This window comes from Camelus ferus, chromosome 4 (genome assembly GCF_009834535.1).
Source record: "Camelus ferus isolate YT-003-E chromosome 4, BCGSAC_Cfer_1.0, whole genome shotgun sequence".
NCBI classification, from domain to species: Eukaryota; Metazoa; Chordata; class Mammalia; order Artiodactyla; family Camelidae; genus Camelus; species Camelus ferus.
Window position 1 is genome coordinate 70,522,071 of NC_045699.1, and position 282,136 is coordinate 70,804,206.

A 282,136-nucleotide genomic window follows, 5' to 3' on the forward strand; every position below is an offset into this window, starting at 1 on the left:
TATAGTTCCCTGTGCTCTACAGTAGGACCTTGTTGTTTATCTATTTTATATGTAGTAGTTAGTATCTGCAAATCCCCAACTCCCAGTTTAGCCCTCCCCCGTCCCCCTTCCCCCCGGTAACCATAAGTTTGTTTTTTATGTCTGTGAGTCTATTTCTGTTTTGTAAATAAGTTCATTTGTCTCTTTTTTAAGATTCCACATGTAAGTGATATCACATGGTATTTTTCTTTCTCTGTCTGACGTAACTTTACTCAGTGTGAGAATCTCCATGTTGCTGCAGATGGCATTATTTTATCCTTCTTACGGCTGAGTAGTATTCCATTGTACATATATACCACAGCTTCTTTATCTAACCATCTGTCGCTGGACGTTCAGGTTGCTTCCATGTCTTGGCTGTTGTAAATGTAATACTATGTTTAAATGAGATCTTTTACAGAACCCTGCAGTCTAATATCAGAGCTGTTCTGGGCTGGGGGGAAGGTGGTGTTGATGGCCCCTGGACCCCTGCTGGCCTTCTGGTTTCCTCCCTCAGCCCCTCCTGCCTTCAGCCCCCAAGTAGCTCCACAGAACCTGAGACCCTGAGCACATCTTTAACCCCTGGCTGGCTGGATGCGCTACAGATGCAACATCCAAACTTCCGCGCGTTAGAAAACCCTCGATTCTGAGACAATGGGTTGAGCTCCTGGACGGCAGCTCCGCTCACATCCATGAACAACTGAGCAGGAGTGACCGAAGGAGGTGGGGGTTGGCGTGTCTGCCCTGAGGAAGGGACCCTTCTGAGCGTGGACCTTGGGACACTTGGGGCTACATGGTACTGGGCCCAGGCGTGGTCCATCTCGCACCTCAGTATGAAGCCAGGTTCCCAGGCGGTGTCAGGAGTCTTACAGCCCCGCCAGCATCCCCTGGGCAGCAGGAGGGTCAGCAGGCACAGCTGATGTTGGGGGGTGGTCACCCAAGAGCTGTCGAGTGCCATCTGTGATGTGTGCCCTGAGGGTGAGAGGCACCAGCTGGGCCGGAACTTCCTTGGGGGTCTGACCTGGTCAGGAAGGAGCAGATGAGATGGGAAGGCTAACAGGTGTGACAGGTGAGGAGCAGAGGGAGCCAGGGCCTTGTGATGGGGGAGGGGCAGCTGTAGGGGAAGGGGAGGGTGTGTGAGGGGGACTAGAGGGTGAAGGGACCAGACTCTGTCCCCTGCACACCCTGCTGGGGCAGAGAACTGGGTACTCGCTGATGGCTTTAAACAGGAACTTGAAGTGACCAAATGGCATGTCAGGAGGTCCACTCTGATCGTGACGGGAGATGAACTGCTGGCCAACCAAGGTCCGCACTGGGGCTGGGAGAGACGCCGGCCCCCTGGACCGGGCTGGGGAGGGGAGAGGAGTCGGGGCGGACACAGTCAGCAGGGCCATAAAAAGGACAGTGTCAGAAACAGGTGAAGGGGAGGTGGGGGCAAGGGTGACCCCCGCTGGTGTCTGGCCCAGGCATTTCAGTGACGGGGAGCTGCTCACTTCAGCAGAGAACCCGGGTGAGGACTGGGCTTGGGAGGTAGATCTGGTACTTCCTACTGACGTGTTGGGGTGGGAGAGCCCTTGAAACGCTCCCAGAGACAGTTACAGGTCCAGGTATGGAGGGCGAGTCTCTGAACTACAGGCGCGGGTGGTGTGTCATCTCTGCATGGGGAGGGTGGGATGAGGGTGGTGACCGAGGGTGCGAGATGCCAGTGAGGAGCTAAGGCTGAGTTGCAGGGACGCGTCGTCCTGGGCGGGGCGCCCACGGCCAGTGCAGGACATCTGTAAGGTCTGGTGGCCTCCTTGTGGGAAGCCCCCAGGACCCCCAGAAATATCTGGGTGGCTCCGAGAGCGGGCTGCGGCCGCAAAGCCATGTGGATGGTGGGGAGCAGCAAGGTGAGTCCCATGGGTCACATGACTTCGTCAGAACGCACGGCTGGGGGAGGTGCATTCAGATGCAGGAGCAGATCTTCCAAGATGCAGTGAATCTAAGAATATATTCTCTCTGATTCTCAGACCGAGATCTCAGAGTCAGTAAATGGGACCCAGCTGATATAAAGCCCTTGGGGGTTGTCCCTGTGCCCGTCTCCTAGGGATGTGTGCAGCTGACCTTTCACCCCCAGCAGTGGCCCCTAACCCTAGTTGGGGGGTCAGAGGATGGAGGGTCCCAGAGAAGGCCTCCCACAGCTGTCCCGCAGGCTGGGGGCTGCTTGGAATGTGGCCAGGCAGCCTGAGTTGCATCCCAGCTCATGCAGCTCCTCACACATCTTCATAATATTAATAATAAAAAGGTCTGCGCTTGGCTCCCTCCAGCAGGAGCTTGGAATGCCAAGTGGTCTCAAGGATGCCACCGCAGACAGATGAGGGAGCACTCGGGCTGCGGTGGGCAGGGCAGCTCTTCTGCAGCCTGTCCCCCTTTGCCCCTGGGGGGCTGTCTGGGCCGTCTTTAAGGATGCTTTGTTAAGCCCCATTAAATATGCATCGGCCCCGTGAAATTTTAATGGCCCACTTTGAGGTGTCACATTCTTCACCTTCTCCTATGAAGGAAGGTTGAGAGCTGAGAGCTGATGTCTGGCAATGGGGACCCAGCCCCAGCCCCTCTGGCACTGCCTGGGCCTTGGACAAGGCACAGCTGGGACACACTGCCCATGGTGTGGATTGTGCCTCAAACCTCACGCATACCCAGCCCTAGGGATGGAGGGCCCCTCCAGTAGAGTTTCTCCTCTGGACAAAGCTGGGGTCAGCAAACTTCTGTAGAGGGCTGGCAGCAAATGTTTGAGGCTTTGCATGCATGTCTTTGATTTCTTTTTACAACCGTTTAAAAATGAGAACACCCTGCTTAGCTGCCAGGCTGGAGCTCAATTTGATGGGGGCTGTATGTGGTTTCGATTGACTTCACCTGGTTTAACCCTCGAGACCACCCTGGGAGGCAAGAATTGGTACCTCACTCTCCATTTTGCAGATGCAGAAACTGAGGCTGGAGACCTGGTGGGCTGGCCCACGCGGGAGGTCACAGCACCTCCTGTCCCTCTGACCTCAGGTGCTGCTGCCCGCCTGACCATCATTCTGTGTCCTGAGAACTGGGGAGCAGCTGACCACACACCCTCCTGCCTGAGGGCCTGAGGACCAAGACCCAATGGCTGGGGTGGCGGTGGGCCCAGGACTTTATCAGCTTCACTCAAGCTCCCCGAGGAGGCTCAGACCCCACAGCTCTCCTCCTTCTGGCCCCTTACATCCCACTTCCCACAGTCCCCCAGATTGCTCTTTGTTTTTTTAAACTAAAGTATAGTCATTTACAATGTGTCAATTTCTGGTGTACAGCATAATGTTTCAATCATACATATACATACATATATTCATTTTCATATTCTTTTTCATTAAAAGTTATTACAGGATATTGAATATAGTTTCCTGTGCTATACAGAAGAAATTTGTTTTTAATCTATTTTTATATATAGTAGTTAATATTTGCAAATCTCAAACTCCCAATTTATCCCTTCCACCCCCTTTCCCCACCTGTAACCATAAGATTGTTTACTATGTCTGTGAGTCTGTTTCCGTTTTGTAAATGAATTCATTAGTATCTTCTTTTTTCTTTTTTTAGAGTCCACATGTAAGTGATATCATGTGGTATTTTTCTTTTTCTTTCTGGCTAATTTCACTTAGAGTGACGATCTCCAGGTCCATTCACATTGCTGCAAATGGCATTATTTTAGTCTTTTTGTGGCTGAGTAGTATTCCATGGTATAAATATACCACAGACCACAGCTTCTTTATCCAGTCCTTTGTCGATGGACTTTTAGGTTGTTTGCGTGTTTTGTCTATGGCATATAGTGCTGCTATGAACATTGGGGTGCATGGATCTTTTTGAATTAGAGTCCCCTCCAGATATATGCCCAGGAGTGGGATTGCTAGATCATATGGTCCCCAGATTGCTCCTGCCCTCGGTTCTCTGGGTGTCCCCCTGTGTCCCTTGTCCCTGTTCCTGTTTCCGGGTGTGTGGTGGTAGCGGGGGGCATCTTGGTCTCCCGCTCTGTCGTGTCTCCATGTGCCTATGTTGTTGAGCTATGTACTTATCTGTCTGTGTCTCTCCGTCCCTCTCTGTGGATTTCTGTCTGTATCTCTCTGTGTATAAGTACTTTTCTCTGTCAATCTGTGTTTTCCCTGCCTCCAGCAGCCTTCCACCCCACCCCCGCCCAGGCCTCTATCTCATGAGTACCCTAAGGGTGTTTAAATGACAGTCCCTCCATCAGGCCTGAAGGCTGGGGGAGTAGCTGTGGCCACCGCTGGGACCCTTCGGGGCAGACCTTGCTACCTACCTGGTGGGACTGGAAGGACAGTGTCCTCCCTTCCTGGCTCACTCCACCTCCACCTCCAGGACAAAGGCCAGACTGGTGCCTGGGGGCTGCCCGTGCCATCTCTCCAGCCTTGTGTCTCACTCCGCCCCTACCCCCAACCCCCTCAGGAGCAGCAGCCCGGCCTTCCCTACACACACTCTGCATCTTTCTTTCCTCGGGGACTTTGCATAAACTGCCCTTCTGCCTAGAACACTGGCTGATCCCTGCGTCCAGACTTCCCTGCCGGCTCGGGCACCTCCTCTCTGCTGCTGGGTCTGAACTTCCATCACAGCCTCTGGCAAATAATTGCTGACTTTCTGCTCCCAGTAGCCGTGGCCGGAGTCACATCTGTGTGCAACCTCCTGGTATCACCTCCACCAGCTCCGCTGGCCCTGAGTGGGCACCTGTTGAAGAAGGGGTGGGAAAGCTTCCAGAGCTCATCACAGGAGGACCTGCCTCTCCAGGGCTTCCTGGGGGACCATACAGCCTTGACCTAGGCTGTGTGGTCATCTGTGAGCCAGCGGCCCTCCCGGCCCAGCCCTGCCCCCAGGGGAGGGGGGAGGGAATGACAAGTCCCAGGCAGGCGGGAGGCCCCAGGGAGCTCCCGTGTGAGGCAGCAGCAAGGACAGAGGATGCCCTGCCAAGCCATGAACCCTGGCCCCTCCAGCTGCTCCCGCCCCAAAGCCCCACTATTACACTTGCTCCTGCCCAGCCTCCAGGGGCCAAGTCTCTTCCCACTCCCTGCTCCTCCGTTTCCTCATCCCTCAAACCAGGAGCTTTATCCAGGTCAGCGTTTCCCAAACCTCAGTCATCCCTCCACCTCCATGGGCCATCTCCAACATCATTTATAGAACTGTTTTCCTTAAATCTACCCACTTGTTCGCTCCGTTAGAGGGGCCCTAATTCAGGAGCATCTGATTGTCCCTCTGCGCACGGGGAGCTCTCTGAATGCTCAGAGCCACGTGGGTATATATCCAAGGCCCTGCTGGACTCCTCGAGAGTCCCAATGCATAAAGGATACATGAGGCACTGAGCTATATTTTCCATGGTGAGGCATGTATTAGACATGATACAATACATGGGGTAATGAAAGCATGCGATATATGCGCGAGTTGTTGCCAAAAAATCAGCCTCTGTGCCCTGAAAGATGAATTCAGACATGGAGACAGAGTTTTGGGAGAATCAGAAAAGAGCAGTTTATTGCTTTGCCAGGTAGAGGGGAGTCACAGCCTTAGGGACTGTGAGTCCAAGTTGGGGTTGGGGTCTCGAGGTTTTATAGAAAAACTGTCTGGAGCAGAAGAGCGGTAACAGTCTGGGGCAGTGTGTGGTGCTGCTTCGCCTTGTTAAGTCTTGATAAGTCCGTCTGGAGTCACAGAAAACTCTAGGGTCTGTCCATTCTTCTGAGGCCATCAACCTGTGACTTTCTTTCTGGAAAACAGCTTCTGGGTTAAAGAATGTATAGGGAAGGTTGGAGGCTATTTTAGCAAAGCAATTGAGTGCGTAAACAAAAAGAAAAGCAAGATGTGTCAAAATGAATCAGCGAACAGCCTTAGCATCAGGGAAGCCATTTTGTTAGTTTCGTTAGTTGGATTTCTACTCTCTCAGTGTCACTTCTGTACCTACGATATGCCCCTCGGCATCCTAGCAGAGGGCAGGAAGCAGAGGGGGAGCCGGCCTCCGAGTGCAGGCAGCCCCAGCCCCGGGAGCGGGGGGGCCCAGGGCTCGGGTTTGAATCCGGCTCTGCCCCTCGCCAGGTGTGTGACTTAGAGCGAGTAAGCTAGAGACCTCGGAGTCCTGGCCAGGTCCCCAGACTCCTTTACTGGCGCGGTTGCCCGTCTGCCAGCTTGTCTGGCTTTGCTGATAACAGTTTACAGCCGTTGGCAGGTGGCTGGGCACGGAAGCCCAGCCTGGTCCTGGGATGGGACAAATGCTGGGGGTACCGTCTGTGCTCCTCCAGCGCTTCTCTCGGGATCACGCTGAGCCTGGGGCCTCACCTGAAACTGCATCCTTGTTGGCCTCCCCTCCCTCCCCTGTCCGGCTTCCAGCTCCTCTGGCTTCTCCTGGGACCACTTCCTTCATAAAATCACTTTCCCCGAAGTCCTTGACTCAGGTCTGCTCCCGGAAGAACCTGCCTAAGATAGCAGGTGACTTGCCTCTCTGAGCCTCACTCACCTCACCTGCAAAATGGACATAACGTTCCCCCCACAGCAAGCAATTAGCATGAAGGGCCTTAGCGTAGGGCCTGGCCCACAGCAAGTGCTCACTAAATGCAGTCGCTTCTGATGGATGTGGAACGCATAGCAGTCTTGTCACTAAGGATACACAGGAATGAGGCACTGCCCCTCAGGCAGTGAGGGGCGTCCTGGGTCACCTGCACCGTGGTTAGGGAGAAGCAGCTTTAGAAAACATCTGTGAATCTTCAGAGTTGGTTTTGGGGCCGCAAGTCCGCCTTCTCCCCAGATTGCCAGCTTTCTGATTAAAAGCAACGTTTTCTGTTTTTACCAAAAAAAACCAAAAAACCAGTCTGTAGCCCCACCCCACCCCCTTTGTATCAGAGAAGTTCTCATCCTTGGCTCCGCGCTTACAAACAGCCCCACTGACTCTCAGGCTGTGGGTTGACGCCTTGGGGGATGGTCTGTCACAAGAGCGGGTCTGGCCTCTGACACGGTCCTTTCCTGGGATGTGGCCTAGGACATGCGGGGCTCTGGGTTCGAGAGTTGTGGATGTTTTACTGGGAAGCCATCCTCATTCCAAGGGAACGCGAGGGTCCCTCTGCACAGAGGACAAAGCCAATGGGCTGTCAGAGAGAAGAACCATGGAGGGGGGGGCCACCCGGACCCTCAGCCCCACCCTGGGCCACCCGCTTTGGCCAGAGGAGACCCAAGTGGCTGGGCAGCTCAGGTCAAGTCGCGTGCCTCCCTGGGCTTGCGTGGCCGCGTCTGTACAGAGGGACAATGTGAGTGAATAATGGGGGGAAGGCAGAAATGTGCTCTCAATCCCGGCCTGTTTGGATGGGGCGTCTAACCCCCCGGGGAGGATACTATTAACTCCCCCGCTTCTGACGAGGAGAAGGCCTCTCAGCCTCGGAGCTGAGGGGACCAGGGCCAGGCAGGGCTGAGTGCCAGCCGCCGGGCTGCTGTGCCGCCTCTTAGGAGCCACAGACTCACACCGGTCCTTCCAAGGCTCTGTTCCTGCCCTGCAGGTCGTGTGGGAGCCAAGGACTTCCCTCACGGGGTCCAGGGGTCAGGGAGGCCGTTGTCCCCACCCGGGCCTGGCTTCCCTGGCCCCCAGGCCACATCTCAAACCTGCAGTTGGGGCTTCCTGCAGGAAAGCATCCTCAGAGCTGCCTTGATTCTTATTAAGTCAGCAAACCTGCAGAAGAAGGGCGCCCGGCTCCTTCTCCCCTGCACCCCCCACCGCCCCTCCCCCCTGCACCTTTCATCATGGGGGGAAAATCCCGGTAAGATGACTAACATCAACTCAGCCTGGGTTACCAAGACAACCTTCCCTGCCCACCGCTGGCAGGGAGAAAGGGGGGCTGGAGGGGAGGTCCCCACCCACCCCCACCCTCCCGGGGTCCCGCCAGGGGAGGCTGGGGCGGTGGGCACCCCTGCAACGGGGCTGTCATCCTGGGTCGCAGGCTGCGCCTTTCATCTGTGAGAGGGTGCCTTTGCAGCGGATTTGATTCTTCCGGGTTCTCGGTGGCAAGATAATTGAGGAGGGAGTGACGACGAGATGGAATGAAATCCTCTCCACCGTGGAAAGAGCTCAGTCACGGCTGCCTCCTCCTGCTGCTGGCTGCCTCGTCTGGCCCAGGCTCGGATTTGGGGGCCCAGAGCTTTGGGGAAGGAAAGCACAGGGGCCAAGACGAGGGGCCAGAGGGGTCAGAGCTGCCTGGGCGAAAACCCCACGTCCACTGTTTCCAAGCTGTGTGACACTGGGCAAGTTACTTAACCTCTCTGAGCCCCAGTACTGACCAGACACTAGTTACAGCCTTCATGGGGCTTTTGAGAGATCAAATAAGAGAGGGTGTGGACATCCCCTCCCATGAACCTGGCACCTAGGAAGCACTCAGTAAATGAAAAGGGCTGCTGTGAACGCCAGGTCTGTTCCCGGCCCTAGCCCCAGCCTCTGCAAGGGAAGGGGACTGACATTTACACAGAGCCCACTGGACACCAGGCCCTGCTCGGCGTCAACGATGCCCAGGAGGAAGCATTAGACCCTACCTGCGGTTGGCTTGTGTGGCAGGCAGGGCTTGGAGAGCCAGCTACTGCCCAGCAGTGCTCAGCAGGGAGGGCGAGGTGGTGCCATCCTTCCAGCCTGGTGGGACTGGAAGCCCAGGGTCTTCCCTGCAGCCCATCTTCTCCAAGCTGCCCCAACTTTACGTGGCATCAGCCATGGCAGATGCAGGGACTGCGGTTGACAGCAGTGGGGACACTGGGACATGCCTGTGACCCCACAGCCCTTGGAGAGGCCCAATCTCCTCACGGCCACTCCTCCCCCCACTGGACCTCTTCCTGGATGGTGGCCGGGCTTTCTACGCCCCCTTCTGTCCTTGTGGTGACCTCAGTACTGTGACAAAAGCCCTGGGAGACGCATAGAATCCAATCACCTGTCGTTAGGTGTCCTCCATGGCGGCCGTTACTGAGAGGAGGAGCATGAGGCGTCCAGGACAGAATGAAGCCAGTCAGCTGGGCAGAGGGAGGCGGTGGTGGGAGCTCCAGGCTGGCATGAGCGGGGAGGAGAACCCGGGGCTCGGGACCAGCCCCTGCCAGCCAGGCGGCCTCGGGAGCCCGACGCTCCGGCCCCTGCTTTCCACGCTAGGTTAGCCTCTTTCAGCCTCAAGAAGGTTTAGAATTAAGAACAGGCACCTTTAAGAGGATCAAAACAACAATATGAATATTTTTGTCTTAAGCGTGTGCATTTTGGGTAGTTTAAGCATTTGCAAGGTTCAGGAGAATTTTGCCGGTTAAAGTGCTAATCAAGCCTGTAATTCGAATTTAGAAGATGAAGTCGAGCACTTGATTTAGACTTGGGATTTAGGGCACACTCTTAGGAAGTTTGTAAACAGTGCTGGCATTTACCACGTCTGTGAGTTCAGTGTGTTAGATGTGCCAAAGGTGTACTTAAACCTGTAGAGAGGCCGGCTTCTCAGTCAGATCACTGAAGTACTTAAAAGAGAACCGGCTGTATTCAATTTATTTAGGCAGCTGCAAATGTTTAAAGGAGCCTGAATAACTAGTTTTGTAAATGGGACCAAAGAATAATTAAATGCCCCTTAAAAGAGATTATTCTGATGTGCTAAATTTATAAATATATAAATAGAACAGTAAGACGTAAAGTGAATTTTCAAACTTAAGAAAGAACAGCATTTGTGAATGTGGAACATTCATGAATCAGATCTTAATGTTTAAAATCAAAGTCATCGTCTGAGTAGTGTTTTCTGTGCACACAAGTCGCCCAGGGAACAAACCACTCACAGGGACTCACCCCTGCTCCTGTCTCCCACTCAAAGCGTACCCCTCCCGTGTGCCCCACCCGCCATGATGAGCGCTGCGGGCGACAGACCTGGCTGCACTCGTCGGTTTACGGTTAACAGGCTAATGTCAGCTTTGGTGGGAAACCCTTGGGCCTTTGATCCGGGCCTTTGATCCAGGCCTTGGCCTACAGGTCTCTGATGGTGGGGGCTGCCCCGAATCCTTCAGCTGACCCTGCCTTTCAAGGGGGGAAGGAGGGTCGAGCTCCAGCAGTAACCAGGAAGTGTTCAAAGTACCTAATACGGTTACACAAGCCAACACGGCTATGATGTTATTAACCCTGGGGATATTAACTCGTGTAATTGGCACAACGACCCATTTTGCAGAGGAGGAGACTGAGACGCAGAGCTGTGGGTAGCAGAGCTGGGACTTGACGGCAGAAACTTCACTCTTCATCACGCTTTTCTCTTCCGTATCTTGCTCCATCCTCCCAGCTCTGTGAAGGAGGCATTATTGTCCCCTTGTGCAGGTCAGTCAGCTGAGGCTCAGAGAGTCTAGAACCTCCCCTGAGGCTGCATGGCTAGCATGGGACAGAGACTCAGCAGCTTCGGGCCCCTCCGACATCTGTGCAGCCCAAACCCAGGGGGGAGATGGACTTCCGCGGACAGTTGGAGCCGTCCTTAGATGGTTTTGTAATTATAGCCACGGCCAATGTTCTGCAGGCAAAGGGCAGGGGCTCAGCGTGCACATAGCAGGGAGACCTGGACTGGTCTGGGGACAGGGGAGGCCAGGAGGGTGCAGAGGGAGGGTGATGAGGGGTGAGCTGGAGAGGGTGCAGGGATGGGAAGCAACCTGGGAGCGGTTTCCTGCCTTCAGACTTTCTCCTGAGAACGGCTGGAGGTGATTGAAGGTTTCTGAGCGCGGAAGAGGCAGGGTAGACTCATGTTTGTAAGCCATCTGCCACGGGAGGGCAGCAAGACAAGACAGGGAGACCAGAGAGGGGCTGCCTCGGGCGTCTGGGTGAGGGGGCTGTAAGCTGGGCCAGCCTAGTGGATGGAGAACTGAACCAGGTGGGTGCAGGGAGAGAGGGCTCGGGAGGCAGCCTGGACAGGGTTTGGCAACGTTAGGCTGGATGTCAAGGAGGACCTCCAGGGCCTGGCTGGGCCCGGCACAGTGTGTGGATACCTCTCCACGTGGAGCCCCCAAGCTGAGGGACTTCCACTGGCCTGAGTGCGGCGTGGAGGGCGGTCCGAGGGACAGAGAAGCATGGTCCTGGGGCTGACTGCAGCAAACTGGCCTCAGTCGCGCCCCCACAGCCTGGCCTGAGGTGCCCTCCCAGCGACCTGAACTGCTTAACTCCCCCCAGAGGAGCCCGGGTAATTCAGTCTCTGTGTTTACTCCCACGGTGAGTGCCTCTGAATCTTTCATCTTGACTGCTGACTGTATCAAAATTCCCGTGGTAATTGGATCAGGTGCAGTATTTTCCATGAGGATATTAAATCAGGCCTTCTGCCCGCGTCCAGAACGATCCGTTTCAGAATATAAAGACGCAGGAGATGGCATTACCCAAGGTATTTTTCCTCCTTTAAACTTTCTCAGCACCCCCCACCCCGCCGCCGCCCTCTTAATCATGGCAGCTCTTTATTTGTTGCCAAATAAATCGGGGCCGTCCTCCCCTCTCCCGGTTATTAGCTAAAGGAAAGGAAAGATTCTTGCAGGTTGAAGGGGGAGGTCGGGGGTACGAAGAAGACGGGCCCGGGTGGGGACGGCAGAGCCCAGGACTGTCGCACCTCTGGGGAACCGGTGGGCGCAGCAGAGTGGCCAAAGGTGTGTGTGAGTGGAGGGACAACTAGCCACTTCCCTGCCCCCAGTCTGCCACCAGGCCCCTGGGAGGGCCACATGGGTGGGGGTTGGGGGTGGGCACTCAGCCTGGATGCAAGCCCCTGGTCAGCCAGCCTTCAAGGTGGGCTGTTTGGACTGTAATCGCTGTAGGAGAAAGCTCAAGGACACAGCAAGGCTCAGGGCTGGGAGCTGGAAACTCACAGACATTTTGTTGCTAAAAAACAAAAGAGAAGGGAAACTATTAAGGTCACATCGGAGGTAGAGGAGGCCGTGTCAAAATGGCTGGGGCGGGGAGGGTATAGCTCAGTGGTAGAGCACATGCTTAGCATGCACAAGGTCCCGGGTCCGAGCCCTAGTACCGCCATTAAAAAACAAACAAACAAATAAATAAATCTAATTACCTTCCCCCCCAAATTAAAAAAAAAAAAAGGCTGTCATTTGGAAGAAGACAGGGATGGTGGCTGCACAACAGCATGAATGTACTACATGCCACCAAATCGTATGCTTTAAAATGGTTAATTTCATCTGACATGAATTTCATGTTCACTTAAAAAAGTGGCTCTGTCAAAACGCTGCTGTTTCTCGCGCCTAACTCAGTTCTGTTGTTTCACCAATACTGATGGAGCCTCTGTTCCGTGTCAGGCAATGACTGAGGTCCCAGGTGGGCAACAGTGAACCAAACGCAGGTGCTGCCCTCAGAGAGCTGACATCAGGGAAGGGGGGAACAGACGACAAGACAGACGAAAGAGCTGGGGAGAACCGCAAAGCAGTGGGGTCGGGGCAGGCTGCCCTGAGCAGTGACGGGAGGAGGAGGGAGCACCCAGGCGAATGTGGAGGTGGGCAAAGGAGGGCAGCAGGGAGGCGAGTTTGAGGGACCGAGAGCAGGAGAGAGCAGCGGGGGAAAGCCTGGCACAGCGGGGCCCATCAGGACCTCAGCACTCCCTCTCAGTGAGCTGGGAGCCAGGGGAGGGTTCTGAGCAGAGGAAGTCCCTCTGGCTGCTGGGTGCAGGATGGACTGTAGGGGCAAGGCCCAGGCAGGGACCCCAGGTGGGCGGCCAATGCAGTTGTCTAGGTGAGAGTCAATGGTGGAAATGCAAATTGAAACCACAAAGAGATCCAGTACATAGCTCACAGAGTGGCTAAAATTAAAGTCAGATATCACCAAGTGTTGGCACACACCTGGAGCAACTGGAACTCTCACCCATTGCTATGGGCGTATAAAATGTTACGGCTCCCTTGAAGACATGCTTGGCAGTCTCTGGTAAAGTTAAATGTACCTCTGCCCTACGACTCAATAATTCCACTCACAGCCACATACCCAAGAGAAACGAGAACTTATAATCACAAAAAGACACAAATAAACTGCTTTATTCACAATAGGTCCAAAGTGGAAATAGTGTAAATGTCCATCCACAGGAGAAGGGATGAACAAATTGTGTATCCATGCTGTTAAATTCTATACAGCAACGAAAAAGGAGGAGCCCCTGATACACACAGTGACATGGATTCATCTCCTACATACTAGTGTCAAACAAACAAGAAAACAGACACAAAAGAGTACATATTATATGACCGTATTTTTCTGAGGTTCTAGAACCTTCAAGTGACAGAAACGCAGCTTCCTTTGGAGAAGTGGTAATGACAGGGGAGGGGCATAAGGGAACTTTCCAGAGTGACGAATGTTCTTTGCCTTGATCCTGGTGGTGGTCTTCCAGGCACATAACACACATAAAAATTCATCAAGTTGTGTACTTATCTGTAAATTCCAGCGAATATGAATTACACCCTGAAAAAAACTATCAGAGAGAGGGAGAGAATGGAGGGTCCAGCCAGGTGATGGGGTGGTAGGTGTGCAGGTGGGGGCACAGAGGACCTGCAGAAACTTAACTTTCCCCCCTGGGCTCACTGTTTCCGGCCCAGGCAGCCTGCAAAACCAGCCACCTCCTGCGTTTTCCTGTGGACCCCACCCCTTACTTTGGATAGAGTCAGCCTGGGTGAGCAGATGCCTGCTGCAAAGCGGGCAGGTGGCCTGAGGAAGCGGTTATTTATTTGGGGGACCCAGCCCGTTTGTCTGATGGGGAGGGGCTGGTGGTGAGCATCGCGGGACCAGATTCCTGATTATAACTTCATAACGGGCACTGGCTATTCGGGAGGTGCTGATATTTATGGAATAAATACGACGCGATTTATGACTGTATCTCCCTCTGATGTCCCATCTGATATGCAATTCAATTTCTTTTATTGTCTTTGGGCTTTTGCCATGGAGGAGAATGCATAAATAAATAAATATATGGGCGAATGGCAGCCGGCAGGCCGGGCCGGGGCTGCCAGCCCGCCGTCTCCAGTCCCATATTAGGCCCATCTATCATGCGTTATGAAGCCAGAGCCTGTCCCCCGGCTGGGACAGGGAGCAGACATGCCGGTCACTCCCTGTTATTTAGGGGCCTCCGTTGGCAGGCTGCCCTGCCCGCCCTCTGCTTGCCACCCGGCTGAGGCATCCTGACTCAGGACCAAAGCCTGGGCTGCTCTGCCACTCGCTGGTGGGGACCCCCGGGGCCCAGATGTCCCAGCCCTTTTGTGGCTGGGGAACTGCACAGACTCAGGACACGTGCCCCTGCCGCTCTCCTGCGGGTGCCCCTCGCCAAAGGCCTGGCTGTGGCTCTGCTTTGGAGTCAAATCACATCTTGAAAACCAAATGGGGGAACCTCTGAGCCCTGGGGGCCTGGGTAAGTCACCCTGCTCCATCCTCACCTCCTCATCTATCCAGGGGCTACTTTGGAGATCGAGGGAGGCCCTGCACATGCTCAGGGGAGGGCATTTGTGCCACGCAAGGATCGCCTGGGCACTTACTGAACGAGGGGCCTCGGGAACAGGTAGACCTCAGCCCTGCCCTCAGCAAGGCCCTGCTCTGGATGTATCTGAAGGGCTCAGTGGCTGGGGTCCCTGCCCCTTGCTGAGGGCACAGTTGGAGAACCCCAAGGCCAGCTTCAAGGCTGCCCTCCATAGCTCCTCTGTGGCCCCCACTTCATGCAGACTCCTGCAACCTAGATTTGAGTAGCCTACAGCACCTCTCCTTGTGCCCCTCGGGGTCTGTCCTCCAGAGGCCACCTCTGGCCTCAAGCCCCCACCCCAAGGTGCTCCCACCCTCTGTGTCTCCTCCACCCGAGAGCAGGCTCTGAGTCCTGTATGTCCCCAGCCATGCCAGACCACAGGCCCTGTGACAACCCTGCAGTTACCTTCAGGTTCCAGGGGCCACAGGGGCATCTCCCCTACATCAGTTCTGGCCACCGTTTCTCCTCCGGCCCACACGGAGCCTGCCTGCGGTACCCCACGTGTCTCAGCGCTCCACAACCTTCAGATGGTGTCTGCGCCCATGCCCAGCCCAGGTTCTGCCACACCACACACACACGCACACACACGGAAGCCTGACAGCTCCGGCACACCCCTGACACAGCAGTGTGGGAAAAGTGATTTGCAAAGATCTCCATTAAAGAGACAAATTTCCCTGCTGGAGGTGGGGACAGACCATCACCCACTGTCTCAGCTGAGACCAGAATGGGAAGGAAGGGGGTGTGGCGGGAAGGAATGTTCCAGTGGCGGGAACAGCATGTGTGTAAGTTCTCAGTGGCCTGTGCAGAGCTCCCTGGATGCTCACGGAGGGAATTCTAATCTGACATGGATGCTCTGGTTTGTCCTGGAAATTGGGAGGGGTGCGGGAGGGCAGGGGGAGGGCAGGGCGAGGGGGCTGCTAAGAGAATCCAAGGGAACTGAGTTCGGACCCCACCTGATCGCCCCAGCCATGGAACTTTGGGCAAGTTACTTTGCTTCCCTGAGCCCCAGTTTCCACATATGTAGCATGGGGCCAATACCCTCTCCCTAACACCGTCCCAGAGATGAGGAGCTGGGATGATTTTGAACATGAGGTGGTCAGGGACAGGGCCTGGCCCAAGGCGGGGAGCAGTCACCTCTCCAACGGTGCAGCGGAGGGGGCTCTAAGCCGCCAGCCTACCACCACCTGTGGGGCTACCCTCTGCCCACCTCCCTGTGCCCTGGCTGCTCCCCAGCAGCCCACGCCCTCCTGGGGAGCCACAGACTTGGTAGCCTTACCATTTTATTTTCTAGATGCTCCTGCCTTGGCCTTGGATCGGCCCCAGCAGGTGGCATAAATTTCCTGCAGCTTGTGCCGAGCCCCATTAACGCAGGCACCAGGAATGCTAATGGCTCAGCGTGGTCCCAGGCCAAGAATCTACTGCCTCTCCCTGACATTTGTAAAGTTCACGTTTTCAAAATAAAGCCACGTGAAGGGCGAGGTGCACTGGTCAGTCACTTTCCAGCCGTGGGTCACAGGCTTGTGAGTTCCTTCCCTGCTCTTGGCCTTCACCCCTCTTTAAAGGGCAGCCAAGCAAAGCCCAGCCGGAGCCTGGGCCTTGCTACCAGATCTCTTTCCCCCTTCTTCCCTCCTTCCGGCTTTCATGTACTCCCTCATTTACTCCATACACTCTGGGGACCACCTGGTGCTCACCCTGCCTGGGACAGAGCAGGAAGCCACAGGATTCTTGTCCTTCGAGACTGACGTTCTAGTGGGAAAGAGGGGCATGGAATAACAACAGGTGTTAGAAGTGCTGTGAAGACAGGGGCTGCGCATCAGGGAGGGCTTTCTGAGGAAGTGACGTCCTGAGGTCTGACGCCTAGAGCAGGAGCAAGAGTCAGGCTGGTGAGAAGAGACAGAGGAGCATTTCAGGCAGAGGGACAGGCAGGTGCCAAAGTCCTGGGGTCAGAGGGGATCTGGCCAGTCTGACAGTCTGGAAGATGCAGGAGTTGTGGAGTCTTATGAGTTGGGGCCTCAGAGGCTGCCTTTACCCGAGAGCAATGGGAGCCCCTGCAGGGTGGTGTCAGGGCCTGGGGACAGACAGGGGACCAACTCAGGCTTGGGGGTTCCCTTGTGGTCCCGGCAGTGCCCACGGCGCTGATTAGGAAACCCTGGAGCAGCAGGAGCGCAGCTGTACCATATCTGTGCCTTCCCCTCCCTTGCTGGGCTCCGCTGCTGACTTAGAATTGCTGTTTCCTTGTCCTCAGCAGAAAGAGCTGGGAAACGAAATTAGTTTAAGGGCAACTTCGGTGCAGCAGGGACCGCTGGTGGGGACCAGTGTGTTTGTGGAACCAGCCACTCTACTGGGGACCTTGTGCTGTTCTGCTGTTTTATGTCCCATGGATTCATCCCACAAGTGTCCCTGCTGGGCAGAGGAAGGGGGCCACACAGCCTCCTGCCCTCAGGGGGCTCCCAGTCTGATAGAGGAGATGGGCCACAGACAAAGAAGCAAGTGTGAATGAATAGGTCAGGTGTGGTGGGAGTTAGGAGGAAACAGGGCTGGGAAGCACAGGGAAAGGCCGGGGGGGGGGGTCTAGGACAGCCTCGTCATACAGGGACCCTAGGGCAGGGAGGGATGCAGAAATTTGCAGGATCAGTGTTCCAGGCATAAGGAACAGCACCTGCAAAAGCTCTGAGGTGGGAATGCGCTCTGTGTGTTTGGAAAGGAGGTCTGGGTGGCTGGAGTCAAGTGGCCAAAGGGAGATGGCGGCAGGCGTGCTGGAAGAAATGGGGAAGTGTCACCAGGCAGTGCCTCCCGCCGGGAGGAAGAGGGCCCCAGGACTGGAGGCAGAGGCTGTGCGGGGAGAACCCAGGGAGGAGAGGCCCTCACTTCCCGCGTATGTGCATGCGTTCCTCACCGCCGCAGTTACTGCCATCCCCATCCCCACCGTCATCACCATCATCCTCACCACCAACACCACCACCATCTCCATCCCCACCATCACCATCATCCTCACCACCATCATCTTCATTCACACTTAAATCCATTTGTTCACCATCTATCCATCCATTCATTCAGATGCACTCATTCTTCATTTATTTTTCATTCACTTACCATCCACGTATCATTCGTCATCCTTCATTCATTCACTAGGTGTTTTGCAAGCACCCACTCTACCACCCATCCAGGGATGAGTCACACCCTCCTGCCTACCCTCCAGGGGCCTTAGTCTGGGGAGGTTGGGGCACAGACCAACAAGAAAACCCACTGAGGGGCAGCTGGGCTGTGTGTCTACCCACACAGTGGGCTCCATGGCCTGGTGTTCCTGGCTAGGCCCATCTGTGGGTCACTTGGGCTGTGTGTGGGCAGCGTCTGGCACAGCAGAGCCATATCTGTGTGGACCTGGCCACGGGTTTCCCCAGGGAGTGTCCACTTCCCTGAGTGTCCAGAGTAAGTGGAAGTGGACCTCGCAGGGGCCAGAGGCTGGGTCTAGGGCTGAAGCTTCTCACTGGGGAGGAGCTGGAGAAGGGAGGGTGCTCTAGACAGACCTCGGAGGCCATCCTATCATACAGATGGGAATTCTGAGGCCCAGAGAGGGCAAGGGACTTGCCCAAGGACACAGAGTGAGGGAGGGGCCAAGTTGGGAGACGAGTCTGGCCTCTTGGACACTCTTCTGGACCACCTCTGAGGTGCACACTTTCAGCCCTTGAAATTGACTTCCCTACCTGCCCTTGACCTGAGCCCACTTCAGGACGCAGGTGGCCCAGCCAGAGATGGGGACGCCACCATTGTCTTCCCCCTCCCCATCCCAGCTCAGCTGATTTCCCTCCTCAACACAGCTGCCCACCCCCTAATCCCCTCCAGGCCACCACCCTCTCTCCCCAGCTCCTACAGGAGCTTCTGGGCCATTCCTGCTTCCCTGCCAACACCCTACCCCTACCGACAGAGAGGACTTTCCAAAGCCAAACCTGCTCCAGTCTCACCTCTGCTGAAAACTTTCCTTTGGCTCCAGCAGCCCTCAGGTGGAGTCCGACTCTTCAGCAGGACACTCAGGGCCTGGTTGGCCTGTCCCTTGTCCACCCCCACCAGCTTGCCCTCTCTGCCACCCCAACCCTGCTTCTTCCCAGACTCCCATCTCCAGCCACCCTCCAGTTTCCTTCAATTTGTCACACTTTTACCTCTGAGCCTTTCACATGCTGTTCCTTCTCCTGGAATGCTCATCCACATCCCTTTTTCCTGGCTATCTCCTCCTCTCCAGTTCTCAACTCAGACCCTGCCTCCTCCAGGAAGACTTCCCGGACTTCTCCAGAATAAGGTAGTCGCCTTTTCTTTACTGTCATTTCCCCAGTGCTCACCCTGATCACTCTGTTATAATCCCCAGTTTATTATCTGGACCCCCCAAGTGCAGGGACCATCTCACCAGTTCATCACTCTGTCCCCCATGCCCAGCCCAGAGCCTGGCATGTGGACTCAGTAAGTGTCTGTCCAGAGAGTGAATGAGCGATGAGTGGACAGTACTATTACCCTCTGCGCAGCCCAGCCTCTGGCCCCTGCACCACCCAGAAGGGAGCATCATTTATCCATCTGGGCCCCTGGATTTGAAGGGCAATTCAGGGCTGTCTCAACCCTGGACCCAGGCCCTGCTTGGGCTGGGGACAGAGAGGGGTTGAGACAGTTGCTATACTAAAGGGTGGCATGCCCTGAGGCCAACCATGTCCCTGGGCCTGTCTGAACTTGTTAACTCCAGGGAGAAGATGCTGTCTGAGCGTGACAGCTGAGGGGCCCCCTGTCAGCTCCCATCAGCATGAGCCCTCCCTCCCTACCCTGCCTTCTGTCCCATCTTGCATGTCTCCATTGTGCTGTCACCTCCTCCAAGTAGCCTCCCCTGATTGCCCAAACTAAACTCACCCCCTCATCCTGGCCCCTCATCTATTTCCTTTGTGTCTCTTACCTTACCTGTTAGTACTGAATTCATCAATTTGTTCCTGGGTAATTGTCTCCCTAATTCTCTAGGAAACCACATGAGGTCGTCCCACTGCCTGCACCATGGCCTCCCCAGTGCCCAGCATAGGTGCTCCCTGAATGAATGAATGAGATGAGAGTAAAGTGGAAAAGCGCCTTGGCTCTGGGGCCAGGCACATGGGGTCTGAATCCAGGCTTTGATACTGACCAGCGGGGTGATCTTGGGTAAGGGACTGCCCCTGACTGAGCCTCAGCTTCCCTGTCTGCACTCACCTGTGCAGATGGTGGGCTCAGCCCAGGCCTGGAGCCCAGGAAGCCTCTGCCATGGCCACCCTGTCCTTGCTCAGAGGTGGAGGAGGCTCCCCAGAGGTGCAGTGGGTGATTGCATTGCAGACAAACAGGCTTGGGTCTGGCAGCAGGGTCCTGGGGGTCCAGGTAGAGCCAGTCACTAAATTCCCTCTTCCATGATTCCCTACTCAGCCTTAGCAGACCCCCAGTTCTGACTTCCTGCCCTGTCTGCTGAGCAGGTGGAGTCGGCCCACTTGACAGAAGGGAAGACTGAGGCCCAGACATGCAGATAGAGAGCACCAACTTAGAGAGCCTTGGAGCCAGACAGGGCATCATGAGAAACCACCTAGACCAGTGCCCCAGAGGGGCAGGGTCCACCCAAATTACCACAATGAGTCTGGGGCAGTCCCAGCTTCTTCCCAGGCATCCAAGGCAGGACCCCAAGGCTGGGGGCCAGGGTTGCTCTGCCTCTGCACTAGTGCCCCCAAATCTGGGCTCCAACAAGGCTTCGGAGCTGTCAGGCAGGATCAGCAGGGGCCTGGCCCCATCTCCCCAGATTTAATTAACAGGCCTTTCATCTCTGTCCTGAAGGAATCTGCTATCTTCTGTCTTCTTAATTAACATTCATTAAGCAAATCTGAACAGGGTTTTTCTCCCTCCTTTCTTTGCCTGGAAGGTTTTAACCCTTGGTAGGTAGGCTGCAGGGAGGGGAGCCTACCACCTTTGCTTTAGCTCCCAGTGGGAGGTCAGGCCTCTGCAGGGACTCCCCAGGTCCCCAGGATAAGCGCCACACAGAGACACCAGCCCCTCCTCCCACAACGCCTCCGTGCCACCCTGATTCCACCCTATCCATCTTCCTGAAGGAAACGGACATGGGTCCTTCTGCTCAAGAAACTTCCCTGGCTCCCTGCCACCACTCGGACAATGGGTTAGGACAACGGGCAGGTTGTGAGGTCCGGCCTCAAAGCCCCAGACTGCAGAGAAGCCGAGGCCGTTTGGCCTGTGGCTTCTATGGTTCAGCCAAAACATAGGCATCAAGTCATGAGTGTGCAGAGGGGACCCCAGGGCACAGATGCCTTTGCTGGGGTCATGGTGGGTCCTGCTGGGAGGTGACACTCAGGGCCTTCTCTTAATAGAGGGTTGGCGACAGGCATCTTGTTGTCCAGTGTCCTGAATGGTGACTTCCACACTTCTCCTGGCTCATTTCCTGCGGTTACAGAAGTATTGTCTTTTTATCATGCAGATTTGGGGAGTTACCCTGAGATTTGGTGGGTGCAGACACCCCAGGCCTAGGGGACCATACTTGGTTTCCCAGCATCGGGGACCCCAGTGCTGACTCCTCCCTGACTCCTGTCCTAGGGAGAGCTGACCACAGGGATGGGAGAGGCTTGTGTGAATATCCTCAGCGAACCACTTCCCTTCTCTAGGCCCCATTTGTATAACCAGTGCCCTGGGCCCAATGACTTTATTCTGGTCCAGCGTCCACCAACTCTGCAGGGCCACCAGAGGGCAAGCGGGGCTAGTCCTGTAATGTGGCCAATGCTGCCACCTGGTGGTGGATCCGGGCTGAACATGAACAGGGAGAAACTGTAAATGCAGCAGGCGAAGGGAGCAGGGGAGGAGAGCTCCTGCAGACCCCCATCGAGGTGGCCGGCCCAGGCGAGGTGGACGCCTCAAGGATCACTCCAGGAGCTAGGCAAGGTCAGCGAGCACCCCGCTGGCACCTCTCAAAGGAGCCATCATCTCTGGCCCAGCCCCTATAGGATCAGCCTTTGCCAGCCCCGTGGCTCCTCTCATTCCCCATTCCCTGAACTACACTCAGCACAGCCCTGGGGTCACCAGGGTGAGGGACATGAGGTCCCCGGCCCCCCACGAACTCACAACCCTCAGCAGCCGCAGGCCCTTTATAGGGCGGAGCCCCAGTTCATTGCCATGGTGCCCAGCAGAGCATCTGGCCTCTGCACCCTGCCTCACCCCCCAGGACCAACTCCCCATCCAGAGCTGCAAACACACAACAGGCTTGCCTTAGCCATTCAATCCTCTGAGTCTTTGCAAGTTCTGTGCCTCTTGCTTGAGATGCTCTCCCCCTACTCATCCTTTATGACTCATTTTACTTATCACCTCTTCTGGGAAGCACCCTCCAACTGCAGGCAGAACTAGCCACCCCACCCTCCCGACACCCCAAATCCCCCTGTGCAGCACCTTCTGTTACATCCTATCAGCCTGTTCATTGACATCAATGCATATGGCATCTCTCCCTCACTAGGGCATGGGGTGGGGGTGTCCAACTCGCCCCGTGTCCCTGCCCCAGCACAGTGCATGTTCGCTGAGAAGAAATGACTGAAAAACACGTGATCACAGCCCAGTCTTATAAAACAGGCAAGAACAAGCCTTGGAATGTCATCAGGTGGTTTCTTAGTGCGCCCCCCCCTTCTTCAGCCAGACTGAGGGCTCACAGAGGGCAGGACTTGTCTTCATTGTACTGATAGCAAGTTATTTTTATTTTGTGTGTCTGTGGGGGGGTGTAATTAAGTTTATTTATTTATTTTTAGAGGAAATACTGGGGGTTAAACCCAAGACCTCACGCATGCTAAGCATGCGCTCTACCACTTGAGCTATACCCCCCCCATAGCAATTTATTGCCCACTCTCTCCACCCTTGCCATGCTGGGCTCTGGGACAAGCACTTGGCAAGTGCTTAGGTGTTTCCAACAGGAAGGGTTGAATGCAGCGAAGTGCATGCTCAGGGGATGATGGATGGAGGGAACCTGGAAGTGCTGACATCAAGGACACTGCCGAGCTGACCCCATGGGAAGCTGCCACCACCTGAGGCTCTTGGAGCACAACCTGTAACTGCAACCCAGGGATGGAAATAAGAGTCAAAATGCCACCGCTGCTGCCACCACCACACAAAGCCCTCTCAACCCCCACAGAGCTGGAGAACGGGGAGCGCACCGCTGCGGGAAGCCTCCTCCTCTGTAACCTCACCTGCCATCAGGAAAAAAAATCACCAGGAGCGCAGAGGCCATCCTCGACCTACTTCTACCTTCCCAGTCTCCAGAGAGGACATCTGACAGGCAGGACCTAGCTCGCATCGGGACCCGAGCTGCAAAGGCTGCAGCTGAGAAATAGTCCTGAGTCTGCTGAGGAAGTTCATTCCTGTTTTCCTTAGAGTTTTTCTGGGAAGGGCTCCTAAGTTTTATCAAGTATTTTCTCTAGCATCTGTTGATATGAGCACATAGCTTTCTCCTTTGATTTACTGATTTTAGTGAATTAAAAGGGGGCATCTCCTGGGGGGAGTGGATAGGGAAGGCCTCTCTTTGACGTGATGTTTGTGGTGAGCCCAGGTATCCTTGGTCACAAATATCAGGTTGGAATCTCTGCTTTGAGAGCAGAGAAAAGCCAGCAGCAGAAGCGCTTTTCGGAGTTAACAGAAACACAAGCAACCATCCCAGGAACCTGCCTGGGGTGACTTTATTGCTGGGAGAAGAGTGCAGCAGGAAAAACCAGATAAAGACCCCTACATCCGCTTTTATCTCAGGACTTGAAAGGCACTGGTCAGAAGTTTCCGTGTAACGAGCAGCCACCGAAACCTCACCACCGCGGTAATGAACCGGTGTCATCACCAATCCCGTTGTACAGATGCGGTCACTGAGGCTCAAAGAGCCAGGCAAAAGCAGCTGCGGGGGACTCGCAAGCCGGGCACTGCCGGGCACGTCCACCAGGTGGGGTGAGCGCCCCGGGACGGAGCGATCGGGGAAGGCGGGGGCGGCTGCCCCGTCCGTCCCTCCCTCCCGCGTGGGTCCCGCCCGCCGGGGGAGGCGCGGTCCGCGCCCACCGGAGCCCGAGCCGCGGCGGGCGGGTAGAGCCGGGCGCTCACCGCCGGAGCGCAGGGGCGTCGGTGCCCTTGACCATGGCGGCGGCCGCGCTCCTGCTGGGCCTGGCGCTCCTGGCGCCGCGGGCGGGCGGCGCGGGCATGGGCGCGTGCTACGACGGCGCGGGGCGCCCGCAGCGCTGCCTGCCGGTGTTCGAGAACGCGGCGTTCGGCCGGCTGGCGGAAGCCTCGCACACGTGCGGCAGCCCGCCCGAGGACTTCTGCCCGCACGTGGGCGCCCAGGGCGCGGGCACGCAGTGCCAGCGCTGCGACGCCGCCAACCCCAGGCTCCACCACAACGCCTCCTACCTCACCGACTTCCACAGCCAGGACGACAGCACCTGGTGGCAGAGCCCGTCCATGGCCTTCGGCGTGCAGTACCCCACCTCGGTCAACATCACCCTCCGCCTGGGTAAGCGCGGGCTCCGGGCACCGCCACAACCCACCTCGTCCCGGGCTGGAGGCAAGAGGCTGCAGCCCCGGGTTGACTGTAGGATCCAGATATTGGGTGGGGGGTGCTCAGGAACGGGACCTGTGCTCTCCACCATCTGGAAGGATAGACTGATGGGTGGCCCTTGGGGCTGGGAGAGGCGGGAAGTTTCCCGGGAGCCCTTTACAGAGCGGTGGATCTGGGTGCAAGGAGGATGCTCTGTATTGGTTGTTCATCCTGGACCCAGAGCTATTGCAGGGAAAGGAGGGAGGTGACCACCAGGGGCTGAATTAGTCTGCTCTCTGGGTCAAGAGCTCCTAATCTTGGGTCAACTGGTTGCCTTTGGGGGTTCTGTGAATCCCTGAGGCTGTGTGTAGTCCCTGGGAGTGTTCTTGGGGACAGCAGCCACCGTTCACCACTGGAAAGCTGTAGCCCTCAGGGCAGGAGCCAAGTTTCACCCGGGCGTTGGGTAACTGGACCGGATGTCCCACGCCAAGGTGCAGGAGCTCCTAGATTCCCTGGGAATCAGAATCCTGAGTCTGGACCCAGCACTTTACCCCTGGCACCTCCCCCATTGCAGGGAACGGGATTGCCTCCTCCCTGCCAAGTCCAGCCCAGTCCAGGTCCTCCTTGGGCCCCTTTGATGTGCCAGGCACTGAGCTAGGCATCTTAACTGTTACAGCCTCCATGACTTTTTCCAGGAGGGGCTGTTTCCACCCATCCACTCTCCCTGATCTGTGGGTTCAAAATTTCCCAAAGCTTGAAAACTCAAGTGTTTTTATAACTCATTTTGGTTGCTCAAGCTGGCCTGAGGCTGTTTATAGACCTCCTTGATCCTGGAGTGAATGTTCATACATTTTGTTACTGAGATGTTCTTTGAATGTGGCTGTTGGCCCCAGACCCGGCCGGGTGTGTTAACACAGTCTGTGCTATAAGGACGGCATCATCTCTGTAAACTCTGAAAAGTTCTGAATTCCAAATTACATCTGGAGCCAAACAGTTTGGATAAGGAATTATGGGACTGTATCCCTATTTTTCAAGTGAAACAGTTGAGGTTCAGAGAAGTTAAGTCTTTTGCCCAAAGACACACAGCTGCCAGGTGATATTGACATCAGTATATATCCAAGATCAGAGCATAGACTCCTTGACGTGAGTTCCACCCATCAGTAGAGTTGGCTCTTTCTAGTTCTGGGTAACAGTGCCTTGGGGAAGGCTGGGAAATGACACTGAAGTGGGGGGGGGGGACACTGAAGCTTCTAGGCAGAGCAAGCCAGTAATGGTGCCAACTGCCACCCCAAAAAGCTTGGTTGCCTGGGGCCTTGTCACCTCTGATCGACATGTCAGGTCCACTAGGTGGGGCTTGTTGATGGGATGGGACAGAGTCTCTACCCAGGAGGGCGACAGGAAGCCAGTGGGGGCAGGGAGGCTGGGGGAGCTGGCTGGCTGGGGCTGGCAGGACCCCAAGGCCACAGGGGAAGGAATCTGGGACAGGGTGGGGGCAGTGGAGAGACAGGCTGTTCCATGACAGAGGGTGGGGGTTTGGCTGATGTGTTGCTTGTGTGGGTGGAACCTGGGGCGGGCAAGGGGCTCAGGCCAGGCACACAGGGTAGGGGGGCCGGGGAAGCATCCGGGTGTTTGGATTCGGGGCAGCTCCCATAGTTGCGCCGCGTGCCCAGTCTGCAGCTGTGTGCGGTGCAGCCCTGAACTCTGCCTAGAAGGCCCAGAAGCTGGGCGGTTTTCGTCCTGTAACCAGGGACTTGAGGCTCAGACCTGGCGCTGTGAGTGTGGGGCCAAGACCTCACAAACACTGTCACTCACACATATTCACAGATTCACACACACTCAAACTCACACATACACAGCCTCACACTCTCACATCCACACACTCACGCTGACACACACACACCCAGCCATATCCTTCCCATGGTGTTGGGGAGCACCAGGCCTGTAGGAGGGACCCCGGAAGTGTGTGCGCAGTGAATGAATGAATGAATGAATGAATGACAATGTCACCTCCTCCATCCTGCACCCTGGGACCAGCTCAGGGTTCTCGCTTACCTGCTCTGGGACACAGAATAGGATAGAAGACACAATGCAGCTTTGGACTCAGGCCCGCAGAGCCATTCGCTGGGCAAACGCCACCTCCTCTCCATGCCTCAGTTTCCTCCCCATCCAGTGGGGTAAGCGTCGTCACCTTCCGGGGTGGTTGTCCAGGTCTCATGAGCTCATGTTGGCCAAGCCCTTACAGGAGCTGGGATGGTCCTTGTGTGTGGCCAGCGTGATCTGCTGAGAGTGGCTCAGGCTAAGGGTCCCCTTGGGGTGGCTTCTTCTGAAGGGATTGAGAAATGTTTGCCAAGCTGGCTGCCGAGAGACGTCCTGACCCTGGGTTCTGTTTACGCACGAGGGGTGCCGGGGAGCCACCACAGCCCCAGACTTGGCCCGTTTGGGGTTTCATTCCACTTTGGTTTTCTCCGTGCTGAGCCATGGATTGCATCATATTGGGGGAAGAAGAGGTCTGGGGTCACCAGGGTATTCCCAGTGGAGGCCCGACCTTCACATGGGCCAGGGAGCCTCTCCAAGCCCTCAGACTGCCTCTGCTGGCTCCATCCCTCCCCGCTTGACGCTCCTGGGAGGGGACAGTGGGCTTCAGCTCTGGCCTGGGTCTCCGGGAGGGACCAGGGTGAGGGACAGGGGAGGGAGAGGCGGCCAGTCAGCCCTGGATGGAGGTCGCTGCTTTCCCAGCCCCCTGTGAGCTCGCAGACATCTGTTCCAAATCCCAGAGTCCAGCGCTAAGCTGAGCCTTCCTGTCTGGGATGAAAGGCAGCAGCGGGGTCTGGCGGCTCCAAACCCTCCACTGAGGCCCTGGGAAGCAGGCGGGCTGGGGCCTGGTGGCCGGTGAGGGGCGTAGGGGTGGTGGCTGGTCATCAGGAGTGACAGACACTCTTCAGGAGGTTCTCACCATGTGCTCAGAACCCCACTAAGTCAGCGCCCCATTCCAGCATCATTTGTTCTTTTATGGACAGAGAAACTGAGGCTTTGAGGATGAAATCAATTGCCCAGGGTCCCATGGCCAATAAATGAGAGACCCTGGGTCCCTCATCACAGGGCTCTGCGCCTGGGGGTGGTTAAGTGTCCAGGTCAGGCCATTCCCAGCCTTGGCTTTTGGCCAGGCTAGGTGGAATCTCCATTCCTGCTTGTCCACTTTTTTGGATTTCTGAGAATCTCCTGGAAAGACCCTGAATTCTGAGCTCTTGAGTGAGGGGGACATTGCAGGATTAAGGTGGGTGGGCTCCTGCCAACTTCCCTCCAGCCCCAGGTCCTGGCTGGGGACCACCCGTGTGCAGGGCTGGTCCCTCTCCGCATCCTTTCAGTGTGTGCTCCGTGCTCACAGGGCCTTGGCGATGCCAGCCTTGGGGTGTGGCCCCTCAGAAGATGAGCCAGGCCTGGGAATGATGTGGGTAAGGATGTATGCCCTGGGAACACATGCGGGGTAAGTGGGCCTCACAGAGATCCAAAGGGTGGCAGGAGTGGACAGAAGAGTGAAGGACATTCCAGGTCAAGGGGACAGCACCTGAGGAGCCAGGAGGCCGCTCTGTGTGTCCTTGGACCCGCACGGCCTGGCTAGGAGGACAGCAGGGCCTGGCCCGGTGGGAGCCCGGCATCGGGAGGACCTGCCGGCCCCTGCGGAGCCCGACGCCAGCTGGGTCTCCTGAGCTTTGGCTCTGTTGCGTCTTCCTGTCGAGTGGGCGGCCGTGTTTGCGTTGGACGAGGCCAGTGCTGGGGGGCCAAGTCCTCCTTCCTTCTCCCTGGGGGTTCTGGCTGGAATGCTGGGCCCCAGCAAGGTTAGGAGGTCAAGGCAGTGGACCTGATTAGCCTCAACCACAGAAGCAGCCCCCCGTGGCCCTGGGCCCAGCTGGCCCTGGCCACCTTCCCCCTCTCGGGGCTTCTCGGGACGGACTCGGCAGTGGCAGCAGTGAGATGTTCCAAAGCCCCCGAAGGATGCAGGCGGCCTCCGAATCGGCCTCCGTCGCCTCCCAATCTGGCTGCGCCCAGTGCCCTTCAGCAGGGCCGAGGGTGGGCCGAGGCTGCCTCTCTCCTCCCAGTTTTTGCTTTTGCTGTTGCGTCTGCCCGGCACCCTTTCTCCTCCTGCCCTCTCCTGGCGGAACTTCTCTGGATCTCATCCGTAAACAAAACAATCGCGTGCCCCAGACCCCCCCGGGGATGTAACAGTGGACAAGCTTCTACCTGCCCCACGAAGCTTTGAGGTGACCTCCTCCACGAAGCCCCGGCCCCCAGGATTGGACAGAGGGTCTGCCTTTGCATCCTGGCGTCCCCCTGCCTTGCCTTGTCACAGTCTAGATCATGACCATGAGCTTTTGGTTGGTTTGTGTCCCTCCCTAGCTCCGAGCTGCAGAGGGGACGCCTGTTTTCACAGCTGTCCCGGCGTCCAGTGCAGGGCCCCCTGCGCAGTGGTGCTGTTGGGTGGGCCAGTGAAGGGAGTAAGTTAGCACTTAGTCCTGTGCAAGCTACAGGCCGGGGGCTGTTTACTCATTAAGCCCTCTTACTGCAAAGCCCATTTTGCAAATGGGGAAACTGAGTCACTACATTCAAGACACTTGCCCAGTTCACCCAAGGCAGGTTAGGAATTTTAGCCCAAGGCCACAGAGCTTGGGTAAAGCAGTGGAGTTGGGATTTGGACCCCAGCACGTCCTGGCTATACCATATTTCCTCCAGGAAGTTCTCACTCCAGGGAATGAGTGAATGAATGCATGAATGAGTGACTTACCAGCCTTCCAGGTACATGGCAAACTCCTAAGCTGTGTCCCCACCCCTCCCTCCTGGGCCGGCCCCCTCACCTGCATGCCCCAGGCTCCAGCCACTTCACCCACCTCCCATCCCCTCATCTCCCTGCCAGCCCTGCCACCATCTCACACCCCTGGCTTTGCCTTTTGGGATCATGGTCGATCTCTGGGGCCTGCACCTCTCGCTCAGTCTACCCCTGAGCCCTTGACTGGGTCATTCGAGCATCCTCCTGAGAGTCAGCCGTTGGATGTCACACAGGGGCCTCAAAGTGAGGGACCAAAAGTAAAGGCACTCATGTTCGTAGCAGCGTTATCCAGAACAGTAGAGACTGGAAGCAACTCGAGTGTCTGCTGATGAATGATAAGCAAAATGTGGCATAGCCAGACGGAGGAACATTATTCAGCCTTAAAAAGGAAGGCGATTCTGACACCTCCTGCAGCATGGATGAACCTGGAAGACATTATGCTCGGTGAAATAAGCCAGACACAGAAAGATAAACACTATATGATTCTCCTTATATGAGGTACTTAAGCGTCAGATTCATAGAGACAAAGTAGAATGGTGGTTGCCCAGGGCTGAGGGCAGAGGGGATGAAGAGTTGTTTAACGGGGACAGTTTCCGTTGGGGAAGACAAAAAGGATCCTGGAGACGGATGGTGACGGCGGTCGCAAAACAGTGTGAATGTGCTTGATACTCGTGAACCACGCACTCAAAATGATTAAGATGGTAAATTTTATGTTATGTATATTTAACATTAAAGAGTAAAGGCACCCTTCTTCCCCACCTCATGTCTCCATGCACTGAAGCAAGAAGCTCGGGAACCAGTTGCAGTTCTTCCCTCCTCAGCCCTTGACTTGAGCATTCACCAGGTGACTAGATCGTTGTCTAGAATGTTCTTTGTCTTTGCTTCCTCTCCGTCATTCCCACTCATCCCCTCATCTGCTCCCTGATGTGTTGCACTGGCCTTGAATGCCCTGCCATCTCTCTTTGCAAGCTTGTAGGTTGCACATTTCAGTCACGGCTCAGTTCAGACTGGACCTCAGAATCCTTCTTAACACGGAGCCCTGGGCAATAATCAATCAGATGAAACCTGTTAGCCTTCCCCAGCTTAGACAATAGGCTTGACAATCTTGATCCATATTTGGGGTGTAAACTCTTGGCCCGAGGATGAGAGAATTGTCATGGGCCCAGCCCTGATGCAGCCAGCCTCCCGTGGTGTCTGGCGTTGTGGTCATGGGGCTTCCCCAGCTCTTCGCAGGGATTCACTGAGCCTTAAACTGCCAAGAGCCCTAATGGGAGAGGACAGGAACAGCGGCTGGGCAGGTGATGGGACCAAGGAGCCCTGCTGTGATCCCGCTGCAGGCTGGGAGCGGCTCTCCCCACCTGGTTCTCATGCCCGCAGTGGGCAGGGCAGCCTCGCCCACACATTTCCAGCTCAGCTCCCCACCCTGCCCCCTCCAGCCCCACCCCCCCAGGCCACTGCTCCCCAGATGGCTCCAATTAAAGGGCTTTGTTTTGTTACCATTTTCCCAAAATAAGCCTCTCCTTGGGAGCTCATTCTGCTCAATCAGTGCCGGATGTGGGCCGGCCTGGGTCTGACCGCCCTGGTGTCATTCCTGACAGGCGGTATGTCCCAGCTGGCTGGAGAGGCCATGGCTTGGTGCTCCTAACGGCTGTGCATCCTTGGCACTGTGGGTTTGGGTGCCTCGCTGGTGCTCCCCAGCTGCCCCCGGCCTCTTCACCTGTTCTGTAAAGACCCGCCCATCTGTCCCACTGGTCTGGGACCCCCTTGGGACAGGGGCTGTGAATCCTCAGAGCTGAGCACAGTGCCTGGCTTGGGTGACCTCTGCAGTCTTCTTGGGCTCCAGCACCCCCTTCCTGGGCAGCCCCTTCTCTCTGGGCACCCACAGAGCATTGGATGTGGGAGTGTCTGGTTCGGTGACTTTGGGGCAGACAAGCCTGCGGTCGAGTAGAGACTCAGCTCCATGACGCTGGGTGAGTCCCTTTTTCCTGCCTGAGCCTCAGGCTTCTTCTTAGTAAAATGTGCACAGTGATGCAACTGTTTGGGGAGCTCTGAGACTCACTGTACAAGGAGCACTTAACAAGGTGCCTGGCACATAGAAGTTGCTCACTAAATGCTGACTGCTATTAAACAGACTCATTCGGGGACTGTGACTTGCACAAGCACTGTGACGGCCTCAGCCGTGCTGTCAGGCCTGCCTGTCTCAACTTGCTCACTGGATTCTAACTGGGAGGGTACAAATCATGCTTTATCTGCCATGCATTTATTGAGCACCTACTGTGTGCCAGGCACTATGCTCAGCTCTGAGGATTCACAGTCCCTGTCCCAAGGAGGTCATAGACTAGTGGAAGAGATGGGCAGCTCTTTACAGAACAGGGTGAAGAGGCCTGGGGCAGCTGGGGAGCACCAGTGAGGCACCCAAACCCACAGCTCCAAAAATGAGTAGCCATCAGGGAAAGTGGGAGAAAGGGCTCAGGCTGGGGTGTGTGGTCAGTCTGCTAAGCCACTGGGATGAACAGGGATGCATGGAGCCAGCCAGGTGAGGAACAGAGGGAATAGCATTCCAGGCAGAGGGAACAGCCCGTTGGGTGTCCGGGAGGTGAGATCCATGTGGTCCCAAGCACTGTCACTCCCCAGTTAACAGTTGGGGATGATGTTTTGACCCTGCGTTCCTGACGGGGGCACACTTGTCTCAATCACCCTGAACCCTCCTTGGCCCCTGGAGTTTGCAAGGGTCTGGGTTGAGGCTGCAAATTTAATTCTTGTCGCTGTTTAGAAGATCTCCAGGGCCAGTTCATTCCCCAGCCTTCAGGTTGCCTTTGGCAGAAACCTTTTCATCACAAAGCAGGGATTAAGTTGCTTTCTTAGCCCTTCTAATTAACTCTTGTAACAGAAAGTCCCTGCCGTGCCTCTGTGATGTTCCTGGGCCTTCTCCTGGCCCGGCAAAGAGAGGGCGAAGCCGCAGTGTTTCCTAGCGTGTGATGTTGCTCGTTTGCATGAAATCCCGGTGACTGCCTTTTTCCAATCACGCTTCTAGCTGCCAGCTACCTTTTAAGTGGCTCCAAGCTCCCCTCCCGCGAGGTGTCTGGCTGCTAGATGTTTACAGGGGAGTCTGGGCCGTGGACCTGTGCGGTAGCCTCCACGCAGCATCCTTTGGTGAATGTACATCTGGGGCAAGGCCCCACCTGGTTCCAAGGCCTGATGCCTGCTCAGAACTGAAGCGGCCGCCCCAGACACCAGCTCCATTGGTGACATATGCTTTCTTTTAAGGGACTCGGAGTTCCAATGCCAAGCTGTGCTGCAATGTAACTGAAAAACATCTTAAAACAGAACGTGGCAAGGCGGTTGCTTTTGAAAGTTAAAAAAGAAAAAATTGTGTTTTCTCCAGTTTTTAAATGAGAACAAGCTTTGTGAGAAAAAGTTGGGAAAAATGCATAACAACTGTAAAGGGAAGAAAAGTCACTCCGAGTCCTCTGCCCTGAGGACAGCCAGGCTTATTCATTTGATGTTGTTCTTTTCTGCCTGTTCTTTAGGGATTTTTAAACATAATCTGATGATTCTAAACGTAAGATCTTGTGTCTTTTTTTTTTCCCATTCAACATTTTGACTCTAGCTTTCCCGTGTATTACAGACTCGTGGTCAACTGTTCCAGTGGTTTCAATCATCCTGTGAGTTTATGCCCTATAACTTTTTTCTTTTTTAAAAAAATTTTAATTCTTTGTTGGGGGCGTAATTAGGTTATTTATATGTGTATAAGTATATATATATATATGTTTTTTTAAGTGGAGGTATGGGGAATTGAACCCAGGACCTCCCACATGCTAAGCACTCACTCTACCACTGAGCTCCCCGCATCATGCCCTACAGTTTATTGAACCTGGGAGGGGAGGGTATAACCTAGTGGTAGAGCGCATGCCTAGCATGCACAAGGTCCTGGGTTCAATCCCCAGCACCTCCACTAAAAAAGATAAATAAATAAATACCTAATTACAATTTATTGAACCCTTATGGTCGCAGTTTTTTCCCCATTGTAAAAAACTCCTTGATGTTTTTATGGCTCTTCATTGTGTCGCCAAACTGCATCCCCAAGGGGCCAATATATTTGCATTTCCCCCAATTTTTCTTTTATTGTGGTAAAATACACATAACAGAAAATGTATTATCTTAGCCATCTTTAAGTGGGCAGTTCACTGGTGTGCAGTACATCCATTCACGTTGCTATGAAGCCTTCACCACCATCCACTCACAGAACTTTTTCGTCTTCCCAAATAAACTGTGTCCACATTAAACACTAACTCCCGTTCCTCGGCCTCCCCAAGCCCCTGGCACCCACCATTCCACTGTCTGTCTCTGTGACTTTGACTACTCTAGGGACCTCGCGGAAGTGGAATCATACAGGATTAATCCTTTTGTATCTGGCTTATTTTGCTTAGCATAATGTCCTCAGGTTTCATCCATGTTGTATTGTGTGTCAGAATTTCCTTCCTTTTCAAGGCTGAATAATATTTCATTGTGTGAATAGACCACATTTTGTTTATTCACCATCTGTCGATGGACACTTGGGTTGCTTCTACCTCTTGGCTATTGTGAATAATGCTACTGTGAACATGTGTGTCCAAATATTTCCTCAAGGTCCTGCTTTCAGTTCTCTGGGGCATATACTCAGTAGTGGAATTGCTGGATCATATGGTAATTCTATTTTTAATTTTTTGAGGAACCGCCAAACTGTTTTTCATAGCAAATGCACCATTTTACACTCCTACTAACAGTGCACGAGAGTTCCAACGTCTCTACACCCTCACCAATGCTTGTTATTATTACCTGTTTTTTTAAAAATAATAGCCATCCTAATGGATGTGAGGACCAATTTTTAAATAAATATATATCTTTATATGTTATACCATATGATCCAGCAATCCCACTCCCGGGCATATATCCAGAGAAAACTATAATTCAAAAAGACACTTGCACCCCAATGTTCATAGCAGCACTATTTACAGTTGCCAAGGCATGGAAACATCCTAAATGTCCATCAACAGATGACTGGATAAAGATGTGGTGTGTGTATACACACACACACAATGGAATATTACTTAGCCACAAAAAAGAATGAAATAATGCCATTTGCAGCAACATGGATGGACCTAGAGATTATCATATTGAGTGAGGTTAAGTCAGACAAAAACAAATATCGTGTATCACTTATATGTGGAATCTAAAAAAACATGATACAAATCCTATTTACAAACAAAAACAGACTCATGGTCATAGAAAACAAACTATGGTTACCAAAGGGGAAAGGGCAGAGAGGGATAAATTAGGGGTTGGGAATTAAGAGATACACATTAATATATATAAAATAGATAAACAACAGGGACCTACTGTATGGCACAGGGAACTATATTCAGTTTCTTGTAATAACATACAATGGAAAAGAATCTGAAAAGAAAATATATATGTAAGTATTTATGTAACTAAATCACTTTGCTGTACACCTGAAACTAACATTGTAAATCAACTACACTTCAATAATTTAATTTACATTTCCTGACTTTTAAGACTAGACATTTATGTGTATTCATAACTCTTAAGAACCAATAAAATTTATTTAAAAAATATATAGCAGCTTTATGGAGAAAAATTCATCCAATTCAAGTGTACAATTCAGTGGTTTTTAGTATTATTCACAGAGTTGTACGTGCACCACCCCAATCCGTTTTTGAATGTTGTCATCACTCCCAAAATAAACCTGGTGCCCATTAGCAGTCACCCCACCCAGTCTCTACCCACCCCCGGACCCCATCAACCACTCATCTACTTTCTGTCTTTACAGACTTGCCTATTCAGGACATTTAATATAGAAAGAATCAAACACTATGCAGTCTTTGTGGTCAGCTTCTTCTATTTATCATAACATTGTTCAGTTTAATCCACATGGTAGCACATGTCAGTATTTCATTCCTTTTTCTTGCCGAATAGTATTCCGTCGTCTGAGATAGCTCATTTTATTCATTTATCTGTTGACGAACACTAGAGTTGTTTTGGCTCCGTGTATATTTGAGTCCTGCCGCTGTGAACATTGTGTCCAAGCGTTCGTGAGGACATGTGTTTTCATTTCGCTTGGGTATATGCTTAGGAGGAAGACTGCTGAGTCATAGGGTGATGCTGTGTTTAACCTTTTGAGAAACCACAAGACTGTTTTCCAGAGCAGCTGCATTGTTCACATTTTTCACCAGCTGTGTCCGAGGGTTCCAGTTTCTCCACATCCCACCAACACTTGTTTTATGTGTCTTTTTAACAACGTCCATTGAAGGGGAGTGAGTGGGATCTCGCTGTGGTTTTGGTCTGCGTTTCCCCAATGGCTGGAGATGCTGGGCGTCTTCTCTTGTGCTCAGGGACCATTTGAGTGTCTCCTTGGAGAAATGTCTATGCAGATCCTTTGCCCATTTTTTAATTGGCTTGTTTGCCTTTTTATTTTTTAGCTGTAAGAATTCTTTATCAATTCTCGTTAAACCCCTTGTCAGATCTCTGCTCTGCAAATATTCTCTATTCTGTGGGTTGGCTTTTCATTTTCTCAATGGTGTCTTTAGAAGCATAAACATTTTTATTTCGATGAAGTTCAGTTCATCTTTATTTTCTTAAAAACTTTTGTTTATATTTTTTACAATCTAATCTTATTTTTATTTTTTAACGCCTTTATTGTGGTACGGTTCCTGTACAGTGAGCCACACGTATGTCACACCCATGAAACCACCACCACAATTTTTGTGATGCATCCTTTTTTCTAATGGAGGTGCTGGGGACTGAACTCAGGACCTCACGCATGCGAAGCATGCGCTCTACCTCTAAGCTATACCCTCCCCGCCAATTTATCTCCTTTTTCTTTTGTCCCTTGTGCTTTTGGCGTCACATCTAAGAAGGCTCTGCCTAACCCAAGTCATGAAGATTTACTCCTAATTTTTTCCCCAAGGGTTTTATAGTTTCAGCTCTTACATAGGGCTAAGATGTTTAGACAGAGGATTGAAGTGGCTTCCCCTCAGTGCATAAGGAATCCTTTGGATGGTGACAGAGGTGGCAGCCGCGGTCCAGGCCTCCCGGGGTATCTGAGACCAAGGGCAGAGTGTCCAGAGGGAAGAAAGCGGACACTGGAAGGGGGAGTGAACAAGCTCTGTGCTGCTCTGGGGAATGAGTTGACTGCTAATGCTACAGCCTTTGGGAGGGCTGCCTCCGTTGGTGATTCATTCATTCATTCATTCATTCATTCATCCATTGGTTTGTCTGTTCTTAGTCATTGATTGCTGACACCTGTGTGGGCAGATGAGGCTACAGGATTCAGTCCTCCCCACCCGCCCTGCTCCCCACCCTCATCCCCCTTCCCATCCCGGCCTCCCAGTACAGCTCTGAGTAATTGTGGTGGATCTGGGATCACTGTCGTGAGCACTCCTGGGTCCTGATGGTGGCAGCTGGGCAGGAAGGTGGGCAGGGTGGGTGCCTGAGGCTAGAAGACCCCCCATCTTGATGTCAGCAGCATGGGGGAGGGGAGCAGGACTAAAGCAGATGGAGAGAAGAGGCCACTGGGGGAGGGGGCAGTGTGCAGAGGGGGCCAAGGAGGGGATCCGGGGGGCCAGGAGGAGCAGCCCAGGAGCAAGACCCAGGAGGCAGGGCCAGGAGGGTGGGCTGCACGGAGGCCTGCCTGGGGGAGGGGGCTTCCAAGATAACAGGCATGATCCGTGGCCCAGGAAGTAAGGCAAGGGGCCTCCTGCATGTGGCCACAGGGGGCTGTTGGTGAGGAGGCTTTGCAAGAGCAATTTCTGTCGAGCGGCTAGTAGAAGCTGAATTACACTGGGCTGAGGGTTAAGTTGGGAGGTGAGGTCGTGGGGCCAACAGATGTAGACTGCTCTTGGGAAATTCGGATGGAAGAGAAATTCAGTGGAAGCAGGAGGAATTCAGTGGAATAGAGGGGCCGGGAGGATTGTATTAGGGTTAGGCTGGCTTGAAACAGGCATGTCTCCGGACTTCAAGGGTCTGAAATCACTGGGAGGCAATCAGACCGAATGACACAAGTGGAAGGTTTGGCTTTGTTGGCATACAACTTTCTAACGGTAGAGCAGTCTTCTTCAGGATATGGCAACATCCCAGTGCTGGAGATATTTGAGCAGAAAGAGATGGCTGCCTGTCAGGGGTGTTACACTGCAGATTCCTGTGCAGGGAGGCCAATTGGCCTAGATAAGGGATGGTAAATACCTGGGAAGCGCACCAGCATGGTCCTTTCCAGTGTCCCTGACAGGCATCACTGATTGATCACAGCACACCCAGCTCGGTGCTCCAGGCAGCCTCTAACAATCCATCCATCCAGGACAGTTTACGCAGCACAGCCGTTCTGCTCTTCCTGGACCAGGATTCTGACTCTCCCTTCCCTTCTGTAAAATGGGTCCATGTCATCCTGTGCAGGGAAAGCTTACGAGATCACCTATGTGCGGCTGAAGTTCCACACCAGTCGCCCTGAGAGCTTCGCCATCTACAAACGCAGCCATGCTGGGGGCCCCTGGGAGCCCTACCAGTTCTACAGTGCCTCCTGCCAGAAGACCTACGGCCGGCCCGAGGGCCAGTACCTGCGCCCCGGCCAGGACGAGCGCGTGGCCTTCTGCACGTCCGAGTTCAGTGACATCTCCCCACTGAGCGGGGGGAACGTGGCCTTCTCCACCCTGGAGGGCCGGCCCAGCGCCTACAACTTTGAGGAGAGCCCCATATTGCAGGTCAGAGAGGAGTGGGGCTCAGAGGGGGCAGGACGGGGTTGCAGGCGGGACACTCAGGTCCAGGGGAGCCACAGGAAGTCTAAAGTGACAGGAGGACATGGGGCTGGGGGAGGGTATACTGCGAGATCCCATGGTTTTCAGATTTTTTTTTTTAATTGAAGTACAGTCAGCTACAAAGTGTCAATTTCTGGTGTACAGCACAGCGTCCCAGTCATGCATGTACATACCTATATTTGTTTTCATATTCTTTTTCATTAAAGATTATTACAAGATAATGAATATAGTTCCCTGTGCTGTACAGAAGAAATGTGGTTTTTATCTATTTTTATATATAGTGGCTAACACCTGCAAATCTCAAACTCCCAAATTTACCCCTTCCCACCCGTGTCCCCCAGTTTTAAGCAGTAGAAGCTGTTGTTGGGTCTAAATCTTTTGTGGACGACTAAGAATGAAATAGATGGAAGACAGGTGCTCAGTCCAGCAGAAGTGTCCCTTCCCTCACCTCTATAGCAGAACTCTGTGACAGCCACCAGAAACGGAGGCCTGGAGCAGGGAAGGGGCTTCCCAGGGGCTCACGTGGGTTGGCAGAAGGGCCCAGAACAGAACCTAAGGGTCCTGACTCGTAGCTGCTGCTCCTGCTAGAATTCCCTCCTAAGGGCCCCGTTTCTCCCTCTGCGATGGACGGCATCCCCTGCCCTGTGTGTCTCCAAGAGCTTTTACGAGGATAAGAGGGAAAACGTGAAAAGAACCTGAGTTTGGAATCAGAGAGTCCTGGGATCTACGCTGTGAGGCAGGGCTGTCCAACAGAACTGTCTTCAGCAGCAGAAATGATCTCCGGCTGCACATTCTGGTGTGGCAGCCACGAGCCCCACGTGTCTGTCGCACACATGGAATGTGACTAGCACGACTGAGGAACAGAGTTTTAAGTTTTATTTCATTTTAATGAATTTCAATTCAAAAAGCCACATGTGGCCAGCAGATGCCACATTGGACATAAAGTGGCCGGCACAGTGCGTGGCAGAGAAGATGTGCTCATTCGTGCTTTGAAGACGAAGAGTTCCTGGTTGCTCCCCGACTTTAACCTTACAGCAGAGAGAATGGCAGGCTTGAGGCTGTGTCCATCCATACGGGTCCCCCCAGCCCGCCCACCTGGGTCCGGTATCAGCACCACGCATGCCCACATTTCTGTGTGTCAGTGACAGTGCGTCTGCAGATGCGGTGATCTGATGTTTTTGGCCATGGGACGGCCCGCTAGTCCACTTCCCTGGGTTCAGACAGGCCTTTGCCGAGATGAACCACTGTCTCCTTCCCTCAACACGTTCAGAGCATTTCCTTTGCCTGTCTGGGATAACAAGGGGGCTGGGGTTAGAATCCTTGTTGTTTCTAGAGGGGACACTGAAGCCCAGAAAGAGGTTGTGTCCTGCCCGGATGCCCAGCACAAGAAGACACAGAGTCAGCCGCCCTGAGGTCCCCAAGACCACCCTCAGTTTCAGTGATTCCTTTCAAGGACTCACGGAACTCAGAAAAGCCACTGTACTCATGGTGATGATTTATTACAGTGAAAGGATATAGACTGAAACCAGCAAAGGGAAGAGGCAGGTGGGGGCAGGTCCAGGGGCGACCGGCACAGGCTTCTAGGTGTCCTCCCCCAGTGGAATCGCGGGAAAGCGTTTATTTCTCAGCAATGATCTGAGCACACTGCCATCCAGGGGAGCTCACTTGTGCCTTGGAGTCTGGGGTTTTTATAGGGGGTCTGCCTGTGGCCGACCTTAATCTCCAGCCCCTCCAGAGGTCAGGCTGATCCCATGTGGCCCAAGGCTCCCCGTAACTCACACTGTCAGCAGTGACTGTCTGGGGTGGCCCAAGGCCCAAGGTGAACAGAGACACTCTTATCAAGCAGGACATTGTAAGGGCTAACAGGTGACCCCCCCCACCCCCCCGCAGGAGTGGGGGCCACAGGCCAGAGCTCTCCTTGTCTAAGGTTAATCCTTTACGGCACAGAATCACGTCTCCAGACGCCCAGGCAGCCCTGCTTAGCCCTTTAAAAATGTTCACATGTGATCATGATTCTGTTTAAAATGACAGTTTCTTCTCCCCAGGGCTCCGAGCTCTGTAGATCAGCAAACATCAGCCAAGGTCATTTGAAGACAAGCAGAAGGGCGGGGCCCCTGCGCCGCCTGCGTCTGTGCTGTCTTGGCAGTGGGGTTCCCTAACTTGTCCCATACGTCCTGGATGCTGTCCCTGATGGAGAAACAGCCTTTTCAGAAATGACCCCTTCTGCCGTCCCCAGGCAGAAGCCAAGGTCAGAGAAGGGCAAAGAAAAGCAGGTCCACCCTCCCCTGCTCTCCCATTCTCCCTCGGGGCATCCCCAGGGTGGTGCTTCCTCTGAGGACATGGAGCATTTGGGGTGGGGGTGGGGTGGGTGGAGGATGTGTCTGTGTGGTTGTTGGGTCTTGGGGCCCTCTGTCCCCCGTGGGGGTGCCAGGGACCTCAAGGAGAAGGCCAGCCCTCTCCAGGGTGCTGGCTGGAGCAGAGTCACTGCTGCTTGAGCGGGGACCCGCTTCTCCTGGTCCCCAAGGTCTGCCCAAAATCAACCCGGGGGCCCACCCGTAATTTTAGCTGGGGCCATTACAAGTTGCAAAAGCCTGTTCGTTGCCTGTACGTCGGGGCTCCAGCTTGCCCGAAAGTGACCTCTAAGGCGTCAGGGGGTGACTTGTACAGTTTGGGCTAAGCGAATAAATGCCCTTTCTCTCTCCTGCTCCCTTGCTGGTGTCTCAGGGAGATTTTGCTGCTGTTTCTGTTGCCATCAGCTTTGCAGACTGATGGAGCAGGTCACAGGCTGCAAAGCAGATACAGGAACTCAGAGGAGGGTCACTTCGGGCTGGAGAACCTGGGCAGGTCACTGCCCTCTGGGCTTCCCCATATGTTGAGGGCATTGGGGTAAATACAGGGAGGCAGGCAGCCTGGTGGCTAAAGCTGGGACTGGGGGAGGGGGTCAGATAGACCCGAATCCCAGCTTTGCTGTGCACCAGCCATGCAACTCGGAGCAGAATATTTACCCTTGCTGAGCCTCAGTCTACTCATCTGTAAAGTGTGGGCAAGAATGACACCGACCCGTGGGGTTATTGTGAGGACCTGAGTTATAACTGCACGACGCGGGTCAGCTGCCGCGCCTTCCAGCTTGGACAGCAGCTGGGTGGAGTTCTCCGGGGGCACTTTTTCGGGAGAAAGAAGACTCTCAGAGCAACAGTATGCACTGCTGGGGCCCCACCCCTGGCCTTAGCCCTGGTGCCCCGGCTGCGCCAGGAACCAGCAGCATCAGCACCACGTGGCACGTGCGGCAATGCAGAGTCTCAGGTCCCGCCCCAGACCTCTGATCAGAAGCTGCATTTAAACCAGATCTCTGAATGCACACTGACATTTGGGAAGTGATTCGGGAGGGGTGGGGGCTTACAAACTCAGCTGAGTGCTGAAGCTCCCACTGAAGTTTTCTGGTGCTGGACCCCTTCCCGGCTGAAGCATCCTTGGGCAGAGGCCCTGGGCCCCAGGCGGCCGGGCTCGGGGGTTGCTGAGCCCAGGGGGATAGGAGAGGCCTGCCGGCCCGACTCATGCTGGGGCAAGAAGGCAGACTTGGCCAGGAGTTCATTTTCTGTCCTGATGGGCTTGATTGCTGAACCAGGAGTTCCTGGGCTAAATTAAAATGCTGATTAACATTCAGCCGGAGCTCTGATTATAACAGCAGGCGGATGAAAATGCCAGCCTTCCGTGGGCTCTCCCCCACTGCCCCGCCAGCTCTTCGCAGGGAAGTGGCTCATTCGGCCATCAGCACGGATTTATCGAGTGCCAGGCAGAGCCCGGGTCTGGGGCTGCGGTGAGAACCAGGGTCCTGAGCCTCTGCTCCCCTGGGGCCGTGTTCCTGGGACAGCCCCAGGCCTGGCCCGGCTGGGCAGGGTGGGAGGGCGCCCGGACACTCCTCCCCCAGCTGACCTCTAGAAAGCAGATGCACTTGCCGCTGGGAGCAGTCAGGTGACCTGTGCGACGGGGCTTTAGACGGGCTGCTTCAGCCCTTCCCCCAGCACCTTGACCACTTACTGAGCACATGCCGGACCCCGCGCCCTGCTGCTGACGTTGGCCGTCCGCCTCCGACACGCTCCTGGGGTCGACGTGGCTTCTTGTCCCATTTCACAGACGGGGAGATGGAGGCTCCAAGACCTTGAGCAACTTCCCCAAAGTTGCACGGCCAGGAAGGGACCCGAGAGCAAGGGCTCCTTATTTCTGCTGTGTTCTCAGAATCTATCTGGGCTTGGCCCGTTCCTGAGTCCCGCGAGACCCCCACCCCCGCCTAGGCCGCAAGCCAGACCTCCCGGCAGAGCAGGGTGCGAGTGAACATGCAGGAGCCCGTCGGTGCGATCCCCCTCCGCCTTGCCCCCCCAGGAGTGGGTGACCAGCACTGAGCTCCTCATCTCCCTAGACCGGCTCAACACGTTCGGGGACGACATCTTCAAGGACCCCAAGGTGCTGCAGTCCTACTACTACGCCGTGTCGGACTTCTCTGTGGGCGGCAGGTAGGCGGGAGGCCGGGCGGCGGCCCAGCCCCGGGACGGTGCGGCTGCCACGTGGGGCTGCCACGAGAAGCCACCTCTGGTGCCCCAGGGGAGAGGGAGCAGGAGCCTGGTGCCCTGGGCCCCCCATCCAAGGCCTTCGTGACCCAGCTGCACCCCACCTCCCAGCTCCCTCCCCCTGCTTTTCCAGCATCAGCTGTGTTTCCGCCACCCCCCCATCCACCCCCTCATTGGTGGGAGATGCCAGCCCTTTGCACCTGCAGTCCCTTCCGCCTGGGGGGGGGGTCCCTCCCCCCTTTTTTCCTTTCTTTCGCATCTAACAGGTACATTCATTCCCGCACGTGGGCACGTTTGCAGCAGCATTCCACTCTCTGGTCTAACACACATAGCACGCTTTAAATTTCCAGCTGGACCCATGATCCATGGGACATGAGCCAAGCAAAGCTGGTTCCTGGTGGCCACGAGCAGGTGCAGGACCCTGGGCTTTCAAAGCTTAACTTCTTTTACCAGCTCTTGGGAGCTTATAGCTGATGAAGCCCATCAACTCTGTTCTTCCCCAGGTCTCCTCACGAACTTGGGCATAGCAGGGCTTCCCAAACATTTTTAGTAAGGCTTTGAGGCCTCTTGGCACCGGATGACTGGTTCAGGCTGCTCCACGGCCAAGGACCTGGAGAGGTCACCGAGGGAGCAGGCGTGACGTTTCCGCCCTCTTTCTCACATGGGGAACGTCCGGCTGTGCCGTCGGGACCCCCGGCCTTGGCCCACGTGCTCCTCTGACTTTGGTCAGTGCAGTAGCTTGTCTGTTTAAGCATCGTGGGATGAGGGAGGTCTTCAACATAAATGTTTATTGGGTGCCTTTTTTTTTTTTAATTTATTTTGGTTTTATTTTGGGGAGTGATAATTAGGTTTATTTATTTATTTACTTATTTATTAATAAAGGTACTGGGGATTGAACCCCGGACCTCTGGCATGCTAAGCACACACTCTGCCACCAAGCTATACCTTCCCCCCATCATTGGGCTTTTTCTTGGAAAGGAGAGAGGAGACGTGTATTCCTGCCCTAGGCCGACAGTAATCAGATCCGTCCCCAGTGATCATGTCACACGCCCCAGGGTAACACGGACCGGAGGCCCGGGCAGGGTGTGCTGGTGGTCAGAGAGACCGCCCCGCAAAGAGGGTCCCCGCGAGGCTGGAGGAAGCAGGGGATGAGCGTGTGCGAGATCTGGGCCTGAGGAATGAGGAGATGGCCCTGTGGCTGGGACGGGGTCACTGAGGCAGAAGGTTGTCGGGACTGCAGACCAGGTCTTTGTAGTCAGCAGGAAGCTGTGAAGAACTTGCCCAGGGTAGTTAACAGGGTGGGGTTTCTGAAACACCCCAACCCCTGACATTGCAAGAGGGCAGAAGGAGGGGAGGGAAGAAGCTGGTTAGGCAGAGCGGGTGCGGGGATGGGAGAGGGGTGGGCCCACAGTTATTTAGGACAGGAAGTCAGCTCGACCTGGGAGTGGTGGCCCATGGAGGTAGGAAGCAACTGGCTTCCAGGATTCAGGGATGCTGGGGTGCTGTTCAGAGGGGTGGAGCCGTCTGGGAAGGGAACTCGCGCCCCACTGCCTGCACTCAGAGGATCTGCGCCCTCGGGGGGTGGGGGCTCGGGAGTGAAGGGGAAATGAGGGTGTCTGTGAGGGCCCCTCTGCTGCCCCTCTGCCCCCGCCACTCCCACACTTGATTCAGGTCAAAGTGTCCAGCAGGAGGGCCTCTCCAAGGCTGGTGGAGGGCGCTGAGCTCCAGTACCTGCTGTCAGAGGGCTTCGGGACAGAGAACACCCGGGCCCAGCTGCCAGAGCCAGGCCACCCTTCAGTCCCTCTTTTGGGGTCAGAGGACTTTGTGAAGGAGGGAGGTGTTTGCAGCATTCCCTCGGGGACGTGGGCGGTCCCTTGTCCCGAGACCGGTGACCACTGTCTCCCAAGCCTGCCTGGTGCCTGCCTCATCCCTGCAGGGATGCTGCGGCAATGCCTGCCCACCCTGAGCTCCCAGGGAGGCCTGGCAAGGAAACGATGCCCTGAGCCCTTCCCAAGCCCTGTGTCCCCAGAGTAGAGATTGGCAGTGGTCAGAGATTCTAACACCCACTTAGGACAGGGCCGGGAACACAGTTTCCGGGGGGCCACCAAGTGTCCATAGAGGAGTGTCTAGGAGCTTGGGGTCTGTGTGGAGTAGGAGAGAATGGGGTTCAGCTTCTGGTTCTGCCACTTAGCATCCGTCACTTCATGGCCTCAGTTTCCTCATCTGTAAAATGGGGATAGTTACGGCCCCTCTTGCTCCAGAGAGATGATGTGAGCTAATGGCTCAGCTGGGGGCTGGTAGAGAGGAGGGTTGGGAGCTAGAATCTGTGGCCATCCTCTGAGTGGCTCAATCTGGCTACTCGGGACAGGGGTGACAGCCCCACAGGGTTCAAATTCAGCCGAGCATGCTGTGTGCCCCTGCCCCTGCCCGAGCACCCTTGTTCCTGCCTGATTCCACCAGTCTCCTGACCCTGTGGGAGGGTGGGTGAGGCAGGCCAGGGCTGCCCTCAAAGGCACAGGCTCCCAGGGGTCTTGAGACAAGTTGGGGGCTGTCCTGTGTAAGGAGCAACCTCTTTCTCATCCCTTTAGACAGAAAGGAGGGCCCTGAGGTGGGCCCCCTGGCTGCCCCCACCTTCCACCCGCTGTCCTGAGCTGGCTCAGCCTCTACCCAGGAGACTGAGGTGACTCCTCCCCAGGTCCCTCTCCGCCCCCGGGGTGAGGCTCCTCCAGGGCAGAAGCCTTCAGCCGCAGCATCAAGAACTTTGCTGTTACCACCCGGTGGCCTCGGGCAACCTCTCTGTGCCTCAGTCCCTCCTTCTGTTAAATGGGGCTGATACTGGGCGTGTGATGACACAACAGCATGTGTACAGAGCTCAGGACAGCCCCGTGCCATCCGTTCTGGTACTGTTGCCCCAGGCACATAGTAGGTGTCCAGTGCCGCTTCAGAGCTGAGCAGTAGAATTAGGGGCTCACCTGGTGAGTAACCCCTCCTCTGCCGGCACCTACGCCAGCTTCCAGAGCCCCCACTCCCCGCCGTGTTCTTTTCCCAGATGCAAGTGCAACGGGCACGCCAGCGAGTGTGGCCCCAACGAGGAGGGCCGGCTGGCCTGCCGGTGCCAGCACAACACCACGGGCGCGGACTGCCAGCGCTGCCTGCCCTTCTTCCAGGATCGCCCGTGGGCCCGGGGCACAGCCGAGGCCGCCAACGAGTGTCTGCGTGAGTGTCTTGGGGCCTTGGGGGCCAGAGGCCAGCGGTGCAGGCTGGGAAACCAGCTCCCCAACCCTGGTGGGGGAGGGGGGCTGCTCCTGGGTGGGCCTGGGGGCAGCCCTGGGCCCTGAGTGGGGATGAGGAGGAGCTGAGGGAGAGCTGGAGGGGAGTGCATTTGATGGTGTGTCCTCATCCCCACAGACAGCTAGCCAGACCGAGTCTCCCAAGCAGAGGCGTCCATGGCAGGAGGGCTGGGCAGGACCCCGGACTTAATTCTTTTGTTTCAACTGCTCCAGCTGCAGCTGCTAATCAAAGCCAGGCTGCCCCAGATCCCCCAGGCAGCCCTTTGATGCCCCGGCCCCCATGTGTTGTGGCTGGGGCTGCCTAACCTCAGAGATGATGGTGCCGGCACATACCTTCTCCAGGGACGGGGGCCGTGCATGGGGTGTGGGGGGGGAGCCTTTCAGCCTGGTGTGCCACCTCCAGTTTCCCAGTGTCCCCAAGCCCTGCCTCGTCTCCCCCAGCAGTCATCGGGCTTGCTTCGGGCTGCCACGTGTAGCCGGCTGTCGCTGGGCACCAGCCCCCACCAGCTAGCTGCTGCACGTGTCCACGTGCAGGCGTCCTGATGGCTCGGCCTCTGGGCCCGCTGTGCTCCTGGCCCTGGGTTGTTGGCATCTAGAGCTGGGCTGGGGAGGGACAGCCTGTTCCATGGAACTTGGCACTGTCTGCAGGAGGTTCCTGGGGCCACCATGGCCCTAGTGAGTTTCTGCTGCCCTCGCTGGCCTGCCTCCACCAGGAAGTCCTCTGGGAGTGAGGGCACTGGCTGGCTCACCCATTATGAGTCTGGGGCTGTCTCCATGGTGGGGACACAAAAGTCCAGACTACTTCTCCTGCCACGTCCTCACCCCTGTGGTCACATCTCTGTCCTCCCAGTCCCCAGCCTGGAAGCCGGGGCTTTGTGCCTGACCCTTCACCACCCCCGAGGCCAGGCAGCCCCTGGGCCCTGATTTTGACCTCACCCACCTACCTCCAACCCATCTGTGTCCTTCTACTCAACCAACACCGTGGTCCAGGCCCGCCACCCCTCGTCTGAACACTGGAAGCCCCCTCCTCCCTGCCTTCCCAGCCCCCAGCACCCCCTCCGCCTGTAGCAAGAGAACTTTTAAGTGCAAATGCAATTACGTTCATTCCCTAGCAACGCTCCCACAGTGCCCCTGCTTCAAGGTGAAGTCCACAGACCACGGCTGCCCAGCCTCCCTGGATCAAGCTCATCTGACCTCGACCGCAGTAGCTGCCCCCTGCACCCCTCCTTGACCTGTCACACTGCACGATGTCCCCACCTCTGCCCTGGCCATCACATAACATGCTCTCTCCCCACCCCCACATGAGGCAAGCCTTGCTTCTCTAGCTGGGGCACAATTATCCTCTCATCTCCTGCTTGGGACTCTCCACTCCCCTCCCCTCCCCTCCCCTCCTTCTCCCTGCCAGTTCCTTCCTGCTCACCCTTTAGATTCAGCTTAGCTGTGCCTTCCTCCAAGAAGGCTGGTCCCATCCTCCCAGGAGAGCTGTAGGGCCCTCCTTTTACCTCCCGGAACCACCCTGCTTCTCCCATCACACCTGCAGGATTTTCACTTACTGGCTGCACCTGGCCGCTGCCATCAAACAGTGGGCACTTGTGTGTAGGAGCTGGGTTTGTACTGTTCACTGGTCCAGCCCCCGCTGGGCTCACCACAGGAGTCAAGACAGAGATGATTCTTTGTACATACGTTTTTAAAAATGTATTACTGCGTAAATGAAAGGTGGCTTGTATTCTCCGCTTGCTTCTGGGTGACCTCATGGTCACTTGGGATCACATTCACACACTGTTGTGGCTTAGAGGACCCAAAGGAGATCTTGGAGGGAGCCACACTGCCACTCCACAAAGTAGGCAGTCTGATCCATGACCAGATGACTGTACATCCTGGCTTGCCTGGGAGGGTCGTGTATTTGGATGTATTTATTAATGGTGCCCCCTTTGTTCTTAAAAGTGTCCTGTTTTGGAAGGTCAGTTAATGAGTCTCCAGATCCCTGGTCAAGCCAGGCCTGAACTCCACCCTTGACCTTTCTTCATCTGCCTGCTCATTCAGCATAAGGAGGCTGATTGGCACAGACTCCCCTCCTACCCTGTGTCACAGCCTCTCACACACACCCTCCCCTGTCTCCTGCCCACAGCTTGCAACTGCAGTGGCCACTCTGAGGAGTGCACCTTTGACCGGGAGCTCTTCCGTACCTCGGGCCACGGTGGGCGCTGCCTCCACTGCCGTGACCACACAGCGGGGCCGCACTGTGAGCGCTGCCAGGAGAATTTCTATCGCTGGAACCCATGGGCGCCATGCCAGCCGTGTGACTGCCACCCGGCAGGTGAGTGGGCCCTGCCACCCCGAACCCCCACCCCTGCCCTGTTCCGGCCCCTGCAGCCCTGTGCCCTCCCTCCCCAGGCTCCCTGCGCCTCCAGTGCGATGACTCGGGCACCTGTGTCTGCAAGCCCACGGTGACAGGCTGGAAGTGTGACCGCTGCCTGCCTGGGTTCCACTCGCTCAGCGAGGGCGGCTGCAGGTGAGGGGGGGGCAGCGGGTGTGGGCAGCCCAGCAGGGGTGCACGTGGTGGATTTGGACAGAACAATGGAAAGCAGGAGGGAAGGGATATTAGCTGTCCTTCCGTCCCTCTTTCCTTCCCTCCTTCCATCCCTTCATTCCTTCATTCCTCCCTCTATTCAGCACTTTCTTATTCTGCAACTACCATGCCCCAATCCCAAGAGAATACAAGAGACATCCTGTCCCTGGAGAGGCAGACAGACATACAGGATGAGCAAGAGACAGGGTGTGAGCCCCGTAGAAGTTCAGCGAGTCTTGGGGGTCAAGGACAGGCCTCCTGTAAGAGGCTCTGAGTTCTAGTGTGAGACCTGACACAGGAGGGCTGGTGAGAGGAAGGAGGGGCAAGTGTTCCAGCCAGGGGAGAACACATGCAAAGGCCCTGAGGCTAGTGCATGGTGAAGCTCAGGAGGATGAATAGGGAGTGCAGGCAGGAGGGGGTGCAGAGGCAGAGGGTCCGGCAGGGCCCCGGAGGCCTCAGGAGGAGCTGTGGACAGATGAGAAGCAAGAGTGGGATGAGGTTGGAGGCAGGGCAGAGGCTGCAGCAGGCTTGTGGCCACTGGCACTCGGGTTTGGCCCTGGAGAGGCAGAGACCTGGATGAATTCCTGAATCCCTTGGAAAGCAGAGTTGGCAGGAGGTGGTTACTAGGGAGTGGACAGAAGAAGGGATGAAGGCTGACATCCAGGGTTCTGCTTTGGGCACGTGGGTGAAGGGAGGCCACTCATGGCAAGGCGAGCACAGTGCAGAGAGGCTGAGTCTGCAGTGCCAGTGGGGCATCCAAGGGGAGAGAGATGGGCGGGGGGCTACCGGGAGCTGGACCTCAGAGGCAACGTCTAACACATTACTGTCACTTGATTAAGAAAATACGCAATAACCAAAAAAAAAGCCATTATAAATTCAGAAGCACTTTTAAATGAACTTGGTTTTGGTTAATTGCAGCAATCTCCTTGTATGTTTGAAAAGCAGTGGAAATGCACTTGGGAGGTGTGGGAAGTTCTCAGATCCCTCATGAAACAGTGGTTCGAAGCACAAAATTGGTCATTAAGTGGAGACCTGGATGCTTTTCCAGGGTCTCTCTGGCCTCTGGGCCTTTGCACATGCCATCCCGCCTACTCCAGAGCATTCTCCTTTCCCTCAACCTGCCATGTCCCCCTGCCTGTGTGTGAACAAAGTCCTATTCATTCTTCAGTTCTCAGCCAAGGTACTACTCCCCCAGCAAGTCTTCCTTCCTCCCTGTGCCCTCGTCCCCACTCTAGGGACCTCCCGGTGCTGCCACAGCCTCTTGTACACTCTCTCCCGTAGCACTGATCAAAGTACAGCATCTCCCTGTTTGCTCTCTGTCCTCACTGGATCATGCTCTGTGAAGACAGGAACCACGTCTTGTCAGATGGTGGATGGATGGGTGGGTAGATGGAAGGGTGGGTGGATGGAAAGATGCATGGATGAGTGAGTGAATAGGTATGTGGGTGGGTGATGGATAGAAGGATGACAGAATGAATAAATGGATCAGTGGACGGAAGGATGCACAGATGGATGAATGAGTGGATGGAGGGACAGACGGATGGATGGATAAGTGGGTGGGTAGGCAGATGACTTACTATTCAGGTGAGTGGATGGGTCACTTCCTTCACTCAGTGGGAACAGTAAAGCTGGAGGACAGGCTCTTGGGTCTGCCTTCCTCCTGTTCCCGGGGAAGGATAGATTCCTTCCAAGGAAGATGGGCTATTTCCACTCTGGAGATGCTCACTGGACACCTTCCTCTCATCCCGTCTCTTTGGCAGACCCTGTACCTGCAATCCCGCAGGCAGCCTGGGCACATGTGACCCCCACAGTGGGCGCTGCCCCTGCAAACAGAATGTGGAAGGCAACTTATGTGACAGGTTGGTGAACCGATCCAGTAAGCCTGCTGGAAGTGCCTCTGGGCTTGTGATGGTGGGAGGAGCAGGGGGCATGGTCCTCACAGACTTGGGCAACCCCACCACCTGGCACCCTTCCTGGAGCACCATGGATCTGACACCCAGGGAGTTATGTAAAAGTTTTATGACACCATTTATACTTTGACCCACCACCACTGATGGTTCATAAGCTGTGAAAATACATCTTTCGGGTTTTTTTTTTCTGGTTCAGAATCCTGAAAAGAGCGAGCTAGAAAGGATAGGAGAGATCGTCTAATCCAGACGTAGCAAATATGTGGTTACTTGTACCACAGCCCGCCCATCCCACACCCAGGGCAGACATAACTAATGGAGCACTATCACAACCCTTCCATCTCACACCCAAAGCAGACATCACTAATGGAGCACAGCAGTCTTTATTGTGAGCCCTACTATAACCTTAGAATCCTTCTCTACACCCTGCTCCAAGAAGCTCCTACCAGTTGAGCTGAGATTCAGGCCTGTTTGCCATCCTTGCCATCCTGTCTTGGAGCGTCTAAAGCTCAACGAGGCAGAAAGACTTTTCCCTAAACTTCCTCCTCCTTGTGTTATGGGGCCTCCCAGCTCCAGCAGTGGGCTGCCAGCAAATGTGGGTTTACCTCCTTGGGCGCATGCTATCATTTCTTCCTGGCTTCGTCCCTGACCTCTGAAGCCTTTGTGGCCTGTGCAGGGTGTGCCAGGGGCTCCTCATCCTCTGGCCATGGGCTGTGTGTTGGAGAACCTGACACGGCATCATTTTGTGGGCTCGACTCTTGCCAGACTGTGTGAGGCCTGTTCTGGTTCAGGAAGAATCCTGACCTTGAGTCTCACCTTGGCCGGCCCCAGGCCACCTCCTCATCTTGTCTGCATGTGGCCCGCTCAGTCTTCCTCCTCTGGGACCCCCAAGTGAGGAGGAAGAGTGGAGTTGGGGGGTTATATCCCGCTAGCTCTGCTCCACTGCATCGAGTCTTGAGGGAGATCCTCCATGGAGCCTCAGTTTGCCCAGCTGTGAAATGGGAGGGCTGGGTGAGATGTATTTGTCGGAGCTGGCCGGGCGTTGGGGCATTGTCAGAGCGTCTCATGAGTTGGATTCCTCCACCTGGGCCAGCTCGAGTGGAGTTCCCCACCCCTTACACACTGGGGTGCAAACCAGGAATCTGTGTTTGTAAAAGGCCTCTCCAGGGCTCCTTGGAGAAATGGCTGATTCTGAGGCGGGAAAAACATCAAGATGAGCCTGGAGCATCTCATAGTGCCAGAAAGCAGGGGTGTGCTTAAAACAAAACCAGACAAAAACAAACCCCCCCAAAACCCCAAGCCAGCATGGGGGTCCGTGTCAAAAGGACATGAACGCCAGCCTGAAAGAGTTCCCCAAACTGGAACAAAATTTTAAAAGACAGTATTGGATTATAAGCCAAAGAATAAAATAAATATCTGGGTCCACACGGATATAAATAGATGAGTGAATAAATAAATACAGGGACGAAGGGACAAATCTTCCTTACAGAAGAATTCCAAATTATAAATGTGGACGGAACGAGGGAAGTATAAAATCACTGTTGGAATATCAGAGGAACAACTGCTGTAGGCAAGAGCCTCTGGTGAGGACTGAAATGTGTGGGCAGGATTTGTAGGAGAAACAGGATATTTGCATAGCCCCCAAGTATCTCCCTCAAAATATTTGCTAGTGACTGATGGTTTCAACATGTGTGGGCAATTCTTTGATTACCCCCTCCTCCCAGAGGTGGCGCTTAATTCCCTTCCACTCGACTGTGGGCTGAATTCAGTGACTTGCTTCCAGTGACTAGAATATGGCAGTTGCGCAGTGGAGAAACCTGGCAGGCAGCGCCTTCACCAAGTGGTGAAGGTTAACGTCGCCAGTGACATCACGTGGGTATCATTTACCCCAATGTGTTGTGACAAGAGGGACACTTCACCTCTGTTTTGTCCCAAAACCCATAGCCCCAGTCTGATCATAAAAAAAATCAGACAAACCCAAATGGAGAACATTCTGCAAAATACCTGACCAGTCCCGCCCAAAGTGTCAAGGTTGTAAAAAGCAAGGGAAGACCGAGAAGCTGTTACAGATGAGAGGAGATGAGGGTCACGTCGAAATGCAACGCCGTGTCCTGATCCTGGAGCAGAAAGCAGACATTCGTGGGAAAAGGGGAGAAATCTTAATAAAGCCTGGGGTTTAGTAAATAACAGTAACTGATGTTAATTTCTTGGTTTTGACAAACGTCCCCTGGTAATGTCAGATCTTAACATAGGAAAAGCTGGGCGGAGAGGCTGTGGGAAGTCTCTCTACAATCTCTGCAACTCTTCTGTAAAGCTGAAATTAAAAAAAAAAAAAATGTCCCCAGTTATTCTGAGTTCGCATTAGCCTAGCTAGGATCCTCTGAACCTGGCCGGTTCATTTGACCTCATGGGCATGTCCTACCTCCATTTCAGATGTCGCCCGGGCACATTTAATTTGCAGCCCCATAACCCAGCCGGCTGCAGCAGCTGCTTCTGCTACGGCCACTCCAAGGTGTGTGCGGCCGCTGCCCAGTTCCGGGCGCACTACATCCTCTCCAACTTCCGCCAGGGTAAGAGGTACCTCCCCCCGCAGCCACCTCCGCGGGGTCTGCTCCCAGCCCAGGGGGGGCAGGCGGTCCTGCTCTGGGGAGGTCCTGCGATGCTGGAGGGGGAGAGTGTGGAAAGGTGGGGGCAGCCTCAGGCCCCCAGCCCGCGTGTCTCCCACGGGCCCCTCTGTGTCCCTCAGCACAACCCAGCATCTCCCTGCACCCCTTGGCTCCCTCCCAGCCCGTGTCTCCTTCCTCAGCCTCCAGCAGGGGTGGGGGCTGGGGTATGTGGCAGCCTTTGGAGCCCCTGGGGGAACTTCCAATCACTTTGTCAAGACTGGCCTCCTTGGCGGACCTCAGTGCCTGGGATCCAGGCTCAATCCCCTGGCCCCCGTTTATCCAGCACCTGTGTACACCAGGCACTGTGTGTGGAGCTCTGAACCTTGCATTCAGCCGTAGCTTACGTGGGTCCCTGCCTCGCCCCACTGAGCCTCCCCGCCCCTCATCTCCCCCAGGGAGAGAGACCCTCAGGGCTGGCTCTGGGACGCCCCAGATGGAGGAGGCAGTGCGCCCTCTGCTGGACACCACGCAGAAAGCAGGACGGAGAAGGGCTTGGATGGGGGAACAGCGTTGTGGTCACCTGGCAGCGAGGCTAGGATGTCAGTGTCAGACGGCCCTTAGAACAACATCATGATCCTTTCTCACTCTGAGCCAGGCCCTTGGTTTGGCGATTCAGTCAGCATCTCACGTTATCTCACAAACACCCTCGGCCGGCTGTTCTCAAACTTTTTATTTAAAAAATTTTTTTTTAGTTCTCAAACTTTTTGGTCTCTGGATGCTTTTCTGCTCTTGAAAATTGAGGCCCTCAAAGGGCTTTTATTTATGTGGGTTGCTTGTCTGTATATTTTCTGTATTAGAAATTAAAACAGAAAGATATCTGTGTATTACTTTATTTTAAAATGACCAGAGTAAACTTACAACAAAATATAGCATCCACCCGTGAAAAACAACTATCTTTTTAAAAGGCAAAAAAGTTTTGTGAAAAGACTGCTGCTCATTTTACATCTTTGCACGTCTCTGCAAGATTAACAGAAGTCAGTTGATTCTTACCACAGTTTCTGCCATTTAATCTGTTGTAACATCATACCTCTTGCAGCTTCTGGAATGTTCTCACTGTGAGAAAGAAAATGAAAAATGCAAATGACATTTTAGTGTTATGAAGAAGATAGTTTGACCTCATAGTCTCCTGAAAGAGTCTTAGGAATCTCCCAGGATATTCAAACCAACTTTGGGAACTGCTACAGGGCCATAGTACCTCATTGCCCCTCTTCTGCAGATGAGGAACTGGCTTCAGAGAGGTTAAGTAACTTGCCCAGGGTCACACAGCCAGCAAGGGACAGTCCCTAATCTGGCACTGAGGAGCCCCAGACCCCCCTTTTCTGACCTCTTTCCCTTTCTTCATCACTCCCTCCTCACCCCTGGGGTGCCCCGGGTGTTGGGCCTCCACCCCGTTCCCCAGCTGCTCCCTGGAGAGCACCCCCTGGAGGTCACTTGCTCTGTGCCAGATTGTGCTGGGTGTATGGTACACCGTCACCAGAGGGAGGGTGGACTGAACTGGGCCTGGGGACAAGGCCTGGGTTCCCAACCTGGCCTGGCCACTATCTAACCAGCAGCCTCCTTGGGTGCAGTGGGGCTCATGCACACACACCTCAAAGGATGGAGTGGTGAGGTCATGAGCAAGGAAGTTCTCTGAAGACTTGAAGGCGAGATCAAGTCCAGTCTTACCAGAGATGGCCCACAATAGGTGTCTCTGGATGTGTCCTCGTGGTGTGCTCAGAGCCTGCCAGAGGGGCAGGGGAGGCCCAGAGGTCTCACCAGGCCCCAGCAGAGCAGGGTCCCTGAGTCTTCCAGCTTCTCCTGGGGTCACCTCCCACCCTGAGACCCCCATCCTGATCTGGGCTGGGGATCTGAGCTCCCTGGCTCTGGGCTTGGAGGATTTGCTAGCACCAGCCGGCTCTCATCCCCAGGGGCCTGTCCCTAGGACTGTCTCTCCCCTCTCTGGGCCCCACTGTTTCAGCTGCACTCAGGCCTCTGGAGGCCATCCTTGGGACCCAGGGAATGGTGGGAAGTGGGAGGGGGCAGAGTCCACTCTCCAGGGCCTCACAGGGGCCTGTATGTGTCTGCCATCTAGGAGCCGAGGGCTGGCGGGCGGGAAGCATGGGGGACCCAGAGCATCCTGCACGATGGAGCCCGAGGGGACTCTTTCTGAACCCAGACGACGAGGAGGAGCTCACAGCACCAGGTACCTCCCAGCACGGGCAGGGGCAGGACTGCCCGCGCTCATTTCCTGTAGCCACTGTGACAAATTACCACCAACTTAGTGGCTAAAACCAACACAGATGTGTTCTCTCAGTGTTCTCTGGAGGCCAGAAGCGTCTTACTGGGCTGAAATCAAGGTGTCAGCTGGGCCGTGTTCCTTCTGGAGGCTCTAGGGGAAAATTGGTCCCCTGCGTTTTTCCAGCTTCCCGAGGCTGCCTGCATCCCCCTGCTCACGGCCCCTTCCTCCTCCTTCGAGGCTGGGCAAGTCTTTCTCATATTGCATCTCTGACACCAGCTCTTCCGCCTTCCTCTTCCTCCTTAAGGATCCTTGCGGTTACCTGGGGCCCAGCGGATAATCCAAGATAATCTCTCTACTTTAAGGTCTGCTGATTAACAACCTTAATTACCCGTGCCATGACACTTAACGCAGTCACAGATTCTGGGGATCGGGACATGGACACCTTTGGGGGCTGTTTTTCTGCCAACCACGTGCCCCACAGCATCTGCTGGAGCCTGCCCCCCTACACACACCGCCCTTCCTGACCACAGCCTTACCACCCAGGGCTCCTGCAGGCCACTGTCACACCCCAGACAATCCTTGTGCATTTCCCATCAGCCTCTCGCCCCACCGGGCTGCCCTGCCCAGGGCCCTGGTATTCCTGTAGAAGCAAGAAGTTCTCGATTATTCTGAACCACCCCCCGCCAACGAGGGCAACTTTGGTCTCCTGGAGACTGCATCGGACCGGGAGCCTGGAGTCCATTCTTAGTTCTACTGCGGCCAGATTTGGGGTCCATGGGGTCCCCGACCCAGTCCTGCCCTTTCCCTCCCTCTGCAAGAGGGGTGGGTGGGATGGTGCACAGACAGCTGAGGAGCTCTGTGGACGCAGCCCCCCCCTGCAGTCAGGAAGCAGAGAGTCCTTGGGCTCCCCCTAGGGCAGTTGTTCCAAGTTCAGATGCCTGAGAGCAGAAAACACGCTCTATTCGGTGGCTGCTTTGTAGACACATTTAAGAGACAGGGGTTATTCACTCAAGAAGTGTCTGCTGGGTTCCCGCTGGATGCTGGGTGAGGCAGGTGGTGAACGCAAACGGTTTTATTTCCCTTCTTGCCCCACACACTCCCGTTTGAGTACAGGAGGACTAGGGGAAGGAACGATGGGGTGTCTGTTGTTCGCTTTCTTTCTGTGTCATGATTTTCCACAGAAGCACTTGGTTCAAGCAGAGAAAGAGTACGAACAGCTATATTAGGGCTCATTGGTCTCAGCTGGAAGCGAGTTCAGACTCCCGGGCAGAGGGTAGCCCGTGGGGGCTGTCAGCGCCCCTGCTTAGTCACGCAGGTGACACACTTACCTTGTCCTGCTTTGAGCCTCACTAAACTCCCCCACGTGCGGGTCCCCCAGGAATTCCGTGCTCCCCGGGCATCGTGAGTGCTGTGTAAACAGGCAGGCACCATCGCCGTGTGTACTGTGTGCATCTCCCCTGCTCCCACACAGCCCCCCTCGTCCCATCACACTTCGCCGATGAAACTCAAGTTCAAAGAGAAAAGTAATAAGAATGTCAAGATAGTGAGCGCAGAGCGTTAAACCGGGCGTGGGGCGCCGTGTGGCTGCAGGGCGGCCGCTGAGCCAGCCAGGTGTGGGCGGGCACCCTCCGCATCTGAGGGTGTGCGGGGCCATGCCGAGACACTTTGGTTTCCTCCTTGCTGTGGTTTTATCTTTTGAAGGTTTAATTGCCGATAAAATCAATATAGATATGTAAAGTCAAGCTAATTAAGTGAAGACGATCAAAACCTCTTCTCTTGTCTTCAGAGAAGTTCCTGGGAGACCAGCGGTTCAGCTACGGGCAGCTCCTCACTCTGACCTTCCGGGCCCCTCCCGGGGGCTCCCCGCCCCCTGTGCAGCTGCGGTTGGAAGGGGCAGGCCTGGCCCTGACTCTGCAGCCCTCCAGCTCGTCCGGCCCCCAGGATGCCGGGCAGGTGGGGGAGGTCCAGCTCGGGTTCCAGTAAGTGTCCTGCTCTGTCCTACGGGAGACAGAGTGGTCCCTGAGGTCCAGGCACGCTCGAGTCCCCTGTAGTCTGGGGGCTCCTGCCCTCCCCACTCCTGCTGGAGGACTCTGGGCACCACCTGCCCTCGGCCCCCGGTCTGCTTTGACCCCTCCCTCTGCCAGGTTGCAGGAGACCTCCGAAGACGCGGGCCCTCCGCTGCCCCCCTTCCACTTCCAGCGGCTGCTCGCCAATCTGACTGCTCTGCGCATCGGGGCCAGCGGCCAAAGCCCCAGCCCTTCCGGTCAGTAATGACAGGGACAACCCCAACCCCGACCCCCAAAGCCAGCTAGGCCCCCGTGGCTCTTTCTTGCATCACCTCGTTGAGTCCTCACAGTGTCCCCGTCTTACCACAAAGGGGTCTGAGGCTCAGAGAGGTCGAGACACTTGCCCAAGATCATATAACCCGCGAGGGCAGCAGGAGTGGTTGCTGAGAACAGAGGCAGGGGCTGAACAGGTGAGGGACCTGAGGATGGACAGCTCTGAGGGACAGGTGCTTGGTCTGGCGACAAAGCAACCGAGAACCTAGTGTGGTCACACTATGGCAGAGCCTACCTCTTCCAGGAGGCTGGACCCTAGAAAACCCTTGGTTGGTGCCAGCCAACCTGCTGCTGGCTCCCGCGGGGGGCCAGGCCAGGATTCCTCAGGGCCAGTTCCTCCTGCTGGTCATCGGAGGCATTGCACCCAGAGGAGGCCTGGTTTCTAAACTCTGTCCAACGGCTTAAGTCCCCACACAGCTTCAAGGGAGATTTCTCACCACTTCGCGTCACTGGGTGATTGCCCTGAGGGTCGCCTGACTGTTCCTGGTCCCTCCCTCCTTCCTTAATGTACTTTCTCCTCCTCGTGGGCTCAGCCCCTTCTCTCCTGCCTCCTCCATGCCTGTCTGTGCCTAGACAGGCATCCTCAGTGCCCAGTTTTAGAATAGACCTTCCCTGTTTAACACCCCTTTTACTATCTGGAAATGGAATTCGCAGATATAACCCACCTAGACACAATTTTAAAACCAATAACATCCTAACTGTCATACACAGAATAAATAGAAGGAAAGTAAATGATATTTTAAAATTACCATATGAATTCCAAACAGTCATGCTTCTAGGGGGGTGATTCGCTCCTTTTGAGAAGTCTTGGCTTAGCTGGCCCCTTTGAGTGCAAGGCTTGGAGGTGGTAATCCAGCCCCCTCCAGCCCCAGACCCTCCTCTTTGGGGCTGTGGTTTAGTTAATCGCCTTCATCCTCATCACCCTTGCCAGCTCCCCAGAAGCCTCCCTGCTCCCCAGGTCCCCGAGGCCCCCTTGCAGGAATTTCATATTCAGTCTTTCCAGCAGCTTCCCAGAATTTCTGTCATTCACTCAACTGTCAGTTTTCAGATGTTTACGAGGCACCTACTTCTGCCAGGCCCGCGCTGGGGGTGAGCTGGAGACGCACGTGGACCAGGGGTGCTCATCTCACCTCTGACCCCCAGGCCTCCTCTTCCCGCTGGTGACATTCTGGGGTGTCTCTCTCCAGACCTTTCTGTGTGATCACACAGCATGATGTTCGGCCACTTGCTTGTTTCAGCTCACAGTCCGTCTTGGAGGTGGATGCTTGTCTTACACATAAGAAAGGCTGGCTCTCTGTATTCACCAAGTATCGTTCCGTGGCACAGATGCTCCCGAAAGTGGCACAGATGCTCCCCTAATTCATAGACGTTGACGTGGTTTCCAGCTTTTCACCATTGCCAACAGTGCTGCAGGGAGTAGCTTCTCGTAAAGGTCTTTGTGATCTTGTGTGAGTGTGTCTTTAGGACAGACTCCTCAAAATGGGAATGTTAGGTTGAAGACGACACATTTCATCTTCTGACACGTGATGCCGAGTTTTCCTTCCTATGTTCTGACGACAAGTGCCCCCCCGCCACTGTCCACCTGCTGGGGTTGCTCTCCAGTGTCTACAGTTGGTTGTTTTTATATTTTGCCCAGAGTTTCTGGCTGTTTTCTGTGGGTACATTGGTGTGGTAGGAGTCCCTCCTCTTGTGTTCATACTAGATTTGTATTCGTACGTCCACTTGCGGGAGTTCCCTTCACCCCCTCCTCCACGCTCACACATCTTTAAAATACTCCCCAATCTGGGGGGCGTGAATGGTATCAGTGTTTCAATGTACACGTCTTTAATAACCTGTGAGAGTGAACGTCTTTCTGTCTCCCAGCCATACCTTTTTCTCATTCTGAAAATTACCTATTTTTCCTTTGCCCTTTGTTTTTTAAAAATTATAATTGATCCATGGATTGTCTGTATACACGTGGGCCGGTAACCCTTTGCCTGTTACATTTGTGATGGTTTGGGGGAGAAACACATGCATGGAACTCTCTCCCCTCTCTCCCTCCTCTCTCTGCAGGCCAAGTGTTCCTGACTGAGGTCAGGCTCACGTCGGCCCAGCGGGGGACGTCCCCCCCAGCCCCCTGGGTGGAGACTTGCTCATGTCCCAGGGGGTACACGGGCCAGTTCTGTGAATCCTGTGCTCCAGGATACAAGAGGGAGACACCACGGGGGGGTCCCTATGCCAGCTGTGTTCCCTGCACCTGTAACCAACATGGCACCTGTGACCCCAACACAGGTGAGTCTCCTGGTACCCCACCCTAAGGCTGCCTGGGCCACCCTCTGAACAGCGGAATGAGTACTGACCTGAACGGGGCTGGCTGTGTGACTGTATGAGTGATCACTAAAAACAACACTAATGAAATGGTGTCCTTGAGTTTCTCCACGTGCTAGGCACCCTTTGATACACTGAATCATTGAATCCTGCAAAAGCCCCTGCGGGTCCAGGAACCTCTCCTGTCCCATCTTACAGGTGAGGGACCTGAGGTGCAGGGAGGCTGCATGGCCAGTAGGTGGCAGCGCTGCTCCTCCCTGAAGTTCGCTACCAGCTGTTCATCCCCACTTGTACCAGAGGGAAGCCCCGGGAGAGCCCTCACCCACAGTCACTGGGCAGGAGATGCCGGACCGGCCAGGGCTGGACACCAGGCTCTCTCCACCCCACACCACACGCCTCTCACACGGGAGGTGGGAGGGTCAGCACTCAGCTGCCTCTGAAAAGGGAGATGCCTGCTCAGCTTTTCTCAAGCTGGATGCTGGAGCTGACAAAGGACAGTAGCCTGAGGACCGGCAGGCCAGCCAGGGCAGGCAAGTTTGTGCACTGTGGGGGCCCCTCCCTTCTTGTGCCCGTGGCAGGCATCACTAATCGAGCCAGATGCGGCCTCACAGTCCTTCCATGCAAGTGCTCCAGGGGAGACATCTCATGAGACGGGACTAGTTTGTCATCCCTCAAAGCCCCTTGCCCTGACACATCTTCCAGCTCCATTTGGGCAAGTCCTCATCTGTGAAATGGGCCCAGCAGCCACGGCTGCCCACAAGGAGGAAGGAGGAGTAATGAGCTTGAGGATGCTGGGCTGAGGAGGGGACTGTGGAAAGAAAGGCAGGCGTGACAGCTCCCCCTGGTGCCACCCCTGCCCACCTTGTCCACCCTGGATTCCCCTTTCTTCCCCCTGCTCACCTTGGTCCCTGCTGGAGGCCTCTTGCTTAACCCCTTCTCAGCCAGGCTCCTCACTCGGTCCCTGGCAGTGGGACCTCCCTCCCGGCGCCCCAGGCTCTGAGCAGACTCCAGGTGCTGTGGGGCTGGAGAAGGGGGTTTGCAGAATCCTCTTTATGAGGACCCAGTGGGAAGAGGGAGTTTTGTTCTGTGAGACCAGGCAACCTCTGGGAAGCCACAGACACCCCTAAATGGGGAGCCTCACATCAAAGCCAGAGTCCTGGGTCTGTGTCATTCTCGCTTTTGGTCCCTGAAGTGAAAAGGACACGGAGGAAGGAGAAAAGGAAAACTGAGACTAAACTCTGGGAGTGTCTTTGCTGGTTCAGTGATAGGTTTTGGAATACAAAGTAATAATGATGACGGTCAAAATAATTGTGTGCCAGAGACTGCGCAGGGCGCTTTGACTGCATGGTCTCATTGAATCCTGATGAAACCCTTTGAGGTCAGTTCCCCTGTTACGCCCATTTTGCAGGTGAGGTTGTCGAGGCCCAGGGGTGCCCAGGTTCACACAGTCAGTAAGTGGCGGATGCGAACTCAGGGTGGACACTTCCTCCCTGGGCCGTGCCGCCTCCGTCTTGGAGGGTTCCCACCCCAGTTCTGGTTGGAATGTGCTCTGTGACCCCCATGACCAAAGAAGCCTGCCCGCTGTGTCTGGAGTGTCAGGGCTCAGGCAGTGGTAACCAGGTGTTTGCCTTGCCCCTCAGGGATCTGCCTGTGCGGCCACCACACCGAGGGTCCGTCCTGTGAGCGCTGCTTGCCAGGTTTCTATGGCAACCCCTTCACAGGCCACGCCGATGACTGCCAGCCCTGCCCGTGCCCCGGACAGTCGGCCTGCACGACCCTCCCGGAGAGCAGGGAGGTGGTGTGTACCCACTGCCCTCCGGGCCAGAGAGGTGAGTGGCTCACGCCCAGGGGCCCTGCCTCTGCCTGGGCTCCAGGAGTGAGTCCTGGGTTTGGCATGTGGCAGATGAGGGGAGGGCCCAGCTTAGAGGCGACAGATATGACCTCTGGAGACACTGAGTCCCATAGCCCCTTGGCCAGAGCTCCTGGATGCTGTGGGTTCCAGGCAGAACTGGGGCCGATGAGCACGTCCAGGCGAGCTTTTGGAAATTCTCACGTCTGGCCCTGGCCCCGTAGAGCCTGGTTTAGTAACTTAAGATGGAGGCCAGGAATCTGTATTCCTCTCAAACTCCCTGGCTGATTCTGATACGCAGTTAAGGAAAACCTGATTGAACTTTCAGCTTAAAAAAAAGAAATGTCACCAGATAATGTGTGACCCGGAGGTGTCCCTCCCCCCAACCCTCCCCCCATTCCTCATTCCGGCTCCGGGCCCAGGGCCACCCTAGACATCTGATTTTTTTTTAAGATGTTATCCGCATACCCTATAATTACCCTTTTAAAGCATACAACTTGATTTTTTTTTGGTATATTCCATTACTGATTTCTAAAATGTTGGCAAAATATGCATAACATAAAATTGCCATTTTAACCATTTTTAAAAATTTTTAAATTTTTAACGTATTTTTAACCATTTTTAAGTGTGCAGTTCAGTGGCGTTAAGTACACTCACAGTGTTGCGTGACCGTCGCCACCACCCATCCACAGAACTCTTTTAATCATCCTAAATAGGAAATCCATATCCATTAAACTATTAATAGCTCCCCCTCCCCCAGCCCCTGACGTGCACCATTCTAGTTTCTGTCTCTGATTTTGACTGTTCCAGATACTTCATGTAAGTGGCGTCGTACGATATTTGTCCTCTTGTGTCTGGCTTGTTTCACTTGGCGTAATGTCTCCAAGTTTCCCAGGCATCTGTTTCTATGTTTGGTACCCGTGGCTGCATCAGGACAGCCTTGGTCCTGCCAAACGTCTGCTTTGTTGGGATCACTCTGAAAGCAGCTCCCTGACCACTAGCAGGGCTGGGGGGAGGCCCCAGAGCAAGGGTCGCAAGAACTGAGGGAACGAGGTCCCACCTCAGGACCCTGCCCACCCCCGCCATCAGGCTGCCGCTCCGTTTCCATAACCTTCCCCACATCTTCAGTTTCCCTGCCTGTGGCTTTCCCTGGTCTGCCACATGAGGGGACCCCAGTCAGAGAGCGTGGACAGTTAGGGAAGTTACCCAAGGGAGGACTTCAGGGAGCAGGGCGCTGCAGTGCGCGGAGGGAACCCTGGGAGGGATGCCTGGGGTGGCCCTCAGGCCCCGGGGCTTTGGCCAGCCTCTGTCTTTATCACACCAGCATCCGTCGGGCCCTGCCAGAGCCCCGCATGCAGAGAGCTCACCGGGACAACCTGAGTCGGGCCTGACCAGGGTCAAGTCCTGACCCCTGCCTGCTTCACTTGCCTACCATCCTGACTGCTCGCAGCTGCCTCCTGCCCTGGGAGCTGTCTTAACCTGGTCCCAAGTGGATGGCGAGTTAACTGCGGGGCCGCATTCTTCGTCACCGACTTCAGTCACCCCCTTGCTCTTCTTATTCCATTTCTATTTCAGAGTCTTAAAGCCAGGCACTAACCTCTACCTTGACTCCACGCAGATTTTGCTTTTTCTTCCTTTTCTTTTCTTTTTTCCCCCTTCTCTTCCTTAGTGGTCCTCCTCTCCATTTTCAAGGTTGCCCGCCTTTAGTAGTTTTAACTTGATTTCAACTGGACCAATGAGCCTTGAGGAGGCAGGGAGCCCACAAGTGTTTTTCACAATGACAGTAGCTATTTTTAAATCATACAGTTAGCGCATACTCATCGTAACACTGTAACGTATTTGTAAAAGCGTAAAGAGGAACGTGAATGTGGGAGCAAGAAGAAGACAACTTAAGGTGCCCCTCATCCTGCCACCCCCAGAGTTACCCCAGTTTTCTATTTCATGCAGATACACACAGAGAGGTGGGTGTGTTTACCAAGAACGGGCTGACATTGTGTGAAATACATGGTACTGTGTGAAATAGATGTTCTTTTATGCCCCATCTGTGTCCAGAGTGGACCTCCCAGGCCACGACCCTCCAGAAGCCTCCTCACACACCATCTTTTTTGAGATTCACAGTGACCCTAGGGCTGGAAGATGAGGCAGCAGCCCAAGATCAAACCCAGGAAGCAGGGCAGGCATTGGAAATGAATAGTCCAAAGGAAGTTCTGAAACCATGAGAAGGAGAAAAGGCAAAGGGGGTGTATACATCTATCAAAATTCATCAAATTGTACATCTGAAATATGGGTAGTTTACTGTACAGGAATCATCCCACAATAAAGCCATTAAAAAAGAAAAGGCAAAGGAGTCAGAAACCACACATGAAAAGGCAACACAACTAAGAGAGGGAGATAGGAGAGAGGATGATGAAGAGGATGGTCAAGAGGAGGGTGAGAGTGAAGATGGAGACAAGGAAGGTGATGATGAAGAGAGTGATGATCAAGATGAGGATGAAGACAGTGTTCAAGTTGATGACAGTAGCAATGAAGATGATGGATGACAACAATGATGGTGGATGATATCCGTGACAAAGATGGTCAAGACGAAGATGATGTTGACCAAGGTGATGATGACAATGAAGATAATCAAGTTGACGACAATGATGAACATCAAGATGGTGATGAAGATGAAGGTAATGATGAAGATGAGGGGTGGTGAATGATGACCAAGAGGGATGATCAAGGTAATGATGAAGACAGTGATCAAGTTGATGACAATAATGATGAAGATGATGATGATGACAAAGATGGCCAAGATGAAGATGTTGTTGACCAAGGTGATGATGATGATGTTGATGAAGATGAAGATGATGGTCAAGACACTGACGAAGAGACCAGTGATAGTGAGGAGAATGTCAATGAAGACATGATGAGGAGGGTGATGATGGTGAATGCATGACGACAGCCACTCCTGTTGAGCATGAACCATGTGCTAAGTGCTTTGCACAAATTATCTCACCAAACCTTCTCAACAGTCCTTTGAGATGGCTGCCATTATTGTCCCCACTTTGCAGACAAGGAGCCCAAGTTCGGAGAGGCACCGTGGTTTGCCCAAGACCACACAGTCAGCTGATGGCCCAGCTGGAACCTGGCCCTGGGTCAGCCTGACCTGGGACCCCGCGCTCAGCTCCACAAGGATACTTGAGGGAGCTCGCTTTGGCTCATGCCCACCCTCACCCCTCGTGAACCCAGCTGGCCGGTTTCCTCATTCCTGCCCCTCCACAACAGACTTCTCTTTTCCCAGGGCGGCGCTGTGAGATCTGTGATGATGGCTTTTTTGGGGACCCTCTGGGGCTCTCTGGGGCCCCAAAGCCCTGCCAGCTATGTCAGTGCAGTGGGAACGTGGACCCCAATGCTGTGGGCAACTGTGACCCCCTGTCTGGCCACTGCCTGCAATGCCTGCACAACACGACAGGTGCCTACTGTGAGCACTGTCAGGAAGGCTTCTACGGGAGTGCCCTGGCCCCTCGGCCCACAGACAAATGCGTGCGTGAGTACCTGCCTTCCAAACCCATGGGGTGGGGCACGGTGGGCCTGTTCTCCACCAGATGCAGCCGGCTGCTCTGCAAGGCTGTGCAGCCTTAAGCAGATGACTCACCTTCTCTGTTGCCTTATCAAGAAAGTGCAAGGGATTGCTATTCTCCAAGGTCTTTCAGATTTGGGATCTGATCACCTCTGACCCAGGGATTTTTTTTTTCCTGCTTTGATAAGTTAGCGCTCATCTCATGCTCCACAGTTGGCACATAAGATTGTCCCAAATGGCCTGCAGCACTCATCATGTTTGTCCTGCCCCCAGGCTTCCAATCCGGCTGTGCCTCCCCACCAAGATGCTCTTCTACCCCCTCCACTGCCTGGGTTAGCGCTCAGCCCTCTGTCCTCTCTTGGAGCGCCACCGTGTGCGGCAGCCCATGGGTGGCTTCCATGCTGCAGGGAGCAGTTCAGCATTTGCCCCAAAGTCCCTTGTTCCTGAGACCCTGCTCCACATAGCATCTGTCAGCCTCTTGTTTTATGGGGCCCAGGAGAGCAGAGTCAAGTGACCCAAAACAGTGGGTACAGGGGTCTTCCCGTGACTCCCAACCGAGTTTCTGACCTTCTCTCCAGCCTGTGGGGGCTCAGGGCAGGCCCAGAAGGGCCATCTGGGGCCACGACTATTCTGGGCTGTCTCTCCAAGGGCATAGAGCATGGGCTGGGCTCTGTCTTCCATGAGGCTTTTTTCAGAGACAGCTTAGGAGTCTGAGTGGAATGTGAGTCATCTACATGGACTCCTCATCTTCTGTCTCTCCTGGACCCCCAAAGTTTGGACAGATGATCTGCATGGTTCCCCAACACTCTTTCCTGCTCCCCTCTGCAGCCTGCAGCTGTAACCCAGGGGGCTCGGTCAGTGAACAGCGACCCTGCGACCCAGTGACCGGCCAATGTTCCTGCCTGCCTCATGTGACTGGACGGGACTGTGGCCACTGCAGCCCTGGCTTCTACGACCTCCAGCCCGGGAGGGGCTGCCAGAGGTGGGTGGGGCTAGGCTGTGGGCGCCGTTCCCCTGGGTGTCTCTCCAGGATGGAAGACGTCATCAGGGAGCCTCCAGGGAGGGGCCTGGCTTGGCATGTGTTGTCCCAGGCCTGCTGCCAGGTACAGTGTGCCCTGCACTGGTGAGGGACAAAGGGATGGTCCTTGGGGGTCAGATTCATGGCCCTGCCAACCCAGGATGTAGGCCAAGAGCAACCCTAAGGGATGTCCAGGTGGGCAGGGCCGGTTTGGTCTCTGATTCCCTTCTCAGTAACTCCATCACTCTGTCCCCTTTGTGGCCACAGCAGCACCTTAGATAGTGTCTTCGGGGAGCAGTGGAGCACTCCAGGGAAGTGCCCAGTGAAGCAAACTGGTGTCTGTTCTTACCAGACACCTCAAGCCTTTAATATGCTAACTGCATTGTGATTTTCCAGCCAAGGTGTATGGTCCAAGATGTACCTATGTCCCCATTCCTTGGTGGGGGGGGGGGCAGCCTTTTGTGAGATGTGCTTCCTAGGACACAGCTTGGGGAAGCTGCCTGACAGGGAACAACGTGGAGCTGGGGCCTTGTCAGCAGAGGGCATGAGCCGAAGTCCCCTCCATCAGCCTTCATCAGCAGAGGCTGCAGAACTTGTCTCAGACACGGGTTCCTTCCCTTATCGTAGCTGTAAGTGCCACCCGCTGGGCTCCCAGGGGGACCAGTGCCACCCCAAGACCGGGCAGTGCCCCTGCCGTCCAGGCGTCGAGGGCCAAGCCTGCGACAGATGCCAGCTCGGTTTCTTCGGCTTCTCCATCAAGGGCTGCCGAGGTAAGGAAGCCGGGGCCTCCCCGGGCTGCCCGAAGAGTGGGGCCTGAGGCTTCTGGGCAAAGAGGACCAGTGGGGAAGATGGCAGTGCAGCAGGAGAGAGAGATCAGGTACAGGGCAGGTCTTAGAACCGCTGTGGAAACATGGAGTGAGTGAGAGAGGATGGTGAAGGGGGCCAAGAACCAAGTCCTGGTCTCCACACATTCCTGTGTGCCTGGGGCCGTCAGGTCGCCTCTCAGGGCCTCAGTTCCCTCATTTGCACGGTTGGGCTGCATGGCAGTCCTGTGCCTGGCTGGTCCTCAGATCCCTGAGACGCTGAGCTAACTCAGGCTTTTAGTCGTCATCTCTGACCTTCTGAATCAGGCTCCTGGGAAGGGATGTACTTGAGCTGCGCATGGGGGTCTGGAGCAGCCCGGTGGGTGGGTGCAGGGGACTTGGGGGTTCCGGTGTGGAGTGGCCATCAGGGCACCCAGCGCTCTCTGTCCCGGCCCGCCCAGCCTGCAGGTGCTCCCCACTGGGTGCCGCCTCGGCGCAGTGCCATGAGAACAGCACGTGCGTGTGCAGGCCCGGCTTTGTGGGCTACAAGTGTGACCGCTGCCAGGACAACTTCTTCCTCACGGCCAGCGGCGCCCGCTGCCAGGAGTGCCCGTCCTGCTATGCCCTGGTGAAGGAGGAGGTGAGCCTGCCCCGTCCAGGCCTTGCCCAGGCCCGCTCCATCTTCTGTTCGTTCCACGCCCCCAGCGAGCGCCCACTCGTCCACAACTCTCAGGCCTTCTGGGACCACCGGCTGCCTCCACCCTGCGCCCACTCAGCCATCTGGCCTATGTCAACCCTCCCCCACCCTTCCCCGGCTCCTGGGTGGACAGGAGAAGAGTGGCTCCTGCTGCGTGTCCCTCCCGACCACCCAGGACAAGGCCTCACACTTGCTCGAGTTCAGTGGGGCTGAGACCATAGATGGCCCTTTGTGGGCAGGGTCGCTGGGCAGGTGATGTCCATTCTGGGGCACAAGTAGAATTTCAAGCAGGGAGGGCTGCAGTGCAGGGGTCAGGAGCACGACTTCTGGGATTCCCCTCCCCGCAGCCCCATAAGTGGTCACACGCCCAGGCAGGGGACAGCCTTGGTAAGCTTCAGTGGCTCCTACTCCAAAATGGAGGCAGTTCAGGCCTGCAACCCCTTACCTGAAACTAATGAGGCCAGCTTTCAGAATGACAGCTCTGTAGAAAGATCAGATGGCATGTAGAGTTTCAGGTACCACCCCCCGGGGCGCCTGGGCCGGCCCCCTTGTCAAACCCGTTAATGCATCTGTAGGAAAACGGGGGAATATTCACACCTCAGGGGCAAGTACAGGCCCCCAGTAGCCTCGTTCAGAACAGTGCTGTTTCTAAATGAGTTCAGGATTCTTTGAACCTGATTTTGCCGTCAAATAAGGAATGGGAAGCTTTGTGGGTTTTCAGAGCATTTTGGACTTTGGAATCAAGGAGAGAGCTTAGGACCTCTATCCCCTAGCCTACAGGGTGCTCACAGGATGAAGATGAGCTGGTGCATGGCCGGTGGTTACTCTTGCCTGGCTTCTGGCAAGTGCTCCGTGAACGCATTTGTTGTTCATATGATTGGAAAAACAGTGCTAGGAGATGTTGCTGCTCACTCAGTCTGCAGGCGTCACATGCCTGCTCTGCCCAAGTCCTGGGAACACAGCAGGACAGACAGAAATCCCCCCGGGGCTTCCCTTCCCATCCCTCCCTCAGTAGGGCAGAGGTGTGGTCGACCGAATGCCAGCATGTGCTGTGGGTGTGAGAGGGGAAGGAACAGCTCTGAGGAGGGCACAGCTGGGTCTCAGCGGTCCTGTGTGTCCTTAGCTTTGAGGCCAGGGTGGGGTTGGAGAAGGCAACGCTTGGGGAGGCCAGACCAGGCAGAAGCCAGGAGGAAGTGTCCAGGCAGGACTTCAGGCCACCAACCTCACACACCTTCCTTCCCTGACCCCTCCAGGCTGCCAAGCTGAAGGCCAGGCTGACCTTGATGGAGGGGTGGCTACAGGGATCCCACTGTGGCAGGCCCTGGGGACCACTGGACATTTTGCAGGGAGAAGCCCCAAGGGGGGACGTCTACCAGGGCCACCACCTGCAGCAAGGTATGGCAGGAGAGCAGTGCAGAATGCTGGGAGGCAAGAGGAGGGCGCTGGCTGGTCAGATGCCCCATTTGGAGCCCTTCAGTCTGGCCTCAGGATGCGTGGAAGGCTCTGGGCTTGCCCTAGGGAAACCCACTTGCTGGGAGAGCTTGTCTGACCTCCCCAACTAAGCTCCTCTTGTGATGCAGTCCTGTCGCCCCACGGACCTCTCTTTATCAGTATCCTCAATGCCCCTCTTCCAGTTGTGCTTGGTAGCTTTATTAATATCCGTCTCTGACTATAGCATCGGTCCCCACGCTCCCTGCCCCACCCAGCCTGTACCCATAAACTCAGGGAAGACAGGGGTTGGGTTCATTGATTCACTCAACAAACACTCACCAAGGCGCTGTCCAGGTGCTGAACAGGTATCGTTCCTGCTGTCTTGACTGTTGGCCATTTTGCTCACTGCTGTATCCCCAGCATAGAAGGTAAATGAGTAAATAAGAAAAAAGACTCATTAAATCCAGGTGGAATTTGACCCTGAGACACTGAAATTTAGGGAGCATCAAAAGTAAATTTGTCATTTTGTAAAATTTCACGTTCACAAGCACCTGTACTCCTGTAGCAGCCATAGGTGAGCTGAGCACCCGTTAGCAAGACTATCAGAATAGGGAGCTATCAGGTGCTGGGCATAAAAACGCCTACACTCAGCCACGCTTCAATTACAGAGCTGACTCAAGGCGGGATTTGCCTGCTGTCTCAGATTCAGGAATTGTTTGCTGCAGCTCTAGAAGGCCTGGGACTTTCCAGTCTGTCGTCTGTGGCTGACTCCCTGTGTGTGGGACCTTGGGTCATGATTCGCCTTCTCTGGGCTTCAGCCTTTGCATCTGTAAAATGGGGAGGCTCTTCCTTTAGAACTGACTGGTGGTACTCAGGCCTGGTGATGGAGTTAAGCTGTGCCCGGGGGAGTGGAGGACACAGATGGGGCCCATTGAGGGTGGGGGTTTTATTGTAAAGTCTCAACTGCTCTGTGACCCCCAATCTATGGGCTTTCTTCAGGGGCCCAGGAAGCTTTCCTGGAGCAGGTGGCAGGCCTGGAGGGTGCTGTGAAGGCTGCCCGGGAGCAACTACAGGCACTGAGCCGGAGTGCTGGCTGTGCCCAGGCCGGAGACGAGAAGACCTGCGTCCAGCTGGCAGACCTCGAGGTGGCGCTGGAGTCCTCAGAAGAGGAGATTCTGCACGCAGCCACCGTCCTTGCGTCTCTGGTACCCCAGAGGACCCCTCCCTGACCCCTCCCCACACGCACTGAGCCTGGGCATGCCTCCCCACTTTGGGAAGGCTCAGTTTTCTCATCTGCAAAACAGGGGATCACACAGGGCCTCCCCTGCTGATTCAGTGAGATGTTTGCAAAGAATGAGGCACATTCCAAGCAGACAGCGAATGCCCAGCAAGCGGTAGGCGTCGTTACTGCTGTTTGCACACTCTAGGGCCCCACTCACTGGATGCTGCCCTTGTAGCTGGCTGTGAGCGTTTGCAAAATAAGTGGCGCAGTCAGTCCTGCCCGGTGACTTAGCCGGATGTGGCCCCTGCCCTTCAGGGGTGAGTCGTCAGTTTCCTCCTATTTCCCTCTTGTCTCTAAAGGTGATTCCTCAGGAAGGGCCCAGCCAGCCTGCCAACTGGAGCCACCTGGCCACAGAGGCCCGTGCCCTCGCCAGGAGGTGAGCCCCCATACCCCAGGGAGCATGATGGTGAGGTCCTGTCCACACCATGAAGGGAGCCCAGTCCTCCTGGGAGCTTCCAGGGTCACGGCCAGCCATAGAGGTACCCCCACCCCAGGAGTTGGAATCAGATGAGTACAGAGCTGCCTGGTTGGGAGGAAATGTCACCACCATGGGAAGGACAGGTGTGCAAGGAAGTGTGAGCCCAGAGATATGGGGGTGGGGATGGAGTTCTGCTATATTGAGCTATAATGCACATACCTTCAAGTCAAGTGTACAATTCAGTGGTTTTCAGTATATTCACAGAATATTCACAGAATTGTGCAACCATCCCCACAATCAGTTTTAGAACATTTTCCTTACCCCAGAAACAAGTCCTGCACCTTTAGGCATCACTCCCCATTTCTCCTCCCCCTCCTCAGCCTCTTTTAACCACTGATCTACTTTCTATCTCTATAGATTTGCCAATCTGGACATTTCACAAAAATGGAATCATACAATTTGTGGTCTTTTGTGTCTAGCTTGTTTCACTTAGCATGATATTTTCCAAGTTCATCCATATTGTACCATATATCACTAATTCATCCTTTTTATGACCAAATAATACTCCACTGTACAAATATGCTGTTTTGTTTATCCAGTCATCTGTTGATGGACATTTGGGTTGTTCCACCCATTGCCTTTAAGAAGCAACTTAAGATCCTAAAAACAAGAAGCAATCTGTCCCTTTTGCTGTGCTTTAGACCCATTTTACAGATGAGAAAACAGAGAAGTTAAGGGACTTGCTTAAGGACACACAGTTAGAAGTGGTAGAGCCGGGATTCAAGTGCAGGCTGTGTTGACCACTCTCTTCTGTGCTGTCTTTATTAGGGTGACCATGCAATTTATTGTCCAAACTGAGATTTTATGTGTGATAAAAGGCCCTTTAATCATTATGCCAGGACAACGGGCATAAACCCTACATAACAGGAACAGGCACCTGGGTCCCCGTCCCATCAGTCTTCACTGTATGTCAGGCAGAAGGAGGAAGGGAGCCTGGCCCCCCATTGCTGTACTTTTTGGGGAGGCTGTACTCTCTTCGGGACGGCAAGAGGCTCGTGCAGTGGCGGGTGAGGCCAGGTGCACAGCTGCGCCTGCGACTGTGTGAGCTCTTGGTGATGGCTGGGCGGGTGTTTTCAGTCACAAGGACACCATGGCCAAGACTGAGGCCACTGCTCGGAGGGCCCTGCTCGCCTCCAACGCCAGTTCTGCACTTCTCTGGAGTCTGGTGGAGGGCAGAACAGCCCTGGAGGCCCAGCGCGACCTGGAGGACAGGTAAGACCTCCCAGGTGTGGTTAGGAGCTTGGTTTGGCCTCCTGGAGCTGACAGGGCCAGGCCAGAGGTCGCTGGTTCCAGATCTGGCTCGTTCCCTTGAGTCCTGATGTTCTTTGGGGCAGGGCGGAATGTCAGAGGCCGGATCAGTGATGAGTTATAGGATCCTAGTCTTGCCTGAGGTGCAGCTCAGCCTCTGGAGAGAAGGGACAAGAACCTGAAAACAGAGGGCCCAAATCAGCACATCCTCCCTGCAGCTTCCCCCGCCCCACCCCAGGCCCCTGGGGCAGCTCCTCTCAGGCACCAGCTTTCTTCCTGGCCTCTGCTTCTCTGTTCTGGGCGGCCTCCTTGTATCCGGCTCAGTCAGAGGGTCAACAGACATCCCAAGTGGACTTCCTAGATGAGAGAAACTGATCGGCCCAGCGTGGGTCATGTGGCCGGTCCTGAGCCAATCAGTATGGCTAGGCTGAACCACGTGACCCACTCCGGGGCAGGGGCGCTCGCTCTCTGAGAAGGGGTGTGGGACGGGAGGGACCCCCGTGGGAGTTTCCACCCCAGCAGTGTCCATGGTGGGGGGAGCTGGGCGGGGCAGCACGTGGACAGGAAAGCTGTTCTAGTCAGTTGATTACGGCACTTCAGGGCAAAAGGGCCCCAGAGTGCTCCTGCAGCCCAGGTGCCTCCATTTACCTGGAGAACAACATGCCCAAGGTCACCCAAGGACATCAGGGCCTGGGCCACTATCCCTTCCCCAACACCAGGCGTTTTCCTCTTGACATTCACCCCAAGGAGCCAAACATTGGCAAAGCATGTGATTCTCAAGTGGAAACCAAGCGGGAGGCCCTTCAGAGAAGCGTGATTGAATTAAGTGAATGAGGAAACAAGAATGCTGTCCCTCTACTGCCTTTTCCATTCATTAGAAAGCTGCCCAGTGGCAGCCAGTTTCCGAGACCAGCTGCCGGTACAGACCCTAGAGGGCGGCTCTGCCTGGGAATTGCCAGAGGCCTTCAAAAATCAGGGGCTCCCGTGGGGGCTGGAACAGCGCTGGGGAGGGATGGCCTGCACCCTGCTCCTGGGCCATCCTGCCCCTGTCTCCTCCCAGGTACCAGGAGGCGCAGGCGGCCCAGAAGGCACTGGGCGCGGCTGTGACAGAGGCGCTGCCCGAAGCCGAGAGGGTGCTGGCCGCCGTGCAGCAAGTAGCCGCAGACGCAGCTGTGCACCTGGCCTCACCGGCTGCCCCCGCAGCACTGGTCAGCTCGGCTGTCCTTGGCGCTCTGCTTGGGGCGGGGGTGGGAGAGAATGTGGCAGCTGGGAACCCAGTACGGCCCAGGCAGAGGCAGGTGACGTGGCTTATTTTTAGCTATACAGCAATTGATTAAAGACAATCCACCTCCACAGCTTGGCAGGGCTCCGCCAATCTTGGTTGTCGACTTTAGTAATAATATCAAGGCCGAGGCCTCTTCTCCACCATGGTGGCATTGGTAACAGCACAAGATGGACACGGACCGAGATCCCAGCTCTGCCACCCCAGCTGTGTGACCTTGGCCAAGGACTCTCCATCCTTGGGCCCCAGTTACTTCGTCTGTCAGATGGTGCTCGCCCATTAGGTTATTTTAGGGCTGCATCCCAGAGGGGCCGACAGCGGATTCGTAAATAATGCTCAAGACAGGCCTCAATGCTTGTCGGCCCTCATCCCCCCCAACCTATCACCCTATGCTCATCACCTCCGGGTAAGTCAGGTCATCTGGTCTTCTCAGCAATCCTGAAAAGCCAGGAGCTGAGCTTTAAAAAGAAAAAAAAGATTAGACTTTACAAATGCACCTGCAGCCCAGCCCTCCGGGGAGTGACTGGCCCCAGGCTGCTCACTCAGCATCTTTGGTTCTCCCGCTGCCTGTGAAGAGGAAGAGGCAGGTAGGGACATGCTTGGCTGTGGGTGCTGCCCCAGGTACCGCCAAGGGCGGGAGGTGATCCGCAGTCCCTGCACCGAGCTGCTTCTCCCAAGTTCGGGAAATTCTGAATTCAGAAGTATGGCTGGCCCGAAGGTTTCAGCTGAGGACTGCGAGCTTGGGAAAGGCAGCGCAGGTCAGGGAGGCCAGCTGAGCTGCCTGAGGCCACCTTTCTAGAAATTGCTGGGGCTGGAATCCAAGCATCAAGTGACCGGTTTCCAGTGTGGCTTCTCTTGCCCCAGCTCCTCTGCTTCTTGGGGTCCACATGCAGCCCTGCCCTCGCTGTCCCTGCCCCCGGGCTTCTCCCACCCAGTAAAGGATCTGCCCCTTGGACCTTCCTGTCAGGCCTCTGCTGAGCCGTCCATCTCCGTGCAGCCTCAGAAGTCCCAGGCTGGGGCCCTGGCCCTGAAGGCGCAGGACCTGGAGAAGATGGTCACATCAAGAGAGCGCGTGGTCACCGAGGCTTCCCAGGCCCTGCAGGCCACCGCCCAGGCCATGCTGCACGAGACGGAGCCCCTCATGCAGGTGGGCTCTTGTCCTTTGAGGCTCCTGGGGGAGGTTGGGGCTGCCCCAGGGAGGATGCAGGGGAAGGAGGGGACAAAGACCCGGACCAGTTCTTCCTATCCCTTCAGTGGCCACCCTCCCAAACTCCAGAGAACCTCAGTCAGCCTGTGCCAAGGCAGGAGGGCCTGATTTCCTGGGAAAGGAGTGATGGTGTGGGCAGAGGCAGGATGGACAGACAGAGCACCAGCAGCAGCCAGAGCCACGCCCACCACCCTCACTCAGTATAATTGCAGCTGGGATGGGCCTCATTCATTCGTTCTTGCATTCATTCGTTCACTTGCCAAATGTTTTAGCAAGCACTTACGTTGTTCTAGCGCTAAGTTCCATAGTTTGACATTAACAGCCCAGATGGGAAGGCAGTGCGAAATAATCAGGGAATTCAAGAACTCTGGGGTGAATTTAACCTAATCCAGTGGTTTCCAACCTATGAAAGTATAAGGACCCCTAAATTTTTTTTTAACTTTTCATCTGGAAATAATTTTAGATGTAGAGAAAGATTGCGAAGAAAGGACAAAGAACTCCCATATACCCTTCACACAGATTCCCCTTCTGTTAACGTTTTGTCAAACTAGATTTCAAGGATCAAAATAAGGAAATCAACATGGTATATAATACAGTGAACTGATCTGCAGGCCTTATTCAGATCCCTCCACTTACCGCAGTAGCGGCTTATTCCTCAGCCACCTTTATTTTCCTTTTAAAGACAAGGAATTCATCAGGGCCCCCTGGGTGGTACCCAGGGATCAGGTCCATCACCCTGGTCTAGGGCCTGGCAAAGCCATAGCAGAGTCAGGGCCAGACCCCCAGATGTAGTGCCCCATCCAACCCCAGCACCTCCCACCTCGCTGTGCCATCCTGCTGAGCATTTGGAGAGAGACTTAAGACACAAGGGCTCCCTGGGCAGCACCTGGGGCTTCAAACCCATGTGATTTATCTGTTTCTTTTTTTGGTGAAATTCACATAACATAAAATGACCCACTGTGAAGTGTACAACACGGTGGCTTTTAGCACATTCACAATGTTGTGTGACCACCACCTCTGACTAGCTCCGAGACACTCATCAGCCCCAGGGTGAACCTTTTATCCATTAAGTAGTCACTCCTCATTCCTCCCCCTCCAGTCCCTGACAACCGCCGATCTGCTTTCTGTCTCTATGGATTTACAATCTGTGCTGGACATTTTATATAAATGAAATCATGCAATATGTGACCTTTGGCGTCTGGCTTCTTTGACTTACCATAATATTTTCAAGGTTTATCCACATTGTGTATATATCAGCACTTCATTCCTTTTTGTGATTGAATAATATTCCATGGTGTGGATACATCACATTTTGTGTATCCATTCATCCATCAAACCCATGTTCTTTAAGTTTCCAGCTTTATTTAGTGGCAGTGGGGAAGAAACTAATTTTCTATGAGTAAACGTTGTTTACTAAACAGATTTCGTTATTTCCTGTCCTCTGGCTGAGATACAGCAGCATTCAGAAAGAAATTTTCAGTTGTCCATCTTTCCTTTAGTTCTTATGTTCCACTTTTCCTCTGAGCTTTTGTGGTAACTTCTTGGGAGAGATACTCAATATTTGGGAGAGATATTTAATATTTGTATAGCAAAACCAATCAGGTGTTCCTGGTAAACAGCGTAATTCAGTGTCAGAATTTGGGTGATGTTTTGGGACCTTGTATGTGTGGGTTTGGTGCCCTCGAGCGCCGACTGTGCTCAGCACACCTCCAGCCCCATATGCCCAGCCTCTCTTCTCTCTCCAGCTGCACCAGGAAGCCAGAGCCGCCCTGACCCAGGCTTCCTCGTCTGTCCAGGCTGCCACAGTGACGGTCACAGGAGCCAGGACTCTGCTGGCTGACCTGGAAGGTATGTATGTCCTGCTTAGTCCTCGGCTCACTGATGCACACATGTCTGTGACAGACACCTGGATTCACGCCTCAGCCAGGGCAGGTTTGGCTGCAGGAAACAGAAGTCCAGAGTCATACGGGCATAAGTCAAGGAGACTGTTCCCTCCTTCTCTCAGGACCTCTCCAGTGGCTGCTGGTCCCTCCCCACCTCACACATCACTCACCAGGTCCTTGCCCAAGTGGCTATCCATCATCAGACCACACGCAGAGCCCCTCAGGACCAGATGAGAAGAGAATCTGATGTCATCAGCTGCCCACCCCTGATCAAGGCCACTCTGGATAGGGGTCCAGTTACATGTGGCTGCCCTGGTCCAATGTCCAGCTGGGGCTGCGGAGAGGAATGTGGAGTCTCCCTTTAGATGGGGGTGTGGGTTGATGCTGGTCTGGGTCTTTTTTGCGCTTTAGGAAAATGAGGCTAAGTGCCCCCATTTTACAGATGGGTGGACCAAGAGAGGAAAGTTTGCCAGGTGAAATGTGGACCAGCCTTCCAAGGGACAAGGGAGCCCCTTGCTTGTAATTATTCTGCCAAGAGAGGGTTTGTGTTCAAATAAGTTTAAGAAATGTCACATGGTGTAGAACCCCCAAGGCCTTGCTATGCACACCTTGGAATATTAAAGGCTCTGAGAAGTCCTGCGATGAAGAAACTGGGTTCACTTTATGTAAACTTAATTCACATTCCCCCTTAGCATTTATCAACACCCTGTAGAATTAGGACTCTACAGCATGCACTTTAAGATAAAAACACCAATTTTTGTGTATAAGAAGCAAGGTAGATCTAACTTCTGGATTGTCTTATAGAACAATTATGTAGTATTATTTGTCTGAAAACTAGAAGGCTTGAATCTCTTTAAAATTTGATTTTGTCTACTGTGATCAGTGCTCCTATGACACATTTCCTTTAGAATTTTATCTGAAAGGAAAGGGGAAAGCCTCTTTCTTTATAGACGGAAGCTACTTCTTATTGGGTAATAAAACCTATGTGAATTGTAGACTTTCCTTTTTTGTCTTGGCTGCTGGGAGGCTAACAGGTAAATAGAGCATCTGGTACCTGCACTGTCAGGGTGTCATTATCCTAATTTTCTGGCACGTCTCACTTTTCCTCATCCCCCCTATTACATATGGCTCTTTGTTTTTCATTTTAATGATCCAATTTTTAAAAAATCTTTTGTTATATTTTGGGGGGAGGTAATTAGATTTATCTATTTATTTTTAGAGGAGCCACCGGGGATTGAACCCAGGACCTCATACATGCTAAGTGTGTGCTCTAATGCTTGAGCTATACCCTGCCCTCAATTAATGGTCCAGTTGTTGGTCTATCACAATAAGCTGCCTCAAAGCCTTTTTAGAAATGGGTGGAACATGAAAACAAAGAGCCGAATGGCTCTCGCCATGCACAGTGCTGTGACTCCCCATCTCCACCACTGGCCCAGGCATTGACCATCCTGTCATTTTGTGACTTCAGTATCATGATAGGCCATGAATCTTTACATTCACAGAGCAGTACGTCTCACTTATTTTGTTTGTTTGTTTGTTTTCCTGGGTGAGCCTGAGAAATTTACGCACAGATCTCATGCAGCATGCATCTGGAACCTCCACTCATGTTGTCCAAGGGTCTGGGGTGGTCAGGCACCTGGCAGGGACCTCCTTACAGGCTCTCCACGCATGAGCTCAGCCCTTCTGACACAGCCTTGGGTGGGTTTTCAGGAATGAAGCTGAAGTTTCCTCGGCCCAAGGACCAGGCCACGATGAGGAGGAAGGCAGGCATCATCCAGGACAGGCTCCTGGCAGACTCAAAAAAGAAGACCAAGCAGGCGGAGAAGATGCTGGGAAACGCAGCCTCTCTCTCCTCCAGTGCCAAGAAGAAGGGCAGGGAAGCCGAGCTGTTGGCCAAGGACAGTGCCAAGGTCAGGGCCGTGGATCTGAGCTCAGGGGCATCCCTGCCTTCTGGGCCTGGGGGAGGACTGTCACATATGGGCTGCCCTTCTGTAGGGTAAGCGTTGCCCCTGCAGATCTGCCCCTTCAGTGTGCAGTGCTGAGTACTCCGCACTTACAAAGGGGTCCCAGGCTCCAAGCTCTGGAGGCTCACGTGGGCTGCTTTGTTGATTCTTCATGAAATAAATGTCACTGCTGTCCCCGTGGGACAGGGGAGGACCCTGAGGCTCAGCCCGGTTCAGTAACTGAGATCACATAACCAGAATTCATACTTCTGTCTGTTTGGCTCTATTCCCTAAATCTCTAGGCTTTTGTTGTTTAAATGGGACCAAATTCAAATCTCCCCAGTGCTGTCACTGGCTTTATTGCTCAGGCCCCAAGTAAACTGTCTATAGCTGCCTAGAGAAAGTGCTGGATTTGAGGGAGGAGTCCCCAGGTTTGGTTTCTGGTCCTGCCATTTTGATTTTTGGCCAGCGCCTCCTCTCTACCTGTTTTCCCCATCAGTAAAATAGTTGGAGTTTCTCCTCCAGGGAGGGACGAGTGGCGTCCGGCAGTCTGTACTGTGTTGGCAAGTACTGTGTACGTACTTGTTGAATGAATGAAGGAATGAATGAACGAATGATCAGGTGCACGAAGCGATGACCGCTGGGCATGACTGCTGTCAGTGCCTCTGAAAGGACTTACTCCATACCCTCTTCTCCCTGCTGCTGCTGCCCACCCCGTAGCTCGCCAAGGCCTTGCTGAGGGAGGGGAGGCAGGGGCACCGCCGTGTTGGCCGGCTCTCCAGCCAGACGCAGGCGACACTCCGACAGGCCTCCCGGCAGATGCTGGCCTCAGAAGCACGCAGGCAGGAGCTGGAGGCAGCAGAGCGGGTATGTGTGCCAAGACCCCCACCCCATCTCGTCCTGGCCCTGGGAGCCAGCTGGGAGCCACTCAGACTTTTCATCTTCCCCGACAAAGGTGGATGCCGGGCTGAGTGAGATGGAGCGGCAGCTCCGGAAATCACGCACCTCCCTGGAGAAGGACATCAAAGCCTTGTCGGAGCTGCTGGCCAGGCTGGGTAAGGAGACCCCGAGGCTGGGTCCGACCCCCTGGGTCCCTGGGGCATGTCGGGGATCTTCCTGTGAGGCCCAGTCCTAGGGAAGCTTTCCTCCTAGCCCTCAAGTCCACGGCTCCCCCCATCCCGAGCCTTGTGGCCGACCACAAGGCAGGGCTGGTGTCCAGAAGCAAGCTCACTTTGTACCTCCAGGGGCTGCTGGTCAGGTGGAGGGGAGAGACACAGAACACTCAGTGCATCCAGAACACCTGTAGGTACCAGGTCAGAGGGTCCACCCTCAGCAGTTGAGGGTTTCAGAGAAGGAGAGAGACGGTCACAGAAGCCAGTGTGGCAGCAAGGATCAGGTGCTGCTTTGGAATCAGACAGACCAGGATTCAAGTCCGGCATTTCCCCTTCCTTGGCTTCCTTGGCAGAGAGGTGGGAAAATCACTCCACCTCTCTGAGCCTCAAGTTCCCCATCTGTGAAATGAGGGTAACAGTGGGGTAATCTAGAAAGTGCTTGCCACGCTGTGGAGGGTGTGACGAGTCAGTAAATCGTGGAGGGGCCAGCACCCAAAACATGGGGCCCTCAGAGTGGGGTAGGGGTGGTGTCAGAGCGGCTAGGCTGAAATGAACAACATGCAGTTTTAAAAGTTGGGGTAAAACACACAAAACATGAACTTTGCCACTTCAACTATTTTTCAGTGTACAGTTCAGTGGCATTAAGTACAACATTCACCTTATTGTGAAGCCATCACCACCATCCATCTCCAGAACTTTTTCATCATCCCAAGACGAAACCTGTCCCCACTACACACAAACCCCCCATCCCCACTCCCCCAGCCCCTGGCGGCCCCTGTTCTACTTTCTGTCTCTGAATCTGGCACTGTAGGCACCTCATCGCCCCCCTGCACTGCCCTCTTGGTCCCTCGATTTCCCGGTTGATCATAGGCAATTGGGATCCTGAAAAGTTTGGGCTGGGGAGGGTCTCTGGGGATGGGGACTGAACAGACTTCTGGGGCCTGCAGGGGAGCAGGCCCATCCTGAGGCTGTCTGTACCCCTCCGCAGGGTCACTGGACACCCATCGAACCCCAGCCTGGGCCCTGAATGAGACCCAGAGGGCACTGGAGCACCTGAGGCTGCGGCTAGGCCCACCGGGGGCCCTGCAGGGGAAACTGAGGCTCTTGGAGCAGGAGTCGGAGCAGCAGGAGCTGCAGATCCAGAGCTTTGAGAGCGACCTTGCGGAGATCCGCGCTGACAAGCGGAATTTGGAGGCCATTCTGCACAGCCTGCCCGAGAGCTGTGCCAGCTGGCAGTGAGGGCTGCCCGGACCCCGCTGTGCCCCCGGCCCAGGGCAGCATATACCCCCAGAGGTGTGCCACACAAGTGCACTCACCAGAGCCTGCTGCCACACACCCGCACACTCACATGCCTTTCCCAGTCTGTGCCCACATCCCCTCCACACCGGCAGGAGTGAGTGTGCAATCACAGCTCACCCAGGCGGCTACTGTGTGCGCTCCCACCCCACACACACGTAAATGTGCACTCCCCAGGGTCAGCAACATGTACACGCATGCACAGGCACAAGTTACGGACATGTGCCTGTGTGTGTGGTACACATCTGTACAAGTCCCTTCATGCACGCACATGGAAGCAAAACCATTTCTTAAGGGACCACTGTGTGTTGCACCCTCTCCGGATGCAGGGAGCATATGATCTGTTAAATAACCTTATGCCACTAAGAGACCCACTTGCTCCTGAAAGCAAAGACCCAGGCAGGGTTGGTACCTGGGAGGCTGAATGGGGCCATCTGCAGAGATCCAGGGTGGATTCAACAAGAACCAGAGCCCCCAGTTCCAGATCTGCCCTCAGTCCTGCAGCTCCCAGACCTGTCTGTCACCCACCACAAACACAGCAGCTCTGCACAGCTGAGGGACCAGGCAGGTCAAAAGACACAAGATCCTGGTGGGGATTGGCAGGAGGGATCTCAGCAGAAAAATGCAAGGCTCAGGACTCCTGGGGCCACAGTGCAGCCTGCTAGGCTGGCCGGGGCATGGCCCCCTGCTGCAGGGTTGTCACTGGCTTCATGGAAGACTCGAACCTCAGGATCCTGGGACTCAGCCAGACTCACTGAAGGCATTGTCTGCCCTGGGCCCAGGGCTCCTTTCAACCTAGAACCTGTCCAAAAAGCCAGGCCTCGTGGCCCAAGGGGACATAGGTCAGGGGGCTCAGAAAGGTCACTTGGATCTTCCCTTTGTGACCCTGCCAACCCTGGTTAGCCTTTGACCGATTGACACTTCCCAAACTGGCTCTGCAGCCCTGTGGCCCCACCTGCCAAGAGGGAGGCCCCTGCTGGGCATGAAGGCCTGGCTGCCTTTCTAGTCTGTCATGCTGGGGAATCCCCTGTGGCCAGGCCCCCGCTGGCCCCTGCCCAGGATCCCCCAGCAGCTCCTCCTGGCCCACCTCCCCTTTCCTGGGCCCTCTTCCAGCAGACAGCAGGACCTTGGCACTGGGAGGATGGGCGCCCCTAGGAGCCCAGCGCCTTCCTACCAGTCTTCCTGTCCCTACCAGGAGGGACAGGCAGCAGCACAGACCAATTCTGTTTAACGTGGAAATAAAGGACCCCATTTACTAGCTGGGTGTGGCGTGCCTTTGGTCCTCCCGTGCTGGCCGGCAGCAGGAGCCCTGGCTGTGGGTGTACTCACTCAGCACCCAGTGAGTTGGTGGCAGAACTCCAGTGATCCCTCTTGGCGCACTTGAGGTGGCAGGTCACAGGACCCCAGCTGAGCCCCCTGGCTTTGCCAGTGTCTTCCCATTGCGGGGGGCTCTGCTGGGTCCTGTGACCACAGGCACCTGCCCTCTCTCCTCTGCTCCAGGAGGCTTATCAGGCAAAGTCTAGGGGCTGGAGGAGCTTGAGGGGTAGGTACCTCTGGCTCAGGCTGGAGACACTGAGGCAGAAAAGGAACTCAAAACCAGTGTCCTGCAGCACAGAAAGGCTCTGGGAGGGACACCAGTGAGGAGAGGGGGAGAACGAGGAGGGCTTTGGGCCAGGCCTGAAAGGATGGGGAGACAGCAGAAAACATTCCAGGCAAGAGGTGGGCAACAGCCCAGGGTTTGCAGGGTGGGGACCTGGCCCACACAGGTCACTGCGGGAAGCCAGGTTGCAGGGGCGGGATGATGGCACATGCTCAATCCGGGCTCTTGACCAGGAGGCCGTGTTGGTTTAAGCAGAAACGGGGAGTTTGTTGGGAGGACTTGGGAGAGTGTCCTGGAATCCTGGGGTAGGAAGGACTGCCAAGCCTCAGAGACAGCCAGAGCCTGGGGGCTCCCTTCCCTCACCCCCTCCTCTCTCCTGGGTCTCTGCCTCTGCTCTCTCCTTGTCTGCTTCAGTTATTTTCTTTCTGCAGGACAGCTGGCTTTGCTTTTCCTGTGCTTGATGGAAGAGGATGCCCCCACTGCCCTCATCCTGACCCACCACGGCCCCCATGTTTACTTGTTATCAGGTCAAATGCTTGGCAGAGACAAGCTAGAAACTGTCCTGATCAGCTTGGCAGGAGAGACTAACCCAGCTTAGCCAGGTCCCCCTACTCCTGTTCAGAATAATGAGGGTCTCTGGGCCCAAGGCCATATAATGAGAGCTGGGCTGTGCTCCGTCCCCAGTCCCCTACCCCATCCCCACCAACCTGCTGGGGAGAACATTGAGAAGAGGTGCACTCCTTCACAGAGAAACCAAAACCTGAGGCCAGAGGTGGTGGGGTGGGGGGTGATGTGGTGCAGATCAATGACCTGGGAGGGACCTGGTAGATTTGGGAAGGAAGACACGGGGCAGGGAGGGCAAAACAGGAGGTTGTTGCTCTACAGTGAGTTTGATGATTGATGTCTGGTGTGAATGGTACCAATGGGGGTCCTTTGAAGACCTCTGGGACAGGGTCTGATGTCCCCCAGCCCCACTTCCCTGCCACCTAGCTTCTCTGCTGACGCAGGCACACAGCAGGTCTGATGCCTGCTCTTGGCATTAAAACTATCTGTTCAATCTGTAGGGGGGCTCAGCAAAGCCCAGTCCCAGCATCCCCAATGGGTGGAGAACAGGCTTGCTCTCTGTTCCCAGTGACGTACCTCAGGCCTGACATCTCATGACTCATACAATCCTGTCATGCCTGGTGTGTGGGGAGTCACTCTCTGTCCCCAGAGGTGGGGCTGCGGCTGGGTGGAATGTGGCAGCTGCTGAACATCTGGTTAGTAATGCAGCCCAGCAGCTAAGCAGAGGAAGGTGGGGTGGCCTCTGCCCTGCAGAACCACTGACTGGGGCCAACCAGTCAGGACAACAGGCCATCTGAGCCTAGACCAGGAAGTGCATTATGAGGGCCCTGTTCTAAGTCAGCTCTCTTCTCTGGCCTCCAGACGGAACATCTCCCATCAACCAAGGGTTATAACTCCTATCTGCCTAAACCACCCTGACAGTAATAAAATTTACAACAGCCCCTGCTGAGTGAGAAGCACTTGTCTCCCCCATTCTGCAGACCTGGAAGATTAAAGCTCAGACAGGTCAAGTGCCTTGCCCAAGATCACACAGCTTGGCCATATCCAAACTCTAGGAAGGGGTGTGGATAGGACTAGGAGAGTAGCTGGCTGTGCTGGGGAGGTAGGTCCTGCCCCCTGGCAAACTGCTGCTCTGGCATTAGCCCTCTGTCTACCCCTCTACCTTGGGGCAGCCTGGCCTCTTCCCTCCCCGGGGGCAGCTACAGAAAAAAAAGAAAACCAGTTGGTCTCAAGATCCCAGTCCTAGGGGTCAAGAAGGAGGCAAGCCTGTGGGAAGGGGACTTCCTGGATCCAATCCCCAGGGACTCAGTTTATGTGTGGGTATTGGGGGGGTGGGGGGGATATTACTAGCGACCAGGTGTGCTCTTTGCCCAGGATAGTCCCCGTCCGTGCCTGTGACCCCAGCGTAACTATTAGAAGTGCCGCCCTTCATTCTCAGTAATGTCCTGATTTGGACGAGTCCGCAGTTTCTGCACCCTGGGCCACACTATTCCTGGAGTTAGAGGCTTGGTTTATCATCCCAGTGGACCTGTATGCCAGGCGTCAACTTTCTGACTTTTCCGTGAAATGGAAATGCTGAATCCTCTTTCACAGAGTATTGAGAATTAAATGATATAATGCATATATCCTGTGTCAACCTGGCAAAGTTGGTGCAGTCTGTGAGTGCCCAAGAGATAAGTTTTATTAACAAAATAGTAACTCGCTCAGATTTCAAGTGTCACTGAGAGCCTAGTGGTAGTTTGTCACTATGTGTTTTCTTAACAAAAACTTAAAGCTTTTCAAGAATTAAGAATAAAAGTTGGGAACGTAGACCTTCCTTCTAAAAGTGCGTCCTGCGCAGAGGCTGTAGTAACGTTTACAGCCCGGGTTGGTTGAGCGCTTACTCCCTGCGGCTGGGACCCGCGTTTGATCCTTACAGCCACCCCACGAAGTGCGTACAAAGGTTGTCCCCGTTCTGGTTATGGGGAAACCGCAGCCCCGAGCGGGAAGGGGCTTGTCGAGGTCCCAGCGGGAGCGGAGAGGGAGGTGCTCACGGGCGGCCCCCGCGCTGTGCATTCTCCGCGTCCTCCAGCAGAGGGGCCGGCCCGCGGGCTCGGCGTCCCGCATAATAGCCGCTTTGATGCCTGCGGCCGGCCGGCCGGCGGGGCGGGGAGGGGAGGCGGGCCGGGAGGGGAGGGGGAGGGGGGGAGGGGAGTGTCCGGCCGCCCGCGCCATCCCTCCGCCCCTCGGTCCCGCCGCCACACGCCGCGGGAGCTCGGACCAGGCGCCCGTCCCTCCTCCTCGTCCCTCGCCGAGGCCGCGAAGCCCCGAGCCGTCAGGAGCCCGGTGCTCACCATGTCGGTCGCGCTCAGCAACAGGTTCCAAGGTAGGCGCCGCTGCCTCCCCGTTGTCCCGCGCCCCTGCTCCGCCCCCCTGTCCCGCTGTCCCTCGCCCCTCGGCCCCCGCCCGGTGTCCCCCACCCGCCACCTGCGCGCACGGGGCGGTCGGTGGGGTCTGCGGGAAGCGGGCGCGGGCCGACGGCGCGCGGCCCGGGGAGACCCCCGCTTCCCGGGCCGCCTCTTTGTCTCCTCCAGGAGGGAAAGCGTTCGGCTTGCTTAAAGCCCGGCAGGAGAGGCGGCTGGCGGAGATCAACCGGGTAAGCGCGCGCCTCCACCTTCGCTTTTCCAGCCCCGCCGCCGCCAAGGGCAGCTTGCGAATCGCCCCCAAAGCTCCCAGCGCACCGCGGGTCCCACCTCCGTCCGTGAGGCTGTGCCTCCCGCTAAATCAACCCCCCCTTCCTCTCCTTCACCCGGGCTTCCCCCAATTTCCTCCCTCCAGCCCTGTTTCTGTGCCTCCGACTCCAGGTAGGTCCCCCACCACCCTCTCCACCGCCCTCTAGTCTCGGGTTGCAAGTTGTTACTTTCAGACTAGAGAGGTAAGGCCCTCCCAGGAGCGCTGATGCCTCCGGGCCTGCCCCCGGGCTCCCCCGAAGCCCGCCCAAGACCTGCTACTACAACTTGGAGCTGGAAGGGACCCCTGAAGGCTCCAGGGAGTCCCCAGTTTTACAGTGAAGGAGGGAGGGAGGGAAGAGAGGCCCAGAGAGGTGAGGTGGCTGTCCCGAGATGGCACAGCAAGTCCAGATCAGGCTGCTTTTGGAACCTGGGGCAGTGTTGGCCTCCTACCTGACCCCCACTCCCATCCCCACAACTCCTTCTCACTCCAACTTTTAGGAAAGGTTGCCTTAGAGACTTGGTGCTTTGCTTGCTAGTCCTAGTGGATCTCCACAGAGAAATCCTGCCAGCTCTTGCCAGGCATACGATGGGACCTTATAGACCTTTGCTTAAAGACCATTTAAATTCTAGAAGATAAGGACAAGTGTCAGGGCCTGCTTGGATTGGCCAAAACTCCAAGGCAGCACAGCAAGACCCAGGCTCGGATCTGGTCTCCATCGCGTTCCGGCTCTGTGGGCTTCAGCAACGACCCCTCGTCACAGAGCCAGGGTCACCATGAGGGCGGAGTGAGGGAAGGCATGTAGTTAGCACACTTGGTCCAGCACCCGGCCTGAGAGAAGACCTCCATGGATGGTTCTCGGATTACTTCCTGAGGAGGATGTCTCCAGGTTCCCTCCTAACTGGTTGCAGAGGCATGCCCACTGAACCAAGGCTGGACATTCCCCCTGCTGGCTCCGCCAGGCTACTGGGCACCTGAGATCTGAGCCCAGTTCAGAGTCCCAAAGTGGAAAGCTGGTGAGCATCAGCAGGGTCCTGGTGGGGGCTGTGTGGAGGTGGGTCCAACCACTGCCACACAGTAGTAGGTCTGAAATCTTGCCAGGGGCTGGCAGTCTTGATTCCCTCCTTGATTTTCTTGGACTAGGCAGCCTGATTTCACTCCCCTGGCCGTAGGGATCCCATGGAGGTCTCTGGGGACCCCAGGGTCCCACCAGGTAAACTCCAGCCCCCTCATCACCATCCTCACCTTGCTTCTTGGTGCCATCTGGAGCACAGCTGAAACGGAGACTGGACGTCTGGCTGGGGTTCTCAGGGGTCCGGGCTGCTGGGCTCCCTCCCAGTTCACTCTGCAGCTAGCCCAGCCTCGGTCTTGGCTGCTCTTGCCCTCTGGACAGGAGCCTGGAACCCTGACCTCATACAGCCCCCTGGGCCACTCAGCCTGGCAGGTTCCAAGCCAGTTGAATCCACCCACAGCCAGAGGACCCTGAGCCAGAGACAGCTGGAGATGGCGGAGAAGTGACTGTAGTTGGACAAACCAGGGAAGCTGAGAGTGTGTGGGACTTTCTATGCCAACCCTGCCCTTGATGGGGGGTGGCGGGGGGAGTAGATGGGGACAGGAGGGGAGCTACAGGGTTTTGGGAGGTGTACTGGCTTGGCTCAGAAAGGGGAGGGGCTGTGCCTCTCAGGGACTGATCTGGATACACTGGAATTGGGGAAAGTGAACAAAAAGGGGCTGTGTCTAATCACCTCAGGACCCCAGTGCCCAGAGAGGGCAAGCAACTGGCCAAGGCCACACAGAAGCCAGTGGCAGAGCTTCCGGTCTAGTGTCCTTTCCCTGCCTGGGTGCTATTCTGAGATCTACTGTGTGAGTTGGGCTGCTGAGACCCAGGCTCTGGGCCCCTGGAGGAAGGAGTCTCCAGGATCAAACCAGAAGCTTGCTGCTTCCCACCACAGCGGGTCAAGATGGCCCCACCACAGTTTAGAGTCACGGGGACGGGGATGGGGGGGGCACGCTCACTGGCTCTGTGACCTTGGGCAAGCCACTTGAGTTCATGGGAGTAGGTCTGTTGTGATTTTCCAGCTGAAATAATCTATGTAAAGCACACAGGAGAGCTGGCTTCTGTCCTGATTGTTATCATTGGTTTGTTTGGGTCTTAAAGGTGCAGGAGTAGAAACCTAGGGGCAAGGTCTGAGATATGCTGGCTGCTCAGCCTGGACCAGACCCCCTCATCTGGCAGAATCATAGAGTTGGTGGAGATGAACAGATTAAAACTCCTTGCAGACTCTGAGGGAGTCACTGTGTTAGGGGTCTGAGTCTGTTTCACCTATGGCTATGGTCACAGCGGAAGTTCCCTGGGGTGAGTGGATTCTAAAAGCAATCGTGTTGGCAGCCCAGACTGCCTGCCTTTGGGGTGCAGCTTCACTGCCCCACTGGAGCGGGGCTTTTGGGGGGCTGGGCTGAGCAGCTGCCCAGTGGCCCTGGGGAAGCCGGAAGGCGTGGAAGATGGGGCTTCAAGACTCACTCACTGCATGTGCTTGGTCATCGCTGTGGGTGATGCCTGGGGACAGAGCTATCAGGCCTGGGGGCTTCTCTGGGCCAACACCCCAGTTCCCTCTGTGGCCCTTCTACCCCGCTGGGGTGGGCCAGCTTCCAAAGGGCAGTGAGGTAGTTCAGTCTTGGCCATTGTTAGTATAAGGGATTCAGGAGTAAAAGGAGGAGAACTGGGTGGGCCTAGAGGTCCAGGTGGAGCTGTGTGAAAATGCACTTTTTGCAGTTTCGCTCTAATTTTAGCTGTCATTTTCTGAGCACTCGGCATGTGCCAGGCAGTGTGCCAGGCAGTGTGCCAGGCGTGCCTCGGACATTATCTCATTGGATGCTCACTCCAACCCTGCGACGTTCTGTCTATTCCCATTTTACAGAAAATGAGACTCAGAGGGGTTTAAACAGCCACACTGGAACCCAGCCTCTTCTCTCAATCTCTGAGCTTGATTGGTCTCCTCTATGGACACCCAGCCCACCTCTGGGCCATGTGTGTATGTGTGTGCGTGAGTGTGCGCATGTGTGTGTCCATCTGCGTGTGCGCATTCTCGGCACTACTGGAGCAGGCAGGACCAGCACACGCCTCCTATTCCCCCCACATAGCTGACATTCCCTGTGCCCCGATGGCATGGCAGGTGACCCCGGGGCCAGCCAGACCCGGCCTTATATGGCAATGGGACAAACTCTCTCCAGCTTCCTACAGGGACAGAGGGAAGCTGTGGGGCTGGGTGGGTGCCCCTGAGAGCGCCCCTACCCTTGGGATGGAGCCGGGAGAATGGTGAGAGCTGCAGCTTGAGCTGGCCAGAGGCCAAGATCTTTAACAAAATAACGTGAGTCGCTCTTTGCTCCGGGCCCGATGTTTGACGTACATCATCTCACTGACTCCTCTCAGTGGAACGCTGATCAGATGCACGGCAAGAATCTGTAAACATCCCCGTGGGACAAGGAGTAGCAGGCCTCCCATTTTAGAGATGAGGAAACAGAGACTCAGCCAGGTGAAGTCACCCATCCAAAGTCACACAGCCAGGAAGTGGCAGAGCCAGGATTTGGTCTCCAGATGCTGCCCAGGGCCTGCCCTGGCCCCTGTCCACCAGGTAGCCGTGGCCTAGCTGTGACACCAGCCTCTCTTGCTTATGTGGATAAGGATCTCTGGCTCCAGTCCCGCCTTCTCGGCCCTCCTGGGTCGAATGAAGGACACTCAGCATTTCCTGTAGCATTTCAGTGCCTGATGGTTATTTCAGGACCCATGTGCCATCTGTGCTGGGAAGAACTGGGCCTGGTAGGCTGGGTATCTCTGTGCAGGGCTGGGGGTACCCTGCCCAGCAGTGGGGGCCCTCTGAGACCTGACCCAGGCACAAAACAGGTGTGTCTCTTTTCCTGTGTCCTGGCAGTGCCACCCTGCCCCTGCCCAGGTGAATGTGCCCAGCTGGCATCGCCGGGCACCCGTCTCTCTTGCTCTTCCTTAATATATTATAAGGGAGATGGTGATAACAGCCACGTGAGCCTTCGAGGATTCAGTATCCCTGCAGATCCAGCCAGTCTCGACCTCAGTGTGGCCATGTCACAGGAAGCTGGAGATGGAATTTCTGCAGGCTCTGCTTCATTTGTGTAGTTGGTGGGATGTTTTCCTTTGGCTGCCCCATCTATTGGCGAGGAAGCAGCATCTGGATGAGGACCCAGAGCTGCCACAGGGAGTGTGAGCCTGCTGTCCTTGTGGGTGCTTGTTACAGGCCCCTGCTACACGCCAGGCACCAGGCTGGGCATGTGTGGTCCGGTCCTGACCCTTTAAGAGCCTGTCAGCTGTGTCAGAGGCCACACAGCCAGGCATGGTGCCGCCTGTCCTACAAGTTTTTGCCCAGGGCTTCAGCCACCAGCCCTTTGGATGGCCTGCAAGATGGTGATAATCTGTCAGCCTGAAAATTCTGCTGCAGCTAATACATAAAAGTGGACCTGGAGGGCCAGGAGCAAGCATCCAGGAGCAGGTGCTCGAGGTACCAGCCCAGAAAGAGAGTTAAGTCGGGGTGGCGGGTGGGGGAGCAGACAAGTGGCAAGGATCCAGAGGCTGGGACACAGCGGGGGCTGCCAACCTCTGCTGGTTTGGGAAACAGCCCTTCCTAGGCATGAGCACTTGGATGGGGCTTCTGGGATGGGGGGAGAGTCTGGTGTGCATCAGGGCTGGAGAAGCCCAAGAGAGGTAGCAGTGAGCCCTTGCAGCTGCGGGCACTGTCCCGTGGGGCTGAGATGGCAGGACCCTGTCCCAAGTGGATGGCCTGTCACTGCCAGCTCAGCCAGGTGTCCAAGGCCCTTGAGGAGGAATGACCAGAGGCTCAAGGCTCACCAGGAGGGCTTCGTGGCACAATGAGGGAGAAAGAAAGTTGTGGGTGGGTCTCTTCCCTGCCCTTCCCCTGCTCACAGTTGCCTCTTGGTATAGCTTGAGTCTGTTGGTGTGAGTGATCCAAACATTATGAGAACTGCTAACCCTTAGTAAGTATCCTAGGAGCCAGGCTCTTTCTATGCAGTTAGCTTGTTTATTTATTTATTTATTTTGAGGCCAAAAAATGAGTTTATTTGGGGTTTGTTAGGACTGTAGGCCAGGAGACACAGATCCCAGCTCATTTAATCTTGACGCCAACCCAGTGACAAGGGTCTATCATTATGATTCCATTTTAAAGATGAGGAAACTGAGGGCCAGAGTGGGAAAGCAAGTTGCCCAGGGTCACAGAGCTAGGATTTGAACTCAGCCTCCCTGCCCCATCCTTCTGCCTTGCTTGCCTTACACTTGCCTGGAGGATAGATGGTTTAGTCAAGACCTTTCCCTCTGGGGCCTCAGCTGTTGAACAAAGAGGACAAGCTGGATGCTGTCAGGCATCCCTTCGGGGTTCTGTGCCTGCTGTGGACGTGGGAACAGCTCTGCCACCCCCCTAGGCCTTCCCTGGGGGCACTGGCTTAAAGAGTGACCACCTGGCTCACAGCTTCCTGTTTTTGACCCCAGGCTCCTCCCTGCCTGCGTTTCCTGGTTCTTTGCCAGGGCCCTACCAGGGGCCACCAAGGCCTCTAGACGTTCCTCTCTGCATATCAATAGTCACTGTCAGAGCCCAGGGGCCCCCTGCACCCCTCATATCTGGAGGCCCTGATGGCAGTTTCTGCAGCCAAAAAAAAATGTGTCTTTAGGGGACAGTGGATTGGAGTAGGGGGTGGGGCTAGAGTAAACCACACACCCTGCCCAGGCCCCTAGAGAGCTATAGAGTGGTTCCTTGGCCCCTGGAATAACCTCCTTCTGCAGCTGCCCAGGAGGAAAGGTAACTCCCAGTATTGACTTTCTTTGCCCAGAAACATGTAGCCAGGTGTTGTTTGGGGCAGGGAGGGAGCTGGGATGGTGAAGGGGCGAGGCCTTGCATTATTCAAACTTTGTGATCTTGAGTAAGTTGAGCAACATCTCTGGGCCTCCGTTGTCCCATCTGTCAAATGGGGCCATCCAGAAAGGGAGAAGAGAACTAACCAGCCTAAGCTGGGGGTGGGGTTTCCTTCTTAATCGATTTCATAGTCAATGGTGGTCTCTGGCTGATGAATTGTGAGTAATCTAAGTGGACTGAATGTATATAAATTTCAGACGGTAATAGTAATAAATAGGTAACATTTATTTCACATTTACTAAGTGGCAGGCACTGTGTTAGGCACTTGATGTATATTTACTTACTATAATTCTCAGGACAAGCCTGTGAGGTAAATATTTTTATCCTTCCTACAGATGGGGAAACTGAGGCCCAGACAAATGAAGCAGGTTTCACACTCAAACCTAGGCACCTGGCTCCAGCTTGCCCTCCTTCTGTTTTTTCCTTTCTTTTTCCAAATGTCTGGATTGAGTTCTATCTCCATCTCCTCTGCCTGGGGGCCCATTCAGGGCAGGGGGGTGGGTACTGGAGTCTGGACAGACAAGGCACCTGCGCAGTGGGTGGGACTGTGCCCTGAGGCGGGGCAGGGCTATGGGGGGAGGACGCCTGGTAGAAGGAAGCTGTGGGCTATGCGCAGGCAGGAACCAGGAACCCAAAGCTCAGAGGTGGGATGGTTGCTGGCACCACAGCCAGTGGAGCTCCTGTTTCCTGCCACCCGCCTGCCGGCCTCCCCGGGCCCCTGCCAAAGGCATGGTCCACACAGCTGCCCCAAGCCCGGGGTCAGTGAGGGCTGCCGGCCCACGCATGAATGGGTCAGCTGCTTCTCCCACCCCTGGACGCTCTGTGGCTCGAGCATTTGTCATTGTTGGCTCTAAGGAAACATGTGATTTCAGTCTCTGAGTCCTCCCCAGTCTGTCACACACAGACGCATGCTTTTGCAACGCTGCCTGGCCATTTCAGGAGTGAGAGTGGAGAAAGTCATTCTGGGCTGAGTGGCCGTCTTCTCCGTTCATTCAATAATGTTTTTTGAGCACCTACTATGTGCTGGGCACGGCTGGCTGCTAGGCATCCATGGGGCAGAGGCAGTAAACACATCCTCCTAGAGCCTGTAACCGAGGCCCTGCCTCCTCCCAGCATCCTTCCAGCACCCGCTTCATTGGGTCACTTCTGTTCCTCAGCTCTGTGCGGGGAGGGAACCCAGGCAGCCTCTGCTGGGGAGCTTCATCCCAGCTCAGCCACTTGCTAGCCGGGCTGCCTTGATGGGCTAGTTGTTCATCCTTTCTGAGTCTCAATTCATTGACCCCTCCTGCAAATATTATTGAGCATCTATCCTGTGGCACCTTGTCGGGGGAGACAGATAATGGGCAACACCCTTCAAAAGCAATTACATTGTGTTAGAGAGGTGACTCATCCCATGGAATAAAAGGTGTTTTCTTAAGGTGGACTGGAAGTGGAGGTGGGGACTCTGGTGGGCAGAGTGGATGAGGTTGGCCTCATTGAGAAGGTGACAGTTGAGTAAAGACTTGAAGGAGGTGACATGCAGACCTGCGCACTCCAGGTAAGGGACACAGCTAGAGCACGGGTCCCAAGGTGGGAGCGCACCAGGCATGGGGCAGGCAGAGAAGGGAGGCTAGGCTGGCTGAGGCATCCACTCCAGTGGTGGGGGGTGGGGAGCGCGGGACACAAATGACATGGCATGTTAGGTGGTGATAAAGGCTAAGGCTTCATCAGTGAAAAGACAATAATCCTGGATGCCCTGGGGCTGCTATGGCTGCTGAACACCTGGCCCAGGGTGAGGTCCAGGGGTGGATGTGGTTATTCAGTGGTTCAGGCTGAGCTCTTGTCCTTCCTCTCAGCCTCACCTGGTTGTTCTGCATTTGCCCGTGTGTGATTTGCCCCTGAGACCAAGGACCTTGTCCTACCCCTCGAACCCAGTCTGCCTAGATCCCTGGAGGTGTTTGTTCTGTATTACTCACAGGCTCCTGGATGGTGCAGGAGGCCATGGTAATGAGGCCCCGAGTGAGGCTGTGGCCGGGCCAGCTGGACCCCGTGGGCCCTGGGGTTGCCCTCCGCTCACCTGGCTGCTAGAGGCATGAGCCCTGGAGTCTGATAGACGCAGGTTCCAAACCCACCCTGAGCTTCCGCATCTCCTGGGGACCTTAGACGTGTTAGTAACGTCTCTGGTCCTCCTGTTCTCACCTGTAAAGTCAGTTAACAGTGGCTGTGAGGATTGAATGGGATAGCATAGTGCCGACCAAAAAGCAAGGGGGCAATCAGAGCCCCCCTGACCCAGCCAGGGGAACCACGTTGGCGGCGGGGGCAGGTGGGTTCCTCCTACTCTGCCAAAGGGTGCTGAGTGAGCATGGAGGAACTTGAACCCAGGAAGGGATCAGATTCTGTCTCACAGTCAACCCTATCCATTGTTTAGTGAGCGCGGACGTTTGAACCTGGTACTAACTGCCCACAGCGGGTTGTCTCCACTGAGAGGTAGGTCCCTGAGGAGGTGGGTACCCTTGAGATCCAAGCCCAGAGTGCTTTAGCATCATTTAGATTCCTGTCATTCTCCCATTCTATATTCTCCTTATAGTGACTGGCTGGAGAGGTAGTGAGTCCCCTGTCCTAGGAGGTGTGTAAGTACAGACTAGGTCATTTAATTGGGACATGACAGCAGGAATTTAGACAGGTTGAGTGATTGACCTAGGTAACTTTTTTTTTTCATTAAAAAGATCATGTATTGAACTTCAAGTACATATTTATGTGGAATGTTCCAAAACTTGGAATTAGAAAAAAATTTAACCCCTCAAAGTTAATGTATAAGTTGTCTTTTTACAATAGTAGTTGGCATAGTTGTAATAGGCAAAACATCCATGGTAGAAACCTCAAGTTCAGCATCATGATTACCTCTGGGAAGGGAAAGAAACTGGATTGGGGAGGGGCAGATAGGGCCTTCAAACTGTGTTTTAGTTAGACCTAGGTAACATTTAACATCATTTAAAACACAGGCTTCCTGTAATTTTAGGATCTTGTCTTACTCACCTTGATGTTAACCTTCTCCCCTTCCCTGCTTTTTTAAATTAAAGTATAATTGATTTACAATGTTGAGTTAGTTTCTGGTGTGTAGCAAGTGATTCGGTGATACATATATATTCTTCTTATTCTTTTTCATCATAGATCATTGCAGGATATTGTATACAGTTCTCTATGCTCTGCAGTAGGACTTTGTTGTTTATCTATTTTATGTATTGTAGTTTGTATCTGTAAATCCCAAACTCCTAATTTATCCCTCCCCTCCTTTCCCCTTTGGGAACCATAAGTTTGTTTTCTCTATGAGTCTTTCTGGTTTGTATATAAGTTCATTTGTGCCATTTTTTAAGATTCCACATATTAATGATACCATATGATATTTGTCTTTCTCTGTCTGACTTCCTTCACTTGGAATGATCATCTCTAGGTCCACGCATGTTGCCGCAAATGGCATTATTTTGTTCTTTTTTTTTTGATGGCTGAGTGGTATTCCATTGTATACCTAAACCACATCTTTATCCAGTCATCTAGCAATGGACATTTAGGTTGCTTCCATGTCTTGGCTATTGTAAATAGTGCTGCCATGCACATTGGGTGCATGTATCTTTTCAAGTTAGAGTTTTCTCTGGATATATGCTCAGGAGTGAGATTGCTGGATCATATGGTAACTCTATTGTTAGCTTTTTAAGGCATCTCCATACTGTTTTCCATTATGGCTGCACCAAGTACATTCCCACCAACAGTGTAGGAGGGTTCCCCTTCCTCCACACCCTCTCTTCACCTGCTCCCTTGATGCCTAGAACAGAGCAGTGTGCGCTGTGGTCCCTGAAAAACTATTGAATGAATGAAGGACTGGAGGAGCAATGGCCACATCCAGTTGGCTCAATGAGGAAAGCAAGGTCCAGAGAAGAGAAAGGATTTGCAGACTCCCGTGCTAGGATGGGAACACACCCTCTGCTTCCTCATCTGCTTGAGGTTCTAGGGCCGCTTGAGGATTAGCAACAAGGCAAGTAAAATTTCCGCCACTGCACCCAGCCTAGTGGATGCTTACTAACTGTTGGCTTTTTGTTTTAAAGCCAGATGAATGCCTGCTATCTGCGCATCTTTAAGTGTCAAGGTTAAAGATGCAGGCTCTAAATCAGACAGAGCTGAGTGAAGTTCTGTCTCTGGGAGCTTCAGTTTCCTCATCTGCAAAATGAGACTAATAATAGTAGCTACCTCTTGGGTCCCCTGGGATATCTGGAGAGACCATGGGGGTAAGTGCTTCATTCTGGAGCCTGTCGTTAGTCCCACCCCGATCTCCACCCCTCCCCAGCCCATCTGGTTCTGAAAGGACTCATCTGAGTCTCTGCAAGCATCTGAGGGGGCAGGTGCATCCTATTTTACAGGTGAGGACACAGGTAAGAGGGTAAGTGACCTCATAAGATATGTGTAGTTATTTTCTGGCTAGAGAGACAAACGATAGGACAGCTGCTGTTTACTAAGCTGTCAAGATTCATTTATACATGCTCCTGGGATTCTCATACAAACTCCAGAAGAGGCTGTGATCAGCATACGCATTTGGCAGGCAAAGCTATAGCGATTTAAAGAGGAATCAATTCGCTCAGGGTTACATACCTAAGAACTTAACGCTGGAACCAAGCGGCTTGTCTTTGGGGCTCATGGCTTCATGGATCCTGGAATGGGGGTGCCCTGTGGGGAAGCCCAGGTCCCTGCGCCTATAATTCAGAGGCTGACTGAAGGTGTTCAGTTTGCTAGAGCAGAAACTCCGGGCCCCACCCCGAGCTGCTGGGCATGTTTCCTACCCCCAGGGTGGACTCTGCAGGTCTGCCTCTGAGGGTTGACAGAAGGCCAAGGACAAACACGGAAGCCTCCTGCTCTGCCTGGCCAGGCCCGGCCACCTGGCAGGAGAGGAGGCACCGGGCAGGGGGCCTGTGTGTTGGTGAGCTCTGCCGACTGCCCCCTTGCTCAGCGCTGCCCTCTCCCCTCTGTAGGAGTTTCTCTGTGACCAGAAGTATAGTGATGAAGAGGACCTGCCAGAAAAGCTTGCAGCCTTCAAAGGTGAGCTGGGGCGGGCTGCCCACCCTCCCAGGAGAGCTGGGCGGGCCTCTCTGCCCTCACACACAGGGTTCCTCACCCAACAGGGCCAGGCTGCACCCTGTGTCATCCAGAACGCCCCTCTTCCCAGGGGGCTGCGAGATGGGGTGCCCAGTGTGGGGCACGGGCCCCTCACCCCTAGCCTGCAGGCCCTGGCCTGCCCCTGCCCCTCTCTCCCCTCCGGCTGCCCAGCAGGGCTCAGGTTGGCTCCTGTCCGCCGCTGCCCAGGCCCTGCTCGCTCCCGGGGCCCCACAGCACACAATCGGCTCTTTGTAGCAGCCCTTGCCTCGCCCCCTCCGCGGTGGAGCGTCTCGGGAGCCCCTGCGGAGAATGGACGTTTGTGTCGCCACAGTGGAGCAGAGTTTCTGCCCATTGAATCCCAGCAGCATGGGATGAAAAGAAAACAGGGCCCAGGAGCCCCTGCGGAGAGGGGGCGGCATAAAGGTCCCTCTGTTCCGGGCTCTGGCACTTGGGTCTCAGCCAGCGGCTCAAAAGGAGAGGAGCCGCACACAGAAGGAGCGGAACAGACCCACCTTTCCTGCCCAAGAGATGCACCCGGGATGCGGGAGCCCTGGGCGCGCTGGGGGACCACTCGAACATCCTCCAGGCTGCATCCCCCCTAGAGTCTTGGCAATGTGGGCATCGTCCCTGCTCCAGGGCAAAGAACCTGCCAAGTGCTCCCTGGACCACTTACAGCTTAGCTGTCCTTAGGCAGGACATCAATGGCTCAGCAACTGTCGAGCGCTGACCTTGTGGTTAGCATTGCGATCTCCCTGCATCCTCCCAATCCAGCCGGGAGGGAAATGGTGTGAGCTTTAATTTACAAGCGAAGAAACTCAGGCTCAGAGAGGTGGGGTCATTTGACTGGGATCACACAGCTCACCTATAGCAGAGCTGGAGCTTGAGCTCGTATTAGTCTCACTCCAAGGCCCCTGCTCTTAACCATTACACAGTGGTGTCTTATATATTAAAAAGGGAGGAAAGAGGGAGCAAAGGAAGGGAGGAAAGAGGGAGCAAAGGAAGGAAGGAAGGAAAGAAAGAACAAATGAACGAACTAGAATAAAGACACCCCCACCCCTTGCCCGTCCATCTGCACCTCCCCTCCCTGTTCAGAGGAGGAGTGGTCAGTCCATTCCTTTCCCTCTGAATCCCAATAGGGTCACCCTTCAGAGGTGGCTCTGAAAGGAGGAACAGAGGTCCCAGGGGTCTAAGTTCTGGTCTCCTGGGATGTAGGATTGGGTCCATCCTGGGACCACAGGAAGTTACCTTGGAAGCAAAGGGACTGTAGAAGTTTCAGATCGTTCACTCATTTGCTCTCCAAATGAGCCTTACTAGGCACCAGGCCATGAATGGGCCTGGGGACACAGCGGAGAACGCATAGGACAGCCCCTGCCCAGAGCAGCCTGTGTCCTAGTTGGGGAGGGGTGGTGAAGATTGAGCAAGGAAGTAGAAAGCCTGTCAGATGGTAGTAGGGGCTTTGTGGGGTGATGGTGTCCAGTTAGAAAGGCTGGGGGGGGGTGCCTGAAGGCATGAGAAAGGGCCCTGAGAATGCCTAGGGGGAACATTCCAGGTGGAGAGGTGGCAAGCCTGGAGCAGGAGTGGGAGCAGGTCGGGGGTGGGCCAGGAGCGGCAAGACCTGGGGAGTGGAGCCGGGGGGATGGTGGGCCAGGCAGCTTGAGAGGCTGGAGGGCAGATGCTCGTGAAGGTCACAGGAGCCTCGAGGGTCACTGGGAGTACCTTGGCTTTCTCATGCTGGCTGCTTGGTGTAGAAAAGACCCAGAGGGTCCTGCTCTCCGGTGGCAGGGGTGACCTGCCCAAGGCCACCTGACATTTGTACACATTGCCTTGTCAGGAGATACAAGCTCATTGCTCTGCAGTATTTCCCTCACTGTTGGAGGTTCCCTGGACCCCTAGATCAGGGAGGTTTAACTCAAAGTCTTTAGGTGAGGTTTGTGGGGAGGGTCTGTGTACCCATGGGTGCTGTGTGTTCCACTTTGTGACCAAGGGCAGGTCATTTCTCCTGAAAGATCATTGGATTCTCAGTGGTACCCATGACCCCCCTGAAGGTTCAGAACTATAGGGACTTCTTAAGTTGGGGGTCCGCACACCTGGTTCTCCATCAGAATCACCTGGGACACTGAAAACAGACCAGTTCCTGCCCACAACCCGCTCTTCCCAAGCCCTGCAGACTTGTGTCTCTAAAGCTGGGAATCTATTCTAGCCACTTAGCAGTTGTTCAGATGCAGCCAGTCCCCACTGGCAGGGACCTGGGAGGAAGCAGCTGCCCTCCTGGGCAGAGGATCAGAGCGGCCCCCTGGGCACCTTTCTCCACGACGCCTGTGGCAAAGGGTGCAGTCTGGGCGAGCCCTTTCTCCAGAGACAACAGCTGAAATGACATGGCTCCCGTCAAGGCCCCCACGTGGGATAAGGAGGACCAGTTGCCTTCAAGGGAATCACTGGGACCCTACAGGAGGTGACCCTGCTTCCAAGCTAATGCCAGTTTCTGCTCTGTGATTTCCAGAGAAGTACATGGAGTTTGACCTGAACAATGAGGGAGAGATTGGTAAGTGAGGCCTTGAGTGTGCTGTGGGGTGTGGGGATGGAGGGAGGAGGGGAGGGTCCAGAGAGCTCCACTGACCCACCTGCATGAGTGAGGGGCATGGGGTGCTCTCATGAGTGGACAGGCACCCACTGAAGCTTCCCCAGTGGGCTAGGCCAGGTAAGCTGGCCTTGAGCCTATCTGCCGCCCACGCTGGGTCCAGTGCCCCCAACTCTGCTCCCTACTGCTTCCCTCCCCACCCACCTCCCTACCTGTGCCTCAGCCTCCCACTCCAGGTGCTTTGCAGACTCAGGATGGAGGGGCCGCCCCTGCCTAGGGCTGGAGATGCTCAGGGAGCTTGCATTTCCTTTGTCCCCAAACCTGTCCTTCCATTTGTACGTTGTCCTGTAGTTGACAAGGGGCTTTCATAGACATTGGTTCCAACAGACCTTTCTTGTGTCCTGCCATCCAGGAGCTGGGGGTGACAAATGCCTGTTCCGTGGCACTTATGTTCAGGACCATACCTTGACCTTCACTAGTAATTCTATGACATGGTCAAGGCCGCCTTAATTGTTCCCATTGTACAGATGAGGAAACTGAGGCTCAGAAAGGTGGAACGACTTGCTTGGGGCCTGCTTGGGGCATATGGTCATGAAGTGGCCGCCAGGGCCCAGATCCCCGCCTGTGGTTTCCAGGTGGGTTCTCCCTCTGCATTTCTCTGCCTCCTCTGTCTCCTCTCATTTTCCTCCCGTTTGAATATTTTTAGCCTTTTAAAATTTTTTATCCCTTTATTATTTATTTATTTATTTAATTTAGGGTTATCAAATTAATACATTGTTATCATAAAAAGTTTTGGAAAACCTAGCAAAGCACAAAGACAAAAATATTTCATCACAATCCCACCTCCCAGAATTGACTGTGATCAATATTCCGGTTTATACTTTTCCACTCTTTGTTCTAATCACAAACTGTTTTATACCATTTGGGAACCTCCCTTTTTTAAAAATACAATGCTTTGTTAGTATTTTGAGATATTACTAACTTTTTTGGAAATATAATTAATGGCTGCATAATATTCCATTGTGGGGACAGACTATAATTTATTCAGCCAATGCCTTAGTATCTCCCATTTAAATGATGTCCAGTTTAACTATTATTGACAATCCCATGAAAAATGTTCTTGTGCATGAATCTTTGTCCATGTTGCTGATTATTTCTTTTGAGTTAATCTCAGGAAGTAGACATTCTGGGTCAAGGGCTTTTGAAGCATCTTGCCAAATTGCCTTCCAGAAAGGTCTTGCCAGTTTCGAGTCTGGCCAGCAGCGTGTGGGAGACCTTTCGCTTCTTCCTGTAGCGCACTGCCCGGCTTTCTTTGAAATGCCCTGGACATCCTGGCACCTAGGGGTCTGGCAACAGTCCTGCCCGCCCTGCCTCTCGGGTGAGCTGGCTCACCACTCCTCCGGCCCTAAAACTGGCCCCTGCCCCACCCTCACCCCAACTCCCACCACCCTTCGCTGACACATTGTTCATGGAACAATACAAAGGAAATTGTCTCAGATCTTGGGAGCTGGGAGGTCAGAGGCAGCAGCTTCTTGGGGGTGTAGTGACTTCAGTGCCTCCCTTGTTTTTCTTGAATTTTGTTCTTTTGTTGGCTTTCCTGGATATTCTTGGCACCCTCTCTCTTCCAGTGAGGTGGAGCCCAGGACTGTAGGGTGGGAGTGGCAGGTGGGAGTGGCAGGTGGGGGGAAGCTGCTACCCAGAGCCCTGGAGTGTGACTTCTGCCTGGGTCAGTCTGACTTCCTGACCCTACCTCACTGTGGCTTCTGGGGTGGCTGGAGCACCAGGCTCACGGCTCGCCCGAACCTCAGGTGGCAGCAGAGAGAACAACAGAATGAAGAAGAAAGGCTACATTGGCACCTGCTGTGTGCCAGGTGCTTTTGGAGCATCCTCACTCCAAATGATCTTATCAACCACTGGTGGGAGTAGGGGTTCCGAGGGGTTAAGTAATTTGCCCGAGGCCCCACAGCCAAGAGTAGCAGAGCTGGATTCCAGCCCAAGTCTGTCTGACTTTAGAAGCCCATGTCCCTAACCACTAGTCCATACTGCCTCAGAAGAGAGCAGGGAGTGTGAGATGGGTTCATTCTCCCTGGAGAAGAAAGGCCATTGACTGCAGTCTCCAGGGAGGTGCTGTCCTGCCTGGCTTCTTCTGGGCATAGGATACCAAAGGGAAGTTGGCCAGCTTCCCTACTCGACCCAGCATCCTGTCTCCACTTAACAGATCTGCTTTTCCTCTGGCAGACCTGATGTCTTTAAAGAGGATGATGGAGAAGCTTGGGGTCCCCAAGACCCACCTGGAGATGAAGAAGATGATCTCAGAGGTGACAGGTGGGGTCAGCGACACCATTTCCTACCGAGACTTTGTGAACATGATGCTGGGGAAACGGTCGGCGGTCCTCAAGCTGTGAGTACCTCCTGCCTCTCCTGGGGCCTCTGGAGGCAAAGTCATGGTGTGTGGAGAAGCCCCTGGCTCAGGCACCCCAGCCAGGAGGTAACTCACTATGTGACCTACTGGGCAAGGCTCTTAATTTCACTGGACCTGATTTTCTTATCTGTCAAATGATCACGTTAATACGTATCTCTCAGGAAAAATTAACCTGTAGCAGAACCTCTGGTGGAATCAGTGCTTGGTAAGTGGCAACGGTGATGGTGATGATGACGATAATATATGCACTGTTGAAACTTTCCAAGCCTCAGTTCCCTCATTTGTAAAGAGACTCTGCTACCTCACAGGGTTGTTGTGAGCATAAGATAGAGTCAAAAACTGGTTCTAAAGGGAGGTGGCATTCAAATCTTGATGCTATTTCTTGCTACCAAAACGACCTTGGGCAAATTACTTTAGGCCCCTGAGTTTCAGTTCCTTTATCCTAAGACAGAGAAGATCATATGTATCTTGCGTGGAGTGATGTCCTGCAGGTTAATGATATAACACAGATGGAGTCTAACCCAGCACCTGACTGATCGGCAGACACCTAGTGTAGTGGCCAAAATCACACTGTGTGGATACTTTCCCATTGGCGAGCAGCAGAGATATTCCTTGGAGAGTCTCATAGTATTTTTCCAAGCTGTAGAGGACACTCACTGGCTTTTATGAAATAAGATTAACTTTTTTAAAAAATTGAAGTATAGTTTATTTACAATATTGTGTTAGTTTCAGGTGTACAGCAAAGTGATTCAGTTATACTATATGCTTCTCTAAATATATCTTTTTCAGGTTCTTTTCCATTATAGGTTATTATAAGATATTGAATATAGTTCCCTGTGCTATACACAGTAACTCCTTCTTGCTTACCTATTTTATATATAGTGGTGTGTATCTATAAGATTCACTTCTTCTAAGGTACAAATGTAAAATATACCTGTCTCATTTTACAAAGGGGAAGTTGGGTGATCTGCGTATGAGCACACAGTTCGGGCTGGTCAGAGCTTTTAGTTTGGGGTGGGATGAGGCAGGAGGTGTGGTGGCAAAACCATGCAGGTCAGATTATGCTGCACCTGAGAGACAGGTGGTAGCAATAAGAGTGATCATGCTATTAAAATGACACCTAAGATTTAATGGACGTTTACTATGTATCAGACACTAGTCTGCATGTTGACTCCTTCGCTTTATCATTCATTAATTCAGCGAAGATTTATTGAGCACCATTAGGTGTCAGGAATTACTCTGGGTGCTGAGGACACATGAATTACTTGCCTCACAAAGCTTACATTCTAATGGCAGGAGACAGACCAAAACAAAACAAAATAAAAAGACAAGATGCCAGATTGCAATAGTGCAGTACAAAGGAAAATAAAGTGGACAAGAGGAATAGAGATGAATGGGATAGTGGGCAGAGAGGATCTCATTGAGAAGGCAATGTTTGACCAGAACCCTGAGTGAGGGAGATGTGAAGAGATGTGAAGAGATGTGAAGATCTGGGGAAAAGCACTCTGGGCAGAGGAAGTGGCAAGTGCAAAGGCCCTGTGGCAGAACCATGGTTTTATGCTCAAGGAATAGCACAAAGGCCAGGTTGCCTGGAGTGCAGTGAGTGAAGGATGAGTCTGCAGAGATGGGCAAGAGCCAGGTGATGTGGGGCCTTGCAGTCCACGGTTGATTTCACATTTTGTATATATACGTTTTTATCGAAGTATAGTCAGTTTACAGTATTGTGTCAATTTCTGGTGTACAGATTTCACATTTTGTGCTAATGTGGAGGGATGCCATTGGAGTTACTCTAAGCAGGGAGTTGACTTTTAAAAGGCCCCCTTGACTGTGGTATGGGCAAGAGTGGCAGCGGGCAGGCCAGTAGGAGGCTCGTGCACTTGTGCAAGTAAGAAATGAGGCACTCAGCCTGGAGAGGGTGTAGTGCAGGTGGGCAGGAGGTATTGAAATGGGGAGTGATTTTGGAGGTAGAGTTGGAAGGAATCCTTAAATGCTCAGATGTGAGGTGTAAAGGAAAACAGGGAGTCTGGGATCTGAGTTAACTGAGTGATGGTGCTGTTTGCTTTGAGAGAAGAGCAGACGGGGCAGGGAGGGATTGAGAGCTGTTTTTGATGTGCTGAACTGGAAGTGCCCTTAGACATCCAAGGGGAGAGAGGTCGAGAAGGGAGCTGGCTGTGGAAATCTGGAGCGCAGAGGTGAGCCGTTTGTGGACTGTCACACTCTGGATGGAATTTAAAGCCAGCAGACTAGAAGAGCGCATCCAGGGAGTAAGTCAGATGGAGCAGGGCACTGTCACTTGGAACAGCTCCAGGACAGAAGCACTTTTGGCATCCTCACTCTCAGTTGGAAACATTGAGCATCAGTGCATCAGTGGGATGAGTGTCTTGCTTGAGTCACCATCTGGGAAGGAGTAGGGCTGTGATTCAAATCTGGGCAGTTTCCCTCCAGAGTCTACACTTTGAACCCCTATTCTCTGCTCCCCAGCCTTTATCCTTGGAGCAGTGGGAGGTTTTTGAAGACACGAAGGGGTTTTGAGCAGAGCCATGGCCTAGCCTAGCTCTGCCTCCTCCAGGCAGCATGGTTAGAGGAGAATGCATGGCCAGAAGTCACAGGTCTCATCCTGCTTCGGGCTGCCTGTGTGGCTCTGAGGAGTCACATTGCCCCTCTGCACCTCAGTTTTCTCCTCTGTAAAATGGGACTAGCAGCCCCTTTCACATAGCTGCTGCCACTGGCTTCTGGGAAGATCCCGCTGGAGAGTGGATGCAAGGACATTCTGTTGAGGACCTTGCAGATGTGAGGGCTGGGATGGTCTTTCCCCGGATGAGGGAAGAAGTCTTAATCCTGTGTTTTTTCTTTTTTTTTTTTCCTCCATCTCCAAACCAGAGTCATGATGTTTGAAGGAAAAGCCAACGAGAGCAGCCCCAAGCCAGTTGGCCCCCCTCCAGAGAGAGACATTGCCAGCCTGCCCTGAGGACCCCAGCCTGGACCTGACCCACTCTCCCCACTCCTCTTCCTCCCTCCTGGTCTCACTGCCCTTCTTGACTTGTTGTGATGTGTCTTGTTTGTTTTGTTTGGTCGTTGTGTGTCTGTTTGTTTTTTCATCAGCAGAATCAGTGATCTCTTTGTGAAGCACAAATTATCTGCCTTAAAGGGGCTTTGGGTGGGGGAATCCTGAGCCTTGGATCACGCCTCCCTCTTTTCTTCCCTCCCCGTCCTCTCCTTGTGCGGAAGGGCTGACGTTAAACCAAAAACCAGAGGGGGCAGGGCCAGAACAGAGAGACTGAAGGCTGTGATTCCCACACTTGAAGCTGGCACTGTCTGTCCTTCTAGGAGGTCTCTGAGCTAAGTCCCAGAACCCTGGCCTGGCCCTGGTGAGGACCTCAGCCCACTTTAAGAAGCCTCTGGAGTCAAGATAAGGCTGCAGGACTTCATTAGGGTTTCCCTGGACAGCTCGGTGGTTCCAGGTCTCAGGTGGACCATGATGTGGCCACATGGTACCCCTCCTCCCCAGCTGGTCCCCCCTTGATCCATGCTGCCTCTCATCCTCAGTAAGGTTACAGAAGGAGAGGGGCTTGGCAATTTGAGCCCTGCAAGGAGGTTCCAGGAGGAATCCTCTAGCCTTTCCCCCTGGCCACACTTTTACAGGCAGCTCAGAGGGAAGGTGCAGCCCCCCTGACTCTTGCTGGGGCAGCAATGGGCTTCAGAGGTAGAGGGGATCCAGAGGCCTTTGGCAGGGATTCAGCTCAGTCTAGTCCCATCTTTTAGGGAGGATGTTGAGGGCAACAGGGTAGGAGAATGAGGGCTTAAAGGCTCATGGCAAAGAGGCAGCACCGCTCTTAAGCCAGGAGCTGAGGAATGGGTTCTCTTTCTGATCCCAACATGCTTGAAACCAGACTGTGCTTCCCCATCTGCCTTCACACCTTACTGATGCCATTCATTCATTCACCCTTCATTCATTCACTCAGTCATTCAACAGATATTTATTGACAACCTGTTACAAGCTTTAAGTCCCCCCACTTTGTCCCGGCATGCGCCGTGTCCGCTGTCTATTTCATCACTCTGTTTCCAAATCACCCAAAACCTTGAGCTTGGGGATTGGATTAGGGTCACCTGTGTTCTTTATTATGGACTAGGGTTTCCTAGCCCTGATCCACCCTGTAAGTTAGCTGGGCCAGGCCTTTCAGTTCACAGGTGAGAAAACCCTGGTGGCCCACAGGGATTAAGTGCCTTGCCCAAAGTCATGGGTTAATCTGGAGATGGAAGATCTGGATTGGAGCCCTGGTGTTCAGATGCCCTGCCCACGCCTCACCTCTGCTCTGGGCTGCCTCTGTCAGTGATGAAAACATGGGAAGGGGCAGGGAAGGGCAATCTCCTGAGTCAACCCTTGGGGAAGGCCCTGGGCCAGGACTCACCCTTCTCAGTGCCTCCAGGCAGCATCAGGGCTTGGGTAAGGGCCAGGCCTGCTTCTGCAGTTTTGCCTTTCCCAGAGCTTCCTGCCCAAGACACTTCCCAGAACTCAAGCAGGAAGGTTATCACACTGGCCCCATCTTGGCTGTGCAGGGACCCCAGCCTTGACCCCATCTGTATTCTGCACTTAGATGCACTCATCCATTGAACATATTTCTTAAGCACCTGTTATGGGCCAAGAGCTAAGAACCCAGTAGTAAAATGGACAGACTCATGGAATTTAGAGATTAGTGGGAAAGTCAGACCCCAGCGACGACCAGTGAGATGTTAGGAAAGAGGAGGATATGGAGGTGACTCTATTGCAATCCTGGGGAGCTAACTGGGCACAAGACCGGGCAAAAGTCTTGGAGAAGCCTTTGCAGAGCCTTAAGGAGAAGTCTGGGAGCTACTGGGAAGTTGGAGCCAGGGTGAGCTCCCTGAGGCTCCTTTGACCCATAATCACGAGCCCAAGGAACTGGAGGGAGTGGAGCAGATAGGGGATGGGGAAATGGCCAGGTTGGGTTAATCCACTGGTCTTAACCAGTTCAGGAACAAGATTATTTGGCTGTGGCTGGCTGGTCTTCAGCCTAAGGAGCTGCTTCCAATGCACAAGCCTAGTTGAAGTTTAAACTCCAGCAAAACATTCCTCCCTGTAAATGTAAAACTTCACCCCTACTCCCTCCCCTGCCTTTTTCCCCCATTGAGATCCTTAGATGAGCAACCATCCTGTTTCCACCCCTTCCCATTGCCTCTCCTCTCTGGGACAGGAGCCCTTTGAGCAAGGTAACACCTTTCTTGACTTCCAGCATAGCAAGTGTATCTGCACTTCACTCAGACAGGAGGGCAGGACCAACTAGGCTTATTTCAGTGGGTTTCACAGTTTACAAGGCTGCAGGAAGCCTCCTTAAGGGAGGAGAGCAAGTGGGTGTGTCCCCAGCTTCTAGAAAGGGCAGGAAGGAGTTCTCATTGGATGGGTAGTGTTCTAGGAAACCCCGCCAGTTCCTTCACCATTTCTTGGAATTCAGCTTCTGGAGGGAGAGGGTCTCAAGAGTGGTCCCTGGGAAGGGGGATCTGTATGTATTTCAAGTTGTGGCTGTTAGCTCTAGGACTCTCACTTCTCTGGCTAAGGGCTCAGCTGCTTAGAATTTCAGCTGTCTTCTTTCTGAAAGACCAAATCTAACTAATGTAACCAGCGACTTGGGGACTGCCAAGTATGGCTTTGTCCCTGCCATTTAAAAGGAAGGAGTGTGTCAGGCAAGTTCAGTGGATGCAGTATGTGAGTGTGTGCGTGTGCATGTGTGTGGTGCCGGACATATCTCTACAGATTGGAAATAAAACAAACTTATCAACATCTTGACTAGTGTATTTGGGGGATGCTACCGGGGCTCTGCAAATTCAGAAGAGCTGGCTGATAAATGACAGACTGAATGAATGTGTCCTGTGTGCCAGGCTCTGTTAAATGCCAAACTTCCTTTACTCTTCACAGTGGCCCCACGAATAAGGTTCTATTATGTCATCTTTGTTTGATAAAAGAGAAGCAGGCTTGCAGATGATCAGTTGGCTGAAAACCAAATAGTAAGTGGCAGAATATGCCCCCCAAATTCCCCTGGAGCTGACTCATGGGCTCCAAGCTAAGAACCTCTTGTCTGAGAGCATTTATAATTCCACTACAAAAATCTTTACCTAGGACTGTGTAATAGCCATCAATTAGTATATTCAGACAAACTGAATTCTAATCCTGCCTTCACCACTTTCTGACTGAAGGGCATTGTGAAATTTGCTTAACTTCTCTGTGCTTCCAGTTACCTCATTCATCAAATGGCACTAATAACCCTTAAGTGACCAGGATTAAGTAACAGATCTAAAGCGTTTTGCTAAGTCTCCAGGCTCTTGCTCTGGAAATGATTACCTTTCCAGGAGTAAGCAAAGCTGATCTTGGTGCCCTTTAACCCCCTCTTTCGACCTTCGTGGGTAGACACACAAGGGTCTCCGTGGCGAAGCCCCACGTCACCAAATTTCTGAATTTTTTTCCTCCACACTCCCCCTCCAAAGACTCCCAGGAGCTGCCCCTTGGAAATATTTGTCCAGTTCCTAACTTCTCTGAAATCGGAACTGTTAATAACCACCTACATCCGAGGATTACTGTGAAATCTAACAAAACGAGCGAGGAGGGCACGGGCATGAATCGCCCAGTGAGTGTGACCAACACGAAGCAAGCCGGTTCCGGTGGAATCCCGGCGATGGCACCTGGACGCTCCTGGGCGAAGGAGCACGAGCCCCGCGGCCACGCCCCCTACTCGGTCCGGCCAATGGCAAGCGGCGGCCAGGAAGGCGCTCGGCTTCAGATGGTCCCTCAGCCTTCGCAGACAACACCGCCGAGCGAGGTGTGTGGCGTCACCAACCCGCGCCGGAAGTGAGGGATTTTCTGAGCGCCGCTAGCGCTGAGGGAAGGAAGTTGGCCTGGGAGAGGCCTGGGCTGTGTCGGCAAGGCCGCGGGCGGCAGCGGTGGCTGCTTTGACCAACTGAGGGCGGCGCGATGGGAGACGAGATGGATGCCGTGATCCCCGAGCGGGAGATGAAGGTCAGACACTGGCCAGGGCCTCCCTCCCTTCTTAGTTCTGGCGTTGCCTTGGAGCCCCGCTGAACTGCGGAGCGCGGGTGCCGGCCGCCCCACCCCCCGCTTCCTCGAACAGTTTGCCGCTTTCAGAGTTTTCACCTACGCGTCCTGGAGCGCTCTGTCTTGCCGCCGGCGTGAAAGCCCCACAGAATGCAGTTTCCCCGTCCTTTGTTGGTCTTGTGAGAGTCTCTTGAGTTACCCTAGCTACTTTAATGTGGTGGTCGGAGTAGTGATAGTAATTACTGTTTCTTCAGCGTATGCTCTGTGTCAGGCACTGATAATTACTATAGCAACCTTACGAAGTAGTGTTACTGTAGAGGAACAAATCGAGGCTCGGAAAGTAACTTACCCAAAGCTACATCTGACAAGCGGACTGAAATCCAGGTGTTTTTGTTGTTGTTTTTAAGACCCTCTTTTTTTTTAATTTTAAAATTTTATTGAGTTATAGTCAGTTTACAATATTGTGTCAATTCCTGGTGTAGAGCACAATTTTTCAGCCATACATGAATATACATATGTTCATTTTCACATTCTTTTTCACCGTGAGCTACCACAAGATCTTGTATTTATTTCCCTGTGCTATACAGTATAAACTTGTTTATTTATTCTATATATACCTGTCAGTATCTACAAATTTCGAACTCCCAGTCTATCCCTTCCCACCCCCATCCCCCGGCAACCACAAGTTTGTATTCTATGTCTATGAGTCTGTTTCTGTTTTATATTTAAGTTCATTTGTCTTCTTTTTTTTTTTTTTTTAGATTCCACATATGAGTGATATCATATGGTATTTTTTCTTTTTCTGGCTCGCTTCACTTAGAATGACATTCTCCAGGGACATCCGTATTGCTGCAAATGGCATTATGTTGTGATTTTATGGCTGAATAGTATTCCATTGTATAAATATACCACAACTTCTTTATCCAGTCATATGTCGATGGACATTTAGGCTGTTTCCATGACTTGGCTGTTGTAAATAGTGCTGCTATGAACATTGGGGTGCTGGTGTTAAGACCCTCTCTTTACTCTCAGTGTACTAGTACTTATTTAAGGTGGCCCAGGTTTGCCTAATGCAGAGCCAGGGTTCATCACTTATCTCACAAAGCTTTCGTTAACTAGAGTCAGAGGACTGTTTTTGGTATTGGAAATCAGCCTGAAGTCAGGAAACTTGAGAGAGCCAGGTGATCCAAATGATGGTTATAAACACCTGAAAGGGAATAAGGTGTAGGAAGCTTTTAGGCATTTGAACAGCAGGTCACTGAAATGCATTTAGGGAGTAGTAATCCATACCATATTGACAGTAGTAGTTCCTTATTTCTTCTTAATCACGCCAAGGGCCAGCCACCTAGTGAGTGTGTGCCGTATTCCTCGGGTGTGCTGGAGCAGAAGGAAAAAAGGTTTTAGAACCATAGACTTAGAAGATGATAGTCTCCCTCTGAGTTACTGATTACAAGACCCCCGTAGGATATTTGGGATTATCAGGATGAGAATTAATAAAAAAGATTGAAAATTGTATGGTCTCACCTGGAAAACTATGGATTTCTGGTCACTGTACTGAGTTGGAATTAAGAGTATTTCAGTTAATCTTTTAGCAAATATGTATTAAACATCGAATCCAAGGAAATTAGTTTGTGGGGTGTTAAGGATCCTGTATGAAACACCATGAATGTAAAATGAAGGCTGAGAAAGGCTGTCTGGCTTTTACACTTTTGGAGTATAACCACATATTTTTTTCACCAAAACCTTGACCTAAAGATAGGTTTAGAACTGAAGGAAAAAAACAAGCCACGTATAATACAATTTAACATAATGATTGCAAACTTACAGAACTCTTTTCACCAAGAAATGGTAACACTGAAAATTCTTTGAAAGCATATAGATAAATTGATGAAAGACTAGATAAGTCAGGCATTGACAGGAGGTTGGGGAAGGCTCTCAGACCCTCAGGTACTAAGGAGAATGAAAATGGAAGGAAATGAAAAGTGGAGGTGGCCCTGGATGTGGCTGACGCAGTTGTGGGAGGGAAGCCCAGTGTCTGGAGGTGAGACTCTAGGGGTGGACGGGTCAAGCCGTGCTGGCCTTACAGCCTGTATTAAGGGGTTTGTACTTGATTTTAGATGTCCTCGCAGCATCTAGGTATGTTTATAGGTCTTGAACACTGAGAGATTGATCATATGTGCCCTTTTCTGTGATGGGAGTTTTGTTTAGCATTTGATAACAGGTACGCTAGTTCTTGAGACTTTGTTATCATTCGGTGGTCATTGTTTCCATGTATATTTGTTGCATACTGCACTAGTTTGAGCTTACCGGGTAGTTGGGGGTGTTTTCAATATTTACCAACAAATTATTAAGCACTACTTTGGATCATAAGACAATACATACCTTGAAATAGGACAAGATTATAAATAATAAAGTGCAGCTTGTGTGGTGGTTCAGACAATAATTTAGGAATTCAGAAAAGGAAAAGATTAGTGTTCACTGGATTAGTCAAGGAAGGCTTCATGAAAGAATTTTTTTAAATTTGTTTTATGCAGTCAATACTAATAAGCTCTATGCCAGGTACCGTGATACCATAAGAAGCTTTAAAACGACTGAGCCCCAGAATCCTGAGACCCAGGGTAATATATCAACACTTTATTGTACTGGAATTGGGTGTACTGGAATATAGTGACGTGTGATTTAATTTCCTGTTGTTCCTGAATCCCCTTGTTTTGACCCCTCCCCACAGGATTTTCAGTTTAGAGCGCTGAAAAAGGTGAGAATCTTTGACCCCCCTGAGGAGCTGCCCAAGGAACGCTCGAGTCTGCTTGCCGTGTCCAACAAATATGGCCTGGTCTTTGCTGGTGGAGCCAGTGGGTTGCAGATTTTCCCTACTAAAAATCTTCTTATTCAAAATAAACCTGGAGATGATCCCAATAAGATAGGTAAGTTACTTGATTTATTTTGCCTAATAGAGGAGTGTAGTGAAGTTTGCTAACGCAGTTTGCTTCCCAAGGAATCATCCTGGTACTAAAATTACAACTGCTGTTAGCCCTGGGATCAATTCCTTGAGAATAAGTTCTAGGTGGGCTGTGGGAAGCCTTTCTGGGTGTTCTCTTTGGTCCTTTGTATTTCTCTTTTGATGAAGTTCCCCTCTGAGCTCAGAGAGAGGAACAGTTTGCCCTGCTTTTTAAAATTTTTGCTCAGTTAAACTTGGTTTCTGACTCTCCAGGAAAAGAGTTTTGTTGCTCGGCTCTTTAGTTGACACAGCAGCACCATCCAAACAAATGGGAATGTGTACTGTTTGGAGCATTGTTGCAAAAATACAGGACAGGAGAGTATTTTCAACAAGGGCGACAGCTGCAGGTAGTGTCTCCAGGTCACGTGAGGAAGGGCCCCCGGGATACTTAGTGCATTGTTGCTCATCTGTCAGACAGCTAAGATTTATCTGCACAGCTAGGTAGCAGGCTGTGTGCGTATGTTTGTGTAGATGCGAAAATTATTTCACATAGACCTGAATAGAGGGGTTGTGGCTTCTGCTTAGAACATTCCATTTTCTGCTTTGTGTTTTTTTATGTTTTCGTAGTTGATAAAGTTCAAAGCTTGCTAGTTCCTATGAAATTCCCGATACACCATCTGGCCCTGAGCTGTGATAACCTCACACTTTCCGTGTGCATGATGTCCAGTGAATATGGTTCCATTATTGCTTTTTTTGATGTTCGCACATTCTCAAATGAGGTAAGCTGCCGGGAAACTGTAGGGACCTAAGGTCAACATGGGACCTAAGGATCGAATCATAGCCTAGAAGTTCTTGGTTGACCTTTGAGTTTTTTCTAGATTAAAATATGGGTTTTTAAAACGTTCTTAATTATAGAATCATAGATCTTTTGAGATAGAAGTGACTTCAAGAAGTCATTTCAGGAGGGAAGACAGCTCATTGGTAGAGTGCATGCTTAGCAGGCACGAGGTCCTGGGTTCAATCCCTACTACCTCCATTTAAATAATGAATAAATAAAAACCTAATTATCCCTCCCACCCAAAGAAGAAAGAAATTATTTCGTGACACCACCTGCCCCAAGGTGTTTTCATTTCTCATTTACATGTGAGACAGCCAAGGTCCAGGGATCCTTAGGTGACTTGCCCGAGACGGTAGAGTTAATAGATACTGTCCGAAGCTCTCACATCCTGGGTCTCTGGCCTCCTAACGCAGTGTTCCTCCATCCCGGGCCGTTTGGTAAAGCTAATAGTCAATGGTGGCGCGTGTGTGTGCTGGCTGTGTGCCAGGCCCTGTGCTGCGCCTTCCGTGTCTTGTTCCTGTCAGGCCTGCCTCGCATGGCCTTGCACCGTGGGTGCTGTCTTCTTCATCTCCCTGCCGGAGGAACGGGCCCAGAGAGTTTTAGTACCTGTTCAGGGGCCCAGCACTGCTTGGGGGTTTTTTTGGTTTGTTTGCTTTTGGTACCTTTTATATCATTAATCTTTTGTTAGCCTTCTACCACAAGTAGAAGAAGTAAAAGAAGCTTCTTTTAATGAGGCTGTTTTGGAAATTTGAAGCCTTTTGAGGCTTCTGCCTACCAATTAAAATAAGTACAATAGTTTAAGGTGAGAGCACTCTAAAATTCAAGGGCGCAGCACTGCTAAGAATCAGAGCCCAGATGTTAATTCAGTGTCTGCTCTTTATTGGTTATTTTGCATTTGTGTGTGCACGTGTTAGGAGTCCCTCCTAGCACGCTAAAATAATGGCCATTTTCAAAGTTGTTTTAAAATTGTAACAAATAGGTTGTCACGTACAGCTACATATTTTTTCATGGTCACAGAGAAAAGTGAACTGTAATTTGAGAAAACTTGCATATTCCAGAATTTTCTTTGACTATTGAATGTCTCTTCATTAATTTATTTGTTTTGGTTTCTGGGCATTTGTTTTAAAAGGCTAAGCAGCAGAAACGCCCATTTGCCTATCATAAGCTTTTGAAAGATGCAGGGGGCATGGTGATCGATATGAAGTGGAACCCTACTGTTTCCTCCATGGTGGCAGTTTGTCTGGCTGATGGCAGCATTGCTGTCCTCCAAGTCACAGAGACAGTGAAAGTGTGTGCGACTCTTCCTTCCACAGTGGGAGTAACGTCTGGTGGGTAATAAAGTCTTCTACTCTGTAACATATACTAACGGTAATCTATTTAAAAATTAATTTCTGGAAAAAAAATTTGGGTTTTTTGTTGTATTTGTTGTTTTTTGGCAGAAGTGGAAAGAGTATTTCCATAGTTAATGTCCTTGATACCAAACAGCATACATAATTTAATTTGAATGTTCTTAGGTTTTCTGAAGAAAAATATTTTGGTATAGCTGGTTTAGAAGTGTGTTTTTGAAAATAATTGTTTCGATCTGAAAAGCTCGTACTCTGAAACAGACATTTGTATCTTCAGCAGAAAAGCGTTAGAAAACATCAAATAGGAGCAAGAGAATGATTTCTTGATATTTGAAAACTTTGTTCTTGTATTTAGAGACTACAGAGTTTTTATACTTTACAGCTTCCTGGGCAATACTCCTTTGAAAAAGCATTTTTAGTAGCTGATTCAGTGGCCCAGTGATAAATCACAATTGGCTTAATTATCAAAATGATTTTTCTTCTTTTACTTTGCCTAGTAAGGATGATCCCACAGTCTTTCATGGGCTGACAGAGGACTAAGAGGTAGTGATTATGTAGGTGTTTTGGTGCAGATCTCATTGATTTGCTCCATTTTCTTTAGTTTTTAACTGGTGGCATTCTCTTTACTCAGTTTGCTGGAGCCCCAAGGGAAAGCAGCTGGCAGTGGGAAAACAGAATGGAACTGTGGTCCAGTATCTTCCTGTAAGTCTTCCCTTGGACTTCAGAACTTTTTAAATTAAGTTGCCTACTGTTTTGGAGGTGGTTTGGGAGTATTTTTGATGTTTTTTTCCTATTAAAATGTAACTCGCACTGATTGCAACAAATTTGTCAGTACCCGTGTGAATGTGGGGTAGAGTTGTTGCATGTCCACTCTGTTGTCCTCTCACTGTGGGCTTCCAGCAATAACACTCATGAATATTCTTCAGTGTAAATTGACAGAGAATACATGTATGTCCAGTCAAGCCTGGGTGGGAAGAATCGGTTCACAGGCAACGTCAAAGCCTGTGTTGTTGTGCGTTCCTCCTGTTCTCAGAGGGGCTGCAGAGTGTGAATGTGGTGGAATAGGTGTCAGGTTAAAGGTTTATTTCTTTTTTGTTACCACAAAAACTTGTAATGTGAAATTTGGCACATATTCTTTTAGGGCATAAGAAGATAATACAGTTGGTTTAATTTTACTGTTTGCCTTTTTAAAAAATATCTTAATAGTATATTGAAGTCTTTTTTCCATCTCATTACGCTTAGAGCTACTTCATTCTTTTGAATGGCTGCGTGGTAGTCCACTGTTAAATGTGCTGTAATTGACTTATCCATGCATTACTGATGGTTATCTGCATCAGTAAGAGTGGTTTTGCCACTATAAATGGTATTGCGTTGAGCATCCTCATACCTACATCCAATCACGTTCATGTGAGCATTTCTGTAGGATGGGGTTCTAGAAGTAGGCATCCCCTCTTCTCTGTGTTCATCTTCTCCTGGCTGGAGACATGAGACTTAGGTGGCTTCTAGGGGAACATACTGTATTTGGCAGTCTCGTTGTTTTGCGGTTTGTTATATCTGACACTTCTTTTCAAATCTCTATTTCAGACTTTGCAGGAAAAAAAAGTCATTCCCTGTCCTCCATTTTATGAGTCAGATCATCCCGTCAGAGGTAACACATCTGATTCTTACTGGGCTGACCTCTAACGAGGTGCTGCTGTCTGTATTGCTAAAATTTCAGATCATGTGATGTAACTGTATACCTGCTCAAGGCAGTGTTGATGTATGAAAACTCATTATTTCTCTTAGCTAATTAAGTCACTGTAACAATAATCCTCTGGTAGATGTCTACGTCTCTGGGTAAATGCCATTAAATGTGGATCCTAGTTTTTTAGAATTCTTCATAATTTGCCTTGATTGTAATCCATCAGAAAAAAAAAATACCACTTTGGGATAAATTTGGGCTTCTTGAGTCTTTGTGAATTATATTTAGTCAGTGAAATCTGGACCTTTGTTAAAGCCATAGCAGTTGGGTTTTTTATCCAGGAGGTGTTAATTTTATAATATACTGAGGTTAATCTAAACACAAGATGCTTTACTAGAATGTGTGTCTTTCAGTTCTGGATGTGCTGTGGATCGGTACATACGAATTCACAATAGTATATGCTGCTGCAGACGGAACCTTGGAAACTTCCCCAGATGTGGTGATGGCTCTGCTCCCGGTATGTGTATGAAAGGGATGCCTTCAGTTTCCTTTCCGTATGTCAGTGGTGGTGCAACTCGAGGTGTAAGATTTTAATGCTGCACCATGGGCCTGGGGACCAAATTACGGTGTCCACTTAGAGCATGTTCTTCTATTGAGTCACAGGGTGAAAAAAGTCATAAAACTTACCTTTGCTCAAGCTGTGAACTGTGAGTCATGGTAGATGTTAACCTGATAAAGACATTTTAGAAAAGCAAGAAAATACTTTGATTTTTAAATTTTGTTGACTTATTTATTTGTCAGATATTTATTGATTGCCCACACAGTGTGGTTTAGAGCTGAGAATACAGCTGTGACCAAGGCAAAGTCCTGGCTTTTGTGGGTGTTGCATTTGAATGCTAGTCCACAGACAAGTGTTGGATCGAGGAGTGCTGAGGGGCGGAGGATGACTGCGGTGCCGCTTAGGTTAGATGGTCAAGGAAGGCCTCTGAGGAAGAGCCATTTAAGTGAGGGAGTGAGTCATTTTGACAATGAAGAAGGATGGACATGAATAATAAGGTCCACAGCGTCTTACTAAATTGCAGTCGCAGTAAAAAAAAAAATAGCAGGTGAGACAGGACTTCCATTTCCAAATCCTGCTAGCCTTCAAAGTCTAGGAACATGCTGAATACATACATAAATGTTTAAATATAACAAAAGTGGGAGTTGCACTAGTCATTCTGTTTTGCAGCCTTGTTTTACTGAGTAAATTGCAGGCATCTTTCTATGTCAATAAAATCTGAATTTTGCTTTTGGACAGTCAGTTTATTTAGCGCTTCCTCTCCTGGTGGTTACTCAGCGTGTTTTCAGCTTTTCCCTATTTTAAAGAATGCTTACGTACCTTAATGTACATTTTGTGGAGTTATGGGGTTTTTTTAGAATTAATACCTAGAATTGAATTTGCTATATCAAGCAGTATATGCTTTCTTGATAGGCTTTTGAAAACATTGCCAAAGTATCTTTCAGAAAAGTTGTATCCGTTTATACTCCTACCCCCAGTGGGACTGCCAGTCACCCAACAGGTGTGTCAGTATGCAGTGCTACCATTTTCATCTTTGCCAATCTGAGATGAAAAAACGTACCTTGTTTTTACTAACTCTTTTGGATTCCAGATAATAAACATATTTTTAAAATTCCAACCAAATTAAGATGCTATTTCAAGATGTCATTAAGGTTTTCTGTTCCCAGGGATAATAAATTAATACTAGCATTTGCTGACTCCTGCTTATGTCCGAAGTGCTGGGCTAGACGCCTCACTTATGTCCATTCATGTCACACAACAGCCTTCGATGGAGGTTTTAAGGTCCGTCATGCATGTGGGAAAACAGACGTTGAGTAATCTGTCCGTATGAAGTGACAGAAAAGTTTGAATTCAGTTTGGTCAGCGACCAATGTTTCTATTCTTTGTGCTGCTCACTGCTGCCTTTGTATCATGTCTGTATATTTGGACATAGATTTTGACATGAATTTTCTCATAAAACTTAAAATGATTTAATTTTTTGAGATCCTTAACTGTGTAGGATTAAAGAAAAATTGTCCATGAGATTTTTTTTTCTCTCATTCTGTTCATTGTAGAAAAAAGAAGAAAAGCACCCAGAGGTGTTTGTGAACTTCATGGAGCCCTGCTACGGCAGCTGTACAGAGAGGCAGCATCATTACTACCTCAGCTACGTTGAGGAGTGGTGAGCGCGTACCCAGGGACGGGGTTTCTGCCCTCACCGTCAGCTCACACCTGAGTCACTTTGTCCTGCTTGTTCTGTTCTGTTTCCTCTCAGTAAGAGGAAAATAGAGGATGGAGATGCCCTGAACATATTTTCAGCTGATGCTGGATAATGCCTTTCTGACTACTGCCTCTGTTTCCCCAATCTTGAATTATTTAGCTCAAATATATACTCAACTTAAAAATCCAGTTTTTCCAATAATACCAGTGATGACTTAAAGTACTGATATGTAAGGAACATATTAAAAGTTTTCCTCTGAGCAGAAGTGTCTCTTTGAAAGATAAATTACTTGAAGCAAAGCTTCTGTCCTCAAACTATGTTATCCTCTCTACAGGGCAGCACATTTATTGGGAATTCTGCCTTGATTCTGTTGTTTCTCTCCTTTGTCTTAGGTAGGCAGTTGGCTGAGTCTCAGGGCTTTAGCCTATGAACTAAAAAGTAAAGCTTTACATTGAAAATCTTCTTACCTTTCCTCAACCATGTAGAAAACCTTGACTTCCTCCTTGACATTTCGAGGAAATCCTTGTAGATGTTACCACTGACTTAAGTCAAGGTGGAACTGTTGCTGTTTGAATTTAATGGTCTTCTGATTTTATTCTTTGAAGGGATTTAGTGCTGGCAGCATCTGCGGCTTCAACAGAAGTTAGTATCCTTGCTCGACAAAGCAGCCAGGTAAATGTCTCGCTTTTGTCCCTTTTATGTGATGCTTCTCTGAGGAAGATTTTGGAGGGAGTTAACTATGAGGTTAAGCTTTAGATGAAGTCACATCCCTTTTAATGAGTTTCTGGATAAGAGCAAAGCTTAAATGACACAGAGCCTTGGGCCAAATGGCTTGGGTATTGCATTGGACAAACATGGGTGTCAGATTTAGCAGTTCCTTCAGTGTCATAAAAAGCCCTTCTGTGTGTGGTTGCATCCACGTGTGTGGATACATACTAGTAATCAGCTTCCAGTAGGAGTGGGTACACCTGGATGTTTACCTGGGAGGTTTTTCCTGCTGGATGTGTACCTAGGTATACCTGGCTGTATGCCTAGGGGGTTTTTTCTGCTTTGTTCTGTTTAACCATCTTTGTTTTCTTCCTGTTACTTAAAACCTGCCTTTTCTGTTAAGTTGACTATAACCCATCCGTGACTATAGATGAGAGACATGCAAATCAAACCAAATTGAGACTCATCAGAAATACTTCCTGTTTGACTTTGCAAAACTACCAGAAAGCTAAAAGCACCTGTGTGTCTAAGCACCAGTCTCCCTTCTTCTGCTTTGTCCTCCTCGCAGGCCAGAAGTGGGCTGAGGGGGTCCGGGTGTGGCCGCCCTGAGCTGGGGTAGGCTACGCAGAGTGACTCCGCAGGAGGCACAGTGAGAGGGAAACTTTTCTTCCTTTCTTTCTTTCTTCAGTTATATAATTAGTAAAGGCCAGTTAATGGTTGTAGTAAATTTGGCTGTACATCAAGAATAAACATTTCTTTCCAGAAGCCACAAGACATTTTGAAAAATTGATTGTACCAAGTCAAATATAGAAAAGACATTGCACGGTTTATGATACCGTGATAAAGCTGGATGATAATACAATTTTAAACAAAACAAAATGGAAATACTGGTAAATGTATATACATGTATATAAAATCACTGTTTGAAATAATTCACGTCAAAGAGAATCTCAAAGCTGCAGTTGCAGACTACTCAGAAATGGTGGCAGAGACAAACATGAAAACCTAGAGCTGTGCTTACAGAACAAGAGAGAATGAAGAGTTAATGAGCAACAGATGACCAATCAGCACAGTGTTTGATGTACAATGTGAGCCAAATTTAGCACTTTTGCTGCACTTTGTAAAGGATTGTGAGAGAGGAATGCAGAGAGCTTTGAATGTGGGTCAGTTACATATTAAACTAATCAAAACCAAGTGGATCAGAAGTCTGCCAACTTCAAAGATTTTTTTTTTTTTATTGCTAAGAAAACCAGGATAATGACCTAAAATTTCTTTTACTTCTGAACATTAAAATGATAAACTATTTTTCTGCTGCCGTCTTGGTGTTAGGTGTGGCCACATGGATTGAGTTCCACCTATTGCAATGGGATCAGAAGTTTCCGTGCTAATTCTAGGCCTGGCCTGTGAAGCTATAGGCCTCCTCCATTTGCTTTTCCCTTTGTCACATGGATGCAAAGGACCAAAGTACTGGCTTGTGCAGTCACAAGCTAGAAGGAGCTTGGATCCTTGAATACAGCTGCTGGGACAGCCACTCTGCCAACTTGAATACCCAGTTAGACTCCAGAAGTCTCCTGTGATGTTGGACTGGTGCCTTGGTATACCCTAAATAGTGAACTAGGGAAAAGGAAACAATTTATGGACCCATTAAATACAGATAAGGTGATATCTGTATTTAGGAACACTGAATCTGAAATCCCAAATTAAATATCACTACATTAAATAGGATACTAAATGAAAGAATCGTGTGCAGTGAGCAAGTGGAGTTTATTCCAGGAGTATTTTTCTATCAAATATAAATGTTTAAGTGACCACTCCTTGAAGAGGCGTCTTAAACTAATAATGTCCGTAACTGAACTCCTTTTTCTCCCAGTACTTGCCCCTCCAAGTTTTTCCCTTTGTAGGTTAATCTCCATTCAATCAATTGCTTAAGCAAAAATTATGGTGCCATCCCTGACTCTATTTCTCTCATATCTCACATCTGTTAAAAGGTAATGTCTGGCCTACTTACAAAATACATCTGAATTCTGACCATTTCTTTGAAGTCCTCAGTCAGAAATTTTTCTTTTTCAAGTTTAAAGATATTTTGAGTTTAAAGATATTTTGTGCACCCCGTGCACAGTTACATATACCTTTTCAATCAGACAACATTTATCCATTCTCTGGGCGGCAAGGTGGCCCACCGTCAGTGCATAGCTCTTATCAGGTCCTGGAGAGGTGACTTTGGGGTCACAGGCCGGATGTCAGCAGTGTGATATGCTGATCTTGGATTAACTTCAGTAGTAATTTCCTAGTAGCAAAAATATTTTATGTATTCACACATTAAAAATATACTTCTATTTCTGCTTTCTACCAAAATAATTTACATTCATGGTTGAAAAAATCAAATAATGAAAAAGGGCTTTTAAGTGAAAAATCATTACTGCTCATCCTGTCCTGATCTGTCCTGTTTCTCTAAAGGGGACCATTTTTAACATGTAAACTTTCTCTTTCAATGGTTACCTCCCTATCCCTCAAAAATAATCTGCTGTGTGACTAGTTGTCAATGATTAATTTTACACTTTATTGGCCCTGGTGGCAAATGAGGATTTAGCTCATATGTGGCCTTCAAACCATTCCCCCCGCCTCTCAGTAGGGTTATAGGGGTGTTTTAGTTTCTTCTTCTATTGGTTACCTTTGAGCCAACCAAGTAATAATTTTTACCTTCATTTCTTATGGTATAACTATATAGTGTATCTCCTCATCTTCCACTCTGAGAGAAGAGCATCTTGGCAGCCCCCTTGCCTTTCACATACCTCCCCTTACTCCTGCCTTCATCTGTGTCTTGTCTTCTGCAAAATCAAGACTGATATTATTTGAATTCTGTAGTGATTAGCAGGCCTTCTTTATTTTGTCTATATATTATTTTTCAAAGTTGGAATCAATTTTGCTTATGTTATGAATGTGACTATTGTTTATCCATAGCTAAGTCATTGGAGTGCAATTATGTTCACTTTTCTGATCTGCTTTTTGTTCTTCTGTTTCTCATTGAGCTCTATTCCCCTTTGATTCATGCTGCTCAGATTTGGTCAACGTTAAAAGTTGGACAAAATGTCCATGATTTTTAAAAATCAGGAATCATTTGTTGCAAGGAACAAATATCACTCAAGCAAATTTGAGCAAAGGGGGAGTTTATTGGAAAGACATGGTGGTTTCTCAAGGAATCCAGTGGCAGGAAGATTGACCAGTGTAAGGGACTGACTCGGGGGTCTAGGTTACCTTCTGTCTCTGTGGACAGGTGAGCACAGGGCATCTGGCCAGTGTATAAGATCTGCTCAGGACTGCAGTAGAGATCACCTGTAGTTCCTTGTCCCCAGCCTGGATTTCTAGGAACAGGTACTGACCAGCCGAGTGCAGCTGTTAGAATTACCCACTGTGTTCAGGAATCTACCTGGTTGTGGTGGACGGTACTTCAGAAAGTGTTCACGATGGTGGTGGTTCATTCACAAGGCAGGAACTTTGTACACCGGGAACAGACGGAGAGGTTGATTTGGGAAAGTAACCCCTCGCCTGCTGGGGGACTCATAGCTTTTAGGCTCTTTCCAGATTTCAGAGTCTCAGGCAGCACATAACTAAACCAAGTGAATTGTCCTTTTTCTTCTCTCCCATTTGAGCAGTGCCAGGGAAAGCGCTAACCAGTACGGCATTTTCTTCTTGGTCCTTTTTTCCAGAACAACTGGGAATCTTGGCTACTGGAGGATTCTAGTCGAGCTGAGCTGCCTGTGACAGACAAGAGTGATGATTCCTTGCCCATGGGAGTTGCCATAGATTATACTAACCAAGTGGAAATCCCCATCAGTAAGTACAGCCTGACGTCGCTCAGTGCAGAAACGGTCTTCTTCCCGTCGAGGTTAGTTTGGGAATCCAGCTCTGTATTTTCGTGACAGAATCGGGTCTGTGGTACACTTTTAACTTGTAACACGTTTCTACTTGAAGAGTGAGATGCAGTGCATTGTGACAGCACTCGTCTAATTTGTATGGATATTCGTTGAGGTGATCAAGGTCAGATACCGTGTGTGCGTGCGCGTGCGTGTGCGCGTCTGTGTGTGCTTTAGAAGGTGACTGAAATACAGAACCAGATTTCATAGCTTTGTTTCTTTGCCCCTTCCAGTTTCCCCAGTGCCTCCCAAGGGAACAACACCCTAGGCAGGTGCTGTGTACGGTACTTAGTTTGATGGCTTGGATTAGAAAATCAGGGCCTCGAGCCCAGGCTTCCCAGTGGGGCCTGAGCACCTGCTCTGGGTCTGTCTTCTCCCCTGCTGAGGCCGGGCAGGGCTGCAGTCCCACAAAATGCGAAAGTGAGACAAGATGTATCTTTGCTCTTTATGTTCATTTTATGCTTCATTTTAGAGAGATGTCCCTGTAAAGCACCATTAAGTTCCTTTCCTTTTCCCTGATCCGGCTCTTGATCTGATTAGGTCATTTACTCTGTTTCTCTTGGAAGACTTTATTGACATAATACATGCTTATGGTTCAACTGTGAATGAATATAAAGTAGTTAGACTCACTTTCCTATGTCCTCCTGTATGTTTTCCAAAGAGTCTAATCTGTCGTTGTTACTAAACCAGTCACTTCCTGGAGACTCCTGTCTGGGTCATGGGAATACTAAACCTACAAGCCGAACACTGGGACACACATAAAAATCAGAGCTCTGGGAGGGTCAGCGCCACCGCAGGACTGCCGGAGCTGCCGTGGCGGGCTGGCGGCACGGTGGCCATCTGAGCATGGCAGCAGCTCTTCTTTGAAGGGCTGTTGCGTGGAAGGCTGTTCAGATCTGGGTCAGAGCAGACCGACAGAGCTGCTGTAGAGATGAGTCCAGTAGAGGCCTGTTGCTTGGGGCAGCTGTCCCCTGCTGAGCCCAGGCCCTTCGACTGACTTGGCTCTTCTGTCACCTTTGTTTTCTTTTCTAACAGGTGATGAGAAGACTCTTCCTCCTGCTCCAGTTCTTATGTTGCTTTCAACAGATGGTGTGCTTTGTCCATTTTATATGATCAATCAAAATCCTGGCATTAGGTCCCTCCTCAGGACACCAGAGCGGCTCTCGTTAGAAGGAGAGCGGCAACCCAAGTCATCAGGTACGTGCCTCTCTCCATTTTTGCCAAGAGGGGATACCAAGGGCCTGTACAGGAGTGTCTGCAGGGATGAATACCGCAAGGCCCCACTGTGGTTATCTTTAGTAGCCAGTCTGTCTTACAGAGGCAGGACTAACCTTTTCCTTGAACACACCCATGTCCTTGCCTTCTCCAGCCTTTATTTTAGAGAAAAAGGAATCTCAGCCAGATGGAGCCCATTAGGGAGTTTGCCAACAATATCCTATTATAAGACCTTATATTATATGGTCTGGAACCTAACACATTTAATCATGAAGGGATTGGGTAAATAAATGATTGTATGTCTGTGTAACAGTGAAATGCCATGTAACTATTTCAAATGTATTTATTGAGAAGGAAAAGAGCAGAACAGATCGTGAAAAAGCACTAAATACTGTGTGATATGAGTCCTTTTTTATGAGAAAACTATATACACAGAAAAAAACACTTGAAAGATTAAATTCTAAGTAGTGGCTGTTTTTGGGTGGTGGAAACATGGGAATTTTCTTTTCCCTTTGTTTATATTTAATTTTCTTTAGTTTTTTTTTTTTCCCTCTTCTTTCACAGTGTCACTTAAGTAATATGTGTTTATTGGAGAAAAATTAGAAAATGCAAAAACAAAATCACTTAAGAGCCCATCAGTCCTCAAGCAGTAGCCAGTCAGCATTTTGGTACATATTCTTCATGCACACAAATGCATATGTGTAAATGCCAGTGTGCATTTTCAGAATTTTCACAGTGATAATGTATCACTTGTGAAAACAAAATAAACTATTTAAAAGGGCATTGTTTCATATTTTGGAATTTCACTAATATTTCTCTTTTTGAATTCTGTGAGTGTATAACCTGTAATATTTTCCTCTTCTAATGTGGCTAAAAAAGCTTGTAGCTTAACCAGTTCTATGTCTAAGAATACGTTGACAGTTGGTGTTGGATACAGTTGAGAACATTTAGGGTTATCTTTTCTCACTGCTTCCCAGGGCAGAGCCAGTTGTATGTCATAAATAGAGCCACTCAGGTACTTGGGCTCCTGCCAACTGGCAGTGTGATCCCAAGTAATATACCAGGTGCCTTGCGTAGACTGTACCAGTGTTGTTGTGTTGAGATAGCTCGTTGTCTGCAATGTGTGTTCTCTCGAGTGAGTTTTTTCTCCTTTTAAGTGCTCCTGAGTCTCACGAACTACCTACACTCAGTTGCCTGGTCTGTCTTCAACAAGCAGTGTACCCTGTCAGGTCAGGAGCCTGTGGGATGGTGTTTGTTTCTGAGCACAGTTCAGTGTAAGGGACTTTGCTGCTAGCCCCTTAAACCGCTGAGCACAAGCAGAGGCCGGTTGTACTGTTTGCCTCTCCTAGAGAAACCTCATCTTCCCTCATGCTTTGTCCAGAGCTAATAGCCGTGTTCAGGTGAGGGGAGGGGAGCCGCTGAAGGCCGCCAGTTCACCAGCTCTCGCTAAAGCTGGGTCATGGGTTCATAGGACATGCACATCTCCACCCACTTCCACACTCCAGCCCCAAGGATGCTGGGTTGAATGATCAGAAAGGGCAGCATGAGGGTTTTCAGATATTTAGTTCTATTTCCAGTGGGAAAAATGCCTATGATTTCTTTTGGATTTGACATATACTTTTCATGTTGGTCTGCTAAACGCATGGAAGTGATTAACATTTGTGTGCTTGGGTCTTTAAAGAAGTTAGCTTTTGCTGATTCCATATTTACTGTGTCAAGAAAGTATTAACAGTTTTACGTAGTAACCTATAATGAAAAAATATGTACATCTATGTGTATGAGTGAATCACTGTGCTGTTCCCCAGAAACTAAGACAGTTGTAAATCAACTATACTTCAATTAAATATATGTATACATTGAAAAAAAAGAATAGATTTGCTTGCATTAAATTCTTTCATAGAAGGGACAATTTACTTGGGGGTCTGTTTTCATAAAGTGTCATCTTCATACTTGTATCCTAAGTATTTCATTGCTTTAGACATAGTGAAGAGAAACTGTCATCTCCGATGATTTAGAAGAACCAAGACCATAAATGTATTGATTAAAAAATATTGCTTTCTTAGTTATTTAGAGAATTAACATACTTACTTTGTAGAAAGTTTGGAAAATAGAAAAAAATTTAAGCTTGTCTTTCCAGTGTTTTTCCATAAACATTTGCATAGTTGTCATCATACTGTATACCTAATTGATATGCAGGCTTTTAGTTTAAATTTTAAGTGTTTTCCAGGTTCTTACATAATTTATATGATTTATTTAAGAGTGACTTGAATATTCTACTGAATATATTTTACCATTTGGGTCGTGTTAAGTATCTTTTTCATTTTTTAGGTGATTTTCATAGGCTTTATTCTTAGAATTGGAATTACTGGGTCTATTTTTTATGATTTTTGAGACATAACGCTAAAATGTTTTCTAAGAGACTGTTAAGTACTTGCTAGTAATAAAAAGTTTCAGGTTTGGGTCGGGGTAGGATATATCGCAGTGGTAGAGCTCATGCTTAGCACGCACAAGGTCCTGGGTTCAATCTCCAGTACCTCTATTAAAAAAAAAAGTTTCAAGTTTGGTTCATCCTTTCAAACATAGGGTATTATATGTATTTAAATTTTGGTAATTTAGGGGACAACCAAAAATATGCCTCATTTAAATTTGCATTTCTTTGATTTGAAAATTTGCTTTTTCTTTTTGTGAATTAGATTCCCAGCTTATATGTATTGAAGTCTTGATATTTTTTAAATCTTAATTTGTATGAGCTTTAAAAATGAAACATATTAGCTTGTCATTTGCTGCAGATTTTTTTAATTTACCTTTTAGTTGTGTAACTATTTTTGTATGTAGTCAAATCTTTATCTTTTGTGATTTTTTGGTCACTTCTAGGTTTACCGAGTTTTTAGACTCTCAGAGACTTAGCTCACTTTTTGCCTCCTTTGTTTTGAGGTATATGTGTGTGTGTGTGTGTGTTTGCGTGTATGCTTTTGTATATGTATGTATCTTTAATTAACCTGGAGTTTCTTTAGTGACTATTATGAGGTGTAGATCTGAATTCATTTTTTCCTGGTAATAAAATATTGCAGAATGACTTACTTTTCACTGTAACCTTGAGAAGTGTATTTTTTCTATTTTACTTAAGTGGGTATTCATGAAGTCCTATTAGTCTAATGTCTTTTCTCACTTCCTTTTTCCTTCAAAGTTTTATACATCTTGCTAGATGGAATGTTTGCTATGGAAAGTCCAGCATCAACTCCATTTCCCTTTTTTCCGCCTTCATGAACTGGGACCATTATTTTTGGCTTCATTCTACCACAGTCCTTTTCCACTTGCTTTCTATGATGTAGACCTCTACTGTTACAGGGTTAACTTCTCCCTTCCTTTTTCGCCAATTTTTTCATTGCAGGAAGTACTCCTACCACCCCAACCTCCTCTCAAGCCCCACAGAAACTCGACACTCCAGCAGCCACAGCTCCTGCCTCTGTTCTGCCTTCATCATCGGCCGCTCCCACCTCCACCTTCTCTTTACCTTCTGCTGTTGGAGCCCCTGCCGTGTTCTCCTTTGGTTCTTCTTCCCTGAAATCATCTGGTTCTGTCACTGGGGAGGCCCCCCCATATTCCAGCAGCTCCGACAATCCCAAAGCAGCCCTGGGCTCTGGAGTATCCACCTTCTCCTTTGCGCCTCCTTCTCAAGCCTCCTTCGCCCCCACCCCTGTGGCCTCTCCCATGGCACCACCAGCTGCTTCATTCTCCTCGGGGCCGTCGGGTTTTAAGCCTACCCTGGAAAGCACACCGATGCCAAGTGCGTCCGCTCCAAACCTAGGAGTGAAGCCCACGTTCCCACCGTCAGCTTCTGCAGTCAAGGTCAATCTTAGCGAAAAGTAAGTAACACTTCAAGTTTGACAGGCAGAAACACTGCAAGTTGTTCACGGTAAAGAGAATCGCCATAAGTGAAGTTACTGAATAGATTTTCTTTTTTGCAGAGTAATAGTTGCAAAGGATGAAAATTCAGACAACATGAAAGGTTTGCATTTCATCAGTGGATAAGAGTCCAGAAATCTCTTAGAATTTTTTTTAAACTATTGGAAGTTTGTATTTAAGTGCTTGTTTTACTTTTTCAGATTTTAAATGTAGGAGAGACTCCTTTTGAAAAATGAAGCATTTCAGACTAATATCCCGTAAAGAAAGCGAATCTCTTCAGTCCTTTTCCCCCCTTGTGTCCACTCTGGACTCTCTCTGAGCTGTTTTCCACATCGCCAGCAGGTGTTCTTGTGAAACTGTAAATGCGTCAGAGGTCTCTCCTGCTTGGCAGTCCCCAGTGGTTCCTCATTGCTCTCTGAGTACAGTCCTAACTCTTTGGCACTGCATTCCAGTTTCCTCCAGATCTGAGTCCTGCTAACTCACGCCAGTCTTACTTTTTACATATCTATCTGCTTGTATTGTTCTCACCACTAGAATGTAAGCTGCTTGGGAGAAGTAATCTTTGTGCCTTGCAGCCTTTCTCAAGATAACCATTGAGGGTAAACACTACTGGTCTTCCCCCCACTCCTCTGTGTTACTGTGGAGGGGTTGCTGGCTGCTGTCATTGTTAATATTAAATTGTCATGAAGCCACTTCATTCTAAAGGTTGCCTAATACCCCATTTTGTGGCCATACTGTAATTTATTCAACCAGTCATCTGATGCTGGATATTTAGACTGTTTACAGACTTTTGCTCTTTAGGTGAAATTTCCCTTCCCTTCCCAGTGGACCATCAGCATCCCACTGAGAGACCCCACCCAGGAAGGTTAAGTTTTGCTTCAGTCACTCTCCGTTCTTCATGGTCTCCAGTCGCGCTGCAGCCCAGCCGCCCTCAGAATGGGCGAGCGGGACGGAAACGGTGTCTGAACTGGCGGGTGACATCTTCTGCTTTAGAATTTTTTACTTTCTGTCAAAGAAACAATTACAAAGCAAGTTTCTATTTACTCTGTGTTCTTTATTTAGCCTTGATCCCTTCTGCCTTAATCAGTCCGCTTCACCGAATGTTTAATGAGCATGTATTATGTGCAGAGCTGCTGCAGAGACTGGAGGAGGCGGTGGGCCTCAGGCTCTCCTCAAGGAATCATTGTCTGATAAGTGAAAATGAAACTTGAAATGACTGTCACACAAATCTATTTGTCCTAGAATGAGGGAAAAAATAGCTTTGTGGTTTCCTGAAACATGTTGCCCATTTCTGACTACTAGGGTGCATTTGCTTACTGTAGCGTTAGGACGGGAACATGTCGTGTGTCCAGTGATTATTAGCATGCTCTGTGTGAAGGCAAAAAACTGTGGATGGTAAGTTCGCCCTTGATGATTGCTGGTGACCAGTGTGAAAAAACCTGTTAGCAGCAGGCCATGCTGATCCATTCGGACCGCCATTTCCAGGTTTCCCGCCGTGGCTCCCCCTGCTCCTGCGCATAACTCACAGACCGCGCCCTCGATGCTGCCCTTCTCCTCTGCCTCCAGGCCCGCTCCCTCCGGGCCCCTCAGCCACCCTGCGCCGCTCTCAGCGCCATCCAGTTCCACGTCATCCAAGTCCTCAGTCTCTCCCTCGGCATCAGGTATGTTTCACAAACTGCTTTAGAGCTCAGTCCTGATTTCTCAGATTAATGTTTTTCAAAGTTGTTTCAGAATGTTAGCTAACATAGTTGGACTAGGTTAAGTTATCTTGCTTCCTGTAACTCCCACGAATGCCCTGTGGCTTTTGTGCTCTGAATTGGGAAGACTCACAGTGGGCTCAGTACGGCCACACTTGTCTCTGCTTGTGGGGCCTTCTCTTCCCGTGGAGCCTGCCCTGCGTGAAGATCAGTCACAGACCATTCGTTAAGCTGCACAGAAGAGGAAGAGCCTACGGTGGCGACTGTGCTTGTTTCTTCTGGTGACCGTTTGGATTTTCATACTCAGCCCTACTATAAGCAGATTTATCAAATAAAGGTCGTAAATGGACATAATGTTTATAGCCAAGTTGAAGTGCATTATGATGCTCCAGGAGCAAATGTACCTAGCCTATCTTTTCCTTCGTTCAAATCTGCAGAGAGGTGGTGTAAGTTATATGATGAGTACCATGACTTGCTGACACTTGGCACTGTTTGCTTTATGTCTTTCCGTTTTAATGTAAATTTTTTTCTAAATCATTTGCAAGTTAATAGCAGACAGGAAGCACTTCACCACTAAGTACTTCAGTGTGTTATCTCCTAAAAACAGGGGCATTCGATACGTTATCACACGGAGGAAATTTAACAGTAATCCAGTCAATAGCCCATGTTCACATTTCCACAGTTGTCCCAGTTGTGATCTGTATAGCTTTTTCCCCTCCAATCTGGGAGCCGCTCAAGGACCACACATTATATTCTGATTTGGTCTCATTAGTCTCAGTTTTTCACCTTTTTTGTCTTTCTCAACATTAGCATTTGTGAAGAGGTCAGGCCAGTAGCTTTGTGGACTGTCCCTCAATTTGGATTTGAGTTTCCACGTGGTGAGGTTCACATGAAACGTTTTGAGCAGTAATACCACATAGGTGATGTGCATCATGTCGCATGATTTCCTTTTGTCCTGACGTAAGTGAGGTTAATTTGCTCATGTGGTTGGGATAGTGTTTGCCAGGTCTTTCTCAGTTTTTAAGTTGGTTTTTCTGAATGCCAGTGATAATAAATATCTAGCCAGACAAATTTAGGTAGCCATTTGGTGTTTGAGGATCAGGAATAATTTTATCTCGGTAAATACTGAGCGAGTGTTGAGCTGTGAAATTCCTGAAATCTTCTCTTACTTATTGCTCAAGAGAAAGGGCTGCCTTGTGGAGTTTGCCAGAGTCACCTTACTCTGGGACTTTTCATCAAATTCTGAAAAGCTTCTGACTGTGACCTAGGAAGTTAACAAGCCTTACTTTAGTCTTTTCCCATCTCTTTACAGTTTGGGAGAGAAAACATGACCATAACACACAAACACTTTATCTATTTCCACTGCTCACCACCCACTTCTCTCTACCCCCATTGCCATGATGGGATTCTTACAGTTCAGTGGGTCCTAGAGTACTGGATCGCAATCCCAGTTGCACACTGGATCCCTTCCCTAACAGTTTAATCAGCCTTGGGTGTGAGTTTTTGGTGCATTTGTTTTTTAAAAGCTTCTAGGTGATTCTGATGCATGACAGGGTGAGACTTGTCCTAAAGGCTTTCAGAGGGTCTGAAGACCCTATGAGTTCTTACAAGGTGATGGGGTTACTGTTCTACTGTTCCCAGAGGTGCATTCAGGAGCCACGTGGAGTAAGGATGGCCCAAGTGGACGATCTCCTGGGCTTGCAAACAAATACACACGCCTCTTATCAGAGTCCAGTTTCATCTGCTTTATAGAGTTTCCTGTCTAAAAATGTAATGCATGTCTTTTAGTTATTTTAGAACTATGGATGTCACTCTCAGTAACAAAGGTATAAAAGAGGGGCCAGTGACAATAAGAAACGTATTTTTTTTAGATTTGAGGAAAGGACATTTGTGATGGGAAAATAACAGGAATAAATACTGTTTGTTTTAACTTTTTGTTCTAGCAGTGCGGTCAGCTCAGGGCATTCCAAGTCCAGCGCCCTCCATGGTGCAGAAATCGCCTAGAATAACCCCTCCTGTGGCCAAGTCAGGCTCTCCCCAGGTATGTTTAAACTCAGCCTACAATGCTGTGTGTGCTAATTTATTGCCCAAAACATGCATGTTTTTAAAACGAGTTTTTGTGTTTTAGAATTCATACCTTTGAAGTAGTATTTAGTACTATGTGATAGAAAATACCAAAGTATGAGCTTTGAATATTTGAAATGTGCGTTTATAAAAGCCATGTATCTCAACCCTAGAATCTGAGAATTGTTTTCTCTGCTGATTCCTGAGCTTATCCATGTTGTGTTCTCTTTATGTCTGAAAAGACTATAGCACCTGATTTTTTTCCTCTTATTCCCAAAGAAGTCGATCCTTTGCCCTCTTTTTCTCTGCCTCTCCATAGCAACTCAGTTTATTTTCCTTTTTTAATTTTTTACTGACATATAATACACATGGGGAAAAAATGGGTACATGTGATATATGTACACCTCAGGTGAATTGTCACCAGCTGAATACACCTTGGTAACCAAGACCCAGATCAAGAACTAGAACATGACTGGGATCCCAGAATCCCCCCCATGTGTGCCCCTCAAGGTCATTACCCTTGCTGAAGGGGTTTCACTGTAATGATTTCCAACAGCATAGCTCAGTTTAGTCTGTTTGTACCTTCTGTGAAATGGAATCACGTGGTATACGTTCTTGTATCTGACTGCTTTGCTCAACATTACGTTTGTGAGGTTGTTCCCTATCGTTGTGGCTGTACGGAATTCATTTGGTGACCGTACTGCAAGTTTCTTTCCACCTTTGATGGGCATTTGAGTAGCTTCTGGGTTTAAATTATTGTGAGTAGTGTTGTTATGACCATGCTAGTTGATGTCTCTGGGTGAATATACGTAGCATTTTGGGGGGCACATACCTAGGAGTGGAATTGTCAGGTCATGGACTGTGCATACGTTCCTCTGCAGTGTCTTCCCACCAGGGGTCTGTGAGAGCCCAGGTGCTCCGCCAGGCCTGGCACTTTTCATTTACTATTGTTGTATTTTATGGTCTTAATGAGTATTTCCCTGTCAACTAGTAAAACTGAGCTTTCTTTTTCTATATGATTGTTAGCCATTTGGCTATCTTTTACAGAGGGTGTCTGTTCAAGTCTTTTACCCATTTTTCTGTTGGGTTGTCTTTTTCTTAATGATTTCTAGGAAATCAGTGTTGCATGTGCACACACACATGCAAAACTTCCATATAATGCAAATACTTTCTCTGAATTGTGTTTACTTTTCTCTTTGTGGTTTCTTTTGATAACTATAAATTCTTAATTTCATCTTGGTGAGTAGCACTGGCCAGGCAGCTTGCTCAAGTCTCAAATCCACGAGTCGCCGTAGATGACAGCTCCTCCCCAGTCCACACTGATGTGGTGTATGTCATAAATCCACGTCTCTGTCTCCTGCTGGCATCGTACTTCAGGCCATTATTATCTCTTAACCTTGTTGGCCTCCTGACCGCTTTTCTGTTTCTCTACCTCTCACTGTCATCCATGCTCTATTTTAATATCATAAATCAAAGAATAGTTTAAACTCTCCTAAAACTCCACTGGTAGTCTTCCACCACACTTAGAATAAAATCCAACCTCCTTGGTATAGCCTTCCACAACCTGCGTCTGCCTGCCTCCGGCTCCCTCCCTGACTTCATGTGCCCGCTTTCATTTCATCTCTTTGCCTTGAACTTGCCAAGGTCTTTCCTGCCTCACTGATTCCTTGCACTCGCTCTTCTTGCTGCCTGAGGGGTGCTTCCCCGGGAACTTCCCATAGCTTCTCCCTTACTTCAGGTCTTGGTTCAGTGAGGGCTTTCTGTGCTGTCTCATCTCAAGCAGTGCCCACCTTTATTCTCTTTATATGTTCCTGTTTACTTTTTTCATATCACTTATCACTAACTAAACTTACCTGACTTGTTTACTTCTCATTATCCATCTTATCCCAGTAGAAGGTAAGTTCCTTGAGAATTGGGGACCTCGTCTACCTTGTTTACTCCTATCTCCACTGTCTGGAACATGCTTAATACCGAGAAGGTACCCACTAAATACAGGTTCAAATGAGTGAATGGTGGGCAGTGACTGTATTACGAGAGTACCACTACCTGTGGTAGACGCTGAACCACTTGCTCCAAAAAGCCATCACTGGGGTATAGGATGCACTTTTAAACCGTTTGCCTTTCGTTTCAGGTGAAATCACTTCAGCCTCCTGTTACAGAAAAGCAGGGACATCAGTGGAAAGAGTCAGATCCTGTGATGGCTGGAATCGGGGAGGAGGTAAATTTGCTCCTGCAGACTCTTCCACAAGTAGCTCTGATAGTGAGACTGGAATGGCTCTGAGTGCAGGCTTCTATGTGGCTGTTTTATTCTGGCATTGAACCTTGGTGTGTCCCAGGGAGTCTGTGCTGTTAGCAAGCCTGGGAGTGGGACATTACTGCTGTGCCATTCAGATTAAGTCACCGCCTCCTTTGTGGCTTCTGCAGATCGCTCACTTTCAGAAGGAGCTGGAAGAGTTGAAAGCCCGGACTGCCAAAGCCTGTTTCCAAGTGGGTACTTCCGAGGAGATGAAGATGCTGCGAACAGAATCAGACGACCTGCATACCTTTCTTTTGGAGATTAAAGAGACCACAGAGGTTTGTGTTTTTGATGTTCTTCTAAGTTGAATTGTACTTTTAAAAACTGCTCTCATAACACTCCATGGATGTATAATACATATTTTCTCTCTTCAGAGAACATCACTGTTTTTTATGTGGATAAATTTACTTAGGAATGTCTCGGTTCAAATTCTTAGAGATTATGTGACTTTGGGCAAGTTATTCTAGCTACTCTATGTTTTAGTTTTCTCATATGGAGTAGTAAGTACTTCCTACCCCACTGACACGTGCAAGGCACTCTGTTAAACTTTATTACAGTTGTTAATTTAGTTTAGGTATATTTGAAAATTTACTGATTTTTTTGTTTCTTAGTACAAAAGCAGACTTTAATGAAGCTATTATGTGTCATTTACAGGAGAAAATTTACTGTCTTTTGTAGTAAATTATTAGGTTATAAAGTTAGGTTTAAGGAAAAACAAAACACGTAAGAGAATATATGGTATAAAAATAATAAATACTTGTTGTCAGTACTGTTTACTGTGTTACTGTTATTACTTCCTGCGTGCCAGGCATCGTGCTGAATACCTTACCTGCATTATCTCATTGACTCCACACCTTTTCTGTGTGGTCGGTACTGTTATTCTCTATTTTGCACATCAGGAAACCGAGGCTCAGAAAGCTGGAGTGACTTGCCCAGAGCCACTCAGTTACTGGGTGGTAGCCTGGACCCCAGTTCGGACTGTCCTACTCCAGAGCTCTGGCCTTAGATAACATGCTTGGAAAGAGGAAAGTTCTTCAAGGTTTTAGCAGTGATCAGGGTTATTGATACTTTTCTTATTTCGTTAGTTTCTGATTATTAGAATATGTATTTTTTAATGAAGAAGGAAAAATAATGAACATTAGCATCTTTCTTTCCAAGCAATGAAATTCATTTTTTGCTTGACCAGTAACTATATTCAGGTGTTTATCATATTAAATATTTGAGAAAAACACCTTCCTTGATCTAGAAAGAAAGGTTTATTTCTTGGAACTAGCACTTTTGTTATCAACACAACCTTGTACCTTTTCTAGTCTCTGCATGGAGATATAAGTACCCTGAAAACAACTTTACTTGAGGGCTTTGCTGGTGTTGAAGAAGCCAGAGAACAAAATGAGAGAAACCGTGACTCCGGATATCTGCACTTGCTCTGTAAGAGACCGCTGGATCCTAAGAGTGAAGCTCAGCTCCAGGTAGGAGAGTCCAGCCAGGGCATGTGCTTAAAACCCGCCCCGGTGACAGTCGCGCTCCTTTCTGAGGTACAGGTTTGGATAACTGCCCTTATAGAGTTACTTCCCATCGAGTTCCTTAACTGTGACAAAGAAAATGGCACTTTTCCACTTAGTGTTTTTTGGATTAAACAAAAATATAATTCATAATTAAACCCTAAGCTTGGTAGAGAGTAGCTGTTGAAAAAGATACATTTAGAAATCAAATCATGAATAGTAATTATTACAGTAGTAGCTGTTCATTGATCACTGCAAGATAGTTTTTATACAGTATTTCTAGTCTTCAAAACCTCTTACTCTGCACGGTGATCTTACTGATCCCGTCGTACGGATAAGGATATGGAGTGTCCTAGGCCAGGGAGCTTGCCCAGGGTGCTGTTGTTGCTGCTAAGAGTGGGACCAGAACCAAAACCTCCACCCTCCTGGGGCTCTTTCCTGTGCACTATTACCAAAGTTACTTCTCTCACTCTCACTAATTCTTTTTTTTTCTTTTTTTTTTTTGGATAATTAATTTTTTAAATTAAAGTATAGTCAGTTTACAATGTTGTCAGTTTCTGGTGCACAGAATGTCATACATGTACATACGTATATTTCCACTTTTTATTACAGGTTACTACAAGATACTGAATATAGTTCCTTGGGCTATACAGTAGAAACTTGTTGCTTATCTATTTTATATATAGTAGTTAGTATCTGCAGATCTCGAACTTCCAATTTATCCCTTCCCACCTGTTTTACTCCCTGGTAACCATTAATTTGTTTGCCATGTCTGTGAGTCTGTTTTGGTTTTGTTTTTGGTGGGGGGAGGTAATTAGATTTATTTATATATTTTTAAATTTTATTTATTTATTTTTTTTTTAGTGGAGGTACTGGATATTGAACCCAGGACCTTGTACATGCTAAGCACACACTCTTACCACTGAGCTATACCCTCCCCCTGTTTCTGTTTTGTAAATAAGTTCATTTGTGTCTTTTTTTTTTTTTTTTAAGATTCCACATATGAGTGATAGCATATAATATTTTCCTTTCTCTTTTCTGGCTTTAATTCTTAATTATTCTTATATTCTCTTTTAGCTCAATCTAGTCTTTGTTATCATCTTTCAATCTATTTAAAATTGTTGTCTCACAGCTTTAGTAGGGGTCATCCCGTACCACCGCGGGTTTTCCTAGAATCCGGTAGGCAGGGGCGCACAGTGGCTTCCTTACCTGGGTTGTGAGGGTCTGTGAGTGTGACGAGTCCCCTCCAGCCTCAGAATTTGACTGCAGATGCTACCGTTCCTGCCATTTCCATCCCATACCTGGTAAACTTACTGACAGTAGGAAAATGAAAGAAGTGATTTCCCCCTCTCAGAAAGGCTGAGGAACCCCTGCTGCGTCCTAGCTGTGTCCTTCTCCTGGGGATGTGCGCCCTCAGCAAGAGGGTGCTGCCTGCTCGCCCGCCGCTCAGCAAATCACCGGCCTCCACGGTGCATCTGCTTACGCTTCCTTCCTCCGGGCCTCTCTACCTCCTGCTCCCTGTCCACACTAGAAGAGTTCAGCTTTCGGGGAACACTTTCCCTATTCAAAGGGAAACAATCTTCCTTTTTCACAGTGCTAAGTAGGTAATAATAGCTAGCGTTTACGGAATGCGTACCATATCCCAGAGAAAAGTAAGGAAACAGATACTGGAACGACCCAGGTCTCACCACTGCCAAGGGCTGGGCCCTGGAGCCTGGGCGGTCGGCTCAGAGCCGGTGCTCTTAAACACGACGCTGCAGGAGGCCGTCCCTGCAGCGGGATGGAAAGTAGCAGTGGGAAGTTGAACATGGAAATACAGTGTGGGGTATGTTGCTGTGGGATTGCAGGTGAGGGAGTAGCTAAGCCACAAAAGAGAAACATTTGTGATAGGCTTTAGAATAAAAATTGTTTTTTTCTGGTAGACAAAGTGGGGAGGGCATTCACAAGAAACAGCATCAGTCAATGCACAGAGGGGCGATCACCTGTGAAGCGTGAAGCGTCCAGCGTCCAAAGTAAAGGGCCTCCCTGTAGTCCTCGAGGACTGAGTTGAAATTTATACTCGACACAAAGGTTACTATTGCTTCCTCAGATCAGCCTGGCTCTCTTTAAATGACGTTTTCTTTTTCAGTCAGAACACATACCCTTGTCCAAGAATAACTTTGAAAATAGTTAAACACAGTAAGATCTTTGCACAGATACAGTTTTCCCAGCATATAGCACGTTGTCTTGTATACATTTTTAATGGGATGCTGCATTTCCAGTAATGGAATGCTTTATTTTTAAATTTTTGAGAGTCAAATTGTGTAGCCATGAAGATTAACACTAGGCCATAATTTAAAGAAAATTATCACAGTCTTAGAATAAATGAATAGGTAAGAATTTTAATAATGGTAAATTCAGTTTCTAGTGCTGATAATCCTTTGTTTTTGAGAAATGAGTTTTTCCCCGCTAGTGAGATGACTTACGTGTTCTGTGCTCTGAATAGCTGGGTGCAGAATTATTTTCAGCACCGTTTTGTAGAATAATTTTGTCCGTATTACAATTAATTTCATGGGTAGGAGAGCAAAAGTTAAATGGGTGCACTGTCGGATCACCAGAGTGCAGTGGAAAATTCCTGGACAGGGTTGAGCTGCTTTTACAGGAGCTGAAAAATGAGACCTAAGCAAAAACACTGGTTCCCCAGAGGCTCTAGGCGGCCACGCCCAGTCTGTTTCCCTTTCTTCATACCACCTGTCTGTCACACACTTCAAAAGGTTGAGTTTCTGTCTTTCATTTGAATTATAATGTATCAATGATTATATTAAAGCTTATTATGCTTTCCTTGTTCATTATAGTTCTCAGTATAAACATACTTTAAAATCGTTTTAACTGTTTTGACACACCTTCCTCCAAGCTACTGGAAAATGGTGTCATTTTCCCATCTCGTTTTTTTCTTGTAGGAAATTCGGCGCCTTCATCAGTATGTGAAATTTGCTGTCCAAGATGTGAATGATGTCCTAGACTTGGAGTGGGATCGGCATCTGGAACAAAAGAAAAAACAAAAGTGAGCGCAGTCTTCTCTTCCACCATGTAGATATTACTGTGGTCTTTTTAAAAGATCATTTAGGGGGACTTAGAAAAAACCCTACAAAGCTTCATTCTCTTTGACCTAGTCATTATACTTCTAGAAATTTGTTCTATGGAAATAATAGCAATGTTCACAGTAATTTACATAAAAGAATTTATATTGCAGCGTGATTTATGGTAGTGAAAAATTGGATTCAGCCTAATTATCCAAAGGTTAGAGGAGTGGCTAAAAAAAATCTTGTCACTTTTTTTCCCTTAATACAGTATACTATGTAAGCATTGAATAGCATGTTCTCAAAAAAATTAAATGTATTTCCTGTTATATGAAATATACAAAATATATAACTAATTATTAGGTACAATATATAAAATATGAAAAGGGGAAGACATAAAATCGTACTAGATGACCTCAGTGTGGAGAGCTACTGTGGAAGAGAGGCTGGAAAGAAATCTGCCGAAATAGTCACAGTTACACCTGTGAGATGGGATTAAGAGGAATTTTACTTTTATACTTTTCTGTATATTCCAGACTTTCTTTTGGAGGAAATACTTCTAATTAGTATGGATAGCTAAAAGGATGAGAGGACTGGGAACAAAAGTATAGGGAATCCTTCTGTCCCTGGGTGTTTGGTTTTATTCTGTGTGTTCTCCAGAAGGAATAGAATGCAGTACATTGTGAAAGCAGTAAGGTGCCCACAGGAAATGTAAAAAACAGGTCAGCCCTCAGAATGTCAGATTTCTGAAACATTTACACTTGATTAATGTGATTGGCCTTGTAAGGAAACAAACCAGAAAATGATCTGTTTACTTGTTTACAAAGCCGTGGGATCACAGACTTCTAAGTGGGGCAGCCTGTGTCGTGTCAGGGGCAGGGCAAGAATGCATTTAAAATAAGTAAACAGAATTTAATACGTTATATTGTACAACATGGAGAACGGCTTTGTGCCCAACCTGAGGAAGCTCAGCTTGGAGCCTAGATGTGGGAAGGTAGAAGTGAACTGTGATCCACCAGACGCTGTCAGGGCAAGTGTCTGTGGCCTGGAACACTTGTGCCCTTAAGCAGCTGGGCGCCTTTAGAGATTTCACAGCTCACTCTCCGGGCTTTGAATTCATGTTCTTTCCCATGTGAGAGACTGGCTTGACCTGACAGTGTGAGCATTCTGTTCCGCTTGACAGTTGGGTTTCTCTTCCTAATTAGTAAGTTGACTTTTTAAAAAGTGCATGATGCTAACAGAGAAGCCAGGCTTTCTTCTCCTTTATAACAACCCAGTGGGTTTTCTACTTAACTTGCCTTTAAGTTCCCTTTCTGCAGAGTTCAGATTCTTAAATCTATACAATTTTCTAACACTTCTCTGTTTTAGGCCCTTCTCTAAATATTACCTTGTATCCTACTGAAATGCCTTTTAAAGATTTATGTTGCACTACCTTGTCACTAGAAAGGAAGGAACTATTGTCCCTTTCTTGTTTCATTTCTTTCGGGGGTGGGGGCGACCTCCGTGCTGCTGAGTCGTGCGCTATCCCTCTGTTGTTCGCTCCACCACCGTGGCCACTCTCCTATCCCTCTTCCTCGACAGCACTCTGAAAAAATGACCGACTCCCTGGACTCCCATAAACCCTTGGGCTTTTCCTTTTTATTTACTGTAATTTACATGCAGAAAAGTAAACACATCCTAAGTACATAGCTGAAGGAGTTTCCCCGCCGTTCCTTCCTGGAACCCATCCGAGGTTCTGCGGGTTGTGCCGTCCTCTTCACAGGCCCGGCCTGCCCAGCCCCGGCTGCTCTTTCCTCCCTCCATCTTATCCTCATCGGAGGGGCTTTCATCCCCATTTTACATTTTAGTAATGTCTTGATGCTTCTTTTCCGCTAGTGGTTCTCCATTTTATTCTTCTCACTGTTGTAGACTTTTTTTCTTCTGGTGGGAAGTCCCTTTCCTGGAACCATTCACATTTGATTCCTTTATTCTTGATGTCAACAGGCGCCTGCTTGTGCCAGAGCGAGAGACACTGTTTAACACCCTTGCCAACAACCGGGAAATCATCAACCAACAGAGGAAGAGGCTGAATCACCTGGTCGATAGTCTCCAGCAGCTCCGTCTTTATAACCAAACCTCCCAGTGGAGCCTTCCCTTGGATGTTCCCTCCCAGAGCAGCACTCACAGGTGTGCAGGAGAATGGGCCTGTTAGTGGCCCTTGCACTCAATAAATAAGGTTGAATGAACAATTAAATATTTAGAGTAAGGCAGAGTCATCTTAGAGTGGTGCAGATGTGGGTTTCAGAGTGACTCTGCTGTCTTTCACCTGTGTGATCCTGGTCGGATTCCTCACCCTCTCTGATCCTTTGTTCCTTTGCCAAAACACGGGGCTAACAATATGCGCCTTGAGGATTATTGGAGAGTTAAACTAAGTCTATAAAGCACCTGGTGGTACTTTATACAGATGCTCAATAGATGATAGCAGATACTGTAGTCAGAATTATTTAATTGAGAATTAACTGTCAGGATTAGGTTGACTAACTTGTCTTGAAGCTCAGATTTGTCATTTTGCAAGAGTGGAGATTTCAGACCCTGCAGTTAGACAGTTAACCCCTGAAGCTACCAAAGTGGTCTTATGTTTCTGCCTTTAGGCCAACTGTGTAGGATTTTAGTTTCCCTTTCCCCTGGAGCCCCATTGATGTGGTGTTTGCTGTGGGGGTGGTATGTAATGTTGAGACTGTGATCTCTTTCCTTTGAGCTGGTCAGATTTCCCATCTCCATATTGGGATGCTCTCATCTCTTGCCTTTTACGTAGGAGGATAGTGTACCACCCCCTGCAATTTCTCAGGTCTTAGTTGGTTCACTTGTAACACTATCCTGTTTCAGTTTTGACAGTGACCTTGAAAGCCTGCGCAATGCTTTGTTGAAAACCACCGTGGAGTCTCATACCAAACCCTTGCCCAAAGTACCAGGTAAATGCATTCTTCCCAGTCTTTTAACTCTTTGTTCTCTTCCACATACTAATATCTTAAAAATCAAGTCTTTAAATTTATGGGTTCATGGATTTCTTGCAGCTAAACTGTCCCCCGTGAAACAGGCACAGCTGAGAAACTTCTTGGCCAAGAGGAAAACCCCGCCGGTGAGATCTACTGCTCCAGGTAGAGGAAACTGGTCCTGAATTTTTAGCATAAACCATATAGAACATGGTGTGGGAGTAGGACCCGTAAGAGTGTTTTCCCTTTGGTTCTTAATAGGAGATAGAGAAAATGTCCCCACAGTCTGTCATCCGTCTGAATCCTGGTGCAAGAAGCAGCTTATACATAGTGAATGAAGCAGCTCAAGGTGGTGGTTGAGGCTCTTGTGCTGTGTTTTCTGCAGTCCTCAGGTTAGGCGGCCGTGACTCCCAGGACCCTGTTACTCCTAGGTATTTCGAGATGTGTTCTCTAGGAACAGGGATGTTCTCTTATACAGCCATAGTACAGTAATCAGATTTAGGAAACTTAACGTTGACAGAACACTGTTGTCTGAGTGCAGTCCGTACATTTTACCAGCTGTCCCTCATGTGTTCTGCTCAGCCCCTCTTTTTTTTTTTTTTTTTGCAAATGTAAGATGCAATCCAGGATTATATGGTGCACTAAGCCATTGTTCTCTTTAGTCTCCTTTAGTTTTCCTTTTTTTGACAGTTTTGCTACTTACACACTGTGATTTGGTTTTGCCTGTGTTTTGCTCTTTGCATACTGTGTAAGTCCGTTTATTCTCTAGATGGATTTCTTTTGTTCTGCATCAGGTTTCTAAAAGTCATCCATGTTACTGTGTGTAGCTGATTATTTGTTTTTGCTGCTGTATTGTATGAATGCACTGCATTTGTTTATCAGTGCTTCTCTTAATGGACGTTCACTGTTTCCAGTTTCAGCCATAACATAGTAGAATGTTGTTCTGAACATTCTTGCGCGTGTCCTGTGGGGCACATGTGTACCGCTTGTAGGTGGTCACGTGGCTCCGACTAGGCTTGTGCCTCGTACGCTGTCCGTGTGCTCAGCGTCAGTGGATTCTGCATGCGCTTCTCCAAATCACGCTTTTACCAGCAATGCATGAATGTTCCAGCTGTTCCACAGCCTTGCCAAGCTTCATATTGTCAGTCTTTTTCCTTTTAACTACGCTGGTGTAACCTTTTTACATGTTTAATAACCATTTGGACAGCTTCTTTTGTGAAGTGCCTGATTAAGTCCTTTGCTCATCTGTCTGTTGGATAATCTGCCTTACTAATTTGTAAAAGTTTTTATAAGTTCTTGATATCAGCCTTCTGTTGGTTATATAAATTGGAGATATGCATCTCGTTGCCTTTTTACCCTTTTAATATCTTTTGGCAAATAGAAGTTCTTAATTTTAAAACAGATTTTTCAGCCTTTTCTTATACAGTTCTTTTTGTTCTGTTTCAGAAGTCTGTATCTCTAGGTAACAAGAGTATGTGTGCACCTCATCTTTATTACTGTCTAGAAATGTTAATGTTTTGCCTTTCAAATTTAGATCTGCTGTCTACCTGGAATTTGAAATTTTTCAAACTGCTAGATGCAATAATAGCCCCCCTTTTTTTTCCTGTTTATGTGGCTTTCTGCCTGTCCTAATCTGAGCTGGCATTTAAGCAGAGTAAGATTCTTTAGGTTTCAGTGGAGCCTCCTTTCAAATGTTGGGAACGTAACTGCATCCTTGATCACTGTAGGAAGCAGCACGTATCAGCTATAGAGGCAGCATCCTTGGAACAGTGAGCAGTCCGGGCTCCTGGCCTCTGCAAGTGAGCATGGCCCTTGGATCCTCAATTGATGGATCTCTCTCCACCCAAATCCAACGAATTGCATCAGAAAGACGAAGGAAGGAAACTGAGAGACCCCCTCCCCCCAGGCTGTATCAGACCTTGGGTGTTACATAGTTATTTCCATTTCTCTATCCAGTTCCTGAAGGTGATGAGTGTGAGTCATCTCTTGTCGCTACTAACTCTCAGGAACTAGGATTTTAGAGAAATTATTGAGAGCAGCGTGGCCCTAAGAGAGTGTGGGGTTTGTATTAGTTTTCTATGGCTGCCGTAACGGATTATCACAAACATAGTGGCTTAAAACGCTGTTGTGTGGGTCAGAAGTCCAGGCGCAGCATGGCTCTCCTTGGTCCTCTGCTTGGGGCTCACAGGCTGAAGTCAGAGTGTTGGCTGGTCTGAGCTCTCATCTAAAGGCTCTGGGGAAGATTCCACTTTTGAGTTCACTGGAGTTGTTGGCAGAATTCAGTTCCTTGCAGCTGCAGGACTGAGGTCCTCGGTTCCTTTCTGTGTGCTCCTGGCCCCTTCATCTGCAGTCCAGCCACAGCACATCGAATCCTTCTTGTGCTTCACATCTGCCTTCCCTTCCTGCCACAGCTCTCTGCTTCCTCTCTTGCTTCCTTTCTCTGCCTTTAAGGGCTCTTGAGATTTTATGTTGGGCCCACCTGGAAAATTCAAGCTGTCCTCTCTGTTTATGCTCAACTGATTAATAACCTCAATTACGTCCACAAAATCCCTTTACCGTGTAATATAACCATCTAACAGAACATAACCATGGGTGTGGCACCAGGGGGCAAAGGTCATGGGATCAAAACTGTACCTAACACAGAGCATTTTATGTATAACATAAGAGCATGGTCTGTCAAGTCAGATACACACCTGGTTTGAATTCTGGCTCTGCCACGTACCAATCTCATGACCTTGGGCAGATTATTTAACCTTTCCAGGCATTAGCCATAAAGTCAGGTGATAGCAATTTCTAATGTAGATGCACCAAGTAAGTGCTCAGTAAGTGTTAACTGCAGTTCTGCCGGCGGTGCTGGTGGTTGTGAGTGGACTTTCTAAGTGACCCTGCCGAGTATTGACTTGCATCGAAATCAATGCAGTGCTGGTGCAGCGCTGTCCCATAGGCCTTCCTGCATTGATGGCGGGTGTTCTGTATCAGTGCTGTCCAGCGTAGTAGTTAACATGTGGCAGTTGGGCACTTCAGAGGTGGCTGGTGCAGCTTTGGATTTGAAGTGTTCATTTATTTAATTTTCATTATTTTAATCTAAATATCTGCACATGGCTAGTGTCTGTGCATATTGACGGTGCCACCTAGCAGTCGCCCAAGTACACGGCACTGGTTTTCAGTTGCATTCATTTATGTTACATTTACATTATGACAAATCAAGTCTTGTGGAGTAATGTGCCCATAGGGCAAGTAAGTCAGTAAATATTAGCAATGCTTCTAAATAACTTAAGGAGGAGAAAGGGCTGTTTTTTCTTTGGTTTTTGGCTTTTTCCAATGTACAGACAGTAATGTACATTGGGAAGTTCCTGGTAGAGAGTAACATGGCGTAAAGCTTTACCTCATAGTTTATGGAAGGAAAAAACTAGGGAAGGTCAGGATAGATTTCAGAGATTTTTTAAAAAATCTATTATCTGATTCAAAAGAATGATTTGATTTATCTGGCAATGTTAGAGACCCTCAGGACTGAGGATGTCCTGTCTTTTCTGGTTTGCGTTAGGCCTGTTCTTAGAAGTTTAGTGTTGGAAAGCAGTGGCAGCAGTGTGACTGTCCACTCTGCTGTGGAAGCTTGTCTGTTGCTTTTCTGATGTGGTGTTACTCTGCCTGGGAACTTCAGTGAGGGCTCAGGGTCCCCTGCCTCTACAGCAGCGTTCATTCCGTCTCTCACTTCACACTGTTTTGTTTAACAGTCAGGATGTTCTTGTCCTTCACAGCTCGGTTTCGCAAAGCCCCTTTGAGCAAAGACCTAAAACTATCTTTGCCCACATTCAACAGCAGCTGCTTCCACTTCAAATCAGTAGTAATTAAATCATTTGACAATTTGGCTATTTCTCTATGGACAGTGAAAATTACATAGCTTTTGGACTTGCCTTGAGTTGTACGTTGTGTTTTGTTTGGGGCTTTGTAGCCAGCCTGTCTCGGTCAGCCTTCCTGTCTCAGAGATACTACGAAGACTTGGATGAAGTCAGCTCAACGTCATCCATTTCTCAGTCTTTGGAGAGCGAAGACACACGGGCATCCTGTAAAGATGACGATGCCGTGGTCCAGGTCCCTCGGCATGCCCCGGTGGTTCGGACTCCTTCCATCCAGCCCGGTCTCCTGCCTCAGGCACCTCCTTTTGCGAAATCTCACCTGATTCATGGTTCGCCTGGTGTGATGGGAACATCAAGTAAGTAAACAGTTAGACAGGAAGTGATCTTTTCTTCCTAAGAGGTTTCTAACTCACGAAGGAAATGTAACTGGGTTTTATACTATCGCACCTATGAGTTGTGGGTTCCAGCCCGTTTCTACTAGTATTCTAGAAATTAGAGGACCAGTTCAAGAGGTGTGTTCTCCTTGAAAGCGCTTGGTAGGGCATTGTGAGGAAGAGGCGATGCTGCAGGGTTCACAGTTACCGCCTCACCGCTTGTGCCTTTCAGGTCCTAGTCATTTCAGCTCCTCACCTGTCGCCATGATCTGCCGCACAGCTCACCTGCCACAGTGCTCACGGTCTGTACTGGCTCACTGATGTGGCCTGTGTGGTGCTGTCACACTTTCAGTTCAGAGCATCAGGACTCTTTGTGGAAGTGACTTCTAACATAGGGCAGACATAGGCCCTAGAATGGAGAGATTTCATGAGAGGAGAGCAGGACATTGCTCTGTGTTGGCATAAAAGTTATATATTGTTCAGTGTCGGAGGAAACGATCCTGTGAACAGAACTAGCTAACAGAAGTGGGCGGGCAAATTGCATACAGCGTCTTTGAAAGAGAAAGGTGCCAGCCTGTCAGTTTGCTAATACTTTTCTGTGTCAATGCTTAAAGAGTTTTAATTTTAGCATTTCCCCTGCAACCTAACATGGAGTTTTTCCCATTTTAACTTTTACGTATTCTTCTCTGATGCATTCTCTCACCTAATTTTTCTTTTCCCCTCAGTGTCTACATCAGCTAGCAAAATCATTCCTCAAGGGGCTGACAGCACAATGCTTGCAACAAAAACTGTGAAGCATGGTGCACCTGGTCCTTCCCACCCCATCTCCGCCCCCCAGGCAGCCGGCGCTGCAGCCCTGCGACGGCAGATGGCCAGTCAGGCACCAGGTAAAACCCCTATGATCATGAGCTGTCCGAGTCTCAGGCCAGGACACTGGTGCCAAGAAATGGCTGGCTCTCTCTGCTGCCCTTGAGAGGAGAAGACTGGTGTGACAGCTGTCTCTCTGTTTTTGAAGGGAGAGTTCAAGGAGGCAGAGACTTGGGCTGAAAATGTTTTCTTTTAAGGGGCGGTATTAGATCTGCCACATTCAATGTTAAGTGGAAAATCAGTGGGTTTTGTGGGGGCTTTTTTGATGGAGTTCTTAATCCCTACTTTTGAATAATGTTTGCTTTATGCCCCAAATTACTCTTTTCGGTTAGATCACCTAGTAACGTAGAGTTGTCTCATAGTATTTTAAGGATCCCGGCCACCCTTTGCAGCGGGTCTTAGTATGCCCATTTTGCTTTTGAGTAAATGTGAGGTTTGGAGAGGTGAGGGTTAAGTAGCAAAACTCGGACTCTGGCCCGTGTTCTTTGTTTTGCAGTGCAGCTTTTTCTTAAGATTGCAAATTTAAGATGGAAACTTTACAGATGGAAACACTAATGAGCTAATCAACCTCTGCATTTTGTCAGTGGTTTGTGGCTACCCATAATTTTCTACGTTGAGATTTCTAGGTAGTTAGCCTTGGGACTTCAGTTATCACTAGTTACCAGTTTTTATAAGCCAGTGATTCTCAACTAGAAGCTGTTTCACCCTGCCCTTTCCCCCCAACAGTTGGCAGTGTTGCTGGCATTTTGTGGGTAGAGACCAGGAATGCTGCAAAAAAAAAATGCTAAAATGCACAAGACAACCCCACAACAAAGGACTACCCAGCCCCTAAATGTCAGTGGTGCTGAAGCTGAGAAACTCTGCTCTAAATCAGGTGTTTTTGTTTTAGCTGAATAAAACTACTTTTTAGTTTTATCACTGCTTAGAACACCTATCAATTTAGACTAAAATTTTAAAGACTAAAAAAAGACATGGTTTAATTTAGACAAAAAAGAATTACCATTATATAGTAATAAAAGATTTCTAAGAAAAGTTTAAATATTAAACTCTTATTAAGGCATCTAAAATAGTTATGAAAGAGCAAAAGCAAAATAACTTTTAAAGGTAGTTGAGCCTTTTTAAAAAATAAGAAACCTTTGATGTTTAAATATTACTTAGACCAAGCAGAATCTTGGTATTGTGCTGAACAGGCCCAAAATCAAGCTGATTGAGTTGATTATTTATAAACTTAAAATCTGGCAGGATTTAGGACTATTCCACTCTCAGCAGGAGGTGGTGTGATCTCTGTTATCCTTTTGGAAGCAAAAATTTCTAAGATGTAGGCACCTTTGAATGCGAAAGATGAAGTATGTGCAGTCCCAGGCCGGGTGTCCCTGGTGGCGTCTCTGGAGGAGGATGTGAAGTGAGCTTCCATAGACCCACCGCTCTACCTGGGCTACCGCTTTCAGCTTGGCCCGGGATGTGCAAGAGATCTGAGAACTTTGCTTAGGCCTTCGTAATAGTTAATTATGAAATGTCATTAAGGCTTGGGATACAGTTTTACATTATAAGACACAGAAAAAGAGAAAGCTGATAAGCCCACAGCGGGCAAGTGGTGTGAGATCAATCCCTGTTGCCACTCCTTAATTCGGGCCTCTTGGCCTTGTCCTCCATTCTTGTCCAATCTCCATTTTTCACATTTTATTCATTGTATCCATCTCACCAAGCCGTGAGCTCCTTTAGAGAAGGAACTATATTTTAGACATTGTACTCCCAGCACCTAACAATAATAAGTTCACATGAAAGGGTGGTTGAATGAATGAATGTGTGATGGAGGCAGAAGTCCTCAGTCTGAGCACCGCTAGTAGCTCCTTCTGCCCTTTTCCAGGACGAGCCAATGGTACGGCAGTATGTCAGCTCTGCTCTGTAAAAGCTGGCTAGGAGTTCCTTTTTCCTAAACTAGTACATTTGATTAAGTTGCACAAAGGCTCGTCCCATAGTCTCTGTGAATGGAGTGTGCCAGCTGCTCCACTGAACACAGTGCTGCAGAACTACCTGGATCTCCTTTGTATAATAAGTTTGCATTCTGCTTGAGTTTGTGTCTTAGTTACTCATTACACCTGGCTGGAATTTTTGATCCTTTACTGCAATTAATGTGCCTCCCTCTTCTCTACATAGCTGTAAGTACTTTGACTGAGTCAACGTTGAAGAATGTCCCTCAAGTGGTAAATGTGCAAGAACTGAAGAATAATCCGACAGCCCCCTCTGCAGCGATGGGGTATGTTCCTACTTTTCAGTGTGTTTACGCCAGTGAATTACTCTGTAATAGCCAGGAACTGCCTGCAGGGAGCAGCACTGCTGTTGTCACAGAGTGACTATTTTCCCTGCAGCACTTCAGGTTAGAAGAGGGGTGGAGTAGACAGCTAATCTTGGGTACACAATTGGGTTTTCAGGAAATTGTCCTCTTTAACTTGCAGTGACAGCTGTGTCATAAACCAGTAAAGTCTGTCTTGGTGTTACGTGCTCAGTATGCTGTTTGCCATGTGAAAGTCTACATGTGGTGCACGTTAGGGTATTACAGCAGGTTTGGTGTAGGGTTTGAGTTTTGATTTGTTTTCTAATAATACTCTTGGGGCTCCAGCATTGGCACTCCAATTCTAATGCAGGCTCTCGATTCTGAAAACCCAGTGAGGATCTTGAGATTGACAGTCTCCTCCCTCCCTTCCTCTCTCCAGGCAGTCCTGTTCTTTCAAGTTTCTTACACCTTTTGTATGAAAAAAGCCTTTTCAAAGGCAGCAGCTCCGTTTGGAGACTTCCAGCTTCTGTTCTGCGCTGTGTTTGAGGGCTGGATCCTTGCTGCCAGAGCTGACTTGTCTTCAGTCTGAAGCTGTGTTTAAAATTCAAGGCACTGACTCGCTCCCACTGTTCTGGACAGCGCAGCTTGTAGACTGTGCCTGTGCCCTGTTGCTCTGTGCATTTTGTAGCCAGGATCTCTTCTGTCCCCTCCAGCTGCCCTTGTGGCATAGGGAAGAGTTGAGGGACATTTCCTCAGTTTGAACGTAGGGACCGTGAGGACAGTGTCATTCAGGGAGTTAGTGCCTGGGGCCCATGATTAGTCCAACAGCAGGACCAGCAGCCTCAGACCCTGTGTGTCTTCCAGTTCGTGTCCTCTCTCTCCCACCTTCCTTCCCCCAGGTCTGCTCACGGTTCTGTTTTGGCTTTACGGAGTGGCCCTGCCTCACTAGTCCGGTGGCCTTCTCTTTTTCCCTCATTGGTCCATTTATCAACACTGCCAGGAATTTCTTAGTTATCTCAGGGCCATACTGGCAGCCAAAAACCAGCCTACTCACTTTCCTATCTTGTAGTGACCTTGAAGCTTTGGTATGCTGTTTAGACCAAGATGGCATTTGTGGTGGTTGTGAACCTCTCCAGGGAAAGAACTGTGCATTAGAGTTTGGGAATTATAGCCAGATTCCTAGCGTAGGGTAGGCAAAGAAAAGCCACTGCAAGGCAGAATGTTGCATAAGACAGGAAAATCCAGCTTAATGGTGAGAGAAACATGGTCTGGTATTTCTGAGGTCTTTTAGCTATTAACCACATAGGAGAAACACCGCTTGGTGATTTCACTTTATCTTATCTCAAGCTTTGTTTCCCTCAGATGGTTCATCTGAGCTGATCATTGATACGGGCTTTGTTAAAGGAGCAATTCTGAGTTTGCCCTTTTTTCTGACTGAAGAAAAATAGACATACACACAAAAGGAATCTTGAAGAAACTGTCTTCCTTTCCCTATAGAATTGGACTCTGTTACAGTTGTTTAACTTGTGTGCCCAGCGGGGTGCCTGGAGTATAGTTCCTTTTTAATAACCATTTGTTGAGTAACAGATGAACGCTAAGCATAATTGGTAAGTGGAAGTTGGTATTTACCACCTCCCCCCATAAAGAAGCTTGAGAGGGAAATACTTTCGTTATAAAATTTCTTACTTTCAGATTCTATTCAGCAGTAGTTTCCTAAGTGTATTTTAAGTATTTAATTTTATATTTAACTTTTTCTGAGTAGTATCTTAAGATTTATTAAAAGATGAGCTTACATATTTTCGCCATTGGTATATCTTATGTTCATTGGCTTTAACTGTCAAATACATTGACTAACCATCCTGTTTTAAGGAAGAGCATTTATCTGGAGCAAACCTGTGACTGTCTGGACTCCTTTCCAGTGCTCAGTCACTTGATTCCGCAGGTTCCTAATGGGTGTCTGCCATGAGTATGGTAATACCCTAGGTACCAGAGATATAGTAGTGAGTAAGACATACCAAGTGCCCACTTTCACGGCACTTAGATTTTAGCAAAGACGGCCGCTGAGCTGCTGATCACATCGGCAGCTACTGAACTGCAGTGTAGTAAGTTCAGTGAAGGAGAAGTAAGTACAAGGAGCTAGGAAAGCATCCAGTGGGGCAGTCTGAGTCTAGGGCCCACGAGGAGGTTGGGAAGGAAGAGATGTTTTAGCAGAAGGTTGTGCAGTGACCAGAAGCTGCCAGGCAGGGCAGAGAGAAGAGTGTTCTGAACAGAGGGTGCAGGATTGTAAAAGCCTACACCTGGGAGAGGGTGAGGTGTGCTCGAGGTGAAGGTGAGAGAAGGCCAGAGTGGCTAGAGGCCTGGCGAAAGTGGCCAGTGAAGAAAGCAGAGCCGAATGAGGTGAGAAATACGGTGCGAGTTTTGGTTGGTTTTTTTCCCCAAACACACCAGGTACATTATTCTTTTCAGGAATTTTGGCATTAATTTATTCATTCTTTCCTCAAGTGCTTAATGAACATCTTCTATATGCCACATACTGTTCCAGGTGCCGGGGATAAAGCAGGTAACAGAACAGATCCCCAAAAAGCCCCAAACCCTACCCTAGTCACAGAGAGACGGTAAGTAAAATATATAGGATTTTAGGTGGTGGTGGATATGAGGGAGAAAATCAAAGTAGGGAAGGGGTTTAGGGACTGCTGCCTGGGCACGGGTTGCAGTTTTAAATAGGGTGGCTAAGGAACGTACTTCTCATACAGGGCCAGTGAGTAAAATATCTCGGAAGTACCAGACCGCATTTCTTTTACCGTTAAGCTGGATTCTCCCATCTTATGCAATGTTCTGCCTTGCAGTGGCTTTTGGCACTCAACATTTGAATAAAGATCAAAAGGCCAGAGAGCAATTCTCATGAATATTCTAAGGAAGAAAGCCCCAAGCACAGGGCCTGTAGCTGGAGCTTGTCTGGCAGATCCTGGGAGGAGCCAGGCAGCCACTGGTGGCTGGAGCTGGAGGGAGAGTTGGGGCGGGGCTGGGAGTACCTGTCATGAACGTCTAGGAAGCCTCGGTCAGGACCTGGCTGACCACTGGATGTTGAGTAACCTGATCTGATTTATGTTTGCTTTTTTAAAACAATCTTAACAGTTTGTAGAATATTGGGGCATAATTTGCACACAGTTAAATTCACTTTTTTTTTTTTTTTTTTTGCTATAAACTTCTGTGAGCTTTGACAAATGCAGGTAGTTATGCTGACCTATGGTTTTAGCAGGAAGCTTCTGGTTCTTATATTGAGAACAGATGAGAAGGGCTAGAGTGGGGAATGGTAGAAACAGGAAGCACCATTAGGAAGCTTTTTCTTGTTTATTGTGAAAAATATGTATAATAAAATTTACTATTTTAACTATTCTTAAGTATATAATTCAGTGACATTAAATACATTTACAGTGTTGTGTAACCTTCACCACAATCTGTTTCCAGAACTTTTTCACTGTCCCGAACAGAAACTGTACCCATTAAACAGTGATCTTCACTCCCACCTCACTCTAGTCCCTGGTAACCTCTTTTCTACTTTCTGTCTCTAAGAATTGGCCTGTTCTATGTACCTCATGTAAGTAGAATCATACAGTATTTGTCCTTTTGTGTCTGGCTTATTTCACTTAAATTTTCTAGATTTATCCATGCTGTAGTATGTGTCAAAATTTTGTTCCTTTTATGGCTGGAATGGAATACAACAGTATTCCATTGTATGCATGTACCTTATTTTTCTTATCCATTCATCTGTCAGCAGACACTTGTGTGTTTCCCCCTCTTGGCTATTGTGAGTAATGCTGCAGTGAACGTTGTACAGGTATCTGTTTGAGCCCTTGCTTTCAATTATTTTGGTTAATGTTTTAGGAGTGAGATTGCTAGACCATATGGTAATTCTCGTTTAGCTTTTTCAGCTAAACATAGTTCAAACTGTTTTCCAAAGCAGCCACACCATTTTACATTCTCAGTAGCAGCATATGGGGTCCCAGTTTCTCTGCCTCCTCAGCCACACTTTTTTTGTCCATCTTCTTGATCATAGCTTTCCTAGTGGGTGTTACGTGGTATCTCATTGTGGTTTTGATACGCATTTCCCTTATGAGTAATGATCTTGGGCCTCTGTTCTTGTGCTATTGTCCATTTGTATCTTTAGAGAAATGTCTGTTTAGATCATTTGCCCATTTTTTAAATTGGGTAATTTATCTTAGTTGTTGAGGTGTCATATTCTTTATGTAATCTAAATGCAAGTTCCTTATCAGACATATGATTTGCAAATACGTTCTCCCGTTGTTTAGGTGGTTTTTCACGTTCTTGATAATATCCTTTGAAACATAAAAGGTTTTAATTTTGATGAAATTCAGTTTATTTTGTTGTTGCTTATGCTATAGGTGTCTTAAAAATAGGTATGTATTTATGAAACCATTGCTTAATCCAAGGTCATAAAGATTTACTTCTGTGTTTTCTTCTAAGTTTTATAGTTTTACCCCTTACATTTAGGTCTTTATCCATTTGAATTAATTTTTGTAAATGGTGTGACTTTGTGGTCCAAAATCGTCCTTTTGCATGTGGATATTCAGTTGTCCCAGCACCATTTATGGAAAGGACTCTTATTTTTTCTCTTCAATTGTCTTGGTACCCTTGTCACATTGATTGGTTTTCTAATGTTAAACTCATCTTTGATAGTGATGTATCGCCCTTTTTATATGGTTGGATTCAATTTGCTAAAATTTTGTTAAGAATTTTTGCACCTGTCTTAATGAGGGATATTGGTCTGTAGATTTTCTTTTCTTGTAATTTCTTTGTTCCATTTTGGTATCAGAGTAATGCTGGCCTTATAGAATGAGTCGGGAAGTGTTCATTCCTCTTCATTTCCCAGTGAAATCATCTGGGCTTGGAATTTTCAGGGTTTGGGGTTTTTTTGGTTTTGTGTGTGTGTGTGTGTGTATGTGTGTGTGTGTTTTAACTAGATATAGGACTGTTCAGCTTATCTGATTTTGATTGAACTTTGGTAGTTGGTGCCTTTCAAGAAACTTGTCAGATTATTGACATGAAATTTTTTGTAACAGTCACTTATTACCATCCTTTTAATGTGTATAGAATTGATAATGATTTCACTTCCTTCTTTCCTGTTAGTGGTAATTTGTATCTTTTTTTTTTCCTCATCAGTCTAGCTAGAGGTTTATCAGTTTTATTGATCTCAAACCAGATTTGGGGTTGATTTGTTTTCCTATTTATTTTTTTTAACTTGGCCTTAATAATTTCGTTTTCCTGCTTACTTTGGGTTTTGTTTCCTCTTTTCTAGTTTTTTAAGGTTGAAGCTAAGGTCATTGCTTTGAGAGTGTTCTTTTCTAATATAAGAATTTGGTACTATAAATTTTCCTCTAAGAACTACTTTGGCTACATTCTACAGATTTTGAATATGTTTTCCTTTTCATTCAGTTCAAACTGAATGAAAAGTACTTTTGAATCTATCCTGTGGTTTTTTTTGGTATACTTAAGGGTTATTTAAAAGTGTGTTATTTAGTTTCTAAATAATTAGACATTTTCTAGATATTTTTGTTACTAATTTTTAATTTAACTCCATTGTAGTCAGAGAATATGCTTTGTATGACTTGAATTCTTTTAGATTTATTTTGATTTCTTCTGTGAACTAGGATCAGCAAGATTTTTTTTTAAGGGCCGTATAGTAAATATTTTAGGCTTGTGGGATATATGGTCTCTGTCTCAGCTACTCAGCTCTGCCACTGTAGCCTGATGCAGTCACTGACAAAATGTAAATGAATGGGCATGGCTTTGTGGTAGTACAACACTTTTTACAAAAACAGGCACCTGGCTTTTGGTGTATAGTTTGCCAATCCATGACCTAGATTATCAGTCATCTTGGTAAATGTTCTGTGCACACTTCAAAAGAGCATGTATTCTGTTCTTGTTTGTTGGAGTATTCTATTTTGTCGATTAAGTTAAGATGGTTGATAGGGTTGTTCAAGTCTTCTACATTCTTAATAATTTTCTGTCTGCTTGTTCGATCAAATAACAAGAATGGTGTTCGTTATTTTTAGCTATAGTTCTAGATTTGCTTATTGTTCTTAAAGTCCTGTCTGTTTTTGAAGTTCTGCTATTAGTTGCATAAATGTTCAGGATTGTTACATTCTTTGAATTGAAATGACCCACTTTGTCATTAAAAAATGACCCTCTTTCTCCCTCATAAGATTAATTGCTCTGAAATCTATCTCCTTTATTAATGTAGCTAGTCCAGCCTTTTCTGTTTAGTGCTAGTGTGGTATATCTTTTTTCCTTCCTTTTATTTTGGACTTATTTTGTGTCTTTATATCTTAGATGGGTTTCTTAGAGACAGCATATAGCTGGGTCTTTGCTTTTTTTTTTTCCAGTCTGGCAATCTGTGACTTAACTGAATTGCTTAGATCATCTACATGTACCGTGATTATTAACATGTTTGGTTTAATCTACCATATTGCTGTTTGTTTTCTATCTGTCCTAATTTGTTCTTTGTTCCATTTTTTCCCTTTTTTCTGCCTTTTTTTTTAAACACCTTTAATATGGTATGATTCCTGTACAATAAACTGCACATATTTCAGATGTACAATTTGATGAATTTTGATAGATACATACACCAATGAAACTACCACCACAATCCAGATAGCTAACATTTCCACCACTCCCCAGGAGGTGTTTCAGCCTTACTTTTGACTGAATTGTTTTGTTTGTTTGTTTGTTTGTTTTGTTCTGTTTTATCTTTTCTGACAGCTTATTAGCTATAGCTCTGTGTGTGTAAGCAGTTACATTAGGGTTTCTAGCACACATCTTTAACTTACCACAGTATTGTCAGGTGCCATACTACTAATAAATAGTATAAGAATCTTATGGTAGTCTTCTGTTTCTTCCCTCCCCCATCTTCATGCTGTTGTTGTATATTTTACTTCTACCTGTGTTATAAACCTCATGATATGTTGGGGGTAAACAGTTGATCTTTTAAACAGATTTAACTAAGAAGAAAAATATCTTCTGTTTTTCCCATGTAGTTATCACTTCCGATGCCCTTTATATCTTTTGTTAAATCCCAGGTTTCTGTCTGGTATGATTTTTCTTCTAGTTGAAAGGCTTCCTTTAACATTTCTTCAGGTATAGATCTGAATTCCTTTTTTTCAGCTTTTGTGTGTCTGCCAAAGTCTTTATTTCACCTTTGTTTCTGAAAGATGTTTTCACTAAGTAAGGAGTTCTAGGTTGACAGTTTTTTCTTTCACTGACTTAAAGATGTCACCCCACTTTAAAAATAATAACTGTAGCAGTTGCCGAATCTTTAAAAAAAAATTCCATCCCTTTGTTTTTCTTATTACAAATGTTTGTTGTAGACAGTATAAAAAATTCAAATAGTTAAAAAGAACAAAATTTAAATTACCTTTATTCCCACTGCAAATATTCAATCACTGTTTGCATATTTGTTCATCTTTGTTTCATGAAAATTTAGTTTTCTAAAGTAAAATTTGAATATATGCTGCTTTGTAACCTCCTTTTTCAACCTAATCGTGAAACTTAGTTGTTAATATTTTCCATGTCATTATATATCCTTCTTAACAGATCCCTATTTTCATATTTAATAGAACTCTTTTTAAAGCTCTAGTGCCGTTCCAACTTACATTGTTGAAGTTACTTGACCTCTAGACATTGACACAGAAACTACAGTTTGATTTAGCAGACTTTTAGATGATATTTTGGAAAGGGCTTGAGTCTTCAAAGACGTCAAACTTACCAATGGAGGACAACAGTTGGGGGTTACAATCTCCATTGACAGACATAAGAAATCGCAAAAAGTGAACTGATAGCTTTTTTTTCTCTAATGACTGGCATTTGATAGATGCAGTTCTTGTGTTGTTACCAACAATACTAAAATAAATCATTTGACACTTAGATCATTTTGCATGCTTGCAGCCATATCTGTTGGATAAATTCTCAAATGCAGGCCTGCTGAGGCAAAGGAGGTATCCATATATGTAATCATGTATGTACATACATATAATTTTTGTAATTTCGTCAGATTTCTCCCAGTAGCGCTTATACCGATTTCTCCTTCCCACAAGCAATGTATGACAGTCTGGCTCCCCATATCTTTGCCAAGATTATCAAACTTCAGGATTACTGCCAATCTGTTAGGTAAAAAAATGAACTGATAGCTTTTGTTTTCAATACCTTCTATTTTCTTTTCCCTCCTGATTTTTTTTTTGTTTCTTCAGTTGCTCTTGATAAGTAGTCCTCCCTCCTTACTTGCCTCACCTTTAAATGATATAGGTCATTAGATAGTTAACTTCAGTAGCTTCCCAGTTTAGATTCCCTGTGTCACGTGGATTTATAAAAAGATGTACGTGATAATGATTAAGACTTACCAAAGTAAAACATAACCAGGTCTCTTATTTTTAAGCCCATTGAAGTGTTGGAATAGGTAAAAAGGATGAGTAGTTGGCCCCTTTCACAACAGCAGTATGAGTATTTACCTTGTCACAGTTCATTACGGTTGAAGGGACCACTAAGAAAGGGCTTCAGCAACATTTAAATGCCTGTCAGTCTTCACAGCTCAGTTTTGTCATCACGAGTAGAGCACACATCCTAGAATGCGTGCCCGTCAGCCTGCCTGCTTCGGCAGGCGATGCTGGTAGGTTGTGGCAGAAAACAGAAATGGGCTCTTCTGTGTTCAGGACAGTGTCTGAAAGAGGCTTGTTGTGACATTTTCCCATGTTTATCATGTTTGATATTTTCACCTCCAGTTGTGTATTAATTTTTATCACAGTGGTCTGGGTAATGGAGAGTCAGAGAACTTAACTTCTGTTGGAATTGTTTTTCTCCAAGAACCTAATTTTACTACTCTTAGTGACCTGCGTGGCTCTGTTACTCCTTTCTTAAGCAGTGCACTGATGTTGCCAGTGATGCACATGTCATTTGTAGACTCATGTGGTGAATATATGTCTCTTTGGAGCTCTGCTACAGTGCCATTTTCTTCTTGTGGTCCTCTGATTTCTGTTTTCAGTTGTGAAATAGAACATGTCAGGTGAATTTCTGATGAGCTCTTCCAGGTCTGTACTGTTAAGAAGTACGATACTGTCATCCAAAATGTGATAATTCCAAGTTTGGTATTCCGTCTTCTCTTGAACATTTCTAGCTGTTGATTTCCACTGTTGTTTCAGTTCATGATCGTGGACAAGTCTTTGAACACGTGTATTTGATAGTACACTGTTCCTTTTTGTTTGTTCTCTCGGATCACAGTAGATCCAATTTAGTCAGTTGGTTTGTTAGCTGATCGCACTGAACAGCATTTCTCTGCAGGGTTGTCACATGGCCCCGTGTGTAAGTTACTGTGAGTCCTAATTTTGCATGTTTAGGGATTTGGGATACTCAAGAGATTTCTAGCGTTATCACAAGTAAATAGAACAATGATTATACTCAGTCTGCTTCATACATGATTTAATTTAGTATCATGTCATCACTAAACATGAGGTGGAAAAAAATGTTCTAAAATTGGATTCATTGCTGCTTTTATTTTCATTTGTAGCTTCTTTCTTGCTTATCTTTGAGAAAGCGTGGAAGATTTTCATCTCCCTTGTGATTCTCATAAGCTCAAACCATTTTTCCACCTAAGTCTGCTGTGTCTGCCCAGGGATTTCTCAGTCCCAGCAGTCTCACTCATGCGTTCCTTTTCTCGTTGGAGATTCAGCAGATGAGGGGGAGCACTGTGCCTGCGTACCTGCTTGGTAGAATATCTCAGGGGAACAGGGATGTTTCTTCAGAGAGACGCACACTTATAGCTGCTTCAGTAGAAAAATAAAGAGGGTTTTGTTTTGTTGAAAATAACTCCATTTTTCCTTCTCTCAACCTAATAAAGTTTGTTCGGAAAGGTTCCTGTGTTTTTCCAGCAGAGTATCCTGAGGTGCTTGTAAGATTGTTAAATTGTTTGATAATGTTTTTTCTATGAGGCATGGGCTTATTTTCGTCTTTCCTCTTCCAAGTGAATTTTTGGATGAAAAATTAATTCTCCCTAAATGGGAGTTCTGAAAAACAAAACCAGATCCTATGGTTCCTACTGCTATACATACCAGTCAGAGTAGCTCTGGATTGAGGACAGATACATTGATGGAAAAAATTGCTCCCAGGAGCCAAGAAGAGAGCTTTGCATTAAACAGGTGATTTTTCCCCCCACATATTAACACTATGCAGTTATTGAAGTAATAGTTCCCTGCATGGCATGTTCAAGGTTAACAAAAGATCATGAGAACTCTTTCTGCAGTACTGTTCATATTGCAGCAGAAGTGCAGGTTAGAAACAGAACCGTGGTACATTTGAATCTCTTACACGCTGACCTGGTGAGCTCTGGGCTCTTGGGGCTGGTGGCTGTGAGAAGCTGAGGTCTTGAGGTCTGCTCTGGGGGCCACATACGGATGCAGATGGTCTGCATCCCAGAGATCCTGCTCAACACTGTCCAGGCTCCGAAAAGAGAATCAGGAATTGCCCAGGTCTGGAAAGGTGGTGGGCTATCGCAGGGGACGTGGAGAAAGCTTACTCTCCAGATAAGAAAAAGATCTACTTCTGAATGTTGATAATTTTTTTCCTTAGGATTGCAGGAAGAAAATACAATTTTAAGGTCACTGCTTTTATGTTTATGCTAAAGAAAGTGTCAGATGACTTTGGTTAGGGTCTCAGACGTGTGTTCTACCCCCAAATTTTTTTTTTGGACAGAAGGTTGGCTCAAGGATGAAAGTGATTTTCACCTTGTCATGCCTTCTCTTGAGCGTATGCTTTGTGTTTTTCAGTTCTCCAGTGCCATACTCTACAGCCAAAACGCCTCACCCAGTGTTGACCCCCGTGGCTGCTAACCAGGCTAAGCAGGTAACTTGCTGGGTTTTTCTTTGCTAACATGACATACAGTGACTGTCCTTGTAGCTGAAGACAATCCTATATGAAGTCTTGTTGTTTAAGTGAACTGTGTATCTGACAAAGACCTGTGATCCTTTCCCCACAGTTTATGCCAGTCTTGTCATAGTAGGCCAGGCAGGCCCTGCTGCTGTCTTTGCAGGCCATTTGACATTCTGCATTCTGATACCTTGTATTTCTGTGGGGTATCTGGGTTGGAACTTACTTTCACTTAACATTGTCGTAGCTAACCCATACAACAACCATCTGCAGTAGACAAGATAGATATTCAGATATGTTCCACTAATGAGGAAGCCTAGGCTCAGGTGACTGAACACAAGCTTTCAGGGCTAGTAAGTGATGGCACCCAGGCCCAGGCCTTCTCACTCCCTCCTGTCCGCTGCTTTGTTCAGTGTGCCTTTCAGTGTCAGTGTTTGGGGACAGACTCTTGCTTTCTCTTGCATCCCTGTTTTTCAGACCTTGTATATTCAGTCATGTTTATTATGTCTACTTTGAGGCTTTTGCCTGAAAAACATTCTTTCTTACAAAAGTAGGTTATACTGTAAACAGTTGACCACCCGAGAAGAAAATAATAGGAGATGGCTGAAAGGTAGAGGAAGCTGTGTCTGAAATGTTCCCTGGGAAAACCTCGTTTCTCTGCTACTCTCATATCTACCTTTAGAGAAGTAGTTTCAGATTGTGCTTGAGATTGAATGTCAGAACTTGCTGGTCATGGGTTCTCAGACGTGGCTCTCTTCCTTAGTTTGCTGTGACTTAACATGGCATTTAAGCAGTTAAAATACGATGTTTCTTCTAGAGATTTCCACGTTGGCCTTGGAAAACATGTGGTGAGGCTTAAATCATAAACAAGAGTAAAGAATGTTGACTGGAGATGGATAAGTTGATAGTTTTGCTTTTTAACCTCATTATAAATTTATTGAGGGCCAGAACCTATTTCATTCATTCAGATTTCCCTCCATTTGTCTGTCAGATATTCCAGTGCCTTTAATGTGCCAAGCGTTGTGTTAGGCACTGAGAAAATAAGCACAGTAGGCAGGCACGACTCTGTTTTCTCGATGCCCGCAGACTATTCCCATCTCTCATACGGTGTTACACGCGGTGAGCATTTGAAAATACTGACTTAAATTAAAACTTTAAAAACAAAATTAAACTAAGTAAAAGTTTTTGTGCTTGCTTATTTTTAATTATGTTACCATTTTACACATTCCTTTCTTCCAAAGGCTGGCTAGTGGTTTCACATGAATGTTTTGCTCCTATTACAGGGATCGCTAATAAATTCCCTGAAGCCGCCTGGGCCCACACCAGCGTCCAGCCAGTTGTCATCTGGTGATAAAGTTTCAGGTCAGTTTCCACTTTTGTTTTACTGAAAATAAAGTGAAAGATAGGCTCCACAAGATTTTTTTTTCTTTTTTTCCACAAGAAAGTTTCTTGTTCTCGATCACAAAGGCAGCTGACATAGGAAATCAAGTAAAGATATATTTGAAAGGCCTCAGTTGATGTAACATCTCTAGGAAATTGGCCCTTCAGCAGCTGTGTGGACTTGCGAAATGTGAGAGCAGCAGGAGAAAACCTTCCTTTAAGTGTGTTTCCTAAAAAGGAGCAATAGTGTTGTCTTCACCTGCCTTGCTGGAAGGTCAAAGTTTAGAAAAGAGTGGATTGGAACATTGAACTCTGTTCCGTCTACTGAAAGGAAAGAAAAACTCTGTGGGTTTGCAGTGACAATTCAAAAGCCGGTAAAATGCAAAAGTAAAATGGATCTGTTACAATATAAGATTTCGGAGTAGATCTAATTCAGTATTAAGGGACTGTGGCTTCATATGCTTCTAATACTCCCTCAAGCTTAATTTCTCTTAACCAACAGTAGTTTTTACAGTCACCATAAAGTGCTCTGATCAGGCATCCACACTGCCCAGGCCAGCCTGACACAGAAGCATGCTTGTATGTGCAACCTAATTTAATGTGGGGTGCTCCTTGGCACCCCCTTTTGTTGGCTCTGTGTTAGAGCCCACTTCATCTGGCCCGTGTACTTTATGCTCCAGGGGTCTTGTGCCACCCAGTCCAGCATTCTCACCACACTCTGGGTTCCAGCTTTTGATTCATGCTCTCAAGTGGGTCTTCAAGCTAATAAATACTGTTAGAGACGCTGAACTTCGCACGTTAGCAACCTGCTTTCCATAATCTCCACGCAGTCATACAGTCATCCTAACTTTCTCTGTAATCAGAAGGCTTCTCATTGAATATTGGGTTTATCTTCAGTAAGTATTCCTTGCACTCAAAAGAAAACCAGTGTTGGGTAAGCCCAAGTTGTTTTCTAGAATTTGGATTAATGCAGAAGCACAGGTTTTATCATGTCAGCCTTAATGAGTAGGAGCCAAATTAGCATCTCTTGACTGGGCTCTAAAACTTTATGTTAGAAGGAAAAATTTAGCAGAGTTGTCAAAGACCTAAGATTCAAATTTAAAAATCTGTTTCCATTTCTAGCTAATATTTGAGGAAAATTTTAAGAAAAATTTTGTAAGATAATATATCCTAACTTCTTTCAAGGATTTTTTCTTTCTTTTTTTTTTTTTTGGAGAGCTTTCTGTCACTCCTGAAGTTAGTAATCAAGGCAATCTCAGGGGCTTTGCTTCATGAAAGTCTTCTGCACTTAGGAATTGCTGAGATCGATCACTCAGTGATGACTGTGAAGCATCCTCTGTCATTGCCAAGTGTTTACTTCTGTTTTCACCTGCCAGGTAATCAAAAGGGAAGGACTTTTTTTTAAGTAGGAAAATGTCCCTGAAAAATACTGTTTACGAGTTTGCAAAAATTTTATTAAAAATTTCTGAAACCTCTATAGAGTAATTCCCTTATTATTAATGATGATAATACCTCTTTGTTTTTCTGGTTATGAAACTATTACAGGTCCATAGAAAGTCTGTGGTGTAGAGCTTATATGTGCAGAAAATGAAAGCTGACCTATAAGTCCCACATTCCAGAGATCGCAGTCCTTAACTGATCTGATCTTATCTCTTGAGGTTTGATGTGTATCTATTGTTGTTTTTTAAATAAAAATAGCCATGTCCTGTATATATTGATTTGTAACCTCTTTCCCCACCCCCCTTACAATTAATATCCTGTTCATCTTTCCAGATCTGATACAACTCTACCTGACTCATTTTAATGGTGGCCTAGGACTTCACTGTGCAGTTGTACTCTTAAGTTTTACCAGTACTCTGCTAATAGATTAGATTGTTCTTAATTTTTCAAGATTGTAAGTAAGGCTGCATTGGACATCCTTGTACACATCACATTATAGTGGTTGTTAGAATAATTTTACAAATATTTGCCCCATAGTTACTTGAAGAGAAGGTGCCTTTTCTTACTATTTGGTTTAGTTTGTTTAGGCTTTTTAAATGTCATTCCCCAATTCCCGTCCCCTTTTAAAAGCAGAGCAACGGGAGAAAGATTATAGGTAATACTCCAAGCTGTTACAAGTAGTTACAGCGTATTGAGTGTGGGGAGGATGATGGGTTTCACTTTTAACTTTCTGCGCTTCTCTGTGTTACATCAATCATGTGTTACCTCTGTAATTAAAGAAGAAGAAAAACAACCATTATTTGTTAAATACAAAAATTCTGTGGAAAATACAGAAATATGGGAAAACAGAGCTGTGAAGTAACTACTCAGATATTTAGTTAATGTAACCTATTTCTCTTTGGATTTTTTCCCTTTTGGTACATATTACTTCTCAATAATTATAAAGCTACCTTTGAAGCCTCAAGTTTGAACTGTGCTCCAGTTATTTTGATCTCTTTCCTGCAAAGGGGAAAGTGTGGCATGTCTTGTTTTGGGATTAACAGGAACAGAGCCAGAGAGCAAGCTCGGAGACCTTGAGCACGACTTAGCTGACCTTCTCACTGGGCCACTGATGTCCTAGAAATCGCGTGACCCGGGCCACGCTCTCTGCAGCACTGCGTGTTAGGTGCCGCCGAGAATTACAAACTGCAGTGGTATTTCTGACTCTGTTTTTGTAATGTTCTTATTTTTTTCCCATCATTTCAGGACCAGGGGCAACCAAGATAGAAACAGCTGTGACTTCCACCCCGTCTGCTGTTGGGCAGTTTGGCAAGCCTTTCTCATTTTCTCCATCAGGGTCAGTAGTGAACTTAAATTTTGTGGCAGATCACTAGCAACCTTATAGATAGCTTCCCCAAATCTCACAGCCAGTAGGTATATTTATATGCTAATTGAATGTACTTGGAGTTTCTTATCATTACAGTAATGCATTTGGTGGTAGTGTCAGTAGCTTAATGTCCTAATGTAAATCTGTTTCCCCTTTTTGGTTCAAGTTTTACATGTGTTATTCCATGTCTGTTTAATTGTTTTGTGTTTTAGGATGAGCCTAATTGTCTTTGGGTGTAGTGGGTCTGTGGTTGGTCTAGTTTATCACACTGCAGTGTTTTCATTCTGGCACCATTTGAGGACTAGATGTAACATTTGGATTGGCTTTGCTGCACTGAGAGGTCAATATACTAAACTGAGACATGAAGACAGAAACCGCTTGAAAAGTTGGGTTTTATATAGACGTGAGGAAATCCATCTGTTTCCTTTTTACAAAGTAATGATGACCGTACGTAAAGCCGAGTCATCTTTTAACAATGAAAGGGTCTTCTAATCCTCTCCCCGAGGGGAGCTTTTACTGACCTTGGAGGGAGAGTGCCTTTTCTCTGGGTTAAAAGCACTTGTCTTGAAACCTGTGAAGGTTGCCAAAGCAACTTCCCTTCAGGGTGGAGTTAGACCCTGTGTGGCTGAGATAAAAACCTGTCCAAAGATTTTTTTTTTTTTTTTTTTTTTTTTACCATTGAAGGGTTGCACATCAGTTCCATTAGAAAAGCCTCTTAAGCTCTTTTAGTTTATGTTTTTATTCATATTAGCCACAATCTCTTTTCCCTAATGTCAGTTTGTTTCTTGTATGTCCTTCAGCCTAACACCTTGGGGAAAAAGGAGGGTGTTAGGATAGAGTTTGAAGGGTAAATTTATTACATTTTATTGTACATCATTATGTTTTATACTTCCCAAAGGTAGTTTGAAAGAATTTTAAAGACTAGGTCAGGCATCTGCCTGCCATTCCCACATGCACGTTCCTGGTACATTTCTGCTCCTTTGCCTTCCTTGGAGTAGGTTCTCCCCCCCCCCACCCCCAGCCTCTACCGGGGAAAGCCCAGCCATTCCTTCTCCCCTGCAGCTCCTTTGTTACCTCACCCACAAATTGCCTCTCCCTGCTTCGAGATCTTGGGAGGGCTCTACTGCTTCGAAGATGATGTACTTTTACTTCGTTGACATTTACCATCTAGACTGTAAGTCCCTGGAGAGCAGAATGTGTGAATGAATTCTAAGATGTACTATTGAAAGGGCAATGCTGTGCCTTAGGTTTGTTCCTTTTTAACTGCTCTTCTTCCACTCCCTAGGACTGGCTTTAATTTTGGGATAATCACACCAACACCGTCTTCTAATTTCACTGCCACACAAGGTACAGTCTCTGCATTGCGTAGCGTTACTTTTGTGTCTCCCCCTAAACAAGCGCAGGGGTTTTCATGCAGATATGTTGGCATTTTACTTGCTGCTGAGTCTTGCTTAAAGCATCTGCAGGAAACTTGGTGTTGATGTTATGCGTTAGAAGTAGGCTGGATTTAAGCACTGCTGGGAAGGCCTTCTTCTATCTACATAGTTAAGAACAAGGAAAGGATTCACTTCTAGAAAAGCAAGGCTGTGTGTTAAATGTGAAAGATTTATACGTGAATTAAAATTTCTTTCTCCATCTGTTTTGTATGTCATTTAGAATTTTATCAGTTTATAAGGTGAGGTAGACGTAGTACTATAGAAGTAAAAGATTGAAGCCATCTGTTTCTATGATAACCTATCAGAAAACACACTGGCCTCACGCATGTTATTATGGACCTATCAGCCAGCATGTTTTTAATGTTTAAAAGAATTTGAGGACCTATAAGGAAACCAGGTGTATTTTTTAAGTGCCTTTCAGTTCTCAGTTTAAGTAATTAAGTTTATTTTTCTTTAAAAAAGATTGTTGCATTTTATTATAAAAATGGTATGTTCTAGAATCACACATTGTACCCTTAACCATTGTAATTATGTAGTATTTCCTTCTGGGGTTTTTGCTTCCACTTTATTTCATTTAACACAATCTCTTGTAAATTTTCCAGCATTATTGAAATTCTTGTATAAATGTCATGTTTAAGGCTACATAATTTCCGTCTTGTGGGTTTGCCACAATTTATTTAACCATCCACTTAATGGACATTAAGGCTATTTCCAGGTTTTCCCTGTAATGAGTAACGCAATGATCATCTTTCAGTAGGTTGAGTAGATTCAGCAGATTTTTTTGAGTGCTTTCTGTGTGCCAACCCAAGTGGTGAAAGTTTTTTAGTAAAAAGAGGACCTCCTGAAATCTCCTAGAGGGGGACCAAGGAGCTGAATGCATAACAGACCTCCTCCACCTGATCTGTGTGTAGCGCATTAAAGGGTTGTTGATTTCATCCCTTTCTGGAACAGTGATTCCTTTTTTTTTTTTTTTTTTTTAAACATGGCATTCTTTTTTGGGGGTGGGTAGGGAGTAATTAGTTTTATTTATTGATTTACTTACTTATTTTTTAATGGAGGTACTGGGGATTGGAACCAGGACCTCTGCATCTAAGCACGCACTCTACCTCTAAGCTATACCCTCCTCCCTGGAACAGTGATTCTTAAACTGTTTTGCCCACTTAGATGTGGCAGAGTAGCCTTGAGACACCCCCCCATTCTTACTTTCTAGAGGAAAAACAACTCAATGATATAAAAAGATTGGAGAAGAACAAAATAATTGTCAAAAATCATAAGTAAATTAGTAATAAAACACAGCAGTAATTCCATAAACATTTTCATTAGTTCAAGGATAGACAACAATCCAAATCCACGAAACAACTTAGTACAACACCAGTGATACCAAGAGGGGCTCCTGGCAATTATCTGCAGGTAGCAGGAGCTTTGCAGTTTTCCCGGGAGCTCATGATAGCCAGACATCTTAAAGCGGTATGGAGGTGTGAACATCACGAGCACTTGCCGCAGACCAATTTCAGCTTACAAATACCAAGTTTTAGTTACTCGTACTTACCGCTTTTCTGACCAGGCCTTGTGAGTGCTTTACCTATATTTCACTTAATCTTTGTGGCAACTGTGTGAGGTATGTGTTGTTAGTATGTCTGTCTTCCAAATGGAGAAATTGAAGCCCAGGGAGGTCATTTAACTTTTCCAGAGATGCACAGCCAGCAAGAGGCAGAACCTCCAGCCTCAGAACCTGCCCATGTCCTTGACCAGTAGGTCGCACTGCTGCTGTGAGAATGCTTACTAGGAGAGCACTAGGAAGTAGCGCTTAATTGTATGTAAAAATGATTTCTTGTGGGTTGACATGTTATTTGTCCATAAAACCAAAGGAAGAACTTCCATTTGGGATCAGTTCCCGGTCTATCAAGAGGCCCATAGGCTAGCACTGTGCTAAGAATATTATTGAGGAAAGGCACACATGGGGAAAAATGGGAAGATGCCTTTTGATTTCTTTTTCAGGGGGTACTATGTTAATTTCACCTACTCCAGATATAGGTGTATTTGTTAAGATTTAACGGTCATAAAAAGAATGTTTGTTCATGTCACCTCAGTGAGATGACTCAGAGCTAACGTTCCTGTGGAGAAGTGTTCATTCTGACCTCTCCAAGGAAAACTGCTGTCAGAACAAACGATCCCTGGCTGTATCAGGGAGGAGGGAGACTGGCTTAGAAAGTCAGTGAAAATGTGATAGGTCAGATTTTGTGAAATCCAACCTATTTCCTGACTTCTTTTTCTTGCTAGGGGCAACACCCCCCAGTAAAGAGTCAAACCAACTCGACACATTCCCTTTTGGCGGGGGAGGCAAATCTTTTTATGAGACCATTGCTGAAAGCTCAGCCCCCTCGGGAATGACGGCGTCCAGCACCCCTGGAACTGCTGTTGCCTCCCCAGGAGAGTCCGCTCCCTCCAGCAGCAGACCTGTGCCACCTTCTGGAACTGCTCTTGCCACCCCCTCTAGCAAGCCGGAAGCTCCGCCGTCCAAGTTGGGAGAGCTTCTGTTTCCAAGTTCTCTGGCTGGAGAGACTCTAGGAAGTTTTTCAGGACTGCGGGTTGGCCAAGCAGATGATTCTACAAAGCCAGCCAGTAAGGCTTCGTCCACGAGCCTAACTAGTGCCAGTGCACAGCCAACCAAGGCTTCGGCCGTCCCCTCCGGGTTTAGTTTTACTGGCCCCACAGTGTTAGGGAAGCACGCGGAGCCCCCCGTCACCTCCTCCGTGCCCAGCACAGTGGCACCAGCAGCAGCCAGCACCAGCACCAGCACCAGCAGTTCCTCGACTGGCGTCTTTGGCAGTCTGCCACTCACCAGTACGGGATCCTCTGGGGTAATCAATTTTGGTGGCTTATCTCTAAGTGGTAGTAAGACCAGTTTTTCATTTGGAGGCCAGCAGATGAGTAGCATGGCGCCCTCATCTGCCCCACCCTCAGCTGCCACTGCCGCTCCCTTGCCTGCATCATTCCCCACGTCATTTGGTAGCCTCCTGAGCTCAGCATCTGCTCCCACCCTGCCTGGGTCCTCTAGTAAAGGCGCAGAAGAAGCCACATCATCGGCAGTGCCCGAAAAGCCAGGCAGTAGTGAGACCCCAGCGTCAGCAGCCTCCTCCCTTCTAGGGCAGCAGCAGTCAGCACAGCTTCCCCAGGCTGCTCCTCAAACTTCTGACTCTGTTAAAAAAGAACCCGCTCTTGCCCAGCCTGCAGTCAACAGCCCTGGCACTGTAGCGTCTACTACCAGTGTCGCAGCGCCTTCTGCAGAGGCCGCTCCGGCCACCTCCGGGGTCCTGGACGTCAAGACGGAACCGCCATCTCCGGCTTCCACCCATCCTGTGCCCGGGCAGACTGCCGTCACCACACCTGCGGTCCCAAGTGCAGTCCCCGTGGCCCCAGAAACATCAAGACCCCCCACAACCTCCAATGTCGTTTCCAGTGTTGCTCCCAGCCCAGCTACCGAGATAGCGGTGTTTGGGACTGTCACTTCCGGCTCATCTGTCTTTCCCCAGCCACCGGCTGCCAGTTCTAGCTCAGCTTTCAGCCAGCTCACCAGCAACACGGCCACCGCCCCCTCCGCGACCCCCATGTTCGGGCAGGCAGCAGCCAGCACCGCACCGAGCCTGTTTGGGCAGCAGACAGGCAGCACGGCCAGCACGGCGGCTGCCGCGCCGCAGGTCAGCAGCACAGGTTTCGGCGGTCCAGCCTTTGGCACCACTGCCACAGGGGTCTTTGGACAGACGGCGTTTGGGCAGGCCCCGGCCTTCGGGCAGTCGACCAGCAGCCCGGCGAGCAGCTTCTCCTTCAGTCAGCCCGGGTTCAGCTCCGTGCCTGCCTTTGGTCAGCCCGCGTCCTCCACCTCCACGTCTACCAGTGGCAATGTCTTTGGTGCCTCTTCCAGCACCGGTAGCTCCAGCTCCTTCTCATTTGGACAGTCTTCTGCCAGCACAGGAGGTGGGCTGTTTGGCCAGAGCAACCCGCCTGCCTTTGGTCAGAGTCCTGGTTTTGGGCAAGGAGGCTCAGTGTTTGGTGGCACCTCAGCCACCACTACGACAGCAGCATCCTCTGGGTTTAGCTTTTGTCAAGCTTCAGGTAAGCATGTATGGGAGGTTTTTACTTTCTTTCCCTCTGTATTACTTGAAACATTTGCAGCAACTCTGCATTACTTTTGTAAGTGAAAGAATGAAAAGGAAAACCTAAGAGATTCTGAAGTCAAGGGAGCTCTGTGCCCTGGCGGCTGGGTCGTTTCTGTGGTCTGATCTCTGTTGCTCCAGCTCTGCTTTTCAGCAAGGTCTGCACTGTCCCAGCCACCAGTGCCAGTTCTGTGGTGGGGAAAAGGCAGGTCTGAGGAAGTGGCAAGTGACAAATGATTCATAAGAATGAAATTTTAAATTTGAAAGGTGCTTTAGAGGTCATTATGTCCAAAACTTTCGGACCTCGAGGTGACTGATGTAATATTTAGCACCAGTAACGGAGCCAGAACTAGACCCCGGAGCTCCTCATCCTAGCTCACTGCCTTGCCAGTGTTTTGTATTTCCTCTGACACCGTCTTGCTTCCTAGAAGTGCAGAGACTGACATTTGAAAAGTTGCGGGGGAGGGTATGGCTCAAATGGTAGAGCACATGCTTAGCATGCACAAGGTCCTGGGTTCAGTCCCCAGTACCTCCTCTAAAAGTAAATAAGTAAACTTAATTGCCTCCCCCCTCAAGAAAATATTAAAAATAAATTTAAAAAAGAAAAGTTTGTATTTTTTTCTATTCTCAGTGTAATTTTTTAATAAAGCTTTAAATTTTACTAAGTTTTGAAAGTAAAAGGTAATCCTCACTACTGCATATCCAATCTTAGCAGCTACATTTACTTCTAAAAGCAATAGACAGGACAATTGGAAAATCTTTCCTAAGTTTTGCTTTCCGAAGGCATTTCATCAGCAATCAGGTTCAGGGGGTGGGGTGGGTGGAATCAAGGATCAATGATGTCTTGGTGGACAGGATTGCAAGTAACTGCTAATTCATTCCTTTGGTGATAATTTATTTGAAGGTGGTTCATAATTTATTAGAAAGGAAGTCTTTTCCTTTCTTCCTTCAGCAGTGTTTGTGAAGCTCCTACTAAGTTCAGCTGTAAGAACACAGTGGTGAAAGACAGTTTTGAAATCCACCTGATGCCCTGTGAAGGGGCTGGTTGGCCTCTTTGAGTGATGGGAAATGGAATAAGTTGGTTAGAGTGGGCAGGGAAAAGGCCTTGTGGTCTTAAAAGAGAGTAGCCTATTTAACACTATCTCTAGTGCATTCTTTGTTCCACAGTCAAAAACTTGAGAATCCCTCATGCACAAGTATAATCAAGCTCTTTTAGTACAACTGAGAGCTTCTGAAGAACTCTTCTTTCTGCAGTAAGGTGCACACTAGGGGGATAGGTGCCTGAGCAGTCTCCTGCGGCCCTGGCTGCGGGACTGAGACTCGCCAGAGCTCCCCTGCTAGACCGACAACAGAAACGAGGATGGCACTCGGCGCGTGTAACTCCTTGTCTGGGGCTCTTCTGTTGCATAGTTCTGCCTGGGTTCCCAGGCCCTGTGCAGCCCAGCACCTCAACCATGTTATGCCACTGAGAAGAAGCATGCACTACCCTGAGAGACTCTGGTGTTTGGAGAGATCAGAGGAGACCAGAGAGTAGGAGTGTTCCTGATAGTCAGTCGTTGGAGAAACTGTTGGCAGCTCTAAGTCTAAGGAAAAGCTGCTCGGAGAGTCTGCGCCCACCTGGGGTTTGGCAGAAGACAAGGATTCAGTCATTGGGACGTGGAATTATTCTGTTATAAAATTTTAGTGATGAAGAAAAGATCTTTAAATTATTTACTCATAGTTTTCTCCATTTCCTAGATAGGAAAACAGATATTATTCGTGAGTTGATTTATTGTGGGGTACTTTAGTTACTTACTTATTTTTACTTTTAAGAGAATTAAGCCTTTAATTCCTTGTTTCACAAGTAAAGCTGGCCTTGTTGGTGGCTGTTGTGGGGTACTGTAGCACACTTGAATGCCGTTGAGAAAACAAAAAATACAACTTTGTTGCACAAGATTCATCCAAATTAAAACTTTTGTTTTCTTTTTACTTTACAGGTTTTGGGTCTAGTAATACTGGTTCTTTGTTTGGTCAAGCAGCCAGCACTGGGGGAACAGTCTTTGGCCAGGTAAATATGTATATTTGCCTCTCTTCCTGACAACACGTATCAAACCCATTTGTGCTGTTCCTGTAGCATAATCAGCCGTGCTGCGTGCCCAGCCCCAGCAGACAGCCCTGTGGGCCGCTAGCTCTGCCTCCTGAGGCTCCCTTGGAGATGCAGAAGTCTCAGCCTCTGATGAGGGAGAATCCGCCAGTGTGCCCTTGTTTAGCAGTCCTCGCGGGAAGCACTGTAATAGTACGCTGACGTCCGTCAGTCTTCTGCCTGTTGTTACACCAGGGCTTGGCGAACTGTGGCCCGTGGGTTAAATCCATTCTTGGCTTTTTTTTTTTTTTTTAAGGTCTTTGAGCTAAGAGTTTTTATCTTTTTAAGTGGTTGTTTAAACAAGAAGAAGAATATGCAATATGCAAAAGAAACTGTATGCAGCCCTGTGCTAAGCTTTCTGTAGTCCAGAGACTCCTTTTGGTGACCTGAGCTGTTTCAGGTTGTCTGGCTGGTGGTTGTCTATGCACTGGGCCTGGTATAAGTGCTGGGTACAAACTGACTCATGTAATCCTCAGGTCTTGTGTAATGTAGGTGCTGTTATTTCCGCATTGGACAGATGAGGACACTGGGGACACAGAGAGGTTGAATTTACTATTATAAAAGCCAGTAGCTTTCAGATTGTAGTAACCTCATGAGGAGTCCTTCCGAAGAAAGGTACTCTGATACATTGGCAATGATTGTGACTTTCCTGAAGGTGGAATTGGTATTTGTCCAGTAGTTAATAAAGTGGTTGCCATATTATGTTTCTTATAAATCTTCAGATTTATTACCTTTTTCCTTTAAAGTTGGGCTCTGCCCTAGTCAGTGATCCTTGACAGAAAGTTCTTTTTTTTTTTTTTTTTTTCTTGACAGAAAGTTCTGATCTTAAAGTTCTGGAAATAGCACATTAGGTCATTCAAACCAAGTTCCCCGCTGAAAACAGCTAAAAATGCTAGATAAAATATAAAAACCATAGTTTTAAAAGCATTTACAAGCTAACAAGTCATTTACCAAACCAAACTAAAGGGAAAATGGGAACTACAGAAGTGGGGAAAACACGAAAACCAGTTCTGCCCTTAGAGCATTTACTAATCTGGGAACATCTGAATTTCCTCTGTTAATAACCCCAAAAGCCACACATCACTAAACAAGATACGCACAAAGTGGGAGGGCTAACAGAGACCCTCTCTGCAATAAGCCATGACTCCACACTCACCAGTCTTGGCCTGTGCGTGTGGCCTGACATCCAAGGATGGTGGTGTCTCCAGATGTCTGGCAAAACAGCACAGGCCACTCTGAAGAAAAGTTAGGCCTCAGTTAATTTTCAAGGACATTGATTCCCATACCTAAATTCATCACAAAAGGAAACAAAGAACTATGAGCAAGAGCTGGAATAAACATCAGACACACATTTGCAAAGACTTCCTAGACTGTGAAGCAGCTGTGTTGTACATGTTTAAAAGAAATAAAAGACAAACTTGAAAATACCAGTGAAGAGAAGAAAATTATAAGAAATGTCATAGCTTTGAAAAAGAACCAAATAGAACTTCCAGAAAAATAAAATAATTAAAATTTTAAATCAGCAGATTAGACCCAGCTGAGGAGAACAGTAATCGACCACATCAGGGATCAGGGCACTTTTTCTATAAAGGGTCAGATAGTAAACAGTTTAGACTTTGAGAGCTGCTTGCAGTTTCTGTCACAACTACTCAGTTCTGCCTTTGTAGCACAGCAGCAGCCACCGGCAGTACACAGTGAGCGAGCGTGGTTACGTCCCCACAAAGCTTTACTTACAAAAGCAGGTGGGGGCTGGGTTTGGCCCGTGGGCTCAAGTTTGCTGAGCCTTGAACTAGAAGTTCAGATTAAGTTATCTGGAATTCATCATGGAGAGTGCAGAAGATGGAGAATGCAATAGAGAAAGCAAAAATCATAAACGAGAAAATCTAACATACCTTTAATCAGAAGGAGAAGAGAATGTATGACAATATTAGAAGAGAAAAGGACAGAAATTTCCAAACCAGCAGAAAATAGTAACCCACAGATTCAGAAGTCCAACAAATACCAGGCAGAATATGTAAAAGGAAACTGAATCCAAGCCCTGCCACAGTGAAACTTCAGAAGCACTAACGTAAAATATTAAAAGCACTCAAGAGAAAAACAGGTTACCTTCAAAGGAGCAATAGTTGGACTAACAGCTGACTGCTTGGCAGTGGCAGTGAAAGCCGGAAACCTAGGATTCTACCTAGAATTTCTAAACCCAGCAAAAAAAAAAAAAAACAACTTTACAGAATGAAGTGAAATCAAGACATTTTTCAGGCAGATACAGAGAGGATTTACGCCTAGCAGACCCAAAGGAAGTTCTAAAGGGTATTCTTCAGGCAGAAGGAAAATCTGACCTCACTAAAATTACAGCTTTCTTAATCTTAGGGTAAAATAAGCCATGAAATAGGAAAATTATATAGCCTATGTAACCAACAGAGTAATTGTATTCAGAATATAAACAATACAAATCAAAAAGAAAAAACACGACTGCACTCCCACCAAAATGGCTAAAGTTGAACGGCTGACAATACCCAGTACTCGTGAGGAAGCAGAGTGACTAGTGGGAGTGCAGATTCATACACTCACTTTGGAAAACCATCTGGAAGTATCAAAACTAGATACACAGAATCCCTGTTGACTCAGCATATCTGCTTCTAGCCATGTAACCAACAGAAATGGGTGCCTTTGTTCACCAGATGTGGGTAAGAATGTCCATAGCAGTGTATTCAGAATAGCTAAAAACAGGAAACAACCCATGTGCTTATCAGTTAAAGAACTGATCAGTAAATCGTGTATTATACAGCGGAGTGCTACGAAGCAGTGAAATGATGAAATAAGGCAGACTGCTCCCCTACAAAGCAAAGTGGGTGAATCCCACAGACGCAGCGTTAAGGGAAAGAAGCAGACACAGGAGAGTACGCACTGCTGGCGTTGCGTTTACCTAAAGAGTCAAGTGCAGGTGAAACTTAGCCATCACGATAGAAACCAGAAGAGTGGTTACACTTAGGACACTAAAAATTTTATGGGGTACAGAGGAGCTTTCAAAAGTACTAACAAAAGTTTGATGTCTTAAATGTTGAGTGTTACAAAGTTTTACATCAAAATTCATCGAGCTCTCTACACATGAAATTTGTCAACTTAATAGTAAACACAATAGAAAGAAAACAGACAAGAGACTATAAAAAGTGATGGTTTTGGTTATATAACATCATGGATGTACCTAATGCCACGGAGTTACGTACTTAAAAATGCTAAAGATGGCAAGTTTTATGTATATTTTACCATAGTTTAGAAAAAGGGAGAAATAAGAAAGCACAGAAGGATAGCCAGAGGACCAATAAACATATTCAATTTTAGTTAGTAGTACAGTTAAAACTACAAAGAGATGCACATCTATAAAGCAGTAAAAATTAAAAGTCCAGCAATACCAAATGCCAGCGAACATGCAGAGCAACAGAAACTCACATACACCCTTATTTGGGTTGTAAGTTGTCACAGTCGCCTTGGAAAATAGTTTGGCGTGATCTAGCAAAGTTCCACTCCTAGTTTGTTCTTTCGAGAAACTCATACACAGGTGCACCAGGAGACAGTGTTGCAATAACTGAAGACTAGAAGCAGCCCAAATGGTTATCAGCATTCCAATGGGTAGATGAGCTTATGTTACTCTGTAGTAGAATGTTACTTACTACATTGTGAAATATAGTTGTGAAAATGAACAAATTAGAGCAATCTGGGTGACTCTCACAGGCATGATTTGAGCCAAGAGATTTAAAACTAACTATGATAAACTCCCTGTTGGTTTCACCCCTTCCCTCCCACCATTTTCATCCTTCACAGAAATTATGTTTGCAGTTGGAGGGGCTAGAAATTTAAATGAATATTTACTTCTATCGTGGCAGGGGCCTTCTCTGTTACATTCATTGCTGTATCCCCAGGGCTTAGGACTGTGGCCAGCACAGGATAGGTACTGTAAAAATGAATGAGTTTTCAGGTAGTAGAGAGATGCTCAGAAAAAAATTTGAGGATGCAAGGTAGATTCTGGCCAGGATATGGAAGACCTTCACTTTCATCATAATAGCAAGAACTCAGGTAGTGTGAAAACGACACTAACTCTGTGGGTATTAGAATTGTCTAGTGCTGTGTAACAAATACCCCCAAACCTAGTAGCATTCTCTAGTGGTTGGCTTGGCTGTTGGTTTATACCTTAAGTGGAGTTCTTGGCTACATCTGCATGTGGCTTCTTTGTGTGGCCTGGGCTTCCTCACAGCACGGTGGCTGGATTCCAAGGAGGAATATTCCAAGAGAGAGAGGGACCTGTTTGTGACCTGTCCTCAGAAGCTGCAGAGCATCATTTGTACTGTATCTTCTTCAAGGCAGTCAGAGTCACACCCAGGTTCAAGGGCAGGGGAATAGACTTCACCTCTTGCTCTAGAAGAGTTTTTAGGTCTAGAAATATTACTGTGATCATCTTTGGAAAATACAGCCTGTTACAATGGGACTTACAAAGTGTGGCAGGAAGCCTTGTTGAACTGATTTCTGGAGAGGGGAGTTAATCGTAGGTGACTGTGATGGTACAGCACCTTTTGTGGGCAATTGTCAGGTCTGGGTTTGGAAAAGTGGAAGAGAGGCCTTGCTAAAGGAAATTTACTGTCGAGGAGAAGCCAGAGGAAGCTATTGGCAACAATCAGGGCAAACAAAACAAAAGACCAATAAGCACATAGAGAGGTAATCAGTAGTGTTATAAACATTAGGAAAATGAAAATCGAAACCATAATGAGATACCACTCCACATCCACTAGGAGGACTATAATTTAAAAAAACAAAACAATAACAAGTATTGACAAGGATATGGAGAGACTAGAACCCTCATATAGTACTGGTTGGAATGTAAGATGGTGTGGCTGTTAGGGAAAACAAGTTCTTCAAAAAGCTAAACAGAATATCCTATGACCCAGCTAATCTACTCTTAGGTGTACACCCATAGGCTTTGAAAGCAGGAACTCAAACAGACACATATTCACCAGCGTTCACTGCAGCATTATTCACAGTGGCCAAAAGATGGAAACAACCCACATGTTCATCAGCAGTTGACTGGATAAACAAAACGTGCATATTCATACGGTGGAATATTATTCAGCCTTCTAAAGGAGTGAAGTTGTGATCCATATGCTGCACATGGATGAACTGTGACTACATTATACTAAGTAAAATAAGCCAGATACGAAAGGACAAGTATCTTATGATTTCACTTACATGAAATGTTTAGGATAGGTATATCCATAGAGCCAGAAAGTAGATGAGAGAATGCCAGGGGCTGGGGGCAGAAGGAACCAGGAAGTTACTGTTTAATGGTTCTAGGATTTCAGTTGTGGTGGTGAAGAATACTTGGAAATAGATAGTTATAATTGCTGCACAATCATTGTGAATATAACTGATGCCATTCAGTTGTATACTTAAAAATGGTTAAAATGACAAGTTTATGTCATATATATTTTATGACAGTTTTTAAAACTTAATGATTTTAGTATACCAAAACCATTGAATTTTGTACTTTAAATCAGTGCGTTGTGTAGTATATGAATAATATGCCAGTAAAGCTGTTTAAAAAAAAAAAATTAGAGTCTGAAAGACAAATTCAGTATAAAAATCCTCTGTTCACCCCTCCCCCTCTTTTGCTAAGAGAAAGGAAATAAAGGCAGGACTAAAAGCAGAAAGAACTCAGTCTTGCAGTCTCCTGGTCCCTGTAATTGTCCAATCCAGTCGTAAGGCTGCAGCCCAACTGCCTCCTGGCTCCAGGCTCTGACACCTACGTGACAGATAACCTAAATCCTAAGCAGACAGTGTTGGGCTAACCAGAGGTGACTTCATTCTAAATCTGTGAAGTATTTCCTGATCAGCTGAACACTTGGTGAAATCTGAATAATAACCTCCTCACTTTAGGATACAGATGGAGGAGTGATCTCCCACTGTCTGGGGGAAATGTTAGCATTCTTCAGTCACCATACCACTGTTCTGTACAAAGTCCAGTATACCAGGCAAACCAAAAATTATGTAACGTGAAGAAGCAAAAATAAAAGGGGAATCCCTAGTTGTATTTTAGAATTCAGCAAAAAATAACCTACAGATAATCCAGGTATTGGAACTAGCAGGCAGAGACTTTATAATAACTTGTGCTCCAAGATGTACAGAAAAATAAAAGAATGGTTGAAGAAGGAATCTCAGTAGAGAAATGGAAATTACAAAAACAAATAGAAGGTCTGTATCTGAAGTTTAAATGTAGTATCTGAAATAAAAAACTAGATTTAACAGCAGAGTGCATACTACAGAAGAACAGTGAACTTGAAAACATGTCAGTAGAAATTACCTAAAATGAATCTCAGAGAGACTGAAAAGAAATTGGACAGAACATTAGCGACCTGTAAAACACCACCAGGCACTTGAGCACACATGTAGTCAGGGTCCGAGAAGGAGAGGAGGCAGAATGGGATAGAAAAACATTTTTTGAAGAGACAATGGCCAACCTTTTCCAAATTTGTTGAAAAACAGGAATCCACAAATTAAGAAACTCTGCAAAAATCAAACAGGATACCAGAAAACCACACTTAGACACATCATAGTTAAACTTCTGAAAACCAGATGTAAAAAGAAAAATGTTAAAGCAGCTAAAGAAAAAAGACTCAGGACATCAAGAGAAACAATGTATTGTGTAGTTAATAACAATATTAAATATATGACAACCATAGCAAAAAGGCAGAATATCTTTGCTACCTTGGATAGATCAGTGCCCCCAGGGGAGTTTCACAATCACAATGTCTGGAGACATGTTTGGTCCTCATGAGTGGGGGATGCTGCTGGCATCCAGTGGGCAGAGGCCAGGGATGCTGCTAAACATCCTTCAGCCCTCCAAAACAAAGAATTATGTGGCCCAGAATAATACCATGATGAAAAACCCATTAGGAAGACAAAGGTTTCTTAGAACACAAAAAGCACTAACCGTAAAAAAGGAAATTAAAAAACTGGACTTCGTTAAAATTACAAATTAATACTCATCAAAAGACTTTGTCATGAAAATAAACAGACAGGGTATATACACTGAGAGAAAATATTTATAATGCTTATATCAAACAAAGGGCTTCTGTCCAGAATATATAAAGAACTATGAATCAAAAATAAAAAGACATCTCAATTTTTAAAATAAGCAAAATACTTGGACAGATACTTTATAAAAGAGGTATGCAAATGGCCAATAAGCACATGAAAACTTGTTCAGCACTGTTAGTCATCAGAGAAATGCAGATTAAAACCACAAGATACTACCTCATACCTGTAGAATTATTAAAATTTAAGAACTGACAAGACCAAACGTGGAAAAGATCTGGAGCAGGTAGATCTCTTAATGCCTTGCTGGTGGGAGTGTGAAATGGTACAGGCATTGGAAAACCATTTGGCAATTTTTCAATAAATATACACTAATTTTGTCATTTAGCAATTCTAGTCCTAGGTATTTACCCAAAAGAAATGAAAATGAATGTTCACAAAAAGACGTCTATAAGAATGTTCATAGCAACTTTGTTTATGAAAACCCAAATGTGGAAACAATCCAGAGATGTTCATCAGCAGGAGAATAGTAAGCACTGGCATACTCATACAATCGAATACTACTCAGCAGTAAAAAGGGAAGGTTGACGAATGCATGCCACATGGATGGATCTCAAAAGCATATATTGATTCTAGCGAGGTCAATTAGGCAAGTAAATGAAATAAAGTTCCCCAGATGGGAAAGGAAGAAGTAAACTATGCATCTGCTGATAACATGATTATGTATATGAAAATCCTAAGGGAGTCCACTAAAGAACTGTTAGAACTAATGGGTAAAAAGCAAGTTTGCAGGATACAAGATCTGTATCTAAAAATTAATAACATTTCTATACATTTGCAACAACCCATCTGAAAATGAAATTAAGGAAGCAATTCCATTTTCAGTATCATGAAAAGGAGTAAAATACATAGAAATAAATTTAACAGCAGTGTAAAATATATACTCTGAAAAAATAAAACATTTTTTAAACAAATTAAAAATGATCTAAATAAATGATTAAAGAGGAGGGAATACTCCCAAACTCATTCTATGAAGCCACCATCACGCTGATACCAAAACCAAAAACACTACCAAAAAAGAAAATTACAGGTGAATACCATGGCCTGTAACATAGATGCAAAAATGCTCAACAAAATATTAGCAAACAGAATCCAACAACACATTAAAAAAGATCATATACTATGATCAAATTGGATTCATCCCAGGAACGCAAGGATGGGTCAACATACGCAAATTAATCAGTGTCATCAACAAAAGAAAGGACAAAAATCACATGCTTATCTCAATAGATGCAGAAAAAGCATTTGATAAAATTCAATACCCATTTATGATAAAAACTCTTACCAAGGTGGGTATAGAGGGAACATATCTCAACATAATAAAGGCTATTTATGACAAACCCACACCCAGCATATTACTCAGTGGTGAAAAATTGAAAGCTTTGTCACTAAAATCTGGAAGAAGGCAAGGATGCCCACTCTCACCACTTCTATTCAACATAGTATTGGAAGCCCTAGCCATAGCCATCAGGCGAGAGAAGGAAATAAAAGGGATACTAATTGGGAGAGAAGAGGTAAACTTGTCACTATGTGTGGATGACATGATACTATATATGGACAGCTCTAAAGGCTTCACATGAAAACTGTTAGAGCTGATAAAAAAATTCAGCAGGATAGCAGGATACAAAATTAACATACAGAAATCAGTTGCATTTCTTTACATTAACAGTTAAATCAAAGAAAGTAAAGAAGCAATCCCTTTTAAAATCACATCCAAAAAAAAATAAAATAAAATACTTAGGAATAAATCTGACCAAGTTGGTGAGAGGCTTAACTTGTGGAGAACTACAAAACATTGATTAAGGAAATTAAAGATGACTTTAAGAAATGGAAAGATATCCCATGCTCTTGGATTGGAAGAATTAATATTGTTAAAATGACCATACCACCCAAAGCAATCTACAGATTTAATGCGATCCCTATCAAATTACCCATGACATTTTTCACAGAACTAGAACAAATAATCCTGAAATTTATATGGAATCACAAAAGACCCAGAATTGCCGAAGTAATACTGAAGAAAAAGAGCAAAGCTGGAGGAATAACCCTCCCACACTTCAGGCTATACTACAGAGCTACAGTAATCAAAACAGCATGGTATTGGCACAAAAACAGACATGGATCAGTGGAACAGAATAGAGAGCCCAGAAATAAACCCACAGACTTACGGTCAATTAATTTTTGACAGAGGAGGCAAGAATATACAGTGTATAAAAGACAGTCTCTTCAGCAAGTGGTGTGGGAAAACTGGACAGCCACAGGTAAATCACTGAAGTTAGAACACTCCCTTACACCATACACAAAAATAAACTCAAAATGGCTTAAAGACTTAAATATAAGACAAGACACTATAAACCTCCTAGAAGAAAACATAGGCAAAACTTTCTGACATAAATCTTAGCAGTGTTTTCCTAGGGCAGTCTACCCTGGCAATAGAAATAAAAGTAAAAATAAACAAATGGGGCCTAATTAAACTTACAAGCTTTTTCACCACAAAGGAAACCATAAGCAAAACACAATGACAACCTACGGAATGGGAGAAAATATTTGCAAATGATGAGACAAGGGCTTAATTTCCAATATGTATAAACAGCTCATACAACTTAATAACAAAAAAAAAAAACAACCCAGTTCAAAACTGGGCAGAAGACCTAAACAAGCAGTTCTCCACTGAAGACGTAGAAATGGCCAATAGGCACATGAAAAAATGCTCAGTATTGCTAATTATCAGAGAAACGCAAACCAAAACTACAATGAGGTATTGCCTCACACCAGTCAGAATGGCCATCATTAAAAAGTCCACGAACAATAAATGCTGGAGAGGCTGTGGAGAAACGGGAGCCCTTCTACACTGTTGGTGGGAATGCAGTTTGGTGCAGCCATTATGGAAAGCAGTGTGGAGATTCCTCAAACGACTAAAAACAGACTTACCATATGATCTAGCAGTCCCACTCCTGGGCATATATCCGTTTTATATCCAGTTTTATAAGATTGCATTTTGAATACTAACTCCCTATTCAGTGACAAAGGAATTGCTAATTTTTTAGACACGATAATGTAATGGTTATGGTTTATGTTTTAGAACTCTATACCGGAAAACTCAGTGGAGGAAAGGATAGGATGTCTGGGATTTGCTTCATTCTAATAAGGGACTGGGGGAAGTAAACGGGGATGCAGATGACACTCATCTGGCTGGGAGTTTGCCTTTGAAGCTGGGTGAAGGGTACATGGGCTCATTATACCCTTCCATCTATATTTTGGAGATTTTCCAGAATTGAAAGTTTTGATAGCTATTATTATTTATAGACAATTAAGTGAATGGGATACCCTAACCCAATGGATGCAGTGACTGTCATTTCACACTCACTGCAGTGAAGTTACCCACTTCTCTTCATTTCTCCAGATATCCATTATTTTTCAAATCATATTTTTAAATTGAGGTTGAACCGTCTGAAATTGCCAGTCCTTGTTTTTGTAGGACAGAAATGTCCATGTATTGGCAGCTTCCTGTGTTTCAGCCTGAGGCAGAGCAGTCAGCTAAGAAAGCTGGTGATTTCTGCATGCATAGTTGTCAGATCTTCCTTCCTTTCAATAAACTGAAAGTCAGTTTACTAGTTATCAGAAGCCTGTGCTCTTATGATTGGATTTCATTCCAAGTTTTAAAAAGCTGTTACTCATCATTAAATGGTTGTAATAAACAGTTACTGTGTTTAAAGAAGTTTAAAGGGAAAAAGAAAGAGACAAGTCAGTACATTAAGTTGGTCTCAGGTGAAACTTAGCTTGTCGTGTTCAAGGCACAGAGGGCTGATGTGACTGTACCCAGTGAACGGGGAGTGATAAACTGTGATGCTGAGAGATGGACGGGGCCACGTCATGTAGTGTCTTTTGGAATTTTTAAACAGCAGTGAGATGGTTTGACTGCCATTTTCTAGTGTTGTGCTGGCTGCTGTGTGAACATAGCTTGTAGAGGGAGCAGCAAGCCACTGAAGTTGTTGTGAAGTCCAGACAGAAGTTCAGGTTAGGTGGCTCAGGCCAGGGCTGGTGGCTGTGCACCTGCAGAGGAGGGGCACGCCGGGGGAATGTTTCAGAGGTGGCCCACTAGAGGTTTGGCTTCTGTGGAGATTAAACAGTTACTTGCGAAGTGCTTAGAAAGGTGCCGAGCTTATAGAAAATGCTCAGTCGTCGGCTTGCTGTCATCGTTAAAATACTCAACTGCAGCCGTTTTTTGAGCATGTACTTACGTATCAGGCTCTTTTCTGAAGGGCACTGCATTTCTTAGCTTGTTTCATTCACCCACTGTTTTGAGGTGGCTGGTTTATTTTCCCCATTTTATGCACCCCTCCCCCGCTCTTCCAAGGGGGCTCCTGTGAAGTCCTATGCACAGCGACCCATTTCTAATGGCCCATCTTACTCTACATTATCAGCCAAGGAGATATCATATCTACCTAGTATTAATGGTCCTCAAATCTGGCACCAGTCTTCCTTAAAGAACCAATCTCTAAGCAGAAGTACAGTGTGTGGTGCCCTGTACAGCCTCGTGTCAGCACGTGCCCTTAGTTAGCAAGCATCCCCTGAGGATAAGATGTGCAGACCTGGACTGAATTCAGCTGTGGTCATCATTTCAACAATGGAGCTAATTTAAGCTGATTTCTGCAGTACTTGGAAAGTCGTTATGGAATAAAAGTGTGCGAATGAGGAGAAAAGACAGTGTGAACCACTTCTCATTCGTTGCTGATGAGTTCAGCCAAACACTAGCGGAAGCAAAATAAGTGGTCCTCATCATAACCTAGAAATGTTTTTAGACCTTTTCATTTGGAAGAACTCTTGAGGGTTTGGTTTTCCTGCCCTCAGCGTCATGTCCAGCAGAGACCACAGGCAGCAGGGCAGATAAACCATGGAGGCTCCCGCCTGCCGTAAGTCATGTTTCCAGAGAACCGTGAACAGAGCATAGCTTGAGAACTTGTGATCTGGAGGAAGTGTTCCCGTCCAGAGCTGAGCTGCTTTGGAGGTGGTTAGAGCGTCTGTGCCCACTCTGACCACCTCCAGCGTTCTCTTGCTTTTTCCGTCTGTACCAGCTGCAAGTGCCTCCTTTCCACGGACGCGGCCTGCCATTTTCCGATGACCTCTCTCACTTCCTGCCCCTTTTGTTTTTCAGCCGTCGTCCTCCTCCAGTGGAGGCATGTTTGGGTCTGGAAACACTGGAAGAGGGGGAGGTTTCTTCAGTGGCCTTGGAGGGAAACCCAGCCAGGATGCAGCCAGCAAAAACCCATTCAGCTCGGCCAGCGGGGGCTTTGGATCTACAGCCACCCCAAGTAAGTTGAGAAAGTTCTCCCAGTCTCTCGGTCCCCTAATGCCATTGTCGTCCTCGTGGTGTTCTCAAAGCTTCAGTGACAAGTGTAGAATGGAAGGAATAGTTCTGGAAGGGCCATTTAAAATATCTACCCCAAAGCAGTGTGGTCTGTTTTGATTTTGTTTTTTATTTTTGGTTTTTTAATGAGGTGTCCTATATAATCATGAAAAGACATCAGAGCTGCAGGGAGAAGAGCTGTGTGTTGAGCTACTCGCCTCTTCTCTCCCAAGGCCCAAATTGCTCTGTTACTTAGGATTGAAATAGCTTGAAATGAATGTGAGCAGACAAGCATAAAAGAGAACAGCAGAACAAGCTGGATGTGCTTGGAGAAGGAGCATCTGGATTTTCACTTGAGGAGTACTGTCTTTGAATTTGCTTTAAAATTCAGCTACTGTAGAGAAGTGTCACACAAAAGTTGAAGCCGTCCTCATTTCCCATCGCTTACATCTTTGTCTTGTTTTCAGATGAAGCTGTACCTTTCTGCTGGTGCTTTCTTCTCCAGCTGATTCTCTGTTGATCTATTCATGGTTGGAAATGAAAGAAATTTGTTTGTTTAAATAAAAAAATACATATCCTGTTGCCAACAGAGACGGAGATGGGAAGTTGAAAGCCTGTCATCTTCATCTTGGCTTCACTCATTTAATGTGCTTACAGGATCTTAATGCATCGAGAGCTAGTGTTCTGTCAACAAGACAGACAGAGGAAATCCAGACAGAGCCTGGATTTTAAGGCTCATGTAGTTAAAAGCAAAACTCTCTGTCCTGACTCTCCTGGGTTCACAGATCAGTTATTTTGATGTCACTGTTCATCTAGTAACACGTAAGGAAAGATTGTGGTCAAGACACATACCTCTTAATTTGTGAAATTATATAATCAGAAATTGTTCTGCTAGGAGGAGTCTGGAATCCTAGAATGAAGGGGATCGTAGAAGTCGAGTCTAGTAATTTTCAAAAACTTCGTGCAGACGAACTCTTAAGCAGGGTCCTTGGTGAAAATAAGTTATTCAGAAGCAAGGTCAAGAACCCAGAGATACGCCTGGGTGGTTCCCCCATGCTTTCCCCACCTGTCAGCACAGAACTGCGGGGCCCCGTAGCACATACTTTGAAGACATGATCCTGGTAGTGTTCTCCGCTTTCCAGTAAAGAAACAGTCCCCACTTGGCTAGGTGGTGTTTCATCACAAAGCCAGAAAGCGGCAGGTCTGGAACTCGGCTCGATCCCACTTCATGTGCCAAACGCAGCCTCTGGCACAGAGTAAGCATTTGATAAAAAGTGCTAGTGAGAAATAGAGGTGGGTCATTATCGGCAAGATCGTGCTACTGGCCTGTTTTGTTAAAACGTAAGTGTGTCGTGTCCTTGTAGCGACGCCTTTCCTGCCGGCAGAGGAATCTCTGATGCTGTGGCCCTTACCTGTCAAACCTGCCTTCGCTCAGTGTTGGGCTGGAGCTGGCGTGCACGTTGCTTCCCAGCTGCACGTTCGGTGTCGCCAGGGAGTGTTCATTCACACCATGGTCACTTGGCAACGCCACAGACTGGGGGGGCCCTCCCAGCCTGTTGGTCATAGGCACACCATTGTTTCTAATTCTTTAATTTTGGTTTAGGATAAACACGTATCTATTCTTGATACCTGACTCCTGCTGGTCTTCATCTCCTAAATGTTGGCTGTTGTAAACCAGCAGTTTGCGATCATACTTAAGGGAAGTTTAAGTGAGTTGAAAGGGTACAGGAAAGACTTAACGTTACTCTTTTTGTTGTTTGTTTTTATTTATTTGGGGGGTGGTAATTAGGTTTACCTTTTTACTTATTCTTGGAGGAGGTACTGGGGATTGAACCCAGGACCACATGTGCTAAGCGTGTGCTCTAGCACTTGAGCTGTATCCTCCCCACCCTTACATTACTTTGTTTTGAAACACTAAGTATGTGATTTGCTAGTAAAAGGGACAAGAGCTTCTGTAGCCCCTAGGACCAAGTGCAGGATAAGAGGAGGGAACAGTGGAGAAGGAGCTAGGAGTCTCCATCTAGGGAGGGCTTTGTCCTCACCGCAGAACTGTGATCCCCCTCCGATCACCCCAGGGACAGCCTCCTTCTCCCCAGGTGACTCTGCGGCGTTCGGCACTTCTGAGCAGCACTGCTTTCCTGTGCTGTGTGGGCTGCGTCCTGCTGCTCTCCCTGCCTCAGACAGCTCCTTCCCTGCGGCTTTTCTTCTCCTTTTGCGCCGTCATGGGGTGTGTCCCCAGGGTTGGTATGCTATCACGGGAGTCTCCAAACTCCCCCTTGTCTTCACGCTCCTGCTCCATGGTCTGAAGTCCATACCAAGTGGAGTGTCTTAAAACTCTTTTGTTTTGTCACAATCCCTCCTTAGAACCCTTTGGCAGTGTCCTATGAACTGTAGAATCAAGTCCAGAGCAGCTCCTTAGGCTGAAATGCAGGGCCCTCTGTGAGCCCCAGTGCACTTTGACTCAGTTCCCCCAGCACATTCCCTCTGCTTCGGCCCGTGTGTGTCTGCTCTCTGTCCTTCACTCACACACGCGACTCCTCCCTGCTTCAGTGCCAGGGTTTTCGCTGCTCCCTCCACTCCGCTCACCTGAACCTGCCATTCCTTTCAGGGTGAAGTAAGTCATCCTCTGTGCAGCTTGGCCCGAGTGTCCTGAGGGCCCACAGTGACCGCTCCCTCTCTGGAATCCTGCGGTCCTTGTATTGCGTTCCTTCCCGGGACATCAGCAGGAGGGAACTCATCTTTATGACCACCTGCTGTGTGCCAGTAGTTCAGTGTATGCGGGCTCATCACCTCTTAAAACAGTATTTTTAGATGAGGCCGCCCCCATTTTATCCATCAGGAAGTAGGTTCAGAGCGGGCACGTGGACTTAAGAGAGGTAGCAACCATTAAGTGGCGCAGACAGAGTTTAATCCAGGCGTGTGTGCAGAGCTCAGATCCACCTTGTTGCCTCCCGAGATCTCCCGGCCTGGTCACGGAACGTAACTCCACCCTGTGTGCCTCGTGTGATGCCCTCGTGCTCAGTCCGCATGCATGGAACACACTCCCTTGCAGATAGATGTCTGAGCACAAATTGGGCGACCAGCAGTTCTCCTTGTGACATTTAGACCCAGGCTGCCTGGTCCTGAAGCTGCCCTCTTTAGCCCTGAGACGAAATTGGACCCGTGCTATAATCAAGAAATACAGGCTGAGAGTACTGTTGCTTGGAGTTGTCATGTTCCGTATCCACGATGGAAAGATCTTTTCTCTCTCCCGGAGACTCTACCACAGATAAACCCCAGGGGTCATGTGAGTCATTACCTATAAGGCCCTGTTGCATCCTTGAGTCTTGTGCTGAAGACACTGGTGAGAACCATTCTCAGCACATCCTTTCTGCTCAGGGGCCTGAAAGACATGTTTGTTCGAGGATGAAGAAGCAATTTGATGTGAATCTTTTGGTCCCACAAGGCACCTTCTGCAACTGTTCTTTAAGAGAATGTCTTGGAAAGTATCATGGACAAGAGCCTCCTGAGAACCCCCTTCTCCGTGTGTGTGGAATTCTCGTCTGGCGACTTGCAACCTGCAGGGTGACATGGGACCTGGTCTCGGTGATGTTATTACGTCAAATTTACATCAAGTATGATTTAATTGGAGTGGGTTGGACCCTGATGTTGGATTATGCTGGTGTTTTTGCCAAATCAAAGACTGTGTGGGACCCACACTGCCAGCAGCGGTGCCAGTTTGACCTGGACCCGGGAGCCCCGAGTGGAGGTCATCAGACGCTGCAGGACGAGCTTTCCTGCTGGCTGTTTCCACAGGTGAGGAGGACGCTTCCACGGTGAAGCGCTGTTCCAGCGACCAAGATGCTCCTTATCTGCCGTATTTTCAGAGCTGAAGACTTGTTTTGGAGCCACTAGGAGAAAACTGAGAAACACATTGTTGACCATAGAAACGGAAAGAAGCAGACATCACATCACTTCATGCCACTTTGTTTCAGAGCAGCTTAAATAAATCCTAAAGCGTTTCTACATGCAGCTCCTTTTGAGGCTGCAAATGACAACTTGAATGGCTTAAGTCTTGGGATCTTTGCCAAATGAAAAGGATTCAACTTCCTACTGCCGACCTGCTGTTTTATTATATTGAGCGTGATTGGGTTATGACAGGAGGAAGGTCAAAGAAACAGACAGGGGAAGTTATATTTTCTGGGGAGCTCCTTAAGCCTGACGAGGTGCTTTCCATATGTTATCTTATTTAACCTTTATAGCAGCCTCGTGTGGTCATGGTCGTGACCTTCCTCTTCGTCTAACAGGAAACCAGGACTTTGGAAGGTTAAGTCCTTGCCCAATAGTTATTAGGTGTTCTAAGCCAGGTCTGACTGCCAAGCTCACATATTCTACTATAATACCTATGAACATCTTAAAGACAAAGGAGTCTTAAAGAGGAAAAAGGATAAAGAAGCCTGAAGACTTTTTTTAATCAAGGTACTGGGCATTGAACCCAGGGCCTAGTGCCTGCTAAGCACATGCTCTACCGCTGAGCTGTACCCGCCCCCCAGGAAGCCCAAAGACTCCTGCATGTTCTCTGGCTTCTCCAGAACTGAAGTCTTCCAGCATTGTCCCAATAAAATCACTCCATCTCTGTATTTCTGATTTCTCCAAGAGAAGATCTAGCCTCTAATCTTACACTTGAATTTGCTATTTGGAATTTTTGCCTTGTTAGCACTAACAAAGTCAGAAAATTGCAGTCCTCTGTTCTTGGGGGAAAAAAAATAAAAGGAATGGCTGAGAAGCTGGGTTTTTGTCTTCAGCATCAGATGTGCTGCCATTGAAGAAATCTAACATAACCTTCAGCTAACACATTGAGGGGAAGATCAGACTGCTCAAGAGGGCATCTTGCAGACTCCGTCAGGGTTCATGTACAGTCCTGTGGTACCACCCGGGGGTGATGGGAAGGAATTGGCTAACCGTTCCCTCCATCAGTGCCTGCCGTACCACTGTGCTTCTCAGACCATAAGCAGTGGTCCTACACGGCAGGTGGCCACGTGGCGGTCTGCGGTTCTGTTATTGGTGCCTAGAAGTTTGAGGTGGCTGTGTCCCTAAGGTATGGCTGCTCACTTCCTGGACTGTGCATCAGGAGCACTTCAGCTGGCAGTAGTAACAGAGTGGCATTGGCAGCAGAGCGAGAGAAGAGACCCCGGGACGGACAGGCCGGTGGTAAACCATATCCTCAGACAGCTCAGCTTGAAGAGTTACTCACCCTCCACTCTTCTCCTTTCCATCACCATCACTGCGAGCACCGGGCTGGCCTGGGGGACGACTGGGCTGGGCAGATGTTGGTACAGATGTTGGAGCCTCTCATTTCAGCCTCCTGTTTATGCGTGCACCCTTGGGCATTGATCCCACTTCGGGATAGCTTCTTGCCTTATTGGGGGTGCCAGTGCATTTTAACAAAATACCTATCCAAACGTGGCGGGGAGATGTGAGTTGGCCCTCCCCTCTTCCCACAGAAAAGGGTTGAAAAATTCCTGTTATATAGTGAAATGTTGGTATTATCCAAGTGCTTCTGTGTCTATGACTTCGGCTATTTATATATTGTCTATCAGATTGGCATTTCTTACAACAAAAAACATCTCACCCATCTTGGTTTTTAGTGGTTTCCTTTTTCCTTTCATTCTTGAAGGGGAGTAGTGTGTAGCTGAGGGAGCAACCCACTAGATAGGCATCTAAAAGGTCAAGGGCTTAGTTGAACCTCTTAGAAAGAGGAAATCAGACTGGAAGTCTTGCCAGCCACTTGCATTCTTCAGAGCATCCCTAGCTCCCATTGGACCAGAGGTAGGAGCGCAGGGTTTTCCCTACTTTGTCTGCCGTTCTCTGCACAGATCAGGCAACAGCCAGCATGCCCAGCTACACTATAAAAGCAGAATGCTGGAAGCCATTATGTTTGGTTTGGATTTTCTCTCACTTAGTTTTCTCTAGTTTGACAAAAAGGAGAGCCGTGAAAACAAGCCCCGTTCTTCAGAAGAAGCCAGTCTTGTGTGTAGCTGCGAGAGTGGTCCTCTGCTGCACAGACCTGATACCTTTGGGTGCACAGAATGTGTTTCTGCAAAAAAGCCTCTTCGCTGGGGCCTGTTGCTGCCCCTTTATTTTATGCCTGGAAATAGGAGCATGCCAGGAAATCCCGAGCCCGGGTACCAGAATGAGTAAAACCCTGCGCTCACATACACACAGGTCCGAGACGGTCTCCGTTTCACTGCTGCTCCACCCCCTTGGACCCTCGACTTCGTTGGCACCCCCTTCCCCCGAGACACCACGTGAGCTTCCTTCCTCATCTGTTCTACGAATGGGCGAGGGCTTTTTCTCCCTCTGCTCTCCCTCACGCGTGCTGCTCGTCTCTCCAGATACCTCCAGCCTGTTCGGGAACAGCGGAGCCAAGACATTTGGTGGGTTTGCCAGCTCATCGTTTGGAGACCAGAAACCTGCGGGCACGTTCAGCTCTGGAGGAGGAAGCGTGGCATCCCAAGGCTTTGGGTTTTCCGCTCCAAATAAAACAGGTACTCCTGCACCTATTCACTGTGGTCATGGTTATAGGTGTACTTAACACGCATAGACCTCTAGGAGGAGAGCTCTCGGGGTGAGGTGGTTCTCCAGGGAGTGGGACTGGAGGGTGTGTGGAGAGACTTTGCCCCCAAATTCACTGTCTATTTATTGAGCGTCTGTTAGGTTCCTAACACTGTTCCAGGTCTCCTGAGACATTTTGAAAAGCACAGAATGCATGTAATGCAACCCTTAAGAGAACTTAGTGTCGTCCTAGAGAAGAAAGCATTGTAAATACGTAGCGTTGCACAACAAGCAAAGTCAGGGAACAGACGAGAAGGTGATGACTGACGTGTGAACTGGAGCATCCTGGGTCAGATCGTCTTGGGTGCCCGTTACCTGTGAAGGGCAAGCAGATCATCTGTTTAATTTTTTATGTGGCTGTCTTTTTGTCCTCTTTTCCACATCTTTTTTTTTTTAACTTTTGAGTAAAACACACATAAATGTATGATATATTCCTGTACATATACGGTATCCACATACAACTCTACTGCTCGGTTACTTTTCACAGTTGGAATATACCCATGTAGTCAGGAATAGAGAACACTGCAGTACTGCTTTTTATCTCAGCATTACTTTTAAAGTATATATTTATAAACTGGCTTTTTATAATCGTGTATTATTACACTTAACAATTAAAAATTTTAAAGAGCAATATATGTTTAGATGCAAAAACATCTTCATCTCTGTCAGCCACCTCTCTCCTGTTTCTGTCTCAGATCTAGAGTCTGCATACCTTCCTTTGTTGTGTGGGAAACTGTGTGAAAAGATTGTTTAAAGACGGGGGCAGAGAAGGAGGATGTTTGCTGAGAAAGCGGTTCTTTAAAGCAAATACCCTCGGGCAAGCAAGCAGGATACTCTGAGTATATGGGGCTTCCTGAGGAAGGATCCTACCCGAGAAGCAGGTGCCCAGGCGGCTGTGACTGAGGAGCAGGGTACCCCGGATTGGTACCTCTAATCCCACCTTTCAGAACCTCAGTTGCTGTGGTTTCCAAATGCACTGTGGCGAGGAGGGTAGAGCTCAGTGGTAAAGCATGTGCTTAGCATGCATGAGGTCCTGGGTTCAATCTCCAGTACCTCCATTAAAATAAATACATAAATAAACCTAATTAACGCCCCCCCCTGCAAAAAAAACAAAAACAAATGCACTATGCACCTTTACTCAGACCCATAACTGAGATGGGTTAATCTTTGCTGTTTTTTTAGACTCTTCCCTGGAATTAAAATGGACCAGCAATGAGCATTGCAGCTTTATTTTGCCCCCACCCTTCCCTGCAGTGAAGGACATAAAAATGAAAGAGCTAAAAAGCTTTTGGTTCTAGTTCACAAGGTAAATATTATTTGACTGAGAAGTTTGAGCATATTAATCATCAAGACTTTTAGATTTATTTTTTGAGGAACCTGATAGTGTTTTCTTTGATTCTTGTGTTTTTCTTATATGTTGTTCCTTGTCCTGGGATCGTGTCCCAGTTGCTTTGAGAATCTGCCCCTTTTATTTTTTCAGTCTTACAGAAAATTTGTCCTCTCACCTTTCAGAATATTTTTTCCTATTTGATTACTTGCTCCCATGAAACTACCTAAATTGAAGACTGGAGGGATTTTGGATTGATGGTTTGGGTGGGTCTCTGAGAAATTCCAGAAGTGTCCATCCTCCCTGGAGTGTAGTTGCCTTAGGAAGTAGTACTACTGGAGGTGATTTGAGGAGAGGACAGAGGTGGGACACACTCAGAATGACCTTACTGCTGCCCCCAGTCCACCGGGTTCACGCTGTCCTGTCACTAGAGTTGTGAATCAAATGGCAGCAGAGGGAAGCTGCGTGACACGTGATGGTCAGATGATTGGTGGCCCTCTGAGTCACTCAGACTTTGTTCCAGTCCCAGCTCTATCAGTAACAGCTGGCCAAACCAGACAAGCAACATAGTCTCTAAGCCTCAGTTTTCTCACCTGTGCAGGGGGATCCCAGGGTTGTTGGGCAGATCAAAACAGACTGCTGTACAGCCCCTGGCACGTTGGGGCCCTCGGGAAATCAGAAATCTTACCATCATTGATTACTGCTGAGTTTCTGTTTCTTCTGGAGAAGAAAATCTTGAAAATACAGCATCTAATAAAATTGGGCCCCTCCTAGCATCAGGAGTGAGTTGCCTATCTCCAAAAGTAATGCCACAGTGACCACTCTCTTCCCTTTTCATTTCGCTGTGACCTGGGTTCGTTGTTTAGGGGGCACTTTGTGTGTGTGTGTGTGTGTGTGTGTGTATTTAATCTCCTCCCTTCCCTGTCCAGTTTACTTTCTGTATCGTTGTGACTTCTCATTTTTCACTCACCTTCCACCAGGAACTCTGAACAATATTGAATACAAGGCAGTAGATAAAGCCCTGTGTGTCTAGGAAGAAAGCGTAACCAGATCCAGGATCAGTCTTCAATAATTCAGCTGTGAGGGTTTTTTTAGCACTTTTTTTTTTCCAGTCTGTTATATTTGTAACCCAACAGTCTCCATTATCATGGCTTGGAATTTCACTCAAGGTTTTAAAATACAGAATGTAAACCCCAACCTGAGCCCGAGCAGAAAGTACCTTCTCAGTTGTGCTTCTGCTGTTAATGGTAAATAAGCAAATGACTGAATCACAAAATAGAAGTGAACCAAGGAATTCAGCTGACAGCTTTTCATATCTCGTATTTGGTCTTCCCTGATTCCGGTGGCAGAAGCTTGTGGTGTGGTTATACTTTAATAAGAAGGCCTGATTGAGGAGTTTGGGATTAACAGATACACGCTACTATATATAAAATAAACAACAAGGACCTGCTGTATAGCACAGGGAAATGTATTCAATTACTTGTAATAACATATAATGGAAAAGCATCTGAAAATACACGTATAGGTATATGTGTAACTGAATCACTTTGCTGTACACCTGAGACTAACGTTGTAAATCGACTACACTTCAGTTTAAAAAAAATGCATTGGCTGATTCTCAGCACACACACAAAAAAGGCCTGACTGATGCCTCAAACAACGGAATTCACTTTCTGAAAGGGGCGTCCTAGAAGGAAGCCTCCGTCTCCTTGGGCAAGTCGCCTCCTTGCTGAGCTAGGCCACCATTATTGCGCTCAGCATGTGGCTGCTAGGCCAGCAGTCATTTTAAGAGATACTGCCCTTGAGAGCACATTTCTTGTACCGTTTTATTCGTTCAGCCGATTCTCACCGAGGGTCTCTGCTAATAGCCTAGAATAATTTAAGTAGTCCTTGGGGCTTGGGAAGCCTCCTTAGGAGCAGAAGGAGTAGTTAGGGAAGGCTCGTCTGTCTTCCTGCCCAATGGGCATCCACTAATGTTGGGGGGGGGGGCTGCCTCGGGCGCGCCTGACCCTGCCTGTGCGGTCACTGCCTGTGCCGCCCCCGGCCTGTGTCCACCCGAGTGGTGCTGCCGGGAGCCTGCCCGGGGCTGTGGCCGCCGAGGGCTCTCCTGCAGCTGGTTGTTTGCCTTATCACAGCCACGCAGCAGCAGCCTTCCTCCAGACAAGAAACTCGGTGTGCTTGTTTGCTGAGGAGTATTCTGACAGGGGAGAGAGAGCATTTTAAAAAAATTCTTTTGCACAAGGAGACTCCTGTGAGAGATGCGAGAGCATCGGGCTTTAAATAAGTAACAAGCACCTGGCTGAGCGCCAGCACCGTGTGTCTCCGTCCCCACTGTAACCAGCTCCCAGATTCTCCCCCAGAGGGGATTTTGAGCCTCTAACTTTATCATTTGTGCTTCCATGAAGCTACATGCCTTGCCTGTGTGATGATAAGTAATAAAATCTGGCCAGTTTGACAGCTGGATAGGGATTGGAGGTTTTGAGAGTGATTTTTTGGTGAGAAGTCAGAGACCACAGAGGGCCTGAGAGGCACCGAGTTGGTTCTTGGTGGCAGTCGGGTCGAGGCCTCAAGAGCCTTGAAGCCGATGAGTCCAGCTTGCCTCTGGGAGGGACTGGGGATCTCGCAGACAAACATGAAGCCTGCTGGAGTCTTAAAATTCCAAGAAGCTTTCTTGAGTGGACCCCAGGCCCTCTGCTAGAAATGGAGAGGGTGGAGGTTTAGTGTTTGGTTTGGGTTTGATTTTATCATTTTGCTGATAGAAGGGATATTATTACCCTTTGCTCTAGTGTTTTGTATTTGAATTTCTAACATATTTTCCCTTTTTTCCTTCCTCTTTTGATTTGGTTTCTCACTACTCATTCTCTTCTCGTCTCCCTTTTTTCTCCCTGTTTTTGTTTGTTTGCCTCTGTTTTGCTCAGGTGGCTTCGGTGCTGCTCCAGTGTTTGGCAGCCCTCCTACTTTTGGGGGATCCCCTGGGTTTGGAGGGGTGCCAGCATTCGGTTCAGCCCCAGCCTTTACAAGCCCTCTGGGCTCGACGGGAGGCAAAGTGTTCGGAGAGGGTACTGCGGCTGCCAGCGCAGGAGGATTCGGGTAAGCCCCCCGGGGCAGGGCCTGGGGAAGCCCCCACGCTCAGGCCAGCAGAGGCACTGGGCCCAGCTCTCCTGTTTTGATCCCTACTCTTGACTGAGCTGAAGGCCCTTCCCTCAATCAGCGAGCCAGTCGCTCCAGGATTCCTATTCTCTCTGGCGGAAGGCTTGTTTCTTCCAAGCCAGACTCTGTCGAGTACACGGCGGACATCTGCTGTGTTGCTGTCCCCTGTTACACAGGGTACTGGTTGGCAGGTCCCTGTCCTCCTGTTGGAGCTAAAGGATTGGTTAAAGGAAGGGGATTAGTCTCACCTTGGCTGCTTGACAGCTGAGATTGCCCTTGTGTGGTGACTACTGCTAGGAAATTCTGGGTGAATAGCTTTCACCGGATTCTTTCCTCTTGGGGTTGTTGTGCAGTAGACCCGTTGTCCTGGGCAAACAACTCTGTGTCCCCTGCCCCACTCCAGACCCCAGAGTGGGTATTCAGTCCGCAGTCCCCTGGGCCAGTGGCCGCGGAGGCACTGCCAGGACCCCGTACACATTTCAGAGTCTCAGGTGCTCAGAGCTGCTCTTACTGTCAGATTTGCTTGTAAGGGCCCAGAAAATCCAGCCTGGTTACCACAATCCCGAGAAGATAGCCTTCACCACACCACAGAGTCCCAGTAAGGTACGTGTGGTGGCGACTGCAAAGGGTCTCGTTCAGAAGAGGTATTACTGTCTGAAGCCAACCTCTGATAGACCTCTCGCCGCCCTTGGCGCTCGCTCAGGACGTGTAAAGCTGAAGATTGGGGGTGTTTGGGAGAACCTGTCAGGGTACTCGGGATGAGTGTTGGCAAGGTGACAGTGTCTTTACCTTGAAAATAAACATGTTCATACCCTTTCCGTGAGAGACGCTGTACAAAAATGCTGGTGAGTTTCAAGGAAAGTGAGCGAGTTGGTATATTGCTTCTTGGATTTCATGCAGAGACTGATGGGTCTCTTAATTTTCTCCCAAGAAATCAGGAAACCCCAAGACTTGAAATTAAGGAAAGCTTTTAAAGGAGAGTTGGGACTGACTTAAGCCAGTCTTCTCGGCAGGCTCTGGTGGGCGCTGATCTCCCCAGTGACCGCCCAGCACGTAAGGCCACAGAGCTGGTAGAAGGGCTGTGGTTGACTAGGGATCTTGAGGTTTTTACTTATTTGAAACCAGCTGTTTTCCTCACTAGTAAAAAAGAAAGTATCATATTCTGCCTTGGCGATGGGGGCTCTCCCACAGAAATCCTGCCTGGCAGGTTAGTTCCATTTTGTCTAGCAGAGCTGAGTACCCACTTTGGTATGAAATCCCCGAGAGAGCCTGTCACCTTTTTTCGGGTCCCTGGCCATGAAGCTGTCTGTGACCCCGGCTGACCTGTGAGGAGCCCCCACAGTCGCGTAGGAGAAGCCGGCGGGAGGAGTAGGGTTAGAGCAGGACCAATGAGCTGGAATTTCCAGACAGCGGACGAACACTGAAACACCAGGCAAATTGGATTTCATGTTGTATTCCTATTATTTTTCTTCCCAAAGCTGAGCTGAAGGTTTGCTCTGGGCTCTAGCCTGTTTTTTCTGAGCGGCTGCTAATTTAAACCAAGCACGTCACCTCGAATCATGTATGTCGTGCATCCTAAGACTTAGGAGGGTGGACTGAGGCAGTCGGGCAGCAGAGGGACTGCGTGGCTGCGCTAACTGTGGTCTGATTTCCCCCCGGAACCCAGGTTTGGGAGCAGCAGCAACACCACATCCTTCGGCACCCTCGCAAGTCAGAACGCCCCAACTTTTGGATCGCTGTCCCAACAGTCTTCTGGGTTTGGGACCCAGAGCGGGGGATTCTCCAGCTTTGGATCAGGCGGAGGAGGTAGGCAGCCAGACATCCTCCCTCACTGTGGTCCCTCCTGTCTTCTCCTCAGTAAATGCCCGATCCCCACCCCCCACCCCTCCAAAAGAACAGGCGGTTCTGCCTGGCTGTTCGGGCTGGTACTGTAAAAGCAGGAAGCGCTTGAAAGGCAAAACGTTCTTTTAGGTTTTAATTAAGACTTGTAACATTGTGCCATTTCTTACCAAATAAAGAAATGGCTGACTTGACTTTTCCCTCAAGATTTGAGAACCCAAAAAAAAAAAAAAAACCATCCTCCTAGACCTTGGTTTAAAAGTTACACTAGGAGACTCAAAAAGTAAGATGTAGAAAAAAATAAAAATAAGATGTAAAGACTCCACAAAATGCCTTACTTTCGTTTGACCCTCTGCTTCTGCAGATAGTAGGATGCGTACATTCTGCTTTTACCCTTGCAACACCCTTCTGAGGCAGAGAAGTTAGGCATCATTATTATTTTGCAAATGACACAAGAACTCCAAGGGGCCAATCTGCCCAAAAGGCCAGCCGGTGAGCAGCAGAGCCAGGCCTAGAACCCGGGCATCTTGATGCTCTAGCCTTAAGAGGAAGAGGAAGCTTTATGTGAAAAGTGGAAAAAACACATTTTGCTGATGAAATGGATCTCTATGGTGCGGTACAGCAGTGAGAGAGGCTGTGCCAAAGACCCTCTGCAGACACCATGCCAGGGAGGAGGGAGGAACCCTGAAATCCGGAGAGGACCCCTCCCCTTCCTTCCCAGTCGGCCTGCAGAAAGTAGGGGAGGAGGGCTTTCCCTGGGGGTAAAAGGGAGGGGAAGAATGTGGCCTAGAGACCACCTTTGTCTCTCAAGTGTCTGTTTTAACTCCACCCTTTTCCTCTTCTGCAGTATTCAGCTTTGGATCATCTAGCTCGTAAGTATCCCTCCCTGGTGTTGAGTCATTAAATGAGGATGGAAGAGTGTGTGGGAGGTGGAGATACGGTTTTTGCTCTGTATGTACATTTTGTGTCCGTCTTTCCTGTCCTGGAAGCGTGGTGGTTCAGCAGCAGGTTCTGGGTTTTGTGGACTTGCTGATCTTGGTAGGCGGGTGGCAGGAGGTGCCAGGCCTGGTCTCCTCAAGGGCCGTGCATGAGACAGAAAAGAGTCTGCCTCCTGATGAGCAGAGACCAGAAGGCAGGACTCGAGAAAGGCTTTTCCTTACTTCCCTGTTAGTGTCTCAGAAGCTTCATGCTGAGTCCTGGGCACCAAGCCCATTACCAAGTCTTATTTTTTGATCCTCACTCTATGTGTCTGTGTAGAATTGCATGACATTAAAAATTCAAAGTCCTGAACTTCGCACACTGTCAGTGGCTTGAGCCCCGAAGCCCTTCGTCGGAGCAGGAGCTGATCTGCCTCTCCCGGTGCTTCCTTGCAGGTCTGTCCAGGGCTTCGGCGGCTGGAGAAGCTGAGCGGGTGTCTGTGCTCCTTTCTGTTCCTGTGACCAACTGCGTTCTCAGCTCCTCTTTGCTGAGAAACCCTGGAGCAGTCCTTTGAGATGGACATTCTTAACTGAAATACACACCCAGAAAGAAACAGCGGAAACCAGACTCCAGAGATGCTTGATTGCTTGTTTTGTTTTCTGTTCGTTGTTTCCCCCCTGCTATTAAACCGCTTGGTCTGTTTCCATACAGAATGTATGTGGGCGTTTTCAGGTCACAGCCAAGGAGAGAGGTTTCCTCACTCCTGTGGCCTTGAGAAACCTGCACAGCCGTCCAGCAGACAGCAGTGTGTCTTCAAAGGCAGCGCCAAAAAACCCAGCACAGGGTATTGAGAGCCAAGAGCTTCTCCCAGACAGCCTCCCTGGTCTTCCTTGCCCAGAGCCTTCCCGGAGGGAAGAGGTTGAGTGCTGGCCAGCCCCCTTTGGAGGATATAACATGGTGTCTCTTCTTCATGTCCCTTTTGCTGTTGGATATCAGGGCCCTCAAGGTGCCAACTTCACAATTGGGTGGAGGGAGAGAAACTCCCTTATGCAGTATGCTGGCATCACTGAGTTTCAGAGCGGTGGGGGCGGTGAGGCGGGCATGGCGAGCACCCCAGTGAGCACTGACTGGCCGGTGCGCTGCCCTGGAGCAGCTTCCTCGGTCTGGCTCACCTCCTTGGTCTGGCTCACCTCCTCGGTCTGGCTCCTGGGCGCCATGTGTCCCACAGCTCACGTCTACTCTGGAGAAGGGAGGGCAGCTGATTGAGAAGTTGACTTTTATCTCCAGTAGGTGATGGTGACATTGGTCACTGTCCTGGCTCTTCGTCATTTAACCACAGCACAGGTAGACCCAGGAGTTGAGAAACCGTTGCTCCTGCCCGGGACCACAACAGGAGTCCCAAGGGGTGGCTGAGAGATCGTAACTTCTGTCTTATCCAAGTGCTTGTAGCGCAGCGCTGCTCAGGTCTGGGCATATTAGAACTCAGGCCTGGGCTCGCCGAGGCCGTTGCTGATGAGCGGGGACAGCCTTGCACCAGCGTGGGAGTGGGAACTCGTTCCCTCTGAGGCCCAGAATGCAATGGCGTTCCGGCTCGGGTCATTAGCAGGGGAGGCCTGGAAGGGGGCAGTTGTTTAGATTTTTACATATTGGAAAGTTGTATTTTGAAATGTTTTAATAAAAGTTTTCCATGTGATGTAATCTGTCACCTTACAGCCAGTGTGGCCTCGCTGGTTCTGTCGGCTTGTTGGGAAGGGAGGCCTCAGCGAGGTGCTGGGGCCACAGCCTGCTCTGTGGTCCCCGCCCACCGCTGCCTCCCACTTCCCTGGGGTTCTGTGCACAGCACGGACTCACGAGCCCCCAGTCCTGCAGATCCAGATTCAGATTCAGTGGGACTGAAGCTGGGCCTGGACGCCGACCTAGGCAGTGACTTCCGTGGTTTCTTACGCTCATCAGAAGAGGAGTCTCCTAGTGCAGCACGTCGGATTTCAGGAACCTTAGACGGGAATTAGGTCCCTGGATGACTTGTCCTGTTTTCTGTGCAGCTGGTGGGAGTAGAATGCGTCTGTCCACGTGCTCCATGAGTTAGGACGTCTGCCTCCTGCAGAGAGCTTGGATCTCCATCATTTAACAGGTACCCTTTTCAGTCCTTGCAGAATTGAAGAGTCTGTCTCCAGCTGCTCTCCTGTGAGGCCCCCTCAGCCGCGGAACCAGCGCCCCAGAGGCCCACACAGCCGGGCACGGGGCCTGCTCCTCCTGCATGTGCTCCCCCTGGTTTCTACCCGGGGCCATCTTGAGACAAAGGAACTAGAATTTCAGTAGGAAAAGCTCGCGGTGGAGGGCCTACCTTTAAAGGGAGCGATGTTACTGAATGACAGGGGCCAACTCTGCCTTGGTGTGTCCTCCCGCCGACCGGCACCCAGCCAGCCGTCTCCTGCCCTTATGTTTCTCCCAGAGGCTCTTTTTTTTTTTAATTTATTAATAGAAGCTGGTTCGGCCTAAACCCTTGACCTCAAATTCTCTGCGTTAATCCTCCATTGAGGTGGCATGTGACATCTCTCCAGAAGGCCGTATCAGCTGTCCTGGGCCAGATAACACCCCCACACTCGCTGTCGGGCAGCAGCACCGGGGAATGCACTGCTGGCGCGGGAGCCCCTCTCAGTTCCTTTTTTGGGGTCGATTTTGCTGGTAGGTGGCAGGGGTCATGTCAGAGCCCTGCCAGCACACAGCCCCTGAAACCCAAGCTCCCAGGATGTTGGGCTGGGAACGCACAGTGGCTCCAGCCTGCCTGGGGAGAAGATGATGGGGCGCGAGCCTTTCCCAAATTGGGGCAGACAGAGAGCAGGAGAGAGCTGGGGTGCGAGTGTGGGGGTCATGTCACAGCGAGAAGGGACCACAACTGCAGATCAGCCAGGAGGAGGCCCGCACCCAGCTTCCATAGAGCAGTCAGCTGCAGTGGGGAGGTGGGCAGCCACAGTTGGCTTCATTCGTATCTCAGCTTGTGTCACTCAGGAAAGGCAGGAAGGGAAAGGGGGAAGGCAGTTTAATGAGCTAAGTCACGTTTTGCTGGGCTTTTCCAGATGTCAATGTCGTGTATTCATAATTGGCACTTCAGATGGCAGTGCAGTGATAGAGGCACGAATTGGGTTTCTCAGGGGCAGGATGAACCCAACGAACAAAGTGGACGAGCGCACAGGCCCCGCTGCACCTTGATGTGGCTGTGAAGCCCCTGCTCCTGAGCTGGTGGCCCCCGTCCCCTCAAGCATCCTGATGCTGCTTCAGCTTTGCCTTCTGTTTCTGTCGTCACCCAGAGATGTTTCTGGTCCAGGCCCCTGGCCCTGTAGAGAGGGCGTGGCTGACCCTGACCCCAACCCTCACTAGCTCCGGGACCAGAACAAGGCACTGGCCTCTTAGTGTCATGAGGGCTTTTTCTTCAGTGGTGAAAAGGTGAGATCCCAACCTTGCAGGGCAGTTGTGAGGATTAAATGAGGTGCTGACCAGCACAAAGTAGGTTCTCACTAAACGGTGGCTGTTCTCACCTTGCAGACTTTGCCCTAAGTCCAGGGCAAACAATTCTAGATTCCCACATCAGCCACCTCTGGCTTGGGGTGGGGAGCATCTTCTACCCAGCTGTGGGGCCCCCTGGCAGACACCGGGTGAGGGTGTCTTTTAGACAAAGTAACGTGTGGGGTGGGAGGTCCCTGCATCCTCCTGGACTTGGCTCTGTCACCCTTTCCTTTTCTCTTTAGTTTGGTCAACTCGTGGGTTCCCTCTGTTTCTCTCCAAGCACCTGACCAGTGCTTCCAGGCATTGGCTGGCTGTCACATTCCTGTTCCTCCTAGGTGTCACCTGCTGGGTGGAAAGCAGGGGCGGGTGTGCACCCAGCCCAGGGCTGTGCAGGATGTCTCTTCCTCCTCCATTCTCCCTGATTTGTCTGTTCCTTCGTCAGCTCACATGAGAGAAAAAAGCAGTTGGACTGAGGTGGTTGCAGCCACCAAACCTCTTCTGTTTTCAAAATGTTTCTGTGGGAAGTTTGGATATTGAGCCAAAACAGAAAGGTTTCCATGGTCAGATAAGTTGGGGAAAAGAATGAGCAGAGAAAAACTTAAGAGATCTTTTTAGTGGAGGATTCTTGAGCCTTTAATATGCAAATTTGCTTTGTAAATCAGAGGAACTGGTCTGCCATTTCCCAAATCTTTTTACCTGGGACCCTTTCTGCTGGAGCCACATTCCTTGGCGCTTATCCCGAGAACTGCCTCATCTTTGGTGTCGCTGAACAAAAGCGTAGCTTGCTTCCTGCGGGTTGTGTTTCCAACACACGTTCCTCTCATATTCGACAGTAGTAGTAGTGATAGTTTATTGGGTGATTACCACATGCCAGGCACCGTCTGTCCTAAGTGCTTCATGGGCGTTTTCATGTTTAAGTTAACATCTTCCCGATGAGAATGAGACCAGGCAGTTTGCTGAGTCTCAAGCCAGGCAGTATCCTGCCCCGCCCCACGCCACCCCCCTGCCCTCGGCTCTGCCCCGGCTGCCGCCCACTGTTAGCTCTCATGATTGTTTTTCCTCAAGGTGCTCGCTCATTTTAGAAGAAATACCTGCCCAGCTGTGGCAGAGACACTGCTGGGCCCTTCGCGCACCTGTCATGCCCGCCTGTGGAAATGAGCCAGCATTAGATGAGGACCACAGTCAGCATCCTGCCCGTTGTGTAGTCATTTGCCCCAGTTCTGCGGCCTCCAACCTTGTACGTGATTGTCTGTCTACACTGCGGCCCCGGGTGGTGGGGCGGCGCAGAGGTGCCGTGGAGCCCATGGGGGCTTGCTGGCTGCTCCCCGATGAAGGTGATCAGACTCTGGAGGAAGCAGCTGGCCCCACGCCCTTTGGCCATGTAATCCCCTCCTTCCTCTGCAGTCTCTTCAGGGGTCTGGCTTTGAGGCTTTCCAGAGCCCCACAGGAGGTCAGCCATAGACCCACCGGGGGCGGCAGTTGCTCCATTGTTCAGCCCCTCTGTGCTTATAAATAGAATCCCGTCCATTCCACAGCCCTGGCCGGAGATTCTCCACATTGTTTGTGGCCCTGGATGGCCAGCTGCAGAGAAGGAGCCTGTGCGGGAGGGGGGCCGGCAGGCAGGAGCCTGGGCAGCCCACCCGTCTCCTGTCAGTGTCCCTTCCGCACTGCTGGCCCACCTGGTCCTGAGCTGTGAGGATGCAGAGGAGCTGCTGCCTTCTTACCCTCCCACGGTCTGTCGGTTCCTGCAGCCACACCTAGGCTTGGCTTCCCATCAGAAGGGCCCAAAGGGAGTCCTTAACCTCCGGCATGGCACACATCCCTCCTCCCTCAGCAGCCCCCTCTTGCCTCACTCGCCTCCTTGCTCTCAGGGCCCCTCTGTACTTCCTGTTCCCCAGATGGCCCATTGTCCTTGCCGCCTGGGGCTCTCCCATCCTCATCTCTGCTGCAGCACCCCTGGGCCTTCCCACTCATCCTGCGGGCTCAGTTTAAATCACTTCACTTTCCCCCAGCACCTCCCAGGCTGCCTGCCCTGCTCAGGCTCAGCCATCCCCTCCGTGTCCTGTCATCCCACTCTGCTGTTGGAGGCACACGTCACAGGTACAGTTACTCGTGTAACTGGTTGGTTGATTTGTTTGTCTAGTCTGTCCCCCATGCTCCCCCAAACTGTCAGCTCAGGGAGGGCAGAGGCTGTGTCAGCCTTGTCTGTCCTCAGACCCTGACTGCAAGAGACAGGAACTGTGGGATAAAAGGCACCCCGAGCAACTTCCCAGAAAGAAGCTAGGACTTGCTCCAAAGCCAGACCCCAGCAGGAGTGGACAAGGGGGTGGGGACAGGATACGGAGCTGATCACACCAGGGCCACATAGCGAGGCCAGTGTCAAAGCCCGAGCCGACCAGAGCCCCCAGCAGACATCACTGTGGTGGCCCTGGCCCAGTAGTGCCCACCCTGCCCAGTGGCCCTCTGGTTCTCAGCATCCTGGGAAGGTGCTGGCGTGGGGCTGGAGCAGCTGTCTGTGGCACCCAGAGGGTGATGGGAGCACGGACTGGATGCAGAGAGGCCTGGGTACCTGGCTTTCCTCTAGGACTTCTCAGCTGGAGCTAGTCATGCCCTTTGGCCCAGGGGGGCAGATGCCGCACACCTCACAGGGCAGGTATGCACAAGGCCGTGCCTGGCACAGTCAGTGGGCGTCTCACAGGTGGCTCTCCTGGCTTCGTGGGGGCTCCAAAGCTGCAGCAGCCTGGCCCAAGCAGATGAGCCCCAGTGCTCGACCCCGGCCACACCCGGCTTGGGCACACACCCCCGTGCGTTCACCTGATCACTCCTCAAGGAGGGGCAGGGCCGTGGGCTGGCAGGTGCCTTGCCCCTGTTTACCCTCAGCCTCATCCTGGCCCCAGGGAAAGGGGCACCTGCACCCCGATCCGGTCTCCAGGTTCCTGTCCCTGCAGGTGAGAACGGCCAGATACATGGCTCACACCCCACCAGTGCTCCTCTCGGGCCCCACCGCCTGCTAATCTTATCACCCCAGAGCTCTCCAGCTGGCCAGGGGGTACAGGAGGAGCAGGAAGGGCCTGCGTGCCAAATTCTGAATCACTGGCTGCAGCTGACAGAAGGAGCTGTATGAGCTGATACAACAGCTTGGTTGTCACCAGCCAGCATTTTCAGAAGCATTTAGTATTCTCAAGTCTTTGGATGTTTACTTTCAAATCACTTTCATTTCCTATGTTTTAGGGAACAAAGATTTGCCCCAATGTAGGGAAATGAAACTGCTATAATGGTGTTACAAGTTTCTGCATACAGGTGACTGGACAGCACAGCCTAGTACCTCCCACCAGCCCTCCTGCCCCGGGCCCAGGACAGCCATGCGCCTCTGTTTCGTCAGGTAGCAGCCACTGCTCCGAGCTGAAGTCAGACTTGGATCCTCTTCCCCCGCAGGGGCTCCTGGCATGGGATCTTGCAGAGTCCTGACTTGTGTCTATGGCTTCTTTTTTCATTTTGAGCCATTCTGGAAACAGGAATAAACATCCTCTCTGAGACATTCAAGCCAAGTGGTGCTTAGACTCCGCCATGTGGTTGTCAGTGTCACAGATGGTGGGACCAGTGGTCAGCATCCAGAAGCATTTATTGATGTGTCGTGCTTCCTGTGCGCCTCTCCCCTGCCAGTCCACCACCAGCCCGGCACACACACGTGCTTTCTCCTAATGGCAGTGGGTCTGGCTATTCCAGCCACAAATTTATCACCCAGGCTCTTTTCTCACCGAGTGTGTTGCTGGCTGTAGGATGTGTGTTCAGGGAGAAGGCGGTCTCTTTTGTGGCCCTGGCACACAAAAAAGCTGGCCGAGTGGGAATCCAAGAAGCTTGGGACTTCAGGGCTGAAGATGATCCTGTTCAATTCCATCCTCAATACAGAAGGGAATCCAGACCAAAGAAGGGAAGAGAGTGACTCAATTCAGCATGTAGAGTTTATCGCTTAAGATCACGTAGGTGTCTAAGTTCGAATCCCATCCTTGCTGTGTGACTTAAGGCAAGTGACTTAACCTCTCTGAGCCCCAGTTTTATCATCTGTAAAAAGGGAAAATGATAATACATTCATCTAGATTTGTTGAAGATTAAATGAGACATTGTATATAATTATCACCATAGTTTATGCGAGTGAGAGTAGAGTGCTAAGTTCCCCGTTCTGCCCCACTTCTCATTTGCTGCACGTAATGAGCTTGCTCTCTGTAGTATATGGCAATAATTGAAGAGCGAAAGTGAGTCTGTTGCAAGATCTTGAGTTGCTTTCTCTGTTAGCTGTTTATACTCCGCAACAAGTGAGCTTGCTGCCCAGAGGTAAAATCTTTCTCAGAGCATTACAACTTAAAAAGATATGCATGATGGGTCAGCTTGTGTAGTAAATGTTCACTGGATAAGAAAAATATCCATAGTCAAACTTGTGGCAAATATTTTATCTTCACATACTCAGCCATGCCATAAAAATCAGTTATTGAAAGTCACATCATGGGAATCTACTTATAACCCGGGTCCCTATGGTTTCTGAAGGGCTATGAGGGTGGCAGGAGTGCGTCGTCCATTTGAGACTTTTGCTTGTCCATACAGGTGCCTGTAGCCCAAAGGTACAAACCAGGTAGGCCCTGCTTCCTCCCACTTTTGGCTGTTCACAAAGATCACCAAGGTTGTCCCTAATCGCCTTCGGGTGTCCCTAATGCCTTCTCTGCACGATTTTCCCCAATGGAATGGCGTGCGTGAAGGTGAGATTTCACTTGTCAGTGATCCATGTTAAAGTGAGGTCTCTCAAAATGCACTGGGCCTGAAATTGGAACCTGCAAATACACCGAAATTAAAACCCTGCCTCTGAAGAAGCTTCTAGTCTGATTTTTATTGTAGAGATGAGCCGTTTCATGATGGTGTCCATCCACTGCCTCTTGGATAGAAAATCAGAATGTACCTTGGGCTTCTTTCAAACTCATTCTTCTTTCCAGGGCTTATTTTGCCTATAAAGAGTATTTTGTGGTGAAATAATTGGGTTGGGGGATCTGGAATGAGACAGGGCCCCAGTTCTACCATCATTTAATGCTGATCAGGGTGTGAGAGCAGCTTGCCTGAGTGGATAGAGATACTCTGTCCAAAAGTCAATTTAATTTCCAATTGGATTTTTAGTCAAAGATGTTTATTTTGTCTTACAGCTAAACTTCTGTCAAGAGCAAACAGAATAGTCAAAGTACAAGTGGCTTAGCTGCCTAGTAACAGGAAATGGGACCATGGGGACCTATTACGGTGATCCACTGCCATTTATAAGTTTATTAATGCTGTCAAGTAATGATTCCTATTTATTTCCTGGCACTATTTCTAGATTGGAGAGGTAGGTGAGGGCAGAGGGCTAGAGAGGAAGACAAAACTTACACTGCTCATTCCTAGAGCAAAACTCTTTCGATCCATATCTTGGCTACTGGTGTCAGAGTTTTGGACCAAGCACCTAGTCATATGGACAACGTTCTCTAGAAGGGTCTATGGGTCTAAAGATGAAAGTCTGTTCTTCAACACAGAATTCTTTAGTTTCCTTCACGTGCAAGGAAAATGACTTCCTGAGTTAGAAAAGGTTACCCATGAGAGGTATTCACAAGTGAAAAGCGTGGGAAAGTCCACGGAGATCTCGACGTCTCTGTTGAGACTTGTAGCTCTTGTGCAGCTGGGGTCAACATGAAGGGCTTCACCCGCATGAGTGCGTGTCAGGAGGGTGGGCATTCTGCAAGTTGCGAGGGGGTCACATTTTCTCAGGGAGCATCAGCATGGCCTTGAACCGGTCATGGTTTTCAGTTGCTGTTTAGAGATGAATTCATACACCTTAGAATCACTTGTTTTCTCTTTAGTAGATCACTGTGTTCCTATGAAACTGCTGCGGTAATATCTTTTTTTAAGTCAATTGATTTCCTCTAATTCTTGGTTATTTCAGGGTTCTTTTTTTCTAGAAATTGTGACGCTGGCCTACAGATTCTTTTATTTCCAAGTATGCTGAGTTTTTGTTTCTAGCAAGATGAATTAGTAGGTATCAGATTTACTTTCTTTTCTGAAACAACTAAAAAGCCAGTTTTCAAGACCGTTGACATCAGGCAGCAAACAACAGTGACCTCTGAGGTTCAAGAAACAAATGGGGTTAGCCCTACAGTTGCCCCAGTTTCCTGCCTAGAGAACATTCTCAGATCACAGCCTAGGGAGCGCCCAAGCAGAGCCCAGCGGTCTTCCTGAGTTCCTAAGACAAATGTCAGAGAGAACAAGGCTACACAGAGAGGACCCTGGACTCTGCAGAGGGACTCTCTGAAGTACTGCAAACTGATCGGCTCATGCAAGTGAGGAATGCCCATGTCTAGAGAAAAAGCAACATGAGAGGATTAGAGGCAAAATCCTCAGAATTCTACAGCAGAAACTAGTGCTGGTTCCTACCAACCAAAGTGAAAAACCTCATTATGTGCTTAGCATTAGAGTCCTCGGAAGCAGCAGGGGAAAATTAGTCCTAACAAAGTACCACTCTGATCCCATCTAACAAATCTTAGAAGGAAGACCAAAAGCTTGCTTCCTAGTGCAATCCCAGAACTAAGCTCAGGAAACTTAAAGGAATCCAAAAGTACCTAGTGCCCAACACCATTCCCAGCATCCAATCAAAAATGACCAAGTGTGCAAAAAGAGAGATACGGTCTGTGGTGAGGAGAAAAATCAAACGACTGAAACTAATGCAGAAGGGGCCCAATGACAAGATTAGTAGTCAAGGGTTCTGAAGTCATTACTAAAACTGCTCATGTTTAAGAAGCTGAAAAAGAAGACTGGACATGTTAAATAGAGGCATGGAAAATGCTTAAAACCAGAGATGAAAGCTGTAATTTCTAAATGAGAATATCATGGACGGAATTAACACAATATTACACACTGTGGAGGGAAAAGTCAGTAAATTTGAAGACATAGCAATAGAAACGACACAAAATGAACCACACAAAGAAAATCATTAAGTCCACCGAAGACCTGAACAACACTATCAACCAACTTGGACCTAATTGACATTTATAGAACACTTCACTCAACACCAATAGAATGTATGTTCTTTACAAGTGTACCAGGATAGACCAGTTCCAAGTCATAAAACAAATCTCAGTAAATTCAAAAGGAATTAAGTCATATAAAATATGTTTTCTAACATATGAAATTAAATCAGAAATCAATAACAGAAAGATATCTGAGAAATCCCTAAATATTTTGGAGGCAAAATAACATTTCTAAATAATCTGTAATTCAAAGAAGAAATTTTAAAAGAAATCAGAAAATATTTTAAAATGAAAAGTTAAAAAACTAATCACAATTTGTGGTGCTAAAGCAGCACTTAGGGGGAAATTTTTATCACTAAATGCCTGTGTTTTAAAAAGAAGAAAACTAAGAAACTAGGAAAAGAAAATGAAACCCAAGATAGGCAGAAGACAGGAAATAAAGATCAGAGCAAAATGGAATAAAATAGAAAACAACACAAGACAAAAAGGAGAAAATCAGTGAAATTTAAAACACTGGTTATTTGAGAAAATCAATTAAATTGATAAATCTCTAGCCAAACTGATCAAGGGAAAAAAATGACCAATGTCAGGAATGAGAAAGATGACATTACTACAGATTCTTCAGATATTAAAAGGACAGTCAGGGAATATTACAAATATCTTTATGCCAATAAATTCAACAGTTTTTTTTTCCAAGAAATGTCTATTTCATCTATCAAAGCCCACTCAAGAAGAAATAGATAATCTGAACTGCCTTATAGCTATTAAAGAAATTGAATTTATCATCCAAGATTTTCCCATAAAGAAAATTCCAGGTCCAACTGGCTTTCCTGTTGAATTCTAGCAAATATTTAAGGAAGAAATAATGCCAGTTATACACAAAATCTTTCAGAAAATTGAGGAGAAAGGAATACATACCAATTCATTCTATGAGGCTAGCATTACTCTAATACCAAAACCTAACAAAGATATATAAATGAAAACTATCACTTATCAAGACTGATATAAGAATTTTTAACAAAATTTTAGGCATCAAAAAAAAAGTTTAAGAGGGGAGGGTATAGCTCAGTGTTAGAGTGCATGACTAGTATGCACAAAGTCCTGGGTTCAAACCCTAGTACCTCCATTAAAGACAAATAAATAAACCTAATCCCCACCCCCCTACAAAAAAAAGTGAAAGTGAGATTGAGACTGGTAAAGTGTACTTAATTAAAAAAAAATTCTTTAATGTTTAGGCATAAACTTCAATAAAATATAAAAAAGATAATGCATAATGACCAAGTGGGGTTTGTTCTAGCAATTAATGGCTTTTTTGAAGTTAATCAATACAATTATATTTATATTTAGAGAGTAAAAAAGAAAAAACATGATCATCTCAATAGATACAGAAAAAGCATTTGCTAAAATCCAGTGTCCATTCCTGACAAAGACTATCAGTGAAATAGAAACAAGAGGAACTTCCTCAGCCTGATAATGGGCATCTAGGAAAAACCTACTATTAACATCATACTTAATGGTGAAAGAATGCTTTCACATCAGATTGGGAACAAGCCAAGAATGTTCATTCTCACTGCTTCTATTCTACATTATACAGGAAGATCTAGCCAATGCACTAAGGTAAGAAAAAGAAATAAAGGGATCCAGATTAGAAACAAAGAAGTTAAACTTCATATGCAGATAACATCATTTATATAGAAAAGTCTATGAAATCTATAAAACTAGTGAGTGACTTTAGCAAGGTTGCAGAACATAAGATCAATATACAAAAATCAATTGCATTTCCACATCCTAGCAATGAATAATCAAAAATTGAAATTTAAAAAGCAAATGCCATTTATAATACCATCAAATATATAAATTACTTACATATAGATCTGACAAGATGTGTAAGACCTGTACACTGAAATCTATAAAATATTGCTGACTGAATTTAAAGAATACCTAAATAAAAGGAGAAACACATACTCTTGAATCATATTGTTAAGATGTCAGTTCTCTCCAAATTGATCTATAGCTTCAATGTAATTCCATGAAAATCGGAGTAGGCTTTTTTTTTTCTTCTTTGGTAACTAATTTTAAAATTTATTTGGAAATGCAAAGAACCTATAACAGCCCAAAAAACTTTAAAAAAGGAAACGTTAGAGGGCTTAAGCTATCTGACTTTAAGACTTATTATAAGCTGCAGTATTTAAAACCATGTGATACTGGGGTCAAGATAAGCAAATAGATCAATTGTACAGAATAGAAAGTCCAGAAATAGATGCACACATATATGATCAACTGATTTTTTACAAAACTGAAGAAAGGATAGTGGTCCTGGAATAATTGATGGTGTATAGAAATATAATTGATTTATATTAATTGACCATGTGCTCTATAACTCGCTAAATTTACTTACTCTATTTGTGTGTGTGTAGATGTCTTTGGATTTTCTGCACACACATTTTTCATTTCATTGCAAATAGTTTTCTTTTTCCTTAATCCTTTTTAAATTTTTATTGAACTATAGTTGTTTTACAATCCTTTACAATTCCTTATGCATTTTATTTTTCTTCCTTTTTTGCTCTGTGCACAAGGTTGAATAGAACAGGTGAGAGTAGACACCCTTGTCTTGTTTCTCCTACCCGCCCTCCAAGCAGCCATAGTTCTGTGCCATACGGATGCCTTGGCGGTGAGAGGGTGAGGAGGGGTGAAACTGGTACCCAAAGGGATTCTCTGTAGGACCAAGCTTTCTAGATTCTCAGGCTGGATTTTCAGGACCCCTGTCCAGCTGACAAGGAAGTGATGCTTCTTCCTAGAGTGTCCATCTCTCTCAGATCCCCCGGGAAGGAAGATGGATTATGGGCAGGATTCAGGCCTTTCTCGGTTCCCTGGCCATCAAACCCATCAAGTCTGCCAACCTCACCACCATTTCTCATACCTGTAGTTCCTATAGGATCATCAGCTTCATGTTGTGGGGGTGCGGGGAGCTGGATTCTCCTCCTGCACCATCAGAGTGTGATGGAGTGTGACCAGGTGGAAGAATTACTGTGGTGTGGAGCTGTGTGTCAAGAGGACAGCTGCTGAAGCCCCGTCAGCCTCCCCTCGCTTACCTCTACAGGAGACATCAGGCTGTCTACAGGGAAGTCCCTTCGCCTTGCATGTGACAGCATCCTAAGTGCTGCGTTAATCACTCAGTCATCTTGCTGGCTGCTGGGCTTATTCTCTGAGGCCCCGCCACACAGAGCTCCGCGCTGACCAGAGGCACCAGAGGAAGTCCCAAAGGGAACCCATTTCCATTGCTGACAGCCAGACCTGCAGCCAAAACCAAATGATGGCTGAAAACCAGGGCAGGTGCCCCTGCCACTAACCCATGATGAAAACTTCAGCTGGTGGTCAAGCGGGAGCACCCTGGCCACAGCCTTTGGGTCCCCCTCCTGTCCCCTCCACATCTTGGGATGGGCCACATCCAGATTAAAAGAATCTGGGAAGCTCAAGGTTATGCCTGTTAATACCTGCCCCTGAGGATATAATGAAGGACCTTGTCAACAATCACCCTGAAGTCCAGGTGGCACTTCAGAAAACTTCCTTGTACTCTTAACTTTCTTCATGCACAGAAGTTACTTCATTTTATGAAAAATAACCTTTTCCAGGTAAGTGAATTTTCTGGATGAGAAAATCTTCTCTCTTTAAGCACTTGGACTCTTACTATGTTAAGCAGCTGCAGGGAAATCTTCCCAAGTGGGCCACACATGGACTTTCTTGCGTGGCTCTAGAATTACCCGTGTGTTGATGACTCACTGTGAGCAGCAGGGTCTGGGCTGCAATCCTGGGACAGGTCTTGGTAGTCAGGACCCACGGAAGAATGGGTCAGACAGAAATGCCTTAAAAAGGAAGGGAATGTTGACACCTGCTACAGCGTGGGTGAACCTTGAGGACATGGCGCTAAGTGTAATAAGGCAGACACGAAAAGACAAATACTGTGTGATTCCACTCATCTGAGGTCCCGAGACTAGTCAGAGTCATAAAAACAGTAGAATGGTAGTTGCCACGGGGTGCTGGGGAGAGAGGGACGGGGAGCTGTTGTTTGGTGAGTGTGGAGTTTCTGTTGTGCAAGATGAAAAGGTTCCAGAGGCAGATGGCAGTGATGGTTGCACAACAATGTAGATGTTGTGCAGTGTTAATGACACAGAATTGTACACCTAAAAAATGGTTAAGGTTGGGGGGGAGGCTGTAGCTCAAGTGGTAAAGCACATGCTTAGCATACACAAGGTCCCGGGTTCAATCCCCAGTACCTCCTCTAAAAATAAACCTAAAAAAAATGGTTAAGGTGGTAAATTGTACATATATGTTACCACAATTAATAATAATATACCGTCCACATTCTCAACTAAGGATGCTAGTGACACTCAGGGAGGGTAAGCAGCAAGCCAAGGTGGCGGGCGGTGGGGCCAGCGTTCCGACTCCAGGGCCAGTGCATCGGAGCTCAGGACAGTGGTGAACGTTAGCTGAGCCTTAAGCCTCTGGTGGGCACAGGACAGAGCCCACAGAGACAGGCTGGCACGGCTGCGGGGAGACTTGGCTGCCTACCTTGGGGAAGCTGCCACGAGGCGGGCGTGCTGGAGTGAAGTAACCACCCCCCACCCCAAGGAGCTCACGGCCCACCAACACCTGTGTGCAGGGCAGCCTTTCCTCTGCCTCGTTGACACCCCTGCGTGGGACTGGACAAATGCTGACCGAGGTGCTCCTTGGTCCCTCGGCGCATCCAGGGCAGGCGACCTGTGCGGGGGCTAGAGGTGGAGAGCGATACTGCTTGTATTGGTTTTCACCTTCCGCGTCTCAGCTGAAATTGGGGCAGAAAAGAAAACCATTTTAACATCCAGGTTACAAGGTCAATATCAGCTGACGCCTGGCTGCGTGCGAGGCCCTGAGCTCAGGGCTGTGCTTGCTGATCCCACTGAATCCTCCCCTATGAAGAGAGTGCTGTAGCCCATCTTGCAGATGAAGAAACTGAGGCTTGAGGGCTTACTAGTGTTAATAGCTCAAATGCCCTGAGCACTTACTGTGTGCCAAGTTCTGTCCCACAGTGCTTTGTGTCAGTTGACCTTTGAATGCTCACCACAGTCCTCAGGTAAGTAACCTTTTTTTTTCCTTTGTGCAGTTTAAGCTTTAATAATTTCAGAACCGTAAATTCTACAAACTTATACAAAAAAGCTAATTTGAATGTTTGTTATGTACATGTCTTCTATGCTTAGGTTTATGTATCTTGAGCGATAAATATTTTTTATTGAGGAATAGTTGATTTACGATATTATATTGTTTCAGATATACAACATAGTGATTCAAAATTATTATAGATTGTACTTCACTTAAAGTTATTATGAAACTTTGGTGATATTTCCTGTGCTGTACAATATATCCTTGTATTTATTTCTACATAGTAGCTTGTACCTCTTAATCCCCTGCCCCTGTCTTGCCCCTCCCCTCCTCCTTCTCCCCACTAGTTTCTCTATATCTGAGTCTGCTTCTGTTTTGTTCTATTCACTCGTTTGTTTTACTTTTTAGATTCCACATATAAACAATAACATACAGTATTTGTCTTTCTCTGACTTATTTCCCTAAGAATATACCCTCCAGATCCATCCATGTTGTTGCAGATAGCAATACTTCATTCTTTTTTATGGCTGAGTAGTATCCCACTGTATGTATGTGTGTATATATATACACACCACATCTTCTTTATCCATTTGTCTGTTGATGGAAACTTAGGTTGCTTCCATATATTGACTATTGTACATAATACTGCTGTGAACTTTGGGGTACGTGTGTTACCGAACCAAACTTGGGTCTGTTTGCCTGTGTACAGTAAAACCAATCTATTGATACCAGGTTGTGAAGGAAAGTGCAGTGTTTATTGCAGGCACCAAACGAGGAGTCCAGGAAGCTAATGCTCAATAGACCTGAACTCACCAATGGCTTTCAGGGAGAGGTTTTTAAAGACAGGGTGAGGGAGAGGGGTGCGGGATGCCTGATCAGCTCATGGACATTATTCTGATTGGTTGGTGTCGAGGTCATCGTGCATCAGCATCATCAGCCTTCGGGTTCTAATCCTTCTGCTCTGGGTGCAGCACACAATTAACTTCTTCCACCTGCTGGGGGTTACTGTATCTGCAAAACAGCTCAAAGGATACAGCTCAGAATATTATCTATAGCCCTTGAGGAGGAACTAAAGGTCCTTGACTTTGTTTAATGGCCAAACTATTATTATCCTGTCTTATTTGACTGTTTTCATTGTTTCTGCATTTTCTCACTTCTCTGATTAAATTTGTTCTTTGTAACTTAGGGAAGGCCTAGGAGGCGAAAGTTTTCCTATAGACAAGAGGCAAGCAGAGGACATGGTGGGGTCTGTCGGGGAAGCAGTCCCAGAAAGGCTCCATAGGGTCCTGGTTGGTTACACATGTATCTTTTCGAGTTAATGTTTTTGTTTTCTCTGAATATACTCAGGAGTGTAATTACTGGATCACATGGTAGTTCTAGTTTCAGTTTTTTGAGGAACCTTTGTACTGTTTTCCACAGTGGCTGCACCTATTGACATCCCCACCAACAGTGTACAGGGTTCCCTGCTTTCCACATCAGCACCAACATTTATGATTTGTGGTACTGTAGATGATGGCCGTTCTGACAGGTGTGAGGTGATAGCTCATTATGGTTTTGATTTGTGTTTCTCTGATGATTAGTGATGTTTAGTATCTTTTCATGTGCCTGTTGTCCATCTGCCTTTCCTCTTTGGAAAAATGTCTCTCAGTTCTTCTGCCCATTAAATCAAGTTATTTGCTTGATGTTGAATTGTATGAGATGTTTATGTATGTTGGATATTAATCTCTTATTGGTCATATCATTTGCAAATATTTTCTCTCATTCAGTAGGTTGTCTTTTTTGTTTTATCAATGATTTCAGAATTTCCTCCTTCTGCAATTTTTTGGCATAGTTTGAGAAGGACAGATGTTAACTCTTCTCTAAATGTTTGGTAGAATTAATTTGTGAAGCCATCTGGTCGTGGACTTTTGTCTGCTGGGAGTTTTTTTAAATTACTGATTTAATTTCATTACTGATAATTGATCTGTTCATGTTTGCTATTTCTTCCTGGTTCAGTCTTGGGAGATTGTACGTTTCTAGGAATTTACCCATTTCTTCTATGTTGTTCATTTCATTGCCATATAGTTGTTGGATGTAATCTGTTATGATCCTTTGTGTTTTGTGGTGTTGTTTAAAACTTCTCCTTTTTCATTTCTGATTTTATTGATTTGGGCCCTGTCTCTTTTATTCTTGATGAATCTGGCTAAAGTTTATCAATTTTCTTTATCTCTTAAAAAAAACAGCTCTTACATTTGATTGATTTTTCTGTTGTTTTTTTCAGTCTCCATTTTATTTATTTCTGCTCCAATCTTTATGATTTCTTTCCTTCTACTAACTTTGGGTTTTGTTTTTTTTCCTAGTTCCTTCAGATATATGGTTAGGTTGTTTACTTGAGATTTTTCTTGTTTCCTGAGGTAGACTTGTATTGCTATAAACTTCCCTCTTAGAACTGCTTTTGCTGCCTCCCATAGGTTTTTGGATCATTATGTTTTCATTGCCATTTGTCTCCAGGTATTTTTTAATTTCTTCTTTGATTTCTTCAGTGATCCATTGGTTATTTAGTAGCATATTGTTTATCCACCACATGTTAGTGTTTTGGGGTTTTTTTCTTGTAGTTCCTTGGTGATCTCATAACGTTGTGATTGGAAAAGATGCTTGATATGATTTCAGCTTTCTTAAATTTACCAGGACTTGTTTTGTGGCCTAGCATGTGATCTATTCTGGAGAATGTTCCATGTGCCCTTGAAAAGAATGTGTATTCTGCCGCTTTTAGATGGGATGTTTTGTATATATTGAAGTCTATCTAGTCTAATGTGTCATTTAAGGCCACTGTTTCCTTACTGATTCTCTGTCTACATGATCTGTCCACTGGCATAAGTGGTGAAGTCCCCTACTATTGTGTTACTGTCCATTTCTCCCTTTATGTCTGTTAACATTTGATTTATGTATTTAGGTGCTCCTTTGTTGGGTGCATATATATTTACAATTGTTATATCTTCTTGGATTGATCCCTTGAATGTTATGTAATGTCCTTCCTTGTCTCTTGTTGTAGTTTTTGTTTTAAAGTCTATTTTGTCTGATATAAGTATTGCTACCCCAGCTTTCTTTTGGTTTCCATTTGCATCAGATACTTTTTTCCATCCCCTCACTTTCGATCTGTGTGTGTCTTTTGATCTGAAGTGAGTCTCTTATAGGCAGCATATATATTGTTTTTGTATCCACTGAGCCACTCTGTGTCTTTTGATTGGACCATTTAGTCCATTTACATTTAAGGTAATTATTGATAAACATGTACCTATTGCGATTTTGTTGCAATTGTTTGGGGGTTGTTTATGTAGGTCTTTTTTTTCCCTTTTGTTCTCTTCGCTTGTGTCTTGGTGACCATCTTTAGTGTTATGTTTGGATTCCTTCCCTTTTGTGTGTGTGTGTATCTATTGCAGATTTTTGCTTTGTGGTTACCATGAGGTGTATACATGTGTGTGTGTGTGTGTGTGATTTATTTCTGTTAATACTCATATATAAGATTATTTCAAGTTGCTGGTCTCTTAATTTTAAACACATTGTAACAACCCTGCACTTTTAGTCCCCTCGCCATGGTTACTGTTTTTAACATCGTATTTTACAACTTTCTGTTCTGTGTATCCCTTAACTACTTCCTGCAGACATAGGTGATTTTGCTACTTTGTCTTTGAAGCTTCCGACTAGCTTTGTACGTAGTTGGTTTACTACCTTTACTGTGTATTTGCCTTTACCAGTGAGATTTTCCCTTTCATATTTTTATGTTTCTAGTTGTGGCCTTTATTTTTCACTTAGAGAAGTCTCTAACATTTCTTGTAAAGCTGGTTTGATGGTGCTGAACTCTTGTAGCTTTTGCTTGTCTGTAAAGCTTTTCATTTCTCCATAAAATCGGAATGAAAGCCTTGCTAGGTAGGGTATTCTTGGTTGTGGGTTTTCCCCTTTCATCACTTTAAATATATCATGCCACTCCCTTCTGGCCTGCAGAGTTTCTGTTGAGAAGTCAGCTGATAGCCTTATGACAGTTCCTTTGTACATAACTTGTTGCTTTTCCCTTGCTGCTTTTAAAATTCTTTCTTTATTTTTATGTTTTGCCATCTTAATTATGGTGTTTCTTGGTGTGGTCCTCTTTGAGTTCATCTTTTGGGGACTCTGTGCTTCCTGGACCTGGATGTCCATTTCCTTCCCAAGGTTAGAAAGTTTTCTGCTATTATGTCTTCAGATAAGCTCTCTGCTCCTTTCTCTTTCCTCTTTCTAGGACCCCTATAATGTGAATGTTGTTATGCTTGAGAGGTCTCTTAAATTGACCTCATTTTTAAAAATTCTGTATTTTTGTTGCTGTTTTTCCACTTCAGTGATTTTTATTACCCTGTCTTCCAGCTCACTGATCTGTTCTTCTGTATCTTCTAATCTACTGTTGATTCCTTCTAGTGTATTTTTTATTTCAATTATTGTATTCTTAAGCTCTGTTTGGTTCTTCTTTAATCTTCTAACTCTTTGTTAAACTTCTCACTGCGTTCATCCATCCTTCTCCTGAGTTCTTTGATCACCTTTATGATCATTACCTTGGACTCTCTACGGGGTAGAGTGCCTATCTCCACTTCACTTAATTCTTCTTCTGGGGTTTTATCTTGCTCCTTTGTTTGGAATATGTTCCTCTGTCACCTCTTTTCTCCCCTAATTTGTTATTTTTATGTCTATGTATCTGGTAGGTTGGTTACCTTTACTGACCCTGGAGAAGTAGTCTTCTATAGGAGATGTCCTGTATGTCCCAGCAGAGCATTCCCCTCTGGTCACCAGAGCTGTATGTTCTAGGGGTGCCGCTGTGTCCAACCCTATGTGGGCTGCATAGGTCCTTCTATTGTGGCAGGCAGACTACTGGCTGGTGTGGCTGGCCCCTGGTCCAGTTGGTTGTCTTGTATGGAGGCTACCAGCCACTGGCTGGTGAGACCAGATCGCCAGGTGGCTGGCTGTGGAACCCCAGGGGCTTGTAGATCTAGTGCTGGCTCACTAGTGGGCAGAGCCGGGTTCTGAGGTGGGGGGTCGTGGGGCCAGGGTTCCTGGATCTATTGTCACCCTGCTGGTGGGTAAGTCCAGTTTCTGACATGACTGGCTGCAGGTTCCAGGGTGTCCCAAAGCTGGTGCTGGCCCACTGGTGAGTGGGGCTGGATCTCAGTGTGGCTTGCTAAGGAGTCCAACATATCTCAGAGGTGGTGTTGGCATGCTGGTGTATGAAGCCTGGTGGGCTGGTGGCAGGGCCCAGGGGTCCCAGAACTTCTGTTGGCCCACTGGTGAGTGGGGCAGAATCCCAGGGCAGCTGGCTGAGGGGCCACAGTGTCTCAGAGCTGGTGTTGGCCTGCTAGTGGGGAGGGCTGGAGCCCAGTGGGCCCTGGGGCTGGTGCCGGCCTGCCAGTGGGTAGGCTGGGCCCTGCCATGGCAGGTTATGGGGTGCAGTGGTCTTGGGGCTGATACCCTCCTGGGGCCCAGGGCTTCCTGAGTCTGTTGCTTGCCCACTCATCTGTGAGGCTGGTCCAAGGCTAGATCTGTCTCGCTTATGAACAGAGCTGGGGCCTAAGAGATTCTGGAACTGGTGCCAGCCCACTGGTGGGCAGAGCTGGGTCTGGGGATCTCTGACTGCAGGGCCCTAGGAGTCCCAAGTCTAGGGCCTACTTGCATATGTAGGGCTGAGTTCTGGGCCTTCTGATGGGCAGCGCCATGTCCAGGGATGGCTGTGAGCTCATGGGGTCTTAAGGCAGCCTGCTCGCTGGCAGGTGGGGCTCTGTCCCCACCCGGCTATTTCCTTGGCCTGAGGTGTCCCAGAACTGGCGCCGACAGGCTGGTGGGCAGGGACAGGTCCTGACACTAATAAGCTTGAGGAAGGATTCCACAATAGAGCCTGCCAGCGCCAGTGTCCACATGGTAGAAGGAGCTCCCAAAAGTGGCAGCTGCCAGTGCCTGTGTCCCCAGGGTGAGCCCCGGTCGCCTCCTGCGTCTCTGGGAGGCTCTCCAAGATCGGCAGGTGTGTCTGACCCAGGCTTATTTCAGATGACTGCTTCTGCCCTGGGTCTCAGAGCTTGTGAGATTTGTGTGTGCCTTTTAAGATGGGGGCCTCTGTTTCCCACAGCCCTCTGGGGCTCCCGAATGTAAGCCCCGCTGGCCTTCAAAGACAAAAGTTCTGGGGGCTCATCTTCCCATTGCTGGAGCTCTGGACTGGGGAACCTGACGTGGGGCTAAGACCCCTGTCTCCTCGGGGAAATCTTCTGCAATTGCAGTTACCCTCCCGTTTGTGGGCACCCACCCATAGGTGTGGGTTTGGCCTATACACGACTCTGCACCCAGGTGCTGACTCCCCCGTCAGTTCCTCAGCCAGCCGGGTGCTCTCCCACCTCAGAGACCCTCCGGAGAGGCTCTGCTTCCTCTCTCCTCTCTCACGTGACTCCGACTCTCCATTCCATTCACTCCCCACATCTCCACAAAAAGGCCTCCTCCTCAGGGAAGCCTTCCCGATGCCCCAGACGGGCCAGGCCCCTGTCCGATCTCCCTTCGCAGCCCCTGCTGACTGCCATCATCCTGCTAGTTCTCTGTCTTCTCCGCGGGACTGCACGCCCCTGGCTGCTGCTTCTCACGCCCAGCACAGTACCTCATACACAGGAGGTGATCAGAAGTCCGTCTGTCAGAAAGGAAGTGCTGGTGCGTGCCATGGCACAATGAACCCAAAAACATGTGCTGACTGAGGCCGCCAGGCACAAACGGCCACACACATCACCTGGTTCCATCCCCCCAAAGTGTCTGGACTAGGGACACCTAGAGAGGCATCTGTAGAGAAAGCAGATTTGTGTCTGCTTAGGGCTGGCGTGCTGGTGGCGGGTGGAGGTGGACAGTGACTGACAGATACAGGGCTTCTTTTGGAGATGAGAATATCCCCAAATTGGTGATGGCTAAACAACTCCATGGATACACTAAAAACCATAGAACTGCGCACTTTAAATGGGTAAATCGTGTGGTGTGTGAACCATATCTCAATAAAGCTGTGAAAAAAATTTAATCCACCTGTCTGGCTGACCAGCTGGAACCCAGAATGTGTTTGTTGAGGATGCTCAGAATCCTGAATCCCCAAGTCCTGTCGTCTGGGTGTTGCAGTGACTTGTAAACGTACTGAGAGAAAGAAGGCTCTGGTCTTTCATCTGAACCCCAATCCAGCGTGATCATTCTCAGCAGCCGCCTCTGCACATTTAACACTGAGCGCAGCTCCTACCCTTGCCTGGGTCCCGACAGGGGAGGCTAGGCTCAGGGTGCGTGTCCCAGCTTGAAGAAACTCAAGCATGCGAGGTCAGGCGACCAGCCCGACCTCACTCAGCAAGACAAGTGGCAGCCAAGAATAGCGCAGGGCTTCTAAGTGCGTCTCGCTTGCTGTAAACACCCAGCCGCGCCACCCTTCATCTGTCTGATTTTAAAAGAGACCATAAAATATGAACCAGGGCGGCAGCACTGAAACCTAAGTTGGGTTCAAGCCAGTGGAAGAACTAATCCTGTCTCCAGTCTGCAGGGACAAGTAGGGAAGACCCCTGGGTCAGAGCCGGGCTGGCTTCTGCCAGGGCCCATGTCAACCGTGTGGGCTCACCGCTCTGGATACAGGCACAGAGACAGAGCTCATCGCTCAGAAGTGTTCTTTGCACTTAATAATTTCCGTCTTCCAGTGCCAGCGGGACTGCTGATGACTTGTAGTGAGCCTCACGCTAGGGGACCTTCTGGGCCAGTTAGCGAAAGAACGGTGAAGGGCAGTCTGGTAGAACTGGGGTCTGGAAAAGCTGGCAACGGTGTAGCCAAAACAGCAGTGACTGAGCCATGTCCAAAAGACAGCTATTTGAAACCAGCCCAGCTCAGCAACTTCCTCGCCAAGCGACCTTTACCAAAGCCCTCGGCTCTTTTGAGGGTCAGTTTCCTCATCGAAAAAGGGGAAGAACACCGCTTGGTGGTGGATAGGGGCTGCAAAGGGCCATGGCAGCGCCAGAGCGCGCAGTCTTTGGATGTGTGTCTCTGCGGGACTTCGCGGTGCTAATGATCCGGACGCGGCTTTGGTGGAAGTGCGCGTGCACGGTGGTCTGTCGCTACCTACAATATTTGCCTTAATGAAGGCCCAGACCCCAACCAGGTGGGACACTGTTTCTGTGGGGCCACTCAGGCAGGATAGATGAGGACCGAGAGACAAGCCCGAGGTGAGAGAGAGCTCCTCTGCTAGAAAAGCCTTCACCTTCCTGCAGCTGCCAATAAGCTGTCTCCCTCTTGGACACAAATGGGGTTTCCTCTAGGCCTCAGGTCCTAACTTACAGTGAGTCTTTGTCCAGAGCAGAGGGTGGTCTCTACCCAGTAGTGACTTTCGAGGTGGGAGGGGTCGCCGTGTGCCTGCTTCTCCCAGACGTCGTGGGGCAGGTGGGCCTGTCCCAACCCTGGCGGCCGGCTCACCCAGGCCTTGGCTCCCGGCGGGGGGACACCGCGGCAGCTGTCTGGAGCCTGGTGTCTGGGTCTCATCCCAGTCTGGGATTTCTAAATTTAACCTGCTATCAGCTTGAGAGGCTGGAGGGCTTCCTAAATGTGTGACTAAATGCCACTTGGAATCCACTTTACTTTTACTCACCCTCCCTGCACATCCCCCTCCCAAATGTCACCCCCAAATGCAGGCAGCCATCTGAGCGTCCTCGCATGTCAGGGTGAAGATTCAGACACCTGAGCAACTCGGTCCTGATGGGATCCAGCTCAGCTTCCTCCTGCCACACACGCACGTTCTCGCACGCACACGCACGCACACACGCATGCGCATGCACACACACCATGGTCTCACGGGCAAAGCTCAGGAGCTAACTCCACAGTCGAAAGCCAGACCACGCCAGCGAGTTGCACCACCCATAAGCCATCTGGGTGGAGGGCAGCCAGCAGAGTCCGTTATGCAATTTCCTGCTTTGGTGTCTCAGGCCCCGGAGACAGGATGCAGAATGCCGTTGGGTTGCTGCAGTGTGCGAAGCCCAGGGGAGAAACCAAATACCCAGTGCCCAGAGTGAAGGGGGCCCCCTTGTCCTTTGTGGCGATGCTGAGAGACCACCGCCCACCCGGCGGACCAGCCTGTGTCCTGCAGCTGACCGGGCAGCGCCTCAAAGGGAAGGAGCAGGCTCACCGTGGGCCGCAGAGATCTGACGACACAAAAAACTTCCTGTGCTGGGAGGAAGGCATTTCCTGCCTAGGGAACTCAGGACCGAGTGAGCCACCGGCAGGAGGCCTTCTTATGAATAGGAACTGTTGATTATTGAGCACCGAATGTGTGCTGCACAGTGACATGCCGAGGCTGAGAGCACACAGCGGGAAGGTCTGGGCCCGGGGCCGGGGTTCAAATCCTCGCTCTGCCTCTTCCCAGGTGCGTGGCTTGGGCAGCTTCTTGACTTCTGTTCGCCCTCAATTTCCTCATCTGTGAAATGGGCGTCAGGATAACACCTGGTGTGTTGGGATTCACTGAGTTAACAGCCAGAAACCGAGTAGCATAGTGTGTTCTCACCACATCTGCCAGGAGATGGCTGGCTACCACCCATCTTCCAAACAAGGTAAGTGGGACTCAGAAGGGCTCAGTGTCTTGTTCAAACTCACAACAATGGCCTTGAATCTGTGGTCCACCTTTAGAGCCCACATGGCCCCAGGACCTGCCCCACCTCCCATCCTTCCATAAGAAAGTTCCAGTAGAAGGAAAAGACATTTACTGTCGGTGCTTTGACCCCACACAACCCCTTTCCCCGGCTGTGGGGCAGGGCATGTCATATGTCGACATTGTCCCAGAAGCTGTTCCTCCATATGGAAACGGGCTTGCAAGTCTGTGCGTAAGGACCCAGTGGAAACACTAACCCCCCCTTGCCACACAGGTTGTTACTGCTTGCCAGAAAGCCGAGCTGCCCCCAAGCCCTAGCTCCACATCTAAGTCTCCTGCCCCTCATCCACGCAGGGGCCCAGCCAGGGGGCACTTTGGGTGGGGACTGAAGTCCCAGGACTGCAGACGTCAGCCTTCCCTAGGTTCTTCTGGGCCCTTAGCACCAGAACCCCTGGGCTGCAGCCATGCGCCCACCCTCCCTAATACGTTCACTCCCTGGGCCGGAAACAGGGCCGTCAACCCCAGAATGAACCGCTGCTTCAGAAACATCCAGACCCTGGCCAGGCCTACTTTAAAATTACATTTTATTTCTCTTTGTGAATGTTTGTTGTTGTTGTTGTTAAAAAGATTCATTTTACATTTTCTTCAAGAGTCTTGTGCCTCCTGGTAAGTGCACTGGTTTGTTTTCACAGTACTCTCCACGACCATGGACGGTCCTTATTGCTGGCGGAGTGTGTCCACGCCAGGGAGGGGGACACCAGAGGGGTCGGGGACCCAGGTAAGACGCCTGGGGCCTGTGCTCCATGAGGGAGGAGGCCAAGGGAGCAAGCTGAGCTGAGCATCCTCAGCTGGACCTACGGCCCCCGCGGGGTCTTCCCAGCCCTGTCTTCAGAGAGGCTGGGAGGGGCAGAGAGGACGGGGCTGGTGGGGGGTGGGGATGAGCCAGGGAGCAAGCTGAGCTGGGGGCCTGGGCATGCGGTAGGCCGAGGTGGAGGCAGCCAGAGCAACAGCGCCCCTCCAGGTGGGCACAGCGCTGGCCCCGTCGAGGGGGCCTGCTCACACCCAGGGAGTGTGGGCTTGGGGGGCTCCGCCCGAAACAGCTTGGGACCACCCCTTACTGCTCCTTCCTGCTCCCACCCCACCTCCAGTAAGAACTCCTTAGTGATGACCCAGCCCGAACCAGAACTCTGGGTCCTGACCCCTCGCCCAGGGCCCTTTCTCCTATTTAGTGCAAGAAAGACCTGAGTGCAGAGAAGGGCCATGCCACCGAGGGGCCAGGTCCCGTCCACGGCGGCCCCTCCCCAGCCTGTCCCCAGAGGTAGAGCGGGGAACCATCGTCCCCCTCACTAGAGGCCATGGCCTCTCTGGGTGGCAGGGCCTCCAAACACACCAAGGGGAACCGGCAGTTTCCAGAGGGAAGGTCCCCGGCCTGACAGGGGTCCCCCAAGCACCAGGCTGGCAGCCGGCCGCACAAAGCTGTTTCTGGCCCAGTTGTTCCAGGATAGCTGCACGCCTCCCATCAGGAGCGGGCTCGGGAGATGGCTGGACATTAAGCACCCCTTGAATAAATACAATATCACGTGGATAAAGGAGCAGAGCAAGGATTCAGTGACCGGCGCCCTCCCACACTGTCACCGGGACTCCTACAAGTGGCTCATCTGCAGCAGAAATGGATTATTTTTCTTATCTGACAGTTTTCTGTGCTTGAATATTATTAGTCTGAATGAGGGGCCCAGGTGGTGTAGCTGTGGGTTTGGCAAGCTTGGAGGAAGGGGCTTTAGCTGGGTGTCCCCTCAGCTCCTGCAAGCAGCCTTCAAGGCAGACATTGCTTAAAAAAAAAGAGAGAGAGAGAGAGAGAAAAAAAGCTTGGCGACACTCAGGCCCAAGTCCTGGGGCTCCCACAGGCCAGGTCCCGAGGGAGGGTGGCCTCGAGGACTGGCCTCACTGTCCCAGACCAGCCTCAAGCCCAGTCCCCTCAGTCCCCCAGCCCTGGGCCCTGGTCTGCTCCTTCGAGGCCGGGCAGCAAGAGTCTACCTCCTGCCTCCCCAGCCTTCCCAGAGCCAGGAACACGGATCTTTGGGTGCCCCGCACCTCCAGCACGTGGTGCTCAGAGCCTGTCGGCAGCCCGCCCCCAGAGCGCCTGGGAGGGGCGTCCCTGAGAAGGTGCGGGGAAGGAGGTGTGGGCCCTTTTACCTGTGAACTGCAGCTGGGTAAGGTGGCTGGCCCTCCAGGCGTTTGGGACCAGTGGAGATGGAAACAGAAAAGCTGCGCACTTAGATGTGCCCGCAGGCCTGTCTGAGGATGGGCGCTGAGGACTGAGATGGGGACGTTCCCTGGGCTCAGCCTGTAACTCACAGGACCCTCCCTCTCTCCTCCTAGACACACTGGAGGCAAGTTCCGGCTGCAGAGAAGAGAGGAGAGAGAAGCCCCTGGCCGACCTACCCTGGGCCCGAGCTCACAGCCCTTCTCTGCAGGCACGGGGTAGGGCGGGGGGTGTTCTAGCCAGGGTGGGGAGAAGGGGCTTTTTAGACAGAGTCCGTGGTTTCGGCTCTGCTAAAACGAAAGAATAAGCAGCTGGTTTTAGATCTAAATCTGCACCCCGGGCCCTTCCGCTGACACGCGGGCGGCGGGGCTCAGGTGCACCTTTCTCTCGTCCCTAACCCAACCCCCTCCTCCCTCACCTCTGGCAGAAGATGAAAAGTCCAGTAGAAAAGAGATCCTGCTTTCTTTGTTTCAGGGTTTTTTTCTTTAAATTCAGCTTAAGGCAAAAGTTTGGCAAAGCAAGTCTACATAAGGCCGCGTGACGGAGGACGAGGGGGAGCTGCCGGGGAGGGGCCGCCACACCCGCAATCAGCCGGGGCAGGCGCCCACCAGGCTCACCACCAGCTCCTCCTCGTCCCACCCCTGAGCCTCGTGAAGAGGCGTTAAAAAAAAAAAGAACTGAAAAAAAGCAGTTGTTTCAGGGACTCTGTCGCAAGTGAATGACTGAAGTCGCGAGGGGAGGAGAGCAGACCCAAGGGGACACCGAGGGCCACGTGGGCTGGTCGGTCCCGCCTGGGTCTCCCCTGCCCCGGGAAGCAGGTTCCGGGAGGACGGGGGCACCTGGGGGGCGTTCGCACAGTGAGACCCGCCCGCTGGACAAGGTAGAAAGGTTGTACTTTGCTGAATGACTGCGGAGTCCCTGTGGGTTTTGGAGCAGGGTTATTATTTGGGTGTAACCTTGGGGGCGCCCTGGCTGTTACCGGTGCTTGGGCGGGATCACCACCAGCGGCTGCCCGTACTTGGGCCGCCACATGAGGACCTGAGCGTCGTTGGCGTTGGGCTTGACCAGGGCGCTGGGCGGGATCGGCTCGTTCTTGCTCAGGATTTTGGGCTGGTCCTGGGCGATGGGCTCCCGCAGCCGGGCGCGCTGGCCCAGGGGCCGGTTGGGGTTCACCTCGATGCTGAGCTGCATGCGCCAGTGAAGCGTCTGCAAGATGATCATGTCATTGGTGGAGGTGTTGGTGGCCACCAGCCACGTGGTGAAGCTCTGGTCCCGGTAGATGTTGGTCAGTTTGGCCACGTTGCTCTCGCTGACGGGCACGGCCCACGTGACGCTTGGGTAAAAGTTGTCGTTCATGCTGATGATGAACTTGGAGTCTCTCTTGGTGGGGCCCACGATGGTGCAGGTCTCTGTGGTGTTGCCGTACCAGGGGTAGTTCACCCCGTCCGAGTCGCTGATGGCCTCGATCTTGCCTTCCTGGAGGTCCGGGAGCTCCCAGCTGGACCTGAGGACAGGAAGGCCAGTTTACTCAGCCAGCCACCCACCTACAGGCTCTTCTTCCAAGTCCCTCTACCCCTGGGGCTTACCTCCCGGGGGGGACCAGACAGTAAACAGACACCCAACATCATGTTGGGGAAACGGGGCTCCCCGAGACACAGCCACCCTCAAAAGCCACATCCTGTTCTCTTGCATCATCTCAAGTTGGTCTCCCCCTCCACCCCCGGAAACCGTTGTAAATGGGGCTGGATTCCAGCTGGGCTTCAGGAAGCCCTAGCTGCCCCTGCCCCCAAGGGGACATGTCCATGGAGGGGCCTGGCAGTGGTGCACAGTGACGGGGAGCCCCGACATGTGCTGTGCCCTCCACCCCGTGTCCCAGTGGCTGGTAGGATGGCCACAGGCAGCCCTGAGATCTTGGTTAGGGCGGAGGCCACTGGCCCTGGGAGGCTAGGGTAGGGGTCTCTCCTGACCACGCAGGGCATTCAGGCGGCCTGGATGGGACTGCAGGCGACAGTGAGTTTCTTTCTCACTTTAGGGGCCCAAAGAAGGCTTCAGAGCCCAGTGGCCATGGAGTCGGCACATCTGGGAGTGATTCCAGCCCCTTCTTTGACCAGCATGTGACTCTGGTCAAACACCCACCCTCCCTGAGCTTCGCTGTCTTCACCTGTGACAAGCACTGCCACCTGCTCCCTCCCCCAGCACCGGGGTGAGGGGCCGGCAACCAGCGCCCGGCGCCCTCACTCAGGCTCCGGCCCCTCAGCTCTACATCTCCTCCACCACACGTGGGTCTGGGCTTCCTGGCCCTCTGCCCAGCCACAGCCAGCACTGGGAGCAGTGCCCCCTTCTCCCCGGTGCCCACCCTCTCCCCGGCCTTCTGCTCATGCCCGCCTAGAAAAGGAAGCACAGCGCAGCCAGAATTGCTCCCGCCTGGTTGGCCCCTGTCTTTGGAGCCGTAGAAACCAAGAAAACCTAACCAGCCCCATCTCAAAACACCGCACGCAGTCCCAGCCTCGGGGTCAGCTTTTCAGTCAATGCCTCCTGGCCTTGCAGCAGCTGCCAGAAAACCTGCACTTGCAGCTTCGGGCCGGCCTGAGTACCAACAGCACTTGGTCAGCCCGACTTGCTCAGCTTTCTTGGGGCAGAAGAAAGCAGCCGGGCTATCGGGAGCTCAGACCCAGGAAACCCACCAGCCTTGCCAAAAGTCTCAGCCTCCCTCTCACTAGTGTGAGACCCTGGGCAAAATCCCAGCCCTCCCTAGACCCCAGATTCATCACACACACCCCACCTGGGGTCATGGAAGGATGCGGGCAGGAACATGCCAGCCCAGGGCGGGGCGCAAGGCAAATGCCAGTGTTTGGTGGCTACTAGCACTGTGTCGTTACTGTTGTTGCTATAATAATAACTCTCAGGTAGAAGAGGATGCTGGTCTGTCCCAAGTTGCTCTGAGGACACATGTGGCTGGAGGCACAGCAGCATCTGGGAAGCCCACCCCTTGAAGACTCAACAATCACACCCACCCTCCTAGACCACTAAAGTAAGGCGAGCGGGAGTGTGGGTCTTTCTCCCAAGGCGATGCAGCTAAGCAGTGAGGCCTGGGCTCCTGCCATATCTAACCTCAGGACACTTTGCCCCCGGAACCCTGCACACCTGTGTACACCAGCGGTGCTTTCCAGAATACACTACTTTACAAAATGCATTCCTGGTTATGGCAGCATTACTCACAGTAGCGAAAAGGTAGAAACAACCCAAGTGTCCATCGACAGATGATGGATAAAGTGTGGTCCATCCGTATGATGGAATATTATTCAGCCTTTAAAAAGGAAATCCTGACACAGACTTTACAACATGGATGACCCTTGAAGACATTATGCAAAGTGAAATAAGTCAGACGCAAAAGGACAAGTACTGTATGAGTCCACTTATGTGAGGTCCTGAGAGTAATCAGATTCAGAGAGACAGGAAGTAGAAGGGAGGTTGCTGGGGAGCAGAGGGAGGGACATGGGGTGCAGAGCTTCAGTTGGGGAAGATGAAAAAGATGCACAACAATGTGGATGCACTTAATGCCACTGAACTTAAAAATGGCTAAAATGGTCAATTTTACGTATATCCTATCACAGTTTAAAAAATGCATTCCCCTACTAAAATGCATCGTTTAATGTTAGCCGTGAACAAACTTGGGGCCCACTACAGGAGGAATGACTAAGAATGCAATTTTGCTAATTCTTCTGTTTACTTCATTAAAAAGGTCACAAATTAGGGTAACACCTGCCTAGTAGGCCATCTTCTGCCCGGGGCCCTGAACTCATCAGACTCCAAGGGAGGAGGTAACAGTCCTAAGCCGGCGGGTTCGGCTCCCCGCCAGGGACAGGCACCGTGAACGGGAGAAGGGGTCAGAGTCCCCGCACTGAATTTCTCAGATGCCTGTGTCCCACTCGTGCCCAGCCTCCCACCGTGGAAGGCACCCCCTTGTCCTCTCACAGTGGTTACGCTTGCTCGTAAAAGTCTTTTTTAGGCAGAAAGCCATCTTGTTAAAGGACCCTTCCTCTTGCCTTGGGGGTTTCACTTCCTAAGAGCCGGCTGGTTTGGGGAAGCAGAGCTTAATACCAGAATGGCCTCTCTCTCTCTGTCAGCCTCTGACCCCAGCTTCGGGCTTCCTCCCCAGTCCCTCCTCCCAGCCCCCAAGTGCCTGGGCCCTGGCGCAGTCACAGACGGGTGACAGTTCTCATGAGCTGGCAGACAGACAGCCGGGGCTCATGTGGGCTATTACTCAGAACCAGGGCCACGGGTGTCTGTTTTCAAATCATCACAGGCCAGCTGGGCTGGCCCTGGTCCCTGTGGTCCAGTCTCCCCATCGAGGCAGTGGAAGGTGGCTAATGGCACAGCTCCTGAGGGATGCAGAGCAGCCCCAGGTCCAGGCTCCGCCTGGCCACGAGCTCTGACCAAGTCACAAATCTCTGAGCTGCCCTGTCTCATCCATTCACTGCGGGTAATCCTACCCACCTTGCAAGGCTTTTCATGAAAGGTGTTGATATATACTACCTGGTACGCAGTAAACAGCAAACCATGGAAACTTTGGGAGACCTCTTGAGGCAGGCGCGCCTCTAACACTGTAGGATTTGCCAGCCCTAATGTGACCTGAAGCCCTTTTGACCTCATTTATGTTTTCAGACTATCCACGCTCTGAAAGGAACGATTCCACCCAGTTACTGCCTCTAAGACTTCCTGTTGGTTCTGGAATGACCTTGGGCTTCAAGGCAGACCCTGGGGTTTTCTGCTCCAGGGGTGGAGGGGTGAGCTCGGACCCCAGCCCTGCACACCCTGAGCCTTCTTGTTGGCACGAGGGGGGGACAGTACAGGCTCTGATGCATGGATGCCACCAAAAGGTGTAGGCAAGGCTCCCAGCTCTGTGCCGGCGCACCCCCGCTCAGTCCCCGGGTCTGTGTGGAGGAGGGGGACTTTGTGAACATGAGCAAATGCCCATTTCTGCCCCAGTGCAGACCCCAGCGGGGGGGTCATGTCAGGCCGCCCACAGGTAAGCAGGAGGCTCTGGTCTCTCCCGTGTCCTTCCCCTTTGCTTGCCGGCCTGCACTGGTCTTTAGGACAACACTGGCTCCAGAACATGTGGGACCAGTGCAAAGTGAAAACACCAGGCCCCTTGTTCAAAAATTAAGAATTTCATTGTGGTGACAGCAGAGCACTGAACACAGAGCGTGGAGCACAAGGCCCAGTGGGACTGAGCGGTCCCCACGCCCGAGAAACTGGCCCGCTTCCGTGGGCATGCTCACACTCCTGCCCTCGTGCCAGAGGTGTGGGAACCCCGCGGACAGCGGGCAAGCCCAGGCTTGAGGCGGAACCCCAGAATGCTTTCTGGGGACCCTCGCAGCCTGTCTGAAACTGACTCTTCAGCTCCCCTTGACGCCCGTTCCTTCTGCAGCCGCACTGCCATGGGCTCAGCAGTCGTTCTCAGGGACCCGCCGCTGACACTGTCCACCGCGCTGGGAAAGGGCTGCACAGAGCTGCCGACCGAGTCAGCATCTCTCTTAAGCCTGCCATGACTCCCCGTGGCCTTGAAAGCCAGATGCAGGTGAAGCCAAGAGTCACTCGTGTACACACACACACACACACACACACCACGCCACGCCACACCACGCCAGTCCTCCCCAGGCTCCAGACCTACCAGCCCTTCCTCTAACAGGCTGAGCCCCTCCCGACTCAGGGCCCCCGCCTCCTGTCATGGCTCAGGCTGTCAGTATGACTGATGGTGTTTTATAGAGGAGAGCTGGAGACGAGAGGTCTGGCCCAGGGCCACAGAACTGGGAAACCACCAGGCAGGAGCCACAGCCTCCAACAGCCCCTCACCCAACATACACACATATGCACGCACACACATACATGAACACACACACACACACACAGACTCCAAGCAGCATGACTGACCAAGAGTGTGAGTCTGAAGGGGTTACAGAAAGGCCTTCCCCGGAGACCAGAGAAGGTGTTGAGGCTGTGACGAAGGGCACCCACGGGGGCTGGGGAGGGTCACCCTGTGGCTCCAGGCCCCGCCACCGGCCAGGAGCTGGCCCTGCCTCTCGGTGGAGGGTGAAGGAAACCAGGGATGCCCAGAGGCCAGAGGTGTGCCTCAGAGGGGAGGGGACGGACTTGACCCTCCTGTGACCTTGGCCCAGCGGGAGCACACCGTTCCCAGCTGCTTCACCCCAGGAAGGGGCAGCGAGCCTGGACCTGGGTGCTCTCCTGGGTGCAGATGGGCCCTCATGCCCCCGTGGGCCCCGCCTCTCCTAGGCTCTATGACTGTATTTTCGTCTCTGGACTCCAGAGCTGGACCATCCCAGCCCACATGGTCTCAGAGCAGAGTTCCCAAACTTCACATCTCTTTCCTCATTTTGGTCCTGTCTACATAGCTCCTGTGTTATCACTCACTTAATTTTTTTCCTTAAAATTAATCACACTTTTAAAAACTCAACTAAATTTAGTTTTTCCTAAGATGCACTTTTAAAATAACAGGCTGGATATGCTAGGCACAGATAGATTTTTTTCTAATATACGTTAGAATAAATACGTTGCTTTAAATTATAATTACACTTAGGCTTAAACGGGTTCACCTAAGTATTATTTCACATCGCACAGGTGGCGGGCACACTGAAAGACATTTAGAGGTGGCGGTTTGAGGCGGGACGGCGAGAGGGGCTGTTCTGGGGCATGAGGCGCTTTTGCCAGCGGGTTTCAGCGCCTGCACACATGCCAGAGGGGCATTTAGGGATTAGCTCACCTGCTCCCCAATTGTACAGCGTTAACAATTTTTTTGCAATTTGCAAAAAGTTCAAAATCTGTAAAATTTTGCGATTTTCTAAGAAATGAGGCCCAAGAGCCCCCTTCCAAACCAGACTGGGACCCTGGTTTCCTAACTCCGGCCCCGGGTGGCCGCCCACTGGGCTGGCCCCCTCCCACCAGTCAGATCACCAGGCACTGGCTCCTCGAGGGAGGAGCTGGAGGTGGCCCCTCCCTGCCTGCTCCTGGGGAACCCCAAAGGACAAACACTATTTTTCCTCCCCGCTCACCCCTCTCTGCCCAGGCCTAATGTGAGGGGAAAAGGGCCCACTGTGCCTGTTTCAGTTTTTAGTTATAAAGGCAATGTTTTTGTTTAAAAAAAGAAAAAGCAAGCTATAGAGAAGTCAATAAAGTGAGAAACGGAAGTCTTCCGGGCCTCCCCCTCCCTCGCCGAGGTTACTCACCACATTACACTCTGGTAAACAGCCTTCTAGAGCTTGTTCCCTGCACATCCACGCAGTATACGTCCCAATGCTTAACAAAAATGGGCTCCTGCCCTATATATTTTACTTTTTTTCTAATGCAACGATGCTAATACAGTAAGAATCTCAGGCTGCTCCTCCTCATGTAGCAGCCTTGTCCTGTTCTGCTCTGTGGACAAAGCCCAGTGTCACCCCCGCTGATGGACACTTGGGTTGCTCATGGCTCTTTGGGATTATGTACCGTGCTGGAGCTTCTGTCCCCACACAGACATCCTTCCGCCCTGCTTCCTCCTTCACGTATTCGTTAATTCATTTGTTCAGCAGATAATTTTTTGTGTGCCTACTACATGCCAGGCACGGGGACAGGGGCTCAGTTTCTGCAAAACAGACCTTAGAAGTAGAAGGGCAGCATTGAAGGGCATGTGTACTTGAAATTGTGGTAGATAAAGCTCACCTTCCAGAAGCTGCCCAAACTCTACCCCCACAAACAGCATGGGAGGCTGTCCAACCCCCAGCCCCCTTGCCCAACACCAGGCATTACTGGTCTTTTTCATTTTTACCCAGATGCGATCAGCGGGGAGAAAAAAAAAAAAGAAAAAGCAGCTCCGTATTTAATTGGCCATTTCCCTGATCACTGCAGCCATCGGTGCCTCCTAGCACGTCTCTGGGAGCCTCCAGCTTTTGTTTTCGGCCTTCGGAAGGTAAGGACTGGCACGCTAGCTTGGCTGGGCCTGGTCCAGGGGGAGTTCTTTGGGGACCGGGCGGCACCCCCGTCAACTTCCTCCCACCCCAAAGCCTGGAAACCAGGACTTCCCTCTCTCGCCTGCCTCCACCGGGCCCCGCAGATGGGGGAGACCGCCTTCCGGTCGCAGAAAGGAAGCATCATCCTCAATTGTTCCGCACGGGGCGGCTCAGGAAGAGGCCACGTGGTCACCAGGGCCATTCCTCCTGGCCTGGCCCCAGGCCCCCTGGGGCAGAGCAAGCCTCCTGGGGCAAGTGGCCTGACCATAAAATGAGGACCTCAGGGGGTCCTTGGGAGACGGGAAGCTGGGGCAGCCTCATGCTGTGGGCGGGTGTGTGTAACCCAACCCAGGAGAAGAAAGAACAGTGACAACTCCAACCCAGCAAGCTCTGCTGACTCTGCCGGTGACACTACTGGTGACTGCTTCCTCGTTACGCTAGGGAGAGCAACCACATGTCCGGGGCTTGGGTGTTCACCAGGCACCGCACTAGTTCCCATCACGCACTGTTTCACCTAGTCCTCACGACAGCCCCAACAGGAGGGACTCCTCTCCCCACCTCATAGAGGGAAACAGCGAGGCTCAGAGAGGTTGCCAGCCAGGCCCAAGGAGGCCACACTCATCTATGGTGGAGCCACTGCCCGCCGGACAAGGACACAGGAGGTGGCACTGTCAGCCCAGAGAGACTCCATCCCTTGAGCGGCCCTCCTCCCCTCAGCCCGCCCCTTGGCAGAACCCCGAGCCAGAAGCTGGCATTGGCCTTGGCCATGGGCCAGATCCCTCGGGGGCTCCAGAGAAGGGCGAGCCAGGGATAACATGGAGCATCTCCCACACAGGCGAGAAATTGTGACTTGTCACTCGGAAGACTGTGCCAGCTGACAGGTGGCAGCTGAGGATTGCGGAGGACGGGGCTGTGGAGGCAGGCGTCTCCAACGGTTTTTTGGGGGGTAGCTTTTAAAGCAACGTGGGTTGGACCCCAAACCATATAGAATGCTCTCCAGCTGGCACGAGAAAGTCACCATTTTCTAGCTCTTGTCCGTGAGAGTCGGGCATCACTGAGGTGGCCGGGTGCCTTGTTCTATTTCAAATATTTCAAATCCAGAATGTCATTCAGAAGAGTTCCCCTCCCGGATTAGAGATTAATTTCAAGCAGGGATAATGTCTGGGGGTAGTACAGGTTTCGGTTAAGCATGTGGAATTAATGTTTTTAATACAAGCCTGTTTGTCAAGAATGGAAGCCCCGACCTAACCTCAGCCGCCTGGCCGTCCCCTCCGCAGGCCACCAAAGCCCAGTGCGTGGGTGTCATTTTAAGGATTCAGACTGTCTGGGTCTAGCTAGCTCAGCAGTTTTCAACCAGGGATGACTTTGCACCCCTCCCGGGGACATTGGGTGATATCTGGAGACATTTTTGGTTGTCAGGACACGGGGACAGGAGGCTGCTGGCATTGAGTGGGTAGAGACCAGGGACACTGCTCAATGCCCTGCAACACCCAGGGCAGCCCCGGTCCCGGCAAGGTTAGGGGACAGTTCCAGGTAGCCTGCGGTTGCCAGTCAGTCCCACCGCTCACCGCCCTCACTTTCTTTTACATCTCGAGGCTTCAAAACATGTAGAAGGCTTGTTACCACAGGAGGCTCAGGGTAGGGGAGCCGGAAAGGGCTTTTACATCACAGCAAAATGCTTCCATTTACATTTAAGCAGGAGCAGCCACCAGGCTCTTTCTAAACAAGCCTCTCACTTGCAGAAGGCACCCGTTGAATGCAGAGCCTCCCCGTGGGCTGGAGGAACCGTGCTATTTGGTAATTCAGTGTCTTAATAAAATTTTGTTGACAAATAATCGATCGAGCAGCTTGCAACCCAGCATTTCAGCCGTAGGGCCGTCACCTACACCTGTCCTCTCCCCGAATCCTCAGCCCACGGGGAGTTCTGAGCCGCGCACACAGATGGCAAAGCCGAAACTCCAAGAGGTGACTTGTCGAAGCCCGAGAGCCAGCCCTGGGCAGTCACTCTGACTCCAGGGCCCAAGCCCATTAATGACCAATCCACTCTGCTCCTCTCAGGAGCCTCGAATTCTGCCTTTCTCCGGGGCTGGTCCCGTCCCAAATGGGAGCCCAGTGGACCCAGGAGAGTGAGATGTGCTGGACACAGAGAGAGAGCCCTGGGTTGAAGGCGCGTCCCAAGAAAGGGAGGGAATAAAGAGGAAACAAATGGAGAGGAAGGAAAACGGCCTTCAACCACTTAAAAAAGAATTGTTCATGACTTAGACTACTGTTAAATTCTTAAAAGTCAGGGAGTGGGCCTGTATAGAAGACGAAGACCAGGGCTGGGGAGAAAATTAAATACAAGGAGTAATTTACGTCTGTCTGAATTCTGTTGTTTCAGCCACGATTCTCAGCTCATGACAGATACCATCCCCCCATCCCCATCTGATTGAAGAATAATCACAGTAATAACGCTAAAGACGACAGCCACTAGCAGTAAGTGTGTACCGCGGACTTGGCATAGTGCTGACCGCTGGACTAATGTCATCTCCTGTAATTCAATAAGCCATGCTGCAAGGGCTATGACTGGCCCCAGTTTTGCAGACGAGGAAACCGAGGGTCAGAGTGGCTAAGGTCACACCCTGGAAAGTGGCAGAGCCTGGACTCCCGCCCAGGTCGGCTTGACTGCAGTCTAGGTGTGCACTGGATTCCTCTAACCAGGAACCAAGGACTTGCACAAAGAAAGGTCATCCCAGGTCTCCTGATGCAGGCCTGCCTCCAGCAATAGTGTCCGCACATTCTCAGAGCCTGGAGATTCTGCAGCCCCATGTGCACAGATAGGGAAGCTCCAAGCAGGCCTGCTCCCTCCCGCCAACAGCCCTCATCCATCTCTCTAGAACTTAGTCCCTTTAATTCTCCCCAACTTTCTTCCTCCTGGCGCTTGTATCTTTCCAAGAAGGACCCTCTGGCTTCCCTACTCTTTCTAGGGAAGAAAGCAGGCTTAGCCTAAAAGCCCTAGAAAAACCTTTGTGTCTTGCCAATTGTCCCAGATGTCTTGCAAAGCCTGAGAAGATTTCAGGCTTAAGACTTCTTAGGAAAAGGTCCACACCAAATAACTAAGAATCAGGTTTCCCTTCTTGGAGTGGAAAGTCAGCCCCTCGCCTGGTTTAATAGCCACTCTGAGAATTGAAGACGTGGATGTAGACGTCAGGTTGACGGAGGGGAGTGGACGAGTGTCCCGATATGCCCCAAGTGCACCTCTGGGGCGGCCATGGTTACACCTAGCTTTAGCTTTTCCATGGTTCTCCTGTTTCCCTGGTAACTTCAGAGTCATTAAGTGGAGAAGCCATAAGATATGTCCCCTCCCCACCCCCTCTAATTTCAGGTGGCCCAAGATGTTCTTAAATCAGTGAAGAGTGCCAAGTCTTCAGGAAAGCCCCCCCGTTCCTCACTTGCAGGACTGGGAGTGATGCTACCCAGGCGGACCCTGAGAGGCAGGCTGGGGGACAGTGTCCGTGGCCAGTCACCGCGTCAAGCTGAGGGGGCTGGCCTCGGGACGTGCCTGGCGCTCTCAGAAGGGTCCTCATGCTCAGAAACAGCTGTTGTCACCTCCCTGTCTTCGGGGGCCCTTCCACACCCAGGATGACCATCTCTAGGGTCAAGGAACATGCCAAAAGGGATGGCCAGGGGCCGCACCGAGAGCTACATTTTCCTGGGAACATTTTGCAGACCAGGCTGGAGAGAAGAGGCCGGTGGGCTCCTGTCAGCTGTCAGCGGCCCAGTGGAGCCTTCTGGACACTGACACTAGATGTCTACATAACGTGGCCTCCTGCCTGGGAGAGAGAAAACACTGCACCGGAAAGCAAACCGGGTTTCTAAAACTAGATGTCCTCTCAAATACGCTCTGTCCGGGCCAACAGAGCATTCCCCCAGGTCCTGATGTGCCTCTGAAAGTGCCGGGGGACAAGTTCAGGCCCAACACAGAGCACAGCACACTGATTCCGGAGGCTGCAGAGGCCGGGCTCCCCTTCCCTGAGTACCCGCCACGTGTGCGGGCGGAGGCCTCTCTAGTGACCCAGGACAGCACACGTGCTTTGCCAAAGAGGAACCTGGACCCAGTGGAATGTCGTCTGCTCTCAGCATCTTGCAGGGAGGGATGCAGGAACCCCGGGAGCCAGGGACAGTGGAGGGGAAGGTCCTAGAGCCGTAACCCCACTCGGAATCAACAGGCAAGCCCTCTAGGTCACCTGGCCAAGAAGGACCAGAGGCCACTGCCATGTCTGCCTAACAGATCCCTCTGGTCCTGGCGAGAGCCCCTCTAATCCCTGACCGCACCCCCAGGCCCCCCCGCTCCCCCAGCCCGAGCAGCCCCCAAGGCTCGCCCCTGAGCAGTACTCACATGCCCTGCTCCCCATACTGGTTGTAGAACTCCATGTGGCTGCACGCCTGAATCCAGCCAACGATCCAGGTCTCCTTCTTGGGGATGGGTGGCATGACCACCTGGGCCGAGGCACGGAAGTGGGGTGTCCGGTAGCGGAGCACCACGCTGGAGGACTCATCAATGCTCGTGGGGATGGGGTCAATAGAGGCCTTCACGTCGATCACTGTGATACCTTCCCGGAAGACTCTGGCTTTGCCCCCGATGCTCTGAATACAGCCCATGGCACACAGGACCGCTCTGATCTCCAGGGAAGGCCAGCAGTCCCAGAGGAAACTGGGCATTGAGAGGATGGAGGCTGCCGGACCCAGTGCAGACAGTACTGTTCTCCAGTCTCAAACCTGAAGACCGATATCCATAGGATAGAAAATTCACTGAGTAGAAGGGGTTTGCATATCGCTACCTCGGGCCTGTTTATAAATAAGGATTTTGCTGCATCTCAGGGGCCCTGGGTTCTCTCTTCTTCTGCTAGCAGTGGACAAAAATCACCGATATTCTTTGGATTAAAAAAAGAAAAGTTTGGAGGTTAATGGATAATCATGTTGTTTAGGCATCCAGCCCCTCTGTGCCTCACACGCGGGAAACGCAGCTCCGAGATGCTCCCTGAAGTCTTCGGGTGAAAAAGGCAGATGCCGGCAGACACATAAATAAGGAAGGCTCCGTCCCCTGCGTGGTGCCGCCACCCTCGCTGCAGAAGACCGACTTCCTGCCCTTCTGCCTTCCGCACGCCCTCCGGGCACAGGCACCCGGCCGCTCGCCCAGCCCGGCCGAATCAATGGGAAAGCGGCTTCTGTTCAGTCCACCGAGGTCCGGGCGCCCTCGGGGGCTTCCAGGAGGCCAGCGCCTGGCTCGGGCCGCCCGCGGGGTCCCCGAGGAGCGCGGCGCAGCGCGGGTCCCCGTCGGCGCCCACTTGCGGGCGCGGGCCGACGCCCCCACGCGGGCGCGCCGCGTCCCCTCGCCGCTGTCGCTGTCGCCGCCCGCCGCCGTGCGGGGGCCTTAGGGCTGCGCTCCGTTCGCCGCCTGGTTCCTCGCGGCCGCCGAGGACCTGGTGGGAGGTGGAAGGGACAGGGCGTCAAGGCCCGCCTCAAAGTTGAGCCGAACTTTGCCGTGGGGGGCGCGCGGGGCGGCGACGCGTGTGCCCGGGGCGCGGGCTGCGGAGCTGACGGCGCAGCTCTGGGCGGTCTCCCCGGAGGCGGCGGCCCCCCCGCCCGCCCCTTCAGTGGCGGCTGCACGACCGCGCGCACCAGCGAATAATCGCCGCCCGTGACATCTCCGCTGACACCTCCCGGCCCGGAGGCGGGGTAGGGGGCGACCGGCTGGCACTGCAATGGGCCTCGCGGACTTTCGGGTCTTGGCACTGCCCCTACCGCCTTGCCGCTGGCGCCCCTTCCGCGTCCGGATCCCTCTGGCCCCCTGGGCCCGTCTGCTCGGGCGTGCGCCCCTTCCCGGGCCGGGGTCTCCCGATCCCCGGAGGGCGCAGTGCCCCAGCCCGACAGCGTCCGGCGCCTCTGCCGCCCCCTCGCCAGCCTCGAGCGGCCCCCGATCCCCGCGCGTCCGGCGCGCTCGCCGCTGCCGGGGAACTTTGGCGCGCACGCCCCCACCCGGGCGGCGCCGCCGACTCACCTGCCCCTCTGGCAGCTCCGCGTGCCCGGGCCGCCGCCCTCCGGACGCCCCTGACCCCGCCGCGGGCACGTCCTCGGGGCGTCCCCACCCCCTTCCCCGGGCAGTGTCCTTTAGCTCTACTGGGGTCTGGGGCCGGCGTCGGCGCCCCCGGCCCCCACGTCCTCCTAGCTCGGGGCTGCTGGAGGGGGAGAGGGTGGCCGGGGGCGGAGGAGTGAGGCTCGGGGCTCTCTCGCCCCCACCCCGCGCGCCTGCTTTATTTTATGATCATTGTGAGCGTGCTGTCGCCGTTCAGCCCCGCCGCCGCGCCGCAGCCGCCTGGCGCGCCCCGCGCTGCCTCGCTCTGCTGCAGCATCGGAAAGGCAACCAGGTCAAACTTTGCAGAAACTCAGCCCCTGCGCCGGCCTGGCCCCGCGTCCGCCCGCAGCCGCCGGCCGGAGCGCAGCGCACGCTAGAACCGCCGCCCGCTCGCCGGCCCCGCTGGGATGCAGGTCCGCAGGCGGCGGCGGCGGCGGCGGGCGGGCGCCGCCTCCTCCTCGCCGCCCGCCCTGCTCTCCACCCTCGCTCCCCGCACACAGCCCGCCTCCCCCTGGTAATCCTCTCTCCCTCTCCCCTCTTTCGCTCGCTCTCTCTCGCTCTCTCTGCAGCTGCTGGGGGAGCTGAGCCTCTCCTTGCAGAAACGACATTTCCTTTTTGGAGAGCCTCGGGAATTCTGGGTAGTGTAGTTCGGCTTCTGTCTCGGGTCCAGGTGGGCTTCTCCTCGTGCCCTTTGAACTCGGCAGGCTTTCCGGGGTTCAGGGCAGGTGGGGAAAGGTTGCGTTGCCCTGGCGTTCCTGGCCGCGGTGGGGCCTGGCTGGGTCAAACAGTGCAGAGCTCTAGGAGGCTCCAGGCTGGGAAGGTTGGGGGTGTGGGGAGAAGTTTGAGGAAAGGGACCCTGTTGCTCGCTCTGTACTAGGTCTCTTGGCACCCTGACACCTGACCAGACCTGTTGGGCCCTAACCCTGGTAAGCACTGTAGGAGCTTGTTCATTTCATTCACCATCAGCCACCCCTGGGCAGGAGGCCTGTCTTGTGTATTTCACAGGGCAGGAATCCAAAGCTGGGAGATTCCAAGACATGCCCAAGGCCCCACCCAGGCAGGTGTCCCAGCTGAGACCTGGACCCTGAAGGTCTGTGTGAGAGGTTCAAAAGCGATTTGACCCTGAGCAGGGATGGGGATCACTGTTAACCTCTCCAAGCATCCTCAAACCAGTAGCCCCACCCCAACCTTGCAACTGTCCGCCAGAAAGGCCAAGTGGTTTGTGACATCAGGAAACCTGGTAGCCACATTAGAGCCATGTTCTTCTACCATGACTTTTGTGCAGGTACCCTCAGCTAGGTGTTGGGCAGGTGGTTCCAGTCGCTCCCAAGCCAGAGCATCTGGAGTGCCAGTGAGGACAGCTATTGGAGGAGCAGAGGGTCCCGGCCACTTTGAGGTCTTTTCTTTGAGGGATGATCAGCCAGCCAAACAATCCATCTCACACCAGCACCAGCTCATCCACAGGCAAGAAGTGGCCTGTTAAGGTGGCCACTGCCTCTTGCCCAGCTGCTCCCCTGCCCTGGCCCTGCTTCCTGCCATGGGCTCTCAGCCTGAAGAGGGGTCAGCCCTTTCCAGGTCAGCTAGTAGGTAGTTTATTCCTAGACCCTCTGACTGAGACCAAGGTGGGGTGGCCCTCATGACCTGATTACTGCCAGAAGATAGAACCCCAGACAGCACAGGCCTCCTAAGGACCCCGTAAATTTCCATTTCTGGGAAGAAGCTTTCCCTGGGCTCTTAACCCACAGTGTCCTCTACCTGCCATGCACTCATGGCCTCCACAAAACATTCTGCTCCTCTGGGATGCATGTCGGCTGTCAGATAATTACTATGCTATTCAGTGTATATATAGGTAAGATATTAACTTTTGGGGGGGGTCCATCTCATCTGCCAACACCTTCATCCCCACTGCCTGGAACAGAGCAGAGCCCATGAGCCAGGGTGCCCTCTGAGGGCAGGGACACTGTCCTGGTGACAAGGATATGAATGCCCCATGAACATATGCTGAACTGCACATCTTCTGACGTGAAAAGAACAGAGGCCAGAGCCTTAACCTGCGTGCTAAGTGGCCAAGCCCCCAGAGATGAGTCCCTGGAGTCAAGTCCCCTCAGTGCTTCTTGGAAGTGATATTACACCCTGCAGCTCTGGGCTTGGCTGGCCTGGGTTTGCGATAATGATGATAAAGCACCCACTATGTGTCAGTGCTGCTAAGCCAACATTGTCTCCTTCCTCCTCCTTGACCCCGGGAGATGGGCTGTACCAGCAGAGAGACCCTCGGATCAGGGGACAGTGGCTTTCCAGGGTCTGGATCCCCACTTAGATCTGGACAAGTCCAAACCCACTTATTTCCTCCTCCAGGCACACTGCCCTTGCTAGCTGGGGCCAGCCCCTCCAAGCCTGGATGGAAGTGACACTAGAAAGCCCTGTGTCTGGCAAGTCCCACCCAAAGACTGTTTGGGTGCCCACCAGGTGAGGGCTCTTGCAAAATAGAAGACCCCTGTCCTTCAGCCCCAGAGCTGCCTCCTCTTCCACATCCTAAAGCAATACTTTGTCTCGGGCCAGTTGGAGGGCCAGTTCTGAAGGGGGAGGGCCCAGGTAGCAATCGAGCACCTGTTTATCAGGCTCTGACCTGAAGACCGGCTACCCCAGAGCCAGCCCCAACAGACAGAGGGTCTGAAAGGGCTTGGCTCATGCCTGCATCCCCTGTCCCGGCTCCACGCGGGCCCTCCAAGGTTCTGGCTGCTTCCCCAGCTCTCGGCCGCTCCGGCCTTCCTGCCTCCCCGCCTCCCCACGCAGCCCTTCTTCCTGCTCAGCATTTCCTGGAGGCCCGTGGGTGTTGGGCACAGCCCCACGGCTGTCTCAGCATATGTGAAGGCCCATCATGCAGCCACACGAGAGTGAAGCGCTGGCGTCTGCAGAACAGAGGAGTGGACATCTGTTGGCGACGTGCCCAACACCACATGGGCACTCCTACAGCCCCCCCCAGACCCCTCCCCCTCCCTCAGACCTCAGTCTCCCCAGGGTCCCCTGCTGTGATGTCACCAGCAAATGGGAAAGAGAGAGGTCAGGATGCGGGACCCCAGCCCCTCCTTGGAGATGGCGAATTCCCCAGTGTGGCAACTTGGGAGCTCAAAGTGCTGTCAAGTGGGAGGACAAGGTCCTTCAGTTCCTAGCATGTTGACCCAGAGAGGCCGTGAAAACACAGAGTCACACAGCAAACCAAAGGCAGAAAGAACATGATCCCACCCAGCTGGGTCCAGGTCTGCAGAAAGAGCCAATGCAGTATCTCCTCGCTGAGCATCGCTGTAGGCAGGGCTTTGGCACGCATCACCTTCATGGCACTCCACAGGGATCCTGTGAGCCAGTCCTGTTACCCTCCCATTCCACAGATGAGGACATTGAGGCCTGGTGAAGAGGGAGGTGTGGATTGAACCCAGCTGCCTGGCTCCGAGACCCAGATGCCAGGGGATTCAATGTAGTGGGAGCTCTCACCAGCAATCCCTGCAGGTGTGGGGACCTCATTTTTATGGCCAACAGAGACAGTCTCAAGTCTCCTTCTCCTTCATGGGCCAACATCTCAGGGCCATAGCCATCCTCCAGGAGCTCTCGGCCTCCTAGGGTGCAGTCATCATGAGACCGGACAGGCATTTCACAGGTGGGGAAGAGCCCTTGCTCTGCAGATGGAAATGATAAGTGCTGGAATTCTGTTGCCCTGGGAGACGAGATTCTCTCCTTAACTGTTTAGGACTAGACTGGAAGCCATGGTGAGGTTTTAAATGTCCACTTGGGAGATGGGCAGGCAGGGTTGGAGGGCCCGGAGGGTGGCCGGAAGGGGAGGATTGAGCGACAAGGGGGCTGTGGCCCGACCACCTGGCATCACTGACGCACTTCCCCTCTGCAGTGAGCGGGCGCCCCGGGCCGACCTAGCACAGGCCGGACCGCAGAGAGGGCCGGTCCCACAGCCTCCCTTGCAGATGGGGAACACAGGTCATCCAGGGAGGGCTCTGGCACTGGAACGCAGGTCTCCTAGCCCCAGATCCGTGATAGGCTCCCTCTCCACGGAAGGGCAGTGGTGTGGCAAGGGGGATGGCTCAGGGCCCTGCATAAAACCAGGTGTCTGGGATGGCCACAGGTCTTTCCAGCCAGAGGTTCAGAAGTACATTTCTTCCAGGGCGTGTTAGGTTGGGACTGATCAGCTGGCCTCCCCACACTCACTTGCATGTATTCCTTCCCCAGTATTGACTGGACGCCTGGGCTGGGTACTCAGAAGACACGGGGAACACAGCCAGGACCTAGACAGACGGCAAGTCATGGTGCCCACGGCACTAGCATCCCCACAGGCCAGAGAGATGCCAAGGAATAACTCCGACAATGGTGAATGGAGGTATTAATTAACATCAATAATAAATGGGTACAAATTCAAACTCAAAATAGTTATGAGTAATTATCGATTGCTGTAAATCAGGACGTACATGAGTAAGTTGTTCTGATGTGTATGTATGTCCAGTATTGAGCTTGGGAAGAGGAGGGGGAAGGATGCGTGTTCCAGGGGTGTGTGTGGGGTGTGTGTGTGTGTGTGTGTGTGTGTGAGGTACATGTGACAGTCGTGTATAACTGTGGGGGCGTGTGAGTCTGTGTTCTGTGAGGGCATAGTGGGGGGTGTATGAGGTGTGTAAGTAAGCGGTGTGGGTGTGGATGAGGCGTGTGTGTATGTTGTGTATGACAGTGGATGCCTTGTGTGAGGCTGTATGTGAGAGTGTGAGCACAGAAGGATGTGTTTGTGTTCTGGTTGTGCGAGTGTGTGGTTGTGTGTGAGTGTGCAGGAGGGTGCACATTCACATGCATCTGTGAAGCTCTGTGGGTGAAAAGTGTGTGCCCGTGAGGGTGCGTGGATGTATGTGTGATAGTGAGGGTAGGTGAGCACGTTTGTGGATGTGAGTGGGTGTGCTGTGTGTGTGAGTGTGCATGTCTGTGCATGCGGGTGTGTTGGGTGTTATTTGGGGGCTGGAGGGATCATTAATATGCAAATCGAGGTAAGGACAGACGAGGGGTTGCTTCTCCCAGCCTGGTTCACTTGGGCGGTCCCTACCTGGGACCCCTTTCTCAAGCCCGCCGCGCTCTCCCCGCCTCTGGCCCGCCTTCCCCTTCGGAGCCACAGTTCTGAGCAAGAAGCGCCTTCTCCCTGGACGGACCCCGGGCTCAGCGGCGCCCCGGCTCAGCCAGCGGCTGCGGGGAGCCCGGCTGTGGTCCCCGCTCACCTGGCGCCGCCCCTCCGCCCTCCCCTCCCCTCCCCTCCCCTCCCCTCCCGCCCTCCAGCATCTTCGGGCAGGAGGATCCGCGTGCGGCAGCTGCGGGAGGATGCGGACGCCGTGCCGGGAGGCCGGGAGGCCGGGAGGCCGGGGACGGAGGCGGCGTCAGCAGGCTGGGTGCGGCCTGGGATCGGGTGCGGCACTGGGAGTTCTCCAAGGTGCTAAAATAAACCCAGAGAAGGATCAGGTTTCCCGACCGAAATAACCCAGGAGCAGCCTTAGAAATGCGAACTGAGAAAGCGATCCGGGGCAGGAGCACCTGGTGTGGGGAGCGGGTGATGAAAAACGCTTTTTGCAGGGCTGCCTCCCCGTCCTGGCAGGAGACCCCGCCGCTGCCCCTCCCTCCTCTCCCCTCCAGCTGTGCGTCTCCGCAGAATGGAGCTTCTCACCCTCTCCCCTCCCGTCGCTTTCCCTTCTGGGGTCATTACCTGAAATAAATGGTCTGCTCTTGGCCGTCCGTCTTGACAGCAGTGTTAGTAGTAGATAAGAGCCCAGGCTTTGGAGTCAGACAGCCATTCAGTCAATAAATATTTAGTGAGTGCCTACTATGTGTCACACACTGCCTGGCTTCTAGTCCCACAAGTGCACCGAGAGACAACAGTCCCTGACACTCTGCCAGGAGGACACAGGCCGTGATCAAACCGAGTAATTAAGTAAATAGCCTGTGAGCAAGGATGCTGGCCAAGGAACAAGGGGACAGCACGAGAGGGTAACTGGTATTGGGGTGATGTTTGAATCCCAGGGAACCCCCTGGCTCGCTCCATGGCCCAGAGAGAGTCCCTTCACCTCTGACCTTTGGTGTCCTCACTTGTGCGGTGGGGACAAAACGCCTGTCTATGAAGTTGCTGTGACAGTTAAGGGGCACACACTTAGCCCCAAGACTGACCCAGAGCAGTGTTAAGTACAAGTTCATGATAAGTATGCTGAGTAGCAGAATATCTATCTTAAACATTTAAAGACAACAAATAACAAGTGTCTGCAATGTACAAGTGGCTCGAGGTTCCGGAAAGCTGCCGGAAAACCTCTCCTGCTCTCAGGAGAGAGGCGGTGGACCCAGGTGGTTGGGGCAAGGGTGGAGTCACTTCATCCTTACCACACCCCTCTCTCAGCCGTGGGCGGTGCTAGAATAGGGGAGTTATATGCATCAAGGGCCAGGTGGGGCCGTGGTTCGGGGGAGCCAGGTGGTCTGCCGACACGGGGCCACCTCAGAGCCATCTTTGCACTTCCCATTGGTCCTGGCAAGGGGTCTGGCACACAGGAGGCCTCCAAAAGTGTTCCGGGAGTGAGTGAGTGAATGAGTGAGTGACAGAGGAGGCCAAGCAGGCAGGGAACGGAGAAGCCGTGGGACGCATGGCCAGGAAGACATCCCGTGGGCTCAGAGTTACAGGGACCAGCCAGCCCACATCCTCACTCTGGCCTTGCCTGACCAGCTCTGGGGCCTCACAGGTGACGCCACCACTCTGGCCTTCTCTTCCTTGACTCTAACCTGGGAAAAGTGTGGTTAGACTTGCCCTGTGGGCTAGAAGTGACCTCGCCCCTGTCCTGGCACTGCAGTAAGTGTTTCAGGACGACCCATGGGATCTCATGGGGATGTGTCAGAGCACAGTGTTGGATTTGATACTTGCCACTTTAACCACATATTTATATTCTGCTTCAGGGCACAGGGGTGTCTGTATAAGGATGTAGCTGTGCCAGAATAGTTTTGAATAGTCACAAAATGGAAACAATCTACATGTCTAATAATAGGGAATTGCTTACATAAATTATGGCCCAGCCACATGACAAAATGCCAAGCAGTCATTGAAAAATGATGGGTTGTCATGGAGACAATGCCCGGTTTATATTGTTAAGTGAAAAGGGTAGGTTATTTTTTTTAAAGGGTGTATAATGCAATGATATTTTAAAGTGCATATTTGTTTATATACATAATATACATAGATAGGGTTTCTTTAATATATATTCTTTCTGATTATTAAAGTAATACTTAGTTGTTGTGAAATATTTCAGTAATTGGAAATGAGACAGGTGAGAATTCCTTTATAACCTGACCACCCTCGTGTTAACAGTGGTGGTCTCTAGACAGTAGGATTACACCTGTATCATCTGTATTTATTGTACTTACTATAATATTTTAACAGCAAGAAAAAAATAAGGCTAGTGATAAAAGTATATTGTTTTTATAAACTGGCTAGTTATTTTTTGGATATGAATGCTACCTCCCCAGCTAGACTATAAGAAGAGATCAATGAAAGCATGGATTCAATGAATAAGTGAATTCTAAGACTCTTGAGAAGTGGGACTGTGTGCCCTGTGGTGGGTGCTCATAAAGGGATGGCACCTGCTTCTCAGCTGCCTGAGGATGTAAACAGGGTAACCCCGCCTTGCAGATGGGGATCCTTTCACCCCATACTCTCACCAGCCCCCTGAGAGGGGAACAGAGGCCTGGAGTGCTGGCAGGGCTTGCCTGTGATCACTAAGGTAGAGGTAGCTGAACCAGGGTTTGAACCTGGGATCGTCCCAGTCCAGAGCCCACCCTTCACCGCTCCTGGGCCAAAGCCCAATCGGATTCCATGGCCCTCCCCAACATGGAGCCCACTGTAGCCCTCAGAACCTGCCGGCAGCTCTTGCCGGACGAAGATGCTGACACAAGCTCTGGGTATTAATAGCCCCTATCTGGGCTGGGCTCCTCTGCCCCTCCTGAGGTCAGCCCGGGTCATGGGCCACACCCAGCAAGAGCAAGGGCTGGGTAAGTGCCCTGGTGGAGACCTGAGCAGGCACGTCCAGGTCCCCGTGGTCTGAGACATCTGAGTCTGGAGGTCCTTGTATCCCACCCCAGGGACTTCTTGGGAATTGGGCCTCACTTCTTTCAGGTTTCACCTCCTCCAAGCCTCAGCTTGCTCATCTGTGAAATGGGGATGACATCATGACTTCCAAGGAAGGTGGGTTATATTTATATGGTGTCAATAAACTAAAACACGTGGAGAGCTCAGTAAACTGCCCGCCACCCATGCGTTCTGTGTGTATATTCATGTATGTCTGTCCAGGGCCCAGGATGAGGCAGCACAGGTCCTCATGGCTACACCCAGGAGGGTGGAATGTGGCACCATCTGGGACGTCCTTCTCTGTGGCTGCATGGTCTGAGTGGAACACTCTGGAAGAAGAGTGCCAGGGACTCCACAAGGAACCCCAGACAGAGCTCCTGTGTCTGGCTTCACACCAGCCAGGTATGGGGTGGGGGCCGGACCTTGAGGGTGGGGCCTTGTGAACGGGGCAATCAGAGGGAGAAAGGATTTGGCTACGCTTGTTAAACAGGATCCATTCCTGACCCATAGGCTTGAAGGCTCACTATGTGGCTGCGACCCTGCTCAGCATCTTACAAGCATCATCTCATTGACCTCACAACAGCTCTTGGGAGGTGGACACTAGTATTCCCAGGTTACAAGTGGAAAAGATGAGGCTCAGAGAGGCCAAGTGACTTGCTCAAGGGCCCACAGCTAGTTGATGGCAGAGCCCCAGGTCATCCCCCATCTGTCTGACTCTGGACCCCCTGGGTTGGTCCCCTGTGACCAGAGAGCATTCACCCCCATCCCAGGCAGCTTCCTGTCCTTCGTGGGAGGCTGTGGGGTGGGTCTGGGGCTTCAGGGGTGAGCTCCATGCTTGGAAGGACTCCTGCCTTCACCCCGGCTGGGCAGACAGGCCTTGGCTGCTGTGAGTCACAGGACCGGGGCATTCACCCCTGACTCTGTGTGTTGCCCTAAACCAGTGGCTTCCCTTGGAGACCAGGCCCAGTCAGCCCTGTGGAGACTGGCTTCCTGCAGTCATCCAGGTGGGTGCAGAGAGGCCTGACTCCAACCCCAAATCCTCAGCTGGGCCCTCTTGGCCGCCCCTCTCTGGGGTTGCAGCCTCTCTTGCCCCCGTGCCACACGTTGTGTAGGCTCTCCCCTGCCTGGGGCCTCTCACCTGCTCTTCCTTCCGGGGGAAAGCCCTCCACGACTCCCAGGCCAGGCCTGGGCCCTGTTCTGTGATCCTGCAACACACCTGCACACTTGCAAACATTCTCACGTGTCATTCTTTTAATCCCTGCTGAACAAGGAGCTTCCCGGGGACGGGGACCCTGCCTGTCCCATTCGCTGCAGTACTCCAGGCACAGAGCACGGGGCCAGGAGCTCAGTAACTGTTTCCGGGTTTCCTGAAGCTGCTGTAGTGCTCCAGTCCTTCTCAAAACTCTGGGCAGTGGAGGCAGCCTCCAAGGGGCAGATCCATTACCACCAATTAATTACCCCTCCCTGTAATGGAAATCAAGTCTTCCATTTGATTGAACTGTGCAGGCACCGAAGCCAAATTCAAGACTGATTGCAAATTTAAAAAGCCCCAGCCCACCAGCTTACTGAGATGCTGTCACAGAGGGGAGGGGCTGGGCCTGGCCACAGTGGACCCAAGATGATGCTTTCAGTGACGTCATTCACTCCATCTGGTGCCCGGAGAGGCCTTTGGCCTGGACTCCACTGTTTCGTTTGTGGGACCGAGTCCGAGCTGCCCAGGCCAGTGGGGCAGGCAGGCCTGGCCCCCAGGGGTCTGGCTTGCTCAGAGGGCTTGGTCAAAGCAGGGGATAGCACCTGGGGGCTGGCATCTGGGCCCCTGGCCCCAGGCACAGCCGAGGCCGGAGCAGCAGGAGGACTACATTTCCCAGAGTCCCCCAAGCCCGGGGAGTGAGCCATTGGAAGATTTAAATAGCCCAGGCCTGAGGCTGCCAGGCCGCAGCTGTGGACTCGTCCGCCTCCCGGGTGGCTCCATTGGTGCTGGCCCGCACTGGGGGGCTCGATTGGCTGCCCAGCTGGCACTGACATCCCCCCCGAGCCTGGTGGCAGCCGGAGGTAAACAGCATGTGCAGTCCTGCACTCTATATTTAACAGCTGCCGCAGAGCAGGCAGGGAGGCAGGGCGTAGTGGCGGCTCCCTCCCGGGCTCGCGTCTTTGGGGAGAAGGCCCTCACAGCCAGGCTGGCACTGGCCCTCGCCGTGTGAGCATCGCCATGCCTGCCTCCCAGAGCAGGGCCCGGGCCCGGGATCGCAACAACGTCCTCAACCGGGCCGAGTTCCTGTCCCTGAACCAGCCCCCCAAGGGGACCCCGGAGCCCCGCAGCTCCGGCAGGAAGGCCTCAGGCCCCTCGGCGCAGCCCCCACCCCCTGGGGACGGGGCCCGCGAGCGGCGCCAGTCACAGCAGCTGCCCGAGGAGGACTGCATGCAGCTGAACCCCTCCTTCAAGGGCATTGCCTTCAACTCCCTGCTGGCCATTGACATCTGCATGTCCAAGCGCCTGGGGGTGTGTGCCGGCCGGGCCGCGTCCTGGGCCAGCGCCCGCTCCATGGTCAAGCTCATTGGCATCACGGGCCACGGCATCCCCTGGATCGGGGGTACCATCCTCTGCCTGGTGAAGAGCAGCACGCTGGCCGGCCAGGAGGTGCTCATGAACCTGCTTCTGGGTGAGTGTGTCCACTGCCCGCCACCTGCCCCGCCCCGCCCCAGCCAGGACCAGCGGGGCCCTCAGAAACCGACTGGAACAATCTAATGAGGTTAGGCAGGAAGGGTGCCCCAGAAACCGGCCAGGCTCCGGCTCGGGAAAGAGAGAGCTGGGATGTGCAGACCGGGGTCCCCTGCAAAGTGGGGGCCTTAAGAACACCGGGACCCAGCGGGAACCTCTGAGGAAGGGCCTGCTCTCGGCAAGTGCACCGCTGCCCCAGAGGCAGCTCAGAGCGGGGGTGCTGGAGGCCCTGGCCCCGAGGGAAGTGGACAGGAGTCTAGCGGGTGCTCTGGAGTGGGGTACCTAACCCTTAACCCCCACCCCATGAGTTGGGGTCTTTGAGGTCCTAGGCTGCTTGTAGACAGCAATTGGGAGCTGCTCCCATGCCCCCTCTACCCCTACTTGGCTCAGGGACTCTGCAAGCCGCCCAGGATCCTCCCACAGGGCCTGGGGGTTACAGGGGTCCAGTCTGGGGCTTCCACCCACTCGTGACCTCTGAGAGTCCTTACCTGGTGCTTCCCTAGGTGAGTCGCGGGAAGAGAGGGCCTAGTGAGCTGGTCTTTGGTTTGTTTTTGCAAAGTCTTTGCCACCAGCGTCTTTCATTTAGCGCTGCCTTGTGTCAGGTGCCATGTGGGACCCATGTAGAAGGCCAGCCCTCCCTTCTACCCAAGAGGTGATGCCCAGCTCCCATCTACCCACCCTTCAGGCACCTCCAGATCCCCAAGGTGCTCGGGGAACCTCTGCTCTACCCTCCGTCCCGGGCCATGTTGAGCTCCTGACCCTCCCGGCGCAGGCACCATTTTGGGCTCAGGTGCCGGATGGGGTGGGGGAAGGTGCCTCAGGCTAAGCAAACACTGACAAGGGTCCCAGTTCCAAAGCAATGTGGATTGGACCCCGGAGAACTGCCCTCCTGGAGGAAGTAGCAACAATGTGTATCTCCCCACTCAGGTCTCAGAGAGTCTGGGGCTGGACACTCTGTTGAGGGGATGTGGCGTAGGGGGAACGGATGCCTCGTGCAGGAAATGGCTGCGGCTGGTACCATCAATGATTTCTCATTCTTATTACTAAATTATTTACATTACTTATTACCCCAAATAAACAGTCCCATGGGATTGGTGCTCTTACCACTCCCACTTTACAGATTAGGAAACTGAGGCTCCTGTAAATAAAGCAACCTGGCCAAGGCTTCAGAGCTGGAGATTTGCACCAGGTCCGCCTGACGTCCAGGTCTGCGTGCTTTCCAGGCCCCGAGCCAGGGGCTTGGGAGAGAGGGAGGGAGGGACAGAGCAAGGTGGCCCAGGTGCCGGGCCAGGGCTTCTGGTGGCAGAAGCCCGGTCTCATTATCCACAACGTCCCTGGTGCTGGCTGTGGCCTCACACAGAGCAGCGGCTCAGGAAAACTGTGCTGGAGGTCAGGTTGCCTGGTGTCCAAGGACAGAGTTGGGGAAGTGTCCCTGAGCCTGCCTCTCAACCCCGCTCCGCAGGCCCCGTTTGCACGTTCCTTCCCTGTGTGATAATGGACCTGGTGAATCTGTGTTCGTGATGTGCTCGGTGCTTACTCTGTGCCTGGTTTTGCATAAACCAGATCATAGCTCTGATCTTCACCACAACCCCACAGGGAGAAGCTCTTATTCTTCCCAATTTAAAGAGGAGGAAACTGAGGCTCAGGGAGACAGTTTGCCCATGGCCATGCGGCCAGTCAGTGATGGGAACAGGATTAGACCTGGGAACAAGTCTGCCTTGTTAACATGAGATTTCTGGCTCATTCCAGCAACCAGGTGGGCACCAAGGCGTTTGCTTCATAGGAAGCAAAAAGTGACTGTCATTCAAGAAAATGCCTCTTCTTCAATGACAGTCATTTCTGAGTTTCTAAAAATATCATTGATTGAGCTTCACTATGCACCAAATAGATGCCACGAACGTCCTATATTTCATGATTTTAAAATTCTTAATGACTGTCTAAGGGAAATGCGAACACGCTCACTTTATAGACGAGTTAACTGAGACTCCGAGGGGTTAAGGCACTCGCCCACCCCACACAGCAGCTGCTCAGAGCAGGTGGAGTGGTCTGTGGTCCCGGGCACTTTGTAGGGGGGCAGACCCAGCCCCTTGACTTGAGGGAAAACTGCAGCGAGTCGCCAAGGCGGGTCCGTTCACAGCTCTGGCCCCAGCCACCCAGAGGCGCAGCCCACGCCGCTCTCCGCCCAGGGAGCACAGACCGTCTCTGAACAGAAACTGCCTGGTTCTGTCTGCTCTGTAGTCTTTGGGGATCTGGGGGCTTTTCAACCCTAGGTCACAGGCTCTGAGGTTGAAATGGGCTTTGTCCTGGTCCTTGCTCTGACCTTTACTTGCTCTGTGAACTTGGTCAAGTCAGTTCCCATCTCTGAGCCTCAGTTTCTTGATCTGTTCATGGGGCTTCAGGGCTGCGGTGGGGATTCAAAGCGCTTGGTACAGTGGGTGGCGCTCAGGCGTGCCCAGTGGGTGGCCAACACCACCACTGTGGGGACTGCAGGGCCCGGATGGGTGAGGGAGCCCTACCCAGTCCTGCCTGCCCACTCTGAGCACCAGGGCACCCAGCAGATCCCTTGGGGCCATCTCTGGGCTGGGAGCAGAGGCCTCCACCTGTACCATTGAGGCCTGGGCTCCCCAGAGCCCCAAAGGGGAAAACTCAGGGGCCTTGGGAAGTGGAGCTCCAGCTGCCAGACCTGGGAAGAGTCCCAGCTGGGCCAGGAGGAAGTTCTCCGCACTGCTCCCTGCGTTCCCTCCCCAAGGGCATGCTGTCCAGACTCTGGAAACCTCGAAGTCAGAAGGGGTCTTAGCAGCTGGCAAAAGCTTGGCTCCAGAGTCGGCCAGACCTGGGTGCAAATCCCACCCCAGCTGTGGGATCTTGGGCAAGTGACTTTGCCTCTCTGAGCCTCATTTTCCTCATCTGTCAAGTGGGTTGTGGGACACTTCCCTGAAGAATTACACATCAAGTGCTTGGCACACACTAGTGCCAGTTAATGCTTGTGTAGCAATAATTACCATCATCGTCACCATCACCATTATCAAAAGAAGTCCCAGGTCCAGGGTCCCTCCAGGTCCCCTCCGAGCTCTAGAACCTCTGAGATGACCAGGTCCCCTCCTTTGTCCCTCCCCTGCAACAGCAGGTTTAATGATTCCAAAGGAACCGGGTGACGGAATCCAGGCCATCCCTGTTCCCCAAGCCCTTCCTGCTGTCCTCATGGAACTGCCCTCGGTGGAAAGTGACTTCCATGTTTTGTTCCCATGATCTATTAAAGTACCTTTATTGAAATTTCCCCAGTTATGAAAGCTATACTTTCTTCTTTTTCTATGTCATTTTTTTATTGTGGTAAAATATACGTATCATAGAACTTGCCATTTTAACCATTTTTAAGTGTACAGTTCGGTAGCTGAAGTACATTCACGCTCTTGTGCAGCCACCACCATCCATCTCTGGAACCTTTCCATCTTCCCAGCTGAACTCTGCACCCACTAACCATGAACTCTCTGCTCTCCCTCCCCCCGCCCCCGGCACCCACTCTCTGTTTCTATGAACCTGACTGGTCTAGGGACCTCATATCAGTGGCATCGTTCAGTACTTGTCTTCTCATGTCTGGCTTACTTCACTGCGCATCGTGTCCTCAAGATTCATCCACGTTGTAGCGGGTGTTAGAATTTCCTCCCTTTTTAAGGCTGAATAATGTCCCATGATATGGACAGAACACATTTTGTTTATCTGTTATCTGTCAGTGGACACTTGGGCTGTTTCCACCTGTTGGCTGTTGTGAATAATGCTGCTGTGAACACGGGTGCACAAGTATCTCTACAAGTCCCTGCATTCATTTCTTTCGGGTCTACACCCAGCCATGGAATAGCTGGATTAAATAGTAATTCTACGCTTAATTGTTTGACGAACCTCCGTACTGTTTTCCGCAGCAGCTGCACCATTTTACATTCCCACCAGCAGTGCCCAAGGGTTCCAACTGCTCCACGTGTTCTTTGCCAGCCCTTTTTTTTTTTTGATAATAGCCACCCTAATGGGTGTGAAAAGCGGTACCTCACTGGGGCTTTGATTTGCGCATCCATAATTAGTGATGTTGAGCACCTGTTCATTATATTCCCTGTAGTAAGGGACATTCAAACAAGGACAAATGGTGAAAAAAGTGGGTGTCTCCCTTAAACCCCTTCCCCAGGAATAACCTCTGCTGCAGTTTGGGTCATGGGCTTCTGGACTTTTCTCTGCACATAGTGACATATCGTATGTCTCTGATATGGCCTCCACAGCTTGGCCTCTTTCTTACGGCCCTGCTGGGCCTGATAGGCCGTGTCCCTCCCGCCTCGGCCCCCCACAACCCTTTGCATCAAGCAGGAGGAGTTAAAAAAACAGAGCCAGCTTCCCCAGCCATGCGGCACCCCCTGCCCCGGCCCACCGGCTCCTGATCTCGGGGACAGCTTAGGCGACGGCCTGCCCATGAGACTTGTATAGCCTGTCCCCAGCTGATGGATACTTAGACTGATCCCAAACCTCCACTGGCAGGAGCTCTCCTGCTGGAGATGCCAGCTCAGCTCTGCAGACGTGGAACGTTCCCCCCTCCCCGCCACGTCTCTCCCACAGCTTCACTTCTCATCATCTCAGTGGGGCTCAGTGACACCGTCATCGGTCCCTCCAGGCAGCCTTCGGCCACCCCCAGAGTGGGTCAGGGCCCCCCTGTGCACTGTCACAGCAGCTCCCCTTGTAGCTAATACAAGAGATGAAAGAAGAGGGGCACCACCGGGGGGTCCTGTTCCTCGTCGCCCCTCCCAGCAGAGCCCGGTGCTCAGCTGAGTGAATAATGGCAGCGGCAGGCTTCCACGCCCACGATCTTGAGTTCCTTTCACGCTGACAGTCTTTGCAGACAGACAAAGCCAAGCTTGGCACCCGGATTCTTCAGGAGAGAACATGGAGACCGGCAGAGTTATAGAGCTCGCTGGTCAGAGGAGTTAGGAACAGACCAGGATTCTCGCATCAGCACCCCACCCCCACCCCCGACACTGGGTGCTGAGGGCAGGGGCGGGGGCTCCGGCTAACGGCAGGGCTGCCCTGGTCAGGAGATACCAGGCGTGTCTCACACACACACACACCTCACGCGACGGAGCAGAGGTCCCAGTGCCAAAAGCCTGGAGCAGTCCTGTCTCCTCTCAGGATTTCCCTTCCAACCTTCCTGCTCACCGCACGCCTCCCCAAGAGCTGCGTCCTTCTGGAACTTTGCACTGGTTTTTAAAATAACCGTGTGTGTGTGCACGCTAAAATACACATTACATACAGTTTGCCATTGAACCATTTTTAAGTGCACAGTTCAGTGGTATTAAGTACATTCACATTGTTGTGCAACCATCCCCACCATCCATCTCCAGAATTTCTTTCATCTTCCCCGACTGAAACGCTGCACCTGTTAAACACTGCCTGCCCAGCCCCGAGCCCCAGCCCCTGGCCACCTCCAGTCCCCTTTCTGTCTTTGTGAATCTGCCTACTCTAGGGACCTCATAATAGTGGGAATGTGCAGTATTTGTCCTTTTGTAAAAATAACTTAAAAAATGTGCACAGGTAGTGCACATTCATGGTAGGAAAAACTTTTAATGCAGAATCACAGAAAGACAACAAAAATCACCCTCATCCTCCCACCCAGCGAGAAGCCCTGTTAACATTTAGTGGGCTGCCTTCCGACCTTTTTTCTCTGTATCTCAACACATTTACATCTTATTTTACAAAAGCGGCATCCTACTGTAAATCTGGTTTGGTAATTGGCCTTTTCCACTTAAACCCCATAGCTGTCCTTGGGTGGCTATAAATACACATCTGCTCCATCATTCGCAGTGGCCCCGGAGTGCTCCATTGTCTAGACGCGGCCGCAGCTTGTCCCATCTGTCTCTGACTCAAGGGCACTGGGCTGGTGCGGGGTTGTCAGCCTTATGAAGGATGCCGCAGTGGACATCCTTGACCGTGAATCATGGCGCACATCCCCAATTATTTCCCAAGGAGAGACTCCTACAATGGAAGAGCTGAGTCAAGGGAGGAATGTTGTAAAGACTTCTGAGCCTGAACTTCTGATGCCCTTCAAAAAGTTTAGACCGATTCGCACCGCCCCGCAACATCACTGGGCTGGTTCCCCATCTCCCAGAGAGGCGGGGATGGGGGATGGGAGGTGTGAAGTCCCGGCCCCAGCCGGCCAGAGATACCAGCTCATAAACCTTCCCCCTCACCAGCTAACAAGGAGCCCCTGCGAGGCCCTGAATTTGCTCCTTGCAGGGCCCACAGCTGCCCCTTCCCCGCCCCCAGCCCGACTGACTCCCCTGCAGCTGCGCTGGTCCTACAGAGCACGTCCCAGGGGGAAGCCAGGGGCCACGAGGGTCATCCCACCCCTCCTCCACCCCTGCCCCAGGTTAAGGGAGAAGATGGCACCAAGGCATGTTCTTGTCACCTCTGAGGCACCAACTGCGCTTCCCACAGGAGAGCTCAGGCCTCTCACCACCCCCCCCCCCGTCCCGAGAGGGGTGGGGGCTGGAGACTGTTGGGAGGCGGTGGGGCCAAGCCCTGCAGCCCAGGCGCCCTTCCTGGGGCGTTTCCTCCATGAGGCCCTCAGAGGAGCCTCTGGGATGATTCCCCTTTTATCACTGAGGGCAGAAGCCCAGAGGGAGGGATGTGCCAAGGTCGGGAAATTCACAAGCAGCCGACCTTGAGGCCAGGAGGCTGAGCCTGGAGCCCTTGTTGACTTTGGTGAGCCGAGGCCCAGAAAGGTTAGGTGACCTGCCCCGGTCACACAGCAAGTGGGGGCAGCGTGGCTTCGGCCCCCCTCCTGTGCTCCCTGCCCAGCACACCCTTCCCCAAGGGGCCCTGGCCTCCCTCCCGGTGCAGGAGGGGATGTAGGTCAGGGAACTCACAGGCCATGTGAGTGGAGTTCACGGAGCCTTGAGTGTTGGAGCCGTTTGCTTCTATTTCTGGGCCCCAGATTATGCGCTGACAGTGTCAGAATCAGTCACACGAGAGCTGGCCTCGGTGCTGGAGGAGGGGCAGGCAGCCTGGGTTGGGGAGCAGCAGGAGGGGGTGTCGGTGGTGGGAGGAGGCCTGGGGCCATCGGCTCTGCGGGAGAGCCGCCCTGCGATTTGAGCCCTTGAGCCCGTGTCCCCGCCCCCCCCGCCCCCCCCCGCCCCCCCCCCCCCGCCTCTTCTACTTCCAACCCTCAAGACCAGTCCGCTGCGGGAGACACCGCGGGCCGCCTCTACCTGGAAAGGAGCTCCCTGTGTAACTATTGCTAGCTGCCCATGTCCCACCTCGGCCATCTGGCACCTGCCAGCCTGGTTCACCAGCCCCAGGCCTGGCCCTCACCTGACACACTCAGGAACTGGCAAGGCCCGAGAACTGGAGGTCAAGTGAATGAATGAACCACAGGCGTGGGCTGGGGCGGGCCAGCTAGACGATCCCGAGAGGCCCAGGGCAGAGAGGCAGTCACCACCTCATTACAGCCTCAAGAGACAGAGTTGGCCAGAAATAGCAGATTTCCAAAGGCCCCCAAATGGGGTTTTCAAATCATGGTGCATAGCCAGCCGCAGAAGCCTCTCTGGGGGCAGAGAGGGCCCCTCCATTCCCCCAGCTGCAGCCACCGGGCTAGCCCTTTCCTCCGCCTCCTGTCCTGAGTCTTTGTGGATACTCACATTGGGGGGAAACGTCCTGGTGCTAAAAACATTTGAAAGGTGCGAGTCTAGCTCAGTTCTTGGCCTGTGGGTCCTGACGGCTCACGAGGAGAGCCAGGACGTCTGGGGAGGTTGAGGCACAAGCCCTCCTTGCCTTCTGCCACGGCATCAGAGTGAGGCCCTGAGCCCGCGTCCCCCCACTGGGCAGCCCACGGAGGTCCCGCTGCCGCCCCTCCCCCGCTGCCGCCCCTCCCTACCTCCTCAAACCCAGCGGCTTCCTCTGGGCATCTCTGGTGCAGTGTAGCTTGTCTGGGAAGGCAGGTTTAAACCAGTGAGAATTTGCCAACTCGTTGAGTCCTGGTTTTCAGCTGAGAAACTTGGTCACCGATTAGACCGATGACCCACATCTTCCAGTGACTAGTGTCATGTTTTGATCTAACTTGGGGCCTGATCCTGGTCCACATTAGCAACTCCCCTCCACTGGCCCCGGCCCAGGATGCTCTGACTTTCCTTCAGGTGGTGGGGGTCTCAGAACCTGGGCCAGATCATCTTGACCCCGGTGGGACCTCTGAGAAGGAAGTCCTTTCACCAGTTTGCACTGCTGGGCGCTACCCAGCCTCCAGGGTCAGGCCAGGCTGGGACTGAGGAGGAGTATCGGCAGTGGACTGTGGACCGCCGCATACCAGCCTGTTCTAAATACTTCCCAGGCACTCAGGAGCTCTCTCACCGGTGATAACCCCTGTCACAGGTGGGTAGACTGAGGCTCCGACAGGTGAAGGGACTTGTTCTTAATGAGTGGAGGAGACGGGACATGAACCCCGCCTGTGACTCTGGAACCTGCGAGTTCAACCTGCCACCTGTGAACTGCCTCCTCCCCAAGTGGAGAAAGCCTGTCACCAGGGGAGGGAGGGCCAGGCTGACTCCTCCCATCCTGGCCGCCTGCCTCCGCTGCTCCGTCAGGCTCAGGGTCCCCGGGGTCAGATGCAGCCTGCTCCCTCCAGCTCCCACCTGCCCCGCTGGTCCCTCTCTCCTGCTGGGACTGTGTCCTCCTGTGGCCTCAGCCTGGGTCAGCAGCATGCTGGCTGGGAGGGCTGGGCTCCTGGGAACAAGTTGCCATGGAAATGCATGCAGGGCGTGGAAGAGGTTCCCTCCCTCCCTCGGGCTCCTCCCCTCTCGGCCTGGCAGCCTCTCCATCCACCACTTCCTGCTTCGGCCCCTCTCCCTTGCTGGCTGGTGAGTCCCAGGAGGGGCAGACGTCAGCCAGCCCTGTGGCTAATGAGCAGGGCAGGCCCCAGGGAGGCCAAGGGGTCACATCCCAGACTGGGAGCCCAGATTGCAAGCAGCAACCCTGCAGAGGGCAGGAAAAGAGAAATTCTGCGCTGACCAGGGAGCACAGTGTCACTTGGGAGCAGTGTGACACGCCAGTGCTGGGACCAGCAGATAAACACGGTAAATGGTGAATACTCGGGACCTCAGTCGCTGCAGCTGCGGGAGTCCAGGGGCGTGTGACGCGGCAACTTTCAAAAGCAGGTTACGGAAGAGCGTGTGTGGGGCGCGGTACAGCTTTTAGTAAGTCTCCGCTCTGTAGATGGCTAGGAGGCTCTGGAACCGTGGCTTACAGGTGATTTAAAATCTTACTTTTGTTTTCCATTTTGTAAATTTTCTACAGTGAACATCTATTGTGTCATTTTTTTTCTGAAAGGTTTTTGGGGTTTTTTTTCGATTCTGAGTAAGGGCGGCTGCAGCCCAGCCATGCTGGTATCTCCTGCAGAGCTTCTAGGACAGCTCCCAGCGCCAGGCTGCACTGAGCTGGCATTCAGTGGTTGTCTTCCACCCTTCTCCAGCCCTTCCCGTGTGCCCGGCACGTGGGGGGACCAGCTCCGCCGGTTTGCTGGGACTCCCCTGTTCTAGCCCTGAACGTCTTGTGTCCTGGGAAACCGCCCTGTCCCAGACGAACCCAGGACGGTCAGTCACCCTGCAGGCGCCGTGCCAGGCTCCCTCCAGGAGGCAGGTGTTTGTGATCTCGTCTTACAGGTGAGGGAAGTTAGGTGCCTTGTCCAACGTCATGGTCAGGAGGCTCAGGGCCAGGACTCAAACCCGGGTCTCTGTGGCACTCGTGAGCTTTGCCACCACACCACAATGCTGGTTTTCTCCTCACTGTCACCTGAAGAAGGACTTCCAGGTACTGTGACCTCACGGGGCCTCCAAGGATCTTTCTAAGTGTAAGGAGTTTTGCCTGGAACCTCCATATTGGCCATCTGGGTGCCACTGTGACCAGCTGGGTGAAACTAGGGCCTTGGTGTGGGACCTTTGTCTAAAAGCACACAGAGGCAGAGCAGCTCTTCCAAGGCCACACAGCAGGGTGACGGTGGAGGCAGGATGGACAGAGATCCAGGTCTCCCCGACGCTCTGCAAATAAGAAAAGAGCCCACCCCTCTGGCTCTGCGGCCCAGGCCAGTGACTCAACTAACATTTGGAGGCTGCCGTTTGTGTCTGGCCCTCAGCATCAGCCTAGGAACAAAACAGACTTGGCTTGGCCCTGCCTGGGTGAAGTGATGGAGTGAGGGAGGAAGTGAGGAGCTGACACCGAACCTCGCACCGCCCAGTGGGTTCCTTAGTTGCCGCCAGGGAAGGGCCATGGGGAGAAACGCGGGGTGTGGGGGATGCACTATTGAGGGCCTGCCCTGTCTGGAGGTCAGGGAAGGTGACCTTTAGGCTGAGGCCTGAAGGATGGTGGAGAAGTTGGAGGGAGGGGAAGGGGAAACACCCAGAAAGGAGGAGGGGCAGGCAGGGATACTTCAACCTCCAGGGCTTCGTCTAGGCCTCTGTAAAATGAGGACAATATGGTTCGGCTGCCATGGAAGTCCGTTTAGCAAGTCCTCAAAAAGTTAGACCTAGTTACCGGGCATAGGGATGACCCCAAAGAACTGAAAACGGGAACTCAGTAAACACTTGTACACAAATGTTGATTACAGCCTTGTTCACAGTAGCCAGAAGGTGCAGGCAGCCAGATGTCTGTGAACAGATGAGCGGATAAACAGACTGTGGCAGGTCCAGACAGTGGAGTAGTAGTCAGCCATTAAAAAGGAACAAAGTTCTGACACCTGCTACAACATAAATCAGCCTCAAAAATGTTACAGTTCAAGAAAGAAGCCAGACACGAAAGTTCACATATGTATGCTTCCCTCTGTGTGAAGGGTCTAGAATAGGCGAATCCACAGAGACAGAAAGCAGAGTGGTGGTTGCCAGGGGCTGGGGCTTGGTGGTACTGGGTTTCCATGTGGGTGATGAGGTGTTTGGGAATTCGATAGAGGTGGTGGTTGCACAACATCATGAACATACTGAATGCCACTGAACTGTACGCTTCCAAGTGGTTAATGGCATGTTATGTGAATTTCACCTCAACTTTAAAAAGGTGGGACAGTAACATCCTGCCCTCAGGACTGGCGGGGGCTTCCATGGAGCCCTTTGAGAAGAACCAGCGGCCCAGGGCCCCATTTGTCAGGATGAGATCCTCTGAGGTGCCTGCAGGGGCCCGTGAGACCCCTGATCACCACTCTCTCATTCAGCGCCTAGATCGAGCCCCTCCCAGCCGTGAGCAAATCGGGTCCTGGCCCCCGCAGAGCTCACGGTGTACTGGGGGGAGGAGAAATGCACAAAAAAGTATGTGATGGGGGGGCGAGAAATGCTGTGAAGGAAAATAAAGCAGGAGGGGATAGAGAGTGAGGGGCCTTTAGTAAACAGGTGGTCAGGGAAGGCTCCTGGGCTGAAAAAAGTGAGGGTGTGAGCCATCTGAGTATCCCAGGGAAGGGCATTCCAGGTAGAGGGAACAGCCCAGACGAAGGCTCCGAGGTGGGAACCTGCTCGTGAAGAATGCAAGGGAGCGGGAGAGGGGAGGTGGAGGCGGCACTGACGGTCCCTCGGGGCCCCTCTCTCCCACCTCAGCCTTGCTGCTGGACATCATGACGGTGGCCAGCGTGCAGAAGCTGATCAAGCGGCGAGGCCCGTTCGAGACGAGCCCCGGCCTCCTGGACTACCTCACCATGGACATCTACGCCTTCCCCGCCGGGCACGCCAGCCGCGCGGCCATGGTGTCCAAGTTCTTTCTCAGCCACCTGGTGCTGGCGGTGCCCCTGCGCGTCCTGCTGGTGCTCTGGGCTCTCTGCGTGGGCCTGTCGCGGGTGATGATCGGCCGCCACCACATCACCGACGTCCTCTCGGGCTTCGCCATTGGCTACTTCCAGTTCCGGTTGGTCGAGCTGGTCTGGTTGTCCTCCAACACCTGCCAGATGCTCATCTCTGCCTGGTGAGCCGCCTGTCCACGGCTCTGGGGCTGGGGTGGCCCAAGAGAGGCAGCAGGACAACACGGGGCTGGCAGGGGAGAGGGAGCCAGGTGCCCCCAACGCATCTTCCCCATCTTGGTTGGAGGCTGGTGACCTCTGGAGGGCCCACCAGTGACTGGAACATCCCATAGTGCTGGGTGCCCCCTGCTCCTTTCACTGGACTCTGAACTCCTCTCTTGGCAGGCCGGGCCCAGTCCTGGGGACTGCCCCACTCGGCTTCTGCCCTGGAGATAACAGGCGAGCACCAAGATGGCAGGAGGGGTGCCGAGTCGTGTCTTGTCCTTCCATCGTCATGACTGTTGAGTTCTTGGCTCTGCCCGCCTCCCCACAGCACGACGCCCAGCGAAATACCTGCAACCCAGCACCCAACACAGATGCCCTTGCCATTAATGGTCGTTGATAGCCCAAGGGCAGCACCTTCCAAAGGGCGCCCCTCCAGACACCAGCCTGCAGGACACTTTGGGAAGAAAAATGGTTTTGTGGTCAAATAAATTTGGGAAATGCTGCATACTCTGTTGGGTGTTCATGAGGGCCGTTATTGTAGTAAAGGCTCTGACAAGTCCTGTAGAAAAAGCTTCCTGGTGAACCTTGTTTAACCCACGTTTCCTGCACTTACTTGACCACGGAACACTTTTCTCATGGAACAGCTATTAACACCCCCCATCAAGGAACTGGGTTTCCTCAAGTGTGTTCTGGGAATGGCTGCCCAGGAGCAGAAGAGCCTGAGGCATGAGCTGGCCTCTCCCAGCGCTGGGCCCCAGAGTCTGGGGAGACCAGGTGTCCATGCCACTGCCTGCGGAAAGCCCACAGCCACGGGCATTGGTGCCGCTTTGGCCCCCAGGGGCCGGACTCCGTGTGACCTAATAGGTCGTTTCCAAGTCAGCCGTTCTGGATGTGCATTTCATGTGACAATACAGATGATGTACAAACCGCCCCTCTCCTGTGTGCTTTTTCCCCCTGTGGGATACAAGCTTCCAGGCAGGAGAGTTGCTGTGAACATGGCGGGGGGGGGGGCACTGATTTCTTTGCTCTCTGTCAGGCCACAGTATCAGGTGTTCAGAGAGCTTCTAGACCTTTCCCGGCTGGTTGGTCCCTTCTCCCTGAGGTCCCTTCTGGGGCTCCCTCCATCCCCGCAGGCACTGCACCAGCCGCGCTGCCCAGAGCCAGGGTCGTGATCAGTCTGGGAAGCCCTCACTGTGGTGCTGATGGAGAGCTCCCCTGGGGGCCAAGACCCTCCGGCTCCCCGCTGACCAGGACCGGGCCCCCGAGGAAGTCAGCAGTGACAGACGGACCCAGTCAAGCCTGAGGGGAGCTGTGCCCAGCTGTGGGGTGTCAGGGCAGGGGTCCTGGGGGAGGGGAGGTGGGGAGGGGACAGGACTGGGCCAGGAAAGAGGGGAGAGTGCTCTGGGCAGAGGGAAGAGCGACACGGGGGCCCTCGCATATCACAAATGAGCAGGATGCTGGGGGTACGTGTGGGGTGCAGGAGAGCTGCACCTTGTCTTTGCCCTGAATGAGCTCGGGGATGCCAGACACGTGGGCCACCTCAATTAAAACCCTCAACTTCCAATCTTGAACATTGGCTGGTTCCAGAGTCTTCAAAACACACTCTGCACGTGCCCCTGGGCGGTGCGTCCACGAGATGCTGGCAGAAGGGCTGCGGGTGTCTTCCTCACTCCTCGCCCCTGCCTCAGGGGTCTGTCATCCAGGGCAAATCTGGCCCCAGCTTCAGGCTGGGGCAGCCTGCTGCCCTCCGAGGTCCACACTCCTTGCAGGGATGCGGGTCCGCAGGGCCTCTGTCTCTGCAGGAGGGGGTGGTGGTCTTTGGCGTCTTTAGGATGAAGAGGGGTTTCTGAAGAGCAGAGAGCTCTTGGTAGACCCCCTAGGCTCGAGGGGACAGTGGAATCTAAGTGCCTCACAAACGGTGAGGAGGAAAGTCTCCCTGGAGAGGTGGCTGGCATCTCGCCCTGCAGGCACACCCTGTCCTGTGAGGTCTCAGTGACACCAGGTGCTGGGGACCCAGGCTCAGGCCAGTGCCAGCACCAACACAGTGGTCACGCGCCCTCTCTGAGCCCTCACGTTCTAACCTGTCACACAGGGGTGACAAGCCCCTGGAGCGTCCTGTGTGACTCACGGGTGCTCCACACCCGGGAGCCAGGCTCAGGGTCCGTGCTCAATGGGGCCCCCTTGCCATCCCACACGGACCCCTCTGGGGGAGCCCACAGGAGCGGGGCCTGGAGGGGAGGCGGGCAGGAGGTGGGAAGTTGGGTAACAGCTGCCATGGCCCCAGGGATGGGACGAGAGACACCGAGTGTGTGCTCACTCAGACACTGTTAACACACTTTGGTGATCGGAGCCAACAGCCGCTCCCATTTTCTGTGGTCAGCTATAATATTTGGCCCTCAAACGGTGAACCTATTCTGCACACGCGTCTAGATGCACTGCCCTTTCTAAATACCACTGGACTGGCTTGGCGGTTTTGTTAAGGATCTTTGTCTCTGTATCCACAGGGGCAAGTTGTGTTGTTTCCTTGATCTACCTGGGTCTACTTCTGCTATCAGGGTACACGTGGCCTCGTCTATTTCTGTTTTTAGCCCTCAGATCGCTGATCTCTCCTTCATCTCTAACCTCGCAGAGATCAGCCTCTCCACGGAGCTGACATTCAACTCCTGACTCGGGATGAGAGCAGGAGGGGGATTCATGGTTTCCTACGTCCTTCACCTGCCTTGTCTCACCGAATCCTCACGGTGACCTTATCCCTGTTTTACAGGTGAGGCAACTGAGGCTCAGAGAGGGAAAGTCATTTCCCCAAGGCCACTCAGCTGGGATGTGGCGGAGCCAGGATTAGAACCAGGCCCACGTGGCCTCAGAGCAGAGGAGTCCTCTGGAAAACAAGACACGCAGGGCATGCGCCTACCGTGGAGCGGGGCTGGACTGGGGGAGCGGCGGGCACAGGGGTGGGTGGTCTTTTTCTTTTTTTTTTTACAGAGAATCAAATCCCACTGTGTCGGACGGCCACTGAGGTCAGCCTTGGCCAGACTCCATGGGTCCCAACCGCACCGGATGACTTTCAAGGAGAAGGTAGCCACCCCAGCCCTCAGCGGCTCCCGGTGCGTCAGGGAAAGGCAAGGTGGAAGCCTGAGGAGGCGTCCCCTCAAGGTGGCAGGGCCCCAGAGGTGTGGGCCACAGAGCTTTACTCACCTGGGATTCCTTTGTCAGGATCACTTGGTTGAAGGGCTGAGGGGGGTTCAGAGGCCAGGTGAGGGGCGGGCTGGGCACCGTGGTACCGAGGAAAGAGCACACATCTGGGAATCAGACACCCAGTTTCAAATTCTGGCCCTAACAAGTCATTTAGCCCTTTTGGGCCTCAGGTTCTTCCTCCATAAAATGGGGATGATTTACCTTTCACAGGTGTGAGTATTAGACCACAAGCATGCAAAGTGCTAAGCCCTGGGCCTGAGGTTCCGAAAGGAAGACAGAGCTGCATGGGCCACCCGCCACCCCTGCAGGACAACGTACTTCAGGGCTCCGATGGCCAGGGGTCAGTGCAGAGGGGAACCAGGTCACGGTGAGCCCAGAGGCCTCTCTCCACAGATGGGGACACTGAGGCCTGGGGAGGGTGTCAGGCTCAAGCCAAGTGGCCTGCCCTGAACCGCCCCCTGCCCGGGCTCCCTGACTTTCAGGCTGCGGGTGGGCAAAGGGGAGTGAACTGACCCCTCCCGCCCTGAGCTGTCACATTTCCCATCTGTGTGGTCCCAACGCTCTTCCCAATGGAGCTGGGGTTCAAGGCTGAGGGGCCACCCCAACCTGGCTCTGGGTCTCTGTAGAGTTCCTGTCTGGCCCCTAGTAAAGTTCTCAGTTGCCAGAATGAAGAGCAGGAAATTGGGGTTATGAAGACCCCCTACAGCTACTGCCTGGTGATGGTGGGACCAGGGCTGGAGAGGCCCCCTCCCCCAAGAGCAGACCCGTGGTGGTGTTCTGGGCTGAACCGTGCACCCCTCCCCACAATTCATATGTTGGAGTCCTACCCCCCAGGACCCCAGACTGTGACTGTATTTGAAGATGGGCCTTTAAAGAGGCAATCCAATTAAAATGAGGCCATTAGGGGTGGGCCCTAATCCAACAGGACAGGTGTCTTTATAAGAAGGAAATTCGGACAGAGACGCACAGAGGGACGACCACGTGAGGACACAAGGAGGAGACAGCGCCCTCGAGCCAAGGAGAGAGGCCTTGGTTTCTGACTTCCGGCTTCCAGAACGGGGAGGAAACGCGTTTGTGCTGTCTAAGCCACCCGGTCTGCGTGCTCTGTGGTGGTGGCCCTGGGAAATTAATCCGTGGGTTTATCAGGTCAGCTGGCCATCACCTGTCACCACAGGAACAGTGAGGCCAGGGGGGCATGGGGACCCACGCCAGGTGAGTTGGGGGCAGGTCTAGGGTGTGGAGCCCTGCTGCGGACCGGCCTGCACCAGGGCCTCAGGGCAACATGGGGACACCACCGAGCTAGGAGCTGCCCTGGGGGCACCAGCACCTCCGCAAGCACCATCACTAGGTCCTGAGCCCCCGCCTGGGAGAAGCCACTTCCCCAGGAGGCAATTGGTCCCGTTCAGTGTGTCCCCAGCCCCTTCCCTGCCTGGGGAAAGCTCCAAAAGGGGCAGGAGCTAGGAAAACACACAAACTCGCAGATCGGCCGCCATCTGGCTCCAGGAAGAGACAGAACATCTGGCCACAGCTCCGGGCCGCAGCGTTTATGTAATCCCCGTGCAGGCACACGTGCCTCCACCGGGCAGACGGGCGAGGCTGGTGCCCTGGTCCCCCGGAACGTCCCCCGTGAGGACTGGGCCTCGTAAGTAAAGGGCTGTCTGGGGATGAGGCAACGCTGGTCAGCGGCGCCTGGCATGAGGCGAGCATGAGCCCTCCCGTGCCCCCGGCCCCCAGCTCGCGCACACACGCATGCGTGCACACACACGTGCATCCGGCTGGCTGCACCGGGGGTGCTCACGTGTCACATTACACGCAGGAGAGCTCTAAGCTTCCCTCCGGCTTTAACGCTCTGTCATGCGCACATACGGGGACACTTCCCCATCTGACACTTCGTGTGCTTTGGTACATCTACACGCGTAGATGCAAGCATGGAAACACACACGTGATCGTCTGTGCACTCAGATACCTTTATACATTCACCAACGCAGCAAAAGGCGTGCCCTGGCTCACACACACACAGGGAGACCTCCACACCTGCATTCTGGTGTGCACACACCCGTGTGTCTACGTACACACCTGCATACGTTATGTGCGGCTTTTGCACATGGACACACTTACACACGTGCGTGGTCTCTGCAAGCCCACGCTGACATGTGTCAGGCTTGCCGGACTTAGCAAAGAAGGATACAGAGTGCAATCTCTGGGGCATACTTACACTAAAAAAACCTGTTCATTTATCTGAAATTCAAATTTATCCAGGTGCCTGTATTTTATCTGGCAACCCTAATATGTACGCACTTGGACACACACTCACATAGACACAAACTCACAAAGCGATCACGGTCCCCGGGCCCAGCCCAGGACATGCTGCTTCCATGGGAGAATTTCTAAGACCTTCTCTCGATCTGGTAATTAGACCCACAGCTGCTTCTCTGGCCACAGCGCAGCTCCGGGTCCCCGGTGACGGCATCCAATAGCCTGGCCCAGGACTCAGCTCGCTGGTGGGAAAAGGAAGGGCTTCCAGCAGGAGCACGGGGCTTGCTGGGACCCTGGGAAAACTCCTCTTGCCAACAGCCCAGCTGTGAGGTCTGGCAGCAGTGGCCAAGCCCTGGGAACCCCACCCCTGGGGCCGGGCCTCGAGGAAGGACGTTCAGCTGGGGTCAGAGGTGCAATCTGAGCCCCCTGAGGCCCCGCTTGGCCTTTTCTCCATCTGGTGCTGCTTCTAATGGTGGGAGACAAGTCAGGGCAAGGGTGTCTTGGAATCCTGGTTCCTCAGCTTAAATCCTCCAGCCAGAAAGTTTTGCAGAGGGTCAGTGACGAACAAGGTCCTAGGACGACCTTAGCTCAGAGAGAGGAGTCCCCGGGGGTGGGGTAGGGGGACACACAGGCCTGCCCCTCACCCACATGACCTGGGCAGCCTCCCCACCCCCTCCCTTGCAGGAGAGGAATTCTGGTCCTGAGCCCTGGGCCAGCAGATGTGTGAGGAGTCTCCTGAGAGCCTCACACAGAACAGGATGAATTTCCTTAAGGAAGCAGCTATTTCCCGGTTATCGCGTTTTGGGGTTACGTAAGAATGCATTTTCATTATTTCATGAAAAATACAGGAAAACCAAAAGCCAGCATTTTGCAGTTATTCCTTTCAGACGTTTTTCTCTGCATTCATAAAAACGGAGATGTGTTTTGACCAAAAAGCAACTATACGCCATAGTTTTGTGACCCGCTTCTACCATTTACTAACACACTGTGAACGTCTCTCTGCGTCAGTAACCAAACATCCACGCCCTGACTGACAGCAGCCTCGTGGTGAGCCTTGGATGGAGCAGCCACTTTTGGATACTTAGATTGCTACCAGTTTGTTTTTAACAGCAGTGAAATTCACATAACAGAAAACCAACCAATTTATTGCAAAACAGAAAGTAGACTCAGAAAACAAACTTATGGTTAGGGCAGGGAAGGGGTTGCAAGGAACAAACTGGGAGTTCGAGATCTGCAGATACTAATAACTATGTATAAAACAGATAGACATGTTTCTACTGTGTAGCACAGGGAACTGTATGCAATATCTTGTAGTTACCTACAATGAAAACAAATATATGCATGTATATGTGTGACTGAAACATTATGCTGCACACCAGAAATTGGCACAACACTATAAACTACACTTCAATTAAAAAAAACTAACCAATTTAAAGCGTACAATTCAGGTGGTATTTAGCACATTCACAAGGTTGTGCAACCACCACTTCTGTCTAGTACTAAAACATTTTCATCACTCCAAAATGAAACCTCATATGTACTAAGGAGTTGGTCCCAGTCCTCTGTCTCACCAGCTCCTGGAAAACATCAATCTGCTTTCTATCTCTACGGATTTGTCTATTCTGGACATTTCATATAAGTTTAATTATTTTAAGGGAGGTACTGGGGATTGAACCCAGGACCTTGTTCATGCTAAGCCCACACTCTACCACTGAGCTATACTCTCCCCTGATGACATTTCATATAAATGGAAATCATTGACTACACGACTCTTTGTTTGTCTTCTTTCATTTAGTGTCACGTAGTCGAGCTTCACCCATGTTGTAGCAGGTATCAGCACTTCATTCTTTTTTATGACCAAATAATATTCCACTGAGTGGATAAACCACAGTCTGGCTAGACATTCCTCTGCTAATGGTCTTTTGTGTGGTTTGCACCTTTTGGCTGTGGTCAACGATGCTGCCACGAACGTTCCAGTACAGTTATTTGTCGAGTGCCTGTTTTTCTCGGTGTATCTCTCAGAGCGGAACTGCTGGGTCACTGGTAATTCTACGTGTAACTTTCAGAGAAACCACCAAACTGTTTTCCACAGAGACTGTGCCAACTGACATTCCCACCAGCGGTGTACCAGCTTCTCCCCATGCTCACCCACACTTGGTATCTGTTTTCTCATGATAGCCAGTCCTAGCGGGCATTGAAGTGGACCCCAGATTTTCTGCAAATGTGAGTAATGCAGTTATAACCCTTGCCTGTGCCTCTCTGTACACTTGCCTTATTTTGTTGTGTTACATTCCTGGCAGTGGAGTTGTTAGACCCAGCAGTAAGTGTGTGTGTGTGTGTGCGCGCAATTCTTTTTAAAAGGTTTTTGGTATCACCAAACAGATCACCAGAAGCCTTTCACCGGTTTCCTCTTTCTCCAGCAGGACAAGAGACTGATCATAAAAAAAGTTGTCTACCTTTAGGTAACCATGTCAATCTGATTGTAAAAGTTTATATTTCCGCCTCAATTAGTGTGCTCAGAAGACTGTTACAGACTGAAATGTGTCTCCCACCCCCATTCATACGTTGAAACCCTGACCCCCAGGACCTCAGAATGTGACTGTGCTTAGAGATAGGGCCTTCAAAGATGTGATTAAGTTAAAATGAGATACTTAGGGTGGGCCCTAATCCAATTTGACTGGTGTCCTTATAAGAGAGGTACTGGGGCGCACACACACACACAGAGAAAAGGCTACGTGCAAGCCGAGGAGCGAGGCTTCTGGAGAAACCAAAACTGCCGACACCTTGCTCTTGGACTTCCAGCCTCCAGAAAGGTGAGAAAATAAAAATTCTGTGTGTAAGACACTCCATCTGTGGCATTTTGTGATGGGGGCCTAAACATTTTCTCATAAGCTCCTGAAGTGTTTGTGTTTGTTCCTTGTGAGCTACCCGTCCCTGTCAGCCGCCCTTGCCTTGTTAAGGATCGTCACCTGTGCAGGCCAGCAGCCTGCTGTGTTGAAAGTGAGATCTTGCTGGTGAACCGAGGCACAGAGTCCCTGGAGGCAGGCGGCCGCTCCTGGGACATGGTTAAAGAGGGACGAGCAGGGGCTTTCCAGTGACTAGAACGCCCAGGTCCCACCTGCAGAGGTTTGGATGTAATTGGTCCGTGGTGTGGTCTCCAGATGGTGATTTTTTCTTTTCAAACTCCCCAGGTGATTCCAGTTCAGCCAAAGTCGAGAACCACCCATCCTGACCTTCAGGACCCTCAGCTGGAGAGGACAACGGTGTCCATGATGGGTGCAGCCTGAGCCTCTGAGCCTTCAACCCAGGCAGGTTTGGGACCACCTGGCTGCCTAACTACACCACCCGTCCCCGCTGCGGGTAGGCTCGCCCCCGGAAACTGGTTTGTGCGTGTTCTGTTCACTCAAGACATGCTGCTGCCGGCGCCACTGGGCCATTAATTCAGCCGTCCTCCCTCCTGCGGGCGAGCCCAGACACAGACTCTGGGCCAGCAGGACTGGGCGGCAGCAGCAACCCCCCATCAGCAAGTCTCTTGACTGCTCGGATCCTCGGTTTTGGCAGCTCTGAAATGGGGGCAACAGGGTTGCTTTGAGGATCAGCTGCTCTGGAGTCTCAAGCCTTGAACTCGACCCTTGGATGTCTCAGGTGGGTGAGCAGATCAAGTCTCTTGGGCTGCAGCCGGCTGGAGTTGGCTTTCTGTTCCTTGTGACCAACAGAGCTGGGTGCAGACGGGAGGCTCTCAGAAAATGGTCACGGGAGTGAAGGCCGTGCACTTTAAACAGAGTAGGGCTGAGCAGGCTCTCAGGAGACCAGACCACTTCTCGCCCAACAAGCCCCTCCCCAGGAAACAAGGGAAACCTGCTTTACCCCTCTGCCCCGTCTCCGTGTCCGGGCCATCACGGACACGCATGGCAAAAATAGCTTCCGCTGGTAAGAGCCACCAAGTACACTAAGGCTGATGCTCACCGAACCCGCTAAGCCGGCGACTGTTATCCCGGCTTGCCAGGCTCCCAAACGGGAGATCCCAGAGTCAGCTGGCTGAGCTGTGTTCCTTGTTAATGGGCCTCAGAGGCCCGGAATTGGTTTAATCATGACCTTTGGTTCATAAAAACTCTAATTATTGAGGCTTGATGCTTTTTTGTGTTTGCTTTTACTTATTAAAAATGTACTTATTTTTAACGAGCAGAAGAAATGAATAGACATTTTTCCCAAGAAGACATACAGAAGGCCATCAGGCACGTGTGAAAATGCTCAATATCACGCATCATCCGAGAAAGACAGATCAAAACCGTAATGAGATGTCACCTCACACCTGTCAGGACGGCTGTCATCAGAAAGGCCACGCACACAAAAAAATGCTGCGAGGATGTTTCCTAAATCTGTCCATTCCTGATTGTTCCTTTGCGTCCGCTGTGTCGTGTGCACCCTTGGTCTCCTGCCTGACCTTGGTCACACGTCAGTTGTCCTACATCCTGAACCTGACCGTCCCAGTATCCACAGTCCTCGGGTGCACTTGTCCCCACTGACTTGCCTCGTGTGTCATTAATCCTTAAGGTCAAGCCAGGAGCTTCCTTACAATCTGTGAGCATCCCCGGGGCTTCACTGGGCCATGGTGTCTTCCTTCAGAGAAGACTGGCATTGCTTATGCTTGTGGCCACGATGTCCACTCTGGGCTCAGAGCTGGAGCTCGAACTTAGCTCGCCACCACCTGCTTCCCTTGCCGTTGTGACTGCCTTAGGTACCCCATAGCCGTGTTGCCACTGGAACGTGGCCTCGGGGCATCCCTGGATGCCCGCAGGGCTGGGCCGGGCTGGTTTGGGGCTCTCTGGACCTATAGATTTCCAGATCCCACCACAGTGGCCCCAACACCTGGCTACCAGTCACTCTTCAGTCACTAAGGACCCAGCTCACATTTGCTTATGTGTCTTTTGTTTGTGGGGTTCTGTGGAATTCTCTCCTTTTTATGAGACCTGCAATGCTTCAAAGAATATCTTCCATCCAGGGCTAGTTGTTGTGGGGCAGTTATGTCCCTTAGAGCTCCCACGGTCATAATTCAAAAGCTGAGGACCTCAAGCACTGACATTTGAGCCCGTTCACATGCTGCTAGAAGCCTGCAACCCTTTCCTGGGTCCCAGGCTCCTCATCGCCGGTGACTCTGCCAGGAGCCCATGAAGGGCCGGTGAACTGTCACAGGCTATCTGTCCCACACTGCACAGCAGCCTGCTTCGCTTTTAGAGTTCTCATAGCTTCCTTCGAGAGCGCTCCCACACCTGCCAGACCCTCCCGGGGGCACCTGGTGGTATAACCCAGCCTCCTCGCCTCTGGGTCTGCTGCTTCCCATCTGCCCACGGCCGGACGCAGGACCCAGGCTTCCTGCAGTTTGTGCAAAGGCCTGGCAGGTGCACCTGGGATCAAAGTGCCGAACTTCAGCGCTGACCTTGACAGTGCCCTGCACAAACCATTTTCTGCGTGTTCTCTTGGCCATGGTTAGGGTAAGAAAGCTGAAGCTTCAAAGGTCTGCCGTGCAGACAAGGTGACAAGGGAATTCACTTGACAGCATGGGACAGGGGTGGTGGAGAGCCTGCACACTGAGGTCAGACGGACGGGGACCCCACCCGGCTCTTCCACTTAGGGCTGGGCCACCTGGACTCATGAGCTCATCCATCTAAGTCTCAGTTTCTTCGCACGATGTGAATCCCAAGAGGATTCTTGTGTTCCCCAGAGAGCTGGTGACTACAGAACGTGCTTGTCCCCCCTTCCATTTAGTTAGTGCTGAATCAGTGTGTGTGCGAGCGTGTGACCCTCAGACAGAGGTTTCCAGCAGTGCCTTCCAGATGCCAGCCCCACACTTCGCCCCGCCACATGCATCCACCTCGCAGCGGCCCCCCTCCAGAGGTAAGAACTTCCATTATCTGGAATTTGAGCCTCAGTTCTCTTCTCCTGAATGAAGTGGACAGACCAGTGTGTGAGGACAGTGGTGCTTTGAGACCCTGCCAAGAGGGACCCCAGCCTCCGGCTGACAGCCCCACCCTCCTTTCCAGCCACATCCTGGCTCCTGGGAGCAAACATCAGGCCTCTGGGCTTCCAGAAAAGCAGCTGTCCCCCTCCAGCCCCACCCAGGAGGTCACCTCCTCAGAAGGGTCTCGCTCCAGCCCCCAGGGTTTCTCACCCTGGCTGAGGAATCAAGCTCAGTGCCGGGTCTTCCTGTTATAATAACCGCCTTCCTGCCCCCCGAGCACTCCATCCCCACTTGGCAAAACACAGAAGGGGGCCGGAAAACAACAGGCTTTATCATGTCCTCCTTACGAGGAGCGGCTGGGTGGGAATGCGGCCCCTGATAAGAAGTTGTGAGGAGCTGGGGCGGGGGCTCGCTGCCTGTCCCGGGCTTTCTGTGACAGGTGGGGCTGGCTGATAAGGGTCTGCAGGGCCTTGAGAGCCGAAGCCCCCCTCAGACAAAGTGTGGGCAGCGTCTGAGGAGGCCCCAGTGTTCACAGAATTCCCTGCCGTCCATCAGATGTACAGGGGACACAAACTTGGATGGCCATGTGGTTGGGGGGCGTGGGAAGGGGAGGAGGACCCAGTGCAGTGCAGGGCCTGGGGATGGGGACACGAAAAGAGGAATTCTCTAGGGATAAAGTTTTTATTCATTCATTCATTCCTTTAACAAATGCTGAGCTGAATTAATGAGTTCAGAATCAAGATGAAGAATCAGGGCTTGGGAATCATCCAGATCTGGGTTTGAGTCCTGGCTTTCTCACTGAGTGGCAGTTGACTTGGCCTTGTGGACCTCAGTTTCCTCATCTGTAAAATGGGAAGAACAGGCATCCCGTGAGGCTTTGAGAAGAGGACGTGGGAAGGCCTCTGGAAATAGTTTTTAAGCTGTGGTTGGGGAACTCAGAGGTCGGGTGGTCAAGAAATAATCCTACATCTCCAGCCTTCGCAGGGCCGTGTGGAAGTCTGCGGCAGCAATGAGGGGGTTGCACTGGGGGACGCAGGGCAGCCTCCTGGAGCCTGGGGCGGGGAGTGGGAGCAGGAGCTGAGAGCCAGGACCTGGGGCGCCTCTCTCCTGGGGCTCTAGTCCCTGATGCATAGGCCTCACTTCATCCTCTGCGGTCTGGCCCCCTGTGTTGCCGTGGCCACTCCACCTGGGCCCCTTACCAGCTCCCTTCCCTGAGTCCAGGCACCCTTCCCTTCAGCCAGCGCCCACTCCATGTGACCAGAGCCCCAGAGACCCAATTCCAAATGTCCGGGACAGCCCATCAGCTGGGCCATCAGTGGGGCCACCGGCCGAGCCGAGTCAGCTGCGGCTGCTGCCGGGGGGCCCATGCTGGGTGGATGGTGAGAACTAGACTGTGCTGCCCCCCCCCCGCAGGACCCCTAGGGGCACGGCCAGGGCCGGGCCCACAGCAGCGCCTCCTGAAGGGCCTTTCCTAGAAGAGCAGCTCCTGCTCCTTAGTCCCTCCCGTGAGCCAGGCCACGCAGGAGCTCGGCCCCCTGCAGCCCCGACCCGGGCTCCTTGTCTCCGCCGCAGGGCCGGGGGAAGTGACGTGCCCCCAGGCCACACGGCACCTCAGACCTGCAGGGCCCCCCGCCGGAGGTGGCAGCACAGTGGGGAGAGGGAGGACGCTGGGGCGTCATGAACGTTCCTGCCGAGCTCAGCCTCTGAGTCTTGTGATGCTGAAACTCAAGAGCCCCCTGACTCAGCAGGATATTAATAAGCCTGGCGGGCTCCCAGGGGGCCAGCTCTGCCAGGGGCCAGAGGAGAAGGACTCCCACCCCTGTGGCTCAGAATCTCCCTCCCCTTGTCCACAGCTGGCCCACCGCCCCGGCTGCCTCCCCAGGGCCCCCTGGTACCCCCAGCCCAGCCTCTCCTGGCAGTCATTCACGGAGCTGGGAGACCCCTCCCCACTGCTGAGCAGGTCTGGGCAAACCTCACTGAAGGAGCCCAGGTGGAGAGTCAGAGCCAAACAGCACGGGGGGTGGGGGGTCATGTGATCAACGGTTCGGGCTCTGGGGTCAGAGTTGAGTTCAAGCCCCAGTCTCCCGCTTCTAACCTGGAGACTTGGGACAAATCATTTTACCGTGCTGAGCCCCAGTTCCTTAATCTGTAAAGTGGGGGTCCTACCAGTACCTAGTCCTGGACCTAATGGGGTGGTTGTCACAAAGGGCAGGTGCCAGGAATGACAGCTCCTTTAAACCTGTCATCGCTGCTGGTCTCAGCTGTTGCGTCTCATTTGGGCTTCCGTCCCACAGCGCCCTCTAGTGGGCAGCAGTGGTTATTGTCGGGGCTCCCTACCAGTGTTGCATGAGCTTCGCTGCTTCTGAGCCCCAAAGGGTCCAAGATGTGCCCTTTCTGATTGACTTGAGTTCATGGCCCCTGTTATGCACTGGCAGGGCAGGCAAAGAGGAGGAAGACCGACTCTCTTCCCTTTGAAGTTCAAAGTGCATGACAACCTAGTTTGGCATTGATGACCTTTGTAAGTCCTGTCCTGGGTCGTGCCCCCTCCAGCCTAGACAAGCCACAACCTCCCTGATCTTCACAAACCTTGTCTACAAGCAGGAACGTGAAGCCACGCATGGGAGGTGGGCGCTTAGGAAGCGGTAGTGGAGACCGGGTACCTGCACACCAGCTCTTAGGGGCCGTGTGAGTCACTCCAGCCAGAGGCCCTGATGGTGGTGGATTCAGAGAGAGAGCAAGGCCTGGGGCCCCTGGGAGTCCCTTTTTCAAGGCTGCCAAGGTGGAACATTTGCCTACAGCAGACCCAGTGTTTCTTTTCCCCGCTTCCTGGCACCTCCTGCTCCCCCAGGCTGGGCACCGTGCGTGTTTAAACAGATGTCCACTTGCTGAGAGCTCCCCAGGGCCTGCCTCGCTGGGAAGTATCCACATTTTAGGTCTCTTCCACTCCCCCACCGATAAAACTCTTTCCATCGCTGGAGCTGCTGAGGGCAGAATCGGGACCAGTGAGCACAGGCAACAAGGGAACAGAGCTCAGGGCAGCGTGGCAGGTCCTGGTGACCCCACAAGACAGTCAGTGAGTTCCCCATCTTGGAGGTGTTTACGCAGAGCAGCCGATCATGTGGCTAGCGTGTTGGAGAGGTGAGCCCGCTGGCTGGAGAGCTGCATTCGCTGAACTCAAGGGCCTCTTCCAATCCGGAGGGTCTTTGTTTTGTGTTTAAGTAGGTTAAAGGGGGATGAAAAGTGACCAATGATACTACTTTAGACCAGATGAAGAGGGTTCAGTCTTATTTAACTATTGTCTTTTCCTCAAATTTCGTACCCTTTTCTTCTTTTTCTTTCCTTAGTTCTAAACTTCTCTTATAACACGAGCACGTTCTCAGGGTCTGCCACCTCTGTCACGAGTCTCCTGGGGGGTTTCCACACACATGCCCTCGGTCCATTTCTCCCCAGGAGGCCTCCCTCTCCCACCAGCCAGCCTCCTATTCCTCCAGAGGACAGGTTGCTCCAAGGTGTGGCCCCCTGTCCTCCCAGGGCTGGGTCCCTACTTTCCAACAGTAATCACTCTGGAGGGTGCTAGGAGGACCCAGGAGGAGGCCTGCACCTTTAGGTCAGGCCACCAGGGAGGTCTCATTTGAGGAGATACTGAGGAGGTGAAGAAGGGGTCAGGCCACCGGCACAGATCACTGGCTGGAGGTGATGAGGGCAGAGAGGGGCTGGGCGTGTTGGGTATGTCGTGATTAGTGCAGAAGGACACATCACCAAGGGTCTTAGCCCAGGAGGTGAGAGAGGCCTCCTGGAACAAGGGACATCTAAGCTGAGCTGCAGCAGAGGGATGCAAGACATCTGGCCCAGATGTCAGAAGACCTGATCCTGGCCCAGCCCTGATCCTATCACCCTCTGTGTTCTGAGGCCAGCCGTGACCCCTGGGCCTCTGTTTCCCCATCTGTAACCTGAGGCAGCAGGCCCAGCTGCAGCCCATCTTCCTCTACTCTGACTCCCCTGGCTAGGTCCCTGGTCTGGCCATGTGATGCACAGGGACCCCCAGCAAGCCCAAGTAGGGGGCTTGTGAAAGGCCCTGGCACCCTCCAGCCCTGGTTTGCATCCATACTGACCTCAGGTGGGTGTTGAAAAGGGGTGGCGTCTGCTGGTGTGCCTGCAGGAAGGGGCGCTATGAAGGTAAAGCCCCAGAGAATGAGGGGCTGGTGCGCCTGTTGCTACCGAGGCATCTGCGCTCACAGCTGTCAGTGGTTGAATTGTGCCCCCCTGCAAAGGTGTGTTGGAGTCCCAACCCCCAGTACTGGAGAGCATGACCTCATCTGGAGACAGGGTCCTTTTTTTTGTTGGGGGGGGTCATTAGGTTTTTTACTTATTTATTTTAATGGAGGTTCTGGGGATTGAACACAGGACCTTGTGCGTGCTACGCATGTGTTCTACCATTTGAGCTATCCACCCCACTGGAGATAGGGTCTTGACAGGGGTAATCAATTTAAGAGGAGGTCATCGGGGTGGGCCCTAATCTAGTGTGACCAGTGTACTGATAACAAGGAGAAATTTGGACACAGAATCAAACACGCACAAAACTAAGATGGTGTGAAAAGACAGGGAGAAATGTAAGGACAGGCTTGGAGGATCACAGCTGCACGTCTGCAAGCCAAGGGCCGCCTGAGGCTGCCAGAGGCCAGGAGAGAGCCCAGAGCACAAGGCAAGTTGGCCAAGGTGGCACCTTCCATGGATACGCCCATAAAAGACCCCCTGGCTTGGAGCGGGGCCAGTCCTGCGGCACCACTGGCCAGAGAGAACTTGGGTGGGCAGAGCCCTGCCTCCCTTATGACCAGAGATTTCCTGCTTTCTCACCTGAAGAATGTGGTTATCATGGTTCTCAGGTGGTCAGGAGGCTTGACTACGTGGGGAAACGTGTTGGAAACTTCCTGGTGGAAAGGGCGGTGTGCCAATGATGATAAAAATAGTGCATCAGGTGAGCGCTTCCCAGGCCCCGGGCCCTGAGTCGGCACCTTGTGTGTCTCTTCTCCTATAATACTGACTTGCTCCTGGGACCTGAGTGTTATCCATGTCCTGATTTTATAGATGGGACTCTGGGGCTCAGAGAGGGTAAGTCACTTGCCCAAGATCACACAGCTATCATTAGGACTCAAGTCTTCCTGACCTCACAGCTTGGACGTGTGTGTTTGTATTAAAATACACATGACATGAGCCATTTAACCATTTTTAAGTATACAATTCAATGACTTTAAGTATACAGGCATCCTCGTTTTGTTACATTTTGCTTTATTGAGCTCTGCAGATACTGCATTTTTTACAAGTTGAAGGTCTGTGGCAACCCTGCGTTATCAGACGATGGTTAGCATTTTTTAGCAAGAAAGTATTTTTTAATTAAGGTATGTATTTTTTTAAGACAAAGTTATTGCACACTTAACAGACTCCAGTATAATGCACACATGGCTTTTCTATGCACTGGGAAACCAAAAAATTTGTGCGACATACTTTACTGCAGCATGCACTTTACTGTGGTGGTCTGGAACGGAACCCACAGTATCTCTGTGGCGAGTACCCTGCATTGGCAGTGCTGTGCAGCCATGCCACTATTTCACCCCAAACCGAAACTCTGCAGCCGTTAAGCAGTAACCCCCCATTCCCTGTACCCTCAGCACCAGGTAAGCTCTAGTCTACTTTCTACCTCTGTGAAGCTGCCTACGGCAGGTATTGCATGTAAGTGGAATTGTGCAATAGTTGTCCTTGTTTGACTGGCTTATGTCACTGAGCACAATGTTCCAGAACTCCATTCCTTTTTATGACTGAATGCTATTCCACTACGTGTGTGTGTAAAAAGATATACAAATGTATATACTTTATCACATTTCTTGAATCCATTCATCTGTTGATGGACACTTTGGTTGTTTCTACCTTGGGCTATTGTAAATAATGTTTGTACAAATATTAGCAAATAAGTATCTGTAAGAGTCCCTGAGCTTTCAATTTTTGTGGTAAATGTCTAGGAGTAGAGTTGCTAGGTCACGTGGTAACTGTTTAACTTTTTGAGAAACTGTTGAATTGTTCCCCGCAGCTGCTACACCATTTTACGTTCCCAGCAGCAGTGTATGTGAGTTACAGTTCTGATACGTCTACATCCTCACCGGCACTTGTTATTTTCTGTTCTTTTTTTAATTACGACCATCCTGGCAGGCATCAAGTAGTGTCTCATTGTGGCTTTGATTTGCATTTCTCCAGTGACTAATGATGTTGAGCATCTTTTCATGTGCTTATTGGCCGTTTGTGTATCTTCTTTTTTCTTTTTCTCTTTTTTTAGCAATTGGCTGATTTTTATTATAGTCACTTAAACATTCTGTTAGTTTCTATAGTAAGGAAGAACAGTGTGGTCACAGATCAAGAATGACTGAAGCTGTAGTAACTGCTGTAATGACTTCACTCTGATCATGTCAATTACAGTTGACCCTGGAACAACACGGATTTGAACTGTGCAAGTCCACTTATCTGCAGGTTTTTTTCTTCTTTGATAAATACATACTAGAGTACTATTGTGTATCTTCCTTGGAGAAATGTCTGTTCAACTCTTTTACCCACTTTTTCATTGGGTTGTCTTTTTGTTGTTGAGTTGTAAGCGTTTTTTATATATTCTGGATATTAAACCCTCATCAGATATGATTTGCAAATATTTTCTTCTATGAGTTGTCTTTTTACTCTCTTAATAGTGTCTTTTGATGCACAGAAGTTTTTAATTTTAATGAAATCCAATTTATCTATTTTTTCTTTTACTGCCTGTGCTTTTGGTGTCACTGAAGAAATCACTGCCAAATTCAAGGTCATGCAGATTTTCCCGTGCGTTTTTGTTACCAAACCAAACTTGGGTCCGCTTGCCCACATACAGTAAAGCCAGTCTACCAACCCGGGGTTGTGGTGAAGGAAAGTGCAGTGTTTATTGCAGGCGCTAAACAAGGAGTCCAGGTAGCTGGTGCTTAAAAGACTCAAATCCCCTGAAGGCTTTCAGGGAAAGGTTCTTAAAGACAGGGTGAAGGAAGGGGTTGTGGCGTGTATGATCCGCTCATGGACCGTCTTCTGATTGGCTGGTGGTGAGGTCATCGGGATCCAACATCATCAACCTTCTGGTTCCAACCAGTCTGGGGTCCACGTGCGTGTGGGCAGCAGGCAGTTAACTTCCTCCACCTGGTGGGGGTTTCAGTCTCTGCAAAACAGCTCACAGGATGTAGCTCAGAATACCATCGACAGCCCTGGAGGAGGAACTGAAGGTCCTGACTTTGTTTAATGGCTAAACTGTTATTATTTTGTCTTGCTTGGCTGTCTTCCTTACTTTCTGCATTTTCTCATGTCTCTGATTAAATGTTCTCTTTGGAACTCAGGGAGACTGATTTTTTTTCTACAGACAAGGGGCAGGCAGAGGACATGGGAGGAGGTGAGAGAGTCTGTTCCAGAAAGGCCCCATAGTGCTCAGTTACATTTTCTTCTAAGAGTTTTATAGTTTTGCCTCTTAAGTTTAGGTCTTTGATCCATTTCGAGTTCATTTTTGTATACAGTGTAAGGTAAATGGCCAGTTTCATTCTTTTGCATGTGGATATTCAGTTTTCCCAGCACCTTTTTTTAAAGAGACTGTTCTTTCCCCATCGAATGGTCTTGGCATCCCTGTTGAAAATCAACTGACCACAGATGTGAGGGTTTACCTCTGGGCTCTTGACTCTGTTCCATTGGTCCATGTGTCTAGCCTTAGGCCGGTACCACCTATTCTGATTACTATAGCTTTGTAATAAGCTCTGAAATCAGGAAATGTGAGTCCTTCAAATTTGTCCTTCTTTTTCAAGATTATTTTGGCCATTCTGCCATAAACACACAGTTGTCCTGACAAATTGAAAAGGTGTCCCATTCCTATGTTATTAATAAATGGGTTGAAAATTCACTTAAATTCTTTGGAAGAGTTTTAAACAGGTTAGAAAATGCCATTTTTCAAGTTATTTAAGCTTGCAGATATAAAAGCTTTTATACGTGACCAAATCATATAATACTAGAAACATTCCCAAACATTCATTTTTCACAATGCCCTCTTTCTAGCAAACATTTCTGTCAAAAAGAAGTTTTTGCACCATTCTTCGGTAAAATGGCCCATGAACATTCAGACGGTATGTTTGTCTGTCTCTATGTTTATTTTGAAGTTTCTGCTGAAAAGCACGCTCCTGACAGCTACCTGTCCTCACTGAAAAGGCCAGCAAACTTGGAACACACAATTTTTTGTAAAAGAAAAATGCAAAACTCACGTTTAAGTTAGAGAGTCCTTGTAGATTCTTTGCCTGAAGATAACCAGGCAATGGATGCTTCTGTGGGGCAAAAATCCCTATGGTCATTCCCCGCCTCTTTGAAAAGTATTGAAAGATTTTACTATTTAAAGTGTACTTTGCAGGGGGAGGATAAAAAAAAATAATTAATAAATATCTTTAAAAATTTAAGTGTACTTTGTGTACTTTTGGCTTCATTTCTTTCCCAGGAATGATATACTGAGTGAATTTCATGTTCCTGCCACCTTAATAACCACCTCCCAGGATCCCTGCTTCCCTCTGGTCCAAAGCAGCTGCTCCATCAATAAGTGTACTTTTTTTATGAACCGTTATTTTTATTAAATGACTCAAAGCTGAGGCT

General features: G+C 50.3%; 5 protein-coding genes and 1 long non-coding RNA gene across 16 annotated transcripts; 4 read left to right on the forward strand and 2 right to left on the reverse strand.

The window, feature by feature from the left end:
* Window positions 1-23,552: 23,552 nt before the first annotated feature.
* On the forward strand, window positions 23,553-81,872 carry LAMC3 (laminin subunit gamma 3). 2 transcript variants are annotated; one of them, XM_032478681.1, is made up of 28 exons: window positions 23,553-24,009; window positions 37,304-37,608; window positions 42,043-42,173; window positions 45,277-45,443; window positions 47,646-47,834; window positions 47,912-48,029; window positions 49,847-49,945; window positions 52,427-52,563; window positions 54,731-54,841; window positions 56,664-56,856; window positions 57,022-57,140; window positions 59,269-59,487; window positions 61,164-61,352; window positions 64,656-64,901; window positions 65,763-65,916; window positions 66,580-66,722; window positions 67,217-67,395; window positions 68,706-68,847; window positions 69,883-70,088; window positions 70,465-70,541; window positions 71,721-71,855; window positions 72,952-73,099; window positions 74,171-74,320; window positions 76,126-76,228; window positions 77,974-78,173; window positions 78,927-79,073; window positions 79,162-79,261; window positions 80,307-81,872. In XM_032478681.1, exons 1-28 carry the CDS (start codon window positions 23,637-23,639, stop codon window positions 80,555-80,557), a joined length of 4,731 nt encoding a protein of 1,576 aa, XP_032334572.1. In that variant the 5' UTR covers window positions 23,553-23,636; the 3' UTR covers window positions 80,558-81,872. The 2 variants fall into 2 exon arrangements, with proteins under 2 accessions (XP_032334572.1, XP_032334571.1); XM_032478680.1 differs by having other exon boundaries at window positions 23,554-24,009; window positions 74,141-74,320.
* On the reverse strand, window positions 76,198-77,967 carry LOC116663293. Its single transcript, XR_004319534.1, has 3 exons — window positions 77,833-77,967; window positions 76,434-76,597; window positions 76,198-76,318 (listed from the first exon to the last, which is right to left on the reverse strand). It is a non-coding gene; the product is annotated as an uncharacterized LOC116663293 (long non-coding RNA).
* Window positions 81,873-84,882: 3,010 nt separating the features above from the next.
* On the forward strand, window positions 84,883-107,353 carry AIF1L (allograft inflammatory factor 1 like). 2 transcript variants are annotated; one of them, XM_032478687.1, is made up of 6 exons: window positions 84,975-85,143; window positions 85,352-85,413; window positions 96,436-96,502; window positions 99,060-99,101; window positions 101,376-101,538; window positions 104,440-107,353. In XM_032478687.1, exons 1-6 carry the CDS (start codon window positions 85,113-85,115, stop codon window positions 104,525-104,527), a joined length of 453 nt encoding a protein of 150 aa, XP_032334578.1. In that variant the 5' UTR covers window positions 84,975-85,112; the 3' UTR covers window positions 104,528-107,353. The 2 variants fall into 2 exon arrangements, with proteins under 2 accessions (XP_032334577.1, XP_032334578.1); XM_032478686.1 differs by lacking the exon at window positions 85,352-85,413 and having other exon boundaries at window positions 84,883-85,143.
* A 1,072-nt stretch (window positions 107,354-108,425) lies between these two features.
* On the forward strand, window positions 108,426-199,238 carry NUP214 (nucleoporin 214). Of its 3 annotated transcripts, none has more exons than XM_032478678.1 (36): window positions 108,427-108,583; window positions 111,348-111,543; window positions 112,185-112,336; window positions 113,525-113,723; window positions 114,373-114,443; window positions 115,326-115,389; window positions 115,836-115,939; window positions 117,535-117,641; window positions 118,286-118,352; window positions 122,096-122,222; window positions 123,338-123,499; window positions 126,909-127,383; window positions 128,909-129,084; window positions 131,064-131,161; window positions 133,316-133,402; window positions 133,609-133,758; window positions 134,791-134,949; window positions 137,922-138,025; window positions 140,025-140,207; window positions 140,907-140,992; window positions 141,095-141,178; window positions 144,966-145,226; window positions 145,970-146,131; window positions 148,269-148,368; window positions 159,216-159,291; window positions 160,599-160,677; window positions 163,381-163,471; window positions 164,787-164,848; window positions 167,218-169,050; window positions 171,068-171,138; window positions 183,509-183,665; window positions 190,075-190,227; window positions 194,540-194,711; window positions 196,438-196,577; window positions 197,458-197,482; window positions 197,984-199,238. In XM_032478678.1, exons 1-36 carry the CDS (start codon window positions 108,539-108,541, stop codon window positions 198,015-198,017), a joined length of 6,312 nt encoding a protein of 2,103 aa, XP_032334569.1. In that variant the 5' UTR covers window positions 108,427-108,538; the 3' UTR covers window positions 198,018-199,238. The 3 variants fall into 3 exon arrangements, with proteins under 3 accessions (XP_032334570.1, XP_032334569.1, XP_014412412.2); XM_014556926.2 differs by having other exon boundaries at window positions 131,067-131,161; XM_032478679.1 differs by lacking the exons at window positions 194,540-194,711; window positions 196,438-196,577; window positions 197,458-197,482; window positions 197,984-199,238 and adding an exon at window positions 191,477-192,448 and having other exon boundaries at window positions 108,426-108,583.
* A 24,153-nt stretch (window positions 199,239-223,391) lies between these two features.
* FAM78A (family with sequence similarity 78 member A) lies at window positions 223,392-239,753 on the reverse strand. Of its 5 annotated transcripts, none has more exons than XR_004319533.1 (3): window positions 237,469-239,091; window positions 225,018-226,591; window positions 223,392-224,652 (listed from the first exon to the last, which is right to left on the reverse strand). XR_004319533.1 is itself a non-coding variant. In XM_032478683.1 (3 exons), the coding sequence occupies exons 2-3, from the start codon at window positions 237,789-237,791 to the stop codon at window positions 226,063-226,065; spliced, it is 852 nt and encodes a 283-aa protein (XP_032334574.1). In that variant the 5' UTR covers window positions 237,792-238,552; window positions 239,131-239,753; the 3' UTR covers window positions 223,392-226,062. The 5 variants fall into 5 exon arrangements, 4 of the variants coding, with proteins under 4 accessions (XP_032334574.1, XP_032334576.1, XP_032334575.1 ...); XM_032478683.1 differs by adding an exon at window positions 239,131-239,753 and having other exon boundaries at window positions 223,392-226,591; window positions 237,469-238,552; XM_032478685.1 differs by having other exon boundaries at window positions 223,392-226,591; window positions 237,469-238,552; window positions 238,875-239,091.
* A 9,411-nt stretch (window positions 239,754-249,164) lies between these two features.
* PLPP7 (phospholipid phosphatase 7 (inactive)) lies at window positions 249,165-262,975 on the forward strand. Of its 3 annotated transcripts, none has more exons than XM_014556927.2 (3): window positions 249,165-249,993; window positions 261,647-262,007; window positions 262,228-262,975. In XM_014556927.2, exons 1-3 carry the CDS (start codon window positions 249,543-249,545, stop codon window positions 262,442-262,444), a joined length of 1,029 nt encoding a protein of 342 aa, XP_014412413.1. In that variant the 5' UTR covers window positions 249,165-249,542; the 3' UTR covers window positions 262,445-262,975. The 3 variants fall into 3 exon arrangements, with proteins under 3 accessions (XP_014412413.1, XP_006181994.1, XP_032334573.1); XM_032478682.1 differs by lacking the exon at window positions 249,165-249,993 and adding an exon at window positions 250,035-259,150; XM_006181932.3 differs by having other exon boundaries at window positions 249,199-249,993; window positions 261,647-262,370.
* The last annotated feature ends 19,161 nt before the right edge of the window (window positions 262,976-282,136 follow it).

Excerpts from the sequence above, each read along its gene's own strand:
- LAMC3 (XM_032478680.1), top strand. The coding sequence starts at position 23,637 with ATGGCGGCGGCCGCGCTCCTGCTGGGCCTGGCGCTCCTGGCGCCGCGG. Across the intron at positions 49,946-52,426 it reads GAAGGCAACTTATGTGACAG|ATGTCGCCCGGGCACATTTA; the intron begins GTTGGTGAACCG and ends CCTCCATTTCAG. Across the intron at positions 57,141-59,268 it reads CCAAAGCCCCAGCCCTTCCG|GCCAAGTGTTCCTGACTGAG; the intron begins GTCAGTAATGAC and ends CTCTCTCTGCAG.
- AIF1L (XM_032478686.1), top strand. The coding sequence starts at position 84,898 with ATGCCTGCGGCCGGCCGGCCGGCGGGGCGGGGAGGGGAGGCGGGCCGG. Across the intron at positions 96,503-99,059 it reads AAAGCTTGCAGCCTTCAAAG|AGAAGTACATGGAGTTTGAC; the intron begins GTGAGCTGGGGC and ends TGTGATTTCCAG. Across the intron at positions 101,539-104,439 it reads CGGTCGGCGGTCCTCAAGCT|AGTCATGATGTTTGAAGGAA; the intron begins GTGAGTACCTCC and ends TCTCCAAACCAG.
- NUP214 (XM_032478678.1), top strand. The coding sequence starts at position 108,539 with ATGGGAGACGAGATGGATGCCGTGATCCCCGAGCGGGAGATGAAG. Across the intron at positions 148,369-159,215 it reads GCCCCCTCTGCAGCGATGGG|TTCTCCAGTGCCATACTCTA; the intron begins GTATGTTCCTAC and ends TGTGTTTTTCAG. Across the intron at positions 159,292-160,598 it reads CTGCTAACCAGGCTAAGCAG|GGATCGCTAATAAATTCCCT; the intron begins GTAACTTGCTGG and ends CTCCTATTACAG.
- FAM78A (XM_032478683.1), bottom strand. The coding sequence starts at position 237,791 with ATGCCCAGTTTCCTCTGGGACTGCTGGCCTTCCCTGGAGATCAGAGCG. Across the intron at positions 226,592-237,468 it reads CAGTATGGGGAGCAGGGCAT|GTCCAGCTGGGAGCTCCCGG; the intron begins GTGAGTACTGCT and ends TCCTGTCCTCAG.
- PLPP7 (XM_014556927.2), top strand. The coding sequence starts at position 249,543 with ATGCCTGCCTCCCAGAGCAGGGCCCGGGCCCGGGATCGCAACAACGTC. Across the intron at positions 249,994-261,646 it reads GCTCATGAACCTGCTTCTGG|CCTTGCTGCTGGACATCATG; the intron begins GTGAGTGTGTCC and ends CTCCCACCTCAG. Across the intron at positions 262,008-262,227 it reads CAGATGCTCATCTCTGCCTG|GCCGGGCCCAGTCCTGGGGA; the intron begins GTGAGCCGCCTG and ends CTCTCTTGGCAG.